This window comes from Malus domestica, chromosome 07 (assembly GCF_042453785.1).
Source record: "Malus domestica chromosome 07, GDT2T_hap1".
Taxonomy (NCBI): Eukaryota; Viridiplantae; Streptophyta; class Magnoliopsida; order Rosales; family Rosaceae; genus Malus; species Malus domestica.
The window spans coordinates 30,844,951-31,097,598 of NC_091667.1; the positions used below are offsets into that span (position 1 = coordinate 30,844,951).

At 38.7% G+C, this 252,648-nt stretch overlaps 32 protein-coding genes, 2 long non-coding RNA genes and 1 pseudogene across 56 annotated transcripts; 21 read left to right on the forward strand and 14 right to left on the reverse strand.

Annotated features, from left to right (window-relative positions):
* The first annotated feature begins 283 nt into the window (after nucleotides 1–283).
* On the forward strand, nucleotides 284–2,951 carry LOC103432903 (WEB family protein At2g40480-like). The gene is made up of 2 exons (XM_008371122.4): nucleotides 284–797; nucleotides 1,220–2,951. Exons 1-2 carry the CDS (start codon nucleotides 543–545, stop codon nucleotides 2,732–2,734), a joined length of 1,770 nt encoding a protein of 589 aa, XP_008369344.1. The 5' UTR covers nucleotides 284–542; the 3' UTR covers nucleotides 2,735–2,951.
* Nucleotides 2,952–5,392: 2,441 nt separating this feature from the next.
* LOC103432902 (high mobility group B protein 7-like) lies at nucleotides 5,393–8,031 on the forward strand. 2 transcript variants are annotated; one of them, XM_008371120.4, is made up of 7 exons: nucleotides 5,393–5,557; nucleotides 5,672–5,827; nucleotides 6,290–6,377; nucleotides 6,476–6,562; nucleotides 6,863–6,916; nucleotides 7,026–7,159; nucleotides 7,592–8,031. In XM_008371120.4, exons 1-7 carry the CDS (start codon nucleotides 5,481–5,483, stop codon nucleotides 7,644–7,646), a joined length of 651 nt encoding a protein of 216 aa, XP_008369342.1. In that variant the 5' UTR covers nucleotides 5,393–5,480; the 3' UTR covers nucleotides 7,647–8,031. The 2 variants fall into 2 exon arrangements, with proteins under 2 accessions (XP_008369342.1, XP_008369343.1); XM_008371121.4 differs by having other exon boundaries at nucleotides 5,420–5,557; nucleotides 7,032–7,159.
* An 899-nt stretch (nucleotides 8,032–8,930) lies between these two features.
* LOC103432900 (5-amino-6-(5-phospho-D-ribitylamino)uracil phosphatase, chloroplastic-like) lies at nucleotides 8,931–11,926 on the forward strand. Of its 2 annotated transcripts, none has more exons than XM_008371117.4 (11): nucleotides 8,931–9,159; nucleotides 9,225–9,344; nucleotides 9,576–9,644; nucleotides 9,769–9,873; nucleotides 10,041–10,095; nucleotides 10,233–10,306; nucleotides 10,452–10,535; nucleotides 10,625–10,765; nucleotides 10,957–11,022; nucleotides 11,218–11,327; nucleotides 11,556–11,926. In XM_008371117.4, the coding sequence occupies exons 1-11, from the start codon at nucleotides 9,055–9,057 to the stop codon at nucleotides 11,722–11,724; spliced, it is 1,098 nt and encodes a 365-aa protein (XP_008369339.1). In that variant the 5' UTR covers nucleotides 8,931–9,054; the 3' UTR covers nucleotides 11,725–11,926. The 2 variants fall into 2 exon arrangements, with proteins under 2 accessions (XP_008369339.1, XP_008369341.1); XM_008371119.4 differs by having other exon boundaries at nucleotides 8,974–9,155.
* Nucleotides 11,927–12,428: 502 nt separating this feature from the next.
* Nucleotides 12,429–15,570, forward strand: LOC103432899 (uroporphyrinogen decarboxylase, chloroplastic). Of its 3 annotated transcripts, none has more exons than XM_008371115.4 (6): nucleotides 12,429–12,835; nucleotides 13,169–13,290; nucleotides 13,395–13,505; nucleotides 13,636–13,824; nucleotides 14,254–14,379; nucleotides 14,876–15,570. In XM_008371115.4, the coding sequence occupies exons 1-6, from the start codon at nucleotides 12,709–12,711 to the stop codon at nucleotides 15,389–15,391; spliced, it is 1,191 nt and encodes a 396-aa protein (XP_008369337.1). In that variant the 5' UTR covers nucleotides 12,429–12,708; the 3' UTR covers nucleotides 15,392–15,570. The 3 variants fall into 3 exon arrangements, with proteins under 3 accessions (XP_008369337.1, XP_028961794.1, XP_008369338.1); XM_029105961.2 differs by having other exon boundaries at nucleotides 12,591–13,045; XM_008371116.4 differs by lacking the exon at nucleotides 12,429–12,835 and adding an exon at nucleotides 12,882–13,045 and having other exon boundaries at nucleotides 13,143–13,290.
* Nucleotides 15,571–24,833: 9,263 nt separating this feature from the next.
* On the forward strand, nucleotides 24,834–26,844 carry LOC103432898 (adenine/guanine permease AZG1-like). The gene has a single exon (XM_008371114.4). The coding sequence runs from the start codon at nucleotides 24,991–24,993 to the stop codon at nucleotides 26,719–26,721; it is 1,731 nt and encodes a 576-aa protein (XP_008369336.1). The 5' UTR covers nucleotides 24,834–24,990; the 3' UTR covers nucleotides 26,722–26,844.
* Nucleotides 26,845–31,825: 4,981 nt separating this feature from the next.
* LOC103432968 (phosphoglucan phosphatase LSF2, chloroplastic-like) lies at nucleotides 31,826–33,571 on the forward strand. The gene is made up of 5 exons (XM_008371190.1): nucleotides 31,826–31,892; nucleotides 32,815–32,864; nucleotides 33,055–33,195; nucleotides 33,240–33,292; nucleotides 33,376–33,571. Exons 1-5 carry the CDS (start codon nucleotides 31,826–31,828, stop codon nucleotides 33,569–33,571), a joined length of 507 nt encoding a protein of 168 aa, XP_008369412.1.
* A 446-nt stretch (nucleotides 33,572–34,017) lies between these two features.
* LOC103432897 (uncharacterized) lies at nucleotides 34,018–44,735 on the reverse strand. 2 transcript variants are annotated; one of them, XM_029105962.2, is made up of 13 exons: nucleotides 44,539–44,735; nucleotides 44,286–44,450; nucleotides 43,841–43,936; nucleotides 43,600–43,734; nucleotides 43,412–43,480; nucleotides 43,237–43,333; nucleotides 43,053–43,155; nucleotides 36,075–36,282; nucleotides 35,753–35,866; nucleotides 35,093–35,224; nucleotides 34,792–34,872; nucleotides 34,492–34,608; nucleotides 34,018–34,225 (listed from the first exon to the last, which is right to left on the reverse strand). In XM_029105962.2, exons 1-13 carry the CDS (start codon nucleotides 44,635–44,637, stop codon nucleotides 34,139–34,141), a joined length of 1,503 nt encoding a protein of 500 aa, XP_028961795.1. In that variant the 5' UTR covers nucleotides 44,638–44,735; the 3' UTR covers nucleotides 34,018–34,138. The 2 variants fall into 2 exon arrangements, with proteins under 2 accessions (XP_028961795.1, XP_008369334.2); XM_008371112.4 differs by having other exon boundaries at nucleotides 44,286–44,455; nucleotides 44,539–44,672.
* Nucleotides 44,736–45,500: 765 nt separating this feature from the next.
* LOC103432906 (reticulon-like protein B16) lies at nucleotides 45,501–48,722 on the reverse strand. 4 transcript variants are annotated; one of them, XM_008371129.4, is made up of 6 exons: nucleotides 48,288–48,670; nucleotides 46,905–47,085; nucleotides 46,631–46,772; nucleotides 46,410–46,479; nucleotides 45,981–46,196; nucleotides 45,501–45,856 (listed from the first exon to the last, which is right to left on the reverse strand). In XM_008371129.4, exons 1-5 carry the CDS (start codon nucleotides 48,439–48,441, stop codon nucleotides 46,030–46,032), a joined length of 714 nt encoding a protein of 237 aa, XP_008369351.1. In that variant the 5' UTR covers nucleotides 48,442–48,670; the 3' UTR covers nucleotides 45,501–45,856; nucleotides 45,981–46,029. The 4 variants fall into 4 exon arrangements, with proteins under 4 accessions (XP_008369351.1, XP_070681012.1, XP_008369350.1 ...); XM_070824911.1 differs by having other exon boundaries at nucleotides 46,905–46,968; nucleotides 48,288–48,588; XM_008371128.4 differs by having other exon boundaries at nucleotides 45,501–46,196; nucleotides 48,288–48,722.
* Nucleotides 48,723–61,922: 13,200 nt separating this feature from the next.
* On the forward strand, nucleotides 61,923–65,835 carry LOC103432913 (UDP-xylose transporter 3-like). 2 transcript variants are annotated; one of them, XM_008371136.4, is made up of 9 exons: nucleotides 61,923–62,079; nucleotides 62,169–62,360; nucleotides 62,903–63,050; nucleotides 63,625–63,809; nucleotides 63,926–63,993; nucleotides 64,243–64,375; nucleotides 64,822–64,983; nucleotides 65,065–65,337; nucleotides 65,466–65,835. In XM_008371136.4, exons 3-9 carry the CDS (start codon nucleotides 62,930–62,932, stop codon nucleotides 65,580–65,582), a joined length of 1,059 nt encoding a protein of 352 aa, XP_008369358.1. In that variant the 5' UTR covers nucleotides 61,923–62,079; nucleotides 62,169–62,360; nucleotides 62,903–62,929; the 3' UTR covers nucleotides 65,583–65,835. The 2 variants fall into 2 exon arrangements, with proteins under 2 accessions (XP_008369358.1, XP_070681411.1); XM_070825310.1 differs by lacking the exons at nucleotides 61,923–62,079; nucleotides 62,169–62,360 and adding an exon at nucleotides 62,654–62,659.
* A 12-nt stretch (nucleotides 65,836–65,847) lies between these two features.
* On the forward strand, nucleotides 65,848–68,768 carry LOC103432912 (superoxide dismutase [Mn], mitochondrial). The gene is made up of 6 exons (XM_008371134.4): nucleotides 65,848–66,506; nucleotides 66,898–66,944; nucleotides 67,033–67,158; nucleotides 67,267–67,323; nucleotides 67,763–67,840; nucleotides 68,464–68,768. Exons 1-6 carry the CDS (start codon nucleotides 66,209–66,211, stop codon nucleotides 68,554–68,556), a joined length of 699 nt encoding a protein of 232 aa, XP_008369356.1. The 5' UTR covers nucleotides 65,848–66,208; the 3' UTR covers nucleotides 68,557–68,768.
* Nucleotides 68,769–69,418: 650 nt separating this feature from the next.
* LOC103432911 (small ribosomal subunit protein eS26y) lies at nucleotides 69,419–71,331 on the forward strand. Its single transcript, XM_008371133.4, has 5 exons — nucleotides 69,419–69,595; nucleotides 69,686–69,778; nucleotides 69,898–69,982; nucleotides 70,121–70,254; nucleotides 71,063–71,331. Exons 1-5 carry the CDS (start codon nucleotides 69,593–69,595, stop codon nucleotides 71,135–71,137), a joined length of 390 nt encoding a protein of 129 aa, XP_008369355.1. The 5' UTR covers nucleotides 69,419–69,592; the 3' UTR covers nucleotides 71,138–71,331.
* A 1,296-nt stretch (nucleotides 71,332–72,627) lies between these two features.
* Nucleotides 72,628–76,212, reverse strand: LOC103432969 (tRNA (guanine(26)-N(2))-dimethyltransferase). The gene is given in 8 exon segments (XM_017331833.3): nucleotides 72,628–73,077; nucleotides 73,743–73,805; nucleotides 73,904–74,104; nucleotides 74,540–74,639; nucleotides 74,737–74,937; nucleotides 75,200–75,647; nucleotides 75,650–75,845; nucleotides 75,952–76,212. Coding segments are annotated over 8 exon segments (1,575 nt in total). The 3' UTR covers nucleotides 72,628–72,972.
* On the forward strand, nucleotides 75,505–85,296 carry LOC103432908 (uncharacterized). 5 transcript variants are annotated; one of them, XM_029105966.2, is made up of 11 exons: nucleotides 76,089–76,157; nucleotides 79,010–79,168; nucleotides 80,282–80,476; nucleotides 81,909–82,001; nucleotides 82,721–82,903; nucleotides 82,990–83,092; nucleotides 83,177–83,359; nucleotides 83,660–83,833; nucleotides 83,954–84,111; nucleotides 84,244–84,886; nucleotides 84,972–85,296. In XM_029105966.2, the coding sequence occupies exons 2-11, from the start codon at nucleotides 79,025–79,027 to the stop codon at nucleotides 84,980–84,982; spliced, it is 1,887 nt and encodes a 628-aa protein (XP_028961799.2). In that variant the 5' UTR covers nucleotides 76,089–76,157; nucleotides 79,010–79,024; the 3' UTR covers nucleotides 84,983–85,296. The 5 variants fall into 5 exon arrangements, with proteins under 5 accessions (XP_070681414.1, XP_028961800.1, XP_070681413.1 ...); XM_070825313.1 differs by lacking the exon at nucleotides 79,010–79,168 and having other exon boundaries at nucleotides 75,505–76,157; XM_070825311.1 differs by lacking the exon at nucleotides 79,010–79,168 and adding an exon at nucleotides 81,213–81,470 and having other exon boundaries at nucleotides 75,979–76,157; nucleotides 83,660–84,111.
* LOC103432910 (alpha-galactosidase 3) lies at nucleotides 85,282–89,543 on the reverse strand. The gene is made up of 15 exons (XM_008371132.4): nucleotides 89,216–89,543; nucleotides 88,872–88,930; nucleotides 88,571–88,627; nucleotides 88,452–88,486; nucleotides 88,008–88,111; nucleotides 87,839–87,911; nucleotides 87,404–87,462; nucleotides 87,252–87,317; nucleotides 87,083–87,166; nucleotides 86,654–86,718; nucleotides 86,490–86,572; nucleotides 86,154–86,244; nucleotides 85,994–86,052; nucleotides 85,712–85,852; nucleotides 85,282–85,610 (listed from the first exon to the last, which is right to left on the reverse strand). Exons 1-15 carry the CDS (start codon nucleotides 89,422–89,424, stop codon nucleotides 85,497–85,499), a joined length of 1,299 nt encoding a protein of 432 aa, XP_008369354.1. The 5' UTR covers nucleotides 89,425–89,543; the 3' UTR covers nucleotides 85,282–85,496.
* Nucleotides 89,544–91,739: 2,196 nt separating this feature from the next.
* On the reverse strand, nucleotides 91,740–92,464 carry LOC103432907 (uncharacterized). Its single transcript, XM_008371130.4, has one exon. It carries the CDS (start codon nucleotides 92,317–92,319, stop codon nucleotides 92,017–92,019), a length of 303 nt encoding a protein of 100 aa, XP_008369352.1. The 5' UTR covers nucleotides 92,320–92,464; the 3' UTR covers nucleotides 91,740–92,016.
* Nucleotides 92,465–104,019: 11,555 nt separating this feature from the next.
* Nucleotides 104,020–105,062, reverse strand: LOC139197818 (uncharacterized). The gene is made up of 4 exons (XM_070825799.1): nucleotides 104,933–105,062; nucleotides 104,562–104,768; nucleotides 104,240–104,381; nucleotides 104,020–104,104 (listed from the first exon to the last, which is right to left on the reverse strand). The coding sequence occupies exons 1-4, from the start codon at nucleotides 105,060–105,062 to the stop codon at nucleotides 104,020–104,022; spliced, it is 564 nt and encodes a 187-aa protein (XP_070681900.1).
* A 1,841-nt stretch (nucleotides 105,063–106,903) lies between these two features.
* On the forward strand, nucleotides 106,904–112,788 carry LOC103408240 (potassium transporter 2-like). Of its 7 annotated transcripts, none has more exons than XM_070825317.1 (11): nucleotides 106,904–107,202; nucleotides 107,295–107,327; nucleotides 108,902–109,004; nucleotides 109,179–109,413; nucleotides 109,499–109,744; nucleotides 109,830–109,883; nucleotides 110,036–110,296; nucleotides 110,581–110,633; nucleotides 110,728–110,845; nucleotides 111,142–111,396; nucleotides 111,545–112,788. In XM_070825317.1, the coding sequence occupies exons 3-11, from the start codon at nucleotides 108,966–108,968 to the stop codon at nucleotides 112,648–112,650; spliced, it is 2,367 nt and encodes a 788-aa protein (XP_070681418.1). In that variant the 5' UTR covers nucleotides 106,904–107,202; nucleotides 107,295–107,327; nucleotides 108,902–108,965; the 3' UTR covers nucleotides 112,651–112,788. The 7 variants fall into 7 exon arrangements, with proteins under 7 accessions (XP_070681418.1, XP_070681417.1, XP_070681416.1 ...); XM_070825315.1 differs by having other exon boundaries at nucleotides 107,117–107,202; nucleotides 109,114–109,413; XM_070825316.1 differs by having other exon boundaries at nucleotides 106,904–107,327.
* Nucleotides 112,789–117,937: 5,149 nt separating this feature from the next.
* LOC103408239 (uncharacterized) lies at nucleotides 117,938–119,879 on the forward strand. The gene is made up of 3 exons (XM_008347095.4): nucleotides 117,938–118,484; nucleotides 118,795–118,858; nucleotides 119,507–119,879. Exons 1-3 carry the CDS (start codon nucleotides 118,176–118,178, stop codon nucleotides 119,674–119,676), a joined length of 543 nt encoding a protein of 180 aa, XP_008345317.1. The 5' UTR covers nucleotides 117,938–118,175; the 3' UTR covers nucleotides 119,677–119,879.
* Nucleotides 119,880–120,381: 502 nt separating this feature from the next.
* On the forward strand, nucleotides 120,382–121,357 carry LOC103432970 (glucan endo-1,3-beta-glucosidase-like; annotated as a pseudogene).
* A 15,464-nt stretch (nucleotides 121,358–136,821) lies between these two features.
* On the forward strand, nucleotides 136,822–140,942 carry LOC103432923 (mini-chromosome maintenance complex-binding protein). The gene is made up of 14 exons (XM_008371150.4): nucleotides 136,822–137,205; nucleotides 137,377–137,490; nucleotides 137,591–137,698; nucleotides 137,906–138,034; nucleotides 138,401–138,445; nucleotides 138,543–138,647; nucleotides 138,744–138,902; nucleotides 139,040–139,114; nucleotides 139,274–139,387; nucleotides 139,546–139,748; nucleotides 139,820–139,955; nucleotides 140,138–140,362; nucleotides 140,519–140,586; nucleotides 140,670–140,942. Exons 1-14 carry the CDS (start codon nucleotides 137,038–137,040, stop codon nucleotides 140,782–140,784), a joined length of 1,764 nt encoding a protein of 587 aa, XP_008369372.1. The 5' UTR covers nucleotides 136,822–137,037; the 3' UTR covers nucleotides 140,785–140,942.
* A 783-nt stretch (nucleotides 140,943–141,725) lies between these two features.
* LOC103432922 (expansin-A8) lies at nucleotides 141,726–143,835 on the reverse strand. The gene is made up of 3 exons (XM_008371149.4): nucleotides 143,469–143,835; nucleotides 142,883–143,195; nucleotides 141,726–142,476 (listed from the first exon to the last, which is right to left on the reverse strand). The coding sequence occupies exons 1-3, from the start codon at nucleotides 143,614–143,616 to the stop codon at nucleotides 142,173–142,175; spliced, it is 765 nt and encodes a 254-aa protein (XP_008369371.1). The 5' UTR covers nucleotides 143,617–143,835; the 3' UTR covers nucleotides 141,726–142,172.
* A 5,247-nt stretch (nucleotides 143,836–149,082) lies between these two features.
* On the reverse strand, nucleotides 149,083–152,437 carry LOC103432921 (bZIP transcription factor 18). The gene is made up of 4 exons (XM_008371148.4): nucleotides 151,552–152,437; nucleotides 150,688–150,820; nucleotides 150,369–150,453; nucleotides 149,083–149,881 (listed from the first exon to the last, which is right to left on the reverse strand). The coding sequence occupies exons 1-4, from the start codon at nucleotides 152,031–152,033 to the stop codon at nucleotides 149,505–149,507; spliced, it is 1,077 nt and encodes a 358-aa protein (XP_008369370.1). The 5' UTR covers nucleotides 152,034–152,437; the 3' UTR covers nucleotides 149,083–149,504.
* Nucleotides 152,438–155,724: 3,287 nt separating this feature from the next.
* LOC103432920 (RING-H2 finger protein ATL74) lies at nucleotides 155,725–156,375 on the forward strand. Its single transcript, XM_008371147.4, has one exon. The coding sequence runs from the start codon at nucleotides 155,725–155,727 to the stop codon at nucleotides 156,373–156,375; it is 651 nt and encodes a 216-aa protein (XP_008369369.1).
* Nucleotides 156,376–160,533: 4,158 nt separating this feature from the next.
* On the reverse strand, nucleotides 160,534–162,474 carry LOC103432919 (chalcone isomerase-like protein 2). Of its 2 annotated transcripts, none has more exons than XM_008371146.3 (5): nucleotides 162,057–162,474; nucleotides 161,829–161,912; nucleotides 161,572–161,727; nucleotides 161,102–161,328; nucleotides 160,534–160,833 (listed from the first exon to the last, which is right to left on the reverse strand). In XM_008371146.3, coding segments are annotated over exons 1-5 (630 nt in total). In that variant the 5' UTR covers nucleotides 162,058–162,474; the 3' UTR covers nucleotides 160,534–160,671. The 2 variants fall into 2 exon arrangements, with proteins under 2 accessions (XP_008369368.1, XP_008369367.1); XM_008371145.3 differs by having other exon boundaries at nucleotides 162,051–162,319.
* A 3,514-nt stretch (nucleotides 162,475–165,988) lies between these two features.
* Nucleotides 165,989–169,242, forward strand: LOC103432971 (taxadiene 5-alpha hydroxylase-like). Its single transcript, XM_070825800.1, has 4 exons — nucleotides 165,989–166,480; nucleotides 166,836–167,298; nucleotides 168,253–168,446; nucleotides 169,132–169,242. Exons 1-4 carry the CDS (start codon nucleotides 165,989–165,991, stop codon nucleotides 169,240–169,242), a joined length of 1,260 nt encoding a protein of 419 aa, XP_070681901.1.
* Nucleotides 169,243–169,948: 706 nt separating this feature from the next.
* On the forward strand, nucleotides 169,949–171,717 carry LOC103432918 (uncharacterized). The gene has a single exon (XM_008371144.4). The coding sequence runs from the start codon at nucleotides 170,804–170,806 to the stop codon at nucleotides 171,527–171,529; it is 726 nt and encodes a 241-aa protein (XP_008369366.1). The 5' UTR covers nucleotides 169,949–170,803; the 3' UTR covers nucleotides 171,530–171,717.
* Nucleotides 171,718–173,483: 1,766 nt separating this feature from the next.
* On the forward strand, nucleotides 173,484–177,252 carry LOC103432917 (uncharacterized). 2 transcript variants are annotated; one of them, XR_529052.4, is made up of 8 exons: nucleotides 173,484–174,189; nucleotides 174,292–174,397; nucleotides 174,818–175,873; nucleotides 175,991–176,053; nucleotides 176,135–176,355; nucleotides 176,444–176,562; nucleotides 176,689–177,009; nucleotides 177,111–177,252. XR_529052.4 is itself a non-coding variant. In XM_070825320.1 (8 exons), the coding sequence occupies exons 1-8, from the start codon at nucleotides 174,121–174,123 to the stop codon at nucleotides 177,165–177,167; spliced, it is 1,785 nt and encodes a 594-aa protein (XP_070681421.1). In that variant the 5' UTR covers nucleotides 173,484–174,120; the 3' UTR covers nucleotides 177,168–177,252. The 2 variants fall into 2 exon arrangements, 1 of the variants encoding a protein (XP_070681421.1); XM_070825320.1 differs by having other exon boundaries at nucleotides 176,689–176,782.
* Nucleotides 177,253–178,092: 840 nt separating this feature from the next.
* LOC103432916 (U-box domain-containing protein 62) lies at nucleotides 178,093–181,797 on the reverse strand. The gene is made up of 8 exons (XM_008371142.4): nucleotides 180,471–181,797; nucleotides 180,014–180,347; nucleotides 179,840–179,921; nucleotides 179,206–179,263; nucleotides 178,965–179,053; nucleotides 178,763–178,858; nucleotides 178,608–178,678; nucleotides 178,093–178,457 (listed from the first exon to the last, which is right to left on the reverse strand). The coding sequence occupies exons 1-8, from the start codon at nucleotides 180,928–180,930 to the stop codon at nucleotides 178,334–178,336; spliced, it is 1,314 nt and encodes a 437-aa protein (XP_008369364.1). The 5' UTR covers nucleotides 180,931–181,797; the 3' UTR covers nucleotides 178,093–178,333.
* Nucleotides 181,798–185,614: 3,817 nt separating this feature from the next.
* LOC103432924 (probable LRR receptor-like serine/threonine-protein kinase IRK) lies at nucleotides 185,615–189,816 on the reverse strand. Its single transcript, XM_008371151.4, has 2 exons — nucleotides 187,760–189,816; nucleotides 185,615–187,438 (listed from the first exon to the last, which is right to left on the reverse strand). Exons 1-2 carry the CDS (start codon nucleotides 189,232–189,234, stop codon nucleotides 185,992–185,994), a joined length of 2,922 nt encoding a protein of 973 aa, XP_008369373.2. The 5' UTR covers nucleotides 189,235–189,816; the 3' UTR covers nucleotides 185,615–185,991.
* A 6,181-nt stretch (nucleotides 189,817–195,997) lies between these two features.
* LOC103432925 (methionine--tRNA ligase, cytoplasmic) lies at nucleotides 195,998–200,537 on the forward strand. The gene is made up of 12 exons (XM_008371152.4): nucleotides 195,998–196,227; nucleotides 196,314–196,415; nucleotides 196,510–196,680; nucleotides 196,895–196,960; nucleotides 197,157–197,222; nucleotides 197,397–197,531; nucleotides 198,249–198,430; nucleotides 198,597–198,687; nucleotides 198,835–198,903; nucleotides 199,393–199,484; nucleotides 199,568–199,631; nucleotides 200,243–200,537. The coding sequence occupies exons 1-12, from the start codon at nucleotides 196,147–196,149 to the stop codon at nucleotides 200,345–200,347; spliced, it is 1,224 nt and encodes a 407-aa protein (XP_008369374.1). The 5' UTR covers nucleotides 195,998–196,146; the 3' UTR covers nucleotides 200,348–200,537.
* A 2,043-nt stretch (nucleotides 200,538–202,580) lies between these two features.
* LOC103432926 (two-component response regulator ARR17) lies at nucleotides 202,581–204,322 on the forward strand. Its single transcript, XM_008371153.4, has 5 exons — nucleotides 202,581–203,242; nucleotides 203,539–203,615; nucleotides 203,713–203,796; nucleotides 203,887–203,957; nucleotides 204,043–204,322. The coding sequence occupies exons 1-5, from the start codon at nucleotides 203,113–203,115 to the stop codon at nucleotides 204,137–204,139; spliced, it is 459 nt and encodes a 152-aa protein (XP_008369375.1). The 5' UTR covers nucleotides 202,581–203,112; the 3' UTR covers nucleotides 204,140–204,322.
* Nucleotides 204,323–204,946: 624 nt separating this feature from the next.
* LOC103432927 (uncharacterized) lies at nucleotides 204,947–206,079 on the reverse strand. Its single transcript, XR_529053.4, has 2 exons — nucleotides 205,790–206,079; nucleotides 204,947–205,672 (listed from the first exon to the last, which is right to left on the reverse strand). It is a non-coding gene; the product is annotated as an uncharacterized lncRNA (long non-coding RNA).
* A 1,607-nt stretch (nucleotides 206,080–207,686) lies between these two features.
* On the forward strand, nucleotides 207,687–210,684 carry LOC103432928 (glycerol-3-phosphate dehydrogenase [NAD(+)] 2, chloroplastic). 2 transcript variants are annotated; one of them, XR_529054.4, is made up of 9 exons: nucleotides 207,687–208,299; nucleotides 208,530–208,666; nucleotides 208,765–208,870; nucleotides 209,183–209,384; nucleotides 209,482–209,569; nucleotides 209,757–209,904; nucleotides 210,107–210,176; nucleotides 210,260–210,409; nucleotides 210,509–210,684. XR_529054.4 is itself a non-coding variant. In XM_008371155.4 (9 exons), exons 1-9 carry the CDS (start codon nucleotides 207,967–207,969, stop codon nucleotides 210,521–210,523), a joined length of 1,329 nt encoding a protein of 442 aa, XP_008369377.1. In that variant the 5' UTR covers nucleotides 207,687–207,966; the 3' UTR covers nucleotides 210,524–210,684. The 2 variants fall into 2 exon arrangements, 1 of the variants encoding a protein (XP_008369377.1); XM_008371155.4 differs by having other exon boundaries at nucleotides 210,027–210,176.
* Nucleotides 210,685–213,136: 2,452 nt separating this feature from the next.
* On the reverse strand, nucleotides 213,137–217,377 carry LOC103432929 (uncharacterized). The gene is made up of 5 exons (XM_008371156.4): nucleotides 216,835–217,377; nucleotides 215,137–216,070; nucleotides 214,479–214,574; nucleotides 214,037–214,173; nucleotides 213,137–213,626 (listed from the first exon to the last, which is right to left on the reverse strand). Exons 1-5 carry the CDS (start codon nucleotides 217,074–217,076, stop codon nucleotides 213,437–213,439), a joined length of 1,599 nt encoding a protein of 532 aa, XP_008369378.1. The 5' UTR covers nucleotides 217,077–217,377; the 3' UTR covers nucleotides 213,137–213,436.
* Nucleotides 217,378–235,725: 18,348 nt separating this feature from the next.
* LOC139197597 (uncharacterized) lies at nucleotides 235,726–236,628 on the reverse strand. Its single transcript, XR_011583109.1, has 3 exons — nucleotides 236,488–236,628; nucleotides 236,306–236,403; nucleotides 235,726–236,130 (listed from the first exon to the last, which is right to left on the reverse strand). It is a non-coding gene; the product is annotated as an uncharacterized lncRNA (long non-coding RNA).
* Nucleotides 236,629–252,648: the final 16,020 nt, after the last annotated feature.

Consider the following 252,648-nt stretch of genomic DNA (forward strand, 5'->3'; position numbering starts at 1 on the left):
AAATGAATTTCAGCATTTTCCTTGCCATCATCATGTGAAACGTAATTCAACTATTTTTTAAAACAACTGTTAATTTACAAAATACATTTAGTTTATAAGAAAGTTAAAATTGAGAGTGAATGTAAGATCTCTAATTTGCAGAAGTACATAAACATTAGTATATCGTAAAACTTTTTTTTAATGAACGATAACGTTAATAAATTAGACAATTCAACTGATTTTCCCTCCAGCCATTCTCTCGTTCGGCACGTCGTTAATAATAACCCCCCATCACTTGAACCCCACTCACACTTTTTTTTTTGGTCAAAAAAATCCCCACCCACACTGAAAACCAAAAAGGTCCTCTCTTTCCCGTTTCCACTGCAAAGCTTTACTAACCGAGTGGACCCAGCTGTACCGACCGAGTCACAACTCGGTCCCCCACCACCACCAGCTAAAAAGAATGTTTGGTTTTTCCATCACGGGCCTGCCCAAAATCTCCTTTTTAAAGCCTTCGTCTTGCTGCGAAGAACTGCGCTTCAACAATTTCGAAGCTTTCCGCAATGGCCGCCGAAGCGGTTCCGGGTACTCCCGGCATAAACGAAATGAGGCCCGAAACCGGGACGGAGTTCCGTTTTAACAACGGTTCGGGTTATGGACATGGAGCTCCCGGGTCCCCATGTCCGCCGGGGATAAGGAGGGTGGGTTTAAGGGCAGTGATTGATACGTCCCCGCCTTTCGGGTCGGTCGAGGAGGCTGTGACCCGTTTTGGCGGGAGGGGGTCTTGGATACCATTCTACAAGCTCGGAGAAAACTATGTAAGTCTACCTTCTTGCATTCTTATATTTAAATTCTGGTTACATTGATACCCTATGAAATGCAGAAATTCTCGGTGCTGTTCACATATTTTGTATTGATAATCTCGATATTTGTATAATAACGTAGACAATGTATGTCGACATTTTTTTGTAGTGACATGTAGTTTACCAAAATTGTTGCGATACTATACTGACAGTTCATCATTTAATATTAGTAAAGAACCAACGTCTTGTCCAGAGAATAACTAACGAGATCTATATACTATGTACATTATAGTACATATTTCTTCATATATCCTACTTAGTTATGATAATTTCTGCTTCTCGATCATGTTTGCTTCTTGAATTATTAAGCATTTCCAAAGTTTTTCGGGTGTTGAGGTGATTTTAATTCACATGTACAATAACATTGTGATAAGCAGAATGGGGTTGAGGAATTTGACCTGAAGAAAGTGGAGGAGCAGGCAGCTGAGTTGGAGAAGGATCTGATTGTGAAAGAACTGGAGACTCTTGATGTTCTTGAAGAACTGGCAACAACAAAAAGGATTGTGGAAGAGCTCAAGCGACAGCTGCAGAAAGAGGCATTGAAAAGCTTGACAGTCTCGCCGCAAGATTCCCATTTGGAAGAACACATGTTATCATCCCCTGCCATCAAAGAAATGAACAAGGAAATTTATAGGACTCCGGGAAACAACCATGAACACGTGATGGGAAATTCGAGTCCCTACCCGAATTCTCCTGATCTGATCTTGATGGAGTTGAAGCAAGCAAAATTGAACCTCGGTAAAACGATCAGTGATCTTGGGGTGATTCAATCTTCCGTCGAATGTTTGAATAAGAAGATGCGAAGCGAGAAAGTGTTACTTGAAAAGACCCGGGACAGGCTGACTTCGCAGTTTGCAGGGGTTTCGTCACTAGAGGAGGAGATGAAGAACATTAAGGTGAAGGCACAAATAGGCGATGATGCAGAAACAAATACTAAGAGTGGCTTTGGCAATTCAGCATTTGTTTCAAGGGAGCATATGCAGTTTAGTAAAATAGTGGAAGCTGCGAACTTTGAAGCATTTGGGGCAATGTCAAGGAATGAGCATTCCAAGAACATTATGGAGACTGCTGAAATGAGGTGGATTGCAGCTAAAAAGATGGAAGAAGCGGCAAAGGCAGCAGAGGCCGTTGCTCTTGCTGAAATCAAGGCTTTAACGAGTGGCGGGAGCTCGTCAGGGTACGTCCTTCCAGAGCCCGAGAAAATGAGTTTTAGTTCCCAGATGAAATCTCCTCTAAACTCGAAAGCTCAAGAAGCTGAGGGCTGGTTCAAGAAGAAGCTAGTGGATGCCATGCGCCAAATCGATGAAGCTCATACTTCTAAACTGGCTATATTGAGGAAGCTGAGAGAAGCAACGGAAGAAGTTAAACACAGCAAACAATTCTTGGAGGAGGCTCTGAACAAAGTAGAAATTGCTAATCGAAAGCAACTTGCTGCCGAAGAAGCTCTTGAGAGTTGGGGACCCGAGCACCATCAGAAGGGACAAGCAGCAGCCTACAACATTCACAACCTAAACAATTTCCGATCACCAGATTATAACCTGAACTCTCCGATGAATGAGATGAACAAGTCAGTCATAGTAAATGATAGCCCGAAGCCAGTTTTAAGGTCAACATGCTCGATGAGAGATGTACTTAGCAGGAAGCAAGTTCTCCCCGAAGATTTTGTGGCAACAAAGGAAGTGGATCGCGGCCAGACTGACACTCACAGAGTAGCCTTGAGTGAAATGCTTCATGCTCTGAGGGAGGATTTAACATTTCCTTCGAAAGTCGAGAAGGAAGGAAATGATCAGAAGCCGGTTTTAGCACATAGGAAGAAATTCGGGTTCATCCAGATTTCGCTTCCCTTGTCGAGGCCGAGTAAGAAAAAGATGCAAACTTCGAATGCAATGTGACACCATTAGATTGTTTAACAGTTTCTATCCAGTTCTTTTGCTCTTTGAGTTATGGTTTTGCCTATGTCTGTCTTGGAGGTGTTGTTTTATTGTTTGGCAGTCTGTATAGGTGATTTTATTAATATGTATTATGCAGTGAGTCTGGACATTTATTTTACTTTGTTTGATGGATTGGAGTGAAGTTTTTTAATAAAATACCTTCACCTTGTACATGTAATTATATTTCTTAGGTTGTACTTAAATTCACATGGGTTTATATAGATACAGAAGGCTTGGCGCAAAGCCGAGCGCATTAGTGTTTTAGAATTCAAACAATTGATCTTATTTAGTGAGATAAAACTTGGTCGTTGTTGCTGTGTATTTATATAGATGATATGTTTACTTACGAGGATTGAGGATGGTAGGGAATCATAAAGCTTGTAGAAAGTAACAAATGTGAATCAAATCAACTACTCCCGCGACTTGATTCCCCTTCTCAATTTTGAGAGTGTTTGATTACTAATTTTAAAGCGAGACTCACATCTTTAAGTGTTTAGTAAATGCGGAAGAAGTTGGGAATTTGAATCATCTTTTTCTTAGTGTATCTAATTCTAGTAAGTAAACATGGTCAAAGACGACACATTCACTATAAAAAGATCAAATATGATGACTCATTCTTGACAAGTTTCTCATTCACTAGTGAAAAATGAGGTCTTATTATCACTTTGAACTTGATCTAAGTCCAAATTTTTCAGAACATCAATAACATATATTCATAAAAGTTTGTAAATTCTTTGATTTATATAAGTTATTGTGATGTATGTGGTCTAATATTCTAGTAGATAAAGTGTTGGGTTTCCACTTATGCATAGTGACGAAGCCAACATAGGATCATTGGTTGTTGTGTATGTATATAGATGATATGTTTACTTACGAGGATTGAGGACAGTAGGGAATCATAAAGCTTGTAGACAAAGAAAGTAACAAATGCGAATCAAATCAACTACTCCCACTGCTTGATTCCCCTTCTCAATTTTGAGGGTGTTTGATTACTAATTTTAAAGCGAGACTCACATATTGATTCTTTAAGTGTTTAGTAAATGCGGAAGAAGTTGAGAATTTGAATCATCTTTTTCTTAGTGTATCTAATTCTAGTAAGTAAACATGCCAATAAGATTTTGTCCATTCGAGTGCTATGCTTATTGTACATGCATCGATAGTCAAAGACGACACATTCACTATAAAAGGATAAAATATGATGACTCATTCTTGACAAGTTTCTCATTTACTAGTGAAAAATGAGGTGTTATTATCACTTTGAACTTGATCTAAGTCCAAAATTTTCAAAACATCAATAACATATATTCATAAAAGTTTGTAAATTCTTTGATTTATATAAGGCATTGTGTCATATATGGTCTATTATCCTAGTAGATAAAGTGTTAGGTTTCCACTTATACGCAGCGACGAAGCCAGCATAGGATCATTGGTTGTTCATAACCTCAATAACTTCAAAAACCCTATGTATATTGTATTTGACCTTATAAACAGTTATGGTAAACTTAATTACAACCTCCTCCTACTTCTTCTTCTATTTTTTTTTATTATCACCCATGCCTTTCTTTTCTCATTTCTTGTGTGTGACTCTATTGTGCACCCCAAATGCTCAATATGCTTTAGTGGACAAGTCTTGTCAATCTTCAACATTACTTTATCTTTCTATATAGCCACCCTTGATAAGCCTTTACATAATAAGTCTTCAACGGATATTGGCAAGAATCGACATGCTCCTATCAAATGCTTGACGAAGTGGTCCAATGAAGCCTTTTTTTGGTCCAAATCATAATCCCATTATTTAATTTACCACTACTCATGCATGCTAAGTTCAAAACACTCATATTTCTTAAGTTATTGTAATAGCTTTGAACTTGTCCTATCTCTTCAATAATAATAAAATTTTAAAAGGCATCGTGGCATTGTGCTTTCACACTAGTCACTAATTGTCGTTAAAAATCATAGTGCTCCATGCCGCCATTTCCACTTTGCGCGCATTCTAAGATTACCGCGGGAAACGTACTTTTTGTAAAGTGAGGATTCTCGTCGGAGTCTCTTTGTGAGAATTCCAGGATATTTCAATCACATTCGTTCATCGTACATCGTGCGGTTAATTTTTGTCAGGTACTATTTATATTCAATTTTAAATATAAAAAAATTTTAATAATTTTTTATCGTACGATATACGATTAACGAATATGATTGAAGAATCCCTAAGATCCTCACGAAGAGAATCTGAAGAGGATCCTCCCAGCTTTATGTATTTTACCTCTCTTTTCAGGTAACTTTTCAATTTTACAGCAACCCCGCCCGCCCAAAACCCGCATGCAAGTTGGCAATCCACATAGAACTACACTAACGTACACTCCGCTTCTACCCTAGGGACCACAACACGTGGGGAGAAGAGAGATTTTTCAACGTGACCGGTACATGGATGGTACATCACGTGTCACTTTACAAATGATGGATATGTGTGCTAAAAAGTTAATAACTTAAGAAATAAAATTTTTCACAACTTCTATTAAAACACGTGGTGTACCACTTATGTTCCCGTCACAATTAAAAATTTCTCTATATTGGAAAAAAACTGCAAGTGGGTTGGCCCACAAAATGCATACTTATGTGCGCAATTTCTTCCACTAATTTACGCGAGTCCTATAAAATACCTGCAAATTTAACGTCAAAAGTTGCAGAGTTGCAGGGTGGTCCTTCAATGGGGAATCCGAGAAGGACCCGGAAGAGGGTTCGTGCAATCCGTCGAGCTCCCGATGGAAGTGTCTTTCAGAAATGGTGCGGCATAAAATGCATTATTTTTCTTTAATTTTATTTGGGTTTAATTACATTTGATTTTCTTTTGTAATTTAATTTGGATAATATTTTGGGATTTTGATAAATTGTTTGTAGCAATTCCTGTGGGGCTTCCGTCCCCATTGCTTTGGCTGGGATGCACGAGTGTGAATTCAACGATAACGTGAAGAGGTTCAGAGGCGTTAGCGTGGATGTTAAGAAACAGAGCATTTGGGACCAGCTTGTAATCAGGGCCCCTTGCCATTTCTTCTTGTAAGTTTTTTTTTTCTCAATTGATTCAGTTATTTGTAATTGCTTATTTAGAAAACAGTTACACTCATAATTACTTTCGATAGAAGTGTTTTTATTAGAAGCATGTTGATTTTTTTATTGAAATTCCTAGTGCTTCGTGCAAAAATATTGGGCACTAGCTTAATAGAAATCATTTCTATACGAGTCAGAAGCACTTTTAAGTATTTTTGTTGAACGCAATCAAGAGCACTTGTAATCCTTCGGTAAACAATCTCAAACAAAGCCGGACTTGTTTGGAAGTGATTTTAACTGTAGTTAAACCAAAAACACTTCTTACAACTTTGTTTAGGAGAAAGTTTAAAATGCATATGGGTTGCATATGTACTTGTAAGTTTTTTTCAAGAAGTACATGATAGGACTTTCAAGTGCTTTTTTAGGAATCACTTGTGTTTTTATTAAACCCTTATTTTGTGGGTTTATCAGGAAAGAGCTTACCAAGACAAGCAAGGCTGGAAATTGGGTTGCCATTAATCGAGAAGGGTTTGAGGCATGGAAGAACAAGTCCGACAAGGTAAAGATTGGATCTTTAATATTTATGAGTCCTCCCAAGTTGTTATATTGTGGGATTCATGTGTTGTATTGTGTTCATTTGGAGTCTTGTTTTGTTAGGAGAGACAGCCATATGTTGCCGAAGCTGAAAAGATCGACAAGGCTTGCCTGAAAGCTTTACTTGAAGAAGCAAATGATAAGTTTAAGGTAAATTCACTGACATGAAATTACCAACTGTTTATGTAGCATTGGCTCTTAGCATGATCACTTGGGGAGAAACTTACCTATAACGGGGTTCCCACTGTAGTTTTATCTCATGCCAATAATGTATTTTTCGGCAAGGAAATGGAAATAATGACAATACGTGATTGGTTTAAACTACCATCATTGGGACATTCCCGTTCTAATCCCCAAATGATATCATGTTAGCAATGCCAAAATACAGCCTTCAATATGTAAATCCTAGTAAACTGAATTAAGGACGAGGTCATTGGTTGTAACTTGCAGGTAGATGATGAGGCAGATTCGGCCGCTGTCGGGAACAATGGGAAGCCTGGTGAGGTGTGTTTTCTTTCTTAAATCTCAGAATACAATTTTGGTCACGCATTACTGGTTGGTTTATACTTTAATCATCATATATCTAGTTTTAATTGTTCATAATATGGTTTAGCCACAGTTTTCTGAAGACTATGAGAATTCTGATGGCTCTCATGTATTTTGGGATCACTCTGCTACAACTGGATCTTGGCACACCTACCATAGGTCTCTAACTCTGCTACAACTGGATCTTGGCACACCTACCAGGTCTCTCTCTCTCTCTCTCTCTCCCCCCAATGTGTGTGTTCATGTCTGAAGCTGAGCGGATAGTGATTTTCACACTCCTAGTTTTTCTTTTAGGAAAACTAATGAAAAAAGTTTGAAAACTTTGAGTTTTAATGATAAAGACAAAATAAAGGGTAAAATGAATAGTACCAGGATTGATTTTTTAGTATAAAAATGTGGTTTTTTTGTTAAAATGAACAGTACCGAGAGTTTTTCGTTAAAGTTCCGTTTTCCTGTTGCACTACTCTGCTTGTTCTTGTCCTTTAGTCCTCTTTAACCCTAATTGTTAGTAAAAAGGGGACGAGTGCTGGAGGAGAACATAAGAGTGCAAAAATCACTTCCGATTGTATCGGTCTTGTTTCTTATTCAACATTGTCCTGCTAATTCTCTAAACTTTGTTACCTCCCGAAACAGGCCAATGGTGCATGAGTTCACCTCATGGAACTGGAAAATGGTGCATGGATTTTGAGGATTCGGAAGCTAAGAAATCGCCTTTTTTAGCTGATCGTTTTTGGGGGTAATGGAAGCGCCTCCAATCGATCAAACAAAAAAAGTGATTCAGTCCGACTCAAGCGAGTGAGCGAAAGGCGTGGCAAGAGAGCGAGTTCGACTCGTCATTTCTGAGATTACCTTTTTCCCATTACCTGTTTCTTCAAAGGCAAGTCATTTGGCTATCGTATAGTAAGTTAGTAACAAAGGGGTGGTTAATTTCCTATGTAGAGTTGAAAAGGTTTCACTTTTTGATGTGAAATACATGAGACCCAGAAGTTTTGTGCTCATAATATGGTCTCGAGAATGTTTTGCCTCGCACTTATGTAACAAGAAGTTTCAAATTTACTGCATTTGATTGTGAATCTCTATGATCGTATTTATGATGTTCCTGGTACGTGGTAAATTTAACCTCTCACTTTAGAATCGTGCACGTAAAATTCCATTTTAATACAAATGTTTATATGTGACAAAGTTAAACCACTCTAAAATTCATTTAGAATTGGTTTTAAAGTGACTGAAAATGTTTTTAGAGAAAATATTTTTAGATACAAAAGCACATGAATTGCTTTTTAGAAGAATGGTGCTTCTTCTAGCAATCTTTAGCTGTTTTTTCTGAATTTACTTGCATTTTTTACTAAGGATTGATTCCAAAAATATTTTCAATACAAACATTTTCAGTTATTTTAAAAACGCTTTTAAATGAGCTCCTAATCTACGAAATGAAGATGCGAAAGCAAGGGCACTAGGGTTTTGGGACATTTCATCAAATTTCTGAACACGCTGGCAGCCTCGGTTACTAATTTTATATATAAAGGAGAGATTTTTTCTTATAATTACAATCAAAACATAATTTTAATAGCGTTACTCGTTATAGTTTTAGTAGCGTTACTCGTTTAAGGCATAGCAAAACTTCCCCTGTGAGAAGAAAATAGGGGACAAGGATTGTCTGCCCTCTACTTTCGATGCCCTCCCTATGCTCTTCTATTTTGTGTGGTCACGGTTAAGCCACGTCAATATTTATATTGTTTTTTTATAGATATAAAAAGATAAAAAACAATAGTAATATAAAATATTAACGTTGTTTAACCGTGACCACACAAACAGAGGAGCACGAAGAGGGTAGACAATCGTTGTCCGAAAAAGGGTTTGGTGAAATGAGGATAAAAGGGAAGAAAACAAAAGAAGGAAAATTAGAGATATTCTCTTTTTTGTGCGAATTAAAATGACAAATATTTCATTGGAAAAATGTTGAAGTCGGCCCTGGGAAAAACAAGATAATTACACAAAATTAAAAATATGAAAAAAATACCAAATAAACAATAAAAATTGTAAGTACAGCAAAAGCTTGTTCGAAGGGCTTTCTAGGCTCCCTATATTCGTCTCTGATGGACTGTGCCTGCAGCAGTTTCAGAAGCTCGTCTTTGCTCCTTCCATGGCGATCCCCATCTCCTCACCCGCACTCCTCCTTCCCTTCCAAGCTCAAATTGTTGGTAAGCCTTCCTCTTTCTTTCGCAATTCTCGCTTTAATTTGTTGCTGATTGCTTCGATTTCACAGAGACTGAAGCGTTTGGGCACGGCGAAGTATCAAAGGGTGGTCAGGAGCTCTTGCAGGTTCAACGAAAATGGCTCCGTAAATGGGTTTCCTGCCACACCCAACAAGCTTTTCATGCAGGAGGTAGCGATTTCTCATGCCCCTTTACATGTTTTCTTTATTTGTTGGGTTTTTGTGTTTTATATGGTTTATAAAGCTTGGAAATTTTCCGTTTTCAATTTGCAGTTTTGCCTTAGTTTGCAACTTTTATGGTATTTGGAAACTAGAGCTTCTGGGTTTTGATTATTTTCCATTTTAACTAATTTTTGGGTGGTAATTTTGATGTGTTTTTCCTTCGCTTTTCGGTGTTTTCAGGCAATTGGAGCTGAATATGGAGAAGGTTTTGAGACTTTTAGACCTGATGGACCTCTCAAGGTTGATGTGGTAAGGAATTTATGGAGCTATGTGTCTAGTGGACAAATTGTTATTTATATTCTGTCGAATTTAATCTACTGGTTATACTTTCTGTTGCTATGACCTTACTACTGTTAATTTATACTCCGAGTAGGATTTTTTGAATGACAAACTGCAAGAAGGTTTCCTTAAACGAATACGATATGCCATGAAACCGGATGAAGCTTATGGTCTTATATTCTCTTTTGACAATGTCGTGGTAAGTTTCTATAACACTCATTAGTTATGTGTTTCAGGTTCTGATGGTTAGAAATAAAAATGTAATGAAGTGTGGAAAATCGTATTTATGACGTCTTACTTATCAAGAAAAGATTTAAATGTGCAATTAATAGAAGGAGATCTGATTGCGTAAAATATGCGTTTCAGGCTGATACTCAAACTTTGAAACTAAATGCTTGGAAGCAGCTTGCTTCCGAAGAGGGTACATATCCATTTATTCTCTTTAATTTGCACATTGCATGGCTTTCCATTCATGGATTATATGTTGAACTGGTATGTGATGATTTGTGTGCTTGTAAAACCTTTCTTTCATTCCCTAAAATTTAGACTCTTGGTCAGGAAAGGAACTTCCCGAAGATGGAGTTTTGCAAAGACGGATGCTTTATGCAGGTGCTGATCATGTGTTGCATAAGGTGTGGGATTAGTGTTCATTTCAGAAGTTGTGTTTGATTGTGTTTATCTATTTCTTCTCAAATTTATGATCATTTTCTATAGTATGAACCATCAGTTCTTGATACTTTCATTGACTATAGCTCACAAGTTTCCGAAAACTTTCAGCTTTTACTGTGGGATAAAGCAGATGGAGAACTGGATAGATTGTCTTTGAAGTTTTCGCAATTATACTATGATAATCTTCTCAGGGTGAGTGCTAAGCCACTTGTAATCTTTTTAAGGGGATTCTATTTGTCTGTTAGATGCAACGATCTTACCGGCCTTTTCTTGTTTTTCAGCTCAGTGAACCTGTGGAGGGGCTCAAAGAGTGGCTAGATGCTGTATCCACAGCTCGTATCCCTTGTGCTGTAGTTTCAAGTCTTGATCGGAGAAACATGACAGAAGCCCTAGAACGAATGGGACTCAAGAAGTACTTTCAGGTTCATGTCCTTCTGAATTGCAGAAATGTTTCCGATGGAAGTTACCACTGAGTTGAATGCTTTCATAATCACGAACCGTCACAACTTCCACTTTTGATTTCTTATTGAGACGTAAACGATAAACCAAGAATCATTCATGTGTTTTTGTTGATTCGACTTATATGAACGATTTCATCTTTGTGCGGATACAGGCAATTGTGACAGAGGAAGATGGAATGGATTCAATAGCTCATAGGTTTCTTTCAGCAGCTATGAAGGTATTGTGCAACTTGCTACTATTAATTTACAAAGTATGGATTACGAGTGTCACTCTTGAATTGGAAGGTTGGATCTTCACTTAAGGCAGGCTCTGCATGTCTGGAGTCAGTCTGTCAGTCTATATATGTTCACGTGTTATAGCTTACCCAATTATTCCTGGTATCATTCTCTGACGAAAGTCATTCTACTTGCAGCTGGATCGGAAGCCATCCAAGTGTGTTGTGTTCGAGGATGAGCCTAGGGGTATAACCGCTGCTCACAACTGTACAATGATGGCTGTGGCATTGATTGGCGCCCACCCTGCGTATGTATTTTCATCCGCTTCACCCTTGATAGCGCTCTTTGTCTGTCTGATACAGAAGTTTTACTTATTATTAATACTTACAGAATAGACATTGGAAACGCATGTACTCATGTCCAAATATGCATACGTTAACTACTCCTTTATGAATGTTCAAAAGCGCGGCTCTGTATTGTACCGTGCTATCATGTATACTGTGAGATTGATTGAGATCGACGGTGGCAAATGCAGGTATGACCTGGTGCAGGCCGATCTTGCAGTTGCTAGCTTTAATGAACTTTCCGTGATCAATCTTAGAAGACTATTTGCAAACAAGGGTTCTACATTCATGGACTTGCAGAAGCAGATTATAGAGAAATCTCCACCGAAGCGGAAACTTACGATAGATACTATTTTCTGAATTCATTTTTTCCCTTTCTGATTCATCCTCTCTACCTCTCTCCATCCCTAATCTTAGAGTCTAGCAGCTGATCATCTTCTTTTCCCTTTTTTGTTCCTTGGTTTGTAATTGATCTCGTAAATTTGTTTTTGTGTTCTTGATATACGAACTTGTTATAGCGAAAAACATTCATTTCTTATGTGATCAAAGGTCTTCAAAGAAATCCTTATCAACGCCCCATTCTTCAAGTGGAAGACTGATTAGACTAATTGGCTAGAGCAGTGTGTCCGCAGGGCCGCAACTTTATACCCAAGTTCAAATCATCTCTTTATAGATTAGAATAAATCACCGATAAAAGTCTCAATTTTTTTTTAGTATAAGAACAAACTATATGTAGTCCCCATTGATTTTGATTTGTGACTGACTAATTGTCCCTCTTTTCTCACTGTCAGGAGAGAATCTAAGTTCGATTTTCTTCTCCATATAAGATGTCTGAAGTTTAATTTGCGCTCCTTACATGAATCATGTAACTCATATAGTGACATGTTCCAATTTAATAACACAATGATACATATTAGTGTCGCTTCACATGATATTTCGACTCAATTCAAATTGTTATAGTACGGCATACTTGAGCTATGTAAGTTGCTTTCGAAAACAAAACAACGGAATACGTATTTCTTGAGTCAATTGTCAATGGATAGGATTGGGGGGGGTCCCAAATCTCGCTGTTCTTTAGTAGGGAGCCTAGAAAAACGGCACGTCGCAATGGCTTTAAACGACAATGGTCGGAACGCTTTCAATTTCGTTACCGTTGACCGTTGGTGACATGGCGAAAACCAACACCGGTGGGAAATTTCCTCTTATCGTTATTGTCATCCACCTCTGAGTCCCCCTTCTTCTCCGCCTTGGCTGAGAGAGAGAAACACCAGAAAAAGCTTCCAGAGTTTCAGAGAGAGATGCGAAGAGATTCGGATTAGAGAGACTTCCAATCCAATTCCTCTAATGCATCCAATCATGTCTTGCATTCACAGCTACGGCTCCATAGCTTCCATCTCTCTCCCCACCTCCCCTTCCTTCACTCCAAGATCCAGATGCGTCCCCAGGTCTCGCTTTCTCTGCGCCGTCGGAGGTATTTCCGCTACATGATGTCGTTTGAATGCTTAATTTGGAGCTTTCGACGATTGGGTTCTGTGGGATATGGTCTGGTTGGTGTTGGGTTTGCTCCAATTTGGGTTCTTTGTTTAATGCTTAATCGTGTACTTAATGCTTGCTAATCAAGTTTGATAATGCCCACGTCCTTAATTTGGAGCTTCTCCAGCTGGGTTTTGTGGGATATGGTGTAAGTGATGTTGGGTGTGTTCCAATTTGGGTTCTTTACTTACCACATAGATTTTATGCTTATTGCTTAATGATTTGTTACGTTTGATAATGCTCAGTTGTCGCACTGTGTGGTTCATTTCAGTGAGTGTGGCAGAAGCCCAAGTTGCGTCCATTGCTGAGCCCCTTTTGCTCAATGCAGTTCGTGGGGACGATGTTGAGAGACCCCCAGTTTGGCTCATGAGGCAAGCAGGGAGGTACATGAAGGCAGGTTTATGCATATATCAGATTACTATCTAAGTCTCTGTTAATTAGTTCTGACTTTAGTGTACATGCACCTACTAACTTATTTCAGCATTTTGACATGACAGAGTTATCAAACTCTCTGCGAGAGGTACCCTTCCTTTCGAGAAAGATCCGAAAATGTTGACCTCGTCGTTGAAATTTCGCTACAGCCCTGGAAGGTCTTCAAGCCTGATGGAGTAAGATGCCACTCTGGGATACAGTGTTGGTGGTTTTTCAGTTTAGCCACTTACCTGTTATAATCTTGTTACCCCTTCCGTTGGGTTGCTTGTTTATTTTTTCTCACAAGTCTCCCATGTGTTGTGACAGGTCATTTTGTTCTCGGATATTTTAACTCCTCTTTCTGGGATGAATATACCATTTGACATTGTAAAAGGTAAGGGTCCTGTAATATTTGATCCTCTGCAAACTGCCGATGATGTTGTTCAAGTAAGAGAATTTGTTCCACAAGAATCAGTTCCATATGTTGGGGAAGCGTTGACAATCTTGCGAAAAGAGGTCTAACATTTTCCCTACTTATTTCTGTTTCAACTTTGATTATCTTCTTCCTTTCATCGTAACCTTGGAATAGTTACATGTAATTCACTAAAAGTAGTACCTTGCCAGTTGCCACAATGGTGTTAATAATATTGCTATAAAAGGAAGCAAAAAGAGGAAAATATATCACATGGAATTTGGAAGCTAAGATCTGATCTTTTACAAAAGTGTCAAGGGATCCATTTCAGTCCTTACGATATTATGTTAGACTGCAGGGACCTTGAATATATAACACTGCATACCGTTGTTATGAGTCTGAAAATGCTAAAATGGTGTAATTTAATTTTGAAGCTTAGTAGAGTTTGATATCGGATGTGATTTGAAACGGTTTCTTTGCTTCAGTCAGCATCATAACCTTTGGTATGCTCACTGATATCTTCACTTTTCCAGGTAGATAATAAGGCAGCAGTGCTAGGTTTTGTCGGGGCTCCTTTCACCCTAGCATCATATGTTGTGGAAGGTGGTTCATCAAAGCATTTCTCAAAGATAAAGAGATTAGCCTTCTCTCAACCGAAGGTAACTCTTGTGCTTGCTATATTTGGTGTACACAACTTTATGGGGTGTATAATCATAAAATGCAACATTAAAAATGTGTTTCAGTGGTCTACCATGGTGATACAACATTGACTACTTACTGGGGCTAATAGTATCGAGAGTTGTCGATAGTTGCAGCATTTTCTGTTTGGGTTGTTTTTTGTTGTGTGACTGGAGGTCTGAAATTAGATGCAAGTTGTTCCCCTGTTTATTTTTTAATCTTGTTTTCTAACTTGTTAATATCATGGTCCTTTAGCATCCATCTTTCTATCCATTTTTACGATAGTTCTACTTATGGTTTCACCTTGTCAATTAGTTAGTAGCTCCCAGGGTATTCCCACCTTCATTTGAAACCCCTCTTGCGATGTATCATTAAAAAATTTGATGTTTTTGTGGCCTGTTACATTGTTAACAAAGGGGTGATTATCCTTCTTATCTTTCTTATTCCAACTTTGTTGACCTTTAATTCTTTCTTCAGGTCCTTCATGCATTACTTCAAAAATTCACAACTTCGATGACAAAATATATTCGATACCAAGCTGATAGTGGAGCTCAAGCCGTTCAGATCTTTGACTCATGGGCCACAGAACTCAGCCCTGTGGATTTTGAGGAATTCAGCCTGCCATACTTGAAGCAAATTGTGGATGCTGTGAAAGAGACCCATCCAGATCTCCCTTTAATCCTTTACGCAAGCGGATCTGGGGGTTTGCTCGAGAGGCTGGCTCTGACAGGTGTTGATGTAGTTAGCTTGGACTGGACTGTTGATATGGCGGAAGGTAGAAGGCGACTGGGACCAAATATAGCAGTTCAAGGTAATGTGGATCCTGGTGTTCTCTTCGGTTCAAAAGAATTCATCACCAGCAGAATAAACGATACAGTGAGGAAAGCCGGTAGAGGGAAACATATTTTGAATCTTGGCCACGGCATTGTAGTAGGTACACCCGAGGAGAACGTTGCTCATTTCTTTGAGGTCGCTAAAGATATCAGATACTGAAAATACGTTTAGCTTGAATGGATTTTCTCTTGGTTGAGCTCTTTCCTTTGTATTCTTCGTTCCAATTTTAGTTCGTGTTAATTCTTTGCTTAATTTATACTGCTCTTTGTAATTTGTTGAGGCCTTGACAGGCAAACAGAGAAATCCAATCTCGATAGTAATCTTTGTATTTGTGTTGAGGCTCTGTTAGCATTGATTTGGTCTTAAATTATGGCTTTAAGTTGCTGATTAGTGTTGAGGCTCTGTTAGCACCCACTTAACTTGTGTTTTCTTTATCAAAAACTCTTTCAGCCATTTTAAAATACTTTCAAACGAGTAAGCTACTGAAACTAGCATATCAAAATTGTCAAAGATTTTTATACCATGGCCCCTAACCAGCACTCAACGACTCCTTATAATCCAAAAAAATCGTGTGTAATAATACATTTTATAATGATGATTAAAGCTATTCAATTGTTGATTGATTTGCTTAATGTGTCAGCCTTGTAAAATATTATTTAGGAAATAAATAAATTGACTAAACAAACAATTCATAACCCAACTGGCCTCGAACAAAAGATTTGTAACTTAAGTGGTTAAGAGCGTATAACATACACTCACCATTAACCCTAATTCATAATTTCATGTTAATTGAAGAGAAAATCCCAAATCACTAGCACAGTCAAGTGGTTAGAATGATGCAAACTTCAATTAAGGCAATATATTTACTAGTTAACTTATATTAATTTAAGATGGAATTGGTAGGTTTAGGTATTTCTTAATCTCACTATAGACTTATAATCACTGTGAGTTTTAAAGTTTGTTTCGAATTAAAATTATTACTTTCTAGTATCAATTCCTTGTCCTAATTTTATTCTGGAAGACAATCTTAAGGAGGGTCTCTTTAAAAATTTGGCACAAAGTTTTCGAACTGTCAGAGACAGCCCTGAATTTGTTCTTGTAATTGTTTATTGTTACAGCTAGGCTCAATTGGTTTTGTAAGGTTGAAGTGAAATGTGATCTCCATATTGTTATGAGTGTGGTTTTCCAATCTTTTGTTATCAAAGCCCATGATTTGTTGGGCTTAGCCTTTATGGGCTCATACCATAAATCAGATTATCGGACTCATGATGTTGTTATAAGCATGTTTAAAATATCGAGTATAGATGGAAATATTGATATTCAAATTTATGGAAATATAGATGGATATATCGAATATCAATATCGATATAGGTTGTTTTTTTATAGAAATGATAAAAATTTAAAATGAAACTGTAGGAATTTGAACGAAATATAAGAGTTTCTTCGATATTTAACAGATGTGTCAGAAATATCGATGATATATATCGATTTTAGCCTAAACTTAAGAGTTTCTCCAATATGAGATGATATTTAGACTTCACCCCCCATTTCCATATTTTTCTATGATTTTTTGGATATTTTCATGGAAATATCGACCCCATAAAAAAAAAAAAATTTACACACTGATTATAAGTACCCATTTTAGTAAGGGTAGATCTTTGAACCGGAAAAAGATGAAGCACGGCAGAACCGAGCCAGAAAAAAAATCTAAAAAATTGATTTCACATGATCTCAGCCCGGTTCTTAGTTTTACCATGTAAAAACCAAACTAGACCTAATTTTTCTTCCAAATCTAATACCAAAACCCTTGCCTCCTTCACCTCAGTCTCCCTCACTTCCCTCATCTGAATCAGTCTCAAGCCTCCATCTCTACCACCGTCTCGTCACATCATTTATCATCGTTTTGTTGTTTCTCGTTGAGTTTGTTGATAGATAATAGATTTACGTAGAGGAGTAGAATTTTAGGTTTAGGATTCATACGAGATGACGAGGCAAACCCAACTAATAAATTCGTCCAAACTAAATAGAGCTTGTCAAACCGAATCGAAATCGAACCATACCCGTTATGTTATTCATTTTAATTTTATATCAAGGTGAAGTATACTTAAACACACCATCCATGATACACACCACTACATTTTACGCATCCTTCTTGTATTAGTGCATGCATGCATTTCAATAAGAAGCCAGTTTATTACGCAAACCCTAATAGTAAGCATTAGGTATAGATACGAGTTGGATGGCCTTCGCACATGCACTAATTGATTCAGAGTACATCTAATGTTAGGGTCTGATAAGATAAATTTCACTCCGATGCGTCACTTTCAATATTTAAAATATCGATATAGGTGAAAATGCAATATGCAAATTTATGGAAATACCGATAGATATATTAATATCAATATCGGTTGTCTTTGACGGAAATTATGAAAATTTGTAATATGTAGGTATATCAACTCATTCAAATTTAGTCAAAAGTAGAGAAAACTTGCTATAAAAAAATCAAAAGTTCGAAATCTGCAATGGATTCCAACAATTTTGCTATAGTAAATCGATAAATATCGTCGATGTTTATTGATTTTTCCTATATCTCACCGATATAGGATAAAGTTTGCATTTCACCTCTGCTTTCCATGTCAATTCTTAATTTTTTTGGATACTCTGACAGTAATTTCATGGATATTTTAAACATTGGTGACTTGTCAAGTTGTCATCATAAAGGTGCCTAACTTCTATCATCATCATCATCATTTGGAGCAGCTGGCATGACCCCATGTTAGCATATTCCAATATTGAATGCTGCATGGCACCGAAATGGAGCGAGACGCATAGAAAAAGAAATGCACAAATTAATACATGGAATCTTAACAAAACATTTCTGGTACTATTTATGTTTAACGTTAATCATTTTTACTTTAAAATGTCACTTATTGTACTATTCACTTGCAACATATTTTTGTCATTTTGTTTAAAACTCAAAGTTTTCAAACACTTTTCATTAATTTTCCTTTAATTATATTGTGAGGAAGCGAAGGATAAAACATATTTTCTGTTTTTGTTTTGCCACCTCTGAAAGTCCAGGAACTTAGAGGCCAACCATTTTTCATTAATCAGAATCTGGTCTACCTGAATCGACATGGGATCACATGCTTCGGCCACGTGACCCTTGGTGGAATAGCGGCAGGTATTTTGCTGTAAGCCTGTAACCCACAGGGATTTGACTCATGATTCAAATTCCGATTCGGAATTGTTTTTTCAGTATTCAAATTAATCAAAAAGGTTAGGGTTTGTCCTTTTGGAGATTACAGGGAAAAAGATTATCAACAGTTAGCAGTATCATTATTACTATGTTTACCATATTCTTAAGATTTTCGTTTTACTAAATGTAGGTTAAACTAGTTGGTTATGTTAAGTTCAAATCACCTTCCATCTAAATTAAAGTACTTTGTACATTGCTTTGCTAAAATAAAATTTTCCGTTTCTGGAATGATTATAAACATTTATCAGTATCATTATTATTAGATTCATGTTCTTAAGTTTTTCCGTTTTAACAAAAGTAAAATTAAACTAGTTGATCAAGACATTGTGTTTATTTAAATTCGAATCATCTTCTCTATAGATTTGTTAAGAGAAATTTTCCGGTTCCATCAATGGGACTAATTACAATTAGATTAGAGGGTAATGATGAGCGAGCCCACATGATTTCTTCCATCATACAAAATGCTTTAGAAAAACCATAGAATAAAAAACAAAACTTGGTTCTCCACTGTCCCATTGGAGATGGACAAAGAAGACAGGAGAAAGAGATGGTATAAATATATCATAATTATCCTAAATTGTCTCCAACCCATAAGCCATGAGGGGGTTCTCCACTTGCTAAAGCTATAGCATCATTCAGTCTCTCCTCTCTTGAGTTCTAATCTTTTGATATGACATGCATAAGACACATATCACATGCATTATACTCTCTTTTTTCATCTTTTTTTTTTGTTTTTAATATGGTCCATGAACATAATTTACTTTAATTTAAAGATAATTAATATTGAAATAGAGGGAGTGACTAAAAAAAAATATTAAAAATTGGGCACTTGAAAATGTATAGAATCAATGGATGCATGAAACTTGACCTGCTTGATGTGAATGGGCTCTACTACTTTTATCTTAAAAGATTGAAAGTTTGAGTAATTGGTTTTGTAGGGTTAATTTGTTTCCTTAGTTCTCGAACTCAAAAATCAATGAATTCCATGATGTTTATTCTCTTTATTGTCATGTCACATGTGTAACCATCAGGCTACTATAAGTTATAACCATTTTAGCTATTATATAAACCACCAAAAAACATTTGTTCCAAAAATAAAATAAATAAAAAAACACGAAAAACGTAGTTGCCAAGCAAACGACCGTCACACATTGAAGGAAGAAGCTACACCTCTTCGTTATTATCAGACGTCTTAGTTCTAAGCATCAAGCCCTAACCTTAGGATTGGAGTTAGTGGAGCAGATTAGAAAGAACAAAAAAATGAGTTAGAATTAAACTAGGTAACGATCTGCCGTCTAAACTTTGATAAAATGAAAAATGGTTAGGATTATAATGGATTGTAGATCCGATCCAATATTGTTTAAAAAGAAAAGTTTGGATCTTTAATTTGGATGGTCGTGGCTGGACGCAACAAATGGGATCGAGTCCTTGAGAGATAGAAAGATTGTGATATTTGGAGCAACTTGTACTTCAACATCAAATCACCTTTCACTAAACAAAGGAAAGCCGAAAGAGCTTTGTCCTGCTGCATGCTTTCAAAGATATGTGTATATAAGATGTAGAGTGTGGACTGTGGAGTGCCACAAAAAAATAAAAAGATAAACAAAACTCTTACTTCTTCTTGGCCATTCAAAGTCCCACACCATGGATGAATCAGAGAAAAGTGCCACAGTATGGAAATTGTGGGTCCAATACCAAGTGTGTAAGTGAATTTCTTTTTCTTTTTGTCTAAATTGGTCGGGAAATTCAGTGAAACTCCTCTGATTAGGGAATAAGAAATGTTTCTTAAATTAAGCACATCTCACTTAATTATGTAGTATGAACGAACTTTGCCTTATACAATGTGATAGTGTACGTACACATATATAGAGTGTGAAAATGCGTAAACTTATCACCAACCGCTGGTGTATGCAAATGTTCAATAATTATACATCAAAGCGTAGTCGATGAAAGTGCAACCAATCGTTCATTTAAGTTTAACAATTATATCATCAAAATAAAGCACAAATTAATTCGCTAAGTACCTAGATGCCATGATTATACAAGTGGGCAAAAAAAGGGGGTCCAGCTAACTAATGATAGTATGAGATGTCATTTTTCACAAACTAACTAAACTTCATGTATTTTTTAATTGTGCTCCATCAGTGTCCCTTAGACATTTAGCAGGAAACTTTGTACAATGTATTTCTCTTATTTTCTGGGGCTTTGAAAACCTTGAAAAGTTCCTCAAATGGTGGGTTGCATGGCACCCAACCTTTCATATCAAGAAAGAAATTACTGCTTAATCCGAAATCTAATCCTATGTGCTTGTCATGATCATCTAAAGGAAATTTCATATCACCTAAAGGAAATTTTACATTACCTCCATATAATTTATATATAACCCCACAGAAAGTAGCAAAATAATGCTATCCAGCTTAAGAAGCATAACCAATCATGCTTTGATTGCATAAACCATCTTATTATAATTAATTACGATGGAAGCAGGTAAAAATGATTTGCCCGTGGAAAGTCGCGGAACAGGTTGGTCGGTTTGGCATGCATGGAAATTAAAGGGCTCCTTCTTTTCTGAATGGTGTTTTTTCAACATCACTAGCTGGCATCTTCTTAGGGTTTCTTTAACACACGAGAAATTTTTATTACTGGAAATACAAGTCACATGGTGTATTATTTTTACCTGTTATAACAAAGGTGGAAGATGTGGTTGATGCATCATACTTTTAATGTATATTAACAAAAAAAACAAGTTCACGTGTTATATAAAGTAATAACGCTAGTCACAAGGAGTTGGTTTAGTGCAAAACAAGCAAAGGTTTGAAACTCTAAACTCGAGTTCGACCTCTCATGAGTGCATTCCTTATGGCCACCATAGGCCAAAAGTACTCTACCATCTCATGGTTTATCTGGACTACACGAAAAAAAGATTGGCTTGCCATTAATGCCACGTGGTCATGCTTCGATACATAAAAAAACTGCTCAGAATACACCTAACTCGCACAACCTTGAGCCCGATTCATTTACTATACTCTTTTGGTCATATACTAATATGTACGTACATGTTTCTGAGCTGCTGGGTAGCTAGGACATAAAACCATATAATGCAATTTGATCTGATGAGAGACACAGAGTCTTCTTTTCTTGCCATATCTGGTCGTGTTTCCTATGGAAGTAGATGCAGCATTCAATACTGAAAGCCACTGTGCCCTGACCAACTAGGACACTACTGCTCTCGTGAAGTTGTCACCCAATAATTGAAGACCAAGCTTATCTTTACACTTGATGATGATGAATATCTGTTTTCACCAGTTCAAATAATTAGGGTTTAAGGGCCATTGGTTAGTATTGGCTCTCATGAATCATGTTACGTAGTCGTAACTTTGCATGAATTACGATACGGAAGATTTCACTCCCAATTTGTCTTCCATAAAGCTTTGGAAGAGTGCATGGCTAATGACATTTAGCCCTCTAGTTAGAAATAAATTTGGTTGCAAACTGATTAAATTGAACAAGATTATGGGAACTATTATTAGCACGCTAGAAATCTGATTGTGCATTACTTATAAGAGTTTTTTTTTTTTTTTCCTTTCGAAAAATATAGAAACTATGGAGTGTCAATGTTAATTCCCAAGATTATTTGTATAGACAACTGACACTGTGGCATATGCATGTTTCGGACACGATACGACACCTTAATACGACTTGAAACATGCACTAATATATATGACTTATTGCATGTGGTTAATAATATTAACATTGTTTAATTAATACAATATATAAATAAGTAAACTGGAATATAGCCCATTGTCACGAGAGATTATTTCTTGCGACCAGTGACATCACGTGACAATTACATATCTAACGAAATATAATGTACTATTTGAATACATGATAATAATCTATTTCATCACTGGTGCCAATAAGATAATGCAAAGTGTATTCACACACCCATTTTTACATCTCATACACCCTTGTTAATTTTTTGTCATCGATCTTTTTCATTTCATTCGACCTGATAACCGAAAATTGAGAGAGGTGTGTGAGAAATAAAAATAAGTGTGTGGATAACACTATCCTAAAATAATATATTGATGTCAAGATAAATTCTCTCCATTGCCACCCCTTTCATCATGCTATCATGATCAGTTCATAGAACGCGTTTTACTGGTTAATTAACAGCTTGGATTAAGAGTTAAACAATAACGTGGAATCCACTACTAGATCCTTGAAAGGTGGAAATCATTGCACATTGACCACTAGCTTTCTCTCTTTGCTTAATTGGACCACTTTATTATATATAGCTCCAGCCTCCTGGCTCCATCTGTGCACTGTTGCATGCGTTTGCAAGATGCATCATTTTCTTTAAGCAAGCAGCTAAGATTCTTAAGCAGATAATTAAGGTTTGATTCCGATTGGTAATTAGGCTTAAATTAATTGCTAGTGTTCATTTAAAAAATAAACAAAATACTAATAATAATCAAGACTATCAGCTGTTAAGAATTGAATATCCCCCCATTCCCAATCCCGTTTAATTTTATAATGTGAAAAGGAAAATAATACTATTAGGGAGTGTTATCCAAGTTGTGTATAAAAGCCGCGTAAAAAACAAACATGCCGTAGTTTTCTTAACGATTTTTGGAAAAAAAAAATGTTAAATTAGTAACAAGTTTTGGTTGGCATTGTCTTCCGGAAATGTCTACTTGCCCAACGGAGTCTGAAATTCCTCAATTAAAATTTTTAAACTCCGATTTTGTGCAACAATTTTTGTCTGATAAATGTCCATCGCCTTACATGTTACACAACAAACCACTAACGTAAACCACTGTACTTTAGCGGATGAATATTTTTCGTTCACAAGTGGTTTTTTTTGTAGTGAGTAATATATACATATATACATATGTGTGTGTGTATATATTTATATGTACCGAATATCAAAAGGAAATTGTGGTACAAATTTTTATTTTTTGGGGGGTGGTGGGGGAGGTCAACTTCCACCTCAAGGTACTGCTGTGTTTTATTTGTCCCTAACTGCGATCACTTTTTAAAAATTTGGGGACAAAATTCGGAACTGGACAGCGGCAGCCACTTTGCTACGTCCTCCCACATTCTATGAACCAAAACCAGTACGTGGTTTCTTCTTTTGATGGTCAACACGAAAAGTAGTGGTTGAATCCTACTATCATGGGAAAATGAGAACATGAAACACAAGTCACTAATTTTTTTTTTCTAGTATGGAGTGAGATTTAAGTGTTAGGAGTAGGTTAAATTTTTGTTTCGTGCAATATTAGGCTTGAATTTTTCACGGCATGCTTATTTTAACATAAAAAATTCTCATCTTTTAAAATTTAGGGTGTGCTGGAGCCTAAGACAACTACTAGCGGGCTCCATTTTTGAGTCACGTGGTATATTACTTTACGTGTTATAATAAAAGAGAACAACAAAATTATTTTGTTACATTACCGCATTCCAAGTAAAAATTGAGAAAAATACCTTAAAAAAAAACTAAAAAGTCCTAAAATCTTTATCAATGTGGGTAGGATGGATCATACTTTGACTTTCAACATTTTACAACCTTTGCCGTTATATAAACAAGCAGCGATTGGTCATAGGTTCTAGGTGGGTTTGGTCAATAATTTCATAAATCATTTAAAAGTTCGATTGGGAAAAAAGTTATGATGATGCTCCAAATTTTCAAAAGAACAGCTAATATTGTTCACACCACATTCACACATGAAGAAAATTAAGTTACGGTTACGTTTTTCTTTGAAGTGACTATCTATACATTACTTCAAAGAGAAATGCTAAAGAGACTCCACGGATTCTCCGTTATCTTATCTATGCATTACTGCAAAAAGCCTACTTGCATGCATGACAGAACGTTGCAAGCACGAACCTTGAACGCAAAATCAACGCTATCCAACAGAAATACCATTTGATCTCGGAGATACTTTTCACTGCATGAAAGATCCCCTCTCCCTCTCGGATTCTTATTTATATAAGAAAATGTTTTGACTACTATATTTTTAAATCATATTTTGCAGATTATGTGATATTGCGGTTAATAGTTGAATTTTTTTTCAAAGTGTCACCTCATGTATTCAGCAAACTTTAATTCAGATTAGATAATCTCTCTAACATCACTAATTTGAGAAAATATTTTATTGCGCCGAGAACACGGCTCGGTACACAAACTGTCATAATACATGTGGTTGTAAATTTTTTTTTCAAATATTCAACAACTTGTATTATGACATTTGGTATACCGAACCATATTTCCACAAAATCTCTCCACCCATTTATCTAAAACCCCACACATTTAAAGGTGTCTTTAGCATCACACATTTATAAATAAAACCCCACACATACAAATTACAATACAAAACAACCCCACATCGACATCTCAATGTATAAACCTACCTAAACAAACAACCTACTCCCTAGCACTAGCAGAGGCTTCCGAGCTATCAATCTCTCCTAACGGAACAAAACAACCGAAACTTCGATGGACATGGAGGCTCACGAGTCGCCGCCACCGCCTTCATCCCTAACTCGGCTCAACAACTACGTCGCCAAAACCCGAGTCGGCAAGCACTTTAAACTCGCCGAGCGCAACTCCACTTTCACCACCGAGCTCCGCGCCGGCACCGCCACGTTCCTCACCATGGCCTACATCCTCGCAGTCAACGCCTCCATTCTTTCCGACTCCGGTGGCACCTGCTCCGTCTCCGACTGCATCCCTCTCTGCTCAGACCCGACCCAGTCCCTCCAAAACTGCACTGGGTCGGTCATCCAACCGGACTCCACGTGCAAATTCGACCCGGTCAACCCGGGCTACTCCGCCTGCTTGGAAAAAGTCCGAAAAGACCTCATCGTTGCCACCGTCGCCTCCTCCCTCATCGGCTGCTTAATCATGGGAGCCTTCGCGAATCTCCCGCTCGCTTTAGCTCCGGGTATGGGCACCAACGCCTATTTCGCATACACCGTCGTCGGGTTTCATGGGTCGGGTAATGTCTCTTACCAGAGCGCATTGGCCGCCGTGTTTATCGAAGGCTTGATTTTCCTCTTCATCTCCGCAATCGGGTTGCGCGCCAAGCTCGCGAAATTGGTTCCAAAACCGGTTCGGATCAGCTCCTCCGCCGGTATCGGACTCTTTCTGGCGTTTATCGGGTTGCAGAACAATCAGGGAATCGGGTTAATCGGGTACAGTTCATCGACGTTAGTGACGCTCGGAGGCTGCCCCGCTTCCTCGCGGGCATCTTTGGCTCCCGTCATGACAGCAGTTAACGGCACCGTTAGTTTGGTCCAGGGTGGTGCCGTTTCGGGGGATATTATGTGCCTCCGAGACCGAATGGAAAGCGCCACGCTTTGGCTCGGCTTGGTCGGCTTCGTAATTATTGCATATTGTTTGGTTAAAAATGTGAAGGGGGCGATGATTTACGGGATTGTTTTCGTAACGGCCGTTTCATGGTTCCGTAACACCAAAGTAACGGCGTTTCCCAATACGGATGCAGGAGACTCGGCGTATGAATACTTCAAGAAGGTGGTTGATATACATACGATTGAGAGTACGGCCGGGGCACTAAGCTTTAAGAGTATCGGGAAGGGGTATTTTTGGGAAGCACTAATTACGTTTTTATACGTAGACATACTAGACACGACCGGTACTCTCTACTCCATGGCCCGGTTCGCCGGATTCTCAGACGAAAATGGCAATTTCGAGGGTCAATATTTTGCTTTCATGTCGGATGCTTCGTCTATTGTGGTGGGTTCCTTGTTGGGCACGTCACCCGTGACAGCATTTATCGAGTCCTCTACGGGGATACGGGAGGGTGGACGTACGGGGCTAACGGCGTTGACGGTGGCGGGGTATTTCTTTTTGGCGTTTTTCTTCACGCCGCTACTGGCTTCGATACCGGCTTGGGCGGTGGGGCCGCCACTGATCTTGGTTGGGGTGCTGATGATGAAATCAGTGGTGGAGATTGAGTGGGACGACATGAGGCAGGCGATTCCGGCCTTTGTGACGTTGATTTTGATGCCGTTGACTTACTCCATAGCGTATGGGCTGATAGGTGGGATCGGAACATTCGCAGTGTTGCACGTAGGGGATTGGGGCCATGAACTTTTGGTCAAATTAGGGTTTTTAAAGGGGGAAGGAGGAGGAGGTGTTGTGGTCAATGGGGCACATGATCAAAGCAGAGAAAAAGATGCAAAAGTGCTAGAAATTGGAGTTTGATATTTTTAATTTCACCAAATGTAACAAAATTGGGGTGGTTCATGGAAAAATGTACATATTTTACATATTGTTTCAAAGGTCTTGCTAGACTTTTTGGATTTATGTTAATTTTATTTTTCGGAATTGATAGTTATTTTGTTTTGTATACAAACGATGTTTAGCTGATTTACGTTAATGTTACTCACTTGAGCTGTTAGTTTTATTTTTCTTTTCATTTTGTATTTGGGTTGTTTGCATTGCTTTTATAGTAATGAGTGTGTTCATAAGCGCTCAGTTAGAAGTTTTCATTATAAATATGTAAAAAATTTATTTTCAAGTGCTTCTTAGAAATGCGCTTGGAATCTCTAGAAGTGGTTTTACGATCTAAACACGCTTTAGATTTTATCTACAAAATATAGCTAAAAGCGATTTGGTTCTCTAAAATACTTTTAACTATTTAAAAAAAAAGAAAAGAAAAAAAGAATACAATCACGAAGAAGCCCTTAATTATGTTAGATGACTTGGATCTTTTTATCTATTTGGTTTCTTTTTAAATCACCCGTGCTTATTTTCCCAAAACCAAGAACAAACCGGATTAAGATATTTATCATTTGATCATCAAAATATGTTGTAAAATCCTCATGAAAATTGGTTTTGAGTCTCTCCCATGGTTATTGAGTTCTGGCAATTTCGTACACGATTCGTTAATATGACATGAAAATAACAAATTTTAAGTATGCATGTTAACTAGTCAGGTCGTTATCGGGTAACCTATTCAAAACACGTTAACGTGTTCAGTTGTTATCGGGTCATCTATTAAGAACTAAATAAGATATTGTTTGCCAGATCTAGACATAGTAGAGATTGACATAACACAATCTGTTAACGAATTAGAACGTTCTTGGATCACTTGTTACGAACCTGTTAAGATAACTGTAGCATAAAAACGACCCAACCATGATAAACACGGCCCATTTTTCAGGTCTAATTACTATATTTCCAAGGAGAATATAATAATGCAAAAAATATATATTTCTATATATGTATTTTTCCCTTTCTTTTATCCAGTACTATTTATGGGTTCTTCTTTGCAATTGCCTTTTTCTAGTAATTAACTATATCATATAATATTAAAAATAGAAAAAGAAGTTTCGCATAATCCATAAAGTATACTTTTTTAATTGCAACAAGATAAGATTAATGACATAAAGTATTTACTTAAACCAAGCAAATAATGGCACTAGCCACTTCTATCGGGCCAAGGCCAACCAGGACACGTGAAATCAAGTTCATATTCCGTGTAACAATTGATTCTCATCTCAAGGTTTCTCGACAACACATCCACATCAGAGTTTGACCATCGCAGACGAGCCAACTATATTTAGGTTAAACTATGTATCAATCGTACTTTCGTGTGAATTGGATCTGAGACTTCCTCTAACCATATGAACATCCATAATAGTGCTCGACATAACAATAAAAGAAAACCGTATTTAGGATGACTGTTTATATCGATCAGACATCCTTATGAATAACACATGAGACTTTTTGTAAACAAGTGAAGACAATCGTTGTTTGAAATTTTTTCGATACAGTTGAATTTTTATGGAAATATTGAAAAAAAATCAGATAAAGATGTGAAATATTTATGATGACCGTTTATATCGATCAGACATCCTTATGAATCACACATGAGACTTCTTCTAACCAAGCAAAGACAATCATTGTATGAAATTTCTTTGATATAGTCGAAATTTTCATGGAAATATCGAAAAAAATTAGATAAAGATAAGAAAATGGGGTGAAGCCTAAACTTCACAAGATATAAGAGAAACTCTTAAATTTCGGCTAAAATCAATAGATTTCGTCAATATTTTCGACATGTTAAATATCAAGAAATTACATATACATTCTCTAAAGTTTTATTTTAAATGTCTACATTTTTTTAGCAAATTTTCACTATTTTTATCAAAGACAACTGATATCGATATCGATATTTCACAATTTTTCACAATTTTGTGTATCGACATTTTTATCGATACCGATATTCTAAACAATTTCTACCACTAGATCAAAGTATGATTTGTGTATCAATATTTTTATCTAGCTTAGTCAATGTTCTAAAAATCCCCGCCTAGCGCCGCCTAGGCCCTAGGCGCTAGAAGGCTGGCAACCACACCGATTTGTTCTTGAGTGTTTGAAAATTAAAAAAGTGCGCCTAGAACCACGTAGGTGTCCGTCTAGCCCGCCTAGGTCCCGACTCTCACTTAGGTAAAAAATCGATAACTTTCATGTTGCATTTTATTTTGTCAATAAATGTAAGAGACTTATTGAATACTTGAATGAACACTAATTATATGTGTGTTCGTTATATTTTCAATATGGTCTAGTACTTCATGATCTATATATCATTTTATTTATCAATTTATGTATCTCAATACAATTATGTGCTTTTTAAGTATAAATGGGCACTTTTTATATAATATATCATAAATTTACTTAAATCTGCCTAGTCCGCTTAGACCCTGCCTAGCCGCCTAGAAGTTAGATTATAGTCCGCCACCTAACTAACGCCTAACATCTTTTACAACCTTGAGCTTAGTAACTTTTGCTTATGCTAAATGGACTCTATAAACCACAACTTAAAATGCTCTTGAAAGGGGACCGACCATCTAAATCAAGCAGTCAGTGTTTATAGTGGGCGATTTTGATACCACTCCACTGACCAGACATCTGTCCTGTGTTGTTCTAGTGGGGATTTAACTGATTGATCGAAAAGTATGCTCCAAAGTCACAACCAGATAATTAATCCTCCTTTATTTTCTTCCCTTTCTTACTGTGTACAAATAATTGAGACTCAGATTATTTATATGTACAAACGTACATTGGCAGGAGACTTTGGATAGATCATTGGCTAGTTTAGCAGATAATTGACAGATGATAATATTATTCTTTTTGCTACTGCATGATAAGTTAAACTTCGTCCGTATAAGTTTATTTTATGTTGTCAGTTTCAAATTTGGATAAAAGAAAAGAGGAGAACGTCAGGTAGTCAACAACTTGTACTCCAAAAAATATCGTCCATATACTTTTATTTCAATTTGGTATGAGGACTTAAAGGATTGGAATAGAAAAATGCATGTTAAATGTACCTATAACGGCGTTCAATTATCAGAAAAAGAATTTCTCTTTACTATTCTCTATCTATTTTTTGTCTAAATTAGACTCCAAAAAAGGGGGAGGGGTAAAAATCATTAAAATATTAATAAGAACAATAAGGTACATTTCCGTTCTCACAACAAATCCTTATGATAATGAATCATAAAAGAATTGCAGTAAATTTCAACTGATTCTATTTAGTAGGATAATTCTTTGTTGTTGTTTGATAACCCTAATTGTTTTTGTGAAGTGAAAATTATATAAGGAAAAAAAGGTTAGAGAGGATTGCAAAGTAGGGTTTCGAGAACATATTCTTGTGTTGATATGACACGAAACATCAAAACATGTTGGATGTGTTCCCTCTAATTCTAAAACAGTCATGTTTTGGAGGTTTTTTCCAAGACAAATTAGATTGTGATTTGATGATTTGTAGCCACAGTAGTGCAGGTGTGCAGGAAGTTTCATGTGAAATGACCCCAGTTTTGTTAGACATATGTTTTTTAGTGTTTCTGACACTAACTTGATGGTCTCCAACGGAATCCGATCCCCTCCGGATCCATATATACTGAACTTGTTAAGTAGGTGATCCGGGCAGTTGAAATATGATTCAACGGCCACAATTATTATAACTTTAAAGGGCCTCCTGTTTGTATTCGTTGGATCAAATTTCAACAGCCCAGATGGCCTGCTCAGCATACTCAGTTTTATTGGATCCAGAGGGGGATCTGGTTCCGTCTCCAACCCTCCTGATTAATGGTTAAATTATATTAATTTATGGGTTTGGGTTTAATTTAAGGGAATTTTAACGAAAAACTCCCGGTACTGTTCATTTTAATGAAAAACCACATTTTACACTAAAAAATCAATCATGGTACTATTTACTTTACCCTTTATTTTATCTTTATCGTTAAAACTCAAGGTTTTCAAGTCATTTTCATTAGTTTTCCTTTAATTTAATGATAACACAATCAAATTGCAGCACGTCTGTACCTATATGTGTGTAATCACATGCAGACTAAAAATTAATACTTGTTCTAGTGTTGACCCAAAACAGTTGAAAAAAGCGAATGTTATAGATTTCTGATGGTGTTAGCAATGTCTTTGTTGATGTAAAAATCAAGTTAACTTTAAAACAACGTAAAGTGTTAAGGTGTGATTTTCATAAGATTGCTTCGATTCCAAAGTGAGTATAATATGTACAAAAAAATAGAGATAGAAAAGCTAATTAGAAATTCATTAGTATCTCGGGGCACATATGTGCGATATCTAACCATGAAGCATGCACCTTGGGATATATAAGAAAGTCCCTCGTGTGCAGGTGAAGCTTAATATTTGCCATGCAAGTCGAGGAAACTTGCATCAAACATCTCACATTTACGTATACAATCATGTCATACTCACATAATGTTGTAAACACGAGGAAAACATCGCAGGAAAAATCCGTGCTTTATCAACTACTGTATGCAACGATTTAGAAAAGTTATAATATTAGATGTCAACCATTTCATGGCTGTAGACAAAAGGTGAAGACTTGAAAGCCACATGCTCAAATAGAATGATGAAAGGTTTTGGTTGTTAGCGAACCAACAATATGGTCCATGAGCAACCTGATTTTATGATCCCAAACCAATCTGTTGTGTTAGAAAATATCATCTTGGAACTTGGAAGATCCACTGGCCTCACATTAGGAATTTTATTTGAATTGTAAGGAGCATTTTGGACAAACTATCTGCATGGTATGATTCTCTGGTTCCCAGAGGGAGGAGGAGAAGAAGTACTGGAGAGAAATGGCAAGTGTAGGCAACAGTTGCTTTGGCTCAGTCTTCATAGCTCCGCTTGAAAACGATGCGTTTTAAAGGTCTCCATGCAATTATTTAATGGGTTCCAATAATTCCCAGAAACCCAACAAATTTATTGTGGATTCCCAGAAACCCACAGCAGCAGACCCTCCAGTTCCAAGAACACGATGGAGGAGTACAACACTGCCATGAAGAAGATGATGAGGAACCCCTACGAGTACCACCATGATCTGGGTCAGTCTCGTAATTTCCCCACGTTTACATTTCTGTAATTTCGGCTTGCTTTTCACTTTTGATGGATTGATGATTCTGTATTTTGTTATCTTTTGTGGGCTTTTCTCTATTTTCTGATTAGTTGTGTGGTTTGATCTAAAGATTGAAACTTGAAAGCGCTAAATGCAATTTTTATACAAACCAAATTTAAGGCTATGTTACAACAACAACCAAGCCTTATTCTACAAAGTGGGGTCGTTTGAATGAATTCTAGAACGTCACTGCGCTCAGTTTTGCATCAAGTCTTCCGTTGGCTCTAAGTACTCTATGTCTTCTAGTCTCTTTCAAAGTCTTCTTAAGTCTTCCTCTCGCCTTTTTGCTCTGACCCTCCGTCTCATAGTCGTATCTTTTAACTGGAGCATTTGTAGGTCTTTAGTTCATGTGTACAAACTTTAGATTATATATTATAACTCAGTTGCACACTTTTGATCTCTACTTAAATGTAGGATTAGTGCTTTAAGATAGTAACTATTAACTTTTCATTGCACCTTTTCTGTAAGAAATTCTGGCACCAGTTCAACTTTTATTCCCCTAATGGAGGAGCGGGTGTCACAAGAAGAAAGTATGCACTGCATTGCAGAAACTGTTTTTCCTTTTCTTTTCCTTCTTTTTGGTCCAGAAAACTGTTTTTGTATCTGATAGGCGATGCGAAAAGTTCAGTACTTTGCAGTAACTTCGAATAATTAGCTACTTACGATCACATCAGATATCAGTCTGCGTAGATTACCACGATTTTGAGCAGCAGCAATGACATGTTGCTGAAGTTGTCGAGGATTAGGACGTTTCTTTTTGTAAGTGACTAGTGATTCAGGACGTCTTTTTACGAATTTGGAATGACTAGGGACAATGGTGATAAGTGAAGTTTAAGTGACCGGAATTTCAGGTTTTACATTTGGGATAAACGTTGAAGAAAATGAACAAATACGGTACTATGTAAGAGTAGAGAAATTAGTACCTTACTACCATGCAATCGATTCCAGTTGCTTCAACTAACGTGATTGCTCGTGTTCAATTTTCAGGCATGAACTGCACACTGATGACCGATGACTTGGAATCCGGCACATGAGGAGACCCATATTTATACTAAAATGACATGCATAACATAATCTTTCTTTCCTTGCAGAATGGTCTACCTAAAGCAGTTGCATCGCTCGAATGGGCCGTCTCCAAGGGAAAAGGAAAAGTGTGTGTGCATTGCACTGCTGGTTTGGGAAGGGCTCCGGCTGTTGCAGTTGCTTACATATACTGGTTCCTTGGAATGAATGTGAGTCCTTGTTTCTCTACATATTTCTGCTTCTTTCCATCAAGAAATCGCACAATGCCGGACCATTTTACGGCCGTTTTAGTGTTCCGGACTTCCAGTGAAGTATTGAGGCCTCGATGAAGTCTAAATGGCATTGAGATTTTCCGTTTCTTCAGTTAACGAATTGTTTGAAATTGATAGCTACACAGTCAGTCTTACTTCCAAGAGACCTTGCGGGCCAAGTAAGATGGCGATAAGCGGAGCTACCTACTATCTGACCAAAAAAGATCCATGGAAAGAGCCCCTTGAGAATCTTCCTGAGTATGCATTTGAGGACATAGCAGATTGGGAAAGGAACTTGATTAGAGACCGCGTGTGTTCTCTCCGCGGAACTTGATCATTTCGGTAAGTACTTCTCGTCTTAAACTTCAATTTATAACCATAGACAGTGTGCTCAGGAACATTTGGGCCATGTCCGAAGACACTGGTGCCGGAAATTGCCCTGAAACATACTTTTTCGCATTGTATGATTTCCGGCGTTCTCTACGCATGAACGAACAATTGCCCTTTCACCTTTTACAATCTCCTGCTTGTTAATATTGTGAAGGTATGCCGATGATTGACAGGTTCCCATGCCATTAGAAGCTGAAAACATTGTTGATCAACGCAATGCAGCATAGAGTTGGTACAGGGGATAGGCGGCGGGTTAATTTCTGGGCAATGCTCAATCCGCCGGACGCCTTTCAAGAATTTTAACTGCAGTTTTGTTCCCAGTACAGTTTCGTTTCAGTTTAGAACTAGTGATCCAACGGTGACTATTCGATTGCTAAATTTACTCACACATGAGCTGAAAGAACTTGCATTTCGTACATCATCATACATCTATCTCCAAGCCAACATGCTCGATGTTATTTTCGGTTTTTTTTACAGTAGATAAACAGCAAAAAAATGTGTTCAAGAAACATTAGGAAGTGGAATGTGTCCGGAGTTTTGCGAGTTCAGCTTGACGGCGACCTAAATGAAACGCAATAACTATCCATAGCAAACAGACCTGGAGAAGAACAAGGAGGATCAGCATTAGTTCATCATTGTACGAGATAAATAACCCGGAACCAAAAAAAAAATAAAGAGGAACTTTAACAAAAGCTTCCGGTACTGTTTACTTTAACGAAAAACCACATTTTTACATTAAAAAATCAATCCTAATACTATTCACTTTACCCTTTATTTTGTCCTTATTGTTAAAACTCAAAGTTTTCAAGCCTTTTTCATTAGTTTTCCTAAAAAAAAAGCAAATGCTTCCAAATTCAAACATACAGGCAGGCCGTAGAGAGACACGGTTGGCGCTCTTCCGTTAAGAGTGCTGAAAAGTAGCTTGTACATTCCTGCTGCTGTAGCATCTCCTAGTCGTTGAACAAACACATCGATGCAAACCTGCAATATCAGGGACTCGGTTAAATAATGTTTCAAATTGTTGGGTGATTTGCTTAAAATTTCACGGTACATGATTAGTGCAATATAGGGCACCAATAAGAAATCCTCGGTAGATGAACACGCTTGACAAAGAAATCAAATCGAAATTATTTTAAATGTCAAAAAGAATTCAGAAACTCGTGCCTTGGCTTTGTATTTTTCATCCTGCGAGACGACAGTAAACAGGAGTTCTCTACCTGGTCTGGTCAGAACATAAGTAACAAACTGCACAGAAACACAAAAAGAAAGCTGTAAGATCCAACTTCGCACTCCTCTCATATGAGATTTTGACCATCGTTTTTATCCAAATGAAAGAAAGTTCACCTATGCTTATTACATAAAATTAACATTTTTTAGCAAATTACATGCAGACGTCATGGTTGGATTAAGCTATAAGATAAACTGTGAAAGGGAAATCGCAATTCAGAAGTTAGAAAATACAAACCTTCCGCAAGGTCTCAAACACTGCGATGGCTACCCAAGTTGGCCAGACAGCAATAGCAACCAAATTTAAGAAGGCAACAAATGGAGCCGCGCATATAGCTGTAGTAACCCCCACTATAGTTAGAAAACGCCCCTGTGATAAAACACACGAAGTGATTATACCCAAATACCAATATTGATGTATGATACAAAGCATACACATCTGTGGAAACATTTGTTGGAATTTCATGACAGTAAATAAACAGTTTAACAACGTCATAGATCAGTTGCATTGCACTTTCAAAGCAAAATTCATTCTATAACCACTACCAAAACCAAAAAGTCCGCACTATAACCACTCTCTAATTTGCTTTCAGAATTTTTAATTTTTCTTGTGACACCTAGAAATAGGAACGTGTTGATCATAAGTCATCCTCCTCCAGGCCTGAGACAAGCTTTCTTTCCTTCAGAAACATAACAGGATAGGACACTAAATTGACTTCAGCAGGAAAGCAGAAAAGCGATAATGTTAAAAGCAGCTGCATACATGAAACTAACTAAGGACCCGCTTTTAGCAAGCAATGAGCTAAGAAAATATTCTACAAAGGATATCTCACGTTAGTTACCATAGAAACTAGACAAAATATCAACTATAAAACAAAATCTCCGAAGAACAGCCTACTGTTATGGTAAGTTGTCCGGCAAGGATAAAAACAGCAATAAAGCTGTTTATCTGAGCCAGCAATTTTCTTCTTCCAAGAGAGGTAGTAACAGTCATGGCAATTACACTCACTTTCTGCAGTTACAAAAAATCAGAGATAAAAATCAGCTGAAAGACAGAAAGAATGAAAGACGGGACACAGAAAACAGGAGAAACGGAAAATAAAAATATACGGGGAGAGCAACATATCCGCAGACAAGAATCCATTTTGAGTCAAGTCAGGTAATATAGTATCAGCTAGAGACGCTAATTTAGAATTAAGTTAGACCTTGTGACGTCTTACCTGAAAATAGAAGAATGAAGAGATAACTGCACTCAACCACAGGAACAAGGACACATACAACAAGTAAGATGATGACAATATAAGCCAAAATCCATCTAAAATGGTCCACATCTGAGGCTTCACCACCGGAGTAGGGGACTTGGGAGAATTTCCCTTGTTGTGCATGGTTTGCCCATCAGACTCATTCTTCCGATCGGGGTCAGATTCTCTAACAATGAAAAAAAGAAACCATGTCAAGAAATAAAGTTATATAACAACTTGTATATTGTACATGTTACTTCAAAGAATGCAAGCTTATAGTTTTTCAGGATTGTTCAACTGCAGTTGGGCTGGAAATAGTTTGAAAGAAAATTCACTAAATAATTTGAATCCCAAGAAATTTCAAACTTAATTGGCACACGAAAATTCACCGCATGTCTGAACCCATGAAATAACATTCCAAGACAAGATCACTTACGACATTCTAATAGCTCATAATTTACTTAATATGGAGAAACAACAGATACAACAACAACAACAACAACAAAGCCTTTTCCCACTAAGTGGGGTCGGCTATATGAATCCTAGAACGCCATTGCGCTCGGTTTTGTGTCATGTCCTCCGTTAGATCCAAGTACTCAAGTCTTTTCTTAGGGTCTCTTCCAAAGTTTTCCTAGGTCTTCCTCTACCCCTTCGGCCCTGAACCTCTGTCCCGTAGTCACATTTTCGAACCGGAGCGTCAGTAGGCCTTCTTTGCACATGTCCAAACCACCGGAACCGATTTTCTCTCATATTTCCTTCAATTTTGGCTACTCCTACTTTACCTCGGATAACCTCATTCCCAATCTTATCCTTTCTCGTGTGCCCATACATCCCACGAAGCATCCTCATCTCCGCTACACCCATTTTGTGTACGTTGATGCTTCACTGCCCAACATTCTATGCCATACAACATCGCTGGCCTTATTGCCGTCCTATAAAATTTTCCCTTGAACTTCAGTGGCCTACGACGGTCACACAACACGCCGGATGCACTCTTACACTTCATCCATCCAGCTTGTATTCTATGGTTGAGATCTCCATCTAATTATCCGTTCTCTTGCAAGATAGATCCTAGGTAGCGAAAACGGTCACTTTTTGTGATCTTCGCTAGATTGCTCCGGTCATTAGTGTGGATAAGTATATAAATGGATAGAGATAGGACAGCAAACACAAGATGTACGTGGTTCACCCAGATTGGCTACGTCCACGGAATAGAGGAGTTCTCATTAATTGTGAAGGGTTTACACAAAAGCAAACACAAGATGTACGTGCTTCACCCAGATTGGCTACGTCCACGGAATAGAGGAGTTCTCATTAATTGTGAAGGGTTTACACAAGTACATAGGTTCAAGCTCTCCTTTAATGAGTACAAGTGAATGATTTAGTTCTCCTTTAATGAGTACAAGTGAATGATTTAGTACAAATGACATTAGGAAATATTGTGGGAGAATGATCTCGTAGCCACGAAACTTCTAAGTACCGGAGTGTGGTATCGTCTTGACTTGCCTTATCTGTCTCATAGGTAGATGTGGCATCTTCTCTGGAAGTACTCTTCCTCCATCCAGGGGTGGTAACTGTAACTGGTGGAGATGCACAAGGTAATGTATCAATTTCACTTGAAGCTTACTTGTAGTTTCATGCTTGGTCAAGCGCGATACAAACCATGTAGTAGGAGTCCCCCAAGTCGCCGAGCTAGGGGATCTGCTGAAAGAGGTGACAGACAAGGTAAGCAATCAGAGCTCCGGCTGATTGTTCACATTCTCCCTATCTTGCAGGCAGCATGAAGGATAAAGAGAAGAAAAATGAGGAGAGATGATATGGGATACTTTTGCTTTTGAAGAAGTAACTTTCCACAGGCTTATTCTTGAACTGGGCTGGAGGGTTTTCTGGTTTCCTCCAGAGTATAAGGCCGACTGAAGAATTTGAGGGTCAAAACAAGTCCATCAAATCTAGAGTACGTTCGACCCTGCTGATATGGGATACTTTTGCTTTTGACAGAGTAGTGGATGTATCGGCACGTGTGCTGTTACACTTGTCTCCACATGCTTCCTTGTATCCTTCTCACTTGCCCTATTTGTTCCTCAGGCAGATGCGGTATCTTCCCTGGAAGCATAAGATTTTGAAGATGAGTACTCGAGAGCAATGCCAGGTAAGTAATCAGGTAAGGGGTTCCAGGCAGTCAGTTCCTGGTTGGAAGCTTGATTCCAAGTGCTGACTGATTGCTCTCTTTCTCCTTGTCTTGCAGGTAAGAACAAGGCCAAAGGAAAAGACAGGGAAAAAGCATGATATGGGATACTCTTGCTTTTAACCCTGATGATATGAGATATTCTTGCTCTAGTATAGCTTGTTTACAGAGGTATTATCGGGGGGAAAGAAAGCTGAATATTTCAAAAGGCTTCGTTGGGAGTGCCCTCTCAGATAAGAGAAAGGGTTGAGCATTTTTGCAGGTCTGCCTGTCCGTTAGGGATGGAGGTCGACATATATAGGAGTCTCCCTAACATCAAGTAATAATGCTATTCCTTTACCCTGCTTGGTTATAGCACGGTAGTGGGAGCTGCCAGCTTCACATGTTTTAACCCTGTCAGAGCACTTTGAAAAAGTGGTCTGTGGTATCTGGAAAGCTGATGTTGCGTGTGAAGATTACAGACAAGCTTTATCCAAGGAGATCCAGCTCTTGAAGTTGGGAAAGTGGTGCCTCTTCGATTTTCGAACAAGCAATCCTGTCGGGGATCTGGCTCTCGAGATTCGGAGAACGATGCCTCTTCGATTTTTGAGAAAGCAATCCTGCTGGGGGTCTGGCTCTCGAGATTCGGAGAGCGGTGTCTCTTCGATTTTTGAGAAAGTAATCATGTTGGGAGTCTGGCTCTCGAGATTCGGAGGGCGGTGCCTCTTCGATTTTGGAGCAAGCAATCTTGTTGGGAGTGTTTTCTCGAATGTGAGTAAAGGTTGGACGTGTTTGCTAGTCTACCTTGCCACGAAGCACAGAGGTTGACACACAGGGACTTTCCAATTATCCAGCAGTGGTATTGTTCCTTTACCCTCTCTTCGATTTTTGAGAAAGTAATCATGTTGGGAGTCTGGCTCTCGAGATTCGGAAGGCGGTGCCTCTTCGATTTTGGAGCAAGCAATCTTGTTGGGAGTGTTTTCTCGAATGTGAGTAAAGGTTGGGCATGTTTGCTAGTCTACCTTGCCACGAAACACAAAGGTTGACACACAGGGACTTTCCAATTATCCAGCAGTGGTACTGTTCCTTTACCCTCTCTTCGATTTTTGAGAAAGTAATCATGTTGGGAGTCTGGCTCTCGAGATTCGGAGGGCGGTGCCTCTTCGATTTTGGAGCAAGCAATCTTGTTGGGAGTGTTTTCTCGAATGTGAGTACAGGTTGGGCATGTTTGCTAGTCTACCTTGCCACGAAGCACAGAGGTTGACACACCGGGACTTTCCAATTATCCAGCAGTGGTACTGTTCCTTTACCCTTGTGGGTAATAATATGGTAGCTAGACCTTCAAAATTTATGTGTTTAAACTTTGTTAGTGTTGTTTCTTTGCAATTCTTTTACCCTTCTTGGTCAGAGCGATGTAGTGGGAGCTGCAAGCTTCACGTGTCTCAACTTTGTCAGAGAACTTTGGCAAAGTTATCTGTGGTACCCATGAGCTACTGTTGCGTGTGGGAAGTGGGTGATTGAACAGTACGATTCATGTGCTTTCTACTTCATCAGAAATTTTCGACAGAATGCCCATAGTTTCCGCAAAGCTGAGTGTGCGTGTGACAGGTGCTGACAAGGCTGGAAAAGTAGGTGCCTCTTCGATTTCTGAGATCGGCCCTTGTGGTCTCTGAGCATCCCAGCTTTTGAGAAAGCAAGCCTCTTCGATTTCTGAGATCGGCCTTCGTGGTCTTTGAGCAGCCCAGCTTTTGAGAAAGCAAACGCCTCTTCGATTTCTGAGATCGACCCTCGTGGTCTCTGAGCAGCCCAGCTTTTGAGAAAGCAAACGCCTCTTCGATTTCTGAGCAGGCGCCTCTTCGATTTCTGAAGCTTCGTCGAGTGCAGATTTTTATAAGGGCTGACATTAAGTTCCAAAGCACACTTGAATATCCACCAGTAGAAGCTCCATTCTTGCACTTCTAAGATCTTGATTTGTCCGACCTCTTCTCTCTTCAACACCTTTGAAAATGTCTGGCCCCTCCGACCGTCGTTTTGACTTGAACCTTGTTGAAGAGGCAGCCCCGCCTTCTCCAGACAACATATGGCGCCCATCCTTCGTCTCCCCTACTGGTCCTCTTACCGTTGGGGATTCCGTGATGAAGAATGATATGACCGCTGCGGTAGTGGCCAGGAACCTTCTCACTCCCAAAGATAACAGACTACTTTCCAAACGGTCTGATGAGTTGGCTGTTAAGGATTCTCTGGCTCTCAGTGTTCAGTGTGCAGGTTCTGTGTCTAATATGGCCCAACGCCTATTTGCTCGAACCCGCCAAGTTGAATCATTGGCGGCTGAAGTGATGAGTCTCAAACAGGAGATTAGAGGGCTCAAGCATGAGAATAAACAGTTGCACCGGCTCGCACATGACTATGCTACAAACATGAAGAGGAAGCTTGACCAGATGAAGGAATCTGATGGTCAGGTTTTACTTGATCATCAGAGATTTGTGGGTTTGTTCCAAAGGCATTTATTGCCTTCGTCTTCTGGGGCTGTACCGCGTAATGAAGCTCCAAATGATCAACCTCTAATGCCTCCTCCTTCTAGGGTTTTGTCCAGTACTGAGGCTCCGAATGATCCTCCTCCGGTGCCTTCTCTTTCTGGGGCTCTACCGCCTGCTGAGACTTCTCCTAAGCAACCTTTGTGAAGGCTCCCTCTTGTTTGTTTATTTTGACTCAAGTATATGTACATATTTGTAACATATCGGGGATATCAATAAATAAGCTTTCCTTCATTTCAACGTATTGTGTTAAATACACCAAAGCCTTCTTCGCTAAGTTCTTTGAATTTTCTTTTGTTGAAGCTTGTATGTTGAAGCTTTGTGAGTGGAGCATATAGGTTGAGGTAGTGTTCCCTTAATTTCCCGAGTGAGGAAAACTTCTTGGTTGGAGACTTGGAAAATCCAAGTCACTGAGTGGGATCGGCTATATGAATCTTAGAACGCCATTGTGTTCTGTCCTGTGTCATGTCCTCCGTTAGATCCAAGTACTCTAAGTCTTTTCTTAGGGTCTCTTCCAAAGTTTTCCTAGGTCTTCCTCTGCCCCTTCGGCCCTGAACCTCTGTCCCATAGTCGCATCTTCTAATCGGAGCGTCAGTAGGCCTTCTTTGCACATGTCCAAACCACCGTAACCGATTTTCTCTCATCTTTCCTTCAATTTCGGCTACTCCTACTTTACCCCGGATATCCTCATTCCTAATCTTATCCTTTCTCGTGTGCCCACACATTCAACGAAGCATCCTCATCTCCGCTACACCCATTTTGTGTACGTGTTAATGCTTCACCGCCCAACATTCTGTGCCATACAGCATCGCCGGCCTTATTGCCGTCCTATAAAATTTTCCCTTGAGCTTCAGTGGCATACGACGGTCACACAACACGCCGGATGCACTCTTCCACTTCATCCATCCAGCTTGTATTCTATGGTTGAGATCTCCATCTAATTCTCCGTTCTTTTGCAAGATAGATCCTAGGTAACGAAAACGGTCGCTCTTTGGTATTTCTTGATCTCCGATCCTCACCCCTAACTCGTTTTGGCCTCCATTTGCACTGAACTTGCACTCCATATATTCTGTCTTTGATCGGCTTAGGCGAAGACCTTTAGATTCCAACACTTCTCTCCAAAGGTTAAGCTTTGCATTTACCCCTTCCTGAGTTTCATCTATCAACACTATATCGTCTGCGAAAAGCATACACCAAGGAATATCACCTTGAATATGTCCTGTTAACTCATCCATTACCAACGCAAAAAGGTAAGGACTTAAGGATGAGCCTTGATGTAATCCTACAGTTATGGGAAAGCTTTCGGTTTGTCCTTCATGAGTTCTTACGGTAGTCTTTGCTCCTTCATACATATCCTGTATAGCTTGGATATATGCTACTCGTACTCCTTTCTTCTCTAAAATCCTCCAAAGAATGTCTCTTGGGACCCTATCATACGCTTTTTCCAAATCTATAAAGACCATGTGTAAATCCTTTTTCCCATCTCTATATCTTTCCATCAATCTTCGTAAGAGATAGATTGCCTCCATGGTTGAGCGTCCTGGCATGAACCCGAATTGGTTGTCCGAAACCCGTGTCTCTTGCCTCAATCTATGCTCAATGACTCTCTCCCAGAGCTTCATTGTATGACTCATTAGCTTAATACCCCTATAATTCATGCACTTTTGTACATCGCCCTTATTCTTGTAGATAGGCACCAAAGCGCTCATTCGCCACTCATTCGGCATCTTCTTCGTTTTCAAAATCCTATTGAAAAGGTTAGTGAGCCATGTTATACCTGTCTCTCCCAAAACTTTCCACACTTCGATTGGTATATCGTCTGGGCCTACTGCTTTTCTATGCTTCATCTTCTTCAAAGCTACACCCACTTCTTCCTTCCGGATTCTACGATAAAAAGAGTAGTTTCTACACTCTTCTGAGTTACTCAACTCCCCTAAAGAAGCACTCCTTTCATGTCCTTCATTGAAAAGATTATGAAAATAACCTTTCCATCTGTCTTTAACCGCGTTATCTGTAGCAAGAACCTTTCCATCCTCATCCTTGATGCACCTCACTTGGTTTAGGTCCCTTGTCTTCTTGTCCCTTGCTCTAGCTAGTTTATAGATATCCAACTCTCCTTCTTTGGTATCTAGTCGCTTACAAATTGTAACAGAGAGTTCGGTGTCTTGACTCTAGTCTGTGCTTTATAAAATATTTAGTTTTTTCATGCAACAATATTGCAGATTCCAGTGCCAAATGAAATTGATAATATGATTTAACCTGATGGGAGATAATTCCTCAGGGAAATGAGATAAATCCAGGGTTATCCCTTTTGATGACTGGGCAGCGAACTCCATTAATAAAGCAGAAAATAGCAGTAGAACTGCAACAAATCAATCCATGGTTTAAGACATATCACACGCAGGTACTATCAAATTCCAAAAGACTGAATAAGAAAACATACATGGCCCCAACCTAGCCATTCCCGTCGCAAACAATGACCCAAAAAGCTGGCCTAGTGTGGCACCGGCACCAATAAAACCAAATAATCTTGAACCTGACTGAATACACATCTAGTTACAAGTGTAACAAAAATTCGTATTGCAATCACATTTGTGTGGCAGGGATAGGATACATACCTCAAAGTCCATGACATCGATTATTCTAGCCCAAGTCGAGGAAATTGTAATTAGATTAAGTAGGGCAATCTTCAAAATAAAGCATAAATTTTTATCACTACATAAAGTTTGATAAACAAATTACTTTACATATCCGAAATAGATCCCAACAGATATTAAAAAAAAGCAATTAGATATATTCATCATACCCAGAGGAACAATGCAATTCTGACCGAGACATACAACCGGCCAAGGTTCTCCCATGCTACAGAATATGCTGTACCAGCTTGATTAACAACAACCTTTTCGTCATTTACTGACGCGGTGTCTATACTGACCAAGCCCTAGCCATACACAAGGGAACCATTCAGTAAAATACAAACATATTTCAAGAGTGTAAAAAGCAAACAAATCAGAAACAAACTGTACCCTAATGAGATATCATCTCACCTTCACCTCAGCTTGTGATCCAGCTGACGAAGCACGCCATAGAAAGAAGAATGCAACAAGTGATACACTAAAAAACCTGAGCATCAAAACCAAAGCCTGGAATTTCAAGAAGCGACTATTACAGAGCGATACGCAAACAAACACATCGAAAACCTGGCACGAACCAGCTATACCCTTTTACTCTTCAACCAAAAGTTATCAAGTTACAGAAGCACCCCATATCAAAAGAATCAATTTTTATCACAAAAACAACAATTTCGAACTGCGCATGTCGTAAAATGGCGGAAACACACGCATATCAAAATCTGGCATGAACTAGCTACACGCTTTTGCCTTTGAACCAAAACTATAAAGTTACAGAGACACCCCATATGAAAATAATCAAATCTTTACCACAATTTCGAACTCCCTATATCGAAAAAAAATGGCGGAAATACACACATACCTTGCCTTTCGAAACGTTGGGCAAAGAGAAGATGAGAGTTGCAACTGGTGCGGCAATCGATGTGAGGACCAATGACCCCACAAACAGGCTCGGCAGGTTCGACAGGCCTAAGGAAATTGCACCCTCATCGCGCAGCGGGAGCACTACAAAGTAAGCGCACAAAATCTGCACTGGGAAATCAAAATCTAGCTGAAAGAAAAACAACACAGTTTTCGAAATTTAGCAAAGGGACTGGAGAATTAGGAGAGCTTACGAAGAAGAAGCAGGATGAGGAGTGGAGGAGAGCTGAGATCTCGTGAGGGTGCACCACGACGAATGTGGAGAGGATTGTATCCAATCGGGACCTGCTCATGGCTCCTGTGTAAATGGAGGACTGGATTTGTTCGATTAGTGGTGTCTGAGAGAACGAAGAAGAAGAAAAATGAAGAGTTAATTAAAATTTGGTCCCTGAAATCTTCGGTGGTTTTACTTTGGCCCTCAATCTATTGTTTTTGTCTCAAATTGATCCACGCATTTTTTTTAAATGTTAAATAAAAACACCAGTGACGTCAGTTTTAAAATCTGATCACATTGACTTGTTGTTAGATTAATCACTTCTTAATTTAAGTTGTAAGCGACTGACTGACAGATTAATCTCTTCTTAACTATCATATTATTCTAGATATCCGTTCGATGAAGCAATCATAGTACATTTATCTAAAATTAAGGAGTTTGTGAATGACCTAGAGGAGGTATGTACGCTTGTATCCTACATTTTCATGGATGAATTTGTGGAAGGCCTTACTAATACGATCAATCCCCTGATCAATTGAATGTTCTTGAAAACTCACGGGCATTTTCATTCGATATTCGTTGCAGGTGCACTTTGTTTGGTTCGCGGATGATGTTTGCAGTGTTTCAGTGAACAAGGTCAATCAATTGTTCAGAGCCTAACATGTACCGCGCAACGAACTTTATGTCGTTGTATGTGGATGCAAAACTTTCTGACTTGTAAGGGACAGAGTCAGAAATTTCTTCTAGTGGGGGCAACCGAAAACAACTAAGAAAACCTTATTATAGTATGGTTATACACAATATAATATTAAGGATGATTTCAAAAGATGATGTATCACAATTTCAATGTTACAAAAATTTCAATATAGTAGTGGAAAGTGGCAAAGTGATGAGAAAAATATAAGTACATGATAGGTGGAAGAGAGTTTTTTTCGATTTGAATGATAGAACAAGAGCACTATTGCTCACATAACATTTGATATAGAGTATAAGTAGAACGAATGTATGTTGGATATTTGATACATATATCTTCTTCAAAGTTAACTTATATGGATTATATAATTGTAGTATGCAACCAAACAAACGAATTACTCGAGTGGGGTATCTGCCACTCGTGAGCCTTCTTTGGCTCCGTCCATGCTTGTAACCGCAACGAACTTTATGTCATTGTATCTGGATGCAAAACTTTCAGACTTGTACCGTGCAACGAAATGGTGAAATTAAGCATATCATAGATTGCCAATTGAAATGTTCACTCGTTGAAGAAGACCTCAAGTTTCATATCCTGACCAACACAACTACAAAGCAGCGTACAGATGACGGAACATGAACGAAAAGAATGGACAATTATGCCAGGCCTGGTATGAGGAAGCGGCAGCGAAGTATGCAACATATCAATGACTTTATAACGAAATATCAAACCTGACAGTACGATATTGATGACTAAGCGTCTGAATCTAAATGATCCGGATTACGAATCTTTGTCCTTGGGTACATTTCTGGGAAGTTTGTTGAAAACACCATCATCCACTATTTTATAATGCTTTGAAAACTGCCGGTGGATCTTTCCGCAACACCTATCCACGGTCTCTTCATATTTGCTGTATAAGGCTGGAAGTGTTATCGACAAGATTGAACCTGCGACCACGAAAGAACTTTCTTTAGTATAAAACGTCACAAGACACATGAATGTATTCAGACCTGAACGAATAGTAAAGCAAAATCGGGAAGGGAGAACTGTCATACAAACATTGCATATAGCTACATGATATACCAAATAATACCAATAAAACCCCATACAAGACATCACGGATCATTCATTTGATAGTCCCAGGAGGATGAAGCACACACCGATATAGGCAAGCGTAAAGAAGGAGAAAAAGCTGCCAATGACGGACAAGAGCCACAAACAAACCACCACCTGTCAAAAATATAGTAGCTTGGTAAGACAGTAATAGCTACAGATGCAAAGTAGCATGTGAACACCGTGTAGTTTCAGAAATAAAATAGATCCTGCAAATATAATTCAAACCCAGCGATTCCTGTATTATTATCGTAACATTAATACTGACCTTGAAGAATAGTCTAAAGTCTTTGCCAAGAGTGATGTCATGAGCCATAAGCAGCACATTGTTGATTTTAACACGGAACGACGCTGCAACATTATGAACCATTTCCTCTGATACAACTAGCTCCGGTAATGTTTGCAGTTGTCTACACAAAGAATATGATAGTTATCCTAATTGAAAACAGTCCCAATTCTAGGGAATATGATAGTTATCCTAATTGAAAACAGTTCCAATTCTAGGGTAATAAAATACCGGGGAAGAGGGTAGAAATTCTTACTTATTTCTGAAATCAGCATAGTTGGCACAAAGGAATAAGAGTACAACCAAAATCAGCAAGACATCTGCACAAATTGATAAGAATGATAGTCCAGACCGCTCGAACACAAGCCAGGAAACTGTAGCAACAATGATAGTGCCAAAGGAAACACGCCCCCGCTTCCACAACAAAATATCAGCAGCTAAAAAGAAAAAGAGATACAGTGAAGAAAAGAATAAAGACAATGTTGACAAATCAAGATAGGCATATATGCAAAGACACGCTGCAGGTAAGAAATGATGTAAGACAGTGATATTGGCAGCCAATTTCATGTAAACTAACTTGATACTTTCTATTTTAACAAGTGAAAACCATTCTCGGGTCAGTCACTACAATATTCAGATACTTAAAATCCAACTCCTACATTCAAGTTGTTCACATATGCATGAATGAATAACGAGGGAACAACAAGCCTTGCTATTTACAAAAGACTCTTCAGGAAGAGCAAATGTGACAGGAAAAGAACCAGGCAATTTGTACACACATACTGAGAGGCAAATGTGATATTCCAAACAACTGGACAATGGGGCATACTGGGTGAGCACAACTAGAAGCCTAGGATATATCTACCAGATTCAAACTTGTCTGCATGCATCAGATCATAACACAAATATGCTGTGCTTAAACCTTGCATTATGGAACGATGGCATTTGCTCCTCTATCACAGATTCACGATACTTCGACTCTTGTAAGGAATGTGCTGGTAGAGTCAATACGATGCAAATTAACTCAACGAAACCAATAAAGTTAGCTTGCTCTTCCGTTTCCCTAAGTCTAGCACTTAATTCACGAAGCAAGCTTTGCGACACAGCGCTCTCCTACACTAAAAAAATGCAAGTGATTCCGCTCCAAGAATGCCATGGATCGCTTAAACCCTCCTTCTTCTCCTCTTTAACTTTCAGTCATCCTTTTTCCTCCAGCAGTTGCAACTAACCACACATTCTTTTCAACTAAAGAGCACAATAATCAACTGCCCTCTTTACCGCAACCTCTACATTACGCCTTTACTCATCCGTTGACTCTCGCCATCTAACGCCGGTCTAATTTCTAATCAACCGGCAACATCGACACTTCAAGACAAACCAGAACCACATTCAAGTTGACCAATCAATTCTACAAACTAAATGCAACCCAATATTGCTTCATCAAAGATAATCAAGAACCCAAAAAGCACAACATTTTCGTTTTTCGCAGATAATCAAGTGACAAAACCCCAAAAATTCAAAAGATGGAAAGGAAATTATAGAGATACCCCACAAACCCAAATGCCAGAAATGTTCTAGAAGTTTCAATCTTTCAATAATTCAAGTCAAAATAAAACAAAAAGTTTCAATCTTTGCTCACCTCGACCGCCGCCCAAGCAATTGTGCACTGACTCTTGACGGCCAAACAACCGATACGCAGCGCCGCAGGATGCGGCGGTGTAAGAAGTGGAAGGCACCGCCTTCCGTCCATCCCCATCTCCCTCTGTGCTGCATAATTCTTGTGAATTCTCCATCAAGCAAAGCAACGAAGAGTACGGAGTTATGAAATTCGTCGGTGTTCCTCGAAGAACTGAAACGGAGAGAACAGGTTCCTCTGTTATGATCTAAATCATCTGACGTTTGAAGACTTTGGTCTGCTCGGGATTCTTTGCCGGGACACCTGTCCAATTGAGTAACGACAAAAACAGGGTACCAAAAGAAATTTGGAAAAATATATCTGTAAATTTTTAATCGAGGTCTCAGAAGTCAGGTACCTGGCACGTGGATGGGACGGAAGCAGTGGGACTTGATTTTAGTCAAGTTATCTGGAATGCATTGTTTCGTAGAATAGATTTTAGTCAAATTTTTTTGTACCTTTTTTTTAACACAAAATTATAATTTTTTGGATAACAATACCCCTCTTCTTTTTTATTAATTTCATTGTCTACCCTCTCTCATGTAGCCTCCTCTTTCTCCTTCATCATAAACCCAGCAGCCCAGGCTAACCCAATCTCAGTAAATCCATCAGAACCCAACCCCACCTTCCCCTCGCCGCCTTCCTTCTCCCTGCTAGTGCCACGACAAGATTGTCACCCTCCACCGCAAAAACCTCAAGACCACCCACTAGCAGGACGTGGCCGACGCTGTCGCTCGAGGGATGGGACGGCAAGGATTAGGCGGAAGATGTGAGGGATGACGTTGGACTCATCGGCAATGGCTCAGGTAAGGTTGAACTTGTCGGAGTGTACGTACACCAAACGTAGCATGGAACTTCCTTTCCATTCCGTTCTGTCTCGTTCCGTTCCGTCGGCGTACCAAACAGTATCTCACTGGATAGTGATAAATAGTATCTCACTAGATAGTGATAACAAATTCAGAAATTCAGATAATTTATGTTAAATTTTACTGTAATTATTAATCCATCTTTTCAGTCACCTAACACAAACTAAAAGCCGAATTGTTCAATCCGCCAACTCGTGACGCAAAATCCGAAAGAGAATCCGAACTTGTAACTTTTTAGTCGCTACGTTTTTCAAATCTACAAAATTCTAGGTGCCATAAAGTTTGGATATTTGGCCGGACCGTAGTAGACAATTAGACATAAAATATTTAATCTTCAATACAAATGAACATGTAACAACTATTAACAAAACAATTTATATTCTAATCCACCATTCACCATGAAATTCTTTGCAAAGAAAGCGAGACTCCCAACGGTAAAAATGACATTGGCCGTATTCCCAATCGAGAGAGTTTTCTTTGTTCATGATATAGTCGCACATATGATTTAGAGGTCGTTGATTCAGTCTCATTTTTTGTTTTCTATTTTTGGTTCGAGATTTCTATAGAATATTCAAATAAAATTTTTTAAGTGACGGCTTAACCATCATCTTTAGTATGGAGTATGATTATTTTTCCTCTAAATTCATTTCCCTTCCCTCTTTTCTCACTTTTATTTTTGTCTTTCTCTCAAAAAAGACAATACAAAATGTTGATGTTGTTTAATCGGAACCGTTCAGATAAGAAGATAAAAAAAGATTAAAAGGAGAAAAATTTGGAGATAGGAGAATTAACCACCATCTATAGTAGGGAGTAGGATTCTTTTTCGTCTAATAAGACAACATTAAGTATTAAAGTGATTTAATCGTGATCGTTAAATAAAGACCGGAAAATAAGAAAGAGGTATTTGCAAGTTTGTCCTCCAAACTTGTATAAAGCTGTTAATTTTTCCTTGAACTTTAATTTTAGCCAATTATTCTCATGAACTTTTATAACTAGCCAATTTCCCCGAACTTTAATTTTAGCCAATTATTCATATAAACTTTTATAACTAGTCAATTTCCTCATGAATTTTAATTTTAACCAATTACCCCCTAAAATTTTTAAAATAGCCAATTTCCCTCATAGTGTTTAGATTTTAAAATTATTCATCCAATTTTCATCCAATCTTCCATTCTTATGCCACCATACGGTCATCATGTGTTGACCAGATGATCAAAATAGATGGAAAATTGGATGGAAATTTTAAAATCCAGCATAAGGAGGAAATTGGCTATTTATAAAAGTTTAGGGTGCAACCGGCTAAAATTAAAATTCAAGAAAAAAATTGACTGATTATAAAAATTCAAGAGGTTTGTTTGTACCATACTTGACCAATCCCGAAACTACTGAGCACCGATCAACGTTATACCGTCAAGGACCCAAAAGAGTTTCACTATAACCAATAGGCCAATCACAGTGCGACACGTGTCGACATCAGAAGCTAATCACAACACGACACGTGTCAATGTCAGAACAAAGCTAAAAACTCTTCTATAAAAGAAGATCATTCTCCCACAATATTTCCTAATGTCATTTGTACTAAATCATTCACTTGTACTCACTAAAGGAGAGCTTGAACCTTTGTACTCGTGTAAACCCTTCACAATTAATGAGAACTTATCTACTCCGTGGACGTAGCCAATCTGGGTGAACCACGTACATCTTGTGTTTGCTTTCCTGTCTCTATCCATTTACATACTTATCCATACTAGTGACCGGAGCAATCTAGCGCAAGTCACAAACTTAACATTTTCCGTTGTACCAAAGTCCTCACTGATTTTGCGCATCAACATTTGGTGCCGTCTGTGGGAACGACACTTTCAGCTTTACCAAACTGGTTTCCACCATTTGTACACTCTCTTTTGACCAGGCATCCTTCTCCAACATGGGGAGCGAAGGAAGCCACAACACAGAATGACACCCCTCTTGCACCACCTAGTGCGAAGCAACGAAAGAATGAAGGAAAGAGGGTTGCTCTTCAAGCTAAAGTCAATGAGCTAGAAGCTCATAACAACAAGATAGCAATAAAGAATGAGGTCCTCCAGAAGCAGTATGAGAAGCTCTTTGATACGCTCCACGAAACTAGGCGTACTTAAACACGCGAGCTTATCAACCATCATCTGGGTACCCCCCAACACGGAGGGTTACCTCCCTTCGACATGGGTATCCCTGATGAGGAGCGAGCTAATCATCAAAACATTGATCAACATGAGACTTCTCTCAAACCAGATGTTTCGACCCAAAGCAGAAGAAGTGGAGGAAGACACCTTATTGCAAGAGGGTTGGAAGGATCGAAAGCTATTTATCGTGACTGCCGAGACTTTCTAAAGCAACGTCGAGATAATCCCCTCCATATATGCTCGAAGATCAATGACCCAAGGGTTTCTGAAAGATTAGGTCCCCTCCCACGACCCAGGCCAGCTGCCAATCTAGGGAATGAACGACAGGTCCCAGAGGAACATAAAGGTATAAGGGGACTCTGAGGTATTCCGATAGACTCGTCCTAGAAGTCAGTATGGCGAGTCCAAGAAAAAACCACACGCCCTTGCTCAAACTTTCCTATTTCCAAAAGGCGATAAAGACTTACGAAAGAAAATTCCAATGGTACATGACTCCATTCAGGACCCCCTTGTCCTACAGCTCATTGAGGAAGTAAACAAGTTGAAGGCCGAACATCAGGGCGAGATACCTGACTGGAACCAACCCAGGCCTGACCCTCTCACAAGAAGGATCCTCGACACCCCCTTCAAGCGAAGACAAAACAAAAGCTTGGTTTACAACTCTATATTGGAAGGAAGAACCTAATTGAACACCTTAACCTATTTTAGTCCACCATGGCATATCGGATGCACACCGACGAAGAGCGATGTCTTCTCTCCCCCTCCACTCTCTCTGGCGGAGCTCTAAACTAGTATTGTCGTCTTCCACCTGAGACAGTAGACGCATTTGAGGAATTGAGGAAACTGTTTGTCTCTCAACATATCTTCTAGACCGATCACTTGCATTCTGCAGATGACTTGTACACTATTCGCCAAAAGCCGGACGAGTCACTACGAGAGTATGCTGGTCACTTCAGCCATGAGTATTCTTGCTGCGATGAGACAGATGACAAGACCGCCCTCAAAGCCTTCACGGCAGGCCTACGTGATTGTTTCTTCAAGTACATGATCAATGCCAACACTTGGAAAACTTACTTTAAAGTGATGGCACATGCTTACAACCACGCATCTGCCGAAGCAAGGACATACCAAGGGAACCCCCATATGGTTAACCCCTATCAACAAGTGGAAAGTGGAGGTCAAGTTCTACCAAGTGATAAGATATTGGCCATTCAGATACTCATTGCATCATCTCATGCCTCATTTAGCTACTCGCTAAGTCACCAAACGTATCTGTCTCTTGGTAAGAATAAGGATTTTTACTCTCAACAAGCACATTACAACAAGAGGGATAAAAGTTCGTATCAAGACAACCAGAGGTGAACGTTCCGTCGACTATTATGAATATTGGGCCAAGCCTCACTCTTTCAAAGTGGAGGACTAGGTACTGAAGGAAATGCTATTATAAAAAGGCATACACATTACAAATGTTTTGACTCTCAACTGCTTGAGATATTTTGTCACACAAGCCATTCGACAAATATTTAAAGAAGATAGAATTCAGACAACTTCTTCTGAGTCTTTTGCGTTCCTAGCATTGGAACACTTGGTCTATGCTGACCTACCCTTATACTCCAACTCAGATCTTCAACATGCGTACTTTGACACAAAGTATGTGATATTAAATGTTACAACCAACATGGTTCACATATCAAAAGCATGAATCCCTTCATGCATAGCAAAACATTCATAAGCATCACTCACATCAATCAACGTAAACATCATACATTCTAACACATTTATACATAAACATCATACATTCCAATACATTCATACATAAACATCATACATTCCAACACATCCATACATAAGCCAACCATGCTTCGAAAGGGTTCAACATACTTTGTGTCTTCGACACTTGCTACAATGTGCATCGACACCTTGCCCTTATTTTCACCAACCATGTGATGAAATGTGAATAATGAACTCATCTTCATGCCACCAACCAGGTGATGAAATGTACAACCTGTACTCTCCTTCATACCACCAACCAGGTGATGAAATGTACAACCCGTACTCTAATATCATTTGGCAACTTGCCACTCATGCCACCAACTAGGTGAAGAAGAAACTCATCTTTATGCCACCAACCAGGTGATGAAATGTACAACCCGTACTCTCCCTCATGCCACCAACCAGGTGATGAAATGTACAACATGTACTTTCATTCATGCCACCAACCAGGTGATGAAATGTACAATCCGTACTCTCCTTCATGCCACCAACCAAGTGATAAAATGTACAACCCGTACTCTAATATCATTTGGCAACTTGCCACTCATGCCACTCATGCCACCAACTAGGTGAAGAATGAACTTATCTTCATGCCACAAATCAGGCGATGAAATGTACAACCCGTACTCTCCTTCATGCCACCAACCAGGTGATGAAATGTACAACTTGTACTCTCTTTCATGCCACCAATCAGGTGATGAAATGTACAACCCGTACTCTCCTTTATGCCACAAACCAGGTAATGAAATGTACAAACCGGTACTCTAATATCATTTGGCAACTTGTCACTCATGCCACCAACTAGGTGAAGAAGGAACTCATCTTCATGCCACCAACCAGGTGATGAAATATACCACCCGTAATCTTCTTCATACCACAAACCAGATGATGAAATGTACAACCTGTACTCTAATATCATTTGACAACTTGCCATTCATGCCACCAACCAGGTGAAGAATGAACTCATCCTCGTGCCACCAACCAGGTGATGAAATGTGATGAAAGGTGATGAAGGAACTCACATTCATACCACCAACCAAGTGATGAAAGCAACTCACCATTCATTCCACCTACCAGAAGACGAGTGTTACAACTTGTACATGTGAACTCCTAGCATTCACAAATAATAAAAAACCCTCAAGCTTGACAACTCAACTAGGGGAGCACTTATGCCCAACAAGAGTTATAGTCACCAACAAAGTCTTATTGCAAGCCAACAACAACTTCAGTGCATGGCATACGAAGATCAAGCTATTCAGCCCTCTTGCATCTGCTTCAGACCTTTCTTCTCTGTAACAATGCAAACACTACAACTCGTAGAAAGCTTCACACACTCTTGATCAAGACAATGTGAAGCAAAACCAATTTATGGTGCCAACAAGAGCTTCATCAATGGAGGGCTACCACAATTCTCAAAAGCTTCACACACTCTTGATCAAGACAGTGTGAAGCAAAACCAATTTATGGTGCCAACAAGAGTTTCATCAAAGGAGTTCAACCACAATTCTAAAAAGCTTTACACACTCTTGATCAAGACAGTGTGAAGCAAAACTAATTTATGGTGCCAACAAGAGCTTCATCAATGGAGGGCAACCACAATTCTCAAAAGCTTCACACACTCTTGATCAAGACAGTATGAAACAAAACCAATTTATGATGCCAACAAGAGCTTCATCAATGGAAGGCAACAACAATTCTTAAAAGCTTCACACACTCTTGATCAAGACAGTGTGAAGCAAAACCAATTTATGTTGCCAACAAGAGCTTCATCAAAGGAGTTCGACCACAATTCTCAAAAACTTCACACACTCTTGATCAAGACAGTGTGAAGCAAAACCAATTTATGTTGCCAACAAGAGCTTCATCAAAGGAGTTCGACCACAATTCTCAAAAGTTTCACACACTCTTGATCAAGACAATGTGAAGTAAAACCAATTTATGGTGCCAACAAAATCTTCATCAATGAAGGGTAACTACAAATCGTAGAAAGTTTCACACACTCTTGATCAAGACTGTTCGAAGCAAATTCAATTTATATGGTTCATCCAAACCTTCGACTACTACAAGGTGTGACTTGCATCATAATCTCTTACTCAACAGTGTGGAAGTAAAATTTGTATATGTTGTCTCTCCCACATTTTTAAATTTCTAATTTTCCCAAAAAAAAAAAAGGAAATTGGGAAATTCAACAAAGCTTCATCAATGGAGGACAAGTACAAATTCTCAAAAGTTTCACACTATCTTGATCAAGATAATGTGAAGCAAAATCAATTCATGGTACCCAACAAAGCTTCACCACAAAAGCTTCATCAATGGAGGACAACTACAAATTCTCAAAAGCTTCACATTATCTTGATCAAGATAGTGTGAAGCAAAATCAATTCATGGTACCCAAGAAAAGCTTCAACTCCAAAGTTTCAACTACAAAGCTTCAACTCCAAAGCTTCACCTACAAAAGCTTCAACACAAAAACTTCACCTACAAAGCTTCAACTCCAAAGTTTCAACACAAACGCTTCACCTACAAAGCTTCAACTCCAAAGCTTCACCCATAAAAGCTTTACCCACAATAGCTTCACCTACAAAAGCTTCACCCATAAAAGTTTCACCTATAAAAGCTTCACCAACAAAAGCTTCACCTATAAAAGCTTCACCTATAAAAGCTTCACCAACAAAGGCTTCACCAACAAAGGCTTCACCAACAAAGGCTTCACCCACCACAAAAGCTTCACCTACAAAAGTTCCACCCATAAAAGCTTCACCTACAAAAGTTTCACCCATAAAAGCTTCACCAACAAAAGTTTCACCTATCACAAAAGCTTCATCTACAAAAGCTTCACCTACAAAGCTTCAACACAAAAGATTCACACTATCTTGATCAAGATAGTGTGAAGCAATATATATATATATATATATATATATATTTTTTTTCTTTCAGAAATTCGAAAATTCGAAAAAAAATTGCCTAGGCCTCCTCTTTTTTAGACCTAACAACTTTCATAACAAATATATATGAAGGATGAATTTTGGGCTACCACTTAGAAAGGAAATGCCTCATTCGTCAACTCCCTCGACCGGAGACTTTGAGGACTCCTACTATATGCTACTGCACCTTGATACTCGGAAGTCTCACGACCACTCAGTGACTTGGATTTTTCAAGTCTCCAACCGAGAAGTTTTCCTCACTTGGAAAATTAAGGGAGCACTACCTCAACATACATGATTCACTCACAAAGCTTCAACATACAAGCTTCAACAAAAGAAAAAATTCAAAGAACTTAGTGAAGAAGGCATTGGTGTATTTAACACAATACGTTGAAATGAAGCAAAGCTTGATAACTGGAAATTCCCTATGTGTGTCAACCTCCATGCTCCGTGGCAAGGCAGATTGGCAAAAATGCCCAACTTTTACTCACATTCGAGAAAACACTCCCAACAAGATTGTTTGCTCAAAAATCGAAGAGTCACTGCTCTCCAAATTTCGATATCCAAACTCCCAACATGATTACTTGCTTAAAAATCGAAAAGGCACCACTCTTCGAATCTCGAGGGCCAAACTCCCACCAGGATTGTTTTCTCAAAAATCGAAGAGGCACCGCTCTCCGAATCTCGAGAGCCAGACTCTCAACATGATTACTTTCTAAAAAATCGAAGAGACACTGCTCTCCGAATCTCAAGAGCCAAACTCCCAACATGATTGCTTTCTCAAAAATCGAAAAGGCACCGTTCTCTGAATCTCGAAAGCCAGATCCCCGACAGGATTACTTGTTCGAAAACCGAAGAGGCACCACTCTCAGAACTTCGAGAGCCAAATTTCCTTGGATGAAGCTTGTCTGCAATCTTCACACGCAACATTAGTTTTCCAGATACCACATACCACTTTTTCAAAGTGCTTTGACAAAGTTAAAACATGTAAAGCTTGCAGCTCCCACTACATTGCTACGACCAAGAAGAGTAAAGGAATATCATTACTACTTGTTGTTAGGGAGACTCTTACATATGTCGACCTCCATCCTTCACGGACAGGCAGACCTGCAAAAATGCTCAACCCTTCCTCATATCTGAGAAGACACTCCCAACGAAGTCTCTCGAAATACTCAGTTTTCTTCCCCCTCAATAATATCTATGCAAACCAGCCACACCAGAGCAAGAGTATCTCATATCATCAAGGTCAAAAGTAAGAGTATCCCATATCATGCTTTTTCCCTGTCTTTTCCTTTGCCCTTGCTCTTACCTACAGGACAAAGAGAAAAAACACAATCAGTCGGAACCTAAAATCAAACTTCCAATCTGGAACTAATTGCCCAGAATCTTTGCATGGTTGTTTGCCTAACATTGCTCTCGAGTACTCATCCTCAACTGTTGTCAAGGTCACGAAGTCCTTCGGCAAATACCTCAGAACAATTGATACGATATTGACGCTTTACACTTAAGCTGCCATGCATGGATGAGTAGCTGAGAAGTAGTGCTCTGAAGGACTATTTAAATGCAAAGGTTGCATTCCACTCCTGCATCGGGGACAAATGCTGTAAGAGATTGAAGCAGAAGGATCAATGATGAGCTGGAACAGATCACTACAACACGATGCCCTTCCTGCAAAACCACATAACCTAGACAGAGGAGTCTAAATCAAATCCAAACCCAGCATCGCTGCCCTATCCGAATAACTCGAGAAGCTTCAACAACCTTTCGCTTACACCATCACCAAAGAGTAAAACCTCGCCATACCACACCCACTACTTTGTTGACAACAAAAGTATCTCATATCATTAAGGTCGAACGTACTCTAGATTTGATGGACTTGTTTTGACCCTCAAATTCTTGAGTCGGCCTTATACTCTAGAAGAAACCAGAAAACCCTCCAGTCCAGTTCAAGAATAAGCATGTGGAAAGTTACTTCTTCAAAAGCAAAAGTATCTCATATCATCTCTTCTCCATTTGCTTTTCCTTATCCTTGTTGTTATTTACGACACAAGGAGAAGGAGAACAATCAACCGGAAGCCGAAGTCGGACCTCTGATCCAGGTTGCTTGCTTGGAAGTTTGATTGCTGATAGGATTTTTAACGTCTATGCAAATAGGGTCAAAATCACATGAAATACTTGCAAGAATACAAGGATATTGTAGTATAGATGCTCATGCAAGGTCGTTTTCCTCAAGGACTATTTGGATAATTTATGTAGAAACAACTCCTAATCAAAATACTTAGAATGAAAACTTGAGAAAATAGAGTTTGAGATTGGGTAAATAAAAAAAACGAATTTTAATTAAAAACTAATATAATCAAAGAAAAGATTTTTAAATACCAAGTTATAAAGGCACTAGGGTTCCACCATCACCTAGCAATCCTATGAATTTCTACCAATTACTTACGATTTACACATGCTACTTCGAAGGTTAGGTTTTCCTAATATATGTTCTCCTCGTGATATTCAAGCAAGAACATATATCTAACATGCAATCCGTCTGTGATATTCAGATCGAATATGAACATGCAAGACTCATGAAGTTTTATGAAAACCTTTTTAAGAACCATGCAACCCCTAAGAACGTGATATTCGCTTTAGGTGGAATTACAATTATTAATCACAAGAAGCAATACTCAATCCTCCGGTGATATTCCGACCGAATTGCATCCAATTACTTGTCTAAACATCCTAATGGTGGTCAATCATCAAGATAATTAGATAGTTTAAAACAGTGATCAATAATTCAAAGTGCGCATGCAATCAATCGTAAGCAATTTAAATAAAAATTACATATTCATGCTAAGGCTCAAGGTTTCGCCCTAGCAAAAAGAATTAGTTATGCATATTCATAATTGAAATCATAGAAAATATTATTACAAATAAAAAGAATGAAAGCACCTTGAAGTAGAAAATCTCCAAGAACCCTAGCCAAGTTCTTTGTCTCTGAAGTTGAATAATAATAAGCGTCACCTCCAACTGTAGACGGCCCAAGCAATATATTTGCTCCGCCCCCACAAACCCTAAGACATAGGTTTTTTATTCCAACTAGGAAACTAAGAAAAATAATAAAACATCTTAGAAAATAAAACCCTAATTAAACTAGGAGAATCTGCCAATTACTTGTCCAGCCACGTTTTAGCCTCAGATCTCCTCCAAATCCGGCCCAAGATAGGTTGTTTTAAAGATAAGGGCGTTCTGAACACATCTCCAGAAGGTCACGAAACCATCCGAGGTCATCTTGGGCTCCAAAAACGCACTTTAAGCCCAGAAATGTCATTTTCCAGCACCGCGCATCGCTCCTTTATTTTATCGCCAGCAAATAACCGCTTGATGGAAAAATCCCAAATTTTGATACGACCAAGCTAAGTGACTCACGAACGTCGTCCAACTGGAATTACTCCAAAATTCGTCCATTTGTCCATGTTTTGCTCCAGAGGAAGTCGAAAGTCCTTATCCTTGTTGTTATTTACGACACAAGGAGAAGGAGAACAATCAACCGGAAGCCGAAATCGGACCTCTGATCCAGGTTGCTTGCTTGGAAGTTTGATTGCTTACTTTGTCTGTTACCTCATTTGGCAAATCTCCTAACTCGGCGACTTGGGGGTAGACCTGTAAACGGGTCGGGTTTATTGGGTTTGGGTCGGGTTGAACCCGACCCATTAAGTTAACGGGTCATCCGAACCCAACCCGTTAAGCTAACGGGTCACCCGTTTCACCCGTTAACACCCGTTAACAATTATTATTATTATTATTATTATTATTATTTGCATAAAGTTTATTTTTTGTTATTAAGATTTTACTAAAATTACTAAAATATCCTCAACTAACAGGTGTTAATGGGTCTAACGGGTTGACCCAAAGTGACCCGTTATTTAACGGGTTGTTAACGGGTTCACCCGTTAGTGACCCAACTCGTTAAGCATCCACCCAAATACAAATATTAACGGGTTGGGTCGGGTCGGGTTAACGGGTTGGGTCCAAAATGCTAGGCCTACTTGGGGGACTCCTACTATAGGGTTTGTATCGCGCTTGACCAAACCTGAAACTACAAGTAAGCTTAAAGTAAAATTGATACATTACCTTGTGCATTTCCACCGGTTAAAGATACCACCCATGGCTGGATGAAGAATACTTCCAGAGAAGATGCCACATCTACCTATGAGACAGATAAGGCAAGTGAAGACGATACCACACTTCGGTACTTAGAAGTTTCGTGATTACTCAGCGGCTTGGATCTTGCAAGTCCCCAACTGAAGAGCTTCACTCACTCGGGAACTTAGGGGAGAACTGTTTGTACCATACTTGACCAATCCCGAAACTACTGAGCACCGGTCAACGTTATACCGTCAAGGACCTAGAAGAGTTTCCCTCAAACCAGGAGGCCAATCACAGTGCGACACGTGTCAACATCAGAAGCCAATCATAACACGACACATGTCAACATTAGAAGCTAATCACAACACGACACGTGTCAATGTCATAATAAAGTTAGAAACTCTTATATAAAATGAGATCATTCTCCCACAATATTTCCTAATGTCATTTATACTAAATCATTCACTTGTACTCACTAAAGGAGAGCTTGAACCTTTGTACTTGTGTAAACCCTTCACAATTAATGAGAACTCTTCTACTCCGTGGACGTAGCCAATCTGGGTGAACCACGTACATCTTGTGTTTGTTTCCCTGTCTCTATCCATTTACATATTTATCCACACTAGTGACCGGAGCAATCTAGCGCAGGTCATAAACTTAACGTTTTCTATTGTACCAAAGCCCTCACTAATTTTGTACACCAACAAGATTAATTGGCTAGAATTAAAATTCAAAGAAAAATTTGATAGCTCTATACATGTTCGGAGAGCAAGTAAGCAAAGGCTTATTGTACAAAATAGTATTTGAGATTGCATGATCAATAGAAATGGTCTCTGAGATTGAAAATCAATAGAAATGGTCAATGAGATTGTCCACCATCCATGATTTTGGTCATTCCGTTAAAAACTCTTTGGACAATTTTTAAAGCTTCGTAACTCAATCGATTTTTAACTAAATTCGACCCATAATATATCAAAATGAAGATAAGAAAGTGTAGAACAAGATTATACCTATTTGGAAGCCCAATGATTGCCAAATATGGCCGGAAAATAGCCTAAAAGGTGATTGGTTTGCAGGAAAACTGGAAAACTCGCCGAAAATTGGGTAAACTTTAAACGTTCATAACTTATTCAATACTCAACGAAATCGAGTGATTCAAAAATGAAAAATCATACTTCTTGACGAGATGAAGAAAATGGCATCTTTCTTGATTACTAATTGACCGTAGATTGGCTGGAAAACTGCTCGAAAGTGGCTAACTCGAAAATGGTTAGCCATTTTCGAGCTGTTGTTTGACCAAACCACAGTGAGTTAACCTTTGAAAAGGTACCGTTCTCTTCTTCTCGTTAAGAAGTATGATTTTTGTTTTTGAATCACTCGATTTTGTTTAGTATTGAAGAAGTTATGAACGTTTAAAGTTTACCCAGTTTCCGGCGAGTTTTCCAATTTTCCCGCAGACCAGTCACCTTTCAGACTATTTTCTGGCCATCTCCGGCAATGGGCTTCCAAATAGGTATAATCTTATTCTACACTTTCCTATCTTCATTTTGATATATTATGAATCGAATTTAGTTAAGAAACGATTGAATTACAAAGCTTTAAAAATTGTCTTTTAATGGAATGACCAAAATCATGGATGGTGGACAATCTCAGAAATTATTTATATTGATTTTCAATCTGAAGAACCATTTTTATTGATCATGCAAACCACCGTTATACCGTAAGCAAATATGCCAAGATGAAAATTATGAGGAGAGAGAATCCGTAGAATCTTTCGTACGTAACTCCCACCCAAGGCCAAAGCTTTTTTTACCGTCCGCGTCCTCTATCATTCTCCAGCAAGAAAAGAGAAGGACAGAGACGCGAAAGCCACCGACCACACTCACTTCTGTCAGCTGTGAGACCTCTCTCTCCATCTCTCCATCTCTCATCTATTCATCTCTCTCACTCAATTTTGTATTTCTGATGTTCGACGCATATTGTTAGGTGCATCTCTCTCTAATCAGCCGACCCCAACAGTCCAGTTCCACAAGCAAATCACAGAGACAGACAGCACAATTAACTGGGCTTTAACGTCCAATTATATCAGCCATCCGTCAGATCTGAGACTCTGATCCCTTCCAAACAACTCACCTTCTGGTTCTCTGATTGCCCATTTCTCGGTTTCTGCCACTCTTAGTGAGTTCACTTGCTATTCTGTATTGTTTTTCTTCTGAGTAATGGACAAACATGATGAATTTTTAAGATTCTGGGGGTTTTTGTGACCTAAGATCCATCAATATATGTTTGTTTGATTGCCCATTTATCAGTTTTTGCCACTCTCAGTGAGTTCACTTCATTTTCCGCATTTTGTTTCTCATTTTATGGTAAAAAGATTGGATTTTTGAGATTTTGGGGTTGTTTGATTCTGTGATCCCCTCAAATCCCATTAATCTCTAGTTCTATGATTGCCCATTTCTGAAATTTTGCCACTCTTAGCGGGTTCGCTTCATATTCTGCATAACATTTTATGTTTCATTTCATAGAAAAAATATTTAATTGTTATAATTTCGGGGTTGTTTGAGACTGCGATCCCCTCTAAACCCATTAATCTCTGTTTCTATGATTGCCCATTTCGCAGTTTGTGCTACTCCCATTGAGCTCACTGATATTCGGCGGTTTTTTTCTTCTCATTTATTCGAGAAAACGGATTTTGAGTTTTTGGGGTTGTTTGTGGACAGGTTGAAGTTCGATTGGAGGCAAAGAAGATGGGGGAAGGCGAGAGGTTTCAGCTGGGGACAGTGGGAGCGTTAACCCTCTCTGTGGTCTCATCGGTCTCCATTGTCATTTGCAACAAGGCCCTCATCAGTTCCTTGGGTTTCACCTTTGGTAAGCTTTTCACTTTTGGATAGTCTCCATTGTTGCCTTATTTTTTGTTGGTATTTCAAAATTTGGACCATGTGTTGTATTTCATTCAATGATGATTTACCTGGGTTGCCTTCATTTTTAGAGATCTAAGTTTGGTAAGAATGATGAGCTTTGAAGGTTTCGTGTGCAAAACAAATGAAATTGATGAAGTTGTTGCTATTGAACAATGAACTTAAGTAGAAACAAAAAATTAGAGCTTTTGAAACAATTGTAAGTGTATGTTCTGTTTTTAAAGGGTATGGTTGGGGTTATTGTTGGTGATTCCACATTTTATTGCTTTCGATTTGTAGTTCGACTTTAATGAGCATCAAAATATAATTCAACCAGTATACAGTAAGGAGATATAATTTGGGTTCTTAGCAATTCAAAAAGGTCCCATTGGTAAATCCCACCACTTCATGTTCTTTTTTGAAGAGAAATTACTGGAGTGCACTATTGTTAACATGTGATAGATAGTTGCCATTGTGTTAGTGTTTACTTGGTTTATCAGAATTGGAAGTGATTACTGATTAGATTCTTATACATATTTGTGCAGCCACAACTTTGACAAGCTGGCATCTTTTAGTCACCTTTTGTTCCCTTCACGCGGCTTTAAAGATGAAATTCTTTGAACACAAACCCCTTGATCAAACGACTGTTACGGGGTTTGGCATTCTGAATGGAATCTCAATTGGACTGTTAAATCTGAGCCTGGGCTTCAATTCGGTTGGCTTTTATCAGGTACATTTATTTCCTTCAATTGTATTTTGACTTTGTAGCTTCTCTAAAAACTTTGGCGTTTCAGCATTTTTCTAAATATTAGAATTCTGAAATCCTCTATTGTTCTTGCATTCTAGATGACTAAGCTAGCAATCATCCCTTGCACTGTACTATTGGAGACCCTTTTCCTCGCGAAGAAATTCAGGTTTAGCCTTCTTTTGACTAAGATGCTGATTTACTGATTCATTCAAGCATATCCAAAATATTAAACTAGTTACAGAGCCAATCGTTTTCCAATGTTACCTATATATAATCATGTTATATTTATATATTATGCGTTTTTATTCTTGCTTTTAGTCTGAAACATTGATTAATCCATAATCTTATATTCTGATTTCCTTACCTATAGACTATACTTGTTCTTGTATTATCTTGACTTTAATTCTTATTGCAGTAGGAGCATTCAGATTGCCCTCCTTATTCTCCTCATTGGTGTTGGGATTGCAACAGTCACTGATGTTCAACTTAATGCTCTTGGAAGTATCTTGTCTCTTCTTGCAGTTATTACAACATGCGTTGCTCAAATTGTATCCTCAATAGAGTTTTCTTTTTTTGACCGTTATCTGTGTCTAGTTTGTGTTATAATATGAACCATTGATACATGCGCCACTGGAAAATTAAAGAAAGAAAATACTTGGGACTTAAGAATTCTTGAATAATATTGTCTAATGTCATCGATGCATGGTCTCTGAACCACTTCTGAATTTGACTGCATTAGGCAAAAGGTTGCATGTATGTTCCTTATCAGTAAAAGAATTCACCAGCACTTCCCGTATATGTTGTTTCCGTCTTGTAAAACATATTTAACGTACCATAGAAGCTGTTCAGGTCTTGCGGTTCATATTGCTGAATACTTTCCATTATAAAGAGCTGATGGGGACGCCCTTGTTAAGGTCTTTATGATAGGTCTTAGTAGGAGGCTATATTGTAGTTTCGCCTGTCTGATTTTGTTACCTTGACTAGTTTCTTTCAGATGACCAATACCATCCAGAAGAAGTATAAGGTTTCTTCAACGCAACTCCTGTATCAATCATGTCCATATCAGTCAGGAACTTTATTAATCAGTGGCCCATTTCTGGATTGGTTCTTGACGAATCAAAATGTATTTGCTTTCAAGTATACAACTCAAGTGTTGGTGAGAATTTGAACAGTTTGTCTTGTTCCTGCTTTTCTTTAAAAGAATTACTGATTGTGTTTTCTCTTTATGATTTTGCAGGTTTTCATAATTATGTCCTGCCTGATCTCCGTCTCGGTAAATTTTAGCACATTTCTTGTAATTGGAAAGACATCTCCTGTCACCTATCAAGTTCTTGGACATCTAAAGACATGCCTTGTGCTGGCATTTGGTTATATTTTGCTTCATGATCCATTTGACTGGAGGAACATCCTCGGAATATTCGTCGCACTTGCTGGGATGGTTTTATATTCGTACTTTTGCACTCATGAGGGTCAGAAAAAGGTTGCTGAAGAAGCAACGCAGCCATCACAGGTTCTAACCCAGTTTCCTTAATCTCTGTAATTGCACGACGTACTTTCTAGGTATTGAATCATTCTTTTTAAACATCGAACAACGAAGTTATGTGTGAAATCCTCTCTTTTCGTTTGAAATGGTTTCAGGCAGGGGAAGGTGAGTCGGATCCTCTGGTGGCCGCGGAAACTGGAAGCGGGGTAGGAACTGATTCGACTCCCCAAATTGGCCCTGTATGGAAGTCGAACAAAGATTTGCATGCGTGATGGCAACCACTCAGTCGTCCATTTGCACACCTGATAGAACTAGTAGCAGCATATAGAGCTGTTAGAGAGCAATGGCAATATTATTGGTGTAAAATTCTTCACCCTTCTGTCTCTCGTTCGAACGGGTGTCGGTCCCGCCCTTTCTTCGTTCGTGTTCGTGTTCGTGTTGATTACGAATTACATTAAGTTGATACATCGAAAATTAGTTCAAGTGAGGGATGCATATAATATAATGGAAAATTAGTTCAAATGAGATAGGGTTTGAATGCAAAAGAAATTCATCTTTGAATCAAACATAAAGGGTGCTAAAGTAAATAATTTATAGCTTAGTTAGTTACGAACATTCATTCTGATGTACAAATTCAATCCTTCCACCACCCCGATATCGCCTCCATTAAAAATAAAAATTAAAAACTTGGCAGGAGTTGTTGGATTAAGCCCACAAAATAATGAGAAGCCCAATCATTTTCATTTGATGATGGATCTCAAATAGGCCCAAGATATCTGGCCCATACCACAGATTTGCACCTACCGACTCCAACAGTCTCACTCTCGCTCGTCACATTTCTCTCACCTTCTCTCTCACTCTTTCTCTCTCCTCTCAGTTCATCGCAAGCAGCATTTCCATGGCTCTCCGAGCTCTCGTGACCAGGAAAGCCCTCCGATCAGGGTTCCAGAGCGAGCCCAGAATCCTTGCCCATTCTCGCGGCCTGCAGACCTTCTCGCTGCCCGACCTTCCCTACGACTATGGCGCTCTGGAGCCTGCAATCAGCGGCGAGATCATGGAGCTCCACCACAAAAAGCACCACCAGGCTTACATCACCAACTACAACAAAGCTCTCGAGCAGCTCCACGACGCCATCGGCAAGGGCGACGCTGCTGCCGTTGTTAAGTTGCAGAGCGCCATCAAGTTCAATGGCGGAGGTCAAACATCTCTCTCTGTATCCCTCTGCTATTTTTTTGTAATTATTTATTTGTTTTCGTTTGTTGCATTTTCAGATTAGGAAATTTTGTATAAATTTATTAAGAAAAAAGCTTAAATTAATTAAAATGTTCAAATATTTTGTTGAATTATAATTGTTTGTTGAAGTAGATTGATATTAGAAGTAGCAATTAAATTAGGTAGCATTGTGTTAGTTTTCCCATAATTAGGCTGCTACTGATACTAATTACCGTGATCGAAAGTGCTGATTTAATTGTTTGGTTTCAAGTTCTTGGATGTCTTGTTCATCTCAGGATTTGGCTTATTTGCAATCATCCTGCAGCCCGAAAGATAATCTAATCTTAACAAAAAGGAATTTCCTTTCTCTCGCAGGTCATGTCAACCACTCAATTTTCTGGAAGAATCTGACTCCTATTAGTGTAAGTTCATAGTTCTGTATCTCTCTATCTTACATGCCTGTTATTAAGCGTTCGTCTGCCTAATACTGTAATGCTTTATTTATGGCAGCAAGGTGGAGGTGAGTCCCCTCATAGTAACCTGGGCTGGGCCATTGACATGAGTTTTGGTTCTTTTGATGCATTGGTGCAAAAGATCAACACAGAAGGCGCTGCTTTGCAGGGTTCTGGATGGGTGGTAAGTTTTGCATCTTGTTGATTTTACAGTATTTGTTCCATGTCATTCAACTAGATGCTTCAATCGATATTCAACCTGTTCACATGCTCGTTTGATCTTTCTTGGCAGTGGCTTGCTCTAGACAAAGAGTTGAAGAAACTTGTGGTTGAAACCACTGCAAATCAGGTAAACCCCAAAATATTACTTCAATACTTGACATTACTTGTAGCGATATTCAAATTGCACAAATCCATCCTGCCTGTTGTTTTACATTGATAACAACGATAGCCTCTCAGCACATGTAGTATTGACTCCTCATTATTAGTTCCTTACGGAATGGTATATCTTCTTTCTGGTAATCATGTAGGCTACTGTTGGCTGTTGATTATGACGGTTAGACTTAATCTGAAACTTTAGCTCCAGCATAGAACTCATGATGAAATTTTTTTTGTTTACTTGTTACCCCATCTCAAGGGTTGTTCAACTTTAATGACTTTAGGATTTACGAAGGTTTTTGTTCTGCATCTCTTTGTCCAAAGAACTCGTGGTAGTTAACTGATATGCAGCATGCAATTACGGTTTTTGTTTCATCTGAATATTCTTTAATTTGAGTAACTTGTTACAGGACCCATTGGTTACTAAAGGAGCATCTTTGGTTCCATTGCTTGGTATTGATGTTTGGGAGCATGCGTACTACTTTCAGGTAAATTTGAGCAAAGGCGATTTGCATCATCTATATTTTCATAACATGTATATCCTTCAATTATTTTCACTTATCAGTTTGTACGTGTAGTATATAAGAGTCAATACAGATTGACACACTCTCTTAATTGCCCAATTGGTGAGCCTTGGAAGTCTAAGATATTGTTTATCTTCGGGAGTACAAGTGGATTAGGTAGGAGGGTTGTTTAAACTGTCTTTGTGAAGGACAAGTCAGTTTTTGCTCCTTGGAGTTGAATTGTTTATGGGGGATAGGTCTTTCCGTGTGGTGAAGTTTAAAGTTAGGTTCTCTTTCAGACACAAAGGAAGTGACGTCGTTCTTGTTTTCCTATAATGTTTGGTGTCTGTACACAGCCTCCATCCTTTTTCTGTCAGTTCTTGAATTAGCATCTGAAGTGCCACGGTGACCTCAAACAAGCTTATCGTTTATTCAATTTAAAACCGTCATCACTTTTTACCAAGTCCGATGATGATTGTTTTTGTGGAATACGCGTCAGTGGTGTTTGCTCTTGTTAGCTGTCTGTATTATTACATTCTTGCTATCCTCTTCGCGTATCGTTTGATATGAAATTATGAATTAAGATGCATCTGTTATTCACGTTGCAGTACAAGAATGTGAGACCAGATTATCTGAAGAACATATGGAAAGTCATCAACTGGAAGTATGCCAGTGAAGTGTACGAGAAAGAAAGCACTTGAGCCGAACAAGGTGGCCGCATTTGCATCTGGTTGAGTAGATGAAAAATAAAACGACCAACGTGACAAGTGAGGACGCTTATTTAATCACGTATTCACGTGTATGAAAACCAGATTAGTGTATGAGTTTGCGTACTTATTTAATCTCTGTTATTTGAAGTTTCAGTATTTGGTGGTTTGATACAATAAGCTTATGTCATTGGAGCTTTTGTCTATATTTTCTGGCTGAAATGTGCTTCTTGTTATGATTGAGGGGTTTCCGGTTGGTTTGTGATGAACGGAAAGTGATTTTCGCACTTTCTTTTTCTTGCCGCACAAGAGGAAGAGTGCATAAGAAGAAAACGGGCGTAAAACCCCAAGTTATATTAAAATTATAGGAAAATAACCAAAAATAAAGAGCTTCAAATTTCAACTCATCTCAACCAAAGATACTGATGCTATTATACCAAAATTAGGTCCCGGTACCTCGTCATCCAAGTAAATAAAACCCGAAACTTTCCATTTCCAAGTTTCAAGTGATTAAGAATATCATTATACCGTTGTAATACTCTTGTCCGATCCTTTGGACGATAACAGCTCTGATTTTCATCAGCTCTTTTATTTTTCTTCTTCCCAACTTAATATTAAAGGAAAACTAATGAAAATTGTATGAAAACTTTGAGTTTTAACGAAAATGACAAAATAAAAGATAAAGTGAATAGTACCAGGATTGACTTTTTAGTGTAAAAATGTGATTTTTCGTTGAAGTGAGTAGTAACGGGAGATTTTCTTTAAAGTTCCCTAATATTAAATTCTGTTTCTAATTAGAAGTTATGGGGATCAAAACGTAAATATACAAAAACATTGGGGATGCGATTACAAATGTGCAATAAACGAAGGGCCGTTTTGTTGGGCTAGGGCGCCAGGGCGCGCTCCATATAAAAAAGAAGCCTTCCCGACGTCACTCACCTTCTGGCTTCTGCAGCAGCGAGTAAAACCCTACATACTCCATTGCCGACGGCCGCTGAACTTTCAGATCTCCTCCCTCTCTCGGAACACCATGGTCAGATCTCCGCCCTAAACGCCGCGTTTTATCCATCTCGCCGTCCGCCGCTTCCTTTCGCTTAATTTTCTTTTCTTTTTTTCTCTGCAGACTTTCAAGCGCAGAAATGGAGGTCGCAACAAGCACGGCCGTGGACACGTCAAGTTCATCCGCTGCTCCAACTGCGGCAAGTGCTGCCCTAAGGTATGCATACACACACGCACACAAATGTATACATTTATACGTGTCTGTATATCTATACGTATTCGAATTGTATGAATACGTGATTGATTGGGTTTAATTTTGTATTGGCGATGAACTAGGACAAGGCCATCAAGAGATTCTTGGTGAGGAACATCGTCGAGCAGGCTGCGGTGAGAGATGTTCAGGAAGCCTGTGTCTATGAGCGTAAGTCCCAATTTACCCTCGCATTACTCTGTTTTTTCTTGATTTGGTGTTGATTTATTGGTTTGTTTTTGTTCGAGTATCGCGGTGATTGGTTAAATGTGTAAATGTTTGGATTTGGTTGTTGTTTGTGGTGTGTAGAATACACTCTGCCTAAGCTGTATGCCAAGATGCAGTACTGTGTTTCCTGTGCAATTCACTCTCACGTTGTGAGGGTGCGATCGCGCACCAACAGGAGGAACCGCGAGCCGCCACAGCGATTCATCAGACGCAGGGTGAGTTTGCGTTTTCGATTTCTAGATTTTGGATGTTTGTTATTCTATGTAACACTGCTCATTGATTCATTGCTTGTACTGCGTCTTGTTCAGTTATTTACCGAAACCAATTTCACACATAAACATCCCAAATAACCCATGAAACCTGCTCCTAGCAGCTCCGTTTCCTACATGGAAATAGGACCCGACAAAAATTTGCTAATTCATTGTTAGGAAAACTAATGAAAAGGGTTTGAAAACTTTGAGTTTTAACGATAAGGCCAAAATAAAGGGTAAAGTGAATAGTACCAGAATTGATTTTTTAGTGTAAAAATGTGGTTTTTCGTTAAAGTTTCCTTGATTGTTTGTTTGCTTCTTCATTCATTGATGACGATGTAACGAATGATTGAAAATTATTTTAATTTCGTCAAGGCCAGAACTTTAACCCCTGTTAGATTTGTGGTGTTACTAGAAATAATTTAATCATGTAGTATTTAGGTTTATCTCCTCAAGTTTTTGGGGAACCCTTCCATCTCCGTTGGCTGGTTCGAAACTGTATGTTCATGGCTGTAGTGTTAGTATACTTCAATATGCTTTTCCGCAACTGATTATAAGGCTTTCTTAGCAGCATGGGTTTTGTCATATATTTGTTTTATGTGGCTGCCTATTTCATATTCTGTGTTGCTTGGCATTTCAAGTTCCTTGCATGCTTTTGGTTCGTGCTTGGCATGTACATGTTAGCTCAATGTCTATGGAGGCTAATGGCCGATGCTTACAGTATTGATACGTTATTCTAGTTCACCTGATATTCTTATATTTGGATTTTCAGGATGATGCCCCAAGGCCCGGCCAGCCTGGTCAAGCTCCCCGACCCGCTGGAGCTGGGGTTCCTGCTCGTACTTGATTTGAGCATGTCAATCCTTTCGTTATGTGATGGAGGTTTCCCAGTAGCTACACAATCTTCTGGACTGAGTTGTGTAGGACTTTTTTGTTATTCTCGTGTTATTGTTCAGACGTTTTGAGGATTAAACTACAATGTTTATGGATGTTTTTTTTTATGATAATGAAATCTTGGATGACATAATGCCCAATTTTGAATCCCGTTGCACCTTTTAAGTAGGGTTATATTCCATTTTTGTTTATGGTTAGTTCTACAATCGCAGGTTTATACGGTAATGCAAAATCGTTGCTTACAAGTTTTCGATTACATTGATATGACTTTGGAGTAGTCATTCTCCCCAACAAACCGATTCTCACATGTAACAATTTGTTCTTAATTTACGATCGGTGTTTGTTAGACCATTGCTCTATATGGAACCTTGCAATGTTGTCATGAGTTCACGACTACTGGAAAGTGTCGAAATCATTAACCTTGCAATGAGTTCTCGACTACTGAAAAGTGTCGAAACCATTTGTTTCATGCTCAGAGAAACGAAGTTTAAAGCTTTCAGACTCTTAATAGGCTAAATAGTCAAAATGATCTTTAAGATTTGCATAACTCATCACTTTGGTCCGTAACATTTCAAATCGATAAAAGTGGTCCCTGAGATTGTCCACTAGCCATCATTTTGGTCTTTCCGTTAAAAACTCTGTTAAAGTGTCCTGGAGTTTTTGGCCTGAAGTTTGAACAATTTTCAAAGCTTCGTAACTCAATCGTTTTTTAACCAAATTCGACCCATAATATATCAAAATCAAGATAGGAAAGTGTAGAATAAGATTATTCCTATTTGGAAGCACAATTGCTGCCGGAGATAGTCGGAAAATAGCCTCAAAGTTGACTGGTCCGAAGGAAAACTGGAAAACGAGCCGAAAATTGGGTAAACTTTAAACGTTCATAACTTCTTCAATACTCAACGAAATCAAGTGATTCAAAAACGAAATTCATACTTCTCAACGAGACGAAGAGAATGGTACCTTTTTTTACGGCTAACTCGCCATGGTTTGGCTGGAAAACGGCTCGAGAGTGGCTGTCTTAGTCTCGAGTTAGCCACTTTCGAGCCGTTTTTCGGCCAAACCACGGCGATTTAGCCATCTACAAAGGTACCATTCTTTTCGTCTCATCGAGAAGTATGATTTTCGTTTTCGAATCACTTGATTTTGTTGAGTATTGAAAAAGTTATGAATGTTTAAAGTTTACCCAGTTTCCGACGAGTTTTCTAATTTTTTCTCAGACCAGTCAACTTTGAGGCTAATTTCTGACCATCTCCGGCATCCATTGGGCTTCCAAATAGGTATAATCTTATTCTACACTTTCCTATCTTTATTTTGATATATTATTGGTCGAATTTGGTTAAGAAACAATTGATTTACGAAGTTTTGAAAATTGCCTAAACTTCCGGCCAAGAGCTCCAGGACACTCAACGAATTTTTTAATAGAAGAACCAAAATGATGGATGGTAAACAATCTTAGAGACCACTTTTATCGATTTGAAATGTTAGGGACCAAAGTGATGAGTTATACAAATCTCAGGGACTATTTTGGCTATATAGCCCTCTTAATATGTTACATAAGTTATCAAAGTGAGCCTGCATTCTAGCCTGAGCAGAGCGCAACGGCATTTTCTTCTCTCATTGAGCAATACCACCTCCGGGAGTTGCTCGCACACAACAAAATTAGACGATGCTTAACTGGCCCAACGAGAGCTCCCTGCTTTTCTTTGATCCGTCTCAGGGCTGAGCGGTGCCCTCGAGTCTCGACACTAGTGGAAGTGCGATGCGTCTGGAAACTCATCTTCTCATTCAGCGCTGATGAAGTTGCTCGACAATTCTAACGCAGTCTTCCATTGGACAGTTCGTCTTGATTGCATTGGATTCAATGTGTGACCGACTCACAGCATATCCCTCCTGCAGGAAACCCAGCGTAAGATATATGGTCGAACAAAAAAAACGTCAGGACTCGAAAAGGTCCAGCAACACTCAAACCCAGCAGCCTTCCCTGCCGTCCAATAACAACTCACACCAACAGCCTGCTAAACTCAATGCCATTGAGACTTTGCTCAATTGGGCCTCGCATAATTCTGGGACAAAACGTTTTTATTCGACTCTAAATAGGTACAACTCTTGATGCACACAATCTCGCCCTTCATGCATGCTGTCAAACATGTAACTAATACCCAAAAGTGTCGAGCGTGCACTTGCACTTATAACTGCCCTATCCAAGTTTTTCTCTTTCCAAATGCCAAACATGCAAAATCATACCCAACAAGTGTCCAACATGCATTTGTAACTGACTAGGCTGTCTCACTCAAGTTTCTCTCCGTCCAATTGGCAAACATGCAAAACCATAACCAACAAGTGTCCACCCACCATGCACTACAAATCAAACTTAACGAGTGTCCAACATGCATTTGTAACTGACCAGACGGTCTTACCCAAGTTTCTCTCCCTACAATTGGCAAACATGCAAAACCATACCCAACAAGTGTCCATCGTGCACTGATACCCAACAGCTCCTAAAACTCCAAGTGGAAAACATGCACTCACATGCCAAAGTGAGTAGTGAAAATTACCTCTTGAAGGGTGGACACCACGGCTCTCAGCGTCGGAGAATTTACTTTCGCGCGGCTTGCCACCTGATATGGTAAAAACAGAAAACCCATCATTTTTCACCAGATTAATGACTTCTTGGAACAAAATAAGAGTGGTAAAAAGTTTTTGACTGAGGGAGAACCTCGTCCAACTTGATGTAGCCAAAGGGTAATTTTGGATCACTCTCTGCCACCATTTGGTTCAAAAGTTTGTCCAAATCAGTTCCTGTTACACTGCCTGCCCATCCCCACTCCTCGGCCAAACTTAACATTTCTGTAATGTAAGCAGTGTCATGCAAGGGCCCTGTCCAGAGAGGGCCAGAAACAACTAGTGCCTTGGAAACCTAGAAAACACCGAAACAAGCCTTCATTTAAGATTTAGAGTAAATTTGGAACATTGATCCTTAACCTATGACCGAATTATAACTTTAGTCGTTAAACAAAAAAACATATTGAAATTGGTATCGAAATTTGATAAAATGTGAACTATTAGTTCTTGATGCCAGTCCATGAATATTTCCTCCAAACTTAAGCACGTGACAGATATGTATGTAAAGAGGCACATGCCCTATTCCTCAACTTACTCCTTAAAAGGGATTCACATGCTTAATTTTGGCCGGAATTCTTTTCGTGACTGTAGTTCAAAAACCAAAGCTACAATTGAATCATAATTCAGACCAAAACAAGGGTTCAAGATTAATCTTTCTTAGTGAAAAGAAAGAACAAAAACTTAGGAAGTAAAAAAAAATGAAATCATACGACCAAACATCTCCAAACACCTTTGAGTCACTGCAGGGGCAACTGATCCGACCAAGTTCAACCCATGAGTACTCTTTACAACTTCCACAGCTGTTGCAGTAACCGATGAAACCATAATGTCTGTCGGACTATGTACAACAATTGATCAGCACCAACACAAGAGCCCTACAAAATCACACAGCTTTCAGGAACATACAAAATCATACAACCCCTTTACTTGTTATCCGGAAGCTTTCCACGATTGACTTGGAGCATTACTCTGAAAATAGGTCCATGATATGAATAGTATGAAAACAATGGAGTCACTCGATATCCCAGCACAGAAGCTTCCCGCACGGCTCCTCCGATAAGCATTCGTAAGCCGAGCTCATTCAAGTATGGCATCGGCTGAACATAAGCTCCATATGCAGCTAAAGTTCTGTAAACAAGAGAAAAACATATCAGAATTGTCTGCAACAAACCAATAAATCCTTCAATGCGTAAAGTTTTAAACTTTTCATTCAACTGTAGAACTACATTTGATTACGATACCGAATTCGAACCCATCAATGCGAAATGCAAGTAGTGCTGCAATATCAATTGGTCAAGAAATGAAAAATTATTGTATAAAGCATCAAACTTTAAAGGAATCATGGACAATTGAAACAACCATTTTGCTTGATATCAGATTTGACACTCACTGTTGAGGCCGGTGACCGTCGGACCATAACCCATCAGTCGAAGTAACATACAGCAAACCATTCAGCTTCAAAGCATTAAACGACGACCTCAAAAACGACGAAACACTCCCAAACGAATCAATATCAATCAAATCAAAGAAATCCCTTTTCAGATAACACTCCGTCATGACCCGATTTGCATCCGTAAGCGACACCGCCCATCTCGCCTCGTCCCCAGAACCACTCTCTACCTGCGACAAGTTCTCCGTGATAACTTTCCTGTTCTCATCATTCGCGTCATTTGCAAAAACAAAATCGGCCTCCGCCTCGACGAGGTACCGGACGGACCGAATGCCGCAGCCGCACAGTGCAGCGAGAACTCGCAATTTTCCCTTGGACTTCTTGTACAGCGCGGCAGTGAGCACGCCGAGGTCGCGGCCGGTGGCGCTTTCGTGGCGGAAGAAGGTCCGCCGTCGTCGAATTTAAGACCCCTCTCAGTCTGGAACTCCGATTCGCAATCGGAATCGAGAGTTGTCTTTGAATTGAAGTTTGAATATTGGGTTGCGACGGCGAATTTAGGGTTATCATGGCGGGAAGTAGGTGGGTTGGATTTGGGTCTAATTTTGGCGGGTTTTAATAATGTGGGTTTATTCACTGCACACCTGTTTCAATCGACGGCTCAGATTCGATGGTTGATCTAGGGTTGTGCCACGTCAGCTGGGGAGTCCCGTGTGCTTGGGTTAGTGGGCCCCACCGCACCGTCGAAATTATACTGCCATTGGAGGAGCACCTTCACTCTTGCGAACATTTTCTTCTCTTTGCTGGGTTTTTGCTTTTGGGGGTCTGCAAATTAGAGTTTTGACCAGCGAAGAAGATGGCGTGGGTAAGCTTGCTTGAGTTGGGTGGGTCCCACGGAGAAGTGGCCTTTGGACAAAAGAGGAAGATGAAGCGTAGGAGAAGGAATAAACCGCCATGAAAGGTAAAAATCTCCGAACTTTAATGCTGTTTTCGTTCGCAGTGAATGCTTTCCCCATTTGGTTGTTTGTTGAAATATTTAGCTGGGTTTTGGAGAATTTCACTTGTAGTTTTTGAATATTGTGAAAGATTGGATTGTTTTTTCGAAATATTGCGACTGTTCTGTTTGGAAAAGTGCTTCTAGCTGGTTTTGCAATAAGCAAGTTAATGATAGATTAATGTGTCTGTAAGACACCATAATAGTAGATTTAGTTGTGTTGGTTTCCTTTGTTTTTCGGTAGGCGGCTTTCCTAGTTTAGTTGTTACTCAAAACATCGTAATGTTTCTCGTCTTCCCAAATAGGGAAATCACAGACATGTTGCTAATTTGAGAGAATTACACCGAACCCTTAAATTGAATTTTGAATGTGGTTTTTTCTTTCCAAGATAAAAGTTTGTGATGGAGAACCGACAAAAGAGAACGAGAAATAGAAATGAGAGGGGACAATAAAAGGAAGTGGCTAAGCTTCAGTAAAATCCTAAGTTCAAAATCTTAAATCAAATCTCAAAAGTTTGTTTTTTTAATCACTGACCTAATGGGAGACCTAGTGTATTAAGTTTTTCAATCGTAGTTAGCATCATTGCATATTATTCCTAAATAATAGTCAGCCGAAAATGGAAACTTGTTGGCGAAATGCCACGTGGGTGTGAGGTGCATGAAGTATTAACTCTCACTCTGCATATTAACCTATAATGTAAAGGCCACCTTTTAAGTCTGGAAACCATGAAGTGCAAGAGTGGGAGTGGTCTATAGCTTAAGAGATTTGTTGGCAAACGTTAGACCATAGGGCCTGGTTAAGCTTCATGGATACATTACAGGAGAGATCTATATGATAAGTGGAATTCTCTATTAGCCTTAAGTCTCACCTGATTTTGGAAATGATTTATTGTTTCGTAACCTATCAAAAGACAAAAATTATAAGAAAATCCATTTCATCCCAACGACTCTGAAAATCAACTTATCAGTAAATAAGAGAAAATGGGAGTGATCTTAGCATGAGTTGTCTAAAAGCATAATATCCAGGTGATTTTAAGTCCTTTTGGAGCCTTTAATCATTTTCAGTGCAATCTTTTTTAGCTTGGGTCAAAGGATGTTTGAAAAGACAATTGAAGTCCAAATTGAGCTGTTTCTGTTCTTTACAGCCAAGACAGGATTGTTAAGTACGTTATAGAGCTCACCAGCCAACAAGGAATTTATTTTGTTGGATATCACTACCCTAGTTGTGCTTTACAGTTTTGTAGTACATTAGGGTGTCTAGAAAATTCATTTGTTCATCTTCTTTTGGCAGGTACATGTCCAACAATCGTAGTTTTTCTTATATAACTGACGTACCTGTATTGTTTTCTCACACCTGTGCTCTCCGAAGTTAATCTAAGATGATTTTCAGGCCAACTTGACTTGCCTAGTCATGGGTTAATTTAGATACATTGCAGCGGGATCAAATAACAATGTGGAAGGCCCACCAACTTTGTTGTAGGGCCCGTTGGGGGGGGGGGGGTGGGGAGACGTTCGCTAAATTTTTCTGGTCATGAGCCCGAATTAAAGGAGAAATGTAGAGATGCCTGCACACACTTGAGCTGGAGCAACTGGGTGTGGTCAATGTAGCATAGGCGATTGTGGGCCTAATGAGTGCCCCTAGGTTAAACTGACGTTTTTGGTAGGAAGACAAGTATTTGGTATGACAACAAATTCTAAATCTCTTTGCATCCAGTGCAATTAATATTTTACTCAGGAAGGAGAAAAATAGGATTTGATATTAATGAGGGTCATGCATTTGGGGGTTTAAGTAGAAAACTTGGAGAGGTAAAAGTGAGAAACAGCTGAGTACCATATATGCAAGCCACAGAAATTTACATTCTTAACCCAATTACAGTTATCTTTGTTTGTTACCTCATTAATGGAGAAGAATCCAGTCTTCAGAAAACTGAAAATTTGAGAAAAGTGAGACTAAACTTTTATATGGTAGTAATCCTTGATTAAGACCGTTCCATTGGATTGTATTTGAGTCCCTTGGCGGCAAGATGTTTTCGCGGCAAGAGTTCCTTGCCTTTCATCATTTTGCTTCTCTTCTGCTCTTTTGCTTCTAAGTTGGCCTTGGAGCTTGGAGCTTCCTCATAAAAGGAGTGTTTTCCATTCTTTGACTGTTTATATCACTTCTGAGTTCTGTCCTTTTCTTCTAAATCTTTTCATGCTTGTAGAGTTTCTTCAGATAATTTCCCTAAAGGACTTCGGAATCTTTTCTGTTTTTCATCAGTTATTTCACGATTTCTTTTCTCCTATCCTCATAGCACACATGTCAAAATAGCCCCAAAATACATAATCTTCAGCATTTACAAGGACTTTAAATATGGAGTCCAAGGGTGTAACAGATATGGACAAACTCTGCATAAAGTTTCAAGCATCTAATTAGCTGTTTTTTCTCTCCTTCTGCTGAATACACATCCTGGATAAGCTCTACTGATCTGTGTGCTATTTCCATTGCTACTCATCTGCTCAAGGTGCCCCGGTCTATCCTTCTCTCTCTATTCTCATGATTTTGTTTACGAACCCATCTCATTCCTAACCCTCCACCAATTTTTTATTTTAAAATTCTTAGTTTTGCAGGTTTCTAAAATCGTGTAGACATTCACTTGTTGAAATCATCACTGGGGAAGTGTTTGTGTGGGTTTACTAGGTTGCATTTTTGAAGAGTTGAAAGTCTCACCTTTTGAAGAGTTGAAATTCTCAACTTTTATATTTAGCCTTACATTTATGGAAGATTGTCAAGTAAGGTTATCATATTCCCCCTATTTTCAATCTTCTTCCTCCTCTCCTAAGACCTTGTCGAGGTCGATGGATGCAGAGGTATGGTCCTTACTGGAAGAAAGGACCCAAGAGATTTTGTGGACTATTCAATCAAATGTTGAATCTGAGTTGAGAAGGAAGATGTTTGCTGATTATGTTCAGAGGCTTCTTGTAGGTCGTCTTGCAACTGAGGTGAGAAGTTCCCCAGCTCCCTATTTTTCTTCTCTCTATTTTTGCTTCTTGGAGCGAAGAGAGATCAGCAATGGTAGATTTTTTATTTTATTTCGTTTATTTTATTTTATTTTTTATAACTGCAATCCATGCTTCTTTGAAGTCTGTTTGTATGGAATTAAAATTGTACTTCATCACATTGCTATAAGTCTGCTTCATAATTTAGTTTACCTTGATTACCTCTGTATGTTGGCTAAATTGGTAATTCTCAATGTTTTAAGATGGAAGAATGTTTGTAAAATTAAAGTCTGTAAAAGGGCGTGGATTTATTTGCGTGTACCCTCCCTAGCATTTCGAAACATTCCCTTTGCTACCTTTATCAGTTGGGTTATGTAAGTATAGTCATCATACCTAGATAATTTATTTGATGTCCGATTTGCGCGGAAAGTGCTGCGCTACACGTATGGAAGTGTGGTTTGTCGTTACAGCCAAACAAAGCCAACTAAAGCTCTAAGCATCAACATGAAGTAACTATTTGACATTGTAGCATGTCTGGATAAAGAATTTGGTATTTCTTATCTGTTACTATAAGAGTACAGAGTCATTCCTTAGATTTTGTCTTCCGACGCCACTGCCACATGACCTACCGTCATAGAGCTTTTTATGTCCCGCTTTCAACGTCATCTTGGAGGGTTTTGTGTTTCAGTTTTATTACAAGTTGTCTTCTTAGGTCCTAGTTCTGTGAATATCTGACCTATCTTCAGAGAACTTATTTATGCAGCTTCCGTAACATTAGGCATCCAGTACATTAATTGTTTGTGCTGGATATGCTTTTAGGGTTTGGCATGGAAGTGTTGGATATGCTTTTATGGTTTTCCTCTGCTTTATTTTTTGATCAATATATAACTATGTGGCCATTCATATTGGAATCTGTTTGTCACTCATTTGAATTCCACGTGTTTCATTTTGTGTACCTAAAATTAATATAATTGAGAGATCGGCATTCCTATTTGTAACTTCTAACTACTACTTGCAATAAGAAAACTCTGCTGGGGGAAGTCTATGATTGATTCATTACAATTATTATATGCTGCTATTTTAGTATCCCTAAATTTATGCGGGCTTGTCGAACAGCTTGCGTTACAGGTCTTCTCCTTTGGCTCAGTACCATTGAAGACCTATCTTCCTGATGGAGATATTGATTTGACTGCTCTCTGCCTTCCAAACTTGGTAGATATGCTTGCTCTAAAAATCTGTGCGATCCTCGAGGATCACCAACCACAGGACTCCAAGTTCCAAATTAAAGACGTCTGCTACGTCCGCGCACAGGTTGAGATCTCTTAGATCCTTTTACCCTTTCCAATAATTGATCTGCATGTTTACTATATTTTTGTTTATATATTACACGTATCCTTTTTAGTATTTTCCTCCCTCATTCTTGTTTGTCTGTTATTTTAGTTATTCACGTAAAGGACTAGTTACCCTTTTACTTTCTCAAATGAAAATATCCAAAAGCTATTAGTCTGTCAGTTCTTTCTTTTCTTCTCATTATAGTGCTAAGCATGAGGGCATCATTCTATCCCCTTATCTCGAAATTAGACCAACATTAGTACCCTAGACCCCGATTGCTCTCGGTACTCTCAGAGTGACTCCTGGCCTTCGTTATGTAGGATTTTTCTCCACCTTGACATGTAGTGATTGCCAAAAGTGTTTGATAAAATGAAGAAATATCTACTCAATCAATCCTCACACCCTGGTTCCGCATCAACCATGGCTACACCTGTAAAAGCACTCATATGTGTGCATGCCTAACACCTGTTTGGCACTTAAAGGACAGCTTTAGTTTATTTTCATTGTATACGGCTTGTGCCTTGTTCTCATGATTGGTCTGCTCCCACTGTCTGATAGTCCTTCCTGATGACTCAAAAAACTATCCATTTTTAACTAAGGTCATTTTCATAGTTTCATGTAGACCCACTTGACCGCGTAGGACGGGTATTTTATGTTAGAGTTTGCGTGTCATTTCCAGAGCATGATGTAATCTCCATGTTGAAATTCTTATTAGGTTGTGAGAACTTCAACAATAAGTCAATTTCGTGCTGAGGAACCTGAACCATTAATGTTTCAGTTCTGATATGGAAAGGGTGAACAAGTTTGGAAACGCATGGACTGCATGCTAATTGTGATATAATTATTTTCCATTTATAAGAAAATTGTGTGAACCAGTTGATTTAGTACATTCCAGGAAAATAGATCACTCAAATAGAAAGATGGGGGATGATCAGGGGATGTGCACAGGGAAAACCAGAAATCGGCAAAGATGGTATACATCACAACCTCAAGATTCAGACCTAAGAATTGAGATCAAAAGTCCATTGCTCCACCTCTTGTTCCTCTTCTCCTCCTTGATATCCTCTATCCTACTTTCCGACTTTGCTCAATGTCACCTTCTCTTGGACTTATTTCTTCTGTCCTCAAACTATTGCTAAGCCTAAACTGTTTGAATTTATTTTTTATCTGAAATTTTGTTTTCGGTTGCTGCTGTTTTGTGTGAAATTTTTATTGGTTTGGTAGACAAATTATTTTAATGCTTTTTTTGTAATTTAAGGGAAGCATTTTCACTGCCTCGGTTGGCTTTTTTTTTTTTTTTTTTAATAAATCAATCATGTTGCATAAGGGAAGTATTATCGTTTCTTAACTTTAAAAGGAGGGATCCACTGTACTTTTTTCATAGTGTTCTTGTTGGAATTTTGGGTGGTAGGTTAAGGTAGTAAAATGCATTGTGAATAACATGGCAATCGACATCTCCTTCAACCAGACTGCCGGTCTCAGCACACTGTGCTTTCTGGAGCAGGTTAAAATCTTAACCCTTACATAATATGAAGCTATAGTTTTTCCTCTTTAATGATAAGTAGCTAAGAGAAGTAACCAACATTCTTATAAGCTGTCCTTCAGCTAGCTTGAATTTTTTCGTAAAAGCTTTGTTAATTTTGTACCATTTTTGCAAATATAAACTTAGCTGCACTTATAATTTTTGCACTGAATTACAATTGAAATCTTCTGTATACGTTACATGCTTTCAACTTTCTTTTCTGATCTGTTGGCAGGTTTGAAATTGGTTTATCCCCATTTTTTGTTGCTATCTTTGCTTAGCTCTTTGTTCGCATAAATAGACAATGTTTTGATGGTTCGGTAAATGTAGTCAGATTTTTTATTTTTTTATTTTTGTCATTTCGACCCCACTTAGTGGGAAAAGGCTTTGTTGTTGTTGTTGTTGTTGTCATTTCGAGCTCTTCATTCACATAATAATTCTTGTTCCACATTCAAACATCTTAATTTTTTTGGGACATTGGTAAACCAACAAACAATTTAACATGAGTCGAAGATCTTGAGTTTGAATCCTTCCAGCTTAAAATTTTTGTAGTTGTAAACCAACGAAACTTAAAATCTACACTTGGCAATACTTAATATTAACAAAAATTAACACGTAAACACACACACACTCTCTCTCATTTCAAAATTCTAATGCTTGTAACTCTCCTCTTCAACTGGCATGCCTGGTGCTTTATTCAGGTTGATCGACTGTTCGGAAAAGACCATCTTTTCAAAAAGAGTATTATCTTAATCAAAGCTTGGTGCTACTATGAGAGTCGAATTCTTGGGGCCCATTATGGCCTGATTGCAGCATATGGACTGGAAACGTTGGTGTTGTTTATCGTCAATCGCTTTCATTCATCGCTCCATGGTCCTTTAGAGGTATTTCTTTTGTTTTGTTTCTTCAGTTCAGCGGTCACATTTGCATGTGTAAGTGCTCAAATACGACTTTGAAATTGTGTGAACAGGTCCTGCTTATATTTTTGGAATTCTATAGCACATTTGATTGGGAAAATTATGCTCTCAGTATAAATGGTCCAGTTGCCTTAGCTTCCCTTCCTGAAATCATAGGTAATTTATGCTCATATATGTGAATGTGTAACTGATCTGTTTACTAATTTGACTAGAATCTTTTATCTGTATTATTTGCTACAGTGACACCCCAAAACGAGGGGGAAGAATTTCTCCTGAGTGAGGAGTTTGTAAGAGAGTGCAGGCTGGCGTTTCCAGATCCAGCAGCGGCAGAGGCAGATAGTGTTGATGAATTCCCAATTAAGTTCCTCAACATAGTGGATCCTCTAAAGGACAACAACAATCTAGGCCGTAGTGTTAGTAAAGGTATTCGACCACTTTAACTGCTAGATCAGTTTTATTTCACTCTTTTTGAGATGACTATATTTGCCATATATCCCTCCGTCATAATTAACGTGACAATCTTGTATTTAAGATGTTTTCTTAACAAGGTATGTTTTATAAACGCATAAATTTGGTATCTTTTCAATAATCTTTAATCCATATAGATTGCGCTTTATTAAGAATCTCTTATTCAAATTGCATACTTTCCATTCTAGCGTATATCTTGTTCTTACCGGTTCTGTCTTCTAGTTAGCTGAATGTTGAACTACCTGTCTTCTCCAGGAAATTTCTATCGTATAAGATCTGCTTTTTCCCTTGGGGCTCAAACACTTAGAGAGGTATTAATGCTACCGGGTGAACGCATAGGCATGGCACTTGAGAACTTCTTTGTGACCACTCTAGATAGGAATGGGCGTGGAGAAAGGGCAGATCTGACAACTCCTGTCCCTGCATTTGGTACTGGAACATCTGTAGAATCTGACCTTACTGGGGACTACGACAAACATTGTGATAGCATGTTGTTTGCAAATGCATATCAGTTTTTTAATACACACAACGGTGCTCCACCTTTTGTAGACGATGATATGAGCAAATGGAATTCCCTGGTTTATATGGCTCAACTATATGGGAATGTCATTTTTCAAATGGCAGAAAACGCATACCAATCTGCTGCTACTTTTGGTGTTGGGGTGATAAAGAAATCACACGGAACAGGCACATATATACCTAACCTGGTATATCGAATTCAACTTTTCTTTATTCAAAATTAAGTTTTCGATACTGCTGATTTCTTCTTCCTCTTTGGTTTCAACTTTGGACTGTGAAAGATGACTGACTGACTGGCTTTCTCATCCCAAATGCTTCAGGCACTGCAAAATCAAAATGATTCCACAAATGTGCCTCCAAGAGCGAGGAGAATGATTCCGGAGTCTAGCAATTGCGGTCTGAGGATGAAATCACCTCGAAAGACAAACCAAGTTGAGGTTTTCACAGAAGCAGGCCCGAGTGAAAATGTTCACCAGTTTAATTTTTCACCTGAAGAATTCCCACAGCTTCCCGGCATTCAAATACCCTCACTGTCAGAAGTACATCAATCTGCTCAGCCTGAATTGGCGTCTCCTCCAGCCAAAGAACTGAGGATGAAATCACCTCGAAAGACGAACCAAGTTGAGGTTTCCACAGAAGTAGGCCCGAGTGAAAATGCTCACCAGTTTAATTTTTCACCTGAAGAATTCCCACTGCTTCCCGGCACTCAACTACCCTCATTGTCAGAAGTACACCAATCTGCTCAGCCCGAATTGGCGTCTCCTCCAGCCAAAGAATCCTCTCACACTTCCGGGAAGTCTAAGTTGGGGAATTCTGAGCATTCACTGTCACTACCGGAAATGCCTTCACCTGTAGCAAGCCCACAGGTAAATACTAGTGCTTCATATGCTCAGAACTTTATACCTGGGGTCCCTGCGATGGGAATGCAGAAGCAACAAGAACTGTCAGAGTTAACGAAGCGACGTAAGGCCATTTACATCCCTTTAGAATTTCTTGCCATATTTAAGATAGCACCTGATTTACCCTTGTAAATGGTTTAACCCTGCAGGGTTTGCTTGAACAAGTTCAAGCTAGACAATGATAACGACTTTCCCCCCTTGGCTTGACGGAGGCACCGAGGCGGCAAATGTGGATTAGGTTGGTTGGCCAGCGCAATGTATCTGCCCCCCTTGCATCCAATCTCAAATCCTATTGGCGTTAATTAGAGTAATTTAGAATATTGCATTTCAACTTAAAAACAAAAGCATTGAGACATCAATTTCGTTTTATGCGTTTCCAGTTGAGTTTCCGATTTCGCTCCTTGAACTTGTGTATGAATGTTGGAGTTTTCCATTTGGTGTCAATACATACTTTCGCAGTTAGGGTTTATAAAATCCTTCTCATTGTTTCAACAGCTGATGGTTCCGAATGAGAACGTGATCATATACACACTGAAATATGATACTTTTACGTGAGCAATATACATTACAGATTGGCGCTTAGATCGTCGCCAAGTTCTGCAAAACCCGAAGATTACAGCCATGAACTCTTGCAGACAACGGTGGACAGCGCCTTTTTCGGAACAATTTTACGGCTAAGCTACATATCTGAGCGAGCCGGTCCGAGGAGTAAAAATGTACATCCGGCAGTCGTGAGCATCGACCTGAGCACCAAATGACGACACCGCGTCTACCGCTACCTCTTTGTGCTGCAAAATATTTGGATACCATATAAGCATAAAACAAATAAGTTCATACAAGGAAAAAGAAAATGAAACAAATTAGAAGTCGTAGAGGTCAGTTTCCTCACCTGCCACAAATCTCTCACTGAGACACTGATGCCGGATTCAAGTCCAAGTACTTCCCAAGTAGCTGTTATAGTCTCTGATTTCGAGCACCGATTCCAGAGAGCAACAGTCAACCGATCTCCTGATAGAGGACCTGCCCAAACCTGGAAAACATAATCATCACCAAACAGTTGATATTCTGCCAGCGTACCATAGGCACTGAATTGATCGCAGACATACTAATTTTATCTATCTTTCGACTAAGCAATCATTGCGACTTTGTACAGCACAAGAAAGGCGAAAACCTGATAGCAACCATCTGTTCCAGAAACATAAACTTTCCTTCCCTGAACCCCAAGTGGATCTGCAAGAACAAAAACATTCCTCTCTTAGTTTCGAAACTTCATAGTTGAAAAGGCGGATATGGAAAAATTATACTTTCAACCAATTAGCACCAATTCTCACCTTGGTTTACAGCAATAATCTCCGCATTGCTTAGAATCTCAAATGTTTCTGCAGTCATGTTTCTTACATCACAACCAATCAAAAGAGGGGCCTGGATATCCGAACGCCCAGTTATCAGTATGTGAAGAACTAGAAAGTAAATGAAAACGAGCCAAGGACAAAACCGTTCATATGCAACATGTCTTATGATGCCCCTTGTGCAAGCTACAATTAAACTAATTCGTTCACATATAAGATTCGTTTTTGACACAACTCTACAAGACTATGAATGAAAGTTCAATCTGAATTATGGGATCAATATGCAAACGAGGAAGAAAGGAGCAAAAGTTGAAGCACCTTCATCAAAGCCCAGATGCTAAAATGAGCACGGTACTCCTTGTAAGTCATGCCTCCATTGCCAACTTCCAACATATCCGGATCTGCCCAAAAGAAAAAGATGGAGTATGAAAATTAAATCTTTGATGGCTTGAAAAATATGTTTCAAAAAGCTCGTGTTATACCATTCCATCCACCAGGTCCTGCATACGCTGCCCACTTGTCATTCAAATCAGCAATTGTTGTCATGCTTAACAACAGAAGAACAGCCAACTTAATCAGTATGACCACTGACGATTTTATCAACAATTTAACAGTAAAACTACAGGATCATGTATATAAGACCTTGCAGCCAAATAATAACAGCCAGAAACAATGATAGACAACAAATGTGAGACATTCTTGTACAATTACTGAGACAAATGCATATATGAGCACCATCAACTTGGAAGTTAAGAAGCACTTTTAAGGGTCCTCTAAGGTGAAAGCATATACCACAAACCAGTTCTGATGGTACAGTACAAATTATGGTTTCAGTGTGCACAAGTAGAACTATGATATAACCCCCGACACTGTGAAGTTACTGTCCTTGTTAATGGGTAAAGAGTTATAACCTCGCCCAAGTATCATTAATGTCATCTGTAGTACGCCAACTATTTCCAACCTTTCCAGCCCACAAAGCAGGGTCGTCAACACCCCTGTCAAATAAAGAATTTATGAATCAGGATTTCCATAAACTTAACTAATCCAAATACTATAACACAGATCAATAAACTGGATTACCATTCACAAAGCGAATAGAAAATTGTGCGCCCAGATGCATTTAGGGCCTCACGCATTGGTGGGTATCTGGAATGTATGAAACCACATCAAATCAATTTATAGCTAAATCCAATTCCCTCGCCATTAAAATCGAGAGTAAGAAGAGCCAATACCGTTCTTTTGGTGGGATCCCCAGGTTATAACAGTTGTCATACTTCAAATAATCCACATCCTGAAAATACAACTTACTAATTATCAACGAACCCATGCCTCCCAAGTTTAGATTACAGACAAATTGTTTATTTAGAAGTGGAGATAAGGGGAATAGGTTATACATTGTGACACTGTCAAATATTTAAGCAACGCCACTTTTTTGCAAACATCGATTAAAGTCTATTAACATTGAGAGTAATCAAAATATACGGCTTTAAATTTAGTAGAAATGAGCACAGTATTTGCATGGAGGTCAATCTGTTCTACATGAATTTCAGTCTTTCACTTACACAAGCAATATAAAATGCGGAAACAGTGTCCAAGGGTGTTGAATGGATGCCAAACCAAAGATATACACATTCAACAAAAATTGAATAGAGGAAACAGAAACTGACCCAAGAAGCAAATAGCTTTGCATCCGCACTTTCATGATAAAGTGATCCTGGTCGAACTTGACATGTAAAAACCCTACAAAATAGAATTGGTGATGAGTAGCCAGGAAATTGTACTGAGTATAGCACTTGATATTCGAATAAAAATACATAAGAGTTTCATTCATCCTACCCAGCATCAGAATAAATTCCAAGCTTGAGTCCTTTTCCATGTATATAATCAGCAAGAGCTTTAATTCCCGATGGAAATGTTTTAGGTTCAGGGACCAATTGACCCTGAAACAAGAACAGTACGGAGTTCAAAATTTTAGCATACATCAAATTCACAGTTTTACAAGTATATGCTTTTCCATGCAAAGAACCTACATATGAAAAGTCATATTCTTCCTGCCATGACAATCCATTGTGCACATATATTCATAGAGGGCAGAAGAACTTATAGATACTGTACTGAGATATGATTTTGACAAGTTGCACTTAAATAACTCAATGCCGAAGTGTCTTCTTATACGACAAAGACAGTATTCCCCACAGACAACAAGATCAACAATTACTGATACAAATTATAGAGACGGGGAGAAATACATCTTGGTTTAGGTAATGCAATTCAACTGACCTCAGAATTTCGTGTTGGAGAAGACCAGCAATCATCTGCACTCATTGACATTGCATTACATCATAAGTACGAGCAAGTGTTTAAGTTTACCAAATACTTAAGACATGCCAAAACGATACCTATATTGACATACACATAACCTAATTCTGCTAGGCCAGTTGAGATGAGCGCATCAGCTGTCCATCATCAAAATAAACGTCAGTACTTCCGCAAAACTCGGTTGAGGATGAAGAAATGTTGATACATTGAACCGATCGAATCATCGAATCATGTTGGTCTTTTTTCCCAATTAGTATAAGCATATATTTACCATGTGCCGGATACACACCAGCACAAAAACAAACATTGATGCAATAAGGAAATGCAACCAATAATCTATAAATGGTATCGGAGCAAAATCAATCGCAACGAAAAGAGTACCGGTTTCCTTGATCACGGTTTCATTGATATTGCAAGCAAAGAAATTCCAGCTATTCCACCTGCCCACATACAATACAATGCGTATCAACAAAAAAAATTACAACGTCAAGAAGTGAACTTTCATTTCATATATGCAAAAACAAGTAAACCACCAGAAAGTTAATTAAACTGAAATTCCCAGCTACCCAACTCCAAAACCCCACAAAAAAAAAATCCAATTAACATAAAGATTTTATATTTTCCATCAAATACAAACAATCCAAAAGCTGGGTAGGAGTAAGCAGACCAAGAAAGAACAAACTTCAAACTTCTAATACAAGTTAGAGAGAAAGCGAGAGAGGAACCCCATCTGAGGCGTTTGAGCCAAGCCGTTGTTGAGCTGCAAAATGCCATACTTGGAAGTATCAAAAATGCGATTAAATGTTGGTCTTTGAAAACTGGGTTTCTCCTGGGTTTGCAGGAGAGGCGTTACTCTGACTGCAATTGCCAAGGAAACCACCGACAGAGAGAGAAACAGAGTGTAGAGAGAGAGAGTGATCCTCCTCTTCGCCATTGTTGAAGGAATGCTATGTTCTTTTCCTCCTTCTGTGTTCTTTTGGCCTTTTCAAACTGTGAGTGTGAATTGGGAGGAACCGAGAATGTTCGACGAAGAAGGAAAATACCGACGTGGAATATCAAATCCCCCTTTATCCGCTTAATTTATGCACATGACAGGTCAGCACTCGCCAATTTTTGGTCTTTTAATTACAAATTAAATTATTGGATTATGTTCCAAGAATCAAGCATTAAACAAGGATTATCCAATGTTACGAGTCATAGTCTCTCTTTTTGGATTGATGTATCTTTTTATTTGAGAACTGTTATTAACATTTTAAAAAAAATATTTTACATTCCTCACAAATGTATTTTTCTTTCTAATTATAAAAAATTTAAAGTGCGAAATAAGATTTTTGAAGTGTCAATAACAATTAATTTTTATTTATTCATAGAAAAATTATGACTTTGATCTTTGTAGTTTGGATGAAGTTTTGTTTCGCTTTTTTTGTAGCGCTTGTTACATGTTACATGTTACAATTCAAGGACACTGAGTGGAATTCCACATCACTTCATATAAGGAACGGTTTATGGTTGTTTAATTTTTTTTTAAATCAGTTTTTTTTAAGAGGTTGGGGTCTTAATTGTGTTTGTAAATAAAAAATAAAAAATTCTTTTCAAAATCATAAATCCAAAACAGCGTAAAGCAAAATAAGCACATACTTCTCAAAAATGTTATTTTTTTCATTGAAAACAATGAACAATACCAATTATTATTGACAATCATACCTCCATTTTTTATTTATTTTATTTTATTTTTGCTAAAAACACTTTTAGCATTGTAGTTTACCAATATTTACATGCTTTTTTTTACAATTATTTCTTCTCACAACACAACAAACACAATTTTAAATAAAAGCACATCAACTCCATATTAACCCTAATTCATTTATGTATATACGTCAATTGCGATTAGCAGTTTTGTAGATAAAAAATAATGAATCATATACATAAAAGATGAACTTTTTCTTAAGTATAAAATTACTTTACAAACGTGGCATTTGGAGATGATATCGAGTAATTGACCATATGACACTTGATGAGTTTCTCTGCTAATTCTTCAAAGGGTGGCAATGGAAGAGAGATTATCTTTACTTGCGAAGCTTTCTAAACCCAAAGAATAATAGACTAATTGACTGGCAGGTAGGTTTTTACAGTTTTGTTGGTTAGGTAGCCAAGCAGCTGCACTTTCACCATCATCTTTCAAAATCTTGATTAGAAAACCAACCCACTTTATAATCGCATCACTAACCTAATTAGAAAACACTAATAATATAATATTCATTGTTTCCCTTGAAGGTCCTTCTTTTTGTGAACTGCAGCTACAACTTTCAAAGTCAAATTTGGACAGCAAACATTGATTTCTTAATCTTTAAAGTAAAGAATGACCTCCATCTTCACAAGAAATGTCAACTTCTTTACAGTTTTTTATTTATATATTGTGTGTTTCTATTCACAACCAAAATTTTCAATCAAGTTCTGTAGCTATAGATCATGGTCCGCAGCCAGTGAGGCTGTACACACTCAATAGGAACATTTTCATGCATGAGTCATGATGTTACACGTTACGAATTTGATTTATCAATTATTATAAATTGTTATGATTTGAGGAAGCCCTAGACTTCATTCAGAACTTTGTATTTGAAGATTTTTTTATCAGTCTAATTGTTTTCAATTGAGGCCATTTTCTTTCAAAAAGATCAAAGAAACAAAATATCCAACCCGCTTAATGCTTGACTCATGATATGATAATTAGTGGATAAACCTTGCTTAATGCTTGAGTTTAGGACGAATATTTCAACCCATCAACATAGTACTCATGATCAAAAAATATAATGGTTAGGTTCGGAGGGAAGATTAAACAACTAGAATTTTTAGTCTCACAACCAACTTGCTAATTATTTTCCTTGATTATTCTTTGTCCACCATGCCTTTGATTTGGAAGTTTCAACATGTAACCCTTTTTATTTATGCATGCCTACAACGCGGTTTTATAATCGATAATAAAATTTAATTAGTTCTTCAATGTTCACGAAAGAATGTAGAAAATTAAACTAGAACCAAAGATAAGAACAATTAAATTCCCCTCAAATGGGTGTTTTAAGTTAGCATAAATAATTGAAAATGCTTTTAGATAAAATGTTTTGTGGATACCAAAAGCACTTGAAGATTAACTCACATTTTTAATAAGGATTGATTTCGAAAACATTTTTTTTAAAACCCTTTCAATCATTTAAAATCATTTTTCAAACGAGTTAAAAGAACAAAAATAAGTAATGTGTAATGTGATTTATTGTATTCTAGATATAACTCAACTACAAAACCAGGAATAAACTAAAGGATACAAAAGAATTAAGAGATCAATCAGATCACCCTAGCTAGCTATCTATAATTCGTGTAACAAGTATTTACATATCTAATTGGAAATTAAGAAAGAGCAAAAAAACTATGAAAAGAAAAGAAAAGAAAAGAAAATAAGATGCTAACAAATGTAAGGAACAAGAAACGCAGAGAAACCAAATCTTCTTCCATTTGTATCACTTGGAAGTGTTTAGTTGTTGAGGTCGTTGGTTCCTTTGCTGGGTCCAGAAGGCGGCTTTGTTCCTTTGGGAAGAAGATTCAAAATCAGCGGTCCATACTTTGCAGCTGCTGCAGCACCAAACCTTGGAGTTTCAGCAGCAGAAGCTTGAATATTACTGTCGTTTGTGTGGCATGGCAGCACTTGCTGTTTCTGTGACTCTGAAGGGTTTTCTAGTAATAGCGTAAGGTGGCCGTTCAAGAGCCTAGCGGATGCTGAAGAAGTTAGCACCGATGCGAACACTACGAGGAGAAGGAGTAATAGCAGTTTTGCCATTAGGGTTTCTGTGAAAGGTTTTGGAGGATATGAACTGGTTTGGAGGGAATTAATGGGACTGGAAAATGAGAAGCAGCGGTGGTGTGAGTATGTGAGCCAAATGAAGCTGCTGGTTTTCTTTTGGGTGCAGTGTTGAAGAAGATGTGAGGTTTATGGGGATTTTATACGTGAAAGTTTGGCCGAAAGCGCGTGAAGGGGACGGGGAGTGGGAGAGGAGGTTCCTGCGATGACAGACCAGATGAGATGGGATCGGCAACACGTCAGCTGGAGGGAGGTTTTGACCGCGTCCGAATTTGCCAGCTTTTGGTTCCGTCAAACAGTCCGCGTCCGAAGTAAGCGATTCTTCCCGCCCACGTTAGCCACCGTCACGAACTCACATCACAAGTGCCATTTTTCTTTACTCTTCCCAAATTGTGTTTTGATATAGGCGTCTCATTTTTGAAATTCTTAGATTTAACATCCAAAATTTTTAGACTTTTGATCAAACATTCTTATCTAATTTTTAATAACAAAAATTACATATATTTGGTTTACCAATCAAATGACAAATTAATATCACCTAAATCCTAAAATCTAGGAGATATATTATCCCATAATTCATTGCAAACGACACTTTTCATTACTCAAATAAAAATATCATTAAAATTCTAAAAATACAACTAACATTCTATTAAACATAACGTACCAATTATGGACATGATACATGAATGCACATATGTATTAAACATAATGTACCAATAACTTGGTACATAATTGGTACATTATATAATCTTAGTTTTGGTACGTATTAATATTTTGGTACATTACAGATTACTATTTTTGATACGTTATGTTATTCTTGTTTTAGTATGTACCATGGTATTGGTACAATGTGTTAACTTAACTTTGGTACGTATAATCTAGTGGTACGTTATGACCCTTAATAAATATAATTTTTCATATTAAAACTTTGTATTGAAAATTAACTATATCAAATTCTTAACAATTAATTATTGGGATAATGACTCAGTCAAAAATTTCAAACCTATTTTCTTTCCAAGAATTTAGGGATTTTAGATATGATCAATTTCAATATAAATAACTCTTATTTTCATTTTTTTTCTTTAAAATTTACTTAAAATGATGAGTTGGAAATTAAAAAATGACATGGATAAAGATGGAAGCACCTTAATCAAAATACAATGCATTTTAATAAAAAGTTGAAAACCCACAAATGTTTAATTAATAAGATGTAGAATTTGAGCGCTTTTATCTAATTTTGCCCAAATTGCAATATTGTATTTTTGGACATTTGGGCCGGAGAGTAGGGAAAACAGATTGCTAGGCCTGCTTTGAAAATTTATTTACCATGACGCAAGAGAAAATTCCAAAAATGTCCGCTATGAGCGAATTCTTCTGACTAGATCTAACTTTATACGTGCTTCGAGTTTAAGACGAATAACACACAAATTGTAAAAAGAAATTGAATTGCAACGGAAAAGGGTTGACGAATCAACAAGAAATCTATAAATAATTTGTCACTACTTGATTGGATTCATATGGAGCATAAGTGTGACCCAATTGGAGATAATATTCGAGCATGGGAGACTTGTTTGACTTCATGACCCTCACCTTACCTACCCATTAATTAATTCATACGTTTTAGTTTGGAGGTAGGCATTGGAGAAATTAGTCCGCGTTGATGTCACAACTTCCATTGACGAAGTAGTAGACAACATATTGAAATTTGAATCCAACTACTTATTCAAAAGTGGAGACACTATGAAGGTTCAAGCTCAATTCCAATATATGTGCAAATTAGTCTCCGAGATGCATTCATTCATTTCGTAATTGAGCATCTCCGATGGAAACCCTTATTTAGAGATTCCTACCACCATCTTTGAGTACTCATTTAAGGACTTAAAAGGGAATATTTGTGTCCCTAAATGAATATTGCCTCCAATGGGAGAGTCCTTATAGTAGAATCCCCAAACTTGAGGTTTTTACAATTTTATGCTATAATTTGATTAGGTACACATTTTTTGTTTATGTTAACATTACATTATCGTAAAATATTTTTGTGAACATTTTAACTAAAAAAATTCAAATTCTGACACTAATTTTTTTCTTCACAAATACGTAACTAGAATGAGGGAATTGAGTACGAGTGAACTGAGTATAGGAGATGAAGTTGTGATAAGTTTTGGTTAGATAATTTGGTATTTATAGGAATGATGAGAGAACAAAATGAAAGAGTAACCCAAATTGAAAATATTAATATTTCAACGGAGGCATTATGAGAAGAGAAAACAAAAGAATTTGAAAATCAACATGAGAGAGTAACCTAAATTGAAACAGTTATTTAATTGGAACGGTTGATCTTTCAATGGTAAAAAAATTTGAAAAGCAAGAATCAATCTGGACCCTCCATTTTAAACAGTTGAAAAGAAAAGAAAAAAAGACAAGGTCAAGTGACTGGTACTCACGTCTACTTTTTCACTTAAATTGTCCTATTATGTCCACTATTTCAGTCTCTATAGAGTCCCTATGTGTGGGTACATACACCAAGTATCCGATGAGTCCCTATACTTTAGGAACTCACTTTCCGATCCATTTGAGATTTATTTTGTCCCTATATTTGTTTTATACTTATTTTATACGGTGATTGTCCCTATATAGGAACTCCACTAAAAATGCTCTAACAATGTGACGAGCTTTCTTGGAGAGTGACAAGCTTCAAATCACTTCATCTTTACATGAGCTTTCTACAAATATACCTCATATTGGACCTATCATAGAAAATGCTAAGTTTTGTTGCATATGGTCACTGAAGCTTCTTCTTCTCACATCCTCCTCCAAGCAAACTTTGTAGCACATAGGCTTGCTTGTTTTGCTCTCCATTTGGGATGTGATTGTACTTGGTTAGAAGAACCTCCTACTCTAATTTGTGATCTTGTTGAGGAGAATAGCTATTTCCTTGTGCTAAGTAGCCTTTTTCTGGCTTTGAATGAAATTTATGCCGTCTTCTATAGATAAATAAAACAATCTGACGATTTCATCATAAAAATATCAAAACTATGAAAACCTCCCAATTAATCGCCAACAAAGTGGATACTCGATATATCATTTTTGAAGTGTTAATAATAGTTACCTTCTCCGGAGAATTGACTTCTACACGGAAAATGGTGCCAATTAATCTGAACCCATTTGGCAGATAATTAGCATCCATACCCGAATGAACACATAATTTTGACTACACATGTCATTCCCACGCAGTTGTTGCGTCATATTCACGACAATCTTGGTCTTAATGTCTAGTGTACAAATGATCTGTTAGGAAATTAGGGTTAGAAGTTATCATTATATTTTGGACGTTAATATCGAAAGAATGCGTGGCACATTCACTTCAAAGTAAAATATATATTATTTTATGTTAATTAATAATTGGTAATTTAGGAAATTAAGTCATCATCAATCAGTGATCAGTTTTCACGCTTAATGAGATTAATGAAACTTTTGTTGTTGCTGTTGTTTGGTGAATTTTCAACGTATTCGAAATACTGAGATAGAACGCCATGTTATTATATAAGTAAAGAAATATTTCTTTTTTCAATAATTAATCTACTTGTATATTAATATGACATATATGTTTGTGTTCCGAATATATTAAAAATCCGTTGTTGTTGCGGTCAATGGCAGAAGGTGATTGGGTTGGACTGGTAACCGAGAGTGTATGATTAGCTATTAATCAAAAGTGGAAAACTATAGTAATTTCTAAAGGAAGAAGAAGGAGAATAACGGAAAGCAATCCAATGACTTGGAAAGTCATCCCGAGGGGACATTAAACTAACCTCAGTCCACTCACCCCTTTAAACCGCCTCCTAATCTTATATATTTATTGTAAAGGATGAGAGGAATATAGTCTAATCAATATTATCCTTTTGACAATCTTTAACTTTGACCCCATCCACATGTTTGGACTTAGATCCTCTCCTGAGCTAATGGAGAGGATCCTTCTGACCAATCATCTTGGGTCATTGGATTTTTATCAAACGATTATAATTATTATAATTTTAAAGGAACCTCTTGTTTGTAGCCGTTAGATAAAAATCCGACAGTCCAAGATGATTGGTTAGGAGGATCCTCTCCATTAGCTCAGGAGAGGATCCAAATCCCACATGTTTATGTATACACGTAGACTATAGGCGACTGTCGTTTGAGGTAAAACTTTATTGGTTGCGTACTCAAATCAAGGTGTGCAAAATTACTTTGGTGGTTTTTCTTATTGTGTTTTACTTGCTTGCTTTGTTTGTAAATAAATTATTTCGTTGCCGGTCCTCGGGTGGTGGACATAGTTGGTGGGTTTGGTTGTTTCTTTCGTTGGCTGAGTATTTTTGAAGAAATTTAAATGTATTGTTTGTAAATCTTAGATGTTGTGAAATTAATATTTGTTTTGTTTTTAATTTAGGGCTTGCATGTGGTCAAATTTTCTAGTAGATAAGGTGTTGTTGGGTTTCTACTCATACGTCTCGAGTTTGAAATTCTCCCTCTATATATCTTGAGGCCTATGGTTTTTGTTGGTGTAGTTGATGATGAATCCATTGACCCGAGCAATGGAATTGGTACACGATGATTGTGGTAGTGACGACTTCTATCAACGGACAAAGTCTGGTTGGATCCTTTATGTGTTTTGCTTGGGTTTCTTTGTCTTTTGATCTAATTACAATTTATTTTTATGTTTATTTTCTGTAACATCTTTTTCTATCAATAAAGTTTTTGTTTAACAAAATAGTAGGCTTAAATTGTGAGATTTGTTACATACCTAGAATTAGTGTTAGAATCGGTTCAGATTTTGCACCGACATGCCCGAACCAAAATTGAATCAACTATCGTCATATTGACTAAATTGAAACAATTATGGCCAAACGAATGACATGACATTGGTGATGCTTTAGTGGTTGGCTGTCAACACTGATGTAAAGTGGTCTAGGGTTCAAATAGTCATGGCTCTTACTTTTTAGAGCATCTTCAGCAGTTACCGATTGCTCTCGCAATTGGGTTGAACTGCCTTGCTGTCCAAAGAAAATGGCTCCGCCGGTGAACAAAGGAGGGGCAATTGGATGGAAGGTAGGAGCCCTTGTTGCTGCCCTGCCAACTGTAGTCGAGGCTTACGCCCGTGTGATGTGCAGCAGAGCTATGCGGCTCAAATTTAATCCATTTACAACCGTTGAATTTTTAATCTTCTGTTGATCAGGATTAATCCAACTTTAAAAAATAAAAAAAAACATAAAATTACCAAAAAAAATTATGTAAAAAATAAAATTAAAAAAAAAACTTACAAAGTTCACACTAAAAAAATCTTACAAAATTCAACACACTTGTAAATTAAACATTTAAAATTAAAAAAAAAAATCTACGGTTATAATAACATGGGGAGGATAAGCAAATAATACATTAAAAAAAAGAAAAAAAATATATATATATATATATTTATTTAGGCATGCCCTTTATGCAAAGGGATCCTTATTTTTTTTAAATAGGGATTAGGTGTGGGGCCCATTCCATATGAAATTTTAATGATCTGAACCGTTTATTTTGTTAGTCTCGATTCATAGATCATCATTGCAAAAATTCAATTCAATCCGAAACCATTTGCCTATTTAATTATCAAGATCAAATTTTATTATTTCTTATATAACAAAGTATTCTTTCATTTCTTTGAACTCAATTAGATGTCTTAAATATTTCCGATTTAGCTAATATTTTGCAAGAATGATCTATGAGGTACAACTTGAAAAATAGATGGTTTGGATCGTTAAAGTTTGATGTAGTGTGGACCCCACAACTAATCCCCATTTTTATAAAAAAAAAATGGGGATCCCTTCCCTTAAAAGCTTTCTATATTTAGGAATAGTAATCGTCATTTTCCTTGCTCTTCTTCCTTCCAAATAGATAGAAGGGCAACTTGCCCTTGCCCTCCAATTGCCCTTGCCTTCTACTAACAGGTGGAAATGCTCTTAAGTTTTGACGTATTTTCTATAATTTTTGTCAGTTGGAATGAGTCGATGGCTCAAGGTATTGAAAGTTGGTTCAATATGTTCGACCAAATTGTTTCAGTTACAAAATCGAATGAAATTGAGCGCTTACCAAATATATGACAAATTAAGTCAGTCAATATTGCCACTTAATACTATGATCTAGTGGTAATTTTCTTCACTTGTAAGTGAGAGATTTTAGGTTCAATTCTCGCCAAATGTGAATTTGAACCACATTATTACTAGTTCATTATGAAGCTAAGCCTACCTCTTCTCCCTTAATGTAGATAATATCGTTTATTCAAATAAATAAAAAATCAATCAATATTTTTTATTTTATTTTTTGAAAAACCTCGATGGTATGTGAAAAAATGGGTCAATACGCTCAATTTAGTTCATTTTCAATTCAAAATTCCAGCACTACCTTAAAAAACGTTTCTTTTTCAACACAAACTAATTACGCAATACTTAAATCAATAGTTGTACATACAACCGATTAATATTTACGTTACCCAAATTAAGATCGACCTGAAGCAACCACGAAATCAGTTCCCAATTTCATAATTTTTACAAGATCCCACGTTACGTATGCCTATTGAAGTCACGCACTCACTCTTTACACTGAAAGCAATAAACAATATTCAGCATTGAGTTAATTAAAGCATGGTTCTTTCACCACCCCCTCTCGATATATTTATTAAAGGGTAAACTATTATTGAACTCCCGGTCTATTACTCTAGTTTTGTTCTGTTTTTTTTTTGAACAAATAATATTATCAACACTAAAGGTGTGATGAAGTGGGTTAAGCCTCATAATGAACTAGTAATAACGTAGTTCAAATTCACTTTTACAAGAATCGTACTTAAGACTTCTCACTTACAAATGAAAATGAGTATCACTAAATTGTAGTACTAAGTGGTGACTATTACTAAAGTTGAAATTTGACTTTCTAAACTAATTTTTTTAATAAATTAATTCTCTGAACTATTTGAAAACAACCAATTAACCCCTCACAGTGCTGTCAAATATGGGCACAAGTTTATTCTCAAGAGTGAATCACGTATCAGTCACGTGCCAATATTTGACGGTAAAATAGATGAAATTTCATTGAATTTGATAGTGAGGGGTTAATTGGCTTATTTCAAATAGTTAAGGGAGTTAATTTACCAAAAAAATAGCCCAATAAGTCAATTTCAACTGAAGTAAAAAGTTCAGAGAGCTAAATAAATTAACCCATTTACTAAAACCCTAATACATATGATTTTGTCAGAGGAAATTGAAATTTAATTAATTTATAAGAGTGCAATTATATCATCATGCTGAGTAATGTTGGCGCACAGACAACAATCTTAACAAAGGTATTCCTTTTTGTATAAGCTAGCAAATTAAATAACATCTATCTTCACTGCATGGGCTATCTCGTGGTCCCTAGTAATAATTAACATACTGTGGTCAAAGGCATAACAAATTTTATCAAATCATACTTTTAAACCATTTTGCTGTTTACCAAAGAATAAAGAAATTAAAAGTAGTCGGTTTACAAACGAGCTGATCCGAACCAAGTTCGAGCTTGAAAAAATCATTGATACCGAACTTTAAGTATAATCTTATGAGCCTTTTTCGAATAATATCACCCAACTTGAGCTTGAGCACTTCGCTACTCGATTCAGCTCGACTCGGCTCGGTTTGGCTCGTTTCGTTTCGTTTAAACCTTTATTAGTGCATGTCTCTACATCAACCTTATACGCGTTGGTCCGCAGGCCAACTTTTTAATGAAGCTTTATCTCTGTCCAGATTGGATGACATGACATTGGCACCATGATGGTTCATGCACTAAATTAATAAATCAAAATCATGAGCATACGGCCTCACCACCTATTAAAGTAGTGCATGTCTTGCTTGTTCTTCTCCCTTTTCGACTCTCAATTGCCATCGATTCGTTGAAAAATGGGGATGAGGAAGTTGTTCAATGTTCTGTTCATTTTTCTTGTTCTCCTTCTGCCTATGGTTGCAACGATCAGGCACAGTAATAGCAAATATCAACCTCCGGGCGCCACGATTCTAAAAGCGTTGCGAAAGCGTTTGATTATGGAAGATTTTCACGCAGAAGCTGATGATTATAATGGAAATGGTGGAGATAACGACTATTACAGACGGTACGGCGATGTTCCGAGCCCCGGTGTTGGCCACTGATCGATCGTGATGTGAGTTTGCTCTGATGTGCGTTTTAAATTTCTTTCAAGGGTTTTGTTTTCCTATATATATGTACCACCTTCTTTTTTAGTACACAGTGACATGTATATTTTCCCACTAGGAGGAGCTCCACAAGGAGGATCTTGCTCTATTATCGTGGTAGGATAGTGACCTCGTATATGAGTTCAATATGAGGACATTATTTATCCCGCTCCATGAACAGTAGAGCGAGATCCCTCTTAAGAAGGGTCTCGTGTATACATATACGAATTGCTTATTCTCTAGTTAGGCTTGATTTTCTTCTTCTTCCCCTCTATATGTTTTGTAATATATCGTCTGCGAGTTCTTGGTGTCAAATTAGATACATGATGTCACAGATGTATATCCCAAATGTGTTGTATATGTAAGAAATACATTATTTTGTAATAAGAGAGTCTCTGGTGGAGCCTTGGAGTTTGTTGAAGCAACAATTTGTCTTACTTTAATTAGCTTATTCGATTATAACCAAACAAATTAAGGCTACATAGCCTTGGAGCTGCAATAACGACCTTGGAATTGTGTCCGTTGGATCTTTGACGCCATATTTTTTTTTTCGAGGTTACAGAATTTTACCTTGAAGAACACCATAGTTTTAACGACCAAAGAAAAAAAAAATCTATTATCCCACATCAACCAGTGGAGATGGGAATGTTCTGTTATCCCAACCATGATCAAATCGATTACAGTAGAACATGTAGGTTCGATTCAGTGTACAAAAACGCACTCACAATATTAAAGTAAACTAAACCATTGTTAAACGGGTTGGATTGGACAGTTAATTATAATACTTGAATGAATACTCATTATATGCTTGTTATCTATGTTTTTAATATGTTTTAATACTTTATAATATATATGTCGTTCTATTGTGCAATTTATGTATTTCAATGCAATTATGTATTTTTTTAAGTATAAGTAGACATTTATTTAGATGTTGTCTACCCCCTAGCGGTTATTATTATTATTTTATTTTTTTTAAACAAACGATATTATTTATACTAAGGGAGATGAGGTGGGCTTAGCCTCACAATAGACTAATATTAATGTGGTTCGAATATTTAGAACATTGGTTAAAATAATAATAATAACAGATAGGTGGTAGACAACATCTAAATAAATGTCTACTTATAAATACATAATTGCATTGAGAGCACTTCCACCGGGGAGAGGAGAGGCCGGCACCCAGGATTTGCACTCCAGCCTAGTGGATAGGCTAACACCTAGCCCAAGATGGTCTCTAGGCCAGCCCAAAATCGACAGAGGGGGAGACCACCCTGTGTGACATCATGCACCAGACGCGTGGCAAGCACACGCGGCTGGACGTGAGTAGACGACACAAAAATCAGACGGGGGCCCGCATGTGCAGCGTACTCAGCCAAGTCGGGGGGAGGCCACGTAGGCCAGCCTGGGCCGTTGGATTTCCAACGGTCAAAAAATTTTGAATTTGAATTTTGATCTGGACCGTTCGATCACATATCAATGGTCCACGTTTTCTCCCAAAAATTAAAAAAAAAAAATTTAAAAGGCCTAACGGTCATAATTATGACCGTTGGCCGCATGGCACCTTATAGGCTGTTGGATTTGAATATTTTTCAAATCCAACGGTCCAAATTTATTAACTAAATTAAAATTTATTAAAAATATACAAAAATTAATTTTTTTTTTCTATAAATACCTAACCCTCATCTTCCACCTTACACCATATTTCAATATTTTCTACACTTTTAGAGGGAAAAATGACTTCGTGGAAGCTCATTGAAGATATTACGTTGTGTGAATGTTGGGTTCACACAACTCATGACTCGATTACAGGTAATGAGATGGATAAGCGAGAAATGTGGAGTAAAATTATGAAAGCATTTTGCGATGTACATGAAAAGGACGCCAAAAGTAGTCAAGGTCATTGGAAAAAACTCAACGCATCATTTACCTATTGGAAAAATGTCATCTATCATGCTTCCAGTAATATGCGTAGTGGGACAAGTTTAGTGGATCAGGTGACAATATTTTTATTTATTTATATGTATTCCACCCGCATCAATATTTTAATTTATTTATTTGTGTGGCACCCACATTTTATAATATTGTCCCACATTTATAGACACTAGAAGCACAAGCATTCTACAATGTGAAGAATCACAACAAATCATTCAATAAATGGGAATGTTGGGAAATTGTCAAAGATTGCCCCATATACAAAATTGTAGCAACCGGTCCATAAGTTGTTATGCACGACATGGGTCTACATAATTCGCCAGAAGCAGACACGGCCGAACAAGAAGGCGACACATTTGAAGACATGGAAGGAATGGCTGAAGAAGTGCCGGATACCCAACTGACTCATCGGTCCCTCAGGCCTCAAGGTAAAAAGGAATAAAAAAAGGTAGTTCTTCTAAAAATGACTACACTAAATATATGGAGGAACTTGCTCGCCAAGGTGAACTGAACATGGCGCGAGAAGCTGCTAGAAATGAGGAAAAAGCTGCTGATATGGCAGCAATATTAGCAACTACTGAGAGACGTGATGCGGCGGCTGAGAGACAAAGAGAAATAGTTAATCGAGAGAACGAGATGATTAGAGAAGCACTTAATCGAGAAAATGAGATGCTTAGAGAAGATAGGATAACTCAAGCAGATCGTGACATTATGAACAAGTCTCTAGTAAGACTGTCTCTGAATTCAAAATATTTTTGGATATAGGAAAAAAGAGACGTCGTGCGAATGAGGCATGCAAGAGATACGGAAACAAGTCGAGGGGGTTATAGCTACACAAATCCTAGCAACGAAGATCCTAGCACCACATATCCTAACTCCAGAGACTTTGTATAATTTCGTATTTATTTGTAGTACTTTATTTAATTTCTTATGTAACTTTTTATGTAAATACGTCTTTATTTTTAGTAATTTATGTAATTTCTTATTTATTTTTATTTATAGATGTAATTTCTTATTTATTATTAGTAATTTGTGTAATTTCTTATTTATTATTAGTACTTTATGTAATTTCTTATTTATTTTTAGAACTTTATGCAATTTCAAATTTATTTTTTATACTTTATTTAAACACATCAAATAAGATTACATAACCTCACTAAAGAAACTTAAAAAAAAAAAAACACACCAAATAAAATTACATAAACTTAAAAAATACACTTTATTCTTCAACATAAACTTAAAAAATACACTTTATTCTTCAACTACAAGCTCATTTTAATTATCTTCACCTTCTTGAAATCCCCATTGGTGTTCAATCAAGTCATTATGGCGGGTTACGTGCCAGTATGGCTCTTGCACTGAAGTGTACCATTGAAAGATCAATTCATTGTAATGTCCATCATGTTCCAACGACTCTTGTTGTACGGGATATTTGGTCCAGTCATGAGCACAGTAGATACGTGTTCTTGAGTTGTTCATCGGATCTGGCTTGTATTCATCGACGGCATCATAATCATACTCATCTTCCATAATCATGTTGTGAATAATAATACACGTCATCATGATGGATCAAAGAGTCGACATCAAACATTCTAGCATCAAACCTGATAATAACCCAACAAGCTTGCAGGATACCAAAACAACGCTCCACATCCTTCCTACACCTCTCTTGACATTTTGCGAAGTGCTTTTCTTTTTCACTATGTGGATATGACACTATTTTGACAAACGTTGACCACCTTGGGTAAATGTCGTCTACAAGGTAGTATGGTCCGTCGTATTTATGGCCATTAACCCAATATATGCATCTCTGCGATTTTCCTTGCAGCAGTTTGTCAAATACTGGAGATTGGGCAAGGATATTTAGGTCATTATGAGCTCCTGGAACACCAAAAAAAACATATCAAATCCATGTATCAAATGAAGCCACCGCTTCCAAAATGATACTTTTGGCTCATTTTATGTCGCCATAAGCTCCTTACCACATAATTGGACAGTTTTTCCAAGTCCAGTGCATGCAGTCGATGCTTCCAATTATGCCAGGGAAGCCTCGCATCTCACCCTTCTTCAGAAGCCTTCGCATGTCCCTTGGCGTGGGTGTCCGGAGATACTCATTGGTGTACAGGGCTTCAATTATAGAGCAAAACCACATCAAGGACTCCAAAACATGGGTTTCTCCCATCCTCGCGATCTCATCCACTTGATCTGCAGATGCTCCATATGCAAGTATTCGCAAGGCAGCCGTAATTTTTTGCTCAGGAATAACACCTAGAACACAAAAAAATATTGTTTTTGCACAAAGTATGGATTATGGTTGCAAATAACACTCATGATTTTGTCAAACAAACTTCGTTGCATTCTAAAACGACGTCTAAAAACATGATCAAGGAATATGTTGTTAGGAATAAAATCATTTTCCAAGAGATCTTTACCTCGTCTTTCCCTTTTTCTATTGAAATTTGCAGCACGTATGGGTTTGGCTATCTGACCCACAGCTTCCATGACACGGCGGGAATGTGAGGTCCTCTGCCTTCTATGGTCATCATCCTCATCCTCCCCCATTGTGAAAGCCTCATCTCCACCTCCACATTCCTCGAGATTGACCAACTCTTCCTGTTATGCCAACAATCTTTTATGTTGCTCCTCAAATTGTTTATACTCCTTGAAGAAGACATTGAAAAAAAAAACTCAAGATTTGAAAACGATGAAGAATGATTCTGAGCTAAAAAGAAGGATTGAGTTTGGTGTGAGGATGGATGTAGAGATGTAGGGTTTATATGGACAAAAAAAAAAGAAGAAAGGATGAGGTTCTGGACAATACCACTTGGTACTATGTGATTGGTTGAAAATATTATCGAAATCTTGGCTAAATTATTGCAAACAGAAAGTGACACATGGTGCGTCGGGATTGGTTGAAAATCTTATTGGAAATCTATTCACAAAATAGTACGTTCGGATAATGACACGTGGCGTAATAAGATTGGTTGAAAATCTTATCGTAATCTTGGCTAAATTATTGTAAACAGATAGTGACACGTGACGCATCGGGATTGGTTGCAAATCTTAGCAGAAATCTATTCACAAAATAGTACGTTTGGATAATGACAAGTGGCGTGACGAGATTAGTTAAAAATTCTATCCGAAATTAAAACTATTTTATTTATTTATTCTTTTATAAAAAAAATTTAAATGGGCTGGGTGCCAGCACATTTTGTAGGGGTGGAGATCATTTATGTCAGCGCATTTTTTTAGGAGTGGAGATGTATTTAGCCTATTATTGTTCATTGGGGTCTATCACTATTCATTGAGTGGATAAATGCGTTGGGTGCTGGCGCATTTGTGTTAGAGGTGGAACTGCTATGAGATACATAAATTGCAAAACATCAACCAATACTTTAATTTTTTACTTATACTTTAATTACATAAATAGATAAGTTTTTCAATGACGAGTTTGTCGTAGTTTTTTAGTCATTTATTTAGATCATAATACTAAATAACAACACTTTTTAGAACATTGATTATAATATGAGTGCCAATAAAGCGAATATTTCAAAAATGTAAAATATAAAATTGATATATATACACAAATTACAACAAGAATAAATGATTGATGCTACGTGTCGAGCATATTACATTGAAGAATGAGGATCCTCTGCATGTTTTTTCTCATGCAATACTATACAAGGTTTTTTAATTTAACTTAACAAATAATTCAAATAATCAAATTAAGATTTCAAAGATTTTAAAAGAGTTTAGAAGATTGCTCCAATATTTTAAATCCTGTATTTAATTTTCTAGAAACAACTACGTCAAACTGGTCATTGAAAAACTTATCTATTTTCTAAAACCTCTAACTTAGTAGATTAAAAAAAGTTTAAGACTCACTAAACCAGACATTGATTCCCATTTTTAATGTCGCATGTAGGACACGACCAATACTTTTGTTTTCTTAAACAATTCTTAATTTCATAGAACGGAATCAATCTTACCCACGTTCCACTTTGTTTAATTTTAATCATCTACATATATCATATAATATTGTCGCTTTACTGTTGAGTGAATAATATGGAGAGAAAAACATTCGTAATGGTCAGTTGGACGACACACTTTTAAAATAATTAATACGTTTTTTTTGTGAAAATACTTATGAAATTAATCTTTAACAAGAATGACAGTGCTCATAAATATTTTTTTTTTAACTCATAAAATATTATGATTTGATGATATTCTTCTTAACTTAGGTAAGAGATCTTAGGTTTGAACTTCGTGTATGACGAATTCAATACCAAATTAAACTGTATGTCCTAAAATAAAAATATCAATATACTAAAAAAACTCATAAATATTTTTTTAAATCGCTTTCAATCATTTAAAAAATATTTTGAAACGGATCCTTGATCTTTGATATGCAATGCACCCAAATCCGCCGTGACTCACGGTCACAAGCTTTTCATTCCACTCAAACACACATCAAATCAAATGCATCCCCTATCGAACCGAATAAACACCCAAGTCTTTAATCCATCTGTGTACTGCCTCAGTTTGCTTGACAAAGCCTGCTAAACACCCAGTTGCCAGTTGCTGTCACCCCTCAGGAAAACAAGTGTGAGGCTCGGCTCCAGTGCTCTCAAGTATAAAACTCTTGTTTTCGCAGAAGGGTTTGTAGCTTAGTTGGTTAAGAGCGTTCAACAATGCACCGGAGGTCGTGAATTTGATTCCCGTTCTCTCGTTATGCTGTGTGAAAAAGGAAGAAAAAAGAAAAAGAAAAGCTCATTTTTTGTTCTATGTCTGCAGATCTATGCTGATTTGCTGGTTTGAAAATCTTAGGTAATTTTAGTTTGTAATCTGTTTGTGTAAATGCGAGCTATATCTCATTTTCTTTTTGTTATTGACTCCACTATTTTTCTCTGAGTAATCGATATTCTAAACTACTGGAAATTCGAACTTGAGTAAGGTACATTGCCTGCTAACTGCTTAACTGCTAGATTTAAAGTTATTTAACTTATTTCTATGAATTTTCAAGCTCAAATTTTGATTGTATTGGTGGGTTATAGTTAGAAAGGCATAGTCTTCCAGAAAATAGCTGATGCAATCAAAAAGTTTAGCTAAAATGGAAAAGGGTCAGAGTGGGTCAGAAAAGGGAAAAGCCCACAAAGGCCACTCCCTGTGGCTGATAGAAAATCTGAAAAGACACAGCCTTTCAGCCCTTCATGTTGTATGTCTCTTCAAGGGTTGGGAAAAGGTTAGCTCCTTTGAGCTACCATTAGCATGTTCAGAAGTACTTGATTTCACATGGGTTTGCCAATTGCCTGTAAATTTGATAGTCCTTGTTTGCAAAAATCTATTTTTTCTCTGGCATTTGGGCAATCTTACAAGTTTCTGGAAATTAACTTTTGGTATGCTCTTGGTTTTGTTTGTTGTTTTCTTCCGTTAGCTGCAAACCTTTTGTTTATTTATTGAAAGAGTGACAGTTTACCTTTTGTTTTGGGAAAAATTTGTAAAGACACAAGCTTTCATGGTTTACAAGCAAAAGAAAATGAAGGGTTTTAACACTTATAAATGAAATTCTTTAAATAATCAAAGGTTGAGAGTTAGAGAGAGAAACAGAGAGAGTAAGAAGGGAGAGAGAGAGAGAGAGAGATAGTAAGAGGACAGAGAGAGAGAGAGAGAGAGAGAGAGAGAGGGAAGTGATGAGATAATGGCTATGAATCTGAGATGAATGGTCCTTGAAATCAGCTTTATTTGCGTGGGCACCAGTTGCCTGATTTTTCTTTTCTTTTGGGTATATGCAACTCTTCTTTCCTGATTCACGTGGCTATGCCTTTGTTTCCGTTACTTTTCTTTGATCATCTGCTGATTTTCCTCCAATTTCCATATGTTTTTTTTTGTGATAAATGCAAAGTTTGATGTCACATGCACCACAGTTAAATTCAAGTTCCTCCATCTTTGTCCTATATGATGTTGACAGCAAGGTCTCACTGTTTTTTTTTCTAACCCTACCAACCATTGAAGGTTGAGAAGGGTAAGACAACAGTGACAGGGACGTGCATATAGAATGAATGAGGGCCCCTTACATTTATGTGCACCTTTATCTGAAGAATTCTAGTGCAGCTGATCACCAATTCTTTTTTATTTTTTGGCTTTTGGGTTTCATCCCTTTTGAGATTTCATTCTTATCCTGGAAATTTGCATAAGATTTCTCTGTCAGCTTTCAAAAATTTGGTGGGAATGTGATTGCAGGTATGGATGCCATGTGGGTTTAGTGGAAAGTGTGTGAATATCTTCTTGGAAGTGTGATTGTTCATCCCATGAAATCTATAAAGCTGTGGATTTTAAATATTTGGATTTTGCGGAATCTGCACTTTGAGTTAACCAATGAAACCTGTACTGTTTCAATGCAGATCTGCAAATAACTGCTTCCAACTGATGAAATCTAGCACTCAAAATTGAAATTTTACCAGAGCCATGGATCTTGAGAGAATTAAGTGTTGGGACACTTCAAAGGTGAGTGATGTATCTTCATTGTGCTTATGTTCATCAACCCTTTCGATGTTTCTCTATAAGCAAAACAATTTATGTTTTATAAACTTGGTGAGTGATTTTACTTTAGCAGTATGTTGAATGTTCCTAGAATCGACCCGAATTCTCAGAAATTTGTATGGTGGACTGAATTTTCAGAAGGATTCTTGGAAGAATGTTATGCTCTTGGCCTACCAGAGCCTTGGAGTAGTGTATGGTGACCTGAGCATTTCCCCTCTCTATGTTTACAAGAGCGCATTTGCAGAAGACATTCAACATTCGGATACGAATGAAGAGATTTATGGTGTACTTTCTTTTGTCTTCTGGACTCTTACTTTAGTTCCGCTGTTCAAGTATGTCTTTATAGTCCTTCGAGCTGATGATAATGGAGAGGGTAAGTACTAAACAAGCAGTGAACAATGCGTATATCTTGTATAATTGTATTTAGGTTGTAACATTTGGTGCATGATTTTCTACAGGTGGTACATTTGCACTGTATTCGCTGATATGTAGGCACGCCAAAGTAAGCCTTCTCCCCAACCGCCAGCTTGCTGATGAGGCACTTTCTACTTATAAACTGGAGCACCCACCAGAGAAGGAAAAAAGTTCCAGGGTGAAAGTTGTACTCGAGAAGTGCAAGACCTTGCACACTGCCTTGCTAATTCTTGTTCTTCTTGGAACTTGTATGGTAATTGGTGATGGAGTGCTCACTCCAGCAATTTCAGGTAGAATGCATTTCGTTTTGAAGAATAAAAGATGTAGCAATCCCTTCTGGTTTGATGACTAATTCATGTCTATGCTTTACTTTAGTCTTTTCTGCGGTGTCTGGCCTGGAATTATCCATGTCCAAGGAGCATCACCAATGTAAGCAGTCTCACTCCTACTCGATTTTCCATTTCCAGTCGATAGGAGCGTAGGATTAATCAGTTATTGTTTTCTTAAGATTTGTATATGGTGAAATGTCAACTTTACTTTGATTATACTGATGTACATAAATTTCACTTGCCAATTTTCAGATGCTGTGGTTCCAATTACTTGTTTCATATTGTTGTGTTTATTTGCACTTCAACACTATGGCACCCATCGAATCGGATTCCTTTTTGCACCAGTGGTGTTGGCATGGCTTCTGTGCATCAGTGCTCTTGGCTTGTATAATATAATCCACTGGAACCGTTATGTCTATCATGCTCTGTCTCCGTATTACATGTTCAAGTTCTTGAGGAAGACAAGGATAAGTGGCTGGATGTCTTTGGGTGGAATATTGCTGTGCATAACAGGTAACATTGGAAAATAATTATCATATTCCCCTATATACATCTTGTCATGTTGCTTGTCCTGCATATTGATGTGTTGTGGAAAATGTATTGCATAAAGCATAAGTATGCCAGTGCATGTCAGATCCAATACGGTAGAAGGCATTGAACATGGAATTCCAGAAAACCTGAACTGAAAATTTCACAGAACTGACATTCACATCCTGAAATAATTTGACGGTAAATGAATTCAGATGAAAAGAGAGAAACCAAGTAAATGCTAATAATATGTGTGACTATGTGTGCAGGCTCAGAGGCAATGTTTGCTGATCTTGGCCACTTCTCATATAATGCCATTCAGGTAATTCATACCTTCCTTGTAATGTCTTCTCTAGGTATCGCCAATGCTGATTTGTACACTGATAACGGAAGTTGTAACCCCCTTCATTGTGCAGGTTGCTTTTACCTTTTTGGTTTATCCAGCTCTTATATTGGCATATATGGGGCAGGCTGCTTACTTATCGCAGCATCACCACAGCAGTCACCAGATCAGCTTTTATGTCTCGGTTCCAGGTATGTGTCACTATTGTTCTAAAGGCAGGAATATATCCAGCATTTGTAGAAATAGAATCAGTTATGCTGCTACTTGAGAAATGAATGATTTAGTTTGCACTGTACTACGAGGAGTTCTAGGATTCATACAGCAGTGGCTTTCTAGGATTCATACCCCACTTAGTGGGATAAGACTTTGTTGGTGTTGTACTAGGAGGGGTTCATGCCGTAATCTTTTAGGATATCTATTATACTGTAATTGTCTACTTTATATATTTGTTAAGGAAGATGTAACAGCTCTTCATTTTTTGGGACAGAAACTGTGAGATGGCCCGTGCTTGTACTAGCCATTCTTGCTTCTGTTGTGGGAAGCCAAGCAATCATCAGCGGAACATTTTCTATCATAAACCAGAGCCAATCATTAAGTTGTTTTCCGAGAGTCAAGGTCGTCCACACTTCTGACAAGGTACATGGCCAGATATACATCCCCGAGATCAATTGGATGCTCATGATCCTCTGCATTGCAGTGACCATTGGATTTAGAGACACAAAACACCTGGGAAATGCTTCTGGTAAGTTACCCTTACATATTTTGCTAGCTAGTACTATAAATTTGATCTTAAAGCCTGCCTAAATTTCAAGACACGAATGCATCCAAGAGGAAGATAATAATCACTTTTGTTGCTTGAAGTACAAAGCGGTTGTTTTTTTTTATTGCAGGGCTAGCAGTGATGACGGTTATGTTGGTTACCACATGCCTCACTTCCTTGGTGATTGTCATTTGTTGGCACAAGCCACCTATTGTAGCCCTTTGCTTCCTAATCTTCTTTGGCTCCATTGAATTGCTCTACTTCTCAGCTTCGCTCACCAAGTTCCGAGAGGGTGCCTGGCTTCCCATCCTTCTTGCGCTGTTCCTCATGACTATCATGTTTGTATGGCATTATGCAACCATCAAGAAGTATGAATATGACCTCCACAACAAGGTTTCATTAGACTGGCTTCTAGCTTTGGGTCCAAGCTTGGGAATCGCTCGGGTCCCTGGCATTGGCCTAGTGTTCACAGATCTCACCTCCGGCATTCCTGCTAACTTCTCCCGCTTTGTAACCAACCTCCCTGCTTTCCACCGCGTCTTAGTTTTCGTGTGTGTAAAATCAGTCCCTGTCCCTTATGTGCCGCCTGCTGAGCGATACTTGGTGGGTCGCGTTGGTCCTGCAGCTCATCGGTCCTACAGGTGCATTGTTCGTTATGGATACCGTGATGTCCATCAAGATGTTGACTCCTTTGAGACAGAACTAGTTGAAAGGCTGGTTGATTTCATCCAATATGACTGGTGTCGAACACAGAGAACTAGCTCCTGCACTGAGGATAACGCATCGAGGTCTACTGACACGAGCGAGTGTAGACTAGCTGTCATCGGAACAGTATCATTTTCTGGTGCACCAGCTTATGAGATTGAGGAGACTCAACCGGCAAGTGTATCTGTTGGTTTCCCAACTGTAGAAAGCATAACAGACGTTGTTGAGATGGAACCGGTTGAAAGAAGAGTGAGGTTTGCCATCGACGAGGAGTCTCAGCCTGACACCCAGCCTGAGAATACAACGCTGATACGCGAAGAGCTTGAGGATCTCTACGCAGCTCAAGAGGCTGGGACTGCATTTATACTTGGGCACTCACACGTTAAAGCGAAGCAAGGCTCGTCGTTAATGAAGAGATTCGCCATTAACTTCGGTTATAACTGCCTGAGGAGGAATTGCCGGGGGCCAGACGTGGCGCTGAAGGTCCCGCCGGAGTCTCTTCTCGAGGTTGGCATGGTTTATGTTGTGTAGACCAGACGGACATGTAATTACCTACCGAAATAGCTTTGTCTTTGTTTCACTCATGTCATAGTCTCATTGATGAAATTGGCTACCAGAAAATTGTAAAGGTTACTCTTTTCTTGAGTGGATATGAGGCTTGACTCGTTATGATTTTGTGCCATTTCTAATTTTTATCAACATGATGTTTTTTGTCCGAAGCGTTTTTATTAGAAACACGTTAGGCTTATTCGCTTGTATGCCCCTTTTTTCATGAAATTTTACTTTTCTCCCAAACTTGTAACTATATGACTATGGCTCTTGTGGTTTATATCTTGACCTACGTAACCTCCTCGTCCAAGTTGGTGAGAAAAAATTGTTAACGAATGTGTAACTGACCCAAAACGATGCCCTTATGCCACATCATTCTACGTAAGTACAGAAATTACAAACTTGATAATTATATTCTTAGCACAAAGGCCTATATATACAAATACAATCATGTATACTTGACGGACAAGTGATGATCTCTACAAATCAGGAATACAATCAAAATTAGATTTCAATATTAATTCATAAACCATAGGATAGAAGGTTTTCTAGGACAAGAATGACTCGACCACTAACTCAACAGGTAACACAAGATCGAAGATGGATGCGAAGAATATTTGAAACTGCTCCAAAAGGCAAGAAGTTTGGCCCGAACACACGTTTGTCGAATGAAAGGGACTGATAACATGATTGCCAAGTCACTTGATACAGACTCATTTGCGAGATTTAAGAAAGCCTTTTGAGAGGTGACAAGTTTGGATTGTAGAAGAAGATACTGTTGTTTAGATAGACCCTTTGTCAAGAGATCTGCAAGTTGATCCAAGGACGGATTGAAATGAACTTTGTGACTTGTGAGTGCCAAACTTAACACGTTCACAAACAAAATGATAATCAAACTCAATATGCTTTCTGCATACATGAAACATCAGGTTAACTGCAATGTACGTAGTATTGAAATTATAACAAAAAAATTAAGTGGGCAAAATTAATGAGTTTTGTTTATACCATATTTAGGGCCTCGTATTTAGACCTCGTATAAATACTCGAGGGACTTAAATGTAATTATGTAATAAAGGAAGGGGCAAATATGTAATTAGGGGAGGAGCCCTTATTCTATAAAAGGGCCACCTCACCCTCACAAACCCTAAGCCTCCTGACATCCCCTAAGCTCTAAGCTCTCTCTCCCACTTCAACAGAGAAATATAATACAATCAGTGTGGACGTAGCCCAAACTTTGGGGTGAACCACGATAACTCTTGTGTCATTTACATTTCATGCAGATTCACGGTCGGATTTACGTTGTACGAAGACCATCCGGTTTTGTGCACCAACATTTGGCGCCGTCTGTGGGAATCGATACGAAAAATTGTGTCGGTTCTCTTTCATTTTTTTCACCTCCATCGTGAATCTGTAAAATCACATAAACCCATAAACAGAAACAGATTCAAATCTCAAACACTCATCACAAGCCCATAGGGAAGATAAAGGTCGTTGCTTTCTGTGGAGCGACGGATAAGTGCCACGTGATCATGAGGATCCGGATTCTCATTCCTCGATCAAGGAGCGGAGGATAAGTGCCACGTGGGAGGGAGCACGCACCGGTGCAAGTTAACGACAACCAATGAAAACTTAAACGGAGAAATTGAGGAGAGAGGCGGACAATTTGAAGATCAATCTCCCCAACAACTGTGCTTAACCAAACACACCGCATGCTGGCGCTTCATTTTCTTCAGGCTCTCGATTTTGCCCCCAAAAAAACTTCTCTATAAAGTCCCGTCTCGTCCCGATTCCACCATTTCTGGTTCGTTCAAATCACCGGAAATCTCCCTCACCTGCATCTCCGGCTCCGCCTTCTTCTCGCTTCAGATATCCACCGAGCTCAAGATTCTGACCAACCTTCAGCCGCATGACAGCTGCGACGGCCTGGATCGGGAAGATGATGAAGAACTCGAGCGTTGAGATCAGATGGAAGCCACTGACTTGGTGCTCTCGGTATCTCATTGCGATCTGCCTCTCTTTCCATGGATAGAGAGAGAGATAGAAGAAAATGATGATCTGTCTATATGGTGGTGGTTGCAGGGTGGTTTGGTTCAAGAGAGATCTAATCTGAGGGTTGAAGATAACCCAGCTTTGACAGTTGCAGTAAGAGTGGGATCTGTAGTTGCTGAACCAGAAATAAAGGATGAGGAAGCGCCAAAGCTCAAGTTCCTCTCCGATGGCAAGATGGCCTCTTTCTCAGCCAATGACTACCACAACCCACCGCCTGCGCATTAAACCCCGAGCTGGGAGCTTGGTCGCGCTGACAGCGATGATAGCTCTCTCTCAACCTCTTCCAATCACATGCTGCAACGGCTCTCCAGCTCATTGTCGGCGTTCTAGAAGCTGAAAACCTCGAAACTGTCTTCTCCGGCCAATTTTCCGGCTCAACCTTCAAACCGATTGTATTGTTTGCCGTAGATGTTTGCATTAAAAAATCCAAGCAAGGCGTACACAGAGGTCCAGGGATGCGATTGTTATATTCAACTTCTCAATTATAAGCAGATCTGGCATTTTTCCCTCCACTTTCTTGGTTGAGCAGCAAGGAATAAACATGCAAAAGCGGGGACACTACTTGAAGCTGGGGTCATCCTGCAAAAGCTTCATTTCCGTCCATCATCTTGTCAAAAGAGAGAAAGCAAAAAGAAAGAAAAAGAATTGACACGAAAAGTTGATGGGCTCATGAAATACCGACAAAGCATTAACTTTGCAGCACCGACAAAGCATCAACAACATCACCTTTGCTTGTTAGACACTAGCCCACTATCTGCCAGCCCACAATCCCACTCTCCAAACCACAGAAGAAAAGTCTTCTTTTATTACAAGATGGTGGCCACATTTTCTTAAAGCAAGATAGTTTAAATAATTTTTATTATTATACTTATTCTGCAAATATTAGTTTGGAAGTGGGCCTTCCGTGCCTGACCCAAAAAACCAGTGGATGGGTTCATTACTCAGGATTCCACTTATTCTGCCTTACCATAAAGGAAGAGGAAAAAGAAAGAGGGCAGCACTGTTAGAAAAGTGGAGGTGTGATGATGGGTCGTCTGTGATGTATCTTTAAAGGCACAAAGAGAGTGAACATCACAAAAGAAGAGAAAGTGGAGAAAGCGAAGATATGCATGAGACATTATTTTTATTTTTTGCTGGTATATGTATTGTTATCACCATCTGTATCTCCGGTATCATACCCAGTAAAAAAAAAAAAACAAAACAAAACAAAAAAGCCCAAAATAAATGGGCTGGAATGTTGTGTAAAGGGCGAAGGCCCATAAGCCCAAAATAGCACCAACCAAGTGATCAAAAGTACGCCCAGTACTTCCAAAATTATTCGGCAACCCGCCGCTATTATCACCAACCATATGACCAAAAGTACGCCTAGTACTCCAAAAAATTATTCGGCAACCTGTTGCTATTACCACCAACCAGGTGATGAAATGTACAACCCGTACTCTAATATCATTTGGCAACTAGCCATTCATGCCACCAACCAGGTGATGAAATGTACAACCCGTACTCTCCTTCATGCCACCAACCAGGTGATCAAAAGTACGCCCAGTACTTCAAATCATACATGAGCATTACTCATGTCATTCATACATAAACATTCATGAGCATCACTCATGACAATCATACATTAACATTCATGAGCATCACTCATGACAACATACATGAGCATCACTCATGTCAATCAACATAAACATTCATGAGCATCACTCATGTCAAACAGCTTCAAAATATTCATTTACAGAGCTCTAGCTCCAAAAGCTTCATTTACAAAAACTCCAGCTTCGAAAACCTCATTTACAGAGCTCTAGCTACAAAGCTTCACTTGCAAAGCTTCACCTACAAAGCTTCAGTGCAGGGTATACAAATACCGCCTCTGACCAACCGCCACTTCGGCCCATACATGGATTCAATTTGAAGTCTCCAGCCAACAGACTCTATTGACCGAAGACTTGGGGGACTACATTATGTACCATATATTGGGCCTCAACTGGGCCTCATGAAAAATACAAAATACTTGGGGAACTCTAGCCCATCACTTATGTATTGATGAGCGAGCCTTTATTTTATAAAAGGGACTCCCTCACTTTCATTAGATTGCACTTATGAAAGATACTTGGGGGACTTAGCCCATTATTTATGTATTAAGAAGCGAACCCTTATACTATAAAAGGGACTCACTCACTTTCATTAGAGAGCACCCATTATTCATGTACTGAGGAGCGATCCCTTATTTTATAAAAGGGACTCCCTCACCACCATTAGAGAGTATCGCCGCCTACTGAGCAACCGCCTCGCCGCGAGCATCAACTCTAGCTCATCATTTATGTATTGAGGAACGAGCCCTTATTCTATAAAAGGGACTCCCTCACCATCATTAGAGAGCATCAACTCTAGCCCATCATTTATGTATTGAGGAACGAGCCCTTATTCTATAAAAGGGACTCCCTCACCATCATTAGAGAGCATCAACTCTAGCCCATCATTCATGTATTGAGGAGCGAGCCCTTATTCTATAAAAGGGACTCCCTCACCTTCAAACGCCACAAGCCGAGCCAACCAAGGCAACATAAGCCACAAGCCGAGCAGTCTCGCAGTATGTGCTACTTCTGGTTTAACATCATTTCAGATTGAACACCGCCTTACATCGAACATCAGTTCAAGACAACATCTAGTTACTTCGGCCCACACATGGACTGAATTTCAAGTCTCCAGCCAAAAGACTCTCTTGACTGAAGACTTGGGGGACTACTGTTTATACCATATTTAGGGCCTCGTATTTAGACCTCGTATAAATACTCGAGGGACTTAAATGTAATTATGTAATAAAGGAAGGGGCAAATATGTAATTAGGGGAGGAGCCCTTATTCTATAAAAGGGCCTCCTCACCCTCACAAACCCTAAGCCTCCTGACATCCCCTAAGCTCTAAGCTCTCTCTCCCACTTCAACAGAGAAATATAATACAATCAGTGTGGACGTAGCCCAAACTTTGGGGTGAACCACGATAACTCTTGTGTCATTTACATTTCATGCAGATTCACGGTCGGATTTACGTTGTACGAAGACCATCCGGTTTTGTGCATCAACAAGTTTCTTGTTTTACTTTATAAAATAAGATAACGTAGAACACAAAATGAAAGCACCAAAAGTAAAATCACACAGTAACAGTTGTTAGTTATGGGAGGAAGGTGAGACTTTTTTTAAAGCAACAGGCACATAAACAAAACCTTGGTTTTTTACTAGCCATCAGTTTAAGATTCTATAAGATACTTCATGTTTGGATAGAATGACTGCTATGACAAATAGCCACGTAGTACTATACAAACCACCAGGACTTTTGAGTGGTATTCATGCCATTCGTTCACCACAACTGGCCATTATTTAATCCTCCAAACGGGCAAAATGTTTCAATCATTCACAAAAAACCCTCCAACCAAACGGAGAACAACCAATTAATCCAGACATGGGAGTACTAATAAGAACGCTTCCTCTGAGCTCTCCGCATAGAAATTTTGCTTCTAATTTTGGAGCTGCAGAGAGATTGCCAAACAGTAAATTCATCAGCAGGAGCTCCCCCTCTCAGTTTAGAGTGCTGGCCAAAACAGAGAAGGGGGAGAAGGAGGAAGAACCAAAGAAGGAAACCAAACAGTCTTTCTTCAGCAGTGTGACAGAAGCACTTGATTTTTCTCAGACCAGGTCTGCAGAGGATGCTGTGCTTATTGAAGAAGCTAGGGATGCCACTAAATCTGGAGAGAGAATGTCCAGACAACAGGTAATCACTTTGAACTCATGACCTCCTTCGATTTTCGTCTCAACTTTCAATTTGGTTTTGAATTCTTTAATTTTTTTGTAACGTGCCAATTTGCCCCTACCGTCACATTTATCACATTTTATTTTAGTTTCTATCATTTGAACGGCAAATTGGCGCATTCAACGAAATTAAGAAGCTCATTACCAAATTGAAAAATTAGGGGCAAATTCGAATAACACATTAAGTTTAGGATGAATTTTTATTTTTTATATATTAATTAAACCAAATGCTTATGTGAGTTTGCTGATAGATTTTTCTTATTTTCATGCAGTATGGGGCTTTGAGAAGGAAAATTGGAGGGACATACAAGGATTTCTTCAAAGACTATGTTGAGGGTATGTAGCATTAGCAATTTCAAACATCCATATATTTTCTACGAAGAAATTTAGAAAAATACACACAAATAAATCAGATTACAAGCTTTTGATTAGACGAGAATTAGAAGGACAATAAACAGATAATAAAGCTACTATAAACCTTAGTCTATATACGACTTATTGTATGTTTAGCGTGTCTAAATTCTACTTTTATTAAAAGGTTGTAGCCAGTTCATATGCGTGCTTCATCATATTTTTTGTCTTCGTTGATGCTTTTTGGTTTTTCTCTTCACGGGTTTTGGCTTCGTCCTCCCGTTTGTATTCCTTTCTTTTTGCTTTTCTTTATTTAATAGATTTTGGAGATAGGGGACTGGGCCATCATTCAGGGAGTTAGCCAATTTTAATCGCTCTTAGCAGGAAAAAAGTAGTCTACTTGTAGGGATTAGAACGGGAAGGAAGCAGCCTACTTGTAGTTGATGGCTAATCCTAGGGCCTTGGTTCTTTCTTTCCACCTTGTGCGGGTTTAGAGGGTAAGACTTCTACTATTGCAGTCCGACGACCAAACCTTATGTAGTCTGACTCGCCTATCCATTATCATTCTTTCAATAATAAAAATTATTGAAATGATTTTCCTAATTTGGATAATTGTTCTTGACTTGGTACCAGTGGATGGGCAATATGTGGAGGATGGCTGGGTGGACAAGACGTGCAAGGTTTGCAAGAAAGACACGGGTGGCGAGGCCAGGCAAGTGGACAAGCTTGGAAGATATGTTCATGTGGCCTGTTTGGAGAAATCAAAATCCGGCAACTTTTTCACCAGACTTTTCTCCGGATGATTTGTCAAGGGATAATTAGGCTCAGCACTTTGCTCTGTACATCTCAGAGATATGCCAGAGAACGCCGAAACTGGCGATGTGGTGTCGTTTTCATATACAAAAATATATTATTTCAGTGCTGGATATATAGAAGATTTGAGGACTTCTGTTTCAATTTGTTTAACTGTGATTTATGGCCATTTATAAATGAAATTATGCAGCTATGTAACAGTTTAAGAACCAAATGGATACGTATATGGGTAGCACGACCAACCAAACCTAAATATGTACGTTCGACCAAGAAAACCTAACTAGGTATATATTACCTACGTTTTACATTCGTTAATTCTTGGATTTAACTGCGGCTTAGGCCATGCATAGTGGGACTGTCGGAACTCTAGGTTTCCGAGTTGCATGATTTAGGGCCTCAAAAATACATTTGAGGATTTAGGGAAGTTTTAGGTTTTTAGTAGTTTAGGTTTTCCTGGTTTGAGTTGGAAAATCTAAACTACTAAAAACCGAAAAGGAAAACTTTTACCAACAAAAATGGAAAAGTTTTCGGTTTTTAGTAGTCCTCAATATTTTATTTTGTCAGCTCAGTCTCAATATTACAGTACGAAACTTTTCCCTTTTTGTTAGTAAGGTTTAATATTATATAATGCGTAGTTTAGAGTTGTCTTTGCAAATTAGTAAGGTTTGATGTTATATTTTCATTCAATCTTTGCAATGGCCGGTAATTTTCTACTGTTTTGTCTCGTCTTCTTCGTGGCGCTTTCGACAGCGTTTGGTTCTCCGATTGGAGTATGCTACGGAATGCTAGGCAATGACTTGCCACCACCAAGGGAAGTAATTTCCGTGTACAAATCCAACAAAATCGAAAGAATGAGACTACGTATGATCCTAACCAGGAACCGCTCGAGGCCCTTCGTAATTCTGACATTGAAGTCCTAGTCGGAGTTGGTAATGAGGAACTTCAACAACTTGCAAGTACTGAATCCGCCGCTGAGGACTGGGTAGAAACGTACAATAGGCCTTATTCACCGCAAGTCAATTTTCGATACATAGCCGTAGGCAACGAGGTCGTCCCGGAAGAGGTTGCAAAATACATCCTCCCAGCAATGCCAAACTTGCACAATGCATCGAGCTCCGGGGGTCTTGACTCTATTTAGCAAATAAAGGTCTCGACGGCAGTTGCAACGTCGGTACTGGGTGAGTCTTACCCTCCATCGGCTGCAAAATTTTCTCAAGACACCGCGTAGTACATGGTTCCGATCGCACAATACTTCGTTGGGGCACCATTGCTAGCCAATGTGTACCCTTAGTTTACCTACATTGAAAACCCTAGAGATGTTTCACTGCTGCCTTATGCATTGTTCGCTTCAGAAAGCGTTGTTGTTACAGATGATGGTCTGAGTTATGACAACCAGTTTGATGCCATGGTGGATCATTTTATGCATCCTTGCAGGAAGCAGGGGCACCCCAAGTTCAAGTTGCGGTGTCCGAGAGGGGCTGGCCCTCCGACGGGAATGGGAACCTGACAACGCCAAGCATTGCGCAAAAATACAACTCTAACCTAATGAGGCACGTGCTGTCGTCTCATGGCACTCCAAGGCGGGCGGAAAAGTCCATCGAGACTTACTTGTTTGCCATGTTTAACGAGAACATGAAACCCGGTGAAGCAGTGATGCGTAAAATTACTTGACACACAAATTAAACCCTCTTTTTGACAATTGTAGTATAGATGTAAGTAGGGTATCGTTCTAGGCCGGGGATTAGGAGGGATTGCTAATCTATTCTAAATTAATTTAAAAATATTAAATAAGACTCAAGGACACAAAATTAGGCTAAAAACTCTAATAACTCGAAACACACTTAAAATGACTCAAAATAATGAAAACAATTAAATTAAACACTAGGAACTGAAATGGACGGAAATTAAATTAAAAGACTAACAATAAAGAAAACTAACTAAATAATATAATTTAATAATGGATGGGTGTTTGGTTTTGATGAAAAGTAAATTAAACTTAATTAAATTACAGAATTGATAAAAACATAAAATTAAGGTAAAATGATAAATGACGGACTAGCTAGAGGGTTCTTCTCCACACATGTTATACTTGCATACAAAATGATTTCCAGTTGTTCATTTAATAAATTGTGAATCTCAATACTCCAGATTAACCGTGAACAGCACTTTTTTAATCTTCAAGTTTTCCTTAAGTTATTGAATTGGACGGGAAAACGCATACAGCAATTCTTTTCTTTAGATTTATAAGAACTCAAGCTCTCCAACGATTCTTCTTAAACCTCCAACCACACCCTTAAACTGAAAATTAAACAACTTTAAAAACATTTTTTTTTTTCTTTTCTTTTCTTTTCTTCGTATACAATCTTTCTTTTTCTTTTTTTTTATTTTTTTTTATACAAACATGAAATACCCCCACACTTATTTTTTTGCCAAACACCTTCAAAGTACTTTACAAACATTTCTCATAAGACAATCTCGCATTGCTCGCTTGGAAAGGGTAAGGAAAAAATGTTTCAGGTGTAAGGGTAGACATATCTGGTGATAAGAAATAAAAGGTTCAACATACACGGCTCAAATTGGCAATCTAATGATATCATTTTTCTTTGGGAAACATGGTTATTTGGGCCATGGTGGTAAACCTAATGCCTCTATCATTTCCAAGTTCATGCAATCAATGATAAACATTTCGAAAGATCGTTACGCAAGTTCTAGAGATATATCTCACATAAGTTCATCACACATGAAAGAATAGGAGTGTATGAAAAATGCACACACTTTCAATAGGCTCAAAAACTCACATGGGATGTATATGGTCACTAAATTCACATATGAAGCTTTAAGTCATGCTTTAGTTTCACATCAACAAGGCTATGTGCATTTGGTTTTTCAAAGATGATCAAACATATACAAAACTAACAAGAGAATTAGGAACTTCATAAAACATATGTTAACTAAGTTCTTGATGATCATGATTCAAATTTGATCTAATTATATCATTGGGTCGGGAAACTAACAAAAATCTAATTCAAAACAATAAGGGAAACAAGACAATATTTTTGGATTTTTTAAATTTTCCGATTTTTTTTTTTTTTTTTATAGAGAAAACAAAACTAAAAAAAATTAAAAAATAAAAAGCAACAACACAGAAACAAATGAAATTCTAGAGATTTCTACCCCCACACTTAAACTTGACATTGTCCCCAATGTCAGAAAACACTATAATGCAAAAATAAATAAAATAAACAAAATAATAAAAAAAAAACAAAATAAAGCAATTGGACTGAAAACTTCCCTAATTTGCAGTAAAATCAAGCGATGACCCTCAAGCTAAAATTCTGCAATCAACTTCAAGGGTGGAAATAACCAAAAGTTCCTGCAAAGAAAAGGAAAAATTCAGTTAAGTACGCAAGAAAATTAATTAAAAAAAATATTGCAAACGAAAAATTGAAAATTACGATAAAAGATAATGAATAAAACTAATAAATAATCATTGGTCGTGCTTGTTGACTTTCCACAGCTTTCCTCTTGAACAGGGTGACACTTAGCTTTTTACTTGCAAGTGATGATTTGATGATATTGTACGGCGAAGCTTTGCTCTTTGGTTATGTTGCAGTTCCTTATTTGTTCTCCAAGCAGATGTGGCAGCTTCTCTAGTTCCTCAGTTCGGACTCCTTCCGCTGGGATGATTGTGCAAGCTGCATTCTTCTCTGCTTGTTTCTTCTGCACAACGGGCAGGCACGAGGGAAAGGTGTTGGTCCTTATTTCTTTCTTCAATCTTTCCAAGTGCCCACCTCTTGCTTTCTTTCTCCTTGTCCCTAGCTGAATTGTCTCCACATGCTTCGAGGTATCATTTTCACTTCCCTTACTGTCCCCCAGGCAGATGTGGTAGACGAAGAGAAAGCATAAAATGAAGAAGATGAGTACTCGAGAGCAAGGCTAGGTAAGCAATCAGGAAAGGGTTCCAGGCAGTTGGCTCCAGATTGGAAGATTGATACCAAATGCTGGCTGATTGCTCTCTTTCTCCTTGTCGGAAAACAAAGACAAGGAGAAGGACATGGAGAAAGCATGATATGAGATACTCTTGCTTTCAACCTTTATGATATGAAATACTTTTGCTTTGAATAGGTTGTTCGCAGGAGTATCCCAAGGAATGAGGAACACAGAGTGACTCGAGAGGATTCTTTGGGAATGCATTTTCGGAGATGAAGAGGTGCTGAGAGGGTGTGCTGAGAGAGTGTGCTTTTGCTGTGGAAGGCGAAGGTAGAAACTTATAGGACTTGTCTTCACAACCGGAACTGTTCTCTCACTTAGTGTCGGCAGCCGGTGGATGGGTGAAGAATACAAATTACGCGCTTTCTGACAAAGCTGCCCGTAATTTCCGCAAAGCTGATTCCTCATTGATATCTGTAATCGGCGCTTCGAGCTCTGAGCATCGTCGATTGTAGAGGTAGCATGTGACACGTGCGGATAAATCTGGAAAAGAAGATTTTCCCGTGGGTTGAAGCCCAGCTTTTGAGAAAGCTAGCGTGTCTTTGACTGTTGAATTTCCCTCTTCGATTTCTGAATTGGTGCTTCGACAAATTGCCCGAGATTTCCGCAAAGCAATTTGCGTGTGACAAGTGACGACACGTCTGGACAAATTGATCTTTTGAAATCCGGGGTTCGGCTCGTGGTTTCTGAGCAAGCCCAGCCTTTAAGAAATGAAACGCCTCTTTTGAGAAAAGAATCCGGCTTTTGAGAAAGGAAACTCCTCTTTTGAGAAAAGAATCAGACGTTTGAGAACGGAGCCCCGACTCTTCGATTTGCGAGAGGACGCTTCTCTGAGGAGCGCCTCTTTGATTTCTTCCTTTTTATAGAGACGTTAAGCTTGTTCCACAACACACTTGAGTACCCTCCCGTAAACACTCCCTTCTTGCACTTGTTTAATCTTGATCATTCCGACTCTCTTCTGTCTTTACCACCTCTGAAAAATGTCTGGCCCTTCTGATCGTCGTTTTGACTTGAACATTGGTGAAGAGGCAGCTTCGCCTTCACCAGACAACATATGGCGGCCATCCTTCATATCCCCTACCGGTCCCCTTACCGTGGGGGATTCGATGATGAAAAATGACATGACCGCTGCGGTGGTGGCCCGAAACCTTGTCACTCCCAGAGATAACAGACTGCTCGCAAGGCGGTCTGATGAATTGGCAGTCAAGGAGTCTCTGGCTCTCAGTGTGCAGTGTGCGGGTTCCGTATCCAACATGGCCCAACGCCTATATGCCCGAACCCGTCACGTTGAATCCTTGGTGGCTGAAATACAGAGTCTCAAGCAAGAGATTAAAGGGCTCAAGCATGAGAATAAGGAATTGCACAAGCTCGCACACAGCTATGCCACCAGCATGAAGAGGAAGATTGACCAGATGCAGGACACCGATGGTCAAATTTTACTTGATCATCGGAGGTTTGTGGGTTTGTTCCAACCGCATCTGCCTTCGTCTTCTGGGGCGGCACCGCGTAGTGAAGCTCCAACTGATCAACCTCTGCCGCCTCCTCCTTCTGTGGCCCCGCCGACTGCTGAAGCCCCGCCTACTACTGAAGCACCACCCGACCAATGAATACTATTAGTTTACATCATTGTAAAATATTTGTACTTTTTTTTTTTTTTCATTAATTTTAAATTTTATCTTTTTTTTTTTTTTTTTTTGTAAATTAAAGTAGAAAGACTTTGGTTAACCTTCCCCCACACTTAAACTAAATAACACAAACTCACAGAAATCAAACAAATAACACAACTAACTAAACAAAACAAAATGAAAGCAGTAAAGATAAGGGTGTAAAAATGCAAATCTGATTGGGTTAGCGATTCCAAAGTCTCCCTTCGTTGAATGCTTGGGTTGCCTCCCAAGAAGCGCTTGATTTAACGTCTTTAGCCGGACGCATCTTTCCTTTAAATTTCCCTCAGCTCCATTTGTGCCTAAAATCAAAGAAAGAAAAATAAATCAAATATCAAAAGTAAAATACACAAACACCAATATAAACATAAACAAAAACAAAAATAAAAGGATTAGCAAAGTTACTAATCCCCGGCAACGGCGCCAAAATTTGATGCGTAAAATTACTTGACACACAAATTAAACCCTCTTTTTGACAATTGTAGTATAGATGTAAGTAGGGTATCGTTCTAGGCCGGGGATTAGGAGGGATTGCTAATCTATTCTAAATTAATTTAAAAATATTAAATAAGACTCAAGGACACAAAATTAGGCTAAAAACTCTAATAACTCGAAACACACTTAAAATGACTCAAAATAATGAAAACAATTAAATTAAACACTAGGAACTGAAATGGACGGAAATTAAATTAAAAGACTAACAATAAAGAAAACTAACTAAATAATATAATTTAATAATGGATGGGTGTTTGGTTTTGATGAAAAGTAAATTAAACTTAATTAAATTACAGAATTGATAAAAACATAAAATTAAGGTAAAATGATAAATGACGGACTAGCTAGAGGGTTCTTCTCCACACATGTTATACTTGCATACAAAATGATTTCCAGTTGTTCATTTAATAAATTGTGAATCTCAATACTCCAGATTAACCGTGAACAGCACTTTTTTAATCTTCAAGTTTTCCTTAAGTTATTGAATTGGACGGGAAAACGCATACAACAATTCAAAACATTCTTCAAAAGTCCCCTACGTGAAAAGCACAATAGAGATACAATCAAAGATCATTAAACTTTGTGAAAACTATAAGCATTGACGAGGCATTCGTAACTATGAAAAGCATGATACTCTTGCCAAGAATTTACTTAACGTGATTGTGACTAGCAACCTTTACTACTTGTGAAAATAAGTTCATAACGATTAGGTGAAATTCACTTATATTCTAGCATCAAATTCATGCATGTAAATTAAGCGTGCACTCTCAACCAACATACACAAATCAGTTTTTATACGAACGGATAAGTAAATTGAATTCACAACTTATAACTCACAACTGAAGATAATCAATTCATATTACAAATATATTCATGGTTTCGAATTAACCTCTAACCAACATAAATTTAATTACACATTATTAAAAACAGAAATAAAATATGAGTTTGGAAGGATTTAACCGAAAGAGAAGGGTGCTTGCTGCTTCTGTCTGTCTTCCTCCCCGAGGCTCACTGTCTTTCCCGCTCACCTCTGCCCTCACTTCTCGTCCCCGCAGTCCCGTGCTCCTTGCGCCACGTGCTGCAAGGCAGCTTCTCTCTCTCTCGCACCAGCTGCCAAATGGCAGCTCTCATCTTTCTTTTTTTATATATTTTCTTTTTCTCCTTCTGCCGCAAGGCAGCTGTGCTGCCAGCCTTCTGTCCTCCCTTTATTTTCTGCAGCTGTCCTCTCCTTGTTCTGCCAGTCAAGCTGCCAAAGGCAGCTTGTGACCTCACCTCATGCTCAAGCTGCCCCGTTTCTTTTTTTATCTTTCCTGCACGCTGCCTTCTGTTTCATTCTTTCCCCTTTCTTCTAATCCGTCCTCCTTGGATCCTTTTAGCTGTCTCTCACTCATCTCTCCACCGCTGCCCAAAAGCAGCTTTCTCCTTTATTCTTCTTTTTTTTTATTTCTGGCCTCACCTCCCCGTAGCTAAGTTGTCCTCCTCTTATTTTCTGTTATGCCACAAAACATGAATCATGATGATGTTTCAAACATCATCATGATTTATTATTATTATTTCTTTTATTAATTTTATGTAAAAGTTGATTTACACAGACAGGTTTAACGAATTTATTACATAAAATTTCACTTGTTCTATTTTTATTTTCTTTGCATAACAAATCCTATAAACACAAAAATAACGTAAATAGCTCAAAAATATAAGGAACTAACTAAGAAAAGACGAGTGAATTCGAAGTAAAAATATATATAAATATGATCCGATCAAATACCCCCACACTTAACTTTTGCTAGTCCTCGAGCAAAACAAGGAAAACATGAAAAAGTAATAACATGAAAAACATTAGCTTCCCTCTATGTGACCCTCATAGAATTTCATTCAAGAAAACAAATCATCAAGAACCATAGCTAGCACCAAACAAACTAATCCAAGTTCATCTTCCTAATTCAAATATTAGCAGTAATCTTTAAATCATCCTTGAAGTGTAGTGTGTGAGATAGCCATGCTAATACAATTTCAAATTTTTTTATATTTTTAAAATCATCATATGCAAACTAGCGACCTTCTCACGGGATATGCACTCAATCACACATGTGTTTAGTTTTAATGTGTTTCGCTCAAAAAAAATCAAATGTGAAATTTCTACCATAAGCTTGCATAAAGATCACTTGTCCACAGTCATAATTGCAAAACTTAAATCAAGAGGACTTTTATTGGATGTAATGAGGTTTAGGGATAGGGTTATTGAAACGATAGAATAGGAAAACACAAGTTCCAAGCTACATTGCAAGCAATTCTTTTCTTTAGATTTATAAGAACTCAAGCTCTCCAACGATTCTTCTTAAACCTCCAACCACACCCTTAAACTGAAAATTAAACAACTTTAAAAACATTTTTTTTTTTCTTTTCTTTTCTTTTCTTCGTATACAATCTTTCTTTTTCTTTTTTTTTATTTTTTTTTATACAAACATGAAATACCCCCACACTTATTTTTTTGCCAAACACCTTCAAAGTACTTTACAAACATTTCTCATAAGACAATCTCGCATTGCTCGCTTGGAAAGGGTAAGGAAAAAATGTTTCAGGTGTAAGGGTAGACATATCTGGTGATAAGAAATAAAAGGTTCAACATACACGGCTCAAATTGGCAATCTAATGATATCATTTTTCTTTGGGAAACATGGTTATTTGGGCCATGGTGGTAAACCTAATGCCTCTATCATTTCCAAGTTCATGCAATCAATGATAAACATTTCGAAAGATCGTTACGCAAGTTCTAGAGATATATCTCACATAAGTTCATCACACATGAAAGAATAGGAGTGTATGAAAAATGCACACACTTTCAATAGGCTCAAAAACTCACATGGGATGTATATGGTCACTAAATTCACATATGAAGCTTTAAGTCATGCTTTAGTTTCACATCAACAAGGCTATGTGCATTTGGTTTTTCAAAGATGATCAAACATATACAAAACTAACAAGAGAATTAGGAACTTCATAAAACATATGTTAACTAAGTTCTTGATGATCATGATTCAAATTTGATCTAATTATATCATTGGGTCGGGAAACTAACAAAAATCTAATTCAAAACAATAAGGGAAACAAGACAATATTTTTGGATTTTTTAAATTTTCCGATTTTTTTTTTTTTTTTTATAGAGAAAACAAAACTAAAAAAAATTAAAAAATAAAAAGCAACAACACAGAAACAAATGAAATTCTAGAGATTTCTACCCCCACACTTAAACTTGACATTGTCCCCAATGTCAGAAAACACTATAATGCAAAAATAAATAAAATAAACAAAATAATAAAAAAAAAACAAAATAAAGCAATTGGACTGAAAACTTCCCTAATTTGCAGTAAAATCAAGCGATGACCCTCAAGCTAAAATTCTGCAATCAACTTCAAGGGTGGAAATAACCAAAAGTTCCTGCAAAGAAAAGGAAAAATTCAGTTAAGTACGCAAGAAAATTAATTAAAAAAAATATTGCAAACGAAAAATTGAAAATTACGATAAAAGATAATGAATAAAACTAATAAATAATCATTGGTCGTGCTTGTTGACTTTCCACAGCTTTCCTCTTGAACAGGGTGACACTTAGCTTTTTACTTGCAAGTGATGATTTGATGATATTGTACGGCGAAGCTTTGCTCTTTGGTTATGTTGCAGTTCCTTATTTGTTCTCCAAGCAGATGTGGCAGCTTCTCTAGTTCCTCAGTTCGGACTCCTTCCGCTGGGATGATTGTGCAAGCTGCATTCTTCTCTGCTTGTTTCTTCTGCACAACGGGCAGGCACGAGGGAAAGGTGTTGGTCCTTATTTCTTTCTTCAATCTTTCCAAGTGCCCACCTCTTGCTTTCTTTCTCCTTGTCCCTAGCTGAATTGTCTCCACATGCTTCGAGGTATCATTTTCACTTCCCTTACTGTCCCCCAGGCAGATGTGGTAGACGAAGAGAAAGCATAAAATGAAGAAGATGAGTACTCGAGAGCAAGGCTAGGTAAGCAATCAGGAAAGGGTTCCAGGCAGTTGGCTCCAGATTGGAAGATTGATACCAAATGCTGGCTGATTGCTCTCTTTCTCCTTGTCGGAAAACAAAGACAAGGAGAAGGACATGGAGAAAGCATGATATGAGATACTCTTGCTTTCAACCTTTATGATATGAAATACTTTTGCTTTGAATAGGTTGTTCGCAGGAGTATCCCAAGGAATGAGGAACACAGAGTGACTCGAGAGGATTCTTTGGGAATGCATTTTCGGAGATGAAGAGGTGCTGAGAGGGTGTGCTGAGAGAGTGTGCTTTTGCTGTGGAAGGCGAAGGTAGAAACTTATAGGACTTGTCTTCACAACCGGAACTGTTCTCTCACTTAGTGTCGGCAGCCGGTGGATGGGTGAAGAATACAAATTACGCGCTTTCTGACAAAGCTGCCCGTAATTTCCGCAAAGCTGATTCCTCATTGATATCTGTAATCGGCGCTTCGAGCTCTGAGCATCGTCGATTGTAGAGGTAGCATGTGACACGTGCGGATAAATCTGGAAAAGAAGATTTTCCCGTGGGTTGAAGCCCAGCTTTTGAGAAAGCTAGCGTGTCTTTGACTGTTGAATTTCCCTCTTCGATTTCTGAATTGGTGCTTCGACAAATTGCCCGAGATTTCCGCAAAGCAATTTGCGTGTGACAAGTGACGACACGTCTGGACAAATTGATCTTTTGAAATCCGGGGTTCGGCTCGTGGTTTCTGAGCAAGCCCAGCCTTTAAGAAATGAAACGCCTCTTTTGAGAAAAGAATCCGGCTTTTGAGAAAGGAAACTCCTCTTTTGAGAAAAGAATCAGACGTTTGAGAACGGAGCCCCGACTCTTCGATTTGCGAGAGGACGCTTCTCTGAGGAGCGCCTCTTTGATTTCTTCCTTTTTATAGAGACGTTAAGCTTGTTCCACAACACACTTGAGTACCCTCCCGTAAACACTCCCTTCTTGCACTTGTTTAATCTTGATCATTCCGACTCTCTTCTGTCTTTACCACCTCTGAAAAATGTCTGGCCCTTCTGATCGTCGTTTTGACTTGAACATTGGTGAAGAGGCAGCTTCGCCTTCACCAGACAACATATGGCGGCCATCCTTCATATCCCCTACCGGTCCCCTTACCGTGGGGGATTCGATGATGAAAAATGACATGACCGCTGCGGTGGTGGCCCGAAACCTTGTCACTCCCAGAGATAACAGACTGCTCGCAAGGCGGTCTGATGAATTGGCAGTCAAGGAGTCTCTGGCTCTCAGTGTGCAGTGTGCGGGTTCCGTATCCAACATGGCCCAACGCCTATATGCCCGAACCCGTCACGTTGAATCCTTGGTGGCTGAAATACAGAGTCTCAAGCAAGAGATTAAAGGGCTCAAGCATGAGAATAAGGAATTGCACAAGCTCGCACACAGCTATGCCACCAGCATGAAGAGGAAGATTGACCAGATGCAGGACACCGATGGTCAAATTTTACTTGATCATCGGAGGTTTGTGGGTTTGTTCCAACCGCATCTGCCTTCGTCTTCTGGGGCGGCACCGCGTAGTGAAGCTCCAACTGATCAACCTCTGCCGCCTCCTCCTTCTGTGGCCCCGCCGACTGCTGAAGCCCCGCCTACTACTGAAGCACCACCCGACCAATGAATACTATTAGTTTACATCATTGTAAAATATTTGTACTTTTTTTTTTTTTTTTTTTTTTTTTTTTTTTTTTTTTTTTATGTAATTTTTTTTTTTTTTTTTTTTTTTTTTTCATTAATTTTAAATTTTATCTTTTTTTTTTTTTTTTTTTGTAAATTAAAGTAGAAAGACTTTGGTTAACCTTCCCCCACACTTAAACTAAATAACACAAACTCACAGAAATCAAACAAATAACACAACTAACTAAACAAAACAAAATGAAAGCAGTAAAGATAAGGGTGTAAAAATGCAAATCTGATTGGGTTAGCGATTCCAAAGTCTCCCTTCGTTGAATGCTTGGGTTGCCTCCCAAGAAGCGCTTGATTTAACGTCTTTAGCCGGACGCATCTTTCCTTTAAATTTCCCTCAGCTCCATTTGTGCCTAAAATCAAAGAAAGAAAAATAAATCAAATATCAAAAGTAAAATACACAAACACCAATATAAACATAAACAAAAACAAAAATAAAAGGATTAGCAAAGTTACTAATCCCCGGCAACGGCGCCAAAATTTGATGCGTAAAATTACTTGACACACAAATTAAACCCTCTTTTTGACAATTGTAGTATAGATGTAAGTAGGGTATCGTTCTAGGCCGGGGATTAGGAGGGATTGCTAATCTATTCTAAATTAATTTAAAAATATTAAATAAGACTCAAGGACACAAAATTAGGCTAAAAACTCTAATAACTCGAAACACACTTAAAATGACTCAAAATAATGAAAACAATTAAATTAAACACTAGGAACTGAAATGGACGGAAATTAAATTAAAAGACTAACAATAAAGAAAACTAACTAAATAATATAATTTAATAATGGATGGGTGTTTGGTTTTGATGAAAAGTAAATTAAACTTAATTAAATTACAGAATTGATAAAAACATAAAATTAAGGTAAAATGATAAATGACGGACTAGCTAGAGGGTTCTTCTCCACACATGTTATACTTGCATACAAAATGATTTCCAGTTGTTCATTTAATAAATTGTGAATCTCAATACTCCAGATTAACCGTGAACAGCACTTTTTTAATCTTCAAGTTTTCCTTAAGTTATTGAATTGGACGGGAAAACGCATACAACAATTCAAAACATTCTTCAAAAGTCCCCTACGTGAAAAGCACAATAGAGATACAATCAAAGATCATTAAACTTTGTGAAAACTATAAGCATTGACGAGGCATTCGTAACTATGAAAAGCATGATACTCTTGCCAAGAATTTACTTAACGTGATTGTGACTAGCAACCTTTACTACTTGTGAAAATAAGTTCATAACGATTAGGTGAAATTCACTTATATTCTAGCATCAAATTCATGCATGTAAATTAAGCGTGCACTCTCAACCAACATACACAAATCAGTTTTTATACGAACGGATAAGTAAATTGAATTCACAACTTATAACTCACAACTGAAGATAATCAATTCATATTACAAATATATTCATGGTTTCGAATTAACCTCTAACCAACATAAATTTAATTACACATTATTAAAAACAGAAATAAAATATGAGTTTGGAAGGATTTAACCGAAAGAGAAGGGTGCTTGCTGCTTCTGTCTGTCTTCCTCCCCGAGGCTCACTGTCTTTCCCGCTCACCTCTGCCCTCACTTCTCGTCCCCGCAGTCCCGTGCTCCTTGCGCCACGTGCTGCAAGGCAGCTTCTCTCTCTCTCGCACCAGCTGCCAAATGGCAGCTCTCATCTTTCTTTTTTTATATATTTTCTTTTTCTCCTTCTGCCGCAAGGCAGCTGTGCTGCCAGCCTTCTGTCCTCCCTTTATTTTCTGCAGCTGTCCTCTCCTTGTTCTGCCAGTCAAGCTGCCAAAGGCAGCTTGTGACCTCACCTCATGCTCAAGCTGCCCCGTTTCTTTTTTTATCTTTCCTGCACGCTGCCTTCTGTTTCATTCTTTCCCCTTTCTTCTAATCCGTCCTCCTTGGATCCTTTTAGCTGTCTCTCACTCATCTCTCCACCGCTGCCCAAAAGCAGCTTTCTCCTTTATTCTTCTTTTTTTTTATTTCTGGCCTCACCTCCCCGTAGCTAAGTTGTCCTCCTCTTATTTTCTGTTATGCCACAAAACATGAATCATGATGATGTTTCAAACATCATCATGATTTATTATTATTATTTCTTTTATTAATTTTATGTAAAAGTTGATTTACACAGACAGGTTTAACGAATTTATTACATAAAATTTCACTTGTTCTATTTTTATTTTCTTTGCATAACAAATCCTATAAACACAAAAATAACGTAAATAGCTCAAAAATATAAGGAACTAACTAAGAAAAGACGAGTGAATTCGAAGTAAAAATATATATAAATATGATCCGATCAAGCAGTGGAGCGACAATTAATGGGGTCTGTTTTATCCGAACAAGAGACATGCTTATAGCTCTCTCCCTCTCTCCCACCGTCCCACGTTCTCTCTTACTCTCTTTCTAGATTGTGTTCTGTTTAATTTATTTTTTCATCATTTCGAATGGGATTCGTCTCCAAATAATGCAACATTCTTAGATTTTTTTAAAAAAAATTTTATCCACACATTGTTAGATTTATGTGTTTATCCAGTTTTATGAACTGATGATGGAACTAATCAAGGCTTTTGAGAATTGCTAAGCACCGCATTAAATTATTAATCAAACAATGCTCTTCTATACATCAATCAAGTTCGAAGATTTCAACAACAATATGGCAAAACCGAATTTTATCGTCACGGGATAATTAGCCAATGAAATTAAGTTTAACCTTGACGTAACTAAGTTAGTTAAAATAATATATAGACTTTGATCTACTTCCGAATCCTCTTATCATACTTATATTAAATCTCAAATAAAAAGAAAAAAAACCAAAATATGCTAAGCTCACCTGAACCAAGGAGATAGTGACACATCCCGATCCTAAAATCAAGGCATGCTGGCCGTCACGTGAGCGTGACGTAGCAAAAAGTGCGACACGGAAGCAAAAGATATGAGAAATAAGAAGGAATTTAAACCAACCACTAGCAGTAATATCCTACTAGCATAAAAGAGTGAGTTATAAAGTAAAACACACGAATTCAGAGCGTAGATACTAGGTGCAGTCAAGTAGGACTATAATTAAGAGTACAACACCCGCAGGTGAGTCCTACATGCAGGACGTCTGTCAGAACGCCGAAAAGAACCTCGTGAGCCACCAACTACTAACTAGAACCTGGAGGGGCGCAAAACAAAGTTGAGTGGGTCAGTAAAACCAAAGATTTCCCAAAACATTTCATTTAAAACATTTCTAACCCCTCACTGTAAAACCTGTAAACTTTCCCAGAAAATAACATAATAGCATAATATTTACTCAAATTGCTCAAGCATCAATTTTATCAAAAACCAGTAATTATGCCAGCAATAATGTCAATGATTAAAAATATGGATGCATCAACATGACAGGTGATATAATGAAATAACCGGAGACCCTACAGTGGTCTGTACGGCTAATTCCAGCTCAATATCCAACCCAGCCGGAGTCACCACGGTGAACTGTACGACACTACTCTGCACGTCACTCGGAACCACGTAAGGTAGTCTGTACGATGAAAAGGTGTAAGAATACGTTCTAGTGCTTCTCTCATCAATCATCGGCGCGCATAAACTAAGGTCACCCACTAGTCGGAATCACCTCTAGCGATCTATACGACTAGCATGTCGGAACCCTCACATGGTCTGTACGACATTCACCTACTTGGATCCAAGGCGAGCGTGCGGTGCGGTGAATAATATAAGCACTAACACCAAGGGTGCAGGTTATGAGCTTTCAATGCAATTCACATAAAATAAATCGTATGAATAACGTAAAACTCACCTGTGCATCCACAACATCAATTCATGTATATATGCATCAATTATCAATTCAAATATCTCATAATATGCATGCATGGCATTTTAAAACATATTTTCATATAAATCCAATTTATGGGAAATTAATAGTACATAGGTATATACGAAAACAAAAACTGCCCACTCACTGGTAAGTCGATGGGTCGTAACCCCCGTGACGTCCCTGGATGCTCTCGTCCTCGGGATAGGTGTCACCTATATGCGAAACAACTATAGAAACGTTAATTAAAACACATAACTAACAATTCGAAATAACTTCTCATACGGTGCTCAATTTTGATATGTGAATATACCACATCGACCTACTCGACGTCACGGACGTCGACAATTTTTTAGAAAATTTTTTAAATCTGCCACGCGCCCCCACGCGCCGTGGGTGGCATGGACCTACGCGTCCCCACGCGCGCTTCTTCTTCCTCGCGTCGCCGGCGCAGTGTCACCGGCGCCGGAAACCTGCAACTCAACCTTTCTCCCTCGTTTCTTCACCATTTTTCATGAAATTTTCACCTACGAGTTCTAAATTAAGAGGGGAAGGGATCTATACCTTCAAAAACCCTTAAAAACCTCTGAAATTTCGTCGGGAAAATCCTCCAATTCGGCCAACTTCGAACCGGACGATCTTGACGTCCAAAACCTTCAAATGAAGCACTCCAAGCTTTCTTGGGACCTCACTAAGCTTACTATGAGCTTAGAATTTCCTGAAATGCAAGATTTTACGTGTGCATGAACAGTGCACCATTTCGGGGGTTAGGGTTTCACAACGATTCAGAGGGTTTCACTTCCTAAAACTAGTACCATTCAACTCAGAACGTCAAAAGGATGAAGAACCATACCTCATTAGCTTCGATCCGTGATGTTTAGAGGGTCCTTGGGTGTGGCCGTACAATTTGAGAGGGAGAGAGTGAGAGAGAGCCGTGAGGGAGGAGAGAGAGAGAGACACGGGGTGAGTGAGGGAGAAGGAAGTGTGTGTGTGTGTGGTCCACCCTAACCTTAACCACACAAATAACAACCATTGAATTAATAAAATTGTCCAAACTTTGGAAAATAAACATTATGAATATAGTATATCACACACCCACCTTAGTAACATCGAGGGCAGCATCGTCATTTCACGTCCTCGTTATATATTCCCGGAACGGGCTATGACAAATAGGATCCTTGTTGGATCATTTTTGTGAGAATTCCGGAGATCCTTTAATTCTATCATTTTATCGTACATCATAAATAATTTTAAATTATATTATTTAAAATAGAATTCAAACAGTATCTAACGAAAACTAACCGTATAATATATGATGAAATGACAAGATTAAAGGATTCTCGTATCCTGACAAAGATGATCCTATCTCCAAACCAAGACAAGCAAAAGCCAAACACAAATTAGCTTTCCCGCATCCAACGATCCAAAAGTCGTCTATGACATCCGACGATCTAAAACTCATCACACTATACTCATCGTAAGTTGGAAGAACATGGAGCCAGCCAGTAAACCTAGGACCAAAATGGCGGGAACAAGCACTTCTTAGCGGGAAAACCCAACGACCTCACTTAAAAGCGCGGGAAGCCGATCCCAACCGCCACATCGAGAGAGTGACTGAGAGAGAATTCAGAGAGAGAGAGAGAGAGAAACAGATATGGTGGGAGTAGCGTACGACTGTCTGGCGAACCCTCTCGGAGCGGTCCGGTCCACTTTCGAGAAGGCGATTGCTTCGGGATCCGACCCGGCCTCCTTCGACGGCCGGGACTGGGGAGCCGTCGATCTCTTCCGCAACTTCCTCTACGATGATGGCGGCCTCTCTCAGGTCTGAACCCAAACCCTACACCCTCAATTTCTATGCTTTTTGATTTGGGCTCATTTAATTGCCCTTGACAACCCTAATTCTGTATCATTTTCCCTCTTTTAATCTCTTGATTTTAGCTTCTCTGTGAAATGTCAATTAAAATTTGAAAATTTATTGCTCGTGAAAATTTAGGTACCAATTTTGAATTCTGCAAGCATAAGATGGGTTCAGCCCAACACACTCGTTCGATTTCGAGGAATGATACAAGACATGTTGGGAAATGAATTCTATGTCGGTGCTTATAAGGTAGCTTGTCTTATGCTCTCTGAGCATTTTTCTGTCTGTGCAACATAGGATTATTAGTTTATTTAGTTGCCACGAAAATAATGCCTGGTTGGTATTGAAGGATGGCTCTGTTTGGAGGACCAACAAGTTCACGGATGTTCCTCAATTCCCCGTGGATTCCACGCCGGATATGCGGTTATGGGAACGCCGTATGCTCTACTGCACCCCGGTGAGTGAGACTGTAATCAAACTCTTAGCACATACTTATATGCTTAGTGTTGGTGGCTGTGTTTGAATTTTTATTTTGTTAGGGTAATGACATTCCTTGAATTTTAAATGTCCTGCTAGAATTTTCAGTTTGGATGCGTGGAATTAACATTGTGGCTCATTCGGTGATATGAGTTTTCTTGTGTTGTTGTTTTGTATTTGTGTTTAGGTGCCGGGACAGAATTCATGGGCCGAATCTTCTAACGCGGTGATGTATGCAAGTATGGAATCAGGAACCCAACAAAAAGAGAAGCGCCCGAGAGTGGATGCTGAAGCTACTGATAACATGGATTACGATGTAATTTTCATTCTCATAATCTGTGTAGTGAAAGGTTAATCGTGTTTTAAGTAGAAAAGGCTAACTGCATTACAATGCAAAATCGCCTTATCACCATCTTTGTGCTTTAACTTAGTTATATGAATTTAGGAAGTTTTCCTTAGCAATTGAGTAGGTAGATCTCTGCAAGGGTCAGGTTTTAGATAATTGGATTGTCATAATTTGCTTGATAGGCTATTCGTCATGCTTGGTTTATTTTGGGACTTCATGAGTTGACAATTTTTAATTCTGTCGGTATATCTCATCTCTCAAGTGAAGTGTCCTTCAGCTATGTATCGGAAAGATGTCATCTTGTTTGTGTACCTGACATACTGCATTAAATGACAGGTCTCGGATAATGGGATTGAAGGTTCTCCTTCTACCAAAAAGCTGGTATGTAGGACCAATTTTATTAATTGAATAAAAACATTAGCTTTCGATTCTAATGAAACAAAAACTCATCCTTGCTAAATATCTTCACCTTTTCCAGAAAGAAAATGGACATTCTACTCAGCAGTCAATTACTGAGGGCACCAGCTCTGGTATGATTATGGCACCTGATGTTAACAGTGGTTCACTTCCTTGTCTTATTAAGGTACATTGGACAATTTATTATGCCAATAGAAAAGTTATGTACCGAGATTTATTCTCTCTTTTCGTGAAAGCTGATGAAACTCTTGTATGCTATCAGATTTACGATTGTTTAGAGTCTGACTTAAAGCTAAACGAGGTTTTTGAGTTTGTTGGAGTCTTCACTTTCGATTCAGAGTTTAAAGAGGACAAAGATGAATCAGATGATTTCACGAATGGTTTTAGTGAAGATGTGTTGGTTCACTTGCCCCCTAATAAGGTATTGGTTCCGTCTTCCATTGATGAAATTTTTGGTCTTATTCTTGTATGTGTTGTTCTGTACAGCTTGTTAGCATTCAGTGTTGGACTATTAGTACATTCAATTTTATATTTTTTCACAATTTTCCCTTGTTTCAGGTACCACGTCTCCACTGTTTTATTCACAGGAAACTTGCAGTTCACGACTTCCTTCCGTGTTCCCCTACAAACGAGGTGATTTTGTGCTCATTATTGTCTCATATTTCATCAAAGGACTTGTATAGTCTGCGTGTGTTTCTGCCAACCTGGGATATCTAAATTCCCCCTGTTTCACATTCTTACTTTAATTACTTGTGATATGTGCTGACAATGCTATTACTGTCTATCTTATAGCCAAAGCCGAACTTGGTGAAAGAGATCAGGGAAGCTCTCTTGAGGCATCTTACAGCTGTTCTTGGCAATGATGGTATAGCTGCTAATTTCATGCTGTTGCATCTCTTGTCCATGGTAAACGGTCCTTCTCATATCTAAATATTCAGTGTTGGATCCACTTGATGATACTTTTACGTTATTTTTGTTCATCGTGTCTTATCTCAATCCCTTAAATGACCTCTCTTCTCATCTCCTTTACTTATGAGGTATATGATTTGATCTGCTTTTCACAGGTGTATTCAAGAGCTGGAACTGTTGCTGTGGGGAAGCTTTCACTAAATCTTACTTGTTTAAGCAGAGAAAGTGCGCCTGTGTTTGGCACCCAGCTTGGTCTTGCTCTCAAGAATCTTTTACCTTTCACACAATGCATATCCCTAACAGTGGATTATCTCAACACTGCTTCTCTTGCGCCAAGAAAGGATTATGAGACAAGCAGGTAAAGAGATTTTCGATTCTGTAGCTTAGTGTCAATTTTGTATTAGTTTTTAACTTTTCACATTGCTCCAGGCTGATAACCGGAGCCCTGCAGCTGGCTGAGGGTTCACACGTGATATTTGATGAGACCCGGCTGGAAGCTGGCATTCTTAACTCTGTCGGGGTTGAAAATGCAAGATTGCTTAAAACTTTAATAGAGTTGCAAAAGGTGATTTATCTATTCTACTATACATACTTCTATGCGTTTCTTTATGTATTACTGTTTAATGCACTAAGATTGGCAACCTGTGAATTTTGGTAGATTTGTGCCTTATGAGACTATTATTACGTCAGAGTTTATAGCACCGAAATGCACACTAAGGCATGATACTTTTAATTTGTCCTTTTCAGGTGGAATATGATTTCAAGTTCTATAAACTGGACATGCCAGCAGACATCCAAATGCTTGTTCTTTCGGAAGGCAAATCAAACATTTTGCCAGCTGATGTTGTGTTACCTTTCCACCCTTCTTCAGTGGCTTCCGCTGAAGTCACCACAGAAGCACTAGAGGCTTGGAGATGGTACTTGGCTACTCTTAGATCATTGCCACATTCTATTGACTCAGAATTACAGAAGGTAAGAGTTGCTTTGGACAACTTGTTACCCTGAAATTACCTACTCCAATAGAGTTGGGAACTTAGGATTATGAATTTAGTTCAGAAGTGTTTGTTCTCCATGTATGATAATTAATCAATCTGCCTCTGGCTGATGTCGTCGTCTGAAACCTTACAGGTGATAGAAAATGACTTGGTTGCAGCAAGGCAGGAAGATAGGACACTGGGAACCCAAGATTTCAGCAGGTTAGAGACTGAAAGATTTGCGAATTGTTCTTTCTTCTTCGAGATTCGTTAGTCATTCATTATATTCTTGCTTGTGCTTACAGATTGCTGACAATGGGTCGATTGATGTCGATGAGTTTTGGTGAAACCTCCCTATCATTAGAACACTGGCAGATGGTCAAGGAACTCGAGAGGTTACGAAGAGAGAGGCTCAAGTGAATGTAGTATTTACTACTACGATTTGTGTTTGTTAATTACAAGGGTTGATTAACTTGGGTAAATTGTAGCCCATGGCTGTTACCGGCCATCGGTGCGGATGTTTTTGTAAGAAAATATTTGTGCCGTTAATGTTAAAATGCTGGCCAATTTACATCAAATTTCTGTTTGGTTTACTGAATAGTGTCTCTTTAGGTTTTTTGATCGAATGATGATAACACTAACTTTTATTCAAACCTAATATGTTGAGGTGCAAGATTGAATCAACGAAAAGGTTGCACTTAGGTGATCGAAATGTCCTGAGTTTGAGTCGTAGAAACTGTCTTTTTATAAAGCAAGGGTAAAACTGCATACGACAGACATTCCTTTTGATCCTTGCAAATTGGATCGACGATGTTAAAACCGCTAAACACAAGTGTTAACTTCGTTCACCCAACACTATTCAAGTTCCGGCCACAAACGAATTATATTAGTCTATTGCAAAACGTTTTGACAGCCATTCTACCATACAACAATGTAGCTACAGTGCACTATTGCAGTAGAGAGATGTCACGGGCGAGGCATCTTATTTCTCATGTCGGTCACTTTGATTTCAAGCACGTTGCATACCTCTTTATTTATTCCAAAGCCAAAGCTTTTGTATTTGAATATTGTAATAGCATTGAATTACCTGGAAAGCAGTAGAGGAGCAGTAGAGTTGGTCACACGAGCTACACATCTTTTTAGAGAAAGGTTCCCTACTAATACTTTAGTCCACAAAAATATATAGTTTGAAAAAAAATTATTAAGACTCGAAAATAGTTATTTTATAAGAATCGAAATTTTCTCTGGATCTCTGTATTCGGAGACGAAGAACTTGAGATTTAGGCTGTTGAACAAAGAGATTTTCGAAATTTGATTTGTGTGAGATAGATAAGTGGAATGAACTAATGAGAGCTGTATGATTTAAAATAAGTTATCCGAATCTTCAGATTCGTCAATTCCGAACATAGAAATCTAAAAATTATCTCAATTCATTATACAAGTCACATGAAGAATCCACCAACCTAAGTATATATAATAAAGGTGAAAGTACAAATTTGCTCCATCTGGGTTCAGTACCTACTCGGGGTATGAGTAATAAAATCTGCATACCACATCCAACGGTACAAAATGCATCATCATCAAATCGAACGGACACAATCTCCTCACTGTATATATATATATATATATATATTATATTATATTATAGATAGGCCTAGCGGGTGCCAATTAGCCACCTCAGCAATCAGTTGCCTCCTAAAAAAAAAAAAAAAAAAAAAAACCCTCAACTATCCTCTTCCCATCCACGTACAAGGTTGTACCCTTCACCGTTCACCAGACTTTTTGACCGTTTTACTGCCGGAGGAGTCTCAGAATTGACTGCCCTCATATGTCTGGCCAAACTGCCAGTTGCCCGGCGCAACATTGTTGGCGGTGAGAGTTCTGCCGTCGCTGGTGGTGACTTGGAAGGAGAGGCTCTGGCCGTTGAGGTAAGAGTTGCTCTGCCAGTTCTGGCCCCAGTTCCTTGACATGGATTGCCACCCTGTGTTGGAGCCCTTGATCGACACTGAGTGCACATCTCCTGCTCCTCCCACGTTTGTGATCAAAACCAAGTTGAAGTATGAGTGGCCGTTGATTGTGAATCTTACTCCTCCCTTCTTCACACATGAAACCCTACAAATTACCAAACAAAAGCATGTTAATTTCACTGTCTCACAAATTATACTAACTTTCAACGGCAAAAATAAATAAATTATTGGAATGTGACTGTCACACGAGACTTTTTTTCATGTTGCACTTTATATAATCAAGTGACAAAATGTCACTGTGTAACGGGTGTGTATCGCTTTTTTTCTTGTCTCACTTGCCGCGTGACCTGGTCATTAGATGAGTGAGATAGAAAGAAAGAGATTCACACCTCTATAGGTCAATCACGCAGTGTCATGCAGAAAAAGTTAAACGGCATGGCATTGTGGTGATTGGCTTCATATACTTTCATAGTAGCATTTCTGTTGTAAATAAGTTTCCAGGTCACGTGTAAAAATTACCGAGGCAGTTTAAGTAAATGTTTGTTTTTTACCTTCTGAAGGAGACGGGGACAATTCCAGCTCGGTACTGAGCGATTTTCTCGAAAGCAGGCTCAGCCAAATCGAAGTGCTGGAGAGGAGGGTTGCACCAACCACCATTGTCGTTGGACTGAGCAAAGTTAGGAGGGCAGAAGTTGGTGGCGGTGACAATGATGCTGCCGGGGAGGCACCATTTGGGGTCACTATCACATTTCATCTCATAACAAGACCCGCAGCTCAAGCCATCGTTGAAGAGAGCTGTGCTCAGTGCTGCAGTGTTGGTTCCGTACCCTTGACTATACAAGTTTCCATATCCACAAGCACCTCCTGCAATATCCAAATACACAACCCCATCAATATTCATGGTAAAAAATATTTACTATCTCCATCTTGGGTCTTCGGTTTTTTGTCTACAAGTGATATTCTACTTTGAACTAATCTAAGCTACAATAAGACAAATTTAAAGTTGGATCAATGCACATCTGCTCTAGCCAGTGTGACTGCATCCACGAGTTTGGGTTTTACACATTCAAATTCAAGTCACTTTAACTTTACCACATAAAGTTACCCTAAAGTAAAAAAGAAGTGAATTAGACTTACCCATTGTACCAGAGGCATCACCACCACCATAAAATGTGGCATGGCCACCTTCCCATCCACCTCCATTGTCACCAAAAGTACCTTGAAGACATATATTGAGGACAAAGAACAGAAGAGCAATGGTGGAGTGAGAAAGAGTAAAAGCCATTGTTTACGTGTTTAGAGAGAGAAACTAAGGTGAGAGAGAGGCAGAGAGAGGGAGAGAGGAGGAGGAGGAAGTACTGAGTGCAAAGTGAGAGGTGAGTGGTTGCATTGGGATGAATTGGGGGTTTGCTTATATAGGAGAGTTGAAGGCAGTGTGAACAGAAAGAGGCAAGTTTAGGTTTTGGCACCATGTTGATTACCTTTTAGAGAGAGAGAGAGAGAGAGAGAGAGAGAGAGAGAGAGAGAGAGAGGTAACCACATATAAACAGAGATTCATATTTTCAGGTCATATCACAAGAATCCATGTGCACATGGAAATGTTCCAGTTGGACTCACCAACTGCTATTCCCCATGACCCTACCTCCACATGCATTTCTCAACCGTTTTCGTTATTTTAGAAATACTTTTTTCTACTAGTCTACGATTACTTGTAGAAACTGGTAATTTGTTGATTTTCTTCTGAATTTGCCTTGAGTTACGGAAATTAAGTCCGTCAATGTAGAAACTGGTAATTTGTTGATTTTCTTCTGAATTTGCCTTGAGTTACGGAAATTAAGTCCTTCAATTTGGGGTGTTTAGGTTCGATCACAAGTCCAATTTAGTGGCTATAATTTGGGGAGAATCTTAGTTTTCCTGAGTTACGTTCTTGTGTTTATCTCCAGCCGTAGCTTAGACTTGTAATTAAATAGGAGTTGTAAAGTGATTTATTGTGTGAATGTTAAGTCGAGTGAGTAAGAGATTCATTATCATCACTTGTTGAGGTCAAATTAAGCACATCATAATCTCTCATGTTCGTAGAACGAACTCACCGTCAATAAATGGGTAACAAACCGCTTAAACACATCAGATATACAATAAGTTGTAAGGCAGATTTTCTTGTTGGACATATGAATATCAGTATGCAGTCTTTGAAAAGTTAAAACATTTTTTGCACGCCTTGATCCATTAACTGCTAAAAATGCTCAAGAAATGACGTTAACTCATTGCTACCTTTTTCCTTTGATTTGCTTCATAACTTTCTGAAAAATCCGAAAAGATAAGATAAAAGAATCATTTGGAGAATGCAATGAACCAATGCAGAGGATCCACTGGAAAACGAAAATCCGACATAAAAATCATTACCACCTTTGCGAGAAGCTTGAACTATCCCACGTGTGTTGATGATTTGAAGAGATTGGGAATCTATTAAGGATCGTTTGAAAGTATTTTTAAAACAGCTTAAAGTGTTTTTAGTGAAAATGTCTTTAAACATAATTCTTAAAAGTAGATTTTGAAAAACACTTTAAGTGTTTTCTGCAAGAAGCACATATCTAGTAATTCTTCTAAAAAGCACTTAAAGTACTTTTGGAATCCAAATTTAAAGTGACTTTTCTAACATGATATCTTGTTTTTCTTTTGGTTTTTTTCTCCTCATTGGTCGCTCTAGACCCAATTGCAGCACATGGTATTTCGTTGCTCTTGCAAATAAATTATCCAATTTAGGGCTTCTCTCGTCTTCATTTGTTTGGCATGCCACTCCTCCTATAAAGATTCTTCCCCTTCTACAATCAGATTTCTTGGGCATCTCGACATTCAAGTTTGTCTCTCCTTCTTGATGTGTGGTTTCCTTTTTTACCTAACCTTTTTGGATTTTCTTTTTCGTTTGCAACTTGTCTTGCACGTTTTTACTTTTTAGGTTTTATTTTAGAGAGGTTTGGCTTTTGGAACTCAAAGTCTCACCAAGAGCGGTTTCAGTTATTTTAAAAACACTTTCAAATGAGGCCTAAGTATTAGTCAAGTTAATCAAACAACTAAATCTACTAATCTAGTTCTTTCATTAAAACTTTAAATCATTAGAGGTGATTCATCGAATCATTCGGAAAAACCAAAGAGTATATAATTTTCTAGAAAAAATTGTCGGTTGAGATTATGAAATAGAAAAGCATTGTTAAGAAAAGTGAAAATATTATAAAATTAAGAAGACAAAAATGGCAGTTGTGTATGAGTGGATTAATTGTCAACCCAAACAACGCACCCCAATTTGATTTAGGGCTCATCACATATAAAATTATCAACCACACACGTTGTTGCCTTCAATGCGACTAAATTAAGAAAATAAAATAAGATTAGCATGTTACTTGTTGACAATATAACCTAATCATCAAGATTAAGAGAGTGCGTGGATGATAATCATTTTAAAGTAAATGCTTTTTGGCATGTCATGGTGAAAATGGTGGGAGAAGTTTAGTATGGCCGGCGTACATTATTTTATTACCAGACATAATTGAGAGAAACTCATCCAAAACTAGAGCTAAAAACAATTAATGAAGAATGTTATTTTATTTCATAAGTGTACGTGATTTCAGTGTTACTGCATCTGCATGTAAATGAAAAGGCTCTTAATAAATCTTTTTTTCCGAATAAATTTTTTTTTTCTCACTCATTTTATTATTTTATGTTAGCGGTGGAAGCAAGTATTCTTCTTTTTATAATCGAGACTTTAACTATAAAAAAATAATGATAATTTTTTTTAATTGAAAATTTGAATTATATTTGGATGATGAGCCCTACCATGTTACGAGCACATGCAATTCCCGGGCTTGGCGGTCCATTAAATTCATACATCATTTTCAGATGATTTTAGTGATCCTTTTTGGTTTTCTAAGATAATGATAAATAAATATTTGTCCAAAAAAACAAAAGATAATGATAAATAAATAAAACATAGATGAAACTATTAGAGAACTTAAAAGTAAAAAAAATTTGACTACGGCTTGTGGAAGATAAAAGCGAAGGAATAATTTTGAACTTTATACATGCGGCCTCAGATTTGAAAGTCGGAGATCTCAATGTTAAAGATTCAAATTTTTTTAGATAAAAACATAGCGCGAACACTTGATAAGTTTGTCTTCCACCAAACTATGTTGCAGCATATGTTAATGAATATTGATATTTGCCGAAACAATTTGATAAGTGTTATCGAGAGTATTTGTCGAGTATTGTCAACGCAACCTACCAAGTACTACCGAAAATGCTAGCATGCATTACACCTAACACTTAATGGACACAAAAAAATATAATGTAAAATATTCAGAGAGTTTCCAAAAACCTTCACATACTTATTTCTCAAACTTCGAATAGTTTTGGGACCAACTTGGTACTAGTAGTGCATCCGCCACATGAGATAACATCTACTAATGCTGGATAAGAATTTTCCCCTCAACAAAATCATCAAACTTGTCTCTTGTGTAAAGGAATGTTATGGGGATAGATTTGCCGCATCAAAATCTCTAGGATTTGTTATTTCACGTACATTTTTTTCACATATACATTTCCTATTTTGGTTGATGTTGATTAGGCCGGTGCATTAAAGTATTGTGTCCGTCTTTTGTTTTTTTTTTTTTTTTTGGCAAATGATAGATTTTGTTAAATTAGATGTTTGATTAGCTATCGACAAATACTCAACTTATTTCTACCACTATGTCTGCCCCTTTTAACGCAACTTGAGTTTCTCTTCTCATAATAAAAGTAGTTTAAAATAAAATATTATTGTACCGCTAAACTTATCATGATCCGACTCTAAAATACGTTTGAAACCTATATGTTGCCGTCGGGACATCATAACATGAAGAAAAGTAAACTTGATCAAGTGGAAACCACTCCTACAAATACATGAGGAATAGGATTACAACACAACAAAATTTGTCACACATCGAGAAATCACGTCCGGTACGCCCAAGATAAGCACAAAATATAGTATAATTGGAATACTTAAAAATAAGTGAATAAATGGCAATAGTCCAAAGTGAGTGATGCTACACCGAATTCGGTGCAAAGTCAATGTTTATGGCCTCAATGTTAAATATATTTACAAGTTTTTGGTTTTTGGGTTTTGGACCTTTTGGTGTAGCCATGGACTTTGAGGAAGAGAGTTTTTGTAGCTGTGGACTTTGAAAAGGGAGAATATTTTGCAAGCTTTCATTTATTGTATGTGTTTGCCATGCGACTATGACATTTGAGCAATCTATTAAATAGTATTGAGGTAGGTGTTTCTTTCTTCCTCTTTATTAACAATCAAAATGAAAAGAGATCACTCATATATTATATTTTGCAACTTCAAAAACGTCATTCTGCACACTAAATATTGTTCACCATATTCTGCATTACCAACGACTCATAAATGTTATCTTACATTTGTTTTTATAAAAATATTGGAGAAGGTTAGGGTTTAGGGTTTCATTATAAAACCAATTAGTAGTATGGGGAGTAATCCAACTTACTTATAAGTCTATGTAATGTCTCTCCTCCCATCAATGTGGATTCATTCTCAACATGCCCCTCACATGTGTCGAATTTTCGAGCCTAATACGTGGACAACATAACCGGGGTAACATGGGGCATGTGTGGTCGTTGAGCTTCACACGTGAGACAACATGTCCCAATGCCATGAAGAAACTTGAGGTTCCACCATGAAACTAATTGACAAAATGAAAATAGCCCAACTTATTTATAAGTCTATGCAACTTCATAGTCAAATAGTCAAATTGCTAAATAATGACTCTTTTGCAATGTCAATAACCCCGTCTTTTAATAATTCATATACCTTTATCCTTGTTTTCTCTTTTGGACAAAGGTAGAAGGAGCTTGAATTGAGATCTCACAAAAAGGCATGTGGATATTATCCAAATGTTGAGTGTGGAGGACCCATGAAAAGTGCCCTTCACTGGGGTTGTCCAATAATTTAGTCCCCAACTATCCCAATTGCATAAAACTAAGCATCCCAAAAGAAAACAAAGGACCCATTTGCTTATTGGCAACAAGTATTTGAGTGGTCAATTTTTTTAGGGTAGTTATTAACATGGTCTGTCATAGCAGCCACAACTAGTCCCACATGTGTTGCCAACTTCCAATATAGTGCTAAGATTGTTCAAACAAAGAGTCTCCTCCACACCAGGCATGTGCATTTATGTGGATAACTTGTAGTGTAGGCCATTGCAAACCTGGTGACATGTTACCTGTGTCTGGTATTATAAAGCTCTGTTTTTTTTATATAGATCAATGAACTGATAGAATGACGATGACGGGCGACTAGGTCTTAGTCTAGTGATGCTTCTTTTTTCAATACCAAAAGAGGTTCAAAGTTCAACATATGCTACCTATGAATTCTGTTTCAACAGATGCTGCCTGCGATTACCTTTTTCACTTTCCATTTTTCTTCTTTTTTTTTAAATAATCGTAGGCTAATAAGGCCTATAAATCATTTGTTAGAGCCGGAAAAGGAGGAGAAAGTCTTGCGTCTGACAGCAAATATGGCACCACACAAGGGGGTGGGACCATTGATCACATAGACCGCCGTTGGTCCTTTACACCCCAAAAAAGGGTTGGAATGGATCCTTCCAATTGATATTGATAATTACTTGGACTACACTTCACAATTTCGACGGGGGAGTTAAAAATCCGACACAATTTTTCATACCATTGCGATATATCGGAAGTTAAAAATCAGATTGCATTTCTTATCAGGAAAGGAAGAAGAACAAGAAGCATCAATTGTATGTTACATCAAAGCAAGTTAATTTAATTTGAGTGACAAGGGATGGACATAACAACATGGATTCCACAGCACGTCAAATTATCTACGGTTACAAACGAATACACAACACATGGGGGAGAAGGGGGTTCCCCGGCACGAAGAGCTGCATCTCTTAAAATCACATGAGCAACGCGAACGAATGAATTTGGAAATCGATAAGCATTCATCAATAACTCACGACCTAAAGCAGCTACCAAAAATTTTGGGAGCAATCAATTCAAAGAATCAAAGTCCGATAAAACAAGTTTAAACCATACCTTTGGCTGAGGTCAGTCTATGAACAATCCAACAAATAAGGTGGACCTGGGGTAGGTTAGGTTTTAAAATCTTCTGTTGCTTTCGCCGGAAGATATTGAGGGCCCTTCAGGTCTCACTAGATGAGAACCTCTGTTATTGATGTCAAGCCCCTGAAATCGGCCAATAGGATCCTGCTGCGACATGTCTGAGCAGGCATGCAACTGGGATGATGCAAGCATAGGCTGATGGTGAGCAGACATATTAGGCTGGAATTGATGGAACTGTGGCATGTGAATGTTCTGGGAATCCCGTGACCCGGGCTGTGCCTGATTGGAATAGAACGGGGACTGGGAATATGGAAAATGGTGCATACCCAGATTGTATGAATCAGTGTGCGTTATTTGTTCTCCAGTTGCAACCTTGAGCCTCTCAAGTTCTTTCTTCAGTGCATCATTGAGAGCTGTATTATGAGAAAAGTAGCACAAGAGTATCGGTGGTAAGAAATTGCGATAGTACAATTGGGAAACTTAGTTTGAGAACATGGGTAAGACAACCACGCACTTGAAAGTACGGTTAACAGACTCAAGCAAAAGGAGATAACCAAGAGCTTAAAAGCAAATCGGTGAATTGATTGTACTCATGTTTCTGAGAGACCACATCATTAAGCGTACAACAGACGCAAAGGCAGCGGTTACTTTTGAATTTTCAATACCTCAGAGACTCAAAGAGGAGGGTGTTATACTAGTATTTTCTAAATGTGGGATAGCTATCGACTTAGTGCCCTTTAACTGGTATTAACCCCAAAAATAGTGTTGAACCAGCCTGGAACAATATTCAGATGATGATCCATTGTCGTCCACATGCATAAGAAGTAAAACGAGAAAAAAGACTGAAACTGAGATCTACAATGAAAATTAGAAAGCAAAAAATGGGTTGATGACACATACCATCACGTAATTGAGCTTGTTGTTCCATAGCTTGCACTCGAAGCTTAAGCTCTGTGTTCTCAGAAGATAAGCCTGATGTATCTCTCTAGAAAATAACACAAGTAAACAAATAAAAACCTCTCAGAGAGCAATCAGTGAGAACAAGCAATACGCAGGTACTGAGTAAAACGTCAAACATCTCCTAACTACAAGTACTGTAAAACGTCAAAATAATCTCTTTGAGCTGGCATGAAGCTAGAGCATGCCACTCAACTGTATTTGTATAAACTACATTACTATAATCATATACGGCAAGCCATATCAGCATTTCAGTAAGAACCTGGAACAGAGTCAGCTGTGCTGATAGAGTAGTAGCTTCCGTTTGTAGCGTTTGAACTTTTCTTTCAAGTTCTGATATGTACCGGGCCTTCCTCTCTTTTGACCGAGCAGCAGACTGCCGATTTGCCAAAATCCTGGAACAATATGTACATGGTGAACTTTCTTTGAAAACACCACCACGAACTTCACTCAAATAATTAACTTTATAATTATCCAATATATTATAGATACGAGTGTGTCTAGCGGAGTACTTTAAGATAGATGCTATATGCTAAGCTGTATAATGAAGATCTAAGTGTGAAGTATTTGAGATAGAACCTCAGCCTTTTGCCTTCTTATACTTCAAATCTACGTTTTCTTGAGGGGACAGGAGACATGAAAACAACAATGTTCCTACTAAACATCCTAAAGTGTTTGAAAAATCTCGGCAATTTGTTGTAAACTTGGGAATGATGAAAGAAATTATCTTTACGAACCTTTTTTTCTGGATCATTTCGGTGTTACTATTGAACAACCAGCTCATAAATGGTTGTCGAACGTCTCGGTTAAGAAAGATGATATAATCATAATGATTCCTCAGCATTTTTTTATAAAGAATGCTTCTTTAGCATTTATAATTAGGGAAATGATTTCAGCAAATCGCAGATTACGCAGTTTCAGCATCTGTATTAGTTATTTCTTTCTCATCAGCTTAATCATGATTAAGAAAACACAAAACCCTCCAAAGATTTGGTCTTTATTTCTAATCATTATTTCTAAGCTGATCATATCCAACTAAAACGTGAACAATTTTGAGATGCACAAAAATTAGGAACAAACAACGTAAGAGAAACACAATGTCGATAGAAACAGGTTCAAGAAATACCTCTTAGCTCGCTTGGGATCGACGGTCCAGAGCTCAGCGAGCTTATCGGGAGCCATGGCCTTCTTCGCCTCTACGCTATCCAAAGACGCGTCGACAGAGTTGCTATGGCGGTGCCTCGGCCTCGCGCTCATCTCCCCACCAAACCCGCCGCCTCCCTCCTCCTGCATGGAACCGTCGGCATTCTCGGGCTTCACGTCGGAGGGTCCGTCATCGAGTTTGGATCCGAGCTTCTCCATGTCCATGTATGTGCTGAAGATGTCGTCCTCGGAGCCACCCAGCTCCTCGAAGCTGCCGGACGGGTCCTGGAGCAGATCCAGGTCGTCGGGGATCCGGAAATGAACCTCGGATTGGGTTCGACGGTGGTAGGAGCCCCGGAACGGGGCGCTCGGAGTCGTGTCTGGAAACGGCGGCGCCATGCGTGGGTGGTGAGAGTCCTGAGAGCTGGAGCTCGGATCCGGTTTCGGGTTGGCCGGATCTTGCATTCTGTCGAGTCCGGCGCTCAGAGCTCTCTTTCTCTCTCTTCTCTCTCTCTCCCCGGGACCGTACTAAATGCGTTGACAGTGAGTGTTCTTCACTCGAGATCAAGTTGGAGGGACATTTCGGAGCGAAACTGAGAAACGAATGAAACGGCGTCGTAGTCATGTGGATAAGACTGGAGATCGAGATTATACATTTATGATTGTAGCCCAATGGACTCTTAAATATCACCAAATTCAACGGCCCATGTTATGTCGGACTTGATTAAACAAACTTAGAAAATGCTTTGTTTTTATTTTTTTAAATGTCTGCATATTTTTCTTAACATAAGTCTAAAATGATAACATTACAGAATTCATGTTTAAATCACATTGATTTAAAAAAAATAATGAATGCTTCATTAATGAGCGTAAGATAGTAGATAGCGTAAAACTATAAATATCAACGTGAATATAGAAAATTAGGGCATCATCTTTAAGAAGTTTGGTGTGAGATGCTTTGAGAAAAAGCACGAGACAAGCGATAGTGATACTAGTACTAGTACTACACGATGAGACCTTTATGAGTAGGCTCCTACATAACCAATGTGTAAATGTTTCTTCTTCTTTTTTTTCGAAAAAAAAAAAAACAGAGAGAAAATTCATTACAAAGAGGAACCAGTATAAAAGTTTAAACAGGAAGTTCAAAAATAAAGAACTAAAGCAAATGGTAAGCAACAACCCAATACAACTAGGGAGGCCCAGACAAGCTTAAGCTCAGTAAAAGAGATAAAGTAACAAAAGAAAACCCTAATTTCCAACATTGAACAGCAGCCCGCCACACCCGCTTTGTGCGCCATGCTTGCACCAAATCCCAAACCACACACGAACCATATGATTAATCTTGAAACACCAAACCAAATCTAACCCTCGAGATCCAAACTGCCAACAACAACACTTGCAAAGAGAACCAAAGAACGATTTGGGTTCTTTTTATCAGTTACATTCATATGCAAACAACAATTTGGATTTTTTCTACCAGTCACTCTCATATGTTTCTCTATTTTTCTCGTCATACACGACACTAGAATTGAAAATAGATACAGACGAGTGTTGATGTGTGAAGATAGAAACTTTGATAAAGCTTATTTAGGATAGTTCTTACATTGCATGGAATCGACGTGAATTTCAAATGAAATTAAAATACAAAAAGTTGTATTTTTATAAAAAAATATTCTCCAAATAACGTGGTCCAACATTCTTCATCTCATGCGTGAGAAGCTAGCTAGTTTGTTTGGTTAAAGCTGCTCCACATGTTCACCTAATCAATGATGTGAAGAATTGGGTTGGGGGTTGGGGGGGCGGCGCTGGGAAAGTCTGTGTGGTCGTTTAACATGTGTGTGCATGGAAGTTGATGGGAGTGTATGGGCTTAATCAATCCGGGCATATACATACAGGTGTATAGCCCTAGAATTTTGAGGGCCCATTTGGACACATGGACTATAAGTGTGTGGACCCATCCCCGTCCTTAATTCTCCATCCCAAGTCTTTTGTACGACAGCATGAATCATGAGCCACATGATTTTCACGTGCCTCTCACGTGCACTACTCATGGTCACAAGAATCTTGGTAAAATAAACATGTCATTGTCAAAATATGGAAAGAAGAATGGGAATCCAACCCTTCATTTTTTATGAGAAGGTTTCCCCAAATTTGGACTTGACTGAAAAGACTAGAGAATGATTAATGTTGAAACTTTATGATTTACCATTTGAAAAATGTTAGAGTAGATTATCTCAAAGGTAAAACTGTTTATGAATTATCTGTCACGTCATATTTTTTGCATGAAAATTAACGTTAAATAATGAGATAAGAGAGAATCTTCTAAGCATTTGTCTAACAAATTACTGTGGTGACATTTACTAGATGGGTAAAGAAGCCAATTACTTGGTCAAATTTAATGCAATGAGAAGTGATCATATGTCAATGGTTATAATTTGAGTTCCAAATTTTAGTTGGAATTGATTTTCAATGCAAATACGAGCTAACGACATTCGGTTTTCATTTATTGAAGAAGAGTATGATTTTAAATTTTTAATGGACGACAATTGTTAATAGAGAATACGTAATTTAGTCTACAATAAATCATATGAGAATTGACTAAAATTTATCTGTTTCCAATCCACGAACAATGAGAGAGATAATATTGTACCAACTTAACATTAATTAATTAGAAATGGGGGTTAACTTCTTTGAGTATTATTACACAACAAATTGATTGTTAATCGTCTGATAATATGCAACTTGCAAGCAAATGTCGACATTAGCACTAACATTATCTCAACAATTGCTTGTTAACATCGGCTAAGTGTGGAAACAATGATTGGACTTTTCAATAAAAGAAAGAAGAGTGAAGGAGTCGGAGAAGGACTTGGTGCTTGGAATAAGAGCTTTTCTTTCTTTTTAGACCCACAATTAAATTAAGATTAGGTGGGATCAAGGATTTTGGATTCTCTCCAGACCTTAGTATCCGCAGCCAAAGGATCAGAAAATTTGGACATGTCGTTTGTGTGAAAGAAGAATCAGAATCCTTAATTTGTATGAAGAAAACCAACAGAATGAGTTAATAAAAACCGTCAGATTCAATTTAAATTATCCGAATCGTTTGGCCTCTTAACAGTAATCAAATATTTTAACTTTATATTTTGATTACTTTTGCTAATTAAAGCACCACCCTTTCCCTCTACCTTATTCTACACTTTAATCCTCTGCACTGCATGTCACTTCTCTAACCACAATAATGCACACACTGGAATTTGAAAGGACAACCATCTGAATCTCATTTGGCATCCTCCTATCTGTAATCCCCTCAGCCACATACAATCCAAATACTACAAAAACGTCTCTATAACTCATACAAATCTGCAGAAAACACCCAACTCTCTCTCTCTCTCTTTAGAAATGAAAAAGGAAAGGAGAACAAGCTTCAACCTTTGAGCCTCTGAGTTTTCTTAATCTTCATCCATGTCCTTTTAGAGTTTTGGGGTGGTTCTTCTGAGGAAAAAAAGGGTTATCGGGTTATTAGCAAAAGTGATAGTTTACCTTAAAGTTTCAGCCTTTTTAATATTCACCACCTCTTCCCTCATCAGTCTCACAGGCACCATCTATATATGCTTTCTTGAAAGTCCTTTTATCTAATTGGAATCCTTCCAGAAATTACTAGTAACCCTAAAGGCCTCTCTCTCTCTCTCTCTCTCTCTCTCTCTCAGCTAGCTAGAGTGGAGCAGAAAATAAGAGAAAGCTTTGCCCTGTACATGGGGAGGATGAATTCCCTCCTCTCAGTCTCCTTTGTCGTTCGATTTGGCGCCAAAAATCCATGGAGACGTCAAACTCCAAGCTTATTTGCCTAGTTTCACCAAAAAGGTACCATCTTTTGCCTTATCTTCAAGTAGAGGAAATTGGGTTCTCTTAGTTTCGGTGAACTGCTGCAAGCGATATTAGGGGAGAGCGGAAATTGAACTCATAATTTCATGTTGCTTGAGTTTAATGCTCTCAACCAATTATATTGTACGTTTTAATTGACATAAGTGATATTGAAGAGGAGAAAATCGAGCTTGAAACTTCAATAGCACAAAATAAATTCTGTTAACCAACTGAACTACAAGTCGCTGCTCTTAATTTTGGTGAATCGAAGCAACTCTTAAAAGTTCATCAATCAATGGCATCTCTTCATCACCACCGTCCACACCGCCTACTTCTAGAACCAATATCAACGACACCAGCATCACCAGCCAGCGGAAGCAGGACACGTGGCAATCACGCCAATGAATCCAATGGGAGCGGGACACGTGGTGCGTACGCCAATGAAGCCAATTTTGACAGCAACATGGTCATCATCCTGGCAGCCTTGCTGTGCGCTCTGATATTTGCATTGGGACTAAACTCAATAGTCCGGTGTGCGCTGAGATGCAGCAGAAGGTTCTCTCCTGAGACACCAGACGAGACGGCGGCGCGGTTGGCGGTCACCGGGCTTAAAAAAAGCATATTGCGTCGGATTCCCATCGTGATATATGGGACTGGACTAAATATAGCTGCCACGGATTGTCCAATTTGCCTTGGAGAATTTATGGACGGGCAGAAAGTGAGGCTGCTGCCGAAATGCAACCACGGATTTCATGCCAGGTGCATTGACACATGGTTTTTGTCACATTCGTCGTGCCCGACTTGCCGCCATTCGTTGCTTGAGCCGCCGGCTGCGGGCAGTTCGGATTCGGCCGAAAATGTTGGTGACGGTGGTGCTAGACATGCTGGAAATGTATCCTCAGGTGGACAAGGTGATGTGGCAGTCTCTGTTGATGAGGCTGGCTAGCTTGTAGAATGCTATATTTTTGTATTGTATTTGTGGATTAAGGGTAAATTTTAGTTGTATGAGATGCTAGGCAATGTACTTTCATGTATCCTGATATACTTCTTGTAGTATTATAAGCTAATCATATTGTAATATGATTAAGTTAAGGACAATGATCGTCTGTCATCCACTTCTGGTGCCCTCTCCGTGCCCTCCTGTTTTGTGTGGTCACGGTTAAGCCACGTCAACATTTTATTTTGTTTTTTTTATAGATATAATAAGACGAAAATGAATAGTAATATAAAATGTTGACGTGGCTTAACCGTGACCACGCAAACATGAGAGCACAAGTAGGGCACCAAAAGTGGAGGGCAGTCAATCCTTGTCCTTAAGTTAATACGAATAGCAGTGTATGATTGGTTAATCAGATACCGTAATAATTGCATCCTCGTAAGGTTCTCTATTGTACATGGGAATGTCAAATTATAATTAATAATTGATGTGGTAATCTAAAGTCTTATGTCAAATTTTGTGTTTCTTCAATCATATTGTCAAATATTATTTTCTTATTAACGAAGAGCTTTAAATGGTTGAATTTATTAAAAAAATTGTTGAAACAAAATTTTTATTTGCCGAAATTTTAGTAGAATAAGGAATTCACTATTAAACTAACACAAAATAAAGGGTAATGTTAGGAAAACTAAATTTCTAAACTAAACTTGCAAACCAAATGATGTGTCACCAATATGATTGAGCACATTAATCAACGCTTAAGTAGTAAACCAATTATCAACTTCCATGTCCTTTAGTTTCCAAAATTTAGTCTCCCTAACATTATCCCAAAATAAATTTAATGTTGATGTCAAATTTAATTCTTAATTACAGAAGCTTCATATCCAATCAGCAAATAATACTTCTGTTGGAAAGATTTTTGAAACATGCATAGAGGCATTTCCGCCTAAGATTTGACAACACCTTCAGAGATGCTCTAAAGGTGTAAATTCTATTCTTGGGCAAGTCCCATGAAAAGGTTTCAATTTCAAATCACAACAAAAAAATTATTTTTAGAACTGGTCTGGTGTTATTTATTTTATATTTCAATGTGATAAGTCTACTGTTAATCCTCCTCGTGATGTTAAAAGACGTCTCAAGTGTAAATCTCCCTCCCTCATTTGTAGAAAACCAATAGTAAAAGTTATAAGGTACAGAAATGGAAGCTAATGAAAACATATGCATGTTTACTTAGGGAAGAAGATCCTCTCCTGAGCTCAGGATGTGAATCCTCCTGACCAGCTTATCTGAACTGTTTAAGTTTAATCCAACGGTTGCAATTATTATAACTTTTAAAGGACCCTTCTGTTTGGAGTTGTTGAATTAAATTTGAACGACCCAAATGAGCTGATCAAGAGGATCCCCATCCTGAGCTCAGGAGAGGATCCTCTTCCTTTCCTTAGCCGCATTTTCCCTGTTTGATTTGATGGGCAATTGTATATGGAACACAAGGAAAAGGCATCATCATTTCTGTGCTCACAGAATGGAATCACGAACTCTCTTTTTCCCCCCTTTCTTCACCTTTTATTTGCCCACAAGTCAGCAGTTTGATTCCTGCACTACCTCATTTCAAACCCATGTTTTCAAGCAATGGGGAGTTGAGGGCATCTTCTTAAGCATCATTTTATCACTGGACCATCATCCCCTCTTCTTTCGAACCTGATTGATATCAAACGTACCTATCTCCAAAGATTACTACCCATCCCCTCACTAGATATGTCTCATGTTGGGCCTGTTGTGGAGGACGTTAAAGCGTTAATGACTGGGATCACTGAAGCTTTTCCTACTCATATGCGTCGCCAAGCCTTTGTACTACCCTCTTCAGCGGTTCACTTTGTTCATGGTTTGAGGAACCACCAGACCTCATCACTGATCCTCTTCTTGAAGAGTGTATTGGCTTGTTTGGCTGATGTTTCAGCCTTTTGTTGCACTACTTTCATATATTGACTTGGTTCTTTTAAGGAATGAAATTCTCTACCCTTTCAATTGAAAAAAAAAATTTAATTTACTGCCAAGTCAATATTTGGTATTGAAACTCGAGGAACGCTATTATGAAATACTAGTTACTTATCGGTGTTTATATGCGATAAATTATTAAATTTAACAATAGAATGTCCTTAAATAATATAACAAAGTTAAGTAGGTGGATCAAAGTTACTTTTGAAAACAATGTATATTTAGACTCGGGTTTCAATCCTTTGTGGCAATTTCTTTTGAGAATTTTAACGAAAAGCCCACAGTACTGTTCACTTTAACGAAAAACCACATTTTTACACTAAAAAGTCAAACCTTGTACTATTCATTTTACCTTTTATTTTGTCATTATTAAAATTTAAAGTTTTCAAGCATTTTTTTTATTAGTTTTTCTATTTCTTTTAGGTGTGCACTAAAAGTGTCCAATATTATGTTTATGTAGTGATCCACTAGCCATATATGATTAGTACATCGAATAAAGGACATGAAACGTACCGATAAGGTACGTTTAAAGCTCGTCACGTATGACCAATTGGATCCTTGTTCGTATGGTAGTGGACTTAGTGAGTTGTGTTGTCATGGACGATTTGTATTCTTTTATTTAGGAAGAGGGAATTTGTTAGAATGCGTATTTTTAGAAGATTTTTTAGTCAAAATGATTTCGGGTCCGTTCACCATCAATTATTTTGGATTTTATGTAAAAAAAAAAATTCATTAAATAAAATAAATGAAAATAAAATTCTCTATTTTTGTCAAATCATTTTGGCCAATTACTTAATAAATTGAGGTTATTTTTGTCATTTTGATCCTTATTTAACTAATTTTTCACGGAATGACCAAAATAATTAATGATGGACAAACTCAGGAACCACTTTTATCGGTTTCAAACATTAGAGATCAAAGTGATGAATTATGTCAATTTGACACACCATTTTGGCTCAAAAGCCTTTTTAGAAATAAGTTTATAAATTACTTGTTTTAATTTTGAAATTTATATTAGGAACTTATGTTGTATTTTCTGGTCCGACCATATTAGGTATTGGCAGGAGGTGGCTTATCTTTTGCATGTAGTAGCATGACTACGAGGTGTTCCATTAAGTTTAGTTTCTATCTTCCTAGCTTTAGTGCCGCATGAACCAACCAATTAGAGACAACCTAGTTTTGCCGGCTCCTTACTACCATGGGACAATACTTGTGTATTCACTGGGATGTGCTCAATTTACTGACTATCCGGTAATGAATTAAATCTTGTCGTTAGTATTACGCGATGTAGTGATATTTTTCTATACTCGTAGGCCGATTTTTATTCAAGTCTTGAAGATCATATGGATATGGTTGATAATGAATTAAATCTTGTCATTAGTCTTATGATATAGTGATATTTTTCTGCATTCGTAGGTGGAAGACAGGAAAGTATCAAGTTTGCCTTTGAACATCGAGTTTAATACCTAATTATCGTTGACTCTTGGCTTTAGCCAAAATCATCCTTAACAATCATTGTATAAAAAAAAACAGAAGTTAATTCTTGGGCTCACGTGTCGGACTTGGTCCAAGGTCCAACTCGGCCCGTATAAGGCAGGTGGGGCTGAGACTTTGAAACTGAAGTCGGCTCGGCCCAAAATAGTCCAACTCAAGCCCGACCCGAACACGGATTTAGGCCCAGAAGCCCGGCCCATTTCCTAATCAACAATGTTATATTCGTATTAGTGATCATATTATTCGACCTCTATAAGCAAGATGATCAACAATGTGCTACCAATAAGTTTTCTTGATATTAATCATCAGATTTTAAGAGGTTTGAGGACAAATAGAGGATGGATTAGTCATTTTCAATGGTGAGGATCTAGTTCTCCTTCACGAGAGAGATTTACCTATATTAGGTACGTCACTGTGACAGTATTTCAAATTAATAACCCATTTTCATGTATGCTTTTCATGAATTGAGATCACCTCTAGATCTCACACTCCAGAGCCCATGAATCAGGCAATCCAGAGCGTTCAAAAGAGAGAGAGAGATTATGTGTTAGGTGAGCCAATTCGATGACTAATGAGAACTGTAAAACTTAAATTGAACGGTCTAGATTGCTTGGTTCGGAGGCTCCCGAGTATGAGATCCGGAGAGGATCTCAATCCGTTTTCCATAAGCACAAGACATTGAACAGCCAGAACTCTATATATAATCGATTTTATTACATAAAACAGCACAAGAAACAGCAGGTTTTTCCACTTAACAAACTTCAAAAAGAGCCTTGCAATTTCAAATCCCCAGAACAACAGATTCAGTTAGTCAACTCACTTGGTCAACTCAGCCGAGAGAGTGTTGGCCAAGGAGGAGATGGTCGACGGAGACACCCCTCTCGTCCCTCCCAAATACCATTTCTTGATATTCTCCACCACATTTGCATTCTCCACTTTGATCTTTGACTCTTCCTTCCCTTCAGTGCTAAACACAATCTGCATCCACACAAAAGTACCAAGTACAAATTAAACAACAGCTAGAAACGATTTTTAACCACCGCAATTTATATCAAAAGTTTTAACGAAACATTTCCGATACTGTTCACTTTTAACAAAAAATAACATTTTTACCTTTTTCTGGTACCATTCACTTACACCTTTATTTGTTATTTTTCATTAAAACTAAAGTTTTTAAGGATTTTTCGTTAGTTTTCCTATATCGTATATTGTTTTGTCAAGTTTCCGATGTAACATGATTCTGTACCTCAGCAGTGTTAGAAGTTGCAGGAAAATGGAATGTGATGACGGAGTCCTTCTTGAAGTACTTTGATTGGAAGAACTCAACAACTTTCTCCAAGGTTTCCTCCTCCTCTTCCTCATATTTGTCATCAGCTGCCAATCTGTCCCTCACTGCACTCTCAAGCTGCACTCCATATTGTGACCCTTTGATCTCCTTGATCACCACAACCCTAATGAATTTCTCGACAGGAGCTACATGCAACACACAGTTCGATCAAGGGACGAATTGGGTTAACTTAAAACTCGACAGATATTTTAAGCTACTCTAATTTAGAGCGGCACGACACATTACCCTGACCGACTAGCACGACAGGTATTTTAATCTACTCTAATTTAGAGTCGCACGTCACACTACCCTGACCAACTGGCACGACACGCGTTTATCAAATTGGTATTAGCCAAATAAAATATGAAAGCTAAAGATTGAAACTTTACCAGAAACAAGAGCATCAAAGAAGTCATCATCTTCTGCAAGTTCATTTGCCTTTTTGGCCTTCCATTGTTGAAGATGTGACACAATTTCAGCATCCAGGTAAACCCCAATTGCTGTGAACTTAATTTGAAGAAAGTGAATCTCTATGTCGGTAATTCCTGCAAAAATCCCAATTTACCCATCAGTAATTTTTTTGATTTACTTAACTTAATAAACCCAGATATGTAATTAATTAGCATGTATAAGATGAAGGCTTTACCTTGACCCAGCAGAGATAAAGGCTTGGTGGTTGTGATCTTAGAAGGAAAAGGGACCTCATCCACCAATACAACTTCAGTGCCCACTGCAAAACACAAAGATTAAAAATTTAGTCATGAAAAATCCACAAAAAAAATATAAAAAATAAATGAAAAATAAATGGGATAATAAGCATTAGAGGGGGTATGATTAGCAATTTAGCAGAGAGGCAGGGAGCTCTTACTCTTACTGGCTTTGTGATTTGGGGGTATGATTAGCAGGAAGCTGGGGAGATGGAGGGAGGAGGTGGAAATGTTTGTCTGAAAAAACAATGAAATTGCATGTAACTGATGTTTGAAGGCTGTATATATCTTGGGGTGTGAGATTTTCAGCTGACAATTGCCTTCCAGTCTTGGCCAAGTGGTAGGTGGTACTCTTGTGGAGGTTGTTAAAGCTTGTGATCACATCTCACTTTCTCCAACTTAACTTTGCAATTGAGAAAATGATGGTGTTATTCACGTCTCTATTTTTACTTCTTACATATATCTTTTAATTTTCGATCGTCGGATTGAATAAATTGGAAAAAAATAACAAAGATGTGTAGAATGTGAAAAACGGTGTATGGATAGCACTACCCTTGTAAAAATTCCAATGTCAAACCCAAATTTGATTAGAAATTTAGATAATTTGGGGTCTTTTGTATGGTAGTGGAATACGAACACATGTCATGACCAATTCACTCGCATTAAAACACATAAATTGCTTGTGGAGCCTAAAATAATTCAAAAAATTCTAGAGGCTACACATGAATTTTTGCTTAAGAAAGACAAGATTGCCCTCAGTAAGTGGGCGAGCTCCTCAGATACTCCCACGCGCAGCTCACACCCCTGAAGGTCACCAACAGCTGAATACGACTGCACACAACTCACCTGCCATTGGTAAAGAAAAGTCAAAACATTAAAGATAAGGATTAATTACCCAAATTCTATCTTTAATATATTCCCAATTGAAGATTGACTTCATTCAAATAAGTAATCCTTATTTAAATCAATTAGGGATAATTACTCCATTATCTCATTATATTATTTCCTATTTAATATCTTGATAATATTTCTTCATAAACCTTGACCAATATGATGCAACCATGTGTAGGGTAAAACCCTAACACTATGGCCGGCTCTCTCCTCCTATATATACCCCATATTCTACCAAATTTCGGTAAGCTTTTGCTATACCTAAAAGCCCTAAACACTTTACTCTTCTCAGATAAACTAACTTAGGCATCGGAGATCCATTGGCCTAACCCCCACCCCCCCACCCCCCTCACCTCGTGGGCGGGTGAGGCTTAGGTCCTTGATTAAATGTGTTGATTGTTTTGCAAGTGCATTTTCATCAAAACTAGATATGACAGAAATTTGCATCGACATTGCTTATTTATGTTATACGTCAAAGCAAATCTACCAGTTATACCTTATGATTCTGTTTAGTTTTATATGATAAACTTTCCATGATTTGGATTACTTATGCCAATAAATGAGCATGCAATGAGCTAGTAAGGAGCTTGCAATTAGTTAAAAACATTCATCTTTGTACCCTATGTTCCGAGTTCGCATCCCCCTCTACTTTTATACTTATAAAAGAAGACATAAAATGAGTTCAAACTATTCAAAATGTGCTTCATAAGAAATGGATTGTGAGATTTATCCTCCCAATTTCCATACAGCATGCATGGATACATTAACACCAAGAGTGTGTCACTTGGTTTGCAAGGTACCAAGATAGCCACTTTTCATAGTCCATATTCTTTTCCAAAATTTGCTGACAAGTCCTCAATATTTACGACCTTTTCAATTAAGAATTTAGTTGGAGGGCCTCCAGCTACCCACGTGTGCAACAGTTCAAGTTTTGCGTCGACCGTTCCTTCTACGGTCTACCTACCCGTCCTTATGAATCAACATCATATACCGTCCACCTTCCTGTGAACAGAAGGGCAAATAGGATATAAAATATATTTGATTTCGTCTGGAAGTATTTTTAAAATAACCAAAAATCTTTTAGTGAAAATATTTTTGGAACCGATCATTAGTAAAAACGTAAGTGAATTCTGAAGCAGCACTTAAAGTGCTTCATGAAAGAAACACATAATTTCTCTAAAAATGTTTTCTATCTTTTTAAAAATACTTTCAATCGGATGCTTTATTTTTTTCTATTTTATTTTTGGACATGGATTAGAATTTGATTTTTTTTACATGCACCTATGACCTACCAATTGCAACAATATTGTTGTGTGCGATTTTATGGTAGCCCACGCTTCAAGATAAATGTTTCCGCATTCGGCCCATCCTTGGGCTAGTTTGGTATCCCATACCAACCCTTAGATAGGCCTCCACATTGTTACAGAAGCCCAATAGCATTGCCAAATGGCGGGCTGAATCGGCTGGTCCCTAACAATACCAATGAAGCAACTTATTTGGAGTGACAAATTCAGATACAATACCTTATAGAAATTGAAATTATACAATTATAAAATGACTACCTGACTAAGGACTAGTTTGAGGTTACTTAAGTTTTTTTAAAAGCAACTTCTTAAAAAATTTAGACTCTTAATTGTATTTGGTAAATGAAAAATAATTTTTTTTTCTTTTCAAATTCATGCGTCCAAAATAGCTGAAGCAGTTCTACACATGCTTCTAAAAAAAAAGTTTTTTTTAAGAGGCAGATGAACAACACCAATTAATAAAACTTTCACATTGATAATTCTACCCTCATCTTTTTTTTGCTAAAAGCACTTTTACCAAACACTTACCGGCCTTTTTTACAGCTGTTTATTCTCAGAGCAAAACATGAACAGTTTTGAAAAAAACACAGTAACCCCAATCTAGTCCTAACTCTATTAAAACAATATTAATATTGTCTAACATGATTTCAAATGTACATGATCAAACGTTGTTTGCACCAATGATCATCGGTGATGTAAACAAAGTAGTGCCATACGATCATGACATATGACAAATAAGGTGTCATTTTTTTTCTTCTGAAAATCATCATCGATGGCAGACAAGAGAAATGGACAATATTATTGGATCATTTGCCTTGGCAATGGTATCTCTGGCCGAAGCATGAGATTTCCAACTTTATTCCTTGGCAAATTTTCGTACAATCCAAGATTCCCTCATTGGGCCCATCCTTAGATAGGCCTCCACATTATAACAGAAGCCCAATAGCATTGCCAAATGGCGGGCTGATCCCTTAAAATTCCAATGAAGCAACTTATTTGGAGCGAAAATTTCAGATACGATACGGTATAAGAATTGAAATTTATCTAAATATAAAACGAGTATGTGACTAAGGGCTGGTTTGACGTTACTTAAATTTTTTTAAAGCAGGTTCTTAGAAAAGTTGAGGCCTTACTTTTGTTTTGGTAAATGAAAAAAAACTGTTTTTTTTTTCTTTTCAAATTCATGGGTCCAAAATAAGAGAAAACATAAACAGCTCTACACATGCTTCTAAAAAAACGTTTTTTTTAGAAGAGGTAATTGAACAATACCAATTAATAAAACTTTCATATTGGTAATCGTACCCCCATTTTTTTTGCTAAACCCACTTTTAGCATTATAATTTATCAACACTTGCATTTTTTTTTTCACAGCGGTTTATTTTCATAGCATAATAAAAATAGTTTTGTAAAAAATACAACCACAATCTAGTTCTAACTCTATTAAAACAATATTAATATCATTTAACATGATTTCAAATGTACATTATCAAACGTTGTTTGCACCAATGATCATCGGTGATGTAAACAAAGTAGTGCCATACGATCATGACATATATATGACAATTAAGGTGTCAATTTTTTTTTTTTCTGAAAATCATCATCGATGGCAGACAAGTGAAATGGACAATATTATTGGATCATTTGCATTGGTATCTCTGGCATGAGATTTCCAACTTTATTCCTTGCCAAACTTACGTACAATACAAGTAGAAGGCTCTTTAGTTTCTTTCTTTTATGCTTGACGACCTTCTCATATATATATTAACATGCACATCATATGCTTATTAAAAATTCAACCTTAACGGGACTTACTTGGAGCGTAGCGTTAAGCACTCTTAACTGCTTGAACTGCAAAGGTTTACGGAACTCCCTAACCATCTTCTTCAATTCAGTAAACATTAATAATGGAACTCTCTTTACTACAGTTTATCACAGTTTCAGCATTAACCCTAATAGCCATTTTTGCTGGATATTTCAAGTTTAAAACTTCATCTTCTTCCCTGTGCAAGAAGCTTCCACCAGGGTCATTTGGTCTTCCTCTCATTGGTGAGTCCATAAGCTTCATTAAGGCACAAAAGCAGGACAAAACTGGTGAGTGGATCCAAACCCGAATCCGCAAGTATGGACCCGTGTTCAAAACCTCACTCATGGGCTCCAAAACAGTGGTTTTTACTGGCCAAGCCGGAAACCGGTTTGTGTTCAGCGGAAGTGACAATGGTATTGCAGGCAACCAAGTCGCAAGTGCAGCCAAGGTTTTGGGAAAGCACAGCATCTTTGAGCTTTCAGGGTCTAGGCACAAACTTGTCAGGAATGCACTGATGAGCTTCTTAAAACCAGAAAGCCTTCAGAGATTTGTGGGTGAAATCGATTCTCTAGTGCAAAAACAGTTGTTTCAGGTAGCATATGTGTTAGCTAGCTTGATACACTATTTTGTTTAAAATTAACATGAAGGAATATTCGAACTCGAAACCTCTTTCAAATTAGATGCAACCAAATGCTAGTTAACGTGATATGCATTGTTGCTTCTAATTGCAACGTCGTGGACTAACGCAGTTTGCTTAGCTTTCTTTTAAAAGAATTGTTACTGTTAAGGAGAGGGAATAGAGTTCGAAACTATTATACAATATTAGGAAATGAAGAGTTTCTAACCCAGGACGCATGATGAAAATCCAACACCCTATTTATTAGATATTGGACAACATATATATGCAACGCAATTTACTTAATAACTTTTGACTTATCATTATACAGGAGCTAGATGGCAAGGATTTGGTACAAATGGTGGTTTTGATGAAGAAAATAACATTCAAGGTGACCTGCAGTTTGTTTTTTGGACTACCAGAAGGGCCAGAGAAAGATGCATTGCTTGAAGATTTTACCATTGCCACCAAGGGTTTGTGGGCAGTTCCGTTGAACGTTCCGGGGACCATATTTTACAGAGCCATGCAGGCACGTGCCAGGATATCACAGGTCCTCACAAAACTCATGCAAAATCGACAAAAGGAAGAGAAAAACAAGCCCTCGCAAAAGAACGACATCATCTCAGTGTTCCTCCGTTTGAGAGATGAAGATGGTAAGCCTCTCCAAGAGGAGGAGATTCTTGACAATTTCATCACTCTGATAATTGGTAGTCATGACACCACCACAATTCTCCTCAGCCTTTTTATAAGACACCTTTCCACAGACCCCAAGACTCGTAGTGAGGTGCTTCAAGGTAATGAAACTTTGATATCTAATTAATTATTTCAAACATCGTGAAATCTTAACTACTTGAATTATTAAACTACAAATTAGTTGCAGTACAAAATTACATGTTAAACTGAGGATTATGATTGCGTCCTCTCACTTACGATTAACAAATATTTACAGTATGAATATAATAAGGGATGTGATATCCACACACCCTTTTTTACTTCTCTCACACCCTTTTAATTTTCGGCCGTCCGATCGGATGAATTGAAGAAGATCAAAGGACAAAAATTAACAAGGGGTGTGGGAGAAGTAAAAAAGGGTGTGTGGATAACACACCCCTATAATAATTGGTACAGTTCATTCTTTTTATTATTATTTTCTAGATGTCAGATCTGCCAAAAATCATTTAATTTGGAGATTCTTTGATCATCCATATGTGTTAAACTAATCAACAGTTTTGGTAACAAGTAGCATCTGTATGATAAACCATCCATTTGTTTTATGTATATGAATGACTAAAAGATCTCCAAATTAAATAATTTTTTGCATATATGATCTTTAAATGATGTTTCGATTATAATGTTAAAATTTTGTAATGGTAAGTCAGGGGACAAGTAAGTTTTCCCATGGGGAGGGACACTCACACACGCATTATCCTTAAAGGGAATGCTTTTAAAAAAAATAAATAAAAATAAATAAAAATAATAAAAATTAAATATTAAATATTCTTAACTACTTGAACTGTGGAGCTACGAATAAGTTGCTACATAACATTACAAATAATGCAGAATGCTCTTAACTTATTAAACTATTAACATTATAAATCAGTTGCTATAAATCAATTGCGGTATAATAGTACATATATTATGAGGTTGAATACCCTTAACTACTTGAAAAAAAACTGGGTTACGGTATAAATATTTGGCATGATGAGATATGGTTAGTAATTTGATGTGCACGTTATATACCATGACAGAGCAAGAAGAAGTAGTGAAGGCTGTGGAAGCAAGGGATGATGGAAAGCTTAGATGGAGTGAAATCCAAATGATGAAGCACACATGGAGAGTGGCCCAAGAGCTCATGAGATTGACCCCTCCAGCTTTGGGCAACTTCAAATGTGCTTCAAGAGACACATCCTTTGATGGCTTTGATGTCCCCAAGGGATATAAGGTACTATACAAGAGCTAAGAACTTCGTTGATATCATGTGTGATACATTGTCTCGTATTAGTTTTGAACTCAGAACTTCGTCGAACAAAAGTTTATCGCACGTTATGATCACAGGTTTTTTGGGTGGCATCTGCAACACACATGGACGACAAGATATTTGAAGATCCAAACAAGTTTGATCCATCACGATTCGAGAGTTCATCAAAATCATCATATCCACCGTACACGTACATTCCATTTGGAGCAGGTCCACGGATTTGCCCCGGGATAGAATTTGCAAGAATTGAAGTGTTGCTCATCATTCATCACCTAACTAAGAATTATTCTTGGACATCAATAATCAAGGACGAACCCGTAAGACGTGAACCACTGCCCTACCCAGCCATGGGACTTCCAGTTAAGCTTCATAAAAAATAACTATATGGAGTTCCGAGCCAAGAGACGTAACCGTAAGAGTTAAGTGGTTAAGAGAATTCACTCTTAACTTATCACATATCATTTTTATCTTGTCACACACTCTTATCTATTTATAAACATCAGGTTGAATGAGCCAGAAGTAAACTACAAACATAATTAAATTAAAATGTGTTGACGGATAAAAAGAATGTATTTATCATTTCCCTTTTTATATATAAAAGGCACCATGCATGTGTTAATGCCATAATTTAGAGCTTTGATTCATTCAGGTACTGTTTGGTATGTGGGATGAGACGGGACAAAACGGGACGAACCGTTCTGTCCCACGTTTGGTGCGCCTAAAAACTGTGGAACGGGTTGTCCCATGGGACGAAATTTGACTGATTTTTCGTTCCACCTCTTCCCTCTGGACCGACTCGTTCCACATCCGTGGAACATAAATTTATAACATTTTATGACAAAATTTCTCCTTATCTTTTTCAATATTTACATCATCTGTTCCGTCCTATTCGATCATGTCCTGTCCCGTCTAGTCCCGTTTACGTACTAAACGATACCTCAAAGTCTTGGTCAATAGTCCATCATATGGGTCTTATTTGAGGGGATTGACTAAATTCCTTGAAGCACCCACCCACATGCAGCCTTCTTTCAAGAGTCAACTTTCAACTACTACATCAATATTAGAGTACTGTTTTTAATTTTGTCATGCTTTTCTTGTGTTGTAATTATCTGACGTATGGGAACTTTATATGTCATGTCCAAAATCAAGATATTAAAGAGGTAGACACACAACGTGATGCAATAACTAGCACATACGTTGTTACTCTCGTAATCTAAGAACTTTCAACCTACGTTATATATCGTTACAATTAAATTAGAATTCAGCGAGAGACCAAACTAAGAGGTTGAATATTTTTTTAGTATGCTTGTTAAATTGTCACGGTGTTACATCATTCAAAGATAGAAAACGTATATGAAAAAAGAGTTGGATTCCACCTTAAAATCAATTAGTAATATAAGAAGTAGTCAAACCTTTTATAAGGTCATGCAGGTCCCACCTTCCATCAATGCGGGATTCATATCAATAGTATAAACTCATCATTTATATATATATCACAATATATATGGACTTGTTTAGATGTGCTTTCCAAATGACTGAAACTAGTTTTAGCAAAAATATTTACTCTGTCTACGCGGAGATATAAATCCCAACTTCATGGGACACGAAATGATCCCAATTTCATGGGACACGACCGTAAATCAGCCATAGAAATAAATTATGTTGGGGTCGTACAGTTTGAGGCCAATGGAAAAAACAGACGCATTAATTCCAGGTGGATTTACTCTGTCTACGTGGATATATAAATCCCAACCGCTGTGCCAACGTGTCAATTCTCTCTGGATTCATTGGCCGAGCTTTCCACGGAGCGGATGTCCGGACTGTGCCACCGTCCGAACTCCATGCACTTTCAACGCGCCACGTCCTCCCAGTCGCCAGATGGGACCCGTCCAACCACCCTTTTCATTACAAAAAGGTCCAACACCCTTGATCTGACAAGAAGTCATCACAACCAACGGCCCGGATCAAAAGACTGCGTTCCACGCCAAGAATTCAAACCCCGCGTCCACGTGCACCGCGCGGGGACGGAGCATCCGAGCACGCGCCCGCTCGTGCCGAACGAAATAACGATTCGGAAATTCCGAATCGTCGCCCTTTTAACCGACTCTTTTGAGTCCAATCCGGACTCGGAAACGTGGAGATTATTTTCCAAGCACCAGTTTTGGATTTGGATTCCAACTCCGCCGCGTATATAAGAGAAACAGCTCCAGCTTCCACCACAGCAACAACCTGACTCGGATTCAAAGACGTCGGCGGCAAGAAAACGTTTTCGGAAAACACTGGTTTTTGATCGGACGACGCAGTTTCTTCTGTGATTGGGAATGGCATCGGTTGGAATCCAATTCGGAGGTAATAACAGCGCCGTTCTTGATCATCGCCGTCAGAGCAGTCTTTGCGTTTGCAGTCCTTATTCCAATCGGAGCGTGTCGATGATCCGTGGATCCGGGGGGAAAAGAGGAAATTCGGTAGTGGCGATGGCGCGGGCGGGATTGGAGGCGGTGGGGCGGGAGCGGAGGCGCGGAGGTGGAAACGGGAGCGAGGCTGCGGCGGCGGCGTATGATAAGTTGGATGAGTGGATGAGGGGGTCGGTGGTGGAGATCGTCCAGAATCTCCGGGAGGCGCCGCTGTTGGTCAATGTGTACGGGAGGAGTAGTACGGACGGTAGGCCGAGGCTGGAGACGGAGAAGCGGGTGGAGGAGGAGAATTGGGACGGGCTCAGACGTAAATGGGAGGCGGGAGCGGCGCCGTTTCCCGACGGCGTTATCTTCGTCGAAGAACTGAACGACAACGATAACGGTGGCGGTGAGTGTAACGGTAAAGATGACGGAGGGGATGCGATCACGAAAGCGTGGGGGTTAGTGGTGCAGGGGAAGGGGAATGAGAGTGGGCCCGCCTGTTACTTGTTGAAGACGAGTAAAGTCAATAACGGGTCGGGCTTCGGGCTCGGTATGGGCTTGGGCTGCACCCATTTCTGTTTGGTTCCGGTCAGCAGTTTCAGGGAGAAGGCCCAATCGCAGCTGAAGAATTGTTGGTTGTTGCAGGCCTAGGCCCAATAATGCTAATTCACATCCCCTTCCAACTCATTTGTAAATTTATACCAAATTGATTGATCTCCTCCTACAAGAAAGCAAGAAAAAAGGGAGAATAATTTATTTAAGTTGAATCATTTAGTTCATGATTTATAATTGTACAACCCATCAAGAAGAAGGAAGCAATTTATTAGAATCTCGTTTTATTTGTTTGTTTGTTTTAAAGTTTAATTATATTTGAATTTACGGGGTCTATTCAATTAAGATTTAGGTTTTTCGTAAACTTTTTCTGAAGTATTTTTTCCTATGTCGCACTTTGATCTTCTTTTTTTTTAAGTTTTGTTCTACACCTAAGATGTTAAATTAAACTATTCAAATTTGACAGCAACTACATTTGTTGCCAATCCACGTGATGCAATGTAAAAATTGGCATATCAGTTGGAAAATATTAATACTGTTATTGCTGATGTGGACATTTTGACATATGCGTTGGAGAAACTCTAAGCATTCTTTGTGCTACAAGATTGGAATTATCTTACATTTTTGCAAGTAGTTTAAGGTCGACTAGACATGACCAATAGGATCCTCTCTAGATCATTTTGTTGAGAATGTCAGGTATTGTTTGTATTTAATTTTAAATATAATGTCAAGTACTGTTTGTATTTAATTTTAAATAAAAATATTTAAAATAATTTTTGACAGTACGATATACGATGAACATATATGATTCATATATTTTCAGGATCCTCACAAAGAGAATCAGGATTTTAGACATGATTGTTTGTGACTTTACTTGCTTCAATTGGTGATGGGTTGTACAAATATTTGATAACCATGAAATGCTTTTGAGATATTGTGGATCATATTGCTAGACCTTTCCCTTATCCGAACATTAATTTATTATTATTTTTACCAAAAAAAATATGATATTATCTTTTCTGCGTGTGTTTATACAGATCTCTTGATTTTTCCATAATCAACAATGTAATTTTTGCCATTATTTGTTGAACTTGGGTGGTCAATTTGATTTTTTCGCAATCAATCAATTTTAGTATTTTGTACTTTATCAATTTGGATTTTGTATTTATTGGTAATTCGGATAGAGAAGTTTTATCATCAAATGATGAATTATTGATCATTTTGTCTTTTATAAGGAATGATGAATTATTCTAAACTACTATAATTTGTTGGGCGAATATTCAAATTTGAGTTCAATTTGACAAACAAAGTGTTCTTACCAATTGACCTAACTCACAAATACATTTGTTTTGAGGATTATTTAATACACTATAATTAAGGATGCTAAATACACAATTTGAGGTAAAATTATAAAGTTGTGATGCAAAAAGTCCTAATTATTACAATCTACATAACCCCAACACTGAGAGAGAGGAGAAAATACTATTCCAATGGCGCAACCTTTGGCATTGAGAAATGCTTTAAAATTTGATGTAGAAGTGTTTTTCTCAATATTTGTGTGGAGGGAGATTCTAAGTTTGTCATTGATGCTGACTAGAACAAATGTTGCATTCCCTTGAGATTAAGATCAATTATTGAAGATATTCGATGGATGGCTTCCTCATTCTACTGTGTTAAGTATAATCATATCTACCAGGTGACTAATTTCGTTACGGATTTCATTGCTAATGTCAACCTATCAACTCCTAACATGCATGATGCACCTTTGGGATAGGTCTATCCTTCCCGTTGCTTCTCGTGCTTCGTTATTTGATTGTAATGAAACTGGTTGTAGTAGATGTTTGTCTCTTTGAATGAAGTTTTATTCATTAAAGAAAAACCAAACATTACCCCAACACAAGATTACATGATTAATTTATTGACCAAAAAAAAAGATTACATGATTAATTATTGTGACCAGCTATCCATGCAACCAAACAATCCCCAATCCGAAACGCGTGGGAAAAGCATGATGATTCCCCCTTTTGGGCCCAAACCAAACAGAGATCCCTCCGCTCCCAAAACCTTTGTTTGAATTTGAAAACGCCCTTACGTTGTTTGTGGAAAATCTCTTCCTTCTAATCTATTAAATTAGGAAATATGTGATGTTGAAATTTAATTTAACAACTACAAATAGGAACTTACTTTAAAAGTTATAATAATTTTAATAATTTTAACCGTTGGATCAAATTTCATCGTACGAATCCTGCTGATTTGATGGATTAGGAGGAGTTGTTTTTCGTTGTTTAATCTTTAAAAGCTTCGTCCCTAATCACAAATTAAAACAAACAACATTTGTATCTTCGCTGTCAGCAGCGAGAGAGGGCGCGCTCTTCTCTGCAAAAATTCAAATTTGATAATTATCGAAATCGAATTAATAATAAAAATATCCACCAGAGATCTGTCCTCCTACGCGCCCCCAATCAAAAACCCTAACCCCACCAACCCCTCTTCCCTGCCAATCCAAATCTCCAACCTCACCCTTCCCATTTCTTGATTTCTCATCAGAAGAACGAAGACTGGTCGTTTTGGGACAGACCCTTTTTGTTTAGGGTTGGAAAGTTTTCAAATTTCGCGCCCATGTGATAAATTTTCCAGTTCTTGCAAAGGGTCGGTCTGAAAGTTTCGTTTTTTAATTGCGTTCGAAGGTTATGGAGAATCCATGCGATTCGGGGAGAGTTTCGGACGGGTCGGCCCCGATTCCCAGATTCGATTCAAAGGTTTTTTTTTTTTTTTTGTAATCCTGCTCAGTTTAAATTTTTAGAATTTATGTTCTCCGTTTGATTCATTTTATTGGGTTTTTAATATCTGGGTCGTTTTAGATTGCTGGGGAGAAGCGAATCAGTACTGAGATGGGACAAGAACGTGAGCTGGGTCCTCGCAAACGGGCGAAAATGCGAGATCTTATGACGGTGTCCCGTTCCGAAGGTAATTTATTTAAAAATTTTTAAATTTCTTGTTGCTGCATCGATTTTCTTGGTGTTGAATGTTGTCTCCCTTTTCATGTTTGTTTTTTTCGCAATATTTGGCGCTTAAAATGTGAATTCGTAAATCTATTAAGTTTTTATGTTTCGTGTGCTTTGATTGTGCTGTACAAATTGTTCAATTACAAGTAGTTGTGCAAATTGCACTGAGTTTACAGGTCATAGTTAATGCATTTGAAACCCAATGAAAGGTATTATTTATCTGAGATGTCCAAGATCTAAGTCGTAAGTAGCTTCATTGGATTTGCATTTGGATTGTATTTGAAAGTCATTTGTGAATTTGTTACTTCACGAGGTTGTTTTGGCTTGCGATTTGGAGTGGTTTCGGGGGTTCAGTGCTTAACTCTTACCCTTTATGCCACAGGAATTCAGACCGATAATTCAACATTGTTGGAAATCAAGGAATCAATTGATCAATTTCGATCTGGTGATGAAAGGATGTCTCAAGTTACTGAGGTTCCTATAACTTTGGGTGTTGATGCTTCCCAAGCAGGAAAGTCTTGGAGTAAAACATTGTCAGTACCAATCAATCCTGCTTCTACACTTGATCTCAATACTGATGCGTGCATTGCCAAAAGTACGGTTCTGGACAACAGTCAGCAATGCACCGAGAGTTTTGAGAAGTTCACCTTGCCTAGGGATCGGAGTAAATGTGAAAAGGCGAAAGGTATTGGATTGGATCTCAACGCAGAAGATGTTACGATTTCAGAAAAGCAAGATCCATTTTATCCTTATAAAAGCACCAATTCCTTGAAGGCAAGAGCCGCCTCTGAATGTGGGAGTTGCACTGGCCCATTGGAAGAGAAAGATCCAATGAAAGTTTGGAAGGAGATGAAGCAAAATGGTTTCCTATCATCCACTCATGGAGGCATACCGGTGCCAAAACCGCGTCCCAAGAAGACTACAAAAGATGAGGTTAAGAAGAAGATGGAACGCGCAAAGAGGGAACAAGTGGACAGGTTTGCGAAAATTGCTGCTCCAAGTGGACTGCTCAATGACCTGAACCCTGGGATTATCAACCATGTCAGGAACAGAAAACAGGTTCGTTCAATAATAGAGTCGCTTGTAAAATTAGAAAGACTGGAGAATGACCGCCTGGGAAACAAGCAAACAAACAATCCAAAAAGTGGAACTAGTGAAATTTGCAACAGGAAGGACATTGAAAATATGAATGATTCCGGGATAAATTTCTCTCACGAATATCAGCTTCCAGATACTGCCTATGATGGCAGGCAGCATACAAGAGGGGATGTTGAACGAACCACAATAGAGAGGCTTAGTGATAAAAGTCTTGCTTCACACTCCATTCCTGAAAGAGAGGAAGATTCTCTAGCATTGAAGTTGGCATCATCAATGCAGGCACCCGAGGATGACAGCCCTTTGTCTAATGAGGAAACATCATCCTATCTCTCTATTAAAGGTCAGTTTTTAACTCTTGATCTTGAATGTTCAGTTCTTTAAGTGGTCTAAGTCGTTGTTAGTCAATAATTAAGTGTTGTGATAGTTGATATTATTTATTTCCGTCTTTCTTTTGCAGCTGCTACCATTGCTTCTCAGTGGTTGGGACTTATTCTTCTAGACGTCAAAGGACGTCTTGCAGGTAATGCTCTTTCTGTAATATCAATAGTAGATCTTGTTGATGGAGCCTGTTTTTATATGTAATTTATTTTGTAAACTGCAGCATTGCGACGCAGTAGGAAGAGAGTACGAGATGTTATAACTACAGATTTGCCATCATTGCTGGCAAAAGAATTTTCATCTGATCAGGAGAATGATCCTCAGATCGCAAGAAATTCTGCCCGTGGATTTTCCAGATGTGCTATTGCAGACATGCATCGAGCAAGATGGATTCCACTGTTTGAGCAAATGGATAAAGCACTTTCTGAAGAAGAGGAACAGCTTGTGAGTGTTAAAAAGAAACCTTGAATTCATTTCATTGTTTATTTATCTCTCGCTTTTTCTTATAGAACATGCTGGTTTTAAATTTCAGGAAGGTTGGTCGAACCAAGTAAAAGAAATGCAGCTTCACTGTGACCAGGGCCTGCAACTTGTCCAATGGAACGCTGCTTCCGGCATTCAACATTTCGGAACATCTGAAAATAATTCCAGGTAAACGTTTGATTTCACAAATCTAAGTCGAGTTCTTCGAAAAATTGCTTAGAAGTTAGATTGCAACTCATGATTCTAAACTAAAGCAAATGTTTCTCATCATTTATCTTTTTGTTTGTCTTGCAGACCACTGATATTGGATAACTCAGAGAGGGCATTAGCTGTTAGGGCTGCTGCAGCTTCCATTTACTCGACTTGCAACTTCCTGTTGTCGACAAATGTACCTTGTTTCTGACCTTTGCTGTACTGCAGTTTTTCCTCCCTTCAATCTTTGTCTAATTAAGTTGATTAGGTTCGCGAGGCTATGTTCATCGAGTGTTTGGGTCTGTAACATTAGAATGGAGGTCGTATGTCATCTGCCGGCTGTTATCTAGAGTTGCAGAATACTGACAAGTCTTGAGATTTTTCGTTACGTTTTTCAGATTACAACTAGTTGTCTAATATCAGGTTATTTTGAATTCACTCCTTGTTGGCTGAATTCTGAATCAATTTGTAACATCTTAACAGTTTGTTGCCAATGATATGAATCGTACTCGTTGCCTTTGCAGACGTTGATTAGTCTAGTTGGCCAAAACAGTATGCTCGCCCGTTGCACCAAAGCTTGAATTCCCATCCCAGCATTTGAGTACTTCCAAATTTCATTTACAACTAAGATGTAACAATACGATCAATTATAGAATTTCTCTTGTTCAGATGCCCTTGTGCTTTAATTTCATGTCTCAAGTAATTTATTTCGCCTAGTTGGTCAGAAAAATTGTTAACTTGGTTGTTATGGAACTAAAGCCAAAAATAAGAAGCCGATTTTCGAGCAAAGGATAGCCTAGTCAACGATTTTACTAACCAATTTGACAGAATGAGGTAACATTGGAAGCAAGGTATAAAATATCGATGATATCGGAAATATCGGTAGTCCAAAAACACGGAAATTTTGATGAAAATATCGGGATATAATCGATATCCATAAAAATTGAATAAAAACCACAGAAATTGTAAGAAAAACTTGGAAATTTTTATTGAAACTTTGCAGGATGTTTATTTAGTCAATTATCTATTAGTTTATCATAACAAAATTGGAAGGAAATGCATTGCATGATGGATTTAACTTATTTAAGTTGATTATATAGCGAGCTGGCAAACATTGTGAGTGTAGAAAATATGTAATAATTAATGAAAGAAGTTTAAACACACCATAATCATTTATATATAATGAATTAGTACAATATTTTACACTTCATACATTGCATGGTAAGATACATGAGTGACTTAGTACCACATAGAGTTCCTATCAAGGTGTAAAATATCGATGATATCGGAAATATCGGTAGTCAAAAAACACGGAAATTTCGATGGAAATATCAGGATAATATCGATATTTTAGACCTTGATTGGAAGTAAGAAAAATCGTTAACTTGGTTGTTATGGAACTAAAGCCAACAATAAGAAAAAACCGAGTTTCGAGCAAAGGATAGCCTAGTCAATGATTTTTCTAACCAATTTGACAGAATGAGGTAACATCGGAAGTCGCAGGGATCCCACAGACCAAAAATGATGTACATGAACCCTCAAAGTTTTACACAGGATTCAAATACAGCATTGCTCAACACAAAGAAATATGGATACATATTTTTACAATCTAAATTCACAATTCTAGAGCTTCCCTCAGAGCAGTTGTGACAAGGCTTCTATAATTTACAACGCCGGAAACAGAGGCAAAAATTTAAACAACAAAGTTGTGTTATAACGTGGTATATTGCCAACGAAGTATTTCGGCCTAGAGCCAGTTAGGTGCCATCTTGCTCGACATTGGCTTGGATGTTGGGTCGTCGGATACCTTGGCAAGGGAGCGATACTGCAATTTTACGCTCTCTGCATTATCCAACGTTTTTACCACATACCTGTTGAGGCAATTTGTATAAATCAAATCAAATCAAATCTAAGCCAGCATCTCATTTGACAAAGGCACGTAAGGCAAGCGAATATATACCATTAAGGTGGAACGTTTCTTGATATATGTTCAAATGGAATAAAACTAGAATATGACTAACCATCCGTTTAAGCATTGCGTTGTCACAACAGCCTCGCGTCCAACAAAGCGTTGTGGTGTCCTCTTATTCCCCTGTGACAATATCTCTCCATTTATTAGTTAGAACAAACAATGGAATAAGAACGAGAGCCAAGATTGGAACTTTAGTCTGCTAACCTTTATAATAACTCTGTCAGTCACAGCAAACGGAAATTGAACACCTCTACCCCTTGGAGAATCCACGAAAACTAAATCACCACAGCCACCCTTTTCCTAAATGAGCAAATAAAGGCCTTAGTTTCGAGGTCTTAATAATATTTTCCTCAGCATTTGAAAAACCTAATGATGCCACCGTTTCTGAATCATGAAAAAGACGAACCTGGTCAAACCTTTCTCTTCTTCTTTTGGATGAGCGATAAAACTGCAACTCTTCTTCCCGTTGGAATGCCTGCACAGCAGCTCGAAGAGCTGCACATGTAAGACAAAAATGTCATACTAGAATGTTTTCTGAAACAAATAAATGTTGTACAGTTTGTCATCTGACACCAATTCTTTCATCCTTTTTCTATATTTTGAAATAGTAAGTGATTATAAATCATCAATGACAAACTTTTACTTACAAAGATTCGGAGCAATTGAGTCTTCTGAAATCGACAGAGAACAACTGTAGCAAGCTTTCTGGAAATTATGGAAGAAAATAAAACTTCAATTTGACAATCAAAACGAAACAAGAATCTGCAAGTGACAGGGCATAACTTCTTATTGGTTCACAGAATCCCACACGCATGTACCAGATATACTTTGCAGGCAAAAGGTTCAAAATAGTGATCTCTCTTCACTGAGTGCAGCCACGGGAAACAGTTAATGACATGCATATATAATAACTTGTTTGCACCCGGAAGAAATGGAAGCAATCAAAGCAATGACAATACCGTGTATTATCAACAAAATAATAATTCGACTGTGGACCGTTACCATCTTTGTTTCAAAGTTTTAATCTGAGATTGTAACTATGCATGTTGTTAGATTTGATGTAGAACCATATGCACATACACAGCATGTGGGATATATACATCTTTTGTTAAGAGATTATAAAATGCACAAAGCTTGCAAGATTACACTATACCAGCAAGAAAGCAATGATGTTTTAGATATATACATCTTTTGCTGTAGGATCGCCCAAATTTCTTGAAGATAAACAGAAACGATTACATCTGCAAGAGAAAAATCTGTGTTTCGCTCTGAGGCACTCACCATTCTAATAACATGCTGAATTCCACCACCTCCAAAGGAATGCCCACAAGGCAATATCACGGCGTCATCCATCAGAGCTCCCCTAAAATTCAACACACCTCAAAGGACTCAGTCACCAATTCCAAAAATCGATAAATCAAATGCAAAACCAGCATATGAAAGAACAAAACTCACGTCACGGGATCAGAGAGAATGGCCCTCAAAGAGTCTCCCGACTCGCTCGAGTTCATAACATCCTTTCTTCCACTAAATCCACAACCATTTTCCACAACCAAATCCTTTGGAGCAGAACCAGACCCCTCAGAGCCCTGCAAATACTGAGAGTAATACATGTCACCGTCCGGCTCGGCCACCGTGACGGCATTGTGATAATTCCCAAGCCTTCCTTGCTGAGCATTACTATGATTATCACTGGAACTAGCCCTTGTGTTGCTGTTCACTATTTGCTGCCCAGTACTATGTTCTTTCACCAACACTTGTCTACTAGATCCTACTATCAGTGTCCCACCTTAAAATATACCCAAAAAAAGAAAAAACAACATTCGAAAAATCAACATTCGACAAAGGTTTCCAAAATTAGAAGCGAATTTATGAAACGATCAAAACTTTCCACAAAGATCTCTTCTCTTACCAAAAGAAGAATGGTGCTGTTGATGGTGATGCTTAACTTTCCCATTTCCCATTTTGTCCTCCCCATTACTCCCATTATTACCAGCAATGCCCTTGTTCCTGCTCTCCACTCCGACAAGCCCGCCATCTCCTTCATCATCGTCTTCGTCGTCATCGTCGTCCTCATCCGATCCTTCGGCACTCGGCGTCGTATCAGCTCCGTTCGAGTTCCAGTTTCGCGGCTGGGCCTGGTCCCGCCGGTCCGGGTTCTCGCTATACATACTTCGCCGGAAGTCCGAGCTCTGTGGGGCGAAGAACCGGTCGTCGATGAAGCCGGTGAGCTCTCTGGTCTTTGGACCCGCGTCCCCGACCCGGCGCTGCTGCGGAGCTCCGCAATTGAAGCGCAAGTTCTCGTCTTGGAACACGAGCGGAGAGTTGAGCCCGTTCTGGGTCCGAACCAGACCCAATTCTTCGGAGGACATGATTGGAAGCCGTAAGAACCCTACTTTAGGGAATTGGGCATCATTTGGCGATCGAAAATTAGGGGAAATTAAGAAGCTTTTGGAGGGTTTGGGGAATTAGGGTTTTAGGGAGTGATTTGGGTGGGAAAAGACACTCTTGAGAGTGCTCACATGCAATTTTGGGGACAGTGAAAAAGTGTAAGGCTTTGAGATTTTCGGGACCTCGGTTGGAAATTAAGAAAGATGAAGGACTTAAAGGCTTAAACTTTTAATTGCAATTGGGCCCATGTAAAATTGGGAAATTACAGAACCATCTGAATATTTTTCGGAGATTAGAATTCTCCTCCCTGGAGAGAGTTGAACATTCGGAGCAGCTGGCCATCTGTCTAATGATTGAGGAAGATGGACAAGACAAGGAGGCCGACATACATACAAACAAAACAAGTACATAAAATCCACATTGACGTTGTCTTCCTCTCTATCCTTCTCATCCTTCTCATCATGTGAATTTAGCCAATAAACTTTTCGACGATTTTCATTTCTTTCGCTTTCCTTGTCAACGAATGCGGTAATATTGCTAGACAAAGGTGAAAAGAAATGCAATTGCTTTTTGGTGTTAATTTGTGGTTTTACTGTAGTTCTGTTTGCTGCAATTCAACCTCAGTTTCCATGGTTAAGATGTAATGGTCATTGACTCTACAATCGCTTGTTCATTTAGAAGTTACTAGATCAAACCTGATTAACCAATTTTCTCTAATCGACGAAAATCAAAGAGTAGCTGGCAATCTTGTGAATGAAAGTTTTCTTCAACTGCATTGCCAATGTTTAATCTCAACAACGTTTCTTGTTCACCCCAGTAAAGCACGTTGAGCAGAGTTTCGAGAATTCAAGCTTCCGAGCTCGAACTAACCACATTTGAAGCATTTGGTCTGACATACTTCTCAGCTTCTCTTGTTTAATTTACTTGGGATATCCTGCACTGGTTTTGGTCACCAATTGAGGACTAAAGCTCTTAGATCATCTTCAACCGAATGTTAGGCTAAAAGGCTAATGAGTCCCACAGGACAAAAAAAGACCAGAAGCCAACCGGTTGGGCATCTTTAGCCAGCCAGCCCACTTTTTTTTTTTTTTTTGGTTCCATTTGCCCAACCCAATTTTTCTTTTTCTTTTTTGTTCTTATCCATTTTGCCCACCCCACTCTTTTTTCTTTCTCTTTTTATGCCCAGCCCTTTTTTTTTTTTGATTTGTTATTATTATTTAATTTCTAATTTTTTCCTACATAGTTTCTCACATATTTTTCACAATTTCATACTATCTTATCTTATTTTATTTAATTATTCACATTTCATACTCTAGTCTTTTGGCCTTCGGTTGGAAACGGTTTTTTGTGACAGTGCTAAAATGAGCCTTATGGTTCTAGATGATAAAAAATATGATCTTGCATTGTTCATTAAAATATTAATTTTTTTAAAAGTCAGAAGGTTAAAACGAGACCTATGCCCCTCATTTGATTGGAGATGGTCTTATTTTTGCAGAAAAGTTGCGTCCTACTTTGTTTGGGTACACCGGTTTTTCTTCGGTACGTGTTTTCACTAAATGCAAACACGTTGCGATAAAAAGTGATGATGTTAGTGTTTGAAGTGGTGGTGTCGATGCTTCGAGTGGTAATATTGTGTTGGTGTGTATGCACAGTTCCGAAAAGGCAATGTACGACTCCAAACGAGTAATGTACCACTTCGAGGATGTGAAAAATTGAATCATAGCATCAAATTGTTAGTGGGCATGTGTTGGTAGGCGATAGGCAGTGCCCCCACCTGCAGGCAAGGCAACCCAACAGCAACATGCTCCCTCCGGTTCCAACTGCTGTGAGACCAAAAGCTAGTTTTATGAAGGCATCATGTTGTTACCCCTAGCAAAGCAAAAGCAAAAGCAAAAGCAAAAGCATGAAGAAAGCCAAATAGCCGAAAAAGCAGATTTCTTTACTCTCTTCTGTCAAATCTCAATAATATTGCTTTTGTTTGTTCCAATAATTTTAGACTAGTTTGAAAGTACTTTTAAAATGACTGAAATCATTTTTTATGAAACCATTTTTTGAACCATTCTTTAGTAAAAATGTTAAAAGCACTTGTAGGAGTTGATTGTTTCAAGTGCTTTTGAAACTCAAAAATATTTCCGCTAAAGTACTTCAATAATTTTAAAAATACTTTTAAATGAGCCATTTATTATTATTCACTTTATATTTTCTCCGAACAATAGAAGCAGCTTTTCGTTTTAGTGTTTTTCCCCCAATTTGAAATTTGATTAGTCCTCCTAAACACTGATTAGGAGTTAATTGCGAAAGCAAAGTCTTTTCCTTAACTGACTGCCCATACCAATGAATATCTTTGTTTATTTCCAAGCTCGGAGTTTCCATGCATCTTGGGCTCAATGCTCATGTTTTGGTCCTATCAAAGGTTGTGGGGTTCTTGACTTTTAAGGAGGTTACATGGAAATAAACTTTGTGCGAATTATCACGGGGATGATGTTCAGTTATTTCCGATTTTATATTCGATATGTACAACTGGTCACAACGAAGATTGTCTCTTGAATAAGCACATAGGAATGTAAGAATCTCTCTAGTTCTATTATGATAATGAAACTATCAAAAAGATAGACATAATAGGATATACAACTAATTACAACATAGATTGCTTCTCAAACAAGCACTTAAAAGTTGGTGGTTTTTCTACGGCAATCCACTCTTTTGAGGATTAAAAAAGAAAGAAAGAAAGATGGGGATTTGTTTGTTTCTTTCACCCGCATTAATCCTCCAAGTCCAAAGAAAATCATGTATTTATGAAGGAACCCAGATCCTGAACCTAAAGATCTAATGATTCGAGCCGTTGAAATTTGATCCAACGGCTACAATTATTATAACTTTAAAGGGCCCACCGTTTGTAGCCGTTGAATCAAATTTCAACGGTACAGATCATTTGATCATTTGCTCAGGATCTTTAGATCCAGAGAGGGTCTGGGTTCTTTAAGAAGGAGCCATGTGCAAGGTGATAATGCAAATACCAATGTATTAATAATTTAGGATTGTGCTATTGAGAAATGATAAATATATTATCTCAAAGTGCGATTCTTCATGGATTCTCTGTTACCTTACAATTTAACGTTAATTTCTGTGTTAATATTATAAAATATTGTGTAAAAAATATGAGGTGATAGAGAGTCCACGTAGAGTTCCACTTTTAAGAGTCTTCTTAGCATTTCTTGGTGCGATTTATACACTGCATTTATTTTCTATACACGCTTGAGAAATGCTAAGGCGATTTTTTTAAAGTGGAACTCTCTATCACATCACAGTTTATCGTTAATTCTAGGTGACACAGAGTTCCTAGAGAGTCCCACTTTTGAAACTCTTATAACATTTCTCTACGCTTTGTTAATTTTTGTTTGATACTTTTCAATTCGACAGTAAAAATTTAAGAGTGAATGTGAAAAACAAAAGGTTGTGTTGGAATAACACCAACCTAATGAATGTTCTCTTGGGCCCCAAACCATATATTTATTGTCCTCGTGGCTGAAAGCACCAGCTAGGGACAACTCATTGTCATTGCTCAAAATCTATGCACATGACTATGCAAATTTATTATATTATTTCACTACCCTTTACAGATAACGCCGTGTTCTTTTCCCTGCGCTGCAGCTTGTAGCTGTTCGGACTGCCACATTTTTTAAAGACGTGATTTACACACATTTTTTTATTGCTCATACATATTATATTAATTTTTATCATTTGATTTGTATTAATTTGTTTTATCTGACGGTCAATAATTAAAAAGAGCGTACAGAAAGTTAAAAGAGGTATGGATAGCATCGCTTATTGTTATTGTGACGTGCCTTTGGCTAGAGAGGTATCAAGGAGAAGAGAGAAACATGGGTCAAACTATTTGACAAGCAACTATTCTGACCATAACATTGGAGAGAGGTTTAAAGAGGAATAAACAAATAGTTACCGCAGTTAAGACGGTTGAAAATTGAGAAGTAAAATTCTTTCCCTTTTTAATCTCCTCTTACACTTTTCTTTTTGTCATTTTCTCTTTATAAAAAAATTCAAAACAAGAAGTTGACATGATTTAATTGTAATTATTTAAATAAGAAGGAAAGAAAGAAAAAAGAGCACGTAATTATTTACCACAGTGGTAAAATTGAACATATAGAAATGGGTGGTAGAATACAAAAAGATAGTTTCTATTCCGACAGGTAGCTCCCTAATATATATATATATATAATATTAACGTATAATTGTATGTGCCCTACCACTTTGGTTTCTTCTTCTTTTTGCATTATTTTACTCAGCTCTTTATATTTATTAGCCTTAAAGTGGGCACTAAGATTCTCTGGTTTCCTCAGGCCTCTCAGCTCACTTTTGACTTCCACTAGTTGTATTTTACTTTCCATCAGTGGGACACACATGGGGCAAGAATAACCACCAATACTTTCCCATACATGTCTTTAAAGGCCAATATTGCCCTCTCCCTCGACGAATGTCACTGTAGCAGTATTTTAAAACAATCGTACTATTTTATTCGTTTGAATTTACTCACGTAGTTATACGTGATTTGCTTGAAATACTGTTACGCCGACATTCATGTCAATTCAGTTGGAGCTACATTGAGGAGATAGCAATCAAACAGACTAAAATGTAGGATCAGTGAAATGTTGCAAAACTTTCCAAGCGTTTAGAAGTTGACAAATAGAATCAGCTCTTGGGAAGAAACATGATCAAAGACAGAAATTGAAAGAGTTCAGAAGATTAGTCGTGACAATTTCTGTACGGGACTCAAATCGGAACCCGGCAAAGGAGAATCTGGTGACCTAGCTACTTGTAGCATGGAGGAGAAACTACAGAAATATAACACAAGAAATCCACAAAAGAAGGGTAACAAATACAACAATGCAGAAAAAGAAAAACCTTCCAACAATTGAAACTCTCTTCTCCCTCGACGAACGAACTAACTGGATTCTTCTTTGCCGGATAACTTGTTGCGAATCCCTTCGCTGAATATCTGTTAAGATTAGTTTAATTCATGATCATCAAAAGTCCTCTTGGCCTTCTGAAGGACATCGGATCAGCTCCAAAATGTTGACAACCTCACCCATGTCTGGTCTGTTTGACGGCACTTGTGACGTGCATATCAAGCCTAGTTTCATCATAGGTATAGCCTCTTCTGCTGGGAAAATTCCTTGGAGCCGAGCATCAACGCATTCTTCTACCCTGCCTTCTTCCAGTGCTCCTCTCACCATGTCACAGAGCACCACAACATCATCTTCCATGTACTCGACTGGTCTTTTCCCCGTGACAATCTCTAGAACCAAAACCCCAAACCCGTACACATCACATTTCTCGGTTATCTTTACTGTTTTGCAAGCAAACTCTGGTGCCATGTAGCCGAGTGCACTCTGGATCTTGCTGCTCAAAACATATCGGTCAAGCATTGGCAACAACCTCGCTAGGCCAAAGTCTCCCACTTTCGGTTCGCCTGAGCAGCCAATCAGGACATTACTGGACTTTATATTGTAGTGAATTATGTTCATCTGGTGCAAGTGAGCCAAACCTTTCGCAGTTCCAAGAATTATATTGAACCGATCATTCCATGACAGAAAGTTTCCACCTGCTCCATCATGAAGATGCTTATATAAACTACCACCGGCAACATAATCATGTATGATGAGCTGTAATGATGGAGTCCAGTAATAGCCTTCGATCTCCACAAGATTATCGTGCCTCACTTTCCCCAATTTATTCACTTCCCTTTCGAATTCTTCTTGAGACTTGACAAGACTAGAAACAGTGAGCTTCTTGATTGCAACTGGCCGTCCATCTTGAAGATGTGTCCGGTAGACTGCTCCAAACCCGCCACGACCAAGCTCACAGTCCTTGTTGAGCAGTGCATGTGCACCAGTACTGAAATCAGGCTCACCTGAAAACATGACTAGCTTGCCAGAGTTGCCATCTGTTGTTGGGGAACGGCTGAAGTCATCCCCACCTGAAAATGCAAGGGCTGGCGCCGATTGAGTTGTGGGAGATCGGACACGGAGATTAAGCACAGTAATGGCAATTACACCAATGACAATGACAGCGGCTGCTGCAATGGCAATAAGCGAAGAAATACTGAGTAAGATTCTTCTATGACCAAGATTTGATGAGATTTCTCCTGTGGTGGAGTCGGAAGAGGAATTGGGATTGAGGACAATGGGCTTGGGAAGGACTCCCGGGCAAGACTTGTTAACTGCAGAGCCACAGAGAGATGGATTTCCAGAGACGGAGGAAGGGGAAATGGTATTGAAAAAGGCACCCGTAGGTAGTTCACCCTGGAGGTTGTTGTGGGAAATGTTGAAGGAAAGTAGGTTGGGAAGATTGGCTAACTGCTTCGGCAGGCCTCCCGTGAGGTTATTGAAAGACAAGTCCACAATTTGTAAGTTGGTAAGTTTGGACATTGCTGCAGGTAATGGACCAGTCAGTCTGTTCTGTGATACAGTTCTGTAGATTTCAACCAAAATAACATATCAAAAACCTAGAAAAATTTGTCAAACAAAGAAAAATCAAGAAGAATTTTGTTTTTCCCAGAACAAAAATTATTGAAAAGGAGACCCGTATTGCTACACTTCATGATTCTACAACCACATACAGCTCATCAAAACAACGAATCCATTTCGACAATGAGCCGAACACAATTCGTGTGTACAATCATATCTAGATTTAGGTAAGCGCAATGGATTTCTAATAACAAGTTACTACCCTTCAAGATTAAGAAAAATTAGGATACCAAAAATGAAATGTCAGGGAGCTAAGAGAACTTACAATGTGGTCAGAGAAGAACAGTGCTCAATTGAAGTTGGAATTTTTCCCGTGAGAAAGTTCTTCTCCAATCTCAATTCCTTCAAAGAAAAAGCCCCTCCAATTTCCTGAGGGATGCTTCCATTGAGCCGATTCTCGCTCAAGTCGAGATTGTTCAGGACCTTCAACTCTCCAATAGCCACAGGAATAGGACCAGCAAGAGAGTTACCAGAAAGGTTCAACGTATGCAAGCTGCTTAAGGCCCCAATGTCGGACGCAATTTCACCCGAAAAATGATTAAGGGATAAATCCAAGACTTGGAGATTCTGAAGTGCATTTTCAGCTGATAAAGATTGATTGATGTTCTTGCTTCCGCTTAGTTTTTTATCTGAAAGTGAAACTTCCTCTTCACCCGCATCGAATATCCACACCGGAAGTTCACCCGCCATCGAATTCTTACTAAAATCTAGAGCCAGAAGGTTTGTGCAATAAGCCATAGACTTTGGCAAGCTCCCAGTGAACCCATTTGCAGAAAATTTCAATACCTTCAAAGCCTCAAGATTGCCTATTGAGCTTGGAACTTCACCCGTAAACCGGTTGCTAGAAAGGTCCAAAGTCTCCAGGCTTTTCATCTCTCCAATCCACTCCGGAACCTCACCAGAAAATGTGTTCTGGTGCAGATTCAGATAGCTGCACAGGCCAAGTTTCTGCATTGTCTGAGGAAGGTTACCCGAGAACGAATTCTCACTCAGATCAATGGACCTCAAGAGCGAACAGCTTCCAATTCCATCCGGAACTTGCCCGGTAAACCGATTCCTGGCCAAATTAACTCCTCGCAAATTATTCAATTCAATCCCCTTTGGAATTTCACCCTTCAACAAGTTATCAGACAAATCCAGGGATCTAAGCCCACTCAAGGACCAAACCCCAGCTGGAATCGAACCCGAAAACTGGTTCAACGAAAAGTTAACAGCCGCTAGACTCGCACACGAGCCCAAACTCTCCGGAATTTTCCCGGAAAACTTGTTTTTCGCCAGAGAAATCACTCTCAGCGACCCACATTGCCGGAATAACTCTTCAGGAACGCCACCGGAGAAGCTGTTCTCGCTCAAATCAAGGACTCGGAGGTTGTCAATGTGAGTAAAGTTAGGGGTTAAGCTTCCGGTGAGATTGTTCTTCGAAAGCGAGAGCTTCCGGAGAGCTTGCAATTGCAGAAGGCCTCGGCCGATGTGACCCGAAAGCGAGAAGTCGTCGAGGCTGAGCTCGATGACCCGGTTGGATCTCGGGTTGCATTTCACCCCGACCCAATTGCAAGGACTGTTGTCGACTTCGCTCCACGACGCTAGCTTCCCCTTCGGATCTTGGATATCGGCCTTAAAGACTATCAGACCCAACACGTCGTCGTTTAGAGACGGGTTCAGAGATCTCGCGAGAACCGGAGCCAAAACGACGACGGCGAAGAGGAGGAGCAGCGGTTTCATGCTTGAAAACGGTCGCATTGTTCGGTGCTCAAGGGCCCCACTACTAGGCCATAAAAACCAGAGAGCTCAAAGAAGCCAAGATTTGGAGGTGCGGAAACAACAAAATGGGGAGAGGTAGAGAGTCGAATGATCCAGGAAACGGCGCCGTCGCAAACGAGAAGCCCGAGAAACCAAAAGGGGCGCGTTATATCAGAGATTTACAAAAACCCTAGAAATTAATCGCTCCCCAGTGAGAAACAGTCGAGCTACAGAGCTCCAACAGTCAACGACAAGTCAAAGAAGAAGCTCCGAGCTGGTTCGATCTGAGAACCGCCAAATGCCGAGGCTGGAGTTTTCAAATTTCAGCCGGGAATGCTACAATGGCCGGGAAATCCGACGGGATTTGCAGCGGGAAGAAGCTCCGGCGACGGAGGAGGTGACCTAGGGTTTTGAGAAAGCCGATGGTTTTGAGTTATCGCGGAATTCTCTCTCTCTCTCCTCTCTCTCTCTCTCTCTTCTGTGTGTGTCTGTGACTGTTTGTAGTCTTTTTAAGTTTGATGAGCTTCCGAAACGAGAAAATTAAATTGAAGTTTCCTATTAACGGCGGAGAAGGGCGGGACCGGCTTGGTATGGGGGCGGGGGGGATATTAATTACGTGTTGGACACGTGTCGGGATCCGAAGGGTCCGACGTGGGACACGCCCAGTGGTGGTTACCGGTGGCGCTTTTTGACTTGGAACGCACAAGTGACGGTAACCGGCGACTGAACGTTTTGGAATTTGACTGAAGGAACTTTCGAACTTCCCCCTGAGTTGACGAAATTACGTTTTTAACACGCAGCTTCTAATTTTTTTTACAAAAAAATGATTTTCGCAAATCATTTTTCTCTTTCTTGAATTTCTTTTGCTCTATATTTTCGATTTAAAGACAAAAAATAATTAAAGCATGCGTTACGAAAAAAATATTTGTACTCAATTTTTTCGAACTAAAAAATTTGGGCCAGTTATGAAAGACCGAAGCTTTCATACTTCCACTACCGTGAAACTCACGGCCTTTAGCCCCGAAGAAGATTCTTAGCACGAGGCGAAGCTGGATATATCTGAATCTTTGTAAATTTGATTGCGATTTTAGTATCTTGAACTCAATTTGATTCAAGCAGTAATGCAAATATGCCCTCAATCAAATGTTTTAGTCTTGTAGACTGGTAGTTGTTTATCAGGTTCCTTTTGAACTTTGTACTAATTTTTCATGTAATGAAAGTTCTATTGACCCAAACAAAAAAAAAAAGGAAATAAAACCTGCCTTGTACATTGGCATTTATGTTTATTTGCCATTTTATCTATCTAATTGGAAATTGGTGGCATGGGGGTATAATTGTAATTTTGCAAAGTTGCCTGCTACCGTAAACGGAAGGCGTGGGTGAGCTGGGTGAAAGAGAGAGTTCAGAGTTGGGGGCGGATAGTGGATAAACAGAAAAACGTGGAGGCAAAAAGCAATAAAGGCAATTAAATAAGTGGTGGGGAAGGGTGGGTGGTGTAATAAATAAAGAAAATGTGACAGAAGTGGCGTGGTGCGGATCGCAGGGTTGTGACAAGGATTCAACTTTCTTTGCCTTTTATTTTCCGATTGGATAGAGATGTCTCGTCGGAAATTTGAGATTAACTCGTTTTATACAAGTTATTTATCGTATCAGGAGGTGTAAAGAATTTTTTCTCGTTTTTTAGAAGAGATGTTGTAATTAGAGGAATTATGTTTTTTTATTATATTTTGTAGACCACATGATGTGACGGCTGATTGTTTAGTACCTATTTTAATAATTTAAACAAATAATCCAATCATTAACGCCACATCATATGGACCTCTCTAGCATCAACCTTATGACGAGTATTTCATTGTGACGGTAATCAAATGTATTGTTGACTAAGAACGTTAAATACATAGTATTGTATAGATAATTTGAATTACTCCACAGTAACGTATCCAATGTATGTAAATTCTTCTCATGCTTTATTACTTACCCTAGCTCTGTCCTCGTACTTTGCATCACATAAATGATAAAAGACTTTTTAGCTAAAATGATCCATGAGATTGACATAACTGACTTTGGTCCATGAGATTTAAACTTGACATATTGGTCCCAGAGTTTGTCCAACGCCAATCATTTGGGTCATTCCGTGAAAATTCTCTGTTAAATAAGGAGAAAATGACAAAAGTTCCCTCAACTTTTATTAAATCATTTTGGCTTATTGTTTATTAAATTGACGGTGTTTTTGTCTTTATTTAACAGATATTTTTTACAAAAGTATCAAAATGATTGATGGTTTAGGGTTTAGGGGCCACTTCTATGGATTTCAAATCTCGGAGATCAAAGTAAAGAGTTATGTTAATCTTAAAGACTATTTTAAGCTGAAATCCCAATGATAAATAATGCACCTCTCCACAATGTCCCTTGCATTTTGCAGACTTTGAACACTTTGCAGGTTGTTGAATCAAAACATGGCATTCCCTTGATTCCTAGTTTATGATGTGAAGGCTTCATAATTTTGGGAAAATCATCGCATTGGGTCCAATTGGACTTGTCATTTTTTTTAATATGCTTCCATGTTAAGGCATGGGAAGATGCCAATTCCAACTACCAAGCAACATAAATAAGAAGAGAACTTCTACGTCACAGATTTTATTCATTAATTTATAGTTGAGACTTCAAATTATGTCAATTTCATCTCATCAAAACCATATTTCATACTCATTTCAATAAATAATATTTTTGGGAAAGCAAGTCATATCCACTCTTAAATGCACCTTTGATTGATGATATACTTCTAGAATTGAGATGCTTTTCGATTTCTGCGTTTGAAATCAACGGATTCAGAGATCTAGATTACTCATTTAAAATCCTACGAACCTTATTTGTTTGTTTTACTGATCCACCTCATATAAAATAAGAGTCCATATATCTCTCTTTTCCCTTTGAATGACCCAAATTTTTGGGTCTGCCAGTTGCCGACTTGAAGATCTGGAGGGGATTTCAATACGTATTTCTAAAGCAATATGATTTAACATTTCTATACATACTGATCGCAAGAGACTTCGACTGCATATATATTATGTTGTTAACTACTTGAGCTACAAACCTCTTGCTTGCTTCTCGAGCTGTAATGACTTTTACACACGTAACATTAGTGTATCCCTAATGGGTGCCTTATCCTCCATGAGGCTACTACATTTTAAGTTTTAGTGAGAAATTTCATCCTCAATGAGCCGGAAAATGGGGTTAGATCCACCACTTGGGCTAGCAACTTTATTTTTTGGGTAGTATAAAATTGGGCTACATCTAGCCCCAAAAAACAGTGGGTCTCACAAAAAAGTAGCAGCTCATATGAGTAAAATTCTATTACTCTCCCTCCACTCGTGAATACACTTATATTATACTTTATTATTATTTTTTAATTCTTTTTTCTTACATATTTTTTCTTGCAATTTGTCTAATGAATGATTGTTTTACATTTTATAAGAATTAAAATTTCAAATTGATTTAATGTTCATGGGCATTGGTGGGTGAAATTTTCAAATATTTTTTTTCTTTTCAAAATTGTATGATATTAATGTTCATGGGCATTGGTGGGTGAAATTTTCAAATATTTTTTTTTTCAAAATTGTATGATACTAATTCATCAATTGGTGCTAGGTTAATTGTTGTGTTGTACGTGAAAATCAAATTATTTCAGAGGATGAAGTGGGAGTTTGTATCTTTCAACGGATGAGATTGAGATAAGATAATCTAATTCAACGAATGGTTCATAAGTGATGAAATCTAACTTTGTCACAATTTGAACTTTTTTAGGTTGAAAGGTTCATAAAAAAAATTTAAGATAGCACGTCTAAAAATCAACTTAAGACAAATTAACAAAAAAAAAAAATTATTGCATAATTAAATTACTACATAAATAAATATATATAACCCCATATACGGCCCAAAAGAAATAGATCTCATTGGGAGATATTCTTTTATAAACCCCCAAAAATTCCTCAGAGCTCTAAAATGGGTTATATCCACCATTTTTCCAATTCATTGGGATGCTCTTATTGACATTCAAAATTGTGTTTGAAAGGGGAAGGACTATGGATAGATAGGGTTGTGAAGTTTTGGGATTGGAGTAGCATTTTGTGTTGTCTTTATGCATTGAGGCTTATTGCTCACCATTTTATGGTTGTGACAGTTTGGAGGTTACTCTAGTACCAAAAGAATGAGTCCATTCCGCACTACAAATTTCATGCTGTCAAGCACTTTCCCCGGCAGCTGCTGCTGTCTCCACTCACTGCTACACCAAACTGTAAATTGATCTTTGTTCCTCTCCTCCTCAACAAACCCTAATTTTTTTTATTAATACAATGATTTATTTATTAGTAATTTAGTACACATAATTAAATCCTAATACTTCTGTGGGTAAATACATGTATGTAATGACAATTAAACTGACCATTTTTCCAGTTATAAATTACTAGAAAAAAGATCTAAGGTCAGAAATGAACATGTGGTGACTAAATGGCAAGCACTATTGCCCGAAAACCCTACCCTAAAGCTCACTAGGGCATTTTTTTTGTTTAAGTTGTTATGAATTTCTCAAAAAGGAAAAAAAGAGGGGAAGGTCACGAGATCTACTTTTGATTTCTATGTCTAGAACTTGTAGTTCGAGAAATTTGAACCACTCAATTTTAATTATCGTCCTCTATTAGCCTATCACACTAATCTACTTTATAGAAATTCAAAATTTGAATGGACGGAATTACTTTCTCTCTCTTAAACGGTTCATATTTCTCGTTATGTGGACACGGATCTAAAAGGGTTCCATATTCCTCTCATTGTGTCAGCTGCATATCCATTTTCTTTATCTGACTTTATTATTTGATATTTTTATTTTTTTTACCTTTTTTTCTTATCCCAAGTAAAACAGTAAAACGACATGGTCCAAGTTATGCGTCTTCTGCAATTTACATTTGAGTTTTTAACTTGCTTTTTCTGTGGTGTGCTTTTATGTTTATTGGCCAATCAGTCTGTGCCCTACTCGACACAAATTTTCGACCAGAAAAATACCGACGGCCTTGGATGGAGGAGGGAAAAACTAACACGAACAAGACAATGCACGAATGGGATCAGTTTTTTTGAATTTTTTAGTTGACGGACTCTCCATAGACCATAGTCGAGAATTTTTTTACTATGACTAAAACACGGATAGTATACTACTCGTGTTTTGATATAAGTGGTGAAAAATTATATTTTTTAAGTTATTAATTTTTTTAACACACATATCCCATCATTTGTATAATGACATATAATGTACACTCCATGTTCCGATCACATTGAAAAATCTCTTTCATGATTGATTATTGTTCGAATCTTTTCTATATGAACTGGGGATGAGTACCGTCCGGTTCAATTTGATTGGCTCTTAAAAACGAAAGTTGAGTCAAATAATATAACCGCTTTGAATTGCTCAATTTAGTAAGTGAGCAAAAGAAATAAAGTATCGTTTGGTACGTGGGACGGGACATAAAGGAGTGGGACGTGGCGTTCCGTTCCACGTTTGGTGCCTCTAAAACGGGTGGAACGCGCTGTTCTACGGGACAAATTTTGAATGAATTTTCGTTCCACTTCATCCCTTGGAACGACTCATTCCACATATGTGGAACACAAAATTATAACCTCTATGTCTCCTTTTTCTTCCTCTTTGTTTCCATCCGAGGGCATCTTTGCTCCCTCTCCGTTCCGTCCCGTCCTGTTCCGTCCCGTCACATTCCGTTCCGTCTCGTCCCGTCACATTCCGTTCCGTCTCGTCCCGTCCCGTCCTGTCCCGTTCCGTCCCGTCCCATTTCGTTCCGTCCCGTCCCGTTCTGTCTGCATACCAAATGATACCTAAAAAGACGGAGAAACGGACTGGTCTAGACGAAAACTGACATATAGTTGTGATTAGTGTGTTTACATGCAAATGTCAATTATGTCATTATCGAAGAACATGTTACTTGCAAAGTCATCAACGTTCATCCCAATTATGAGACTTTAGAGGATATGGGTCCTCATTTTTCAATCCAAATGTCCATATTATAATAACGTCTAAGTTCTAGATCATTCCTTTTCCGCAGTGAATCCGAGGAAGAAAAAGTGTTGCTAAATTTATACCATTTACTATTTCGTATATGATTACGCGTCGAACCAAAACAAAGTACTTTTTTTTTCATGAATGTGATCCATTGGACATAAATCCAATTTTTCAATTTTTTTTATTCTTTAGAATTTTTTTACCGTTCTCGGTGCTACCAAGATGCCGTTACAAGACCAATAGCTCAATAGTTTTTATATAATCATGTGCGGTAGCTCAAGATTATAAAACTATATGATATAATATACGTGAACGATATGGTTAACATTTTAGCCCTTCAGGTCCATTAAAACATGTATAAATAGACATACATATTTATAATATAAGCGGATTAATAACATGGCCATTCATTGTGACGGTCAACTGAAAAATTCCTTTAGTTAATTAAAGAAGGGCTAGTTTGAAAGTGCATTTAAAATTACTGAAAAGACTTTTGGTGAAAATGTTTTTGGAATCAATCATTAGTAAAAATTTAAGTGAATCCTGAAAAAGCTTGAAGTGCCTCCCCCAAGAAGCACATAACTGGCGCTTTTGCAGAAAGCACTTCAAGAGCTTTTGAAGCCCAAAAACATATTCTTTAAAAACGCTTTTAATCATTTTAAAAACACTTTTACAATTATGCTTCCCAAAGACCAAGATTCACTTGATTCATTCTCTCATGGGCAATTTGGGCTTCATTTTTCTCCAAAGAAGCCCAAATCATGCAAAAACCAAAAACCCTACATCTCCCAATTGAACTGCCCACTCAACTCTGAACTGAGAAACCGTGGAGCTCTGGTTTCTGAAGGAAAGAGATGGCAGCTAAGGGAAGTACCAGCGTAAGCAGAAAGCAATTGATTCTATCAGCTCTCTGCAAACACTTCTCTCTCGATCCTGTAAGAAACTTCATCACTCTCAAATTTTTCATCTTTTATTTTTCCTTCCACTTCGATTGCTCAAATTTTGAGTTCGGTATCTGCAGAAATCGTTGCCGGAAAACATCGCTGGCGATGAAGTCACGAGCTTGTACTCAACGGTACTGAAATCAGCCAAACACGGCACCTCAGCGCAAGTGAACGATGGGGTAAGGTTCTACAGTTTTATTGCCTCAAAACTTAGTTGAATTGGATTCCTGGTAACTTTTGTGTAACTAAATTTTTGTGATCTTGGGGTAGTAGGTGGTGAATTGGGTGAGATATGCAGAGGGTTTTCCTACAGATTCCCAGGCATGCTCTGCAGCTCTCGAAGGGTTGAATGAAACCTTGGCTGACGTTTCAGTGCTTTTGGGCAATGGGTTCACACCCTCTGAAGCTGATGCTGTTGTGTTTTCTGCGGTGCATTCTTCTGTGGTATGGATTCTTCTGCATGCATGATTTCGGCCGTGTTTCGCATTTCTCAATACTTTGCAATTTGTAATTCTCTTGATATTTTCGCTTTGGAAATGCAATATTTTCATGTTAGTTTTTCTTGAATTGTTTTTGAATTCGGACATGAACATTTTGATGCAATGTTGTAGAAATGGCGCTTGAAATTGTGGTCATTTGTCGAGTGGTTTATCTGCAGATTGGTCTTTCAAATACAGATAGGCAAAAGTTGCCGCATTTGTTGAGATGGGTGGATTACATCCAGGTACGCCTCCATGTTCTGAGTAGTACTGTTATCTTTGATTCAGATGTTTAGTAAAGGTTCAATCTTGGAATGAAGTACCATGTGGTTACAAACTTGTATCATTGGATGTAGAAACATGAGCTACTTGTTATTATTGTTTCCACGTGTAGCTTTCAGAAATGTCATAGTCACTAGTGCTCACAATTTTCTTCTCCAGAACAAGGTAGATTTCGGGGACGTACCTGAGAAGATAGCGGTAGAGAAGGATAAATTTGATTTTCGAGTAAGTAAAATCTACTATTTTATTTTGAATCCCAATTTCAGTTATGCATCTCTGAACCTGCTATTGCAATAGAAGGGAAATATTAAATGTTGAAACGATAGTAAAAAAAAGTTTTCTTGTGAATCACAAAGTTGACTTATGTTACTCTGTATCCTTTGATCATTATGTATGCAGAAGTTGGATGAATTGCTGGGAGCAAAAAGTGCAGGTAAGGTGGAAATTGATTCAAATGCAAAGAAGACTGTCCAAAGCACAAAAACCGCAGACAAACTAGGGGCAGACCTGAACACAAAGAAAAGTGATGCTGGGGTACATCCTATTAAATTTTCACCTGTTCTTTCACCTGGGTACAAATTAAATAATCTTATGGAGATATGACTTGTTGATTTATAAGTCAAATTAGTTATAAATTTTACGGCTGTACCTACATGCATATATTCGTATAATGCTGAATTCATTTGATAAGATAATTTGAATAGTTATCCAACTTATATAACAAGACTTCCCTTTTGTTAGGATATCTTTATGCTTTGGATTTCTGACAATGCTGAATTCATGTAATTTCTTCCTAGAAAAAAGCATAGAATTGTAGAATGATTGACAGTACCAAACAGTGTGGTAGAGTAGGCTCATGCACTAACTTCCAAGTTTAAATCACCATAAGCTGTTCCTCATCTGAATGCCAAGTAGCTAGTTGTATAATTATGGCTATCCACCGCCTCAGTTCTTTAAACTATTTTACGAACAGTTCCCATACTGCTTTGTTAGATATCTGCACAAAACTACTTGAGCTGTATTTTATAGACATCTCTCAACTGTTTCTTTTGCTCTATTTCCAATATAACTAGGAATAACCGTATTGCGCTTAATCAATTAGTTGACCAACATTATATCTGGTCAACCTCCTTAGTGAATCGATGGTTGGGTTTGTGCGGTAAACTACTACAGTCCGAACAAAGCTGCTACTTTTAGATTTCCTTCCTATACTGTTCTTTTCTGATGACTTTTTTTTATTGGAATTGTTAGGTAAAGGCTGCAGGGGAAGAGAAAGTTACGTCGGATACGAAAGCAGATAAAAAAGCTACTAATGAGAAGACAAAATCACCAGAAACAGAGGCAGTTGAGAAAGACAAAGAAGTTAGTGTCAGTTTATTGAATATACAGGTTGGCCTTGTGCGCAAAGCTTGGAAGCATCCGTCTGCTGATAGGTGTGTGGGCAACATTTTTCTCTTTCTTTTCCTCTAGGTGCCCATTGATTCATTAGAAAACCGATTGAACTGCTAGCTGTATTGCCTTGAAGTTTGAACTCTGAATGCTATTGTATATTTGGAGGATCTGAAATCATTCATAACCTTGTTTTCATACTTGATACAGTTTACTGGTCGAGGAGATAGATGTTGGAGAAGCTAAATTACGGCAAGTGGTCAGCGGCTTGGCAAAATATATCAGTCCAGAGGAGTTAACAGTATGATTACTCCTTAATATTTGGAACTAGATAGGTTTTTTCACATAATCTTTTGCATGTCAATTTTTGTTATTTTCATAGTTGTTACACAGATGAACATTCGCACTTAAACTCTGATGTATCTGTTTGGTGCATGCAACTATGCAGAACCGTCATGTTGTGCTGATTACGAATGTGAAACCTGGGAAATTACGGGATGTGATGTCACAAGGACTGGTATGTGTTTCTTGTCATTTAAATCATTATTCTCACTGATGAGTTAGTTGTATGAGTTGAAAGGAGGTCTTGTCGACTCCTTCACTGCTTAGCTAGTAATCAAATTTTTGTTTTTGTTTTCATCTCTTGGGCTCAAAATACTTAATTTTCCACCCATTCCTTAGGAAATATTAATAAAGGAAAACTAACGAAAAGTTCAAAAAAACTTCCCTTTTAATGAAAAGTCATTTTTAAAGGTATAGTGAATAGTACGAGGGAAAGGTATAAATGTGGTTTTTCGTTAAAAGTGAACAGTACCGGGAGTGTTTTGTTAAAACTTAAAACTCCCTATTAATAATCCCACTGTTCTCTAGTATAAGCTTCCAAATTTGTTCTATATGATCAAAGCTTATGGAGAGTCCTTTTTTAGTGAAAGCTAAGTTTTTCTAAAATTAACTTCTATTAAACAAACATTCAAGGTATGAGTTTTATTTGTGTGCATGTGGGCAGGTGCTATGTGCTTCTAGTGAAGATCACACCCTAGTAGAGCCTTTGCTTCCTCCACAAGGAGCCAAACCGGGGGAACGTGTATCATTTTCTGGGTGAGTTACCTGAAACTACTTGGAGCTTAAACCAGACATTTTCATTAGTAAACTTATCTTGACATCCACTTCTTCCTATCCAGGGTTGATGGAAAGCCAGAAGATGTGCTGAACCCAAAAAAGAAACAGCTGGACAAGATCACACCGGTATGTTCTGTTTTTTTCTCAGTTTGTGGATCTTCTTAGTGCATTCGGGGAAAACCATACATGTGCTGCCTAATTTATTCACTGTTCATAACTTAAATGCAAACTTGTACTTCACTAGTTACTGCTTGGCTAACCATTAAAAAGTTCAGTTGAAAATTGTGAGGCACTGGCCCTACTGGGGGGAGTAGGATTCTCTCCCCTCTTTTTTTCCCGCCCCTTCCCTCCCCTCCTATTTGAACGGTCACGGTTAAGCCACGTCAACATCTTATATTAATTTTTTATAGAAAGAGAAAGACAAAATAGAGAATATGAGAGGAGGGGATGGAAGGGGATGGACCCTACTAGGGGTGGTTGGGGTTGTCCCAATCCTTATAGGAATCAATTGGTTGATGGGCCTCTATCGATTGTGAATCTGTTCTTGTGTTTCTTTATGTATTGGCAATTATGATATAGTTTTACGGAGGCATTGACAGTTATTACAGTTGTGGCGATTTGGCCAGAACAGTCACTCTCTCATCAATTATCCGTTAACTGTCTATACGGCATTGCATTTATGGTGCCCCAAGTTTGAAGTTAGGCGCATGAATCTTATGGGTGTTTCATCGTTGCAGAATCTTTTCACTGACGATAAGGGCGTGGCTACCTTCAAGGGTATCCCGTTTATGACCTCGGCCGGGCCTTGTACATCATCCATCCCCAAGGGAACTATCAAATGATCGTATATTGCCCTTACAACCAATGTAACTCTCACTTTTCAAGGAAGATCTCGCTCACCATGTAGTTCAACTTATTTGATGTGAAGATATATTATGGAATTACAGTTTCATATTTCGTTTTTGGTAAAGAAAATTGTTTAGTGTCCCTTTGGAGATGGAGGCAAATATAATCCTGCACTGTTCATTAAAATATTAATATCTTATAGGGCCAGAGAGTTAAAACGAGTCATCTGGCTAGCCCTCGGTTGGAGATGGCCTAAGGATCCTCACATTCTAGCTGGTCATTGTATATTGTGCATCCAATTTTTGTTAGTTATTATTTATGTTTAATTTTAAATAATAAAATTTAAATGATTTCTAATCGTACGATGTACGATGAATAGTTAAAATATGAGGATTCTTAGGATTCTCACAATTTGGATCCGGATGGGATCCAAATCTTGAAGATTAACTGCTAATGTGCCATTTTAAAATTAGTTAGAGACATAACGAGATAAACTTAAATGCACTTGTTTTCAGTTTGCAAGCACATAAGCATATGTGTAAAGGACCGTTTTATGAAACTGAAGTAGAAAATAGTGTAGGCAAGTGTTACCCTTATTAGGATAAGAGGAATGAGATTATCTCTGGATCTCGGAGTTTAGAGTTAATGGACTGAGTAATTTGGACTGCTCATTTCAAATTTTACAATTCTCATTAGTCTATTATACCAACTTACCTAATGAAAATTAAGGATGGGGATCTCTCTCCCTCTTCCCTCTTTGATCGGTCTGCAGTACATGAGCTTAGGACCACAATATGCGGAGAGGATTTGAATTAAGATACGAGGGTGCTAATGACGCTGAGGTAGTTATTAGTCACGCTTTTCCATAAAGCCAGCCAGCATAACAAAGTTGACCGAACAGTAAAGGATAAGTCAACCTCAATACCCCAGCAAGTTGTCCGAGAAAGATACAGAAATACCAGACTTGTCTGTAATCTAACCTTGAAATTGAACTGTATGCTTTCTTCACCAAGAAAAAAATGGTCCTGTATGCTTTGTAAATAGTAATTTTCAGGTTCAAACTCTTTATCCTCGTCCACCAACTAATAATTTTGAAAACAAGTTTACGTTGATGGTTAAAAAAGCAACGATGAATTCATTTTACGTAATATTTACGTTGTTCATTGATCTTACAGTTCAAACAAGAACACTTAACTAACGATTCGGATAATAGTTATTTGAGTTGGAAATGAGCAAAACATGATCGTAACATACTGAAGTCTCACTATTTGGTCCGTGCAAATTATCTGTTGTTGTTCGAGTATTTAGTAGAAAAAACAAAGAAAGTGACTCAGAGAAGAAGACATGACAAAGATTCTGTGGATTTATGTTTGTTCTTTGTATTGTTTAGCATTACGTATGTACTATGTATGTATTGGATTTGGATGTATGGTTTCTGCGCCAAGGGATTCTAATTAGATCTTTTCCCACTGTCAGAAAACAGATGGGATTCGGATCTTTTAGACGTATGGAGATGGTGTTGTGGTAACTCCACTCCTCCCCACTTTGACCATATTTTTTAAACCACCAGTGTCGGTGTGTTTCAATCCAATCCATGATATTCTAATTGTGAAAGTAGATTTAAATTTGGATGCAAAGACGGATGACGCCGGATTATATTGACTTACGTTTGTTTAATTCTTTTTTAGCATAGTTAATAACTTAACATTAACACATATTTGATCGAACAATCTTCTATCACTAATTCAAGCTATTGAACTCTTTTTAAAGCCACATGAAAACCACTAATCGAAGTTTTCATAGAGCACTGGTTGATGTTTTTTCCTAAATAAAATTTAGTGTTTAAAATAGATAACATGAAAATTATCCTAAAAAATGAAAATCACGATTTAGAAATACAAAAGATGGAACTCACTTTTTATAAATATATAGTTGAGTACTATAGAAAATGAGTGGATGACACATAAGATGAGTGGATGATACATAAAATGAGTAGATAACATTGAAAATAAAAGATATACTAATTATAAAACATAACGATTAGAATACTGAATATTACGTAATATTGAAATCATATCAGTAAATTCTTAATTTTAAAATTGTTGAAGGGAGGAGGTTGGGGTTTTGAATTTATGTCACAAGGTTGAAAAAAAAAGTAATAATGGGGTCATGGTTATTATTGTATCAGCAGCTGCTACAAAATGAATCAAATGACGTAATTCAGCAGCAGTATCCATGCAGATTTCTGAAACCTACAAATTTTCTCTGCACACGGAGAGAGAAGATAATAAATATCCCAAGTCACAGATATATCGTGATCTTCTTTGGGTTTCTACCCTTGATTCGATTCAGTTTTCTCTCTTGGATTTACTAGCAGCATATCTGCATATGCATTTACTTGGCAGCATATCTCTATTGTCTATATATAAATACAAAAATCCGGCCTTCCAGAATCCACATTACATGTTGTTCATACATTTCCCATGAGTTTGTTTTGTTTTATGTTTTACTGTATGAATTGAATCCCCATATGCTAAATTGTTACTGTCAGACTCAGACAAGTCGTTTCGCGTATGGTCTTGTGAAATTAAATCGTGTCTTTTACCGCAACTACGTTTATTACAAGTCTCTTTCTCTCTCTTTTTCTTTCTTTCTTTCTTTTTCTTTCTGCACTTGCGTCTTTGCTTTCATTTGGCTATTATTATTCGAAGTTGGTGGGTGAGAGAGGGAGAGGGTTATTATTTCTAGGGTTTTAAGAAATATGGAATCTTCTTCTTCCTCCTCAAAGGGTTTCATGGCAAATGTGGAGCAACCTCATGTTTTAGCCGTCGATGACAGTCTCGTCGACCGAAAACTGATTGAAAAGCTGCTCACAAATTTGTCTTGCAAAGGTAAGAATCTCTCTGCTCGAATCCTCCACAACCCTCTTCTTTTTTTCTTTTTCTTATTTTGTTCTATATTTTCATGCTAATTTACTTGAAAATAAATGGTAGGGATTTTTACACTCTCATTTTTGCTGAAACGCTATATTGTACTTTTTAATGGTTTAGTGCTTAATATAAAGATTAAGAAGACTTTATCATGGTGAATTAAATTAATAGAAATCTGTTTAATGGAAAACAGTCTATTTTTGCTTGGTAAAATAATACAGTAAAAAAATGATAATTATTACTCCTATTTGGTGCAGTGACAACTGCAGAAAATGGGGCAAGTGCATTGGAGTTTTTGGGCTTGGGAGATCAACACAATAGCTTGGAGAGTAATGTAAGTAACTAATTAGTAATTACCATTAATCCATCGTATTAATTCAACATTTAAGCTTTATACTGAGAAGGGAGAAGGGTCTTGTTCTTACTTGCAGGTCTCAAACTCAAAGGTAAATCTGGTAATAACTGACTATTGTATGCCAGGAATGACAGGCTATGAACTGCTCAAGAAAATCAAGGTTGTGCAGATTTTTTGATAATTTTTTTAGCATTTAATACGGTTAAATATATAATTATGCTTTTTAATTTTCTTACCCTTCTGCAAGCAGGAATCATCAATCATGAAGGAAGTTCCAGTGGTGATTATGTCATCTGAAAACGTACCGACTCGGATTAACAAGTAAATATGAAGTGATTATTATGTGTTATAATTTCCTTTGTATTTTTATTTTTTGTTTATGGTTTTAATTTCTGATTAAAAACAGGTGCTTGGAGGAAGGAGCTCAAATGTTCATGCTAAAGCCACTCAAACAGTCAGACATGAAGAAATTGAGATATCATTTGATGAACTGCAGCAGCTAGAAAAACAATTATCTTTTCCTTTTCTCTGAAGGAAATTGGAAATAGCCTAAGAACTAGTTTACTAAGTTTTTGTATGCAACGTAGCATGGTATGCACTGGAGATTTTGACTATTAGATTTGTTTTAGTTTTCCTCGTCATGACATAGGAATTTCCTTCAATGCTAATTTTTAATTTTTGGGTTTTGTTTTGCTCATAACTTCTTAGACTAAATTGTAGTAATGGTTCCTTAACTTTAACTCAATTAGAGTAATGATTTATGAACTAAAAATTCATTACCATTGATCTCTTAATTCATCAAAACGTGCAGTTATGATTTTTTTTGTCAACTATGTTAAGACTTCCATCAAAATGAATTACTTGTTATGCACATGAAGCTAAATCAATGGGTAAATATGAAAAATCAAATAATAAAAATTGTATTAATGGTCTTTCAACTTTAATTGAACTAGATAATTGGTTTCTCAATTTTAATTGAACTTGAGAATTGATTCCTCAACTTTAAGAAGGGATATTATTATTCTATTGCTTTTTCTTTGATGCTTTTCGTGTTGCTTTAACTTTAGAAAAGAATTTATGCACATTATATATCACTATCACACACCTCGTCTTCGTTTCAACCATTAATTTGAACCAATCAAAAGAAATTCAACGGTTAAAATTAAGACGAGTGTGCAGAAGTAGTAATCACTTGCCAAGTCATGCAAGTTCCTTTTTTATTTGATAGGAATGTCATGCAAGTTCCTAAAATGACTATATACACAAATTGTATATAATAATTAAAGGGAAAAGAAAAATGGACGGTTAGATTAATCTAAGTTCAATGAACTATATCATTCTTGGATAATTTGCTTCTTCAATTTGAAGAGAAAAAGCTAAAGAACCATTAGATGTACAATCAAAATCAATCATGTTCAAATCAAAACTCCTAACTGCAACAACATCTAAATTGATGGAATTTGGATTTTTGTATACTTTTGACATATGCTAAATCCCAAACTTTCTATATATCAAAATGCGTTCTTCTCCCCAAGGACCCCAACCCTTCATCTTCTGCAGGATAACAGGGAAAACATCGCGATTCACTTCCTCATCGGAGAAAGGGCCTCGAAAGTAAACCTCGGATACGCGCAATAACCCGTGTATGCTTTTGTCCAACCCTTGATCTTTTCCTTGACATGTATATTTATTTACACAAGGATCTGGGACGTACTAAATAAAAAAATATGCAGCAAAACCTCAAACATTTCCACCAGTCACACACAATTGAGGTCATGAAAACTCATGGAAATGTCTGTGGTGGTGATGGTGGTGGTGGCGGTGGCGGCACTCATCCAATCCAAAGCACTGCATGACAGGAAAACATGTCACGAACACGCATCTCCCTATCCCTCTAAATATCGAGGACACTGCAATACAACGGCACGTCCTCTTTGGATTTCGTGGGCTCTTCTTTCTTCCGTTGTTAGAGTGATCATGTCCATCACAACGAGCACCGCGACGTTGATGCTTTCCCATCACCAACTAGCAGTCACCTATAAAAAAAGATCCATAATTCATGCATATATATCCAAAAACTGACGACCCAATTGCTTAAAAACAGAAAACCAAATCAAAGTTCATAGCTTTTTTCAAATTTTGTTTTCGCATACCTTGAGAAACTCTTGGTGTCGGTGATGGGGAGCTTCAATTCTCTCTTGGTTTGACAAGAGAGGAGAGAGGGAGATAGAGAGAGAGAGAGGAAGATAGAGAGAGGAAAAAGATTTAATCACAACATGTTTAGCACTGCAATTAGATTTAGAAGGTCTTGAAATGGAAGCTGCTCAAAGTTAAAGGATGGATTTAATTAATTAATTAATATTTTTAATTATGGATGGATGTGATTAATTAGAAGCCAAAAGAATATGCTGTTTTGATATTTGTACAAGAAGGTGCCGACTTCTTCTTGCGCGTTGCATGCGTGGTTGGCATTCCTCAATCTTTTGCTATTAATTTTAGCAAATTGGTGATTTTCCATTAAAATTGGAATACTATTACAGCAAACACTTTCTGGGGGAAGAAATCAACTGGAGAATGGTAAATGCTCTGTCGAGTCAAACATCCTTATTGGACTAAAGTGTTTGGAAGTCTAAATTAAGAAACTACATTTGTATTCTATGGCGACAGACTGTTATGGTTTTCAGACGTTAGGTGTCATTAGGTGCAAAAGGAAACTCAGGAAAGATAAAGTTAGAAATTAATTAATTTTTTTTTAAATTTTATTATTGTTAAGGGGAGGTGGAAGAGTTAAAAACTTCTACAATATTTAGGGGAGAGAGAGTTTCTAACCCGGGACGCATAGGTGGAAATCCAACACCCTGTCTACCCTATTCATTATGCAGAGAGATTGTTAAGGTCTTACCACATTAGGTGCAAAACGAAACTCAGGGGGTTAAGCTAGAGATTAAAAAAAAATTTAATTTTTTTATTATTATTAAGAGGAATGAGAAAGATTTGAAACTAGTACAATAATTTAAGAGATGAGGGAGTTTTGAACTCAGGACGCATGAGTGGAAACTCAACATCCTGTCCACTATGGAGAGAAAATGTTTAGATCTTACCACATTAGGTCTCATTAGGTGCAAAAGGAAACTCAGGAAAGATTAAGTTAGAGATTAAACAATTTTTTGAATTTTTACCATTATTAAGGGGAGGGAGAAGGATTTGAAACTATTACAATAATTTAAGGGAGGAGAACAGATGCGTGGAAACCACAATCTATCCACTAGGATACTAGACCATATACAAGTTAGAGGCTAAACATGATAAAGGAAGGTGTGTATGAGAAATAAATTCACTTTGAGGTTTATAATTAAGGTTAATTGTAATATTGGTCCCTAAATTAATAATCGAGATTCATTTAAGTTGTTAATGCTCAAAATTTGCAAGTTAAGAAATTAAGATAATAAGCTCTTAAAAGGTTCTAAGAATGGAATGAAATGATTTGGACTCAGAGATATAAGTGGTTCACTCCTCGAAACTATGCTATGTCTATTGTGTAACTTGGATTTTTATTGATATCAAGACTAAAATAGCGCTCGGCAAATACGAACATACTCTCTCCCTTTTAGTTGTTCAACCCCCGTTTAGGAGGCCTCACTCCTTTATTTAGGCCTTCAATGAACCCCTTCATCTCAAGCCACCCCACTTGACATTTAATGTGCCACCTACGTAGCCTAGGTTGTTGGCAACATTTCTCTCACATAGTTTTTGACATTCAGTAGTAAAGTGACAGACGCTCAGTTTGGATAGAGTGTCATGTTAGAATAGTACGAATTAAGCACATGCTTGGCCTCGGTTATCCAATCTCATCGACCTGAGCATCATTTTGACAGCCTTTATGTCTTATCCTAAGCTTCTCTGCCACTGAAAGGTGGTCGTCAAGTGACATGAGTTAGGAATTCGTGTCTTAAAGTTGTTAGTCTACCCACGCGCTTGTTGTGATTGTATTCCTTCTTGCGTTCCCTAGTCGGCTAAGTTTAGGGACGGTCGACCATTGCACTTGAGCTTGTTCTCATTTTCACGTTCACTCCAAAGATTGTTACTAATGAATAACACATCACACCCCTCCCTAACCACCACAAACCCTAATCCTCCGCTCCCACCCTCAATCCGCACCCACCTGTCTCCTCAGTTCACCTCATATCTCCGCCACACCTCAAAACGACCTAAAACCCCATTTTGCCCTTTGAAAAGACGGAACATTCCAAAAATACAGTTTATCCGCTAATAATAATATAATAAAAAGAAAAAGAGGACTGCGGATATCTTTCACTCTCTCCGCGTAACAATGGCGGCGCTGTTAGAGCCACCACCGCCGTTTCTGAACCAGCTCCTTCCTCCCAACTCAACCTCCACACGTCCCCTTCCGTACAATCTCAGACTCGGAAGACCAACAAACTCTCCTAACCACCCCACACTCCTCGCCGCCACAACTCCTTGTTGCTCTGCCGCCACTTCCGAACAACCCATACCCCAATTACCCGACCCGGTTCCGGAGACAGCTTTGGTGCGGACCAGGGACCGGCGCCGGGCGGTCCGGTTGGCCTGGGAGAAGCTGGTCCGGTGGTCCAGGACCTGGCGCTCCAAGACCAAGACCGATGTTCTTGAACGCACTAACAAGGTGTGCCTGCCCTTTTCCCCCAGTTTTTGCATTTTGCTTCCCAGAATTGCAAAAGCTTCTATTTTTCACTATATATTGAAAGTGCTTCTGGGTTAGAAGCACTTCTTTCAGGAAGCCTTTCAAATGCCTTTTTAGAAAGCACCTGACTTTTTATTAGGAATTTCGCGAAAGTGCTTTCTAGAGAAGCATTTCATAAACGCACACTTAGTATTGGAACTGTGAATTTTTAGGTGGTGGTGCTTGGAGGTGGGTCTTTCGCTACGGCAATGGCCTCCCATGTTGCAAATAGAAAATCCCAGATGGAAGTTAGCATACTGGTTCGTGATGCTCAAGTTTGCCAATCGATTAACAGCAACCAGTGTAATCGGTAAGACATTTACATCCGCCATTAACTTTTATGCATATGTCTTATGGAGCTGTAATTTCTTCTGAAATGTAATTGGTTTTTGCTTCTTTTTCACATAGTAAGTACTTTCCAGAACACAAGCTGCCAGAAAATGTAATTGCAACAACTGATGCCAAAGCTGCTTTGCTGGGTGCCGATTATTGCTTTCATGCAGTCCCTGTGCAGGTTTTTCAGCCACCATTCTTATTCTAGTATTGTATTAACTAACCTAGGGCATGTTTAGAGGTTAAAAGCACTTTTTGGCAACCAGAAGCGCTTCTAATTATGTTTGGCAGAAAAACCTAAAATTGCTTATAGGTCGTACAAGTGCACTTCCAAGTGTGTAGTCCCAAATGGGCCCTTCAAGATTTTTCCAATCGATATCTGTATCCGTATGAATCCTAGTGCACAGTAGGTTAGATTATGCTCTTACCTATCAGAAAATGGAAGATTGGTATGAGGCAGGTACCTGAGTCATTGTCTGAAATGATATCGCAGTTCAGCTCAGCGTTTCTTGAAGGGATTGCAGAACATGTTTATCCAGGCTTGCCGTTCATATCAGTCAGCAAGGGTTTAGAGCTCAATACGCTGAGGACCATGTCTCAGATCATTCCTCAAGCATTGAAGAATCCCCGGCAACCTTTCATCGCACTATCAGGGCCTTCTTTTGCGCTGGAGCTGATGAATAAATTACCAACAGGTATGTGGAAAAATGAAACAACAATGTTGAATCAACGTTCTGCTAAATCATGTTTTAAAGGTACTAATCATGTTTTGCTCCTTTTTTGCTTTTGTAGCAATGGTCGTAGCGTCGAAGGACAAAAAATTGGCAAATGCAGCTCAGCAGCTTCTGGCTTGTGACTATTTGAGAATCAGCACTTCAAGGTTGTGGATTTATAGCTATATCAAGGACAATTAAGTTCTGTCTATGTATATAATTTGGTCTTGAAATGCCCTTGTTAGCTTGGATATCCACACGTTTCAAATTTCACCGAGCATGAATTGTCATCGTATTCAAATACTCATAGATTTAAGTGGACGGACCCAGCTCATAATCTCTGATAAATTCCAGCGATGTCGTAGGGGTAGAAGTTGCAGGTGCTCTCAAGAATGTGCTCGCAATAGCTGCAGGGATTGTGGACGGGATGAATCTTGGTAATAATTGCAAGACAGCTCTTGTTGCACAAGGATGCTCTGAGATACGGTGGCTGGCAATGAAGGTAAACTTACTTTGACAATAGGTGTGTTTTTGTGTAATCCCAGGTGGTTGTACAAATGAAACATTTGTTTGCTTTTAGCTGCTGTTGTCTGACTGCTTTTCCCTCCAATTTATCTCCTGAAGATGGGGGCGAAGCCGGCAACAATCACCGGTCTATCAGGAATTGGGGACATCATGCTTACATGTTTTGTGAACCTTTCCAGAAACAGAACAGTTGGGGTTCGTCTTGGATCGGGGGAGCAACTCGACGATATACTGAGTTCTATGAATCAGGTGCTTAAGCTTAATAATGTTCGGAACAACTCAGAATTTGAAATTTAGCTCATTGATATGGTAATGCTGTGTTGGTTTACTAGGTGGCAGAGGGTGTGTCAACAGCAGGAGCTGTGATTGCACTAGCGCAGAAGTATAAGGTGAAGATGCCGGTTTTGACAGCGGTAGCTCGGATTATTGACAACGAACTGACCCCGAAGAAAGCTGTTCTTGAGCTGATGAGCCTCCCTCAGGTCCTTGTCTACTCCCTCCCTTCCCCCATTGCATAAGATAACAAGAAAATAACTTGTGGGTTTTGGTGGTTGATTAGGGTTTTAAATTTCCAATTGTAGGTTGAAGAGGTCTGAATTGCTGCAGAGGTTTTACATTCAACAGGATTCATCTCATCATATAATCAGATTAATCCTCTGGGTTCATGTCTCCTCCGAAATTCCAATGGGAGATCGATTTGTGAAACGATCCAAATTTTTTTTTGAAATTAAGGAATTTAAAAGAAAGTTATTAATCTCGTCGATCATCTTCTTTCGTATCGATTTCCAGATTGGTAAGATATTACGAGTTAAATTCAGAATTGATTTGTTGCATCTCACAAGTTTTAGCTTCCGTTGACGTTGGCTGGTTATCGCCCGCCGATCCGGTCGCTTGAGCCGGAACGATCGAGTTGGTCGTCTGTTTGAGGCGGTACCATCTGGTCAGCGGTCAGACCCGGTTCGCCCATCAGACCCGGTTCGTCTAATCTGACCGGGACCGTCCTGTCCGACCCGGTTCGCCTGGTTCAGCGAAGCAGCAGAAACGGTTCGACCCGGCACATCTGGTTCGAACCGGTTCAGCTTGTCCGATCCCGTCCAGCGAAGCAACAGGAACGGTCCGACATCTGGTTCGAACCGGTTCAGCTTGTCCGATCCCGTCCAGCGAATCAACAGAAACGGTCCGACCGGTCCAGCGATGCAACAAAAAGGGTCCGACTAGGTCCAGCCGGTCCGACCAGGTCCAGCCGGTCCGACCAGGTCCAGCCGGTCCGACCAGGTCCAGCCGGTCCGACCAGGTCCAGCCGGTCCGACTCGATCTAACCGGTCTGAGCCGAAATGCAGAAAACTCACCGGTTTCTGCAGATTGTCGCCGGAATCCTTTCCGACTCTCAGTAGCTGGCCGATTGGAACGAAAAAACTCGCTAAAGTTTCTGAAACTTGTCGAAAAATGGCCGGGAAGTTGTGGACTTTCCAAGCTTCGATCACGACGATCGGGAAGGATGTTCGAGGCGAGGCTGGGTGTTGTCGACTAGCTGGCAGTGGGTTTGGGCCATGGTGGTCGGGAAAGTTGTGCACCGTGTGTGCACAGTGAGAGCAGGAGAAAGCGTGAGGGAGGAAGGAGGAGAGAGAAAGAAAATGCGAGGAGAAGTGAGAGGGAGAGAGAGAGAGACCGACTGCGGGAGAGTAATTCTGGCAAGAAGAGGTAGTAAAATGGACCCCTTCTTCATGCCAGATGGGGAAAGAAAAGATGGTCGCCGCCTGCGAGAGGGGAGGGAGAGAGACAGACTCAGAGAGAGAGAGGGTGTGATTTCGCCGCTGCTAACAAGCGCAGGTTTTTACTTGTTTAATTAAAAAGGGAATCCTGGGCTTCATTCTAAGGCTGATTTGGTATATTTGAAAAAAAAAAAAGGGTAAACTGTCGGTTTACCACTGAACTTTAACCTTACTTTCGATTCCCTCCATGAACTTTTCTATTGGAAAATTAAGGACTCAAACTAATTTTGTAGCCAATTTGCCTCCTACCGTTAGTTTTTCATATATTCCATCCATATTTCCGTTAAGTGAGACCATGTGCACAACATGTGAGGGTAGTTAAATTATTTCACTCTTAAAAATGATTAAAAAACTGAAAATAAAAAAAAACAAAACTTTCCCTCTATTTTTTCCCGCTAATTCCTATCCTCAATTTTATTTTTCCCTCTCATTCCTATGCATGAGAAATAATATATGGTGTTATTGTCTTCATAAGTAGCTAAGTTAATCTTTTTCTTGAAGCATGTACTACCATTTTTATTTTCTCTAACAAATTAATAATTTGACAAATGCTCATGGTGCTATTGTCTCCAAAGCAGTACATTAATATAAGAAACATGTCCATAAAAAAGACTAGGGTTTCTTATATTAATGCACTGCTTTGGAGACAATAGCACCATTAGCATTTGTCAAATTATTAATTTGTTAGAGAAAATAAAAATGGTAGACAATAACACCATATGTCATTTCTCATGCATAGGAATGAGAGGGAAAAATAAAATCGAGGATAGGAATTAGCGGGAAAAAATAGAGGGAAAGTTTTGTTTTGTTTTGTTTTTTTCAGTTTTTTAATCATTTTTAAGAGTGAAATAATTTAACTACCCTCACATGTTGTGTACATGGTCTCACTTAACGGAAATATGGATGGAATATATGAAAAACTAACGGTAGGGGGCAAATTGGCTAAAAAAATTAGTTTGAGTCCTTAATTTTCTAATAGAAAAGTTCAGGGGGGAAATCGAAAGTAAGGTGAAAGTTTAGGGGGTAAACTGACAGTTTACTCAAAAAAAAAAATGTAGAGTGTTTGATAAAACTTTTTTTAAAAATATTTTTGAAAAAAAGGTAGTATTATAGTGTTTGGTAAACTTTTATATAAAACAGATGTGAAAAAAAATCGGTTTTTCAAAGTTGGATTTTGCAACTTCTTGTTTTTGGTTTTTTTTCACCCAAAACTGTGAAAAAAAACTGAAGCTGAATGTTTACCAAACACAAAAAAATACTATTTTTTTTTCATAATCACCTCAGTACCAAACCAGGCCTAAGAGTCCAATAAAAGTGGGCCCCTCTCTCCCATCCCCTTTTTACTTCTTTAATTACTCACACGTCGGTTCTAGCCAACATTTCCGATTAAAAACTCTTTAGTTACGGGAAATATTTGCGATATAGATAGTTTGAATATTTCTGTCAATCTATCTCTTTCATAACGCGATGTACCTCCCATCACATGATAAGAAATATAAATAAGGAGATACATTGCAGATCACCGAAAATTCTGCCCATTTTACATGAGAGCCTAATTTCCGTCTAATTTTCGGGTCTAATTTACTTTCTCTTACACAAACCTCACACCACCTCCTCCTCTTCAAACCTTACAGCTTTCTACTAGACATTGACAGTATTGGTGAAGACATATATTCCTGCAAATGAATGCTGATATCCAGAGAGACTCAAATGGAATATAGCAAGAAAAGCCGGTCCTTATTCTCTCTTGTCTTCCTCTACATCTTCCCCAAGCCCAAACACGTGATGTTCTGCTGCACTCGACGCCTTCCTTTCCTTTCTTTCTAGCTTGGTTGCCAAGTCTCCGCCCGCCACCTTAACTCCACTTCCCGTGAGCGAGATACCCTCGTCATCAAAGTCATCCGCGGTCTCCTCCGAGTATGCATATCTGCAGAAGCTCGTATTAAGTAACAGTTAGTATCCTCACCAGGTGTATTAGAAATTTCTAACAAAGCTGAAGCTAGCGCATTCTATACAAAGGAAAAAATTCGGCACTTAATCGTTTTGGATATGTTTGTAGAGTTGAAGCTTGGGACATTATGTCACGAACTTTAATGAAAATGAAATACGATATCTAGTAGATTTTCTATTCTGGTCTGTTCCTATGCTCGCTCATCTCCGGAATGGCTCATAAACGTCACCCAAATAGCATTTTAATGCATGATTAGGAGAATTTATTAAGACATTCAATCGAATAATGTTAGCTGGTTTACAAATGCCATGAGAGCGAAAGCCAGCTGAAGAAAACACAGAAACTTGCAGCATGCATTCAAAGGGAGGCAAGGATTTAGAGTGTACCCGGTTGGGTTGTGAGATGGAGCCCAAAGAATACATATCACCACCAACAGCAAATAAGCAAGCAAAGTCCAGAAAGCTGGGATGACCCAGGCTCTTCGCCACAGCTCACTCAACGGGTCAGTGGCATTGAAATACAACTGAAAGACAAAGGTCAGTAGTTTAATTCTTAATCATACAAATCTTACCATTGTACACAAAGTAAAGGAATAGAAAGGAGCATGCGAGACATACTTACGAAAAAATCAGACAGGCGGCAAATAGAGCAATTTTGTGGCTGGTTAAAAAAGCTATAAAATTGTCTAGCCAAATGCAGTCACTAATAAATCAAATACTTGTGACCTTTTCTTACAGAAAGATTGAAGCGAAATCACTATTAAATTGACAGCCCGGTAGAAGAAGAAAGAAATAGCGGACCAAGGAAAAGAAACAAAACAAAACCAACCTCATAGCCAATCCAAGCAACAGAGAGCAGCACTGATACTGCAAGAGAATTCGTAAACTTTCGGTACAGCTCAAGTTTGGCCATGCTTCTTCGAATCTGTGTGCACAGTAGACAAAGGGCCATATTCACTTAGTTTCCTCAAGCTACATACAGAGTGTTCCATTCAAGCGCATGCTAATGAATCATTCCATGTATGTAACAGAAGCATAACGAACAATACATATTCCACAGTCAACATTCTCATATACATAGATGGTACCGTGTTCCTAAGCACTAAAATATTTTTTCAGCGGCAGTCATGCAGTAAAATACAGAATGGATTCAATTGTGCACCTTGAATTGAAAAACTGTTGGTTAGATTTCTATGATGCTCAAACATCCAAGATAGGAAATATCAATGCCTGTTAGTTAACGAATGTGCAGACAAAAGTCAAGCCAATAACTATATTCATGTAGCTGATAAGGTTTCTTAATTTTATTAATTATTCAATATTTACCAAAATGTAGCACATACTGTGTTTGATGTCCATATATCACCTGCATAACTCTTCAACCTTAATGATAAGCGGAATAACTTATTTCCTTCCCTTAGCAATTGTAAACTACTGGAGACAGTAAGCGATGTCAATGTATCGATGGACATGAAAAATAAGGTTACCTGAAGCTTCTCCAAAGTTTTAGATAACGAGGAAAAGATCCAAAGAATAAAACAGGCATCCAAAAGAGCAACAGGCAGCACCAGAAAAAGCCTTGCTTTTCCAGAAAAGTCGTTGATATTCCCCAAATGCTCAACAAGCTCAAGTGCTTCTGATGCTACAAAATATATCACACCAAGGAGAAGTACTTTCGAGGTTATACCACCGAGAGTTGGCCGCACAACACCATAGCCCATTGAAACCACCAGAAGGAGAAGCCGGGAGACAGTTTTTTTAACGGCGCTGAAGGTTACTGCCCATATGGTAATTCCCATTGGTCTGCTTCCAGTGGAATTGAAATTTGCATATTCAAAATACCAAAGGGCCATTTCACACATTCCAAGTCCAATTACAGCACTGATGTGGTAGTGCAACTGTATTATGTCTTTCCAATACTGTAAAAAGCGGAGAAACCAGAAAAGACCGAGGACTAGATAAGCTAAAGACATTAGGCCAAAAAATGTCATCAATGGGGACATCTTTCCAGGTAAATAACCATCAGGGTTCCTCCAAACAGTTCTTCCACTGATTAATGTGCCGACAAGTTCTGGATCACAGAACATAAAATAGAGATAGTACATTCCAGTGCTGTTGATTTCAATAGTTTGGATATCCATATTAGCCTCTTCATTCTTCCCCTCGAAGAAGGTCTGAATCCTTTTTGGCCCATCAGGGTTGTCTGGGTTTTGTTGGATGATAACCTCTCCCACCTTGCAAGAACCGTCCTTGGATAGCTCTGGGGTGCAGCATATTGCATTGGAGTTCAAATAAGAACCCCCAATCTTCTCCCTGTCCCTAACCTCAAGAACAATAGCCTCGACTAAGCCAGTCCTCTGCTGCATCTCATTCTTCTTTTCAGCAGATTCCTTGGTTCTTCGAAAGATGATTGATTCGAACCTGCATTAACATATGGCAAGGACAGACAAAACCCTTTTAAATGTTTTGTTTATACACAAAAACCTACAAATACTTCTGATTGAAAATGGTTAACTAAGAATTTCCCATAGAACAGCCATATGTGACATTCTCTCATTATATTCATTCTAAGTTGTTTTCAAGTTTTAATTTTCGTATAATCTCCTTCATTTCTCTCTCCTCCCTCCCACCACATCCCTCCATCCTTCTCCATCCTTCATTCTCCTATATACTTTCCCTCTATCTCTAGCACAAAAAAATGTAAACAAAATGGTTGTCAAACGGGACCTAGATTAGCGTTATAACTGGCATCCTCTCAACTATATTCATTATTTTTTCACCAGATTTCAATCAAGAACTGGCATTTCAATTGTCAACCCTCATTTAAACAAATCAATCACTGCATAATAAATTGCACATTTAATCCATAAACCGCAGCTTTCAACAGACACCAACACAAAGCCAATTCAATTTTCACTAAAAAATTCAACTTTTCCTAATCAGTTTACCAACCAGCAAATGCGGATTAGTTGGCTATGACAATGTATCCACCCCCTTGCACCCAAGTTTTAACCCACCTCTCCATAAATTAGATTAGTTTAGAATATCTTCTTCTCAAACAAAACAAAAAACCAATCGCAATCAGGAAAAAACAAAGAACCCATCAATTATTCCCCCCCCCCCCCCCCCCAAAAAAAAAAAAAAAACAGATAAAGAACAAAAAGGCGGAAACTTTATCAATTTACCTGATGAATGACTTGCCATTGAGGGGCCTATCCTCAGAGCTGGACTTGTCGTTGCCAGAGTCGAGCTTGGAAGCGTAAAGGCCTTCACTTCCGCCATGGAAGAAGAAGGAATTGGAACGACGGATGAAGGACTCGTCTTGGTAGTCATGGATCGAAGCTCGGGCTAAAATAATCAAGTGCATCAGCATCAAGATTATAAAATATCCATTTGAATTTGGAGACGGCAGATCTCTGTGACCCATTTTGTCTGACAACGTTGTTTATCAATCACAAGGAACGATGTAGAATCATAGGATTTTAGGATTTTTCAGCACTCTTTGGAATTTGGCCTAACCGGGTTGACAGACACCATCGACATTCCAGTTTACCCTCCAAACTTACTAATTTTATATACAAAATTAAAAGGAGGTTTTATATGCCGTGGTGGAATTTATTTTATTTTTTTTATATATAATTATTTTTTATCATTGATTTGCATCAGTTCATCAAAATTAAATGAGAATCAATGAGTTTGTAGCTTAATCGTGAATTTTCTCTTGCATTAGTAGAGGTTGTGTGCTTGCTCCATCTATCGTTTGTATAAAAAATAAATATAATGTTAATTACAATTTTATTTAAGAAATATTTTAATAATATGCCCCTTTGATATGAAGAGTAGCCCCTACTCTCTCTCAAGAGACTGGCCAATTCTGTACAAGCTCTTGTATGATTTGGTTCCTCATCGATGTCGAAATGTCCTCACATTCTCACAGTGACAAGGCTGAGGAGCAAGGTGATATGGCCGGTGACCTATTTTCCTCGAACATCATTGTTGTCGAGTAGGAGTTTGATTAGGCCTTGAGGGAAGATTGATGTGTTCAAGAGAGTGCTTAGAAGGCATAGTTTCCCCATTAGGCTATGCCCTTCTTATGCTTTTTTTGTTATGGCGACTCGGGGTTTTGCGAAATCCATTTCTTTTGGCGAAACAAGTAACCAACTCGGTCGAACGTGGAGCCAATTCCCACAGAAAGAGAAAATGTCTGCAATCTCTCGCTCTCTCGGATTATCACGAACAATTCAGTTTTCTTCGATTAGTTTAGTTCGAAAGAAAAGGGATAACTAAGAGATATAATGCGAATTAATGTGTTTTGAGGTGAGAAGATGGCGATGAAGGACGGTGCAAGTTACAAGAGGCAATGCAGGCTATTGATAGAAAAGCCGCTCGGATTCAAGAATGGCTTCCAGATGAAGAACAAGGCATGATTAGTATATTTTTGTGGATTACTAGTAGTTTTTTTTCTTCTTACATTCCTTTCTCTAATTGGCATGAATGATGAGATGATTTGAGCATTATATTGTAACGTAACGAAAAATTAATATGAACTACATTTCTTGTTAATTAAGCCTGTGATTTTCTGGTGTTGTGGACATTGCATGTTTTGCAGCAAAGGGAATCACAAAGGAAAGTTCCAAGCAAAATATCGGAAACAAATGAAAACATTTCTTATGCCACCAAACTAAATTGGAAGCATTAACGATCATATTGCTTTGAATCATATGTTTATTCTTCTTAGGAAGAGGTATAATATACAATCTTAATCCTAATCAAATAGAGAAGAATAATTACAGGAGATTACAAAGAGATTTCTCCCAGATTACACGGGATCCATCCTAAACTAGGAAATCCTAAATTATAGAAAACTATACAAGTCAACACTCTCCCCCTCAAGTTGGTGCATATATGTTACACATACCCAACTTGTCTAGATACTTAGAGAACTTTTCACTAGAAATTGTTTTGGTGAGAATGTTAGCTATTTGATTGGAGGCACTTCAATTATTTTACCTTCTAGCGTTTCTTTAATAAAGAACATGTCAACCTCTACATGTTTAGTTATGTTGATGCACAAAACCGGAGGTCTTGGAAGAACGTAAATCCGACCGTGAATCTGCAAGAAAGTAAAGAACACAAGATGTATCGTGGTTCACTCCAATGTTTGGGCTACGTCCACACTGATGTTGATATTGCTTCTCTGTATGGATGTATGGATTACAAATGTGAGAGGGAGTCCCCCAGAGAAAGAGAGAGAGTTTGAGAGAGCCTCTGTTTAGGGGATCTGAGGCCTCCAAATTGTGAGGGTGAGGAGTCCCTTTTATAGACTAAGGGCTCCTCACTTATTACATATTTACCCCTTCATTTATTACATAATTACATTTGAGTCTCTCGAGTATTTATACGAGATCTAAATACGGAGGCCCTAAGTATAGTACAAACAAGTTATATCATGTTGCACCGGATTATGAGCAATATCGCGAGCAGCCTTATTATCACAAAACAACTTTATCGGTTGACTATGTTTGACACCCAAATCTTGTAGTAGTATTTAAGCCATAAAATCTCACAAATACCAAGGGTCATACTTTTGTATTCCACTTCTGCATTCGACTTTGCTACTACTCCCTGCTTCTTGCTTCGCCAAGTAACCAGATTTCCACCAACAAAGGTGAAGTAACCTGATGTTGAGCGCCTATCATCACTCGAATCGGCCAGTCAACATCCGTATAACCTTCAATACTAAAATGACCACTCTTCTTAAATAAAATCCCTTTCCCAGGATTTCCTTTCAAATAACTCAATATTCTCATAACTGCATTCACTAACGACACTCAACGCATAAGCAAAGTCTGGTCTAGTATCTGCCAAATACATTAATCTTCCCATTAACCGTTAATAACTCCCTTTATCTATTGGTACTTGATTTAGATCAATGCTCAGCTTCATTCCTTATACCAACAGAGTAGTCACGGGTTTGCATGCTAACATGCCAGTTTCATTTAACAGGTCAAGAATATACTCTCTGTGATAGGAAGATTCCTGACTTGCTCCTTGATACCTCAATCTCGAGAAAATATTTCAGAAACCCAAGATCTTTCACTCGAATTATGTACTTAAATATTTCTGTAAGGTTGCACGCTCATCTGGATCATTACCGGTAACTACCATGTCATCCACATATATAATGAGTGTTGTAAGCTTTCCATTCTGACGTTTCAAGAACAATGTGTGATCACAGTTACTTTGCTTATATCCAAATGCTCTCATAGACTTGGTAAATCTACCAAACCACACTTTTGGGGACTGCTTTAACCCATACAATGATTTTCAAAGCCTGCACACCTTTTATCTATGCATATCTGGAACATTACTCCCTGGTGGGAGTTCTATGTAATTCTCATCTGTTAAATCCTGCAAGAAGGCATTCTTCACATCGAACTGTTGTAATCGCCAATTAAGATTTGTAGCCAAGGACAACAAAACACGGATTGTATTCATCTTGGCCACATGGGCAAATGTATCTGTATAGTTAATTCCATATTTTTGAGTGTATCATTTTGCTACTAGTCTTGCCTTGAAGCGATCCATCGTCCAATCAGCTTTGTACTTCATTGTATAGACCCATTTGCATCCCACAGGTTTCTTGCCAACTGGCAAGTCTGTGATCCCAGGTAGCATTCTTTTTCAAAGATTTCAACTCTTCAATCATTGCTGCTTGCTAACGTGGATCAGCTAAAGCCTCATGCACATTGTTAGGAATAGATACAGTAGACAATTGATGCACAAATGACTTATTTGATTCTAACAGGTGATTGGTAGACATATAATTACTTAACGGGTATAACACATTAGACTCAGGGTTGGGTTTACTCACCAGATACCTAGTTTTGCATTTGGGGTCGGCTTCATAAGTAAGTTTAGGAACACCCCGGTTGATGCGATCAGGGAGACGACATGGTGGTAGTGCATGTGGGATTGAAGACGATTGATTATGGTTATTGGGACTCAAGATCAACTGTGAAGTAGCTGGCGACGCATGACTGTCTAGTGGTGAGGAACTGGCAGTAAGCTATTGGACAGTGAGTTATCTGGTGATGTCAACTCGTCACTTTCAAAGTTTTCGCCATTGTTTCTATGTGAATGATCACCATTTGTCTCAAAGACATTACCCTTTAGTTTCAATTCATTCACATCATTGTTTTCATGTGAATGATCACCACTTATTTACAAGACATCACCACTTAAATCCAAACTGTTCACACTATTTATATTTGGAATAGTATAATTAAGAGTTTGAACGTCTGTCTGATTCTCCCCCTGAAGTGAAGACTCAGGATTGGCAAAGTACATATCATTCTTATGAAACACAATATCCACAGTAACACACAGTTTTTTTCGTCGGAGGGTGATAACAACGATACCCTTTTCGATTTAAGGCATACCCCACAAACACACACCGTAAAGCCCGAGGTTCAATCTTACTTCTCTGCTGTTTATGAAGATGAACGAAGGCCACACAACCAAACACGTGAGATGGAAGATTAAGAACTGTAGGAGTATTAATAGATGAAGAGATAGTCTAGAACGGTGTCTGAAAGTTGACTGATTGGGATAGAACACGATTCATGAGATACATAGCTGAGGTGAGATTTTCTCCCCAAAAGGATAACGAGAGACGTGCCTCGAACAAAGAAGCAAGAACAATCTCTAAAAGCTGACGATTCTTGCGTTCTGCAACATCATTTTGTTATGGAGTATGTAGACATGTAGTTTGATGAAGAATACCATGATGATCAAGAAAGGCACGAAGTTCAGAGTTTACACATCCGGCCCCATTGTCACTCTTGAGAACTTGTATTTGTGACTTATATTGTACTTGTACCATTTTGTAAAACTGCTGAAACAAAGAAGTAACTTCACTTTTGGACTTCATCAAACAAACCCAAGTCATACGTGTGCACTCATCAATAAAAGTAACAAACCAATGAGCACCACCAAGTGTAGAAGTTTTAGATAGTCCCCAAACATCAAAATGAATTATCATAAACGGGTTTGAATTTTTATTCAAACTAGGCGGAAATGAAGTATGATGACTTTTAGCCATTTCAAAAACACCACATTTAAAGTTAGAAATATCATGATTAACAAATAGGCTGGGAAACAACCTCTGAAGATGGTTGAACGAAGCATGTCCAAGTCAACGATGCCACAACCAAATCTCCAAAACTTTATTCCTATCCCTCTGATTTCCTTCCACTACAAGAGCTTGAGTCAACATTCGGGAACTGTTCAATGTCAGCTCCAAGTAGTAGAGCTTTCCCTTCCTAATACCATAACCAATCATCTTGCGAGTTCAAATGTTCTTAAAAACACAAAAAAAGGCCAAAAAATCACAAGACAATGTAGGGCGACGGTTATTTGAGCAACAAATAATAAATTATAGTCAAGAGAAGGAACAATGAGTACATAATCAAGATTCAGGGTATCAAAAAGTGAGACATCGTATTTTTCGATAATAGAGGCAACATTACCATTGGCAACACTCACGACAGTTTTGGAGGAGTGTTTTAGGGTTTGTACCTGTCTAAAATCACAACTCATATGTTTAGTAGCACCATAATCAGTTATTTATGTATTATTCGTAACAAATGCAGAAATCTTTAAAGCCTTACCATCATTACATGTATCATTAAGAAAGGCCAACACTTTCTCGGCTATATGTCAGAATCTACCTTCACTTCGACAATGGATGTACAACAAGAAAAATCTGAAGAACAATTGGACCTATCACGATTAATCCTACTCTCCCGCCCGATTCGATCAGATCGATTTGGAGCGATACGACCCTAGACTACCATATTCCCAAGAAACTTCAATTAGTACATCAATTGGTGATGGATAAAGCCCAAATTTTGCCCAAGCAGCTTCAAATAGCACGGTCCAACTAGAAAGAAGCCCAACAACCACAAACAACCAATTAACAAATAATAACAAACTGAAAAACCAATCAATTTTTTTCTTTTTTCCTTTTTTCTTTCTTCCCTTTTTCTCTCATTTTTCTCTTATTCTGTGTCTTCTATTCTTGGGTTTTCTCCATAACACACAAAACAAGTGTGAACATAGCAACGATGAAGGTGTGCCAGCGGGTACAATTGTTGCAAGTTCGTCAAGAAGGAATCTATGCGGGTCGTGATAGATACAAGAATCTAGGCTAGGATTTCAAACTGGCAAGACGCAATAGGTACAATGTGTTGTAGAATTTTGGGGTTTGTCAAGTAGCAACCGCCGGTATGGTTTGATACGAGTTATGAGTATAGGTTCGTGTGCACGTGATGCAGCAGCAGATCTTGATGGGCGAATGATGGGATTGTTGGTGAATTCAGGTCAGCAACGAAGGCGTCACTTGCTGTTTGGAGGGGGCGATGCACAACTGGCTGCGCGGTTAGTGATTCTCGATGGATTCTAAGTCAACAATGACAATGTTGCTTGCTGGTCCTACGGTGCAGGGCACAACTAGCTACGCAGTTAATGGTTCTGGATTTTGCGCACAACATTTTTATTATTATTATTTTTTAACCTAGGCTCTGGTGACAAGAAAATAATGCTTTGAATGATATGCTTATTCTTCTCAGAAAGAAGTATAATATACAATCTTAATCCTAATCAAATAGGGAAGAATAATTATAAAGATTTATCCCAAATTACACGGGATCCATCCTAAACTAGGAAATCCTAAATTATAGAAAACTATACAAGTCAACTATATCTGTCTCAACCTGCAAGCAAGACTCGGACATCATGTCGAGGTATCACCTCCGTTGTGGCCATTATTTCACAGTATGATGGTTCGTGGTCGATGGTCCTCGAGTTGAGCAGCTATCGTTTGCTGGAAGATCAAACAATCTGAGTCACTGATTCTCGAAAAATCACAAGCAAAGTGAGGACCTCCATGTAGGATCGCGCCTACTAGCTACAATCATCTATATATTCAACACAAAATGTACAATGTTAAAAATGTGAAACATTTGTATTCGTGGGTTAGTGACCAGGGCAGTGTGCATGCATCATCCCCATGCAACAAAGTTTTCTTGAAAACTAGTTAATTTTAAAGAGAATCGATTTCCATGATTGAATGTACCTCAATGAAGTCCCGATTTTCGGCATCAAGCAGATTCCATTGCAAAAGTTCAAAATAAAATTATAATCCCTAAGAAATTCAATTTGTTATCTTGGTGGAGAACTCATGAAGAACTGAGGAGTATGCATGTGGTGAATTTAGAGCGTGTCCATCTCATGTTACTCTTGATTATTATATGTTCAATTAATGCAGGCGCTCCTCAAAATCTCCAAAGTATAGCTTTTTAACCATTTCAGATGTCCTCATGAGTCCTGCTTAAAATGGTTTTTGTTGGAGCAGTTATGTTTTTATTTAAATATTCATATATATATTTATGTTTTGTTTTATTATAAATATTTTGTATATAATTGTTAATTGCTATTAACCTTATCAATTAATAACGAGTAATTGGCACCACATAAATATTTTTTGAGATTCCTTCTCTATATAGAGAAGAAGAACAAGTCTTTATCCATAATCATTTCATGTTAATTTTTATTCCGTTTTGAACTCTTCCGTTTTGTTTTTCCCCCTTTTAATTTCTTACGGTTTTCAAGCCCCCAATAACTCAACCCCTCAATGTCTCTTTCTTTAATATATATATATATATATACACACACACCTATATATTTTTCCGTAGAAAAATATTCGAAGAAGAAAAACTACAAGTTTTACATATATTTCTATTGAGTTAATAGCAACATATTGAAAAGGTGAAAGTTCGAAGGTTCTTTCGTTGTGCAAGGAAGAACCTCATTAGAAGAAGAATGTTCTAGACTATTTTATCTTGGGGCCGACGTGGTGTTTGTGAATTGCTTGCACACTTTGGGTAGAGCCGCAAAACGTCTTAAAAAGAGCGACTTAGTTTGCGACTCATCCTAATAATCATTTATCACTCAAGGCTTCTACATTTTTCAGGTAACTTCTTTCCTTTTTATTTCAGTTGACAACAGTTGCCTTCAAAGATGATGTATAAAGTGCAATTTGAAAAATAAACGATTTAGATTGTTAAAATTCGATATGGAGTGAGCCCCACAACTAATCCCAAATTTTACAAATAAATGAGAATCTTTTTGGATAAAGGCTCTTTCTATATATAGATTATTTATGGACTAAGTCGTGTTCCCTTCATGATGCCCTAGTTGTTGTGATTTATTTGTACAATTCAAATGATGGCCTTATGGCTTTCCAGGTGTTGTGATTTGGTTCTGAACTGTGAGCTGCAGCTGGGAAAAGTTCTTGATCGATAAAGAAAGGTAGTTGGAGGTTAGCAAGTTTTGATTGGAGAAGTTGAGGTTTTACCATAAAATTAATTGACAATATAAAAAGTTCAACCTCTTATAAGCATATGCAATGTCCCTCATTTCATCAATGATTGACAATATGGAGAGTCCAACCCTTTATAAGCACATGCAATGTCCAACCTCTTATTAGCACATGCAATGTCCCTAATTTCATCAATGATTGGCAATATGGAGAGTCCAACCTCTTATAAGCACATGCAAGGTCCCTCATTTCATCAATGTGGGATTCATTCTCAATGCATGTGGCGAATTTTCAAGCCTAACACGTGGACAATACAACTCGGGTAATGTGGAGCTTGTGTGAGAATTCACACGTTGGACAATCTACTCTGATACCATGAAGAAGTTGAGGTTCTACTATAAAACCAATTAGCAATATAGGGAGTAGCCCAACCTCTTATAAGTACATGCAAAGTCCCTCCTGTCATCAATGTGAAATTCATTCTCAACATTGATCAAATGCCAAAATTTGGTGAGGCTAGGGTGAAAAGAGAAAGATTATAGGATTTAAAACAATCAGACTTGACCGTGTCAGAATATGTGTTTGTGAAAGGGAGAGATTCTTAGCTATTCATATTGTTTGTACCATACTTGACCAATCCCGAAACTACCGAGCACCGGCCAACGCTATACTGTCAAGGACCCAGAAGAGTTCCCCTCCGACCAGGAGGCCAATCACTACTCGACACGTGTCAAGATTAGAAGCCAATCAAAGCGCAGCACGTGTCGACATCAAGAACCAATCATAACATGACACATGTCAATGTGACAAAGCTACAAGTTTTTCTATAAATAGGGGTCATTCCCCCACAATATTGCCTAATGTCATTTTGTACTAAACTATTCACTAGAACTCACTAAATTGAGAGCTTGATCCTTTGTATTTGTGTAAACCCTTCACAATTAATGAGAACTCCTCTACTCCGTGGACGTAGCCAATCTGGGTGAACCACGTACATCCTGTGTTTGCTTCTCTGTCTCTATTCATTTACGTACTTATCCTCACTAGTGACCGAAGCAACCAAGCGAAGGTCACAAAACCTGACACTTTCTGTTGTACCAAAGTCCTCGCTGATTTTGTGCATCAACATTTGGCGCCGTCTGTGGGAAACGACACTTATTCCTACTCTCTTCAGCTGTGTCAAGCTGGTTTCTATCATTCGTACACTTTCTTTTGATCAGGCATCCCTCTCCAACATGGGAAGCGAAGGAAGCCACAGCACACAGAATGACACCCCCTTTGCACATAGTGCGAAACAACGAAAGAAGGAAGGAAAACGAGTTCTTCTTCAAGCTAAAGTCGATGAGTTGGAAGCTCAGAACAACAAGATAGCAATGAGGAATGAGGTCCTCCAGGAGCAATATGAGAAGCTCTTCGAGACACTCCACGAAGCTAGGCAAGCTCAGACACGCGAGCTTGTTGCCCCCGTGGAAGTCAACCATCAACTGGGTGCCCTCCAACATGGAGGGTCACATGCATTCGACATAGATATCCCTGATAGGGAACAGATTACCCCTCGATTTGATAATCAACATGAGGCTTCTCTTAACCCAGTTGCTTCGACCCGAACCATGAGAAGTGGAGGGAGACACCTCTTTGCTGAAGGGGCAGAAGGATCGAAAGCCGTCTTTCGCGATTGTCGGGATTTCCTGAAGCAACGTCGAGAGAATTCCATCCATATAAGCTCAAAGATTAATGACCCAAGGATTTCTGAGAGACTCGGTCCCCTGCCACGGCCCAAGCCGGCCACCAATTTGGGGAAGGGGCAACAAGTCCTAGAGAGACATGAGGGTACAGGGGACTCAGAGGTGTTCCGACAGACATACCCTGGAAGCCAGTACAGCGAGTCCAGGGAAAAATCACATGCCCTTGATCAAACCTTCCTAATTCCAATAGGAGATGGAGATTTACGAAAGAAAGCTCCAGTGACACATAACTCCGCTCAGGACCCCCTTGTCCTACAACTTCTTGAGGAAGTAAACAAGTTGAAGGCTGAACGTCAGGTTGAAATACCTGACTGGAACCAACCCAGGCCTGTCCCTCTTACAAGGAGGATCCTCAACACCCCCCTTCAAGCAAAGACAAAGTAAAAGCTTGGCTTGCAACTTTATACTGGAAAAGAGGACCCGATTGAGCACCTTAACCTCTTTGAGTCCACCATGGCATACCGGATGCACACCGACGAAGAGCGATGTCTTCTCTTCCCCTCCACCCTCTCTGGTGGAGCTCTAAATTGGTATTGTCGGCTTACACCTGAGACGATAGACTCATTTGAGGAATTGAGGAAACTATTTGTTTCCCAACACATTTTCCAAACCGATCGCTTGCACTCTGCAGATGACTTGTACACTATCCGCCAGAAGCCAGACGAGTCATTACGTATGTATGCTGGCCGCTTCAGCCATGAATACTCCCGGTGTGCCGAGGCAGACGACAAGACTGCCCTCAAAGCCTTCACGGCAGGCTTACGTGATTGTTTCTTTAAATACATGATCAATGCCAATACTTGGAAGACTTACTCTGAGGTGATGGCGCAGGCTTATAACCATGCCTCCGCCGAGGCAAAGACATATCAGGAAAAACCCCCTACAACCATCCTTTATCAACAAGTGGGAGGTGGAAGCCAGACTCACCTAAATGAGAAGACCTCGACTTTCCAAACAGCAGTGGCACCTCCCCATGCCTTGCATAATGATTCACCGAATCAACAGACATATCAATTTCAAGGCAAGAGGAAGGATTTCCATCCTCACCACTCTCATTTCAGTAAAAAGAGTAAGGGACACTATCCCGATAACCAAGGGTATCGCCACAATAACGCTCGCCCCCAGGCAGTCAATGCAGTGGGTCAAACCCGCGTCAAGATACCCCCTACCCCAAGGTATGAGACATACACGCCCTTGAATGCCACATGCGCGGCCATTTACCCCAGCATAGCTCACCTGATACCAAAGCCAAAGCCGAGGCACCCAGATTACACGCCCCCGAATAACGCGGGCATGTTTTGTTGCTACCATGAGCATAACGGCCATGATAGCGAGAAATGTATCATCCTCCGTGATCGTATTGAAGCTTTGGCACGAGAAGGAAAAATTGATCAATTCCTTCTTCACCCTCAAAGGGATAACCGTAACCAACGCCAGGTGAATGTCATATATTCCATAAGCGGCGGCACACCCATATCTGAATCTTCCAATAGGGCCATGAAAAACAGTGAACGAATTCTGAGGCCTGGCCACCAAGTGTTTCACGTGGAAGACATCAGGGGAGGGAAGTATCAAAAGCCTAACTGGGATCCGATATGTTTCTACCTTGAGGAAGAAAGAGGCATCATCTACCCTCATAACGACCCATTGATCGTGGAGGCTCACATAGCCAACTTTGATGTTCGACGAATCCTCGTAGACACAGGGGCTTCGGTCAATATCATGTTTGCCGAAGCTTTCAGGGCACTCAGTGTAGCTGAACACTTGCTCGATCGCTCGATTTCTCCTCTGATAAGCTTCTCCGGTGATATCGTGCAACCCTTAGGGAGCATACATTTACCCTTTACTATTGGTACATGCCCTTACACGGCTACCATTACCACTAACTTCCTAGTGGTTGACTGCCCAACGACATACAATGTCATCTTTGGGCGCACAGGCATCAATGATCTCAAGGCTATGGTATCCACGCATATGCTGTTGATGAAATTTCCAACCCCCCATGGCAACGGCTACATCAGAGGAGATCAGCTTAGTGCACGATCATGTTACAACACTTCAGTTAAGCAACAACACTTGCCCGGACCCAAGGAAACCCTGTCTGTACATGACCAAGTCACAAAGACCAGCCTAGATGAAGCGAACTTGGATCTTCCTGATAGCAACAATCAACCCGATGATCCTCGAGATGACTCTTTCACCCAGCAAGCCCAACCTGCTGAAGAGTTGGAGAAGGTACCTATCTCAAGAGATCATCCAGACCGCATGGTGAATATTGGCACCACATTGTCACCACCCTTTCGGTTAGCATTGATATCTTTTTTGAAAGAGAACACTGAAGTCTTCGCCTGGTCATACGAGGACATGCCAGGCATCTCTCCCGATGTCATCTGTCATCGTTTGAGTATTGACCCCAAGATCAAGCCGGTGAGACAGAAGCGAAGATCTTATGACGCTGAACGATACGAGGCAATGAAAGCAGAAGTTGAAAAACTCAAAGGCATAGGCTTTGTCCGCGAAGTCAATTACCCGACATGGGTAGCAAATGTGGTCCTTGTTAGGAAAAATCCGACCAAAGAAAGTCTTTCGCTTCAAAAGGTCTTGTGGAGGATGTGTGTTGACTACACCGACCTAAACAAAGGGTGTCCGAAAGATAGTTTCCCTCTTCCTCTTATTGACAGGCTTATAGACTCTACGGCAGGGTGTGAGCTCTTGAGCTTTATGGACGCTTATTCAGGATACAACCAAATCCTCATGAACCCCTCAGACCAAGAACACACGGCCTTCACTACTGACAGGGGACTATATTGCTATAAAGTCATGCCTTTCGGCCTAAAGAATGCAGGAGCAACTTATCAGAGACTGGTCAATTCAATGTTCGCCGAACAAATTGGGAAGAACATGGAAGTTTACGTTGATGATATGCTAGTCAAAAGCAAACATGCTGACCAACACATCACCAACCTATCTGAAACTTTCACCATTCTAAAGAGGTATCGAATGAGGTTGAACCCCAACAAATGTGCCTTCGGCGTGGGCTCTGGCAAATTCTTAGGCTTCATGATTAGCCAACGAGGCATTGAAGCTAACCCTGAAAAGATCAAAGCAATCCTCGACATGAAAGAGCCAATAACTTCAAAAGACATCCAAAGCCTTACTGGCAAGGTGGCAGCCTTAACCAGATTCATCTCTAAGGCCACAGACAGATGTGCTCCTTTCTTCAAAGCACTCAAGGGAAATAAGAAGTACATTACATGGACGGAGGAATGTGCCAAGGCATTCAGGAACCTCAAAGAGTACATGAGTAAAGCCCCTCTGCTCTCCAAACCAGAAGTTGGTGACACTCTCATCATCTATCTATCGGTTTCGGCTTCAGCAGTCAGTTCTGTTCTTATTCGAATGGACAGTGGTGTCGAACGGCCCGTCTACTACGCTAGCAAGGCCCTACAAGATGCGGAGACACGATACTCCAACATTGAGAAATTAGCTCTAGCATTGGTCATGTCTGCTCGGAAACTTCGCCCTTATTTCCAAGCACACGCCATCATCGTGCTTACCAATCACCCTTTTCGACAGATACTCCAGAGTCCTGACACGTCTGGACGAATGATCAAATGGGCGATAGCATTGGGTGAGTTTGACATCTCCTACCAACTAAAACCAGCCGAAAAAGGTCAAGCAGTAGCAGATTTCATCGCCGACTTCACATATCCTGTTGACATTGCTTCTACACCTGAAGCAGTAGCTTTATTACCATCGGAAGCTCAGAAAGTAGAATCAACGACCTCAGCATGGAGTCTGTATGTTGATGGCTCATCCAACCAACAAGGCTGTGGAGCGGGACTAGTCTTGACTACGCCCGACAAAGTAGCAATGGAGTATGCTCTTCGTTTCAAATTCAAGGCATCAAACAATGATGCCGAGTATGAAGCCCTTCTAGCAGGATTACGTTTGGCCAAACACCTCGGGGTTAAACAAATTGATATTTTCAGTGACTCCCAATTAGTGGTCAACCAGGTTACCAACAACTTTGATGCTAAGGACAGCTCCATGGCAGCATATCTTGCGCAAACACAACTTTTGCTCAAGCACTTCCACTACCAGATCACCCAAGTTCCTCGAGCGGCAAACAGTCATGCAGACGCCCTGGCTCGCCTCGCCTCAGCTGTGGAAGACAAGATTGGAAGAAAAATTCATGTTGAACTGTTGGCAACACCAAGCACCATGGCCGCAGAAGTATGCAACTTACAACAGGGGGATAGTTGGATCACCCCGATCTATAATTTCCTTGCTCATGGCACCCTCCCAAATGATAAAGTCCAGGCTAAGCAAATTCGATACAAGTCTACCCGCTACCTGATCATCAATGATCAACTCTATAAGCGAGGTTTTAGCCTGCCATACTTAAGGTGTCTTACGCCTGCCGAGGCGGAAATCGTCCTTCGGGAAATACATGAGGGAGTCTGTGGAGATCATGCTGGATCTCGGTCCCTAGCACACAAGACTTTTCGCCAAGGATATTACTGGCCAACACTCCACCAGGATGCCATCAAAGTATCCCGCTCATGTGACAAATGTCAACGATATGCGACTATTCCTCATTCCCCTCCAGAGCCTCTTACTCCTATGATCAGCCCTTGGCCCTTCGCCCAGTGGGGACTTGATTTGATCGGCCCAATGCCGGCAGGGAAGGGCAAAGTCTGTTACGCAGTCGTTGCAGTGGACTACTTCACAAAGTGGGCCGAAGTAGAACCCTTGGCAACCATTACTGAGGCAAAGATAGAAGACTTCGTGTGGAAGAACATCCTTTGTAGATTCGGCATTCCCAATGCGATAGTCACTGACAATGGGCGACAGTTTGACAACAAGAAGTTCAGGTTGTTCTGCTCTAAGTTCAACATCAACTTATGCTTTGCCTCTCCAGCTCATCCCCAGTCTAATGGACAAGTTGAGGCCATCAACAAAATAATCAAGCGCACTTTGAAAACCAGCTTGGACAAAGCTAAAGGCTGTTGGCCAGAATTTGTACCCCAAGTTCTTTGGTCATATCGCACTTCATATCGGACTTCAACAGGAGAAACTCCATTCTCACTTGCCTTTGGCACAGAGGCGGTTGTCCCTGTTGAGCTCGAGCAAGCAACATTCCGAGTCCAGAACTACATTCAAAGTGAAAATGACAAACAACTCACCCTCAACTTGGATTTAGTCGAGGAACACAGAAACCAAGCTCACTTGAGGAATGTCGCCTACAAGCAGCGCATCTCCAACTATTATGACTCTAGGGTCAAGCCTCGTTCTTTCAAAATAGGAGACTGGGTCTTAAAGAAAAGATTACTCTGCGACAGAGTCCCGAGTGAAGGCACACTTAGTCCAAACTGGGATGGACCGTATGAAGTCATTGGCATCAGTCGCCCTGGCTCTTACACACTTAGAAGCTCCGATGGCAAGACCCTTGGCCATCCATGGAACGCTGATCACTTGAAGTACTACTACAAATAGACTCACGATGTACAAGTGTTGAGCTATAGCCGTTCGGCATCCTATGTAATGAAGGCCATTTGGCAATGAATTCAATAAAGAGGTAATTTAGCCAACTCAGCCCTCACTCTTTTACATTCCTAGCAATGGAACACTCAAGTGTTGAAACCTCAAAGCAGATATATCCAACACGAAACAAAATCTAAGTATGTGTCGACAAGACTATACAAAGAAAGGAACAACCAAACAATGGCTTATATCCAAACAATAGATCTATTCATACATAGCCAAACATGCATTAATAATAGTGCAAACACTCATAAACACCTAAAATCCAAAACTCTCAAGCTTATAACATGGGCACATGTTATACACACATCAGACTACTACATCCAGAATACATGCAGATAGTAAAGACACTGCTATTCATTCTCATCTGAAGCCGAACCCCTGGCAGTATCACTCCGCGTCCTACCATCATCCTCTGCATCCCCAAGATCCTCTTCACCATGCTGAGTCTGTGCATCAGCACTACCTTCATTATCAGACTCATCTTCGCTGCTAGGATCAACAGCAAGGACAAATGTCTCGCCCTTTCGATGATGCTCATCTATATCTTCGTGGTATTTTCGAAGAATGCTCCCATCATCATAACGATCAAGGACGGCCATCCATTTCCTTTTTTCAAAGCGAGCTTCTTGAGCACAGTAGGGTTTAATAGCAAGATGAAAGGTCGAAAAACTTACGTATTCTTGCACAGCAGCCTCCCTTTCAGTTGGAATGCTCTTCTCCAGTTCAGAAATCTCAACTAAGGCACCATCCAATTCTCCCATAACCTTGGATACCTCCAAGGTAGCCACCTCCAACTGTTTTTTAGTAGCCTCAAGCAATTTCTTAAGCCTTAGGTTCTCACCATTTCGCCTTTTCAAGCTCTCCATGGTTTCGTCCTTCAGTTGGAGAGCCTGAGTCAAAAGTCCCTTATTCCTTCGGGCCTCGTCCACAAGCTGCTTATTCTCCTTCAGTTTTGCCTTGTACCGCTCAACCTCTTGCAGTCTGTCGTGATACTCGGCCATGACCTGCATGGCAAGATGATCATCACTACCTAAATAATGATAATAAAGAGGAAAAAGTAAGGAAATGACAAAGTAACACTCACATATGAAGACAGCTTCAACATCCGGTCGCAATCCGATTCATCCTTAGCTAAGGGCTCTCCGAGCTCATCGAAGGCGAATCGACGCCCTGCCAAGCAATTGTTGATATCCCCAAAATCCTTTGGCCGCGTGGCAACCCTCAGGTCCTTCCACGGGACACTGTCAGCTCTTTCCTTGCCTTTCCCCTCATGGCGGGAACCAGGATCACTTTCCTGGACAGTGTGCTCTATAATAAGAGGAGGAGGCAACAGTCGGCTCCCTTCTCCTGCAACTACGGCAGCAGCATTTTCAACGGCCTCGACTCCAGTCTTCCTAAAGGCAGGCCCCTTAAGGACCCCATCTTGGGACTTAGGTCTAACGGATGGTTCCCCTCGGAACTTATGAATTTTCTTATGCGGTAGGATGTCTTCCGAAGGAACTAACACTGGTGCTTTCCTTTTATTGGTGCTAGTCCCTGTTTTCTTGCTTACCTTCTCCACTGCATAAGGAAAATCAAAATAAGAAATACAACTTTCCAAATAAAGTAAGGAAAAGAGCAAAGTTTACATGAAGGATACAACTTACTCGATCGTCCCTGGCTCTCGGAAACTAAGGGTTGGAAACCGTACCGACGAAATAAGGGTCGTAGCTTGCTTAAGTGTCTATCCTCTTTGGGCACCCTCAACACCTTCTCTATGTCAGATAGCTCCTACCCAAACAGTTTGATGGTGCCCCGCGTCACTACATGAAGCAAAGTGTTAGAAGCAAGAAAAGACCACAACAAATAGCAAATAGTACGAACGGTTGATACGTTACAACCTACAGTCTGGAAGTGAGTAAGCACACGTCGCTCAGGCGTGACACCCTTATCATACTCCCAATCATTATACAGAAAGCACCAACGGTTTTTCCATGTGTAGTATGCCTTTTTCTTACCATACACAATACGCTCTCTCTCACTCCGACATGCACACTCGGCATAACCAGTGCATGATTTTGCTGGGCGCATCTTGTAACAGTAACGCCACTGATGGAAGGAAGGCTCACACAACCCACACTCCATCCAAATGATATAAAATCCAATCAAAGTATCCCAGAAACCAGGATTGAGTTGCCCAGGTGCATATCCGATCAAAGATAACATCTTTTGCAACCACGGATGTAAAGGTAGTCTCACCCCTAAAGTCAGTAATATCTGGGTGTAGAACATAACATGACCCTGGGGAGGCTCAGAAGGCCATTCTTCATCATGTACCAAACGTATCCCTACACTACGAGGGATATTACATGACTGCCTTAGCGCCTCAACCTGCTTCTCATTATCTAACAAGTTATTCTTTAGATGGTCTGCTGTGAACTCAGAGCGAACTATGGGTATGGCATCAAAAATAACCCCCTCACCCAACGCCATAGAGGAAGAACTAGCAATAGCTAAAGTTTGACGGTTGGGAAGATCATCCAATGTTTCTCTAGTACAGGACTCTAACAAAGACCCTGAAGACTCCGACATTGCAGACTCAGACTTAGAGCTAAAGCTAGAAGAGCCCTCATCACTAGAACTTCCAGGCTCTGACATCTACAATAAGAAGAAACAAATTCTATCACTACATGCATGATCAAAACATAAGGAAGTTCCTATATTACCCACATGAAGATGGTGCAAAGCGATGCCGGAACCCTTCTCAATCAGAAAGCAATCCGTCTTCCACAGTCACTACAAAACAAGCAAATGAAGACCGTGTCAAGCGCCAAAAAAAAAAAAAAAAAAAAAAAAAAAACAAAAAACAGCTTCATCCAAAAAGCTTCACCCGAAAAGCTTCACCTCCAAAACTTCACCCAAAAAGCTTCATCCAAAAAGTTTCACCCAAAAAGCTTCACCTAAAAAAGCTTCACCCAAAAAAAAAAAAAAAAAAAAAAAAAACTTCACCTCCAAAAAGCTTCACCCAAAAAGCTTCACCTAAACAAGCTTCACCCACAAAGCTTCACCTAAAAAGCTTCACCCACAAAGCTTCACCCAAAAACTCCACCCGAAAAGCTTCACTTAAAAAAGCTTCACCTACAAAGCTTCACCTAAAAAAGCTTCACCTAGAAAGCTCCCTCTACATACTTTCACCATCAAAGCTTCACCTAGAAAGCTTCATCTACAAAGCTTCATCTACAAAGCTTCACCATCAAAGCTTCACCTAGAAAGCTTCAACACCAAAGCTTCACCTACAAAGCTTCAACACAAAACCTTGCTCCAAATAAACAAATTTTGTTCACAAAACCCAAGATGCCCTTGAACTTGTACAAAAACACTTGGGTAAACATAAACATTTTTTGTTTTACACCCACAAGGGCCCAAAATCTTCCTTCTTATTTATTCACTTATATATGTTCCCAAACATATTATAATAGATCCAACAACAAGCCAAAGTCCCAGGTTTCTTAATGGACAAAAGTACAAGCAATTCATCAATAATGAAGGTGCTACAAAAATTGGAATCTGCCCCAAAATAGAAATCCAACCCAAGAGACTTTTTCTCTCTCTCCCTCTTCCGCCTCCTTTCATCTATCAAATTTCTGCAACCTCTGCTCTTCTCCAATGGAGCTGAATTTTGGACACCCTATATTTTTTGAGCATATGAACAACTTTCAAGAAGGAACCATTTCTGTTTGAGCGACGGAAATTAAAGTGTTGAAGCTCCAAACATGACAGTCGGATTCTTGCAGATTTCGAAGCTGCTGTGATGTTTCGAAGATCTGGAAATATTTAACCATTAGTTCATTCTGAATTTTTGATATGTTATGAAAGAGACGATGAGGAACAACTTCAATGAAGAAAGCATGCTGATCTGAACAATAGAAAATGGAGTTTCGACGCTCACAACAAATCTGACAGGTTGACAGAAAAATAATAACCAGTCATTCATCATACCTGAATTTCTTGAGTTATACAGCTCCGAGAGATCTCAATTTTGGATATGTTGTAGTTCACAAGTTAAGGAACAACTTCGATGAAGAAAGTATGTTGATCTGAGCAAGAGAAAATGGAGTTTTTGAAGCTCACAACAAGTCTGACGCGTTGATATACAAATGACGAACAATCACTCATCATACCTGAATTTCTGGAGTTGTACTGCTCCGATGGATCTCCAATTCGGATATGTTGTAGTTCACGAGCTAAGGAACAACTTTCATGAAGATGGTTTTGCGATCTGAGCCACAGAAAATGGTGTTATATTGAAGAAAAGCTAAAGGCAGACTAAAGGAAAGCAAAAATGGTAAAGCAAAGCAAAAGAAAAGCTAAAGGAAGACAAAATCATGGCACATGATAATGAGTCATACCCTACCCCTCATTGGATTCGAATACACCCATCCTCCAAAATCATGACAAAGGCCACATTATAGATATCTGTACAAACATTCCAAAGAAAAAGGGAGGGAGTAAAAAAAAAAAAAAAAAGGGCCTAGGCCTCCACTTCTTTGGGCCTAACACATCTTCATAACAAAAAAACAATATATGAAGAAAGAGCCCTGGGTTACCACTTCGAAAAGAAACAAGTGAAGTTTTCCTACTCATGACATTGACTACTAGCTAGACACCTCATTCGGCAACTCTCTTCGCCTGAAGACTTGGGGGACTCCCACCATATGCTACTGCACCTTGATACTCGGCAGTCTCACAACCACTCAGTGACTTGGATTTTTCAAGTCTCCAACCGAGAAGTTTTCCTCACTCGGGAAATTAAGGGAACACTACCTCAAACTACATGCTTCACTCACAAAGCTTCAACAATACAGGTTTCAACAAAAGCAAAAATTCAAAGAACTTTATGAAGAAGGCTTTGGTGTATTTAACACAATATGTTGAAATGAAGCAAAGCTTATTTATTAATATTTTCGATAAGCCACAAATATGTACATATACATGAGTCAAAATAAACAAACAAAAGGGAGCCTTCACAAAGGTTGCTTAGGGGAAGTCTCAGCAGTCGGTAGAGCCCCAGAAAGAGAAAGCACCGGAGGGTGGTTATCCGGAGCCTCAGTACTTGACAAAACCCCAGAAGGAGGAGGCATTGGAGGTTCATCATTTGAAGCTTCATTACCAGGTACAGCCCCCAGAGGACGAAGGCAATAAATGTCTTTGGAACAAACCCACAAACCGCTGATGATCAAGTAAAACCTTACCATCAGATTCCTTCATCTGGTCAAGCTTCCTCTTCATGTTTGTAGCATAGTCATGGGCGAGCCGGTGCAACTGCTTATTCTCATGCTTGAGCCCTCTAATCTCCTGTTTGAGACTCATCACTTCAGCAGCCAATGATTCAACTTGGCGGGTTCTAGCAAATAGGCGTTGGGCCATATTAGACACAGAACCTGCACACTGAACACTAAGAGCCAGAGAGTCCTTAACAGCCAACTCATCAGACCGTTTGGAAAGTAGTCTGTTATCTTTGGGAGTGAGAAGGTTCCTGGCCACCACTGCAGCGGTCATATCATTCTTCATCACAGAATCCCCAACGGTAAGAGGACCAGTAGGGGATATGAAGGATGGGCGCCATATGTTGTCTGGAGAAGGCGTGGCTGTCTCTTCTCCAAGGTTCAAGTCAAAACGACGGTCGGAGGGTCCAGACATTTTCAAATGTGTTGAAGAGGGAAGAGGTCAGACAAATCAAGATCTTAGAAGTGCAAGAAATGAGCTTCTACTGGTAGAGATTCAAGTGTGCTGTGGAACTTAATGCCAGCCTCTATAAAAATCTGCACTCGACGGAGCTTCAGAAATCGAAGAGGCGTTTGCTTTCTCAAAAGCTGGGCTGCTCAGAGACCACGAGGGCCGATCTCAGAAATCGAAGAAGCACCTGCTTTTTCAGCCTCGTCAGCACCTGTCACATGCACACTCAGCTTTGCGGAAATTACGGGCAATCTGTCGAAGATTTCTGGTGAAGTAGAAAGCACGTGAATCTTACTGTTCAATCACCGCTCTCCATATGCACCATCAACTCCTCGGGTACCACATATAACTTTGTCAAAGATCTCTGACAAAGTTTAGGCACGAGAATTTCGAAGTTCCAGCTACCCTACTATTACCCATAAGGGTAAAGGAACAGCACCACTGCTTGACAACTGGAAAGTCCCTATGTGTGTCGACCTCCGTGTTTTGCGGCAAGACAGGTTGGCAAGAACGTCCAACCTTTACTCACATTCGAGAAAAGACTCCCAACATAATTACTTTCTCAAAAACCGGAGTAGCACCGCTTTCCGAATCTCGAGAGTCAGATCCTCGACGGGATTGCTTGTTCGAAAACCGAAGAGGCACAACTCTCAGAACTTCGAGAGCCAGATTTCCTTAGATAAAGCTTGTCTGTAATCTTCACACGTAACATCAGCTTTCCAGATACCACATACCACTTTTTCAAAGTGCTCTGACAAAATTAAAACACGTGAAGCTGGCAGCTCCCACTACATTGCTGTGACCAAGAAGGGTAAAGGAATAGCATTACTACTTGTTATTAGGAAATCCCTATATACATTGACCTCCCTCCTCAACGGACAGGCAAACCTGCAAAAATGCTCAACCCTTTCTCGCATTCGAAAAGGCACCCTCAACATAACCTCTCGAAATACTCAGCTTTATTTCCCCCCGATAATACCTCAGCAAATAAGCCACACCAAGAATAAGAGTATCTCATATCATCAGGGTCGAAAGCAAGAGTATCCCATATCATGCTTTCTCCCTGTCTTTGTCTTTGTCCTTGTCCACACCTGCAGGACAAGGAGAAAGAGAGCAGTCAGTCGGAACCTGAAATCAAACCTCCAATTTGGAACTGACTGCCTGGAGCCTTTGCCTGGTTGCTTACTTAGCATTGCTCTCGAGTACTCATCCTCAACTGCTGTCAAGGTCACGAATTCCACCGGCAAATACCTCATGACAGTTGATCAGATATTGGCTCTTTACACTGAAGCTGCCAAGCGTGGATGAGTCACTATGAAGGAATGTTCTGAAGGACCATTTAAATGCAAAGGTTGCACACCACTTCTGCCATGCAAAAGATTGAAGCAGAAGGTTCAACGGTGAGCTGAAACAGATCACTACAGCACGACACCTTTCCATACCACATTCATTATTCCGTCAACAGCAAAAGTATCCCATATCATCAAGGTCGAACGTACTCTAGATTTGATGGACTTGTTTTGACCCTCAAATTTTTGAGTCGGCCTTATACTCTGAAGGGCACCAGAAAACCCTCCAACACAGTTCAAGAATAAGCCTGTGGAAAGTTACTTCTTCAAAAGCAAAAGTATCTCATATCATCTCTTATCCATTTGCTTCTCCTTATCCTGGCAGTTGAATAAGAGACAAGGAGAAGGAGAACAATCAACCGGAAGCCGAAGTCAAACCTCTGATCCTGGGTTGCTTACTTGGAAGTTTGACTGCTTACCTTGTCTGTCACCTCTTTCGGCAGATCTCCTAGCTCGGCGACTTGGGGGACTCCTACTATAGGGTTTGTATCACACTTGACTAAGCCCGAAACTACAACTAAGCTTCAAGTGAAATTGATACATTACCTTGTGCGTCAACATCAGCTAAATACACCATTCCCGGATGGAGGAAAGGTACTTCCAGAGAAGGGCAGATGAAGATCAGACCACACTTCGGTACTTAGAAGTTTTGTGATTACTCAAGGGATTGGATCTTGCAAGTCCCCAACCGAGGAGTTTCCCTCACTCGGGAACTTAGGGGAGCACTGTTTGTACCATACTTGACCAATCCCGAAACTACCAAGCACCGGCCAACGCTATACTGTCAAGGACCCAAAAGAGTTCCCCTCCGACCAGGAGGCCAATCACTACTCGACACGTGTCAAGATTAGAAGCCAATCAAAGCGCAACACGTGTCGACATCAAGAACCAATCATAACATGACACATGTCAATGTGACAAAGCTACAAGTTTTTCTATAAATAGGGGTCATTCCCCCACAATATTGCCTAATGTCATTTTGTACTAAACTATTCACTAGAACTCACTAAATTGAGAGCTTGATCCTTTGTATTTGTGTAAACCCTTCACAATTAATGAGAACTCCTCTACTCCGTGGACGTAGCCAATCTGGGTGAACCACGTACATCCTGTGTTTGCTTCTCTGTCTCTATTCATTTACGTACTTATCCTCACTAGTGACCGAAGCAACCAAGCGAAGGTCACAAAACCTGACACTTTCTGTTGTACCAAAGTCCTCGCTGATTTTGTGCATCAACACATATATATTTCTTTGTGTCTATCTCTTTCGTTATGAGAAAATGCACAACCTACTACAAGACAAATTTTCTTTACACTTTTTTGACACTGGCTTTGAAATGATCAAACTTACTACTTACCAGGGCCGGTCTAAGCCCAGTGCGAGCAGGGCGACCGTTCAGGGCCCAAAAAAAATTAGGGGCACCAAAATTATTAGTGTGGCATATTTATATACGTTTTCATAAGAGTATAAATTTATAAAATATGGTTTAATAACAAAGAAATTTAACTAGAACCAGTGATTTTGTTATTTGAAATTAATGAGGAGATCTTAGGTTCAAAATACCATGTGTGCTTATTTAAATTCCAATTTTTACAAATTTCTTTTCATAACAGTATAAATTTATAAAATTTGGCTAAATGATCAGAAGTTTAATTAGAAGCAATGATTTTTGTATTTAAAATTAATGAAATGTCCTAAGTTCGAAATGCTATGTGCATGTTTATTTTTTTCAATTTTTACGAATTTTTGTTTGGTTGTTAATTTATTTTTAATTACTAGCTAGTAACTGTGTGGGTTGATATTTTTAAACATTCGTTCTAATTCAAGTCTAATCTTCAACAAACGGTAATGCTTAGACTAAATTTTTAGACTAAATTTGCAAATCGTATGATGACACACCCCGACCCAGAGGATCAAGGCGTGCTGGCCGTCACGTGAGTGTGACGTAACCAAGAGTGCGACACGGAAGCAAGATATAACAGAATACGAAGGAATTTAAACCAATCTCTAGCAGAACAACCTACTAGAATAACATGACGAGTTAAGATAAACACATAAATTCAGAGCATAGGTTTAAGTGCAGTCAAGTAGGACAAAAATAAAAGTACATCACCCTCAGGTAAGTCCTACATGTCAAGAGTCTGTCAGAAAGCCGGAATAATACCTCGAGAGCCACCAACCGCTAACTAGAACCTGGAGGGGCGCAAAACAAAATGAGTGGGTCAGTAAAACTAAAGATTTTCCAAAACATTTCGTTAAAAACATTTTTAACCCCTCACCGTAAAACCTGTATACTTTCCCAGAAAAATAGTATATAAACACATATATATATCATCAAGAGCTTAAATCACAATCCATCATAATAACATCTCAGAAATGATATGCCATGCCCAAAATATAATCAGAATGCATCAATGTCAATCAGGTGAAAATAATAAATCAACCGGAGACCCTATAATGGTCATGTACGGCTGATTCTAAAGCTCAACATCCCACTTAGCCGGAGTCACCACAGTGACCTATACGGCCCTGCCGGAGCCACCAACTGTGACTTGTACGGCACTACACTGCACATCACTCGGAACTACGAACAGTAGTCTGTACGATGATAGGTGTATAAATACGCTCTAGTGCTTCTCTCAACAATCATCAGCGCGCATAACTAAGGTCACCCACTAGTCGGAATCATATCTAGTGATCTGTACAACTAGCATGTCGGAACCCTCACATGGTCTGTACGACATCCACCTACTTGGATCCAAGGCGAGCGTGCGGTGTGGTGAATAACAATATAAGCACTAACACCTAAGTGCAGGTTATGAGCTTTCAATGTAATTCATATAAAATAACTCATCTGAAAGATAATAAAACTCACATGTGCGTCCACCGCGTCAATTCACATATATATGCATCAATTCTCAATTCAAATATCTCAACATTTGCATGCATGGCAATTTAAATCATAATTTTCATATAAACACATTTTCTGGGAAAAACAGTTGTATATAGGTAATACGAAATCAAAACTGCCCACTCACTGATAAGTCGATGGGTCGTAACCCCTGTGACGTCCCTGGATGCGCTCGTCCTCGGGATAGGTGTCACCTATATGCGAAACAACTATAAAAACGTTAATTTAAACACATAACCAATAATTCGAAATAACTTCTCATACGATGCTCAATTTGGGTATATGAATATACCACATCGACCTACTCGACGTCACGGACGTCGAGAAATTTTTAGAAAAATTTTAGGAGGTCCCACGCGCCGTGGGTGGCACGGGTCCACGCGCCCCCCACGCGCACCTTCTTCCTCAGCCAGTCGCCGGACTAGTTTTTCCGGCGGCCGGTTTCCGGCGAGTTTTAAAACTCTTCGCTCTCCTTCGTTTTTCACCCATTTTCTTCGTATTTTATATCAAATTGAAGCCCCAAACATGTAGAATCACGATAAACTAGTTTAAGGCTCTAAAAATCAAGAAATCTCACCGGGAAAATTCCAAGAAATTCGGCCAAACTTGAACCACGTGATCCCGACGTCCAAATCCTTCAAACGAAGTACTCCGAGCCTCCTTGGAACCTCACTAAGCTTACTACAAGCTTAGAATTCCCTGAAACACAACATTTTACGTTCGCATGAACAGTGACAAAAAATGGAGGTTCGGGTTTCACGTGATTCCGAAGGTTTCACTTCCTAAAACTAGTACCATTCAACTCAGAACGTCAAAAGGATGAAGATGCATACCTTGGATGCCTCGATCCGTCGAGTTGGAAGGTGTTTGGGTGTCCGTACGTTTGGGTGTGAAGAGAGAGAGGGAGTTGGGACGAGGAGAGAGAGAGACACGGGGAAGGGAGGAATAACATGGAGGTGTATGTGTGTGGTCTAAGATCAAATCCACACCATCCATTTACATCCCTAACCAAACAAACAATTCAACCTTTGAAAATTCTATCCAACTTAATTAATATATCCAATAGGTTAGGAAAAATATGAATATCTAAAACATAACACACACACACCTTAGTAACGTCAAGGGTAAATCCGTCAATTCATGTCCCCGATAGAAAATCTCGGGACGAGCTGTGACAATCTTCCCTCCTTATAGAATTTCGTCCCCGAAATTCCTATAACCAATTAAACCACTTAATACCCATAGAATAATCTTGGGTACATTTCTCTCATACGATCTTCTGTCTTCCAGGTAGCTTCTTCCACGGAATGGTTCCTCCACAACACTTTCACCAAACTCACCGTCTTGTTCCTTAGAACCTTATCTTTCCAATCCAAAATCGTGACTGGTTCCTCATCATATGTCAAATCCGGATTAATCTCTAGCAGTTGAGGAGGGATCACATGAGAAGGATCAGAAATATAATGTCGAAGCATAGAGACGTGGAGCACATTATAGACCTTGGATAATTCCGGAGGCAACTCCAACCGGTAGGCAACTTCACCAATTCTTTCAGTGATCACATAAGGTCCAATGTATCTCGGACTTAGCTTCCCTCTTTTTTCAAATCGTACCACGCCTCTCCAAGGTGACAATTTCAAAAACACCCAATCGCCCACATTATACACTCGATCAGTGGCATGTCGATCAGCTAAACTCTTCTGTCGATCCTGGGCTGCTTTCAGGTTAGACTTAATCACCTGAACATTTTGAGTTGTCTCATCCACGATCTCGGGGCCTTCTAACACCCTTTCACCAACCTCAGACCAACATAATGGCGTACGACACGCCCTACCATAAAGTGCCTCGAATGGTGACATACCAATGCTCGAGTGAAAACTGTTGTTGTAAGCAAACTCCATCAAGTCCAGACGATCATGCCAGGAATCACCAAATTGTAATACTGAAGATCTCAACATATCCTCCAACGTCTGAATAGTCTTCTCTGATTACCCATCAGTTTGAGGATGATAAGCTGTGCTATAAAGCAATTGCGTACCAAGAGCTTCCTGAAAAGCCACCCAGAATTTAGAAGTAAATCTTGGGTCTCGATTAGAAATAATGTTCACCGGAACTCCATGATACTTCACAATCTTCGTAATGAACAGTTTAGCCAATTTATTCATAGAATACTTTTCCCTCACTGGAATGAAATGCGCTGACTTGGTAAGTCGATCCACAATCACCCAAATACCATCGAATCCATTTCGTGTACGAGGAAGTTTATACACGAAATCCATGGTTATATTTTTCCATTTCCACTGGGGAACGGGAAGTGGCTGCATTCGCCCGAATGGCTTCTTTCTTTCTGCTTTAACTTGTTGGCAAATAATGCATCTACTCACATACTCAGCAATTTCCCTTTTCATACCCGGCCAATAATAAAATGGTCGAATGGTATGATACATTTTAGTTCCTCCCGGGTGCATCGCATAAGCTGAACAATGCGCTTCATCCAAAATTTCCTTCTTTAATTCTTCATCATTCGGAACATACATTCTATTTTCCTGCATAAGCATACCATCTGATTCCCGAATTCTGAGGTCTTTCTTTTTCCCTTCGCTTCTTAATTGAACCATTTCCTGAATTTCCTCATCCACCATCTGGGCTTCGAGTATGCGATCAATCAAAACTGGTCTGACTTGAAAACTAGCAAGAAAGGCTCCACTTCGATCTTCCAACTCTAACCTTACTCCAGTTGCCCCTAGCTCAGCAAGAAGAGGAACACGGCTAGCATATAAGGCATTGAGTCTGCCTTGAGGTTTCCTACTCAGTGCATCAGCTACCACATTAGCACGACCCGGATGATACTCAATAGTACAATCGTAATCACTTAGCAATTCCATCCACCTTCGCTGATGAAGATTAAGATCATGCTGAGTAAACAAATACTGAAGACTCTTGTGATCAGTGAAGATCTTACACTTCTCCCCATATAAATAATGCCCCCAAATCTTCAAAGCGAAGACAATAGCTGCCAATTCAAGATCATGAGTAGGATAATTCCTTTCATGATTTTTCAGCTGCCGAGAAGCATAGGCAATCACTCTATTATGCTGCATCAAAACACATCCCAAACCATTCAACGAAGCATCACTATAAATCTCAAAAACCGCTATCATCAGGAATGACCAATACTGGGGCATGAGTGAGGCAATATTTCAATTGCTGGAAACTCCGCTCACAATTCTCATCCCACTCGAATTTAACATCCTTCCTGGTCAACTTCGTTAACGGCAAAGCAATCATAGAAAAATCTTGAACAAACCGTCGATAATAACCTGCTAAACCAAGAAAACTTCGTACCTCAGTGACGGTTTGAGGTTGCTCCCAATTCTCCACTGCCGCTATCTTTTGAGGATCAACTTGGATTCCTTGAGCCGATACAACATGCCCCAAAAATGCCACTTCAGTCAACCAAAATTGACATTTACTGAACTTAGCATACAACTGATGCTCCCTCAATTTCTTTAATACCAAGTTCAGATGTCGAATATGATCTGCTTTAGATTTAGAATATACCAGAATATCATCAATAAAAACAATAACAAATTTATCAAGATATTGCTGGAATACTTCATTCATCAACCTCATGAAAGCTGCAGGTGCATTAGTCAACCCAAATGGCATAACCCGAAATTCATAATGTCCGTAACGGGTTCGGAAAGCTGTCTTAGGTACATCTTCCTCTTTAATTTTCAACTGATAATAACCGGATCTCAAATCAATCTTAGAGAAGACACACGCACCTTTCAGCTGATCAAACAAATCATCGATGCGAGACAATGGATAACGGTTTTTAATCGTTACTCGGTTCAATTGCCTATAATCAATGCATAATCTCAGAGTTCCATCTTTCTTCCTCACAAAATAATACTGGAGCACCCCAAGGTGACGAACTAGGCTGAATGAAACCCTTATCAAGTAATTCTTGCAACTGAATTTTCAATTCTCTCAACTCAGCAGGAGCCATTCTATAAGGAGTTAGAGATATAGGGTCAGTACCTGGAAGCAAATCAATAGAGAATTCCACCTCTCTGTCTGGCGGCAGCCCCGGCAAATCATCAGGAAATACATCAGGATAATGCCTGACCACACCAACTTCCTCTATACTGGTAGGAACAACATCATTTAATACCACATGTGCCAAATATCCCTGACAACTCTTCGATAATAATTTCCTTGCTCTTATGGCAGAAATAACACCATATCTCACCCCACATTTTTCGCCCACAAAAGTAACCTCGGGTAGTCCAGGGCGATAAAAAGTAACTGATTTACCATAACAATCAATATGGGCACGATTATAATGCAACTAATCAGCTTCTAGAATCACATCAAAATCCACAATATCTAACGGAATAAGATCAGCTGGCATAACCACGCCCTCAACCATTACTGGACACCCAAGATACACATTATCAACATAACATTTATCTCCTCTAGGCATGGCAAACTCTAAATCAAATCCTAGAGGTGAAGGGTGAGGTTGAGTCATTTGAGCAAACGTATGAGAAATCACAGAGTGCGTAGCACCACAATCAATCAAAACCTTAGCAAAATGACCAAGAACATTTAACGTACCCATGATCAAGTCTGAATGGTTCTGAGCCTCCTGCAGTGAGATGTGATTAACGCGCCCCTGAGCTTGCTGTCGTCCACCACGACCTCTACTGCCTTGATTACCTCGCCCCTGGGGAGCACGTCCATGGCCTAACTGACTAGGCTACCTCGATAATCCTGCACCACCAGTAGCAACTTCCTCCTGACGGGGCTGACCTCCCTGATGCCACTGAGATCCACCAGCTGGCATAGATAAATAAGAAGAATAACCCCCAAAGTCCTGAGAATACCCTGTCTGAGAATAAGGCTCCTGGGGGTACTGATAAGGTCCGGAAGCATACGGAGCAGCATCCCCCTGGTAGTGGTAGGCACCACCACGACTCGACTGGCCATAACCGCCTGATCCAAAGCTCTGCTGAATCGGCGTTGGAGGTGGCATAGTGGTCTGCTGCGGTCTCTGCTGACCCTGGGGACACTGAGAAGCCCGATGTCCCATTTTCCCACAAGTAAAACAAGCACCACTACCTCTCCTACACTCACCATGATGACGAAAATTACAACGGCGGCACCACAGAGCGCCAGAACCACCAGCACCACCAGAATCCCCCTGCCTCTGAAATCTAGGCCCACCAGAAAATCTACCACCTAAATCTAGGCCCACCAGAAAATCTACCACCACATCTCCTCGGGCCAGTAATACTATATCCACCACTAGAAGAACTCGAACTCGCCCCACTCTTCTTAAAATTATGCGTCTTGCGAGGTCCCGGAATAGAGATACCCTTACCTCTATCATCCTTCTTCTGACCGTCATTCTTGTCCTTGTCATCCTCACTCTCACTGAGCAGATTATCGGAGTCCTCAATCCTAACCAAAATCTCGAAAAACTCATGGTAATCGGCGCAGGGAAGTGCACTGGCAAAAGTTCGCCACTTTTTCTTAGATCCCAACTTGAAACGTCGAAGCATCTCTCCCTGATTACCAGCTGTATCAGGGTCATAACGAGACAAATCAGTAAACTTTCTGTAGTACTCATGAGCTGTCATATTCTTCTGTTTCAATCGAGTGAATTCTTGTTTCTTGCGATCAATATACTCTGGGGGGACAAATCTTTTCTTGAAATTATCTTTAAATACTTCCCAATCAGATGCCATAGTTGGGGACATAAACTGCGTCTGATTCCTCCACCAACCTGCCGGCTCTCGACCCAAAAACCAGGTAGTGGTCTCAACCCACCTATCAGTCGGAAAATTCCCCTGACTTTGCATTACCTGAAACATCTTTTCAATATGATCTAGCCATTTCTCTGCCCCTTCGTGACCTTCATCACCCATAAAGCGATCCAATTTCAAATTGTACATGGTCTCCAGGGGTGTCCTCTGAGGTGAGGGAGGAAGACGAATCACATTTTGAAAAGCCTGAGCCATTGCTTCCCCCAACCGAACGATATCAGGAAAATTAGGATCAGGAGTACGGCGGAACTCCCTACGCTCTCTACGAGGCGGCATAATTCTGACAGAAAACATCAAAAGATCATTAAAGCATTAACAATTATACAAGACTGCAACCCAAGCTCTGATACCAAACTGACACACCCCGACCCAGAGGATCAAGGCGTGCTGGCCGTCACGTGAGTGTGACGTAACCAAGAGTGCGACACGGAAGCAAGATATAACAGAATACGAAGGAATTTAAACCAATCTCTAGCAGAACAACCTACTATAATAACAGGACGAGTTAAGATAAACACATAAATTCAGAGCATAGGTTTAAGTGCAGTCAAGTAGGACAAAAATAAAAGTACATCACCCTCAGGTGAGTCCTACATGTCAAGAGTCTGTCAGAAAGCCGGAATAAGACCTTGAGAGCCACCAACCGCTAACTAGAACCTGGAGGGGCGCAAAACAAAATGAGTGGGTCAGTAAAACTAAAGATTTTCCAAAACATTTCGTTAAAAACATTTTTAACCCCTCACCGTAAAACCTGTATACTTTCCCAGAAAAATAGTATATAAACACATATATATATCATCAAGAGCTTAAATCACAATCCATCATAATAACATCTCAGAAATGATATGCCATGCCCAAAATATAATCAGAATGCATCAATGTCAATCAGCTGAAAATAATAAATCAACCGGAGACCCTACAATGGTCATGTACGGCTGATTCTAAAGCTCAACATCCCACTCAGCCGGAGTCACCACAGTGACCTATACGGCCCTGCCGGAGCCACCAACTGTGACCTGTACGGCACTACACTGCACATCACTCGGAACTACATATAGTAGTCTGTACGATGATAGGTGTATAAATACGCTCTAGTGCTTCTCTTAACAATCATCAGCGCGCATAACTAAGGTCACCCACTAGTCGGAATCATATCTAGTGATCTGTACGACTAGCATGTCGGAACCCTCACATGGTCTGTACGACATCCACCTACTTGGATCCAAGGCGAGCGTGCGGTGTGGTGAATAACAATATAAGCACTAACACCTAAGTGCAGGTTATGAGCTTTCAATGTAATTCATATAAAATAACTCATCTGAAAGATAATAAAACTCACCTGTGCGTCCACCGCGTCAATTCACATATATATGCATCAATTCTCAATTCAAATATCTCAACATTTGCATGCATGGCAATTTAAATCATAATTTTCATATAAATGCATTTTCTGGGAAAAACAGTTGTATATAGGTAATACGAAATCAAAACTGCCCACTCACTGATAAGTCGATGGGTCGTAACCCCCGTGACGTCCCTGGATGCGCTCGTCCTCGGGATAGGTGTCACCTATATGCGAAACAACTATAAAAACGTTAATTTAAACACATAACCAATAATTCGAAATAACTTCTCATACGATGCTCAATTTGGGTATATGAATATACCACATCGACCTACTCGACGTCACGGACGTCGAGAAATTTTTAGAAAATTTTTTAGAGGTCCCACGCGCCCCCACGCGCCGTGGGTGGCACGGGTCCACGCGCCCCCCACGCGCACCTTCTTCCTCAGCCAGTCGCTGGACTGATTTTTCCGGCGGCCGGTTTCTGGCGAGTTTTAAAACTCTTCGCTCTCCTTCGTTTTTCACCCATTTTCTTCGTATTTTATATCAAATTGAAGCCCCAAACATGTAGAATCACGATAAACTAGTTTAAGGCTCTAAAAATCAAGAAATCTCACCGGGGAAATTCCAAGAAATTCGGCCAAACTTGAACCACGTGATCCCGACGTCCAAATCCTTCAAACGAAGTACTCCGAGCCTCTTTGGAACCTTACTAAGCTTACTACAAGCTTAGAATTCCCTGAAACACAACATTTTACGTTCGCATGAACAGTGACAAAAAATGGAGGTTCGGGTTTCACGTGATTCCGAAGGTTTCACTTCCTAAAACTAGTACCATTCAACTCAGAACGTCAAAAGGATGAAGATGCATACCTTGGATGCCTCGATCCGTCGAGTTGGAAGGTGTTTGGGTGTCCGTACGTTTGGGTGTGAAGAGAGAGAGGGAGTCGGGACGAGGAGAGAGAGAGACACGGGGAAGGGAGGAATAACAGGGAGGTGTATGTGTGTGGTCTAAGATCAAATCCACACCATCCATTTACATCCCTAACCAAACAAACAATTCAACCTTTGAAAATTCTATCCAACTTAATTAATATATCCAATAGGTTAGGAAAAATATGAATATCTAAAACATAACACACACACACACCTTAGTAACGTCAAGGGTAAATCCGTCAATTCACGTCCCCGATAGAAAATCTCGGGACGGGCTGTGACATATGACATGTCACCAAAAGGTTTAATTTGGTGCTCATACATTACTTATACATATCCTTAAAGACTCGAAAATATCATTATTTTTTAATCTTATATTGACGAGGTTAGTAAATAAGAAAAAACATCTCATGATTTATACAAAAACACTTTAAAAGTTCACATGGAAGACAAAACTCATAATCTATCTAATTGTAAGCCTGCAGTTTTTTGGTCTCCTTCTCTCGATACAAAATAAATTAGTTTTTCCGTGTTTCTAAATTACTGAGTTTGAAGTGTTTTTCTAAATATAATTTTATTGATGTCTTACGTGTAAAAATAAATAATTTTTTTATATAAAGTGAAGACACATTTTTTGGCATTGTCTTGAACCTCAAAAATCTCTGAACCAGCCTTGCTGCTTACACTGTGCATGAGGAGGCAAGAGCTCAAATGATCCCAATAATAGCCTTGTTTTTCTTCACTAATCTTAATTTTAATGTTCAATCTTTATGTAAATATTCAGTGTTAACTTTTCATGAACTGACGTCAGAGATAAATCACATCTTTCAAATTGAACAAAGAGAAATATATCAATTGGGAGATAAATTTTATACTCTCCCTCTATCTTTCACCCGACTCCTTTCAGTTTGTCCTTTATTGTCTAAGTACCTTTATCTTCCTTTATTGTCTAATGCGTCTTTATCTTGTGGAAGAAAAATGAGCAGGGACAAAATGGAAAAACATGGAAGTTTTTAACGGATTTGGATCCTATTCGGATTCAAATTGTGGAAATTTTAGGGATTTTTACATTTTTATCATTCATCGTGCATCGTACCGTCAGAAATCATTTAATTTTTTTAATTTAAAATTAAACATTAATAGTATCTGATAAAAGCTGGTCGCACGATGTATGATGAACGGTTAGGATGTGAAGATCCCTAAGATCCCATAAAATGAATCCAAAAAAGATCCTCTTCCGTTTTTAACAACCTTAGGGGTGTTTTTTCCTTTTTAAAGTAACTTTTATTGCATTAAGGACAAACAAGGGTTGTGATTGGACCAGCATAACGGGGCCGACACAAAGGGTGGCAAGCAACCGAAAATTTTGAGAAAACTCCAGTACAAAATAAACCCAACTCATAACCAAAACAAACGAACATAACAGCAACCCTATTCTCTATATATATATTCCACATGCTGAGCGCCGCCGCCAGAACAGAAACCGTCATCAACCACTAAAGTAGTCGCGATGAAAAAAAATAACCGAGTGGTTAATTCGACCATGACATCGCAACACAAAGACTATAGGACGAGGATTGTTTGTCTTTCTTGTTTCTGTGCTCTTCCGTGTCCTTCTGTTTGTATGATCACGGTTAAATCACGTCAACATTTTATATTACTATTTATTTTTATCTTATTATCTCTATAAAAATAAAAATAAAATGCTGACATGGCTGAATCGTGATAACACAAAACAGAAGAAAACCGAGAGGGCACAGAAATAAGGAGGGCAAACAATCGTTGTCCAAAACTATAACCCGGGAACTTCATTTCGTCACCCGAGTCCAACAACCTGAGTGTTTAATTAAATATAATATATTTTTAGGTGTAATAGAAGCAGAGTGTGTAAAGTTTGCCTTTGTCAAATACCATTTCACGGAAATGAGGGTGCCATAGGACCCATGGATTCTTGACTCACTGTGGTTGGTTAGTGTAGATTTTCAGTGGAGAACCATCTTCCTTTCAACACAAACTAGACGTAGGTCCAGGGCAAGGGTTTCAAACACAAATTTACCATACCAAAACTAACTGGTTGAATGACACATCCCTTCAACACACCTAGAATATGCAATGAGTTAATTTCCTCAATAGCTTACTAATAAGCTATGGTGAATGTCTTGAAATTGCTCATTATGGTGAATTCATTGCATTGTATTCAGAATCAAAATGCCCATATGTTCGACTCTTT

Excerpts from the sequence above, each read along its gene's own strand:
- LOC103432903 (XM_008371122.4), top strand. The coding sequence starts at position 543 with ATGGCCGCCGAAGCGGTTCCGGGTACTCCCGGCATAAACGAAATGAGG. Across the intron at positions 798-1,219 it reads ACAAGCTCGGAGAAAACTAT|AATGGGGTTGAGGAATTTGA; the intron begins GTAAGTCTACCT and ends TGTGATAAGCAG.
- LOC103432902 (XM_008371120.4), top strand. The coding sequence starts at position 5,481 with ATGGGGAATCCGAGAAGGACCCGGAAGAGGGTTCGTGCAATCCGTCGA. Across the intron at positions 5,828-6,289 it reads GCCCCTTGCCATTTCTTCTT|GAAAGAGCTTACCAAGACAA; the intron begins GTAAGTTTTTTT and ends TGGGTTTATCAG. Across the intron at positions 7,160-7,591 it reads GATCTTGGCACACCTACCAG|GCCAATGGTGCATGAGTTCA; the intron begins GTCTCTCTCTCT and ends CTCCCGAAACAG.
- LOC103432900 (XM_008371117.4), top strand. The coding sequence starts at position 9,055 with ATGGACTGTGCCTGCAGCAGTTTCAGAAGCTCGTCTTTGCTCCTTCCA. Across the intron at positions 9,645-9,768 it reads GACCTCTCAAGGTTGATGTG|GATTTTTTGAATGACAAACT; the intron begins GTAAGGAATTTA and ends TACTCCGAGTAG. Across the intron at positions 10,536-10,624 it reads ACTATGATAATCTTCTCAGG|CTCAGTGAACCTGTGGAGGG; the intron begins GTGAGTGCTAAG and ends CTTGTTTTTCAG.
- LOC103432899 (XM_008371115.4), top strand. The coding sequence starts at position 12,709 with ATGCATCCAATCATGTCTTGCATTCACAGCTACGGCTCCATAGCTTCC. Across the intron at positions 12,836-13,168 it reads CTTTCTCTGCGCCGTCGGAG|TGAGTGTGGCAGAAGCCCAA; the intron begins GTATTTCCGCTA and ends GGTTCATTTCAG. Across the intron at positions 13,506-13,635 it reads AGGTCTTCAAGCCTGATGGA|GTCATTTTGTTCTCGGATAT; the intron begins GTAAGATGCCAC and ends GTGTTGTGACAG.
- LOC103432898 (XM_008371114.4), top strand. The coding sequence starts at position 24,991 with ATGGACATGGAGGCTCACGAGTCGCCGCCACCGCCTTCATCCCTAACT.
- LOC103432968 (XM_008371190.1), top strand. The coding sequence starts at position 31,826 with ATGGAGGAGTACAACACTGCCATGAAGAAGATGATGAGGAACCCCTAC. Across the intron at positions 33,196-33,239 it reads ACTGGTTCCTTGGAATGAAT|AAATCGCACAATGCCGGACC; the intron begins GTGAGTCCTTGT and ends CTTTCCATCAAG. Across the intron at positions 33,293-33,375 it reads TTTAGTGTTCCGGACTTCCA|CTACACAGTCAGTCTTACTT; the intron begins GTGAAGTATTGA and ends TGAAATTGATAG.
- LOC103432897 (XM_029105962.2), bottom strand. The coding sequence starts at position 44,637 with ATGAGCAGGTCCCGATTGGATACAATCCTCTCCACATTCGTCGTGGTG. Across the intron at positions 43,735-43,840 it reads GATCACAAGCTGAGGTGAAG|GGCTTGGTCAGTATAGACAC; the intron begins GTGAGATGATAT and ends GTGTATGGCTAG. Across the intron at positions 36,283-43,052 it reads GAGGAATTATCTCCCATCAG|AGAATCTGACCCCGATCGGA; the intron begins GTTAAATCATAT and ends TTTCATTGTTAG.
- LOC103432906 (XM_008371128.4), bottom strand. The coding sequence starts at position 48,441 with ATGGAGAATTCACAAGAATTATGCAGCACAGAGGGAGATGGGGATGGA. Across the intron at positions 47,086-48,287 it reads TTGCTTGGGCGGCGGTCGAG|CTGCTGATATTTTGTTGTGG; the intron begins GTGAGCAAAGAT and ends TTTTCTTTTTAG. Across the intron at positions 46,197-46,409 it reads CTTTACGCTTGCCTATATCG|GTTCAATCTTGTCGATAACA; the intron begins GTGTGTGCTTCA and ends TCGTGGTCGCAG.
- LOC103432913 (XM_008371136.4), top strand. The coding sequence starts at position 62,930 with ATGGGGGAAGGCGAGAGGTTTCAGCTGGGGACAGTGGGAGCGTTAACC. Across the intron at positions 63,051-63,624 it reads TTCCTTGGGTTTCACCTTTG|CCACAACTTTGACAAGCTGG; the intron begins GTAAGCTTTTCA and ends ATATTTGTGCAG. Across the intron at positions 64,984-65,064 it reads AGTATACAACTCAAGTGTTG|GTTTTCATAATTATGTCCTG; the intron begins GTGAGAATTTGA and ends ATGATTTTGCAG.
- LOC103432912 (XM_008371134.4), top strand. The coding sequence starts at position 66,209 with ATGGCTCTCCGAGCTCTCGTGACCAGGAAAGCCCTCCGATCAGGGTTC. Across the intron at positions 67,159-67,266 it reads TGCAGGGTTCTGGATGGGTG|TGGCTTGCTCTAGACAAAGA; the intron begins GTAAGTTTTGCA and ends CTTTCTTGGCAG. Across the intron at positions 67,324-67,762 it reads TTGAAACCACTGCAAATCAG|GACCCATTGGTTACTAAAGG; the intron begins GTAAACCCCAAA and ends AACTTGTTACAG.
- LOC103432911 (XM_008371133.4), top strand. Across the intron at positions 69,983-70,120 it reads GGAAGCCTGTGTCTATGAGC|AATACACTCTGCCTAAGCTG; the intron begins GTAAGTCCCAAT and ends TGTGGTGTGTAG. Across the intron at positions 70,255-71,062 it reads AGCGATTCATCAGACGCAGG|GATGATGCCCCAAGGCCCGG; the intron begins GTGAGTTTGCGT and ends TTGGATTTTCAG.
- LOC103432908 (XM_029105966.2), top strand. The coding sequence starts at position 79,025 with ATGGATGCAGAGGTATGGTCCTTACTGGAAGAAAGGACCCAAGAGATT. Across the intron at positions 80,477-81,908 it reads TCTGCTACGTCCGCGCACAG|GTTAAGGTAGTAAAATGCAT; the intron begins GTTGAGATCTCT and ends TTTGGGTGGTAG. Across the intron at positions 83,360-83,659 it reads AGGCCGTAGTGTTAGTAAAG|GAAATTTCTATCGTATAAGA; the intron begins GTATTCGACCAC and ends TGTCTTCTCCAG.
- LOC103432910 (XM_008371132.4), bottom strand. The coding sequence starts at position 89,424 with ATGGCGAAGAGGAGGATCACTCTCTCTCTCTACACTCTGTTTCTCTCT. Across the intron at positions 88,487-88,570 it reads TTATGTGTATGTCAATATAG|ATGATTGCTGGTCTTCTCCA; the intron begins GTATCGTTTTGG and ends CAATGAGTGCAG. Across the intron at positions 86,053-86,153 it reads GATTATTGCTGTAAACCAAG|ATCCACTTGGGGTTCAGGGA; the intron begins GTGAGAATTGGT and ends TTGTTCTTGCAG.
- LOC103432907 (XM_008371130.4), bottom strand. The coding sequence starts at position 92,319 with ATGGCAAAACTGCTATTACTCCTTCTCCTCGTAGTGTTCGCATCGGTG.
- LOC139197818 (XM_070825799.1), bottom strand. The coding sequence starts at position 105,062 with ATGGGGGAGGATGAGGATGATGACCATAGAAGGCAGAGGACCTCACAT. Across the intron at positions 104,382-104,561 it reads GCGAAGGCTTCTGAAGAAGG|GAGCTCATAATGACCTAAAT; the intron begins GTGAGATGCGAG and ends TTGGTGTTCCAG. Across the intron at positions 104,105-104,239 it reads GTAGACGACATTTACCCAAG|GTTTGATGCTAGAATGTTTG; the intron begins GTGGTCAACGTT and ends GGTTATTATCAG.
- LOC103408240 (XM_070825315.1), top strand. The coding sequence starts at position 109,122 with ATGTTCCTAGAATCGACCCGAATTCTCAGAAATTTGTATGGTGGACTG. Across the intron at positions 110,297-110,580 it reads AATATTGCTGTGCATAACAG|GCTCAGAGGCAATGTTTGCT; the intron begins GTAACATTGGAA and ends CTATGTGTGCAG. Across the intron at positions 110,846-111,141 it reads CTTTTATGTCTCGGTTCCAG|AAACTGTGAGATGGCCCGTG; the intron begins GTATGTGTCACT and ends TTTTTGGGACAG.
- LOC103408239 (XM_008347095.4), top strand. The coding sequence starts at position 118,176 with ATGGGAGTACTAATAAGAACGCTTCCTCTGAGCTCTCCGCATAGAAAT. Across the intron at positions 118,485-118,794 it reads AGAGAATGTCCAGACAACAG|TATGGGGCTTTGAGAAGGAA; the intron begins GTAATCACTTTG and ends ATTTTCATGCAG. Across the intron at positions 118,859-119,506 it reads CTTCAAAGACTATGTTGAGG|TGGATGGGCAATATGTGGAG; the intron begins GTATGTAGCATT and ends ACTTGGTACCAG.
- LOC103432923 (XM_008371150.4), top strand. The coding sequence starts at position 137,038 with ATGGTGGGAGTAGCGTACGACTGTCTGGCGAACCCTCTCGGAGCGGTC. Across the intron at positions 139,115-139,273 it reads CGTGTTCCCCTACAAACGAG|CCAAAGCCGAACTTGGTGAA; the intron begins GTGATTTTGTGC and ends TCTATCTTATAG. Across the intron at positions 140,587-140,669 it reads GGAACCCAAGATTTCAGCAG|ATTGCTGACAATGGGTCGAT; the intron begins GTTAGAGACTGA and ends TTGTGCTTACAG.
- LOC103432922 (XM_008371149.4), bottom strand. The coding sequence starts at position 143,616 with ATGGCTTTTACTCTTTCTCACTCCACCATTGCTCTTCTGTTCTTTGTC. Across the intron at positions 143,196-143,468 it reads TGATGCCTCTGGTACAATGG|GAGGTGCTTGTGGATATGGA; the intron begins GTAAGTCTAATT and ends TGGATATTGCAG. Across the intron at positions 142,477-142,882 it reads GTCCCCGTCTCCTTCAGAAG|GGTTTCATGTGTGAAGAAGG; the intron begins GTAAAAAACAAA and ends GGTAATTTGTAG.
- LOC103432921 (XM_008371148.4), bottom strand. The coding sequence starts at position 152,033 with ATGCAAGATCCGGCCAACCCGAAACCGGATCCGAGCTCCAGCTCTCAG. Across the intron at positions 150,821-151,551 it reads GATCCCAAGCGAGCTAAGAG|GATTTTGGCAAATCGGCAGT; the intron begins GTATTTCTTGAA and ends ATATTGTTCCAG. Across the intron at positions 150,454-150,687 it reads CACAGCTGACTCTGTTCCAG|AGAGATACATCAGGCTTATC; the intron begins GTTCTTACTGAA and ends GTTATTTTCTAG.
- LOC103432920 (XM_008371147.4), top strand. The coding sequence starts at position 155,725 with ATGGCATCTCTTCATCACCACCGTCCACACCGCCTACTTCTAGAACCA.
- LOC103432919 (XM_008371146.3), bottom strand. Across the intron at positions 161,728-161,828 it reads TTTATCTCTGCTGGGTCAAG|GAATTACCGACATAGAGATT; the intron begins GTAAAGCCTTCA and ends GGATTTTTGCAG. Across the intron at positions 161,329-161,571 it reads CTTTGATGCTCTTGTTTCTG|CTCCTGTCGAGAAATTCATT; the intron begins GTAAAGTTTCAA and ends TGTTGCATGTAG.
- LOC103432971 (XM_070825800.1), top strand. The coding sequence starts at position 165,989 with ATGGAACTCTCTTTACTACAGTTTATCACAGTTTCAGCATTAACCCTA. Across the intron at positions 166,481-166,835 it reads TGCAAAAACAGTTGTTTCAG|GAGCTAGATGGCAAGGATTT; the intron begins GTAGCATATGTG and ends ATCATTATACAG. Across the intron at positions 167,299-168,252 it reads TCGTAGTGAGGTGCTTCAAG|AGCAAGAAGAAGTAGTGAAG; the intron begins GTAATGAAACTT and ends ATACCATGACAG.
- LOC103432918 (XM_008371144.4), top strand. The coding sequence starts at position 170,804 with ATGGCATCGGTTGGAATCCAATTCGGAGGTAATAACAGCGCCGTTCTT.
- LOC103432917 (XM_070825320.1), top strand. The coding sequence starts at position 174,121 with ATGGAGAATCCATGCGATTCGGGGAGAGTTTCGGACGGGTCGGCCCCG. Across the intron at positions 174,398-174,817 it reads GACGGTGTCCCGTTCCGAAG|GAATTCAGACCGATAATTCA; the intron begins GTAATTTATTTA and ends TTTATGCCACAG. Across the intron at positions 175,874-175,990 it reads ATCCTATCTCTCTATTAAAG|CTGCTACCATTGCTTCTCAG; the intron begins GTCAGTTTTTAA and ends TTTCTTTTGCAG.
- LOC103432916 (XM_008371142.4), bottom strand. The coding sequence starts at position 180,930 with ATGTCCTCCGAAGAATTGGGTCTGGTTCGGACCCAGAACGGGCTCAAC. Across the intron at positions 179,922-180,013 it reads ATTCTCTCTGATCCCGTGAC|GGGAGCTCTGATGGATGACG; the intron begins GTGAGTTTTGTT and ends GTTGAATTTTAG. Across the intron at positions 178,859-178,964 it reads GAAGAGAAAGGTTTGACCAG|GAAAAGGGTGGCTGTGGTGA; the intron begins GTTCGTCTTTTT and ends TTGCTCATTTAG.
- LOC103432924 (XM_008371151.4), bottom strand. The coding sequence starts at position 189,234 with ATGCGACCGTTTTCAAGCATGAAACCGCTGCTCCTCCTCTTCGCCGTC. Across the intron at positions 187,439-187,759 it reads TGTTCTTCTCTGACCACATT|AACTGTATCACAGAACAGAC; the intron begins GTAAGTTCTCTT and ends TGAAATCTACAG.
- LOC103432925 (XM_008371152.4), top strand. The coding sequence starts at position 196,147 with ATGGCAGCTAAGGGAAGTACCAGCGTAAGCAGAAAGCAATTGATTCTA. Across the intron at positions 196,416-196,509 it reads CAGCGCAAGTGAACGATGGG|GTGGTGAATTGGGTGAGATA; the intron begins GTAAGGTTCTAC and ends TTGGGGTAGTAG. Across the intron at positions 199,632-200,242 it reads AGCTGGACAAGATCACACCG|AATCTTTTCACTGACGATAA; the intron begins GTATGTTCTGTT and ends TCATCGTTGCAG.
- LOC103432926 (XM_008371153.4), top strand. The coding sequence starts at position 203,113 with ATGGAATCTTCTTCTTCCTCCTCAAAGGGTTTCATGGCAAATGTGGAG. Across the intron at positions 203,243-203,538 it reads CACAAATTTGTCTTGCAAAG|TGACAACTGCAGAAAATGGG; the intron begins GTAAGAATCTCT and ends TATTTGGTGCAG. Across the intron at positions 203,958-204,042 it reads GTACCGACTCGGATTAACAA|GTGCTTGGAGGAAGGAGCTC; the intron begins GTAAATATGAAG and ends GATTAAAAACAG.
- LOC103432928 (XM_008371155.4), top strand. The coding sequence starts at position 207,967 with ATGGCGGCGCTGTTAGAGCCACCACCGCCGTTTCTGAACCAGCTCCTT. Across the intron at positions 208,871-209,182 it reads TTCATGCAGTCCCTGTGCAG|TTCAGCTCAGCGTTTCTTGA; the intron begins GTTTTTCAGCCA and ends ATGATATCGCAG. Across the intron at positions 209,570-209,756 it reads TTGAGAATCAGCACTTCAAG|CGATGTCGTAGGGGTAGAAG; the intron begins GTTGTGGATTTA and ends GATAAATTCCAG.
- LOC103432929 (XM_008371156.4), bottom strand. The coding sequence starts at position 217,076 with ATGGGTCACAGAGATCTGCCGTCTCCAAATTCAAATGGATATTTTATA. Across the intron at positions 214,174-214,478 it reads TTGCTTGGATTGGCTATGAG|TTGTATTTCAATGCCACTGA; the intron begins GTTGGTTTTGTT and ends TTTGTCTTTCAG. Across the intron at positions 213,627-214,036 it reads CCATCTCACAACCCAACCGG|ATATGCATACTCGGAGGAGA; the intron begins GTACACTCTAAA and ends GAGCTTCTGCAG.